Raw genomic sequence first — 274,424 nt, forward strand, 5'->3', positions numbered from 1 at the left:
ATTCTGAACAGAAAGGTTTGGGAGACCCTTCATTCCTGATGCCATAAGGCTGCAACAACTCCTACAGAGTTTATTAATAACATAGTATGGCTGGCATTGAAGTACTGGGTATTTGGTGTATATTGTTTATGAGCAAAGTTTGTATTTTGTAATGTCTTATTCTTTCACTGAATCTTTCATGCACCTTTCAATGGTTGCTTTTTTGCTAACTTGATGGTAGCATACTCCATTGCCTTTAATAAGTCAGTACTGCATGTGACCACTAGAGGGAAGCAGACTGCAAGAAACGCGAAGGCACTTGTTTCTCTGCCCGATACTGAAAAAAGTCAAAGACGATACAAAAAAGGAAAAGCCTTGGCTGGTTAAAAAGGATGTGACAAGGACAACCCACCTCAAGCCAAACAGACATTTTATACCGTTCGTCACGGCATGGCGTCGGGCAAGCACCGGGCTGTGTTTCTTTTAGAGGAAGCACCCGCCTCCTTGTTCTGAAGCGTATCATCCAATCATGACAAATCTTTTATGGGAGGTAAATGAGGAAAAAAACGTTCGCCTTGCATAGCTGTTGGGTCGACAGAGACATAATCTTCCATTATCTTAGCCCGCAAATGAACTCATTTGTGATAGTAGATGACATTATTTGGGCATTAGTATTAGGTTCGACGTGAGGGTGGTTTATTATCTCATCTTCGTGTGAGACGTTTGCACCGCAAACTTGTGTCTCTTTTTTGCAGCAGCAGCAGCTTTTTTGAAAACGAGCGGGAAATGACCGTAAGTGGCGTCACTTTTTTTGAACTACATCATCGCAGCCATTTTTATTATAATACTTTTTTATAATCCTTATTTTTTTTTCAGATGTATTTTTTCGATTATTCGTTGTTTAGACCTCACTTTTTATTCCCTAGTTTGAATCGACCTGTTGGTGATTCATGAAGATTCATGGTGATTCATGAAGATAAAGGGTAATCTTAAGTGTGCATATTTAAAACAGGCACAAGCATCCGCAGCCTATATGTGCCATATAGGCTGATTATACCTGTTGCTGATGTTGTTCCTAATGTTATTATACTGTACCGAAGTACACTCATACAGTTGTAATAGTTTCATTCACGTTTATAGGGGAAAAGTAACAATATATACTTGTTTTTATTTCATTTCACCTTTATTTTGCCAGGTAAGATCAATTGAGAAGAGCTTCTCATTTACAGTGATGACATGGCAAGAGGCCCGAGTAAAGAGTAAAAACAAAACATATACAGGAATCCATGATGTAACCATAAAATACTGTAACAATAACACATAAATGTGCTGCTAAGCCACTTAACTTGTTATGTTATTATGACACCAAATCATTGAACATTAAGTGACGCATTTATGGATCCTTACTGATAAGCCAGTTAGGTTGTGCATCCATTGTCCATCGACCTATCATTATGCAGCATTTTTGCATAAAACAGCCATGATAGGTCAAATATACTTTAGGGGCGGAGTCCTACTTCACCAATGTTGGCCATTTCATTCTTTTTACGTGAAGACAGACAAATCCTTGTCATCCTGTGTGCTGCTGTTTTTAACATTTTATTTATCTTTTTAAAGAATGGCTGGCATTTTTTCACCAGCCGACCGCCTCTGCAATGCCTCTGCTCAAGGAAATTTAACAGAGGTTTTGCGCTTGCTGGAAAATGAATCAGCAGTTAATGGAAGGAATACTTTTAAAAGAACTGCATTACAGGTTAGTAGTGATATTCAAATGTGTTTATCATATAACAGCACACTGTCACTTTCTTTGTATCACCTAAGATAAACAAACATGTATACTGTACATATATTTAAGATTATTTAAGACTTGACTGTAAACTGTAGACTTAGCTGAACATATTTATATTTGTATATATGTGAGTGTAATGTATTAAAGACGGTTCAGCTAAGGTGTAAATAAGGTACAAATAAAGAAGATAAGGAAGCAAGGTGGTTGATGTTTGGTGAGGAAATGGTGGCCTTGCACAATAAAGGCCTGTCGCTCCCTTTCCCTGAATGCATTATAGCCAGCTAGCTAGCTAATATTCCAAATACAACAAATATTACAACTATTATTAGGACTGCAACTAACGATTATTTTCTCACTCGATTCATCTGAAGGTTGTTGTTTGGATTAAGTGGTTTGGATTAAGCAGTTATAGGCCCTAATGTGAACCAAACACAAACAGTTAGTGGTTTGGTCCGCAACATGTCAGAAAAGAGGCAAAAATGTAAAAAAGTCAAATATGATGTTTGTGAATAGCTTGTTTGAAAACACAAAGTGTAATAATAATGTAATGTGTGTGTAATAATGTGTAAAAAATAATAGGTCTGCGTTCATAGATACCAAAGGGGGTCACAAATATCACACCGAGGATATTTACATTTCTTAATTAAAAATATCAATAAATAGTTGTAAATTAATTGAATGATCGATTAATCATCAATTTAGGAATTAATTGTTGCAGCTGTAATTATCGTAGATCATGGGGATATTTTGGGTTTTGCACACTTTTTTGCTATTCGGTCTTTTAAATGGAATGTTTTGTTGATGTTATTTTATTATGGCTGCTTCATTGTAGACTTAAGATGAGTTATGATGTATAGTGTATTGTCTCACCCTTTCATAGGTAGTCAAGCTGGGCAGCACTCCGGTCGTCGAGGCCCTGCTGTCGGCTGGAGCTGACCCCAACCTCCGCGACCCTGTCCTCGGCGTCACGGTCACTCACGACGCCGCGCGAGAAGGCTTCCTGGACACCGTGTTGGTGCTACTAGCCCACGGGGCGGACGTCAACCTAGCGGACGAGCGTGGAAACCTCCCGCTGCACCTCGCCGCCAAGGCGGGCCACGCAGAACTGGTCCGGGTCCTCACGGCGGTCACCTCGGAGCCCATGAAGGTGAACTGTGACGGTCATACAGCCGCACAGTTGGCGCTCCTCCACGGGTGATCCACCGCTATCTGCGGTCAGGTGTGTGGCTTTTCTGTAAATGGCATGTTCAAAATATACATTTTCATTCAAAACACGAACACTACTATATTACATTGCACAAACAAAAAATACCGTAAAGATTCGGCAAAGATTACCCAGTACCACAAAAGTAACAGTAGATGGGCTTAAAAAAGGGCGTAGCCTTAAGACGTCAATGGCGTTTATATCATTAAATCACTGCTTATTGTTTTTTTTTCTTCTTTATAATAATTTCAGTCTGTTTAATACAGAATGAAGGGCCACAATGGTAATTAATAAATCAACAAATGTCAATGTTATTGTTTTCCATAATGCCCATTAGTCCTAATAAATTTGATCCATATGTATTATCTACTGATAATAATCATACAGCCGATGCTCCATAAGGAAGTCAAAATAAATTCAATGATATTATCATTTGAAATTATTTAATTCTGTCACATTTTTGTGAGGTTGTAGTTAGTTCATTTTTTTATACATTTAATTATTAAGTAGGGCTACAGTAAATGTGTTCCAGTAAGTTATACTGAGATCATGATGAGTAATTATTGGAGGAAAATCACACAATATCATAGTGTGTTACTAAGAAGTGTTTGTGTGGTTTAGACATAAGCATTTTCACTCTGACTTAGGTGTAATATCGTTACAATGATGATGTAATGTAAAGAGAAGACGATGAAGAAGGGTCAGGGAATTATACAGTCTAGGGGGGGAGGGGCGGGGTAAGGAAGGCGGAAGTGAGTAGGACATGCTAATTTCTTTGTGCTCAACTTCTCCGTTTTGCATGCTGCCAAGTTTCCTTCTTTCCCAAAGAGTTTCAGCGCTAAAATTATCTTTAATATTTATTCAGACACCTCTGACAACGAGCACTCTTGGTTCTATACTGGACCTCATTGATGTGCTCCAACTGCTTTGTATCTTTCCCTGCTTCCTCATGTCTCGTGCTGTCTCGGTGACGTCAGCATTACGTTTTGCCAGCTGCCCAGTCATGTTAAGCCTCGTTAAGATTGTTCAAGGCGTGTATTAATAAGAATAATTCAAATTCTGGAACTGTTTTTTTTTTTATTCGAGGTGTCATCTTTCTCCTCATCCGACTGACCATACTTGTGATGTATTTCCAGGGCCAGTATAATTTACTTTTGTATTTGGCATTGTTGCTATGAAACCGCTTTGAACTCAGCAGTTAGCTAGCAGCTGTCAGCACTTGTAGTTCATAGAACTTGTACTTCTTGCCTATCTGAGTTAATATTGAGGGAGTTAGCAATCAGTTCTGATCTACTGGCCAGAAAAGCACTCTATTATTTAAGTCTGCTTATTCATTTAACCAACATCAAAGGGAAAGTTTTGATAAACCATCCATCCATCCATCCATCCATGCATTCCAATGTACCAAAATACATACAACCAACATTTAAGCCTCTTTTTTGGGGAATCCCCACTCTCTCATCCAGACATGTACACACAGGTTGCATTCCAATAGACATGATATAACACCAATATAGTCACCATTACACTCCTATTATTCATTGTTTACACCTGGATTGCACAACTATTATGCTACAGGGACTCTAGATGGATGCTAGCAAGCTTACCAGTTAGCTAGGGAAGAAGGACAAAGAAAGAAGCTACAAACTTAGCACTTTCAACAATTCAGACTCAAAACCAACACCACAAACACACATCAAGAAGTAGACTGAATGGTCTGAGAATTTCAGGATAAAGTCATAAATTTACAAGAAAAAAAGTTGTAATATTACGGGAATAAAGTCGTACATTTACGAGAAAAATGTTGTAAACCTATGAGATAAAAGTTGTAATATTATGAGAATAAAGTCGTACATTTATGACAAAGTTGTAGATTTACACAAATAAAGTCGTACGTTTACAAGAAAAAAGTCATAGATTATACAAATAGTCGTACATTTACGAAAATAAAGTTGTAAACCTCAGAGAAAAATGTTGTAATATTATGAGAATAAAGTCGTACATTTATGACAAAAAGTTGTAATATTATGAGAATAAAGTCGTACATTTATGAAAATAAAGTTGTAAAGTTACAAAAAAGTTGTAATATTACGAGAATAAAAGAGAAAAAGAGAAAATTTAAGAGAAAAAAAGTTGTAAATTTACAAGAAAAACGTCAGAATTTTACGAGAATAAAGTCATACATTTACAAGAAAAAAGTCGTACATTTACAAAAATAAAGTTGTAAACCAACGAGAAAAAAGTCATAATATTATGAGAATAAAGTCATACATTTACAAGAAAAAAGTCGTACATTTACGAAAATAAAGTTGTAAACCTATGAGAAAAAAGTCATAATATGAGAATAAAGTCATACATTTATGAGAAAAAAGGCACAGATCTACAAGAATAAAGTCATACATTTACGAAAATAAAGTTGTAAAGTTACAAAAAAATTGTAATATTACGAGAATAAATGAGAAAAAGAGAAAAATTAAGAGAAAAAAAGTTGTAAATTTACAAGAAAAAAGTCAGAATTTTACGAGAATAAAGTCATACATTTCCAAGAATAAAGTTGTAATATTAAGTGTCATTGTGTCATATGTGTCAGAAGGGAAACAAGGAGTGAGGTTATTACCCAGGTGGACTATAACGTATCCCGGGGACTTTTTCATGAATGAGGGAAGGTTGGAGTGTGAGGTCGACAGACACATTTGGCGGAGCATCTGCAGTAATGCGGTTGCTGTACCGTTCCCATAGTATCGAAAGAACAAGATTGCAGAGACAAGCGGTTGAAATGAGTTTCCTCCGTAGGGTAGCTGGACTCACCTTAAGAGATACGGTGAGGAGCTTAGTCATCTGGGAAGGGCTCAGAGTAGAGCCGCTGCTCCTTTACATTAGTCCGAATGCTTCCCGGATGCCTCCTTGGTGAGGTTTTTCCAAGGTGGGAGAAGGCCCCGGGGCAGACCTAGGACATGCTGGAAGAATTCTGTCTCATAGATATGGAATGCCTTGGTGTCCTACAGTGGAACTGAAAGAGGTGGCTGGAATAGTCTCCTGAGACTACTGCCCCCACGACCCAGACCAATCCAATGGAATGTGAAAAGAAAACTTCCAAGGTGTCAGCGCCTCACCAACCATGAACTTCACCTTACGTCAAAATGCATATTTACTGAAGAATGCATTTTTAAAAATGTGTGTCATTATGGAAACAATGGCCGTTTTGTGTGCCATTACCACACCAAAACCGAAACTGAACTATTTCTTTTCAAACTCTCATATCCTCCTGTGACACTTGTGCAATTCATTTTGTCTCTGTGGAGGAGAAATTAAAATCATCACCAGAGAAATATCAGAGCTTTGAAGACCTTGAAATCTGACATTTTGGAGTCCTTGGAGTGTGCCAAGTTGATATACGTAGACTCTATAGGCCAGGGGAGCTGACACTTGTTCGGGGGGTGGTAGACAGATGATTGGGTGATGAAGGAGGGAGACGAAAGGGGAACAACAAGAGGATTGTTGAGGGGAAAAAAGACAATTCCAAACTAAGCTCCTACAGAGGAGTACAGTGCGGGACTGTTAGCATACATTCGCACAAGTAAGCACATTTATACACAACATGAACATAAGACTAGCACCGAGGAAGGGGAAAGGACATGGTGGTGATCGATATGCAGATTAATTAGATAATGATCTATACCGCTTACTATAAAACACTATACTAAATACTGAGTTCTTCACTTTCACGCAATCAAAGCCATTGATATAATTTATCCATCCATTTTCTACCGCTAATCCTCACGAGGGTTGCGGGTATGCTGGAGCCTATCCCAGCTTTTTTCGGGAGAGAGGCGGGGTACACCCTGGACTGGTCACCAGCCAATCACAGGGCACATATAGACAAACAACCATTCACACTCACATTGCCAATTAACTTAGCATGTTTTTGGAATGACAAAATGTGAAAATTATGTTACCATAAAGAAAAGTAAAAACATTACTGGAATAAAGTCATAATTATGAGAGGAAAATTTACAAGGCGAAAGTTGAAATACCTGGAAATTAAAAAAAAACTGTAATGGAAAAAACATAAAGCATAAAATAAAAATATTAAGAGAAACAAATCATATCCTATAACGAGGAAAAAGGTTTCACTTCAAACAAATAAACTCGTAATATTGTGAGGAAAAATAATATCATTTTAGTACCATAGACTTCATTCATTCATTCATTCATTCATTCATTTTCTATACCGCTTTTTCCTCACGAGGGTCGCAGGGGTGCTGGAGCCTATCCCAGCTGTCTTCGGGTGAGAGGCGGGCTACACCCTGGACTGGTCGCCAGCCAATCACAGGGCACATATAGACAAACAACCATTCAAACTCACATTCATACGTATGGACAATTTGGAGTTGCCAATTAACCTAGCATATTTTTGGAATGACAAAATGTGAAAATTATGTTACCATAAAGAAATGTCAAAACATTACTGGAATAAAGTCAGTTATGAGGAAAATTTACAAGAAAATGTTGAAATACCTGGAAATAAAAAAAAAACTGTAATGGAAAAAACAGACATCTTACAAGCATAAAATAAAAATATTAAGAGAAACAAATCATATCCTATAACGAGGAAAAAGGTTTCACTTAAACAAATAAACTTGTAATATTATGAGGAAAAATAATATAATTTTAGTAGCATAGACTTGAAATGCTAAAAAATATACCCCCTCTTTAAAAAGTTATATGAGAAACAAATGTCATAATATTATATATATATATATATATATGTGTGTGTGTGTGTGTATATATGTATATGCATATATAGTATATTATATCTGTATATATATATAAAACGTAATAATATAAGGTATGTATATTTATAACTTAATTTGCATATTTACATATGTATGAAAGCGGCCTTTCATCATTTTTCAATATGGGGCCCTCCTGGTACATTTAATAGACAAGAACCATTCCATTTTGAGATGACTTTCTACTGTTACGAATGTTTCCAATCAAACTTTTTGAGAAAGCGCGTCGGTTGCATTATAATAACGACATCAAAATGTATTTCAACGTTGGCTTCTCTATATGATATGCATGGCCACAAATGACAATGATTTGGGATTCTCGGGCACTATAAAGGCCACCGAAGAGTATTAATGGCTACGTCTCTACACACTTCTTCACATTCATGTCATTGAAATGCATTGTGTTACGTGCCGATCTGTATATGGGCTAGAAAACACGTATTGCCTTTGGTTTTAACCGTGAGGTATGCGCTCGTTGGGCTTCCCATGCATCAAGCACAGGAATATCCATTGCGCATGTCACAACATTTTGAAGCTTGGTGTGCAAAGCGCACGTGTTTTAAACTGCTGTCAAATAGGTATTACGGTAATATTCGCCTTATTAGTGTGGTTGTATTACGCAGTGCATCGGCCTCTGTTGTCGTATTTTGGCCCTGGAAGTCTCTCGGTGTGATACTGCAAGGCGCGAAAAGTTTTGTGAAATGAATACATCTTAAATGTCGTTATTGTGTGTAATTGTTCGTTTATGCTGTCTATTCTAGGATTTATATTCGTTTTTTTCAGAAAGAGAAGTTAAAAAAGTCAAGTTGATGACGCAGCCTTGTATTGGTCAGGTTAGTATGACTTGAGCACCATGTTTAAATGTTATATTTTTTTGAACAGATTATGCTTCATGTAAAGCCTAAAAAAATACATTATTATTATATGTGGTGGTTTAATGATGCTTGCTGTTAGTACTTTAAACGCAACACTCTCCGCGTGGTGCCTTTTCTGACTGCGGACCGAAGCTCCTGGTGGGAGTCATGAAAATATCCCACAGGCCTCAAGTAAACCAAGTGGGCGGAGTTAGCTTTATATGGCATACAGCTCAAGCTGTGATTGGATGAATGCGAGTGACGTATGTCAAACCCCCCCCAGGATGGCTTTCACTCCATTCAAGTATGTCGTGTTATGAATGGGGTGAAAGTATCTTTACTTAAACATATCCATTGTAATTCTTTGTAATTGTAGTTTTGTTACCCCAAAAGAATACATGTGCAGTAATTCATAATGCATAATTTCGCTGACCTTTCTCATTGACCTCTGACCTTTCCCTTTCCACAGAAGACTGATGAAGACGTCATGTGGATCATCACACCCCAGTCTTTTTGCTTGTTTCCGCATTTATCTTCAACTGAAAACATGCCTGTGTATTACATGGAGTTATGGGGGATTTCATAATGCATGGGGCATAAATAACAGCAAAATATTGGAAGGGAGTATTTCAATTTTTATCTGTAAGTGTTTGGGGTTTTTTGTACTGGTACAGGCGGTGTGCAGTCAGGGGAGGCAGATGAGGCTTCACCTCAAAATGCTAAAAAATTAAAAATGAATCATGATAACATACAATAAATATAGATGGAGTCAATTGAACTGTATTATAAATGCATTTTCTCTATAATTCAAATCTTTTTGGACATTTTTGTAAGAAAAAAATTGCTGAACTTTATGTTTCCTGATCAACTACAGGACAGAAACCTAAGATGCGGCTGCCACGGCCGTCTCATCTGGGCTTATTGGTTTTGGTTTATCATAATAAAATGTTGCAGAAACTTTTATTATACACCATGACTTTGTATAGCCTATATAGTGGCTTTAATTGAAATGTGACAGCATTATTCTTGTTAAGTGGACAATAAATACATGGTCATGTGGAGGAGCTTGCAGTACTCGCTTCATCCTGAGGAGATGGGGGCGTGTGTGAGCTGGAAGGGACTCGTCACTGCTATACTTCCATAAAGAGGAAAATAGCTGCATTTTAGAGGCCTGTCTGGAACTGATGGAACATGGACTAACACTTGAAATCCGTCATAAATATAAAGTAGACTTTTAGAAAAGGCCATATTAATTAGGATTAACTGACACAATTTCACCAAGAAGAATATTTGGCTCCATCATACTGGCCTTGCATATGTGTTGTCATGGTAATGTGAATGGTATGGATATGCACGCTACAACCACAGCATCTTCTTCCTGGCCCAATGTTAATCGTAACTTTGTAAACACTTGTTATATAATTTAGCAACACTGAACTTATATGTGACGTCAACAGTTGATTTATAACACTGGGGAACACTCAAAATGTTGCATTTAAAGTAAGACTTGTTTTTAGTCAATTTAAGTGTGCTGAGTTCAAATCTGAAGTTAGTTTTTTCTGCAAGCTACAGATTTTATGCAATCTTTAATTTTTATTAAAAATAGAAAAAAATCGAGCATTATTATAGGATATTGCAATGTCAGCCACAAATCAGTATATTTAACAAGGCAAAAGAAACAGAACATTAAAATGTGATTTTAGATTAAAGTACACCATTGTTAGAAGTGCCATATGTTTTTCTGGAAGCGTTTCTCAGAAAACAGTCTTTATCGCAACGTGAAATAAGCATAATTTACAACGTTCTTCAGATAAGAGTCAATCACAGCTAATAACGCTTATCACTTTCTGTCAGTACAGTATTTTAGTCAGGCAGGAATTTGCGTTTGTAACTTTTGCGTTTGTACACTTCATCTGGGCAATCTCGTTTAATACTCCAGCAGTAGTCGGCCATCATACTTTTGTCCCAGCGACCTTGGTAGCGTTCTTCCATGATCTTTAGGTCTTGGTGGAACCGCTCTCCTTGTTCGTCACTCACAGCCCCCAGGTTTTCAGGGAACTGGTCAAGGTGGCTGTTCAAGAAATGAAGCTTGATGCTCATGTTGCACCTGAGAGCACGAAAAGCGAGGAGCATTCTGTTCACAAGTTCATTGTAGTTCTCTGCCTTGTTGTTTCCAAGGAAGTTCTAAAAGACTGCCACAAAGGATAACCATGCTGCCCTCTCCAAGGCGGTCATCTTGGCAACAAACTGATCATCACGAATGAGGGTTCGAATCTGTGGGCCATCAAACACACCTGCTTTGATCTTCTCGAACGACAACATTCACCTTCGGTATCCAGTGCCTTGACAAATTGTTTCATCAAACTTAGTTTGATGTGCAGAGGAGGAAAGATGATCCTATCTCTGTCAACAATTGGGTCATGTGTGATATTTGGCATGCCTGCTTCAAGGGTTTCACGAACAGGCCAGTCCTTCTGGACCCAGTGTCTGTCTCGTGCTCGACTGTCCCACATGCAGAGGAAACATGAAAACTTGGTGAAACCTTTCTGTTGACCAAGAAGGAAGTTTACCATTTTCAAGTCTACACAAATGATCCAGTTGTGCTCACGATATTTTAAGAATTCCATGACCATTCTGATGTCATCATAGTCTTCCCGCAGATGAACTGAATGACCTACAGGCACTGCCCCGTAAACATTGCCATTATGCAAAAGAACACATTTGAGACTGCGTTTAGAACTGTCTATAAAGAGCCGCCATTCAGTTGGATCATAGTGAGGAACACCCAGTTCTTTGAGAAGACCTGGGATATCATGGCAGTAAACAAACTGTCTGTCTTCAGAAAAGAAGGTCACAAAAAGCTGGTCGCGCTTTCTGTAATATGACACTTTAACAGTGTGATCAACAAGATTTTTGCCTTGTAATCTTGATGCCAAAAGCTCAGCTGCTTTCTTTGAAAGACCTAAATCCCGAACTAAGTCATTCAGTTCAGTTTGGGGAAGAGGCTTGGGGACTGGGGGAGATTCAGTCTCTGAAGAACATTCCTCGGATCAGTTTCTGGCAATTCATTGTCACAACTGTCTTCCTCGTTCGTATCATGTCCAATGTCTTTATCGTTTAATGAAGGCAAACCTTTGAAAACTGGAACAGGAATGGAATCTATGTATATAATCTCAAAACGCATAGATTTGGGTTACGTAAGTTCATATATTTAGACTATTTCATCTATCTCAAATTGCATGAAAACTAGAGCTTATGGAGAAAAACTAATTTCAGATTTGAAATCAGCACCTAAAAATCATTCAGAATCAGTTAAAAAATCCAATGCAACAGAAAGTTGAAAAAATATTGTTCCCCAGTGTAATTGATTCATAATCACCATTTGTATTCATTTCAAATGAATGAATGGTGTGGTGGAAAGACAAAATAAGGTAATGTTTAGAATAATATCCAGTAAATAAAGAACATTGTACATTTACGAGAAAAAAAGTTGTAAATATGCAATTTGTATAAATTGTAAATTTCTTTTACGTACAAGTAATAGAAGATGTACATGATGTAGTCACAAATTTACAAGTTGTAAAAATACAAGATTAAAGTGATAACAATTACATGTTTTTTCTTGTAAATTAGCAACAATATTATCATTGTGAATCTATTACTTTATTCGTAAAATCTCAGTTTAAATACTGCGTCATAACAGGCATAGGCACAGAAGACAGCTAGGAAAAGGGAGGACTTTTGTAACCTTTGGCAAGGGTAATAGTCTGACTTTTTTTCTTGCATATTTACTTTTTTACTTGTAAGTTTATGAGAATAAAGTATTTTTTTCTTGTCCATTTACATCTTTTATTATCATAAATTCCCAACTTTGGTTTTGGAATCTCATTATTTTAACACTCCGTCATAATAGGCATTTCCTGAGACAGCTATGAAAAGGGGAGACTTATTTGGCAAAGGCAATATTATGACTTTTTTTCTTGTAAATTTACCACTTTATTCTTGACAATTTTTTTCTTTGTAAATGTACTAGAAGAAAGTTGTAAATTTACAAGAAAAAAGTTGTCAATATACGAGACTAAAGTTAGAAAATATTTTTTGTCATCAATTTATGACTTTATTATCGGAAAGGTCATTCTTGAAATCTCAGATTATTTTCAACACTATTGAAGCCGGCATTGTCTGAGACAGCTATGAAAAGGGAGTACTGTTGTGACCTTTGGCCTTGGGTGACAGCAATACAACTGTTTTTCTTGTAAATTTACATGTTTTTTCTCGTAAATTTACCACTTTATTCTCAAAATCTCAGATTATAATTTTGTTTCCATGTGCCCCTAATACCAAACTTCAACTTCAAAATAATGTTTCACCTTCCTGGGGCATTGGACTTATTGCAGTCTTAGCGTGCACCATAGTGAATTACTTAATTCAATAGGAGAATTTGCACATACCCACATTTTAGGGTCACTCACAATGTGTATTGTGAACAAAGGTCCAGAGTGATAGCTCATTTTAGCCCCTTTTATACAGTACGTGCATGTGTGAATCGGGATTGTCGTCATCATACATACCCACATGCAGCTTTATGTGCTGCTCCTCAATCACATGTTCGCTTTGAGAATCTTATGGGAAGTTTCCTGATATGAAAAGCAATACGACACGGTATTAAGTCATATTTCACCACAGAATAACACTTTCCGAGACACGGGCAAAACATTCTGAGTTAGTTTGTAGTGCCAAACAGTGACAAAGTCAAAATATACACACAGCACTCAGTTGCTCAGTTGCAGTGTCTATTTATTATAATACGCTCAGCATATTGGAACGAGGAAATATCTAACAAGGATCCTCACACAAGCACGGCAAACACACAGAACCTTCTACCCACAGTTAGGCAACTTTGTGTGCAGCTGTTTCATTGTGCCCATGAGTCATTTTTCTGGGAATAAATAATACGAGCACCACTATCAGCTGCACCACAGCTCAACTTCAAATGAGCTACTAGTGTCAATGCGTTATAGAAGAATGATTAGTTGGAGATACACATACAGTATTGTGCAAAATAGTCTCGAGTATGGACCTCCACAATGTATTTGTCTTTACTATCCCTGGCTACTTCCTTGTTTATAGACGATGATTATGTCGTTATCAGTCTCAGTGGATAGTTTTATTAATGCCACGTGTCTACTCAGCTCTATTGACTTTTACTGTCAAAATCAGGGACTACAAGGTACTATTTGTAGTTCCGAGCATGTGTCAGTCAAGTCAATACCGCATATGTGAGCACATCTCTGTATTATATCAACAGGATACATGGCGAGAATGGTCAAATATGTAAAATGACAAAAGTAAACACACAAGCTAATGCTAGCCTTAGCTGTCGACACAGCAGTATTATTACTCCACAGTCTCTGATCAATTTTGTTCAAACCCAATCCCTGATATTTTGTAGTTTTTGCAGTGAAGGAGACGATTCTATGCAAGTGACTCAAAACTGTGGGAAGAGTTACATTACATAACACTAAAATAACAAAATACAAATATCATAGGACTTTTGCACAATATTGTACAAACATGATTCACAAAAGTGAGTACACCCCCCAACATTGCAGCAACCATTCTTATTACCGTACATCTTCTCATTGGACAATACCAAGGGGTAGGGGGTCACGATACATTCAGCTCATAAGACTAGACGATACACGATATTGGGCTCACCAAAAAGAGACAAGACGATATTTTAACTTTTAAGAAAACAATGACAGAATATACATATATGTATTATTTAACAATAAGTCATAATCAAATGCTGGTACATTTTAATTGTTTTGTAACTTTGTATGCATAACCAAAGCATAATGCTTATGTTTACATTAAAAGAACACTTCCCACGATGCTAAGCGAGCACAACGAGGGAGTCGGTCCAAATTAAACGCTGGGATCGTTTTCATAGAGATTTTATGCAGTAATCGTTTTTAATCTTACAAATCTTAAGTACGTTTGATCGAATGTCGAGTTCTTCTCAGACATGAATGCCGCCGCAACTCAGATCGGGAAAAAAACACTCCCCTAGTGATGAGACTGCAATGTTTCTCAGTTAATAAATACATTAAATACAAGACTACCTGTATTGACATTTAAAAAAAACTCCAACAGAGTCAGTGCTTCACCCGCTAGCTAGTAGCTAGAAAATCCTAACTGCTATACAAGCTACAGTATATACACAAACAACCGCTAAGCATATTCAAGTTTCATTTCTATAGTGTTGTCTCTTGAGAAGATCCACCGTCATAAAACTGGTTGCTGAAATGCGAAGAATGTATTCACTTTTGTGAGATACTGTATACATTTACCTTCGTTACCTTCATGTAAAGGTAGCTGTACCGCCATACACTGTCCCCTACGCTGTAACATGGGAGTTCTTGTGTGTGCAAATACATATCACTGTATTGCAATGTATGCAAGAATATGTGTGTATGTATATCCAGTTGAAAAAGGGGAATTTACATTTACATTACAGTAGAGCTTCAAAATGCAAAAAGAAAAATAGGAGTGCGCCAAAATAATACATTTTCATTATGCAATTTATTGCAAAGAAACATTAAAGTGAAATAGGCTGTTCATGAGCTGATCCAAAGTGTAAGACCAAAGCCTTTAAAAGCCAAAATCTTGGCAAAAATGTAGCCTCTTGATGGCAAAGGCAAAAGTGCTTTCTCTCTTTGAACGTGGTTGGATTATTGAGACGCAGAAAGGCATTTAACATTTTGCCAAAGATCCTGAGGATTATGAAAAAGTCAAGTGATTGGCCCCAAAAATGTCATACAGTTGTCAAAAGGATTTGATTGACTGTCCGTCAAAACACATGAACATCCTCGGCCCAAATGAAGGTTGTTACTGGTTCCGAGTGCAATCCAATAACCATCATAACGCGTCTGCCCATTTGCCAGTTGCTGGCATGACAAGCGACTGAGATGAGATGTTTTCCACAAGGCACGGTTGAGGGGGCGCCATTATGATCCGGGGTGCCTTTTCCTTCAATGGAACAATGGAGCTTCAAGTGGTGCAGAGGTGTCAAACGGCAAATGGTTATGTGGAGATGTTGCAGATGTCTGAAGGCTCTAGTCTGTGTTCGTCATGACGAGGTTTTTCAGCAGGATAATGCTGTAGTTCACAATGCCCACCTGACAAGAACGACTAACCTCAATCTTTTGGACCATTCTTGTGCGTTCAACTGATCTAAATCCAGTTGAGAACATTTGGAGATGGATGGCAAGGGAAGTTTACAGAAATCGGTGGATGCCCTCTGTGAGGCCATTCACTACCTGGTGCAACGTTCCCACGAGCCTCCTGGAAACACCGGCATTGAGCAATTTTTGAGGTGATTCACAAGAATGGAGTAGCTACTCATTAAAAAGAGTCCTGTATTTCTATTTTAGAGGGGTTTCTTTTCACCAGCGAATGAACGGCTATTTCAGGTTCATAGTTTGTAATAGTTTGTCATAGTCTCCTTCTTGGATTTTGAAGCTCTACTTAGAACCTCCTGAACATAAAAATGTAAATTCTTGCCATTTTCAACTGGTCTTTCAAAACACACACACACATATTTTATGGGGTGTCAAATGCTTGCAATTTTTGAATCGGATGAATCACCTCTCCTCACTTCCTTTCCTGCATCACACATTTCAGCAGCTGAAAACAACCTTCACCCACATGTAATGAAGGCCGTACTGCTCCACTGTAGTGACAAATGGACAACACAAACTTGATTACTGTGCAAAAAGACAAACAAATGGGGGCTCGGGGGAGGGGTGGCATCCCTTTCTTTATCCAACGCACTTCAAATTCTGTCTTCCTTATCACGGTATACCAGATCTGAATGTGCTGGAGGCACAAAAGGAGACGCTGAGACAAACATTTGTGCTTTTCGAGTCAACTGCTTGAGGTGAGCTTTTTTACCATGCGGGGGTATAGGGTGGGTGGTGGTCTACCACAGCCCTTATGCTGACTTTATAAAAAAAAATAAACAAAAAGGAATTTAACCACACCACAGAACGATCAATTTGACATTTCTCATGGGAGATCAATCTGCATCTCTGCAGATCACAGTTGTTCTTTTTTCATCAAGTGTGTGCGGCTTGGAGCCAGTATTGGTAGAGAAGACATCATGGTGGGCAGATATTGTCTTATATGTGACATCACAGTCCATGCCAAAGGTAAATAAAAGGGGTTTGGTGTAAAAGGCTTTGTCGTCATAAGTCACCCTTTGCTTTTCTTGCTCCAAAATTCTCATTCTGTCTTCCCAGATGCAATCCTGACCAGCAGGCCCACTAGTCGTGAACTCTGGCCTCCAATGTTTGACTGCTTTTACTAATCCTGGATGTGTTCACTAGTGTGTGTGTGTGTGTGTGTGTGTGTGTGTGTGTGTGTGGATAAATGTGTATGTGTGTGGGCACACGTTGGTCAGTTGGTCTCATATGAGGAAAGCAGTGCGGCGTCCACAGGCTCCATGCAGGACGGGCAGGTGAAGGACCTCATCAGCCAGTCATCTATACAATCCATGTGGTAAATGTGCATGCAGGGCAGGAACCGGATAGGGTCCCCATACACAAAGTCCATCATGCAGATGACACACCTGCGGACACAAATGCACACATTTACTCTTTTCTTCCATCAGGTTAGTACTTCACTGCACTGGTAGTCCAAGCAGTACTTCTTATGCCTGGCTGTCTTCTTTTCACTCCAATTTTGGTAAAGGAGTATCAGGCAAGGACCTGTCAGAACCTTGGTATGCTAGCTAGCGTCTAGCCATGAAGACATTGTGACCAAGTGAGTTTGCTGACACTGCTGGCTTGAATACAGTCTTGTTGAGCCAGGAACCAGATGCACTATGGGAGACAATGGTGTTGTTGAATGACAGGAGGAAAGCAAACTCAGAAGCTCTCAAGAAGACTAAAGGGTGCCTGACATGATTCATCAACTTTACTTGATGATGTTGGCTTTTTTGAAAGCAAATGGTAAATTCGAAAAAAATGACACTTGTAGTTCATGTCTCCAGGACTTACGCCAGTCTCAGCTACACAAACAGGATGTTTACAGTGATTACAGCTAAGATTTGAGCCATGTGTCAGTTTGTGGAGGAGGGAACATTTAGAGATGAAAGAACTTAAGCACTAAGACGGGTGATGGACATCGGTCGCCTTCAAAAAACATCACAGATGCTTCAATTATTGTTTTGTTAAATGATGTATAAGCATCAGATAATGAGGTTTCTCCCGAATGACAGTGGTCAACCAATGCAAACTACCTATCAGTCAGTTGATGATGCCATTTTCTTCATATTTTTTTAAAGTAACACTGTTTTTTGAAAAACAAAAAGCGGAGGACCCAATGAACATATTAGGAGTACAAATAAAATACAGTAAACCTCGGATATATCGGACTCGGATATATCGGAAATTCGCTCACAATGGACAGATAAAAAAGAACCAATTTTTCTGTAATGCATTTCCAATATAAATTCATTGCATATATCTGATTTTTTATAACGGATTTCGCCTATTTCGGACAAAATCTCCAGTCCCGTTCCAATGCATTTCCATTAAATTTCCCTCGCATATATCGGATGGCCGCATTGTGGCGCTCCGATTCGCCGAATCGTGACAGGCCGCTATACGACGTCATTTGCAGCGTTTGCAGCATTGCCTGTGCGTCCAGGTACATTGGAAACATAGTCAAGGAAGTGCCTTTTTATAAAGGATAAAATCTGATTTACGCATATACCGGATATAAATCCGATATATGCGTAAAACGGACATTTTCCGGTATACGCATATAACGGATTCCGCTTATATCGGACAAAACCAGTGGGAACAATTGAATCCGATATATCCGAGGTTTACTGTAGTTTCTACTTACTCTCTGATCTTCTTCTCGGTGCCGTCCCGCCCGGGGTCGTAAACGCCCCTGGGAAGGTGCTGGATCAGTCCGATACGCTGGGCTATGCGCACCTGCTCCTCTTCTGTCAGCTGGGTTGCCAGACGGGCCTGGCTGGGTGTCGGGTGGTAGATAGGAACATGGATCTGCTCCTGCAGAGAGAGGAGCAAATACTATTTACCAATTACATCACACAAGAACACAAATTCATTAAATGAATATCTTTCACAGTCATGGGTACATGTATTGTATAAGCCCTACCTCCTATATCTGAAAAAATGTGAACAAAAAGTAGACATTTTAAGTGGGACATGGCATAATAAAACGGACGGCTTGTTATAGTGACTGCATGATTCAAAAAAATTCTCACAATAGTTTTTGCTCATTCACAACCGCAATGAATGACTAAATTGTGAGCTAGCAATAAGTCTGATACGGCTTGAGAGAATGCAGCATGGTCCCTGGCAATAAATGGGGATACATAAATTGGAATACATAAATCCTCGGCTCACAAGTACGAGGCGGGGGGATTATTACATGACGGCAGATATAACATGCTTCAACAAGGACACAAAAACACCACAGCAAAATGGCAACAACCATGGTCAGTGAGTCAATTGTTTTGAAATAATTTCAACCAAGTAGGTTGTACAATTCAAATGAAAATGTTGAGTGTGTTTAAACAAGAGACAAATGTAAGGACATTATTGCCTGTCTGGGAAAAGTGTATAAAGTTTATGGTGAGGGGTTTTACAGCCTAAAAACATATACAACAACCCAACAATTGGTCTTGACGCCTCATTAGAAAGATGTTAGCGACAACAGGAAATACTGTATGTTTTGGTAATGGTATCTTTTTACGAGACACAAGTAGTTAACTTCGAAAAAAAAAAAAGCTACATCAGACAATAACACTAACAGTATTGCAAGAAAAGAAATTGCGTCATTACTTCCGAAATCTGCACTCCAAGCATCATCGGAACTGTAGTTCTTTTAGTGTAAACAAACCTAATCTCCTGCAATCTGCAGTTTATTATACGTACATGTAATGTCACAACTACATGCCATCAGAAATGATTAGTAGTAGCTGCTCAATGGCCTGAAAAATCCTTAAATTAGCCACAACATTTAAGATGCAGGGTTCAATGTGAAAAAGTAGCAGCTTATATTTTCAAAATTACGATCAACATGCCAGAAAAGGAGTTGAAAAAAGAACTACAAGCCGACGGTAGGCCATGTTCAGGGAAGAGATTTTCACTTTATAGATAAAATAAACAAGTTTGGTCATGCCAGTATTGACCCCTGGGTTATGCCACATACTATATGCAAGCATGATGCTGGCATTAAGTAGTTTAGCATGCAGTTATTTAATAAGCTATGATTTATTGCACTGAATGCTTTTGTCAGATCCATAAATAATCCAGATGCACACGGTTTGTGGTCCATTGCACTGGTGATTTCCTCATTTAGCTAGAAATAAGACAAGCACTGGGAGTGGCCATGAGTCAGCACAGTTGGCCGTCTGCTGCAGCAAGAACTGCTCATACTTTCACCCATGCCAAACAGGGATGGCAGCCAGGCACGGGGAATTTAAGTGTCAAGCACAAGTCCTGAAAAGGGGGATGGGCAGCGTCATACTGTGTGTCTAAATGTGTGTGTGTGTGTGTGGCATCAGCTGTGCGACGTCAGCAGTGTAATTGTTATCATAGGCCTCTACCTTCTTTCGGACATGGTGCGTCAGCTGGGCTGTAGTAACTGTTCTAACCTTGCATTGACTGGGAGCCCAGCAGGAAAGGGGACAGAGTTTAGTGAGTTGGTTTGGGTGAAAAGAGGGATGGGGGGAGGGAAGGAATGCCAACATTAAGTACTTGGGTGTCATCTACCAAGCAAGACCTTGGCTCCTGAACGAAGAAGAGGGTGTCAAGCCTCCCAGGCTGCTAACAGCGTGTGGCAAGGGAAAAAAGGAATGTACACCGCCCGTCTTTGCCATGCCGCAACTATGCCCAAAGCATCTAAACATCTCAGGAATTACTTGTAAAAAAATATTTCTGCAGACGGGAAGCCAAATAATATCTCTGCGGTATTTGAAGGGGGAAATACATCTGGCTGGTGTGTTTTAGATCTTTGTCCTGCAGCAGAACCCAAGTTGCTTTCAGCTTGAGGTCACCAACAGATGGTCAGACAGCAGAATTCATGGTTCCATTTATCACAGCAAGTCTTCCAGAAAAATCCCCAGACCATCACACTGCCACCACCATATTATACTGTTGGTGTGATGTTCTTTTTCTGAAATGAGGCATTAGTTTTACGCCAGAAGTAATGGGGCACACACCTTCCAAAAAGTACAACTTTTGTCTTGTCAGACCACAGAGTATTTCCCCAAAGCCCAAAGTCTTGGGGATCATCAATATGTTTTCTGGGAAAACTGAGACGAGCCTTAATTCTTTTTGTTCAGCAGTTGTTTTGGTCTTAGAACTCTACCATGCACATCGATGTGCTCTTGGGGTCATTTTGGTTGGCCGACCACTGCTGAGTAGGTTCACTGCTGTTCCATGTTTTCGCCATTTGTGGATAATGGCTCTTGCTGTACAGTATATGCTTCAAATCTTAGTAGTTTATTATAACTGTTGAAATCAGACTTTATGCCTTTATATAACAACAAATTAGCACAAAATAGCATAAAGATGATGGCTTCACTGAGTGAAGATGTGCTTGGTTAATAGTGTACAATTTAAATGTTGCCAAACGACACAGTTGACCTCCAATTCCCATTTTTATGTAGTGGCAAACTGATAGGATGTTAACAAGGACATTTGTGATTAAAAATATATATAAAGAGTACAGTTGGACTTATGCAGTTAACAACACAATAAGATGTGTGCCATGTGGTATGTTATCTGGAAAATGTGGCACAATTTTGGCATGAACTTCCATTTTGCATAATACAATACAAGTCCTTTGTTTGCACAGAAAACCGTTTTTATTGTAAAACAGTACCAAAGATGTTGACTTTCTCACAATGTTGTCTTTGTGAGAGTCTCTATGAAAATACTGATGAGGCAAATATTTGGCACTCGTAGTTTGCCACATGGTTGCATTTTGTGCTAATGCTAGGACAACATCAACAATCTGCAGCACTGTTCCTGTTTCTGTTGCCATATAAGGACAACGCAACCCTGACGCACTCATGAGTGTCTGTCAGTTGCACTTGAACTCATCTACAGGGATACAAACATGGAACATCACTGGAGAGGAGGCGTCACTGTGACCATTTTAAAATCAAACAGAAGCACTGTTTGAGCTCAGGGAGCTTGTGAGATCATTAAAGGGTCAAGGGATATTTTTGTCAATTACTATACACTTGAAGTTTTAGTCAAAGGAGCTCAAATAGCATAGAAAGTTGGCTACACCTGTTTTAGCCTATCCATGAAAAGCTATATTTCGCTGTGTCTTTAATTATGCAAATATTGCACAACTGTTGAGTCATTTCTTTTTCTGGCTGATGAGGCGTCTTCTTCAGTGTCACTTGGCAGCCAACATGGAAAAAAGTGCCTGTGTAAGTTGTCTGGTTAATTAGATGGATACTTCAGCGCACATAACCAGTCTGTGGAGGTCAGAAGGAAATCCCACGCTTATTTCACTAAATCAAATGCAAATTGACTTTTATTATTGACTTTTATATTATTTACAAATTGAAACTTTTATTACATTTTCTTCACTATTCTGTCTCTCCTGGTTAAAATACACCTGCAATAAAATTCTGGACTATTTATGTCTTTGTTAGGGAGGAACCTTACAAAATCATGGACTGTGGATCATTCACAGCACTTTTTCCACATTTTGTTACAGCCTTATTCTAAAATGGAACACTTAAAAAGACTTAAAATTTTAAAGGGGACCTATCATGCTCATTTTTTTACCCTTTGTATTGAGTTGTGGTCTCCTATAGAGCAGCTACACACAATAACCAGCACAGAAAACATTTTAGATTTTCCAGAATCTACACCTATTCCAGCTGTATTTCCTTTGATTTGTGCTTCCTGCCAAAATAGCCTGCTTTATTTCACCCACGACCCGCCTCTGGGCATGCCTACTCCGCTGTGATTGGTCACATGCCCAAATAGCTTCCCAACTATGAACCATATAAGGAAGCCCGCCCCTCTGTGACGTCACGGAACCTAGTGTTTTGAGCCATTCCAAACTTATTTCAGGGCTCACTTCCAAAACCTCATTATCTGAAACTTTGGCATCATTTAACGTGAGAATACAACATTTAACTACATTTATAGGTCAAAATAGTGGAACAAGTATAATAGGTCCCATTTAAATACATTCATGTGAAATACATTTGTGTGCCATCTCTTAACTTTTTTATTTACAGAAAAAGCCTTATAGGCCCCCTTTAAGCACACACGTCGCCCAGTGACAACAAAAAATATGAGAAGCACGTTTATTTAAATTTTTAGCCGTACATACACATTCTCAATACACATGGAACACACTTCTGTGATCACCCTTCAAAATAAGAGCGCCGTTTGCCCCATGTCTGCGTAAACAAAACAATAGTGTCAAGCAAAATATCTTCCATATATCTGTTGGAATTGCATGGGTAAATACATCTTCCTTAATCAACAGCACAGGCATTTAGTAGCAATATGTGCAGAAGCTGACATCCCATTACAAAATGTGTTAGCAATATAGAAATCTTCTTTCCAATTTGAGACAAGTGTATTTCCTTATATGGCTTTTTTACAAAAAATCACTAATTTGACTCAATCAAATTCAAATGCTTTTCAAGTCTTGTTGATATTCTTGTTATCTCGCTGTTAAAACCCAACATAAAAAAGGATGAAATAATTATTATCCACATTGTGCTGGCAGGATGAGGGTCACACAACTGTTGCTTGAAGATGTTTGTGGCCACAGGGGGAAATTCTTCAGTTTCATCATCTCTTTAAATTCTTTGTACTCTGGCATTCTGTAACCAAGCTGACTCAGCTCTGAACAACTTGCGTTCTGGTGCAGCTTTCTGACAGCAGCATGCAGGCCTTGCAGCCCCACTGGCATCTCTCAGGCTTGCACAGGGGGCATTGCAGGTCACAGCTCAGCCGCTCTCTAATGCAAACACAGTGCTGTCTTATCTCCAGTCATCTGCTCACGCAATGAGTCATGGAGTCACTCATCTCACCGGCTGCTCGCCAAATAACGATAACAGATATAAACTGTGCACTCCAGAGAACACACAGTGAACACACAGCTACAGTGAACATCGGCTCGGATATGAAATACACGCGCCTATTCTCGCTTGAGACCATTATGAGTGGATGCAAAACAGTCTAGCTAGCTGCCGCCAGATACTGTGGAGCCAGGCAAAATGTGTACACATGCAGGCATCAATTGGCTTAGACTGTAACAAGCCGACTACATATTTCACATGCTATTTTTCATAGGGCTACTTAGTTTGTCTAACAGAAGGCTCTGGTACAACCCGGTTCTATAAAAACATAAGAAATGTATCCTTGACAAATGTCTGTTGTAGTCTGATCCTATCTAAAAATAAAAATAACCAGTTATTTTTCTGAGGTTAACAGAAAGTTAACACTAAGAACACTAAGTCAACAAGTGAGATCAGGGAATGTTCCTTTAGTTGCATCATATTTGTGCACACAGATATTCTAAGAAAGTCAAAACCTCACTTTTACTTTGTTAAAAGGATTATTAACATTTTGGACTGACCAAGAAAAAACTTCATCCACAAATAAACGACTTGCCTAATTATTGTGCACATAGTGTAGAAGTGAAAGGAAGGCACTTGTGTGCACATGTTCAGGCAAAAAAGTGTGCTGTGTTCTAAGTTTGGGTTTCACATGTGCAGGGTGCTGCAATCTTCTGTGGGAAAAAGGGGGGTTGGACGCGGCTGGTATGAAAGAGTCCTTTATAAATGTAGCTTTTAATGTGTTAGTTAAGCCTCTTGTGAAATTCTATCAGTGTAAACAAACTGCACTTTGACCACTGGTCTGAAAAGTTCCGAAACATCAGGAGTGCCTTTGTAAGAAGAATTAATATTGTGTATGACTTCCATGAGCTTGGAGGACTACATACAAACGTCTCAGCAGTGACTCAAATAACTAATTGATGAATTCTTCTGGAAAGGCAAAGAAAGAAGTCTTCCTTCCACAAAATTCTTGCGTCCTTCATCTAACCCCAAACATGCTGAATTATGTTCATGCCTGTTGACCTGGACCATCTTGACCTTCTTCACTATCAGGAACTTTGAGAGTGACTATATCTTCATTCATTCATTCACTACCACTTATCCTCTCGAGGGTCGCCGGGGTGCTGGAGCCTATCCCAGCTGTCTTTGGGCAAGAGGCGGAGTACACCCTGGACTGGTCGCCAGCCAATCACAGGGCACATATAGACAAACAACCATTCACACTCACATTCATACCGATGGACAATTTGGAGTCGCCAATTAACCTAGCATGTTTTTGGAATGTGGGAGGAAACCGGAGTACCCGTAGAAAACCCACGCATGCATGTGGAGAACATGCAAACTCCACACAGAGATGGCAGAGGGTGGGATTGAACTCAGGTCTCAAAGCTGTGAGGTCTAACCACTCGACCGCCGTGCAGCCCTGACTATATCTTAATAATTATTATTTTTTAATGATACATGGCAAGAGTGTATTGTTACACAAATATGGGGATAAATACTGCAATAAATGGTTCAATTTATCGAGATTTCATATCACTCCTTAATAACCCACAATTTAATACACTATTAGATTCAAATTATAAGGGTAAAGTGCCACCGACTTACTGAAGCTGCTGCGTTGTCCTGAGCGCACATGTGTGTTAGATTTTAGCAAGACTGGCTTTGAAAACGTGGCTGTCATCAAGCACAACATATTTGCAGGGGCGCCAGGGGATTCAGAACATAAAATTATGAGGATATGTGTATTACATGTACTCCTTTCGCAATAATAAAAAAAATCAATTAACTGCACGATAAATACGAGATAGTGGAGATTGTCCTGAAAGGGGTACTAGCAAATACGAGTATTTACAGGCATACCAACCAGACAGTGCAATTACTTCTGGGGTCATGATGCACAGGCTACAGCTATGTGAAAAATAAACTGCAAATATATTGAAGAAAACTGGGGAAACCGTTGAATACGCTCATCATGCTTGTTGTGTATAAAACACCATGTGATGTCAATTTCAGCCCTTTTGCAAATCATTATTTTCTGAAAAATGCACATTTTCTCCATTTGGTTAAAAAATTAAAATTGCCTGGCCACAACAAGGTGGCTGATCAGCCACATAGCTACGGGTTGCCGACCCCTGATCTGTACTGTATGCTCCCTTGTGATAGACCGGTGACCCGCCTCAGGTGTACCCCCATTTCTCGGCCAAAATCAGGTAGGATAGACTCTTGATCACCTGTGACCCAAATGAGGAATGATTGTTGTAGTAATGCAATATACATCATAGACAATGGGAAAGAAATGTGTCTCTCTTATCAAGTCATTAGGTAGCATTTAAATGGAGCTTAAACTAGCTGGCTGTCAACCCCAGTGCTCTGGGGCTACCATGAATGATGCATGCTGTGCTGTTATATTACAAAGCGGATTATTGTCAAAGCAGCCCATGTTGTGAGGGCCTGGGAACAGCTGACAGATACCCCCTCACGCCAGTGCGTGCACACACTGCAAAATATATATATTTGTTTGTGACGTGTGACATCGTCTACGGTTTAATCGAAACAAAGTTACCTGGTAAGGGGGCGGTGGCTCTTGGTCGGTGTCAGCGCCGTCTCCGTAGCTGGCCCGATCCGACTGAGATTCATGGAGCAAAGAAATGTCGTCGGAAGTCGGCGACTTCAGACAGTTGCCCATCTCCTTCCTTCCTCTTCAGCCGAACAACTTCCCTTCTCTCTTATGTAACACGACTGAATTTGACTGATTATTTATTCTCCCAGACGACGAGAGGGTTGCTTTGGCTCAACAACACATCCTAGCAGCTAGCCACACAAAGAGCTAGCTTGCTACCACTAGCTAGCACTCGCACTGGGGCAATACGTTACAATTCCGAGTGAAATAACATCTGCTGGTTCTTTAAATCCATGGCGGAAGCGGGGCGAAGAACTATCCCCCCCTTTTTTTTTAATTGTAGCTCCTATCCGGAAGCCGTCGCTCTCCTGTCTGTCAGGGACTTTCCAGTTTTCAGCTGCTTGAACAGCGGACAAAAGACAAGTGATGTAGCAACACTAAAGAACCGCCCACCGAAGAATTAGCCAACCAGAGACCGACTACATCCACGCAGCAATTGCTCAAAGCCAATCAGATTTATCACATTGTAATTCGGTGTAAACATAAACAATACAGTTCGGCGTAGTCAAACGATGCTTTTGAGGAGCTATTTATGGATATTTCATTTCACCGTCGTGTTTATACCCTTTTAGTCTTTAATTGGTCCATGATTATTACTAGTACTCGTAATGTCGTCATGGCCAATAACATACCGTGATGTATTCACACCTACAAGTGTAGTGAATCTCCAATGAACCTAAAAGGCACGTTTTTGGACGCAATACCACTAATGAAAATTCGAACCCCGAACAAAAATCAATGAATTCCGTCTTTAAAAGGTACTGTCTGCCTTGGCTAGGTACTGCATAGGGGGCGCTAAACTTTCGAATGCTCTTTTATTGCTGCAATGATACAGCCAGGCCTCACCTTCGAATTGCGCCAATTATTGGTATTTATTTGTTCAGTCAACCACAATTGTTCTTTCATTTTTTTGGTTGTAAAAGGTATAGTTTGGAGAGGGAGACAGCACTGTTTAACATAACCGAAAAGTTGTTTCTCTTTATTTTTCTCTTATAGTGCCTCTGTCTCTCTGTAAGTAACATGCTTTGTAGTACACACAATTTGCTTATGGCAAGAAGACAACAACACATCTTTTTTATGAGGCTGTTCTCATAATTCCATCTTAAATTACAATAAAACAATCAGTATATACATGAATGTAACTAATCTCAGTGGTAGCCTCGTCCATTACATTTTGTTAATTGCAAACATCACAATTCCACACAGTTTCATTTTAAAATGTCAAAGTAGAACCTTGAGCAAGTACACAGTATGAAGACAATAAAACACAAGTTATGGGACTATTAAAAAAAAAGAAAAAGGTGTTACGCTAATAAGGAAAACCGGCATGGACACCAAACCTGGCTCGACTCATGAATAAATGAGCAGTTTCTCCCTTCAAGTAATCCAATCATTATTATCATGGTCTGTCTCTCCTGTAGTTTGACTCACTCTGCAGTATTTATTCAGTTTAATGGGAATGCTAATCATGACATTGAAGCCCCTCTTACAAAAGGTTGTGAATCAAGCATGGCTGATACAAGAGTAGCAGGTTCAATGTCATGTTTTTTTAGAGAGTCTCCCCTCACCAAAGATGCAACAGGCGAACAAACACATGGTCCCCTCACTGCTCAGAGTGAATGGCTTGTTTGTTCAAGGCTCTCAAGTGCTGCTGGAGTCTGTCCCACAAGAGTAGCAGACGAGAAGGAGGAAGGCTGCCTTTTTAAAAGACACCTTCATCTGTCCTCTTAAAACAGGAGAATTTGAGTCAAAGGTGCCATTTTACAGTATATAATTGTAAAGAACAATTCACACTCTGGACTCCAGAGAGTTTGCATAAGTTTGCACGTCAAAAGCCATGCGAGACTGTCAAATGGTGACACAATGAAATGCATCTGTGCATATTTTCAATACATTTGAGCAGAGGAAAGACATTTGAAAGCAACATGTGTTAAATACAATGAACACTAATCCAACATACTGATGGTTCAAAAGGTAAAAGCTAAAGGATAAGTTAGCTCATACACAGTCTCACCATGTATTTTATGTATAGCCTCTGATTTAAGACCACACTTTTTAGCAACGGAGGCCATCTTTGCTACTTCCTCTCCACACCTTTATGAGTGACTGCAGTGTAAGCACCAGTAGTGACATTGTCCTATGATTTGAGGCACATGTCTTGACTTGCCTCTTTTTCTAATTAACTGGGGAAGTGAATGCATGTTTGGAAGAAGATGACACATCATGCCTGATGACCGCCATTAGTGCCACAAGAGCACGGCATCAGCGGCAGAGACAAATGAACATACAATCAAAATAAATAAATACCAAGCATTCCTCTTCCCACCTACTCTCCTGAAGAAGAGACCATTTCCAAACTTCGAACAGGGCTGGGTAAAGCCGAGCAGTGCATTGTGGGAGTGCCAATGCAGGAAGCTATCTCAGCTCTGGTGCGCCCTCCTCTGTCTGTTATGGGCTTGAGGGCACATGGACACCATTTTGTCTCGCTCCCCTGGCTTTGCGTAAGGCGGCTTGAATGCGGAAGTGAGTCCGAGATTCCATGGAGTAGTTTTTGTAATTTTGCCTGTAGAAAACAATGCCTGGTTAGCCATCATATTCATTATTTTTTTAGCTATTGTTTTAAAAGGATGATTATTTTTATGGAAAATTTGTTTGAAAATCCAAACAAATTGGAGGTGCATCCCAGAGTGTGTCAGACCGTGGAGGTTCCACTGTAATCCAAACTTAAGCACTGGCTTACTGAAATGTATTTAGATTTGGCCACTTACTTTGCTGCTTCAAGTAGTTTTACAGCTTCATCGTTTCGCCCTTGCTCAAGGCACAACAAGCTATGTTCCAACATTGCATTAGGAACCAGGTAGTGATCATATTTGATCTGTGTCTCACTGATGATTACATAAATGAAATCAGAAAGAAAGAAATGAGCGTGAATATAATCATTTTTATCAATTACAAACACTAGCACTTGTTTCTTACTTGCAGAGTACGAGAGTAAAGTAGTGTTCAGCCTCCTCGTGGTGTCCCAGGTGTTTGAGACAAAGTCCCTTCAGGAGGCTCAGCAGACACTGGTCATCAATGGAAAACTCAGTCCCTGGTAAATGTCCACACAGAGTACATTTATTGCATCTACAAACAATACCCATCCATCATATATAATATGGATGATAATGGCTTCATACTTTCCATGTTGTCAAGTTTTGCATGTGCCTCATCCAGCGTCTTCAGCATGTTTTCAGTCAGATCTTTGTGTTTGCCAATGATCGTATAGCCGTTCCAAATGTACATCATCTCCTGGAGAAGAACCACATAACCCAGACCAAATAAACAATCATTCAATTGAACCAATCCCGTAATCTCACATCCAGCAACACCTAATCAGGAATGTTAAAAGCATCCATGGCTTTGGCTGACTGTGTCAAAATGCGTTTGTCTATATGGCATATCACCCCGTTGTGTAAAATAAAAGTATTCCATGTTACTTGAATGGAAGTAGCACTTACAAGTGGAGGAACAGGAAGAGGAATGGGGGTTTCGGCTAGGTAGCGGCGTGCCTTCCTGATGGCAAACTTCTCTGTTGGTAAAGACTTGCCTGCAATTTTCTGCTTCAGCCCATGCACCTGCCTAGAATATACAATATATATGAAAAAAATCATCAATATTGACTGATATGATTAACATTTGCTATATTTTAAAGTTTTTCTTTTAGATCAGATCAGTTATTTTAGGCCAGATTCCCCCTGCAGACGACAAGTGTTACCTTCAAAAACAAGATGATGGCACAGTTAATGATGCTTGAGCGGAATATATATACAAACTCCACCTGAAGAGAGTGAGTGCAGTCTCCCCGAAGGTTAAACAATCATCCTCCGTCAGCATGCTGAGGTAAGCTGCTTTCATATACGCATAGGTGGCCTGGGGGAGGAAAAGAGCTGTTACTGCTGCAATCCAATCTTTTTTTTCCAAATGAAAATGAAAAAAAAAGGATTATAGAGGGCACAAAAATCGTCCTGCATTTTTATAGCCACGCTGCATTCTCAGCAACGGGGCTTTATATTTTATCTAAGTGAAAAAATATGTCAGTAATATGTGACGTTACATCACACAACAGGGGTGCGATTCCCCCCTCGAGCATCTCTGTGTGGAGTTTGCATGTTCTCCCCGTGCGTGGGTTTTCTACGGGTACTCCGGTTTCCTTCCACATTCCAAAAACATGCTCGGTTAATTGGCGACTCCAAATTGTCCATAGGTATGAATGTGAGTGTGAATGGTTGTTTGTCTATATGTGCCCTGTGATTGGCTGGCGACCAGTCCAGGGTGTACCCCGCCTTCTGCCCGAAGACAGTTTCCAGCACGCCCGCGACCCTTGTGAGGATAAGCGGTAGAAAATGAATGAATGAAAGAAAATTTTGGATTGGTAGATTTCAAAAGCTTTCATTCAGAGTTTAAGATTTTCAATTGATTCATTTTTTAGGGCTTGCTATTTCCCCTAAAACAGCACTACTTGGCAGGGATGGGTTGTATATGTGAAGGACAGGTAATTCCTTGTAATTGTCTCTCCTCTAAATTCTGTCAAGAACACAGTCATGCAGAAGACGGCCCACCTTGGACCAGGAGTTCTCCTTGCTGAGCAAGTCAGCGTAGAAGTAGGCCATCTTCCAGTGCCTCTGATATGTGAAGCACCACATCAGCTCCCAGTAGCACATATGATGGAACTGCTTCCACTGCTGCTGAGCCTCGCAGCACTCTTCAAAACGCTTGATAGCCTGACAGAGACACACAAACAATCATCACTGTGTTTCTTTCAGTTTATGTTCTAGGTTCTCTTTCACTGTGAAATTGGCCGATACAGTTTCAATACAGAGCACATTGATGAAGTGTAAATGTTTAAATGTACATCTGGCTATATTAGGTGAGCGTTACTTTTATAAAATGAAAATGGTCAAGAGCTACTCATCCCACCCTCGGGCATCTCTGTGTGGAGTTTGCATGTTCTCCCCGTGCATGCGTGGGTTTTCTCCGGGTACTCCGGTTTCCTCCCACATTCCAAAAACATGCTAGGTTAATTGCCGACTCCAAATTGTCCATAGGTATGAATGTGAGTGTGAATGGTTGTTTGTCTATATGTGACCTGTGATTGGCTGGCGACCAGTCCAGGGTGTACCTCGCCTATCGCCCGAAGACAGCTGGGATAGGCTCCAGCACCCCCTGCTACTCATTTTTATAACATTTATTTTCATAGCTTATTTCACTCCATACATGATATATATTTTTATAATATAATAATATGTACTGTCCACACTACAAAACAACCATGGAAAATATTACAAGAAATGAATCCATTGGGATTGACACGAACAGCATTGTTAATGCAAATATTTTCAGGTTACTTACAGCATCCAGATTGCCTTTTATCTCTTCGATTCGACCAGCGAAGAACAAAAAAATGGATCCCTACAAGAAAAACAACCCACATTTTTTAGCCACGTGGAACACCAAACACAACAATCTTGACAACAACTCTCACACCTTAGGGTATTTCTCCAGAAATGGCTGCAGCAGTTTTTCTGCATCTTCTACGTCTCCTTCTCCGGTGCCTGCGGCACACACATAAAACATGCAAAGCCAGACGATGAAAGAATGTCCTGCCAGAGGCCTCCCCGTATGTGTCTGTGTTTACTTACCTAGTATAAAGCTCATGAAGGTGTGATAACAAAGCAACAGCATGTTACATAAGAAGGACCTGAATGTGCTTTCTGCAGAGCCCTCCTGAAGCTGCTGGAGGCCAAACTCCTGCACACAAATACATACCAGGAAATGCACAAAAAAGCACGACTTTAGTTGTTAAGGATGTGTACATGTATATTTGATATGCGTGGGCAATTTCCGGCAGATGTCATTTTGAAAAACGTAAGTAGAAATATAAAACATATTAATATATTTGTAGCAGCTTTGACCACAATTGTCCTTAGGACTTGCTGCCAATCATTACAACTACGCTTCCGTGTGCTGCTTGTGAAGACGCCTGTTCACCACTAACTTTGCAACAGCGACACATGCCATCAACCCGTAACTCACAATCGATGTAATGAGCACCACAGAATTAGAGCATAATAACAATAATATTAATAATGAGCAAAGTAGACACTCTAAACTCACTTTAAATGTTTTTTATGTAAATTATTTTTGTGAGTACACATACTGGGCCTCAAAGAAAAAAAAGGCAAAACGTACTTAAGGCATTTCCAAATTTTCAGATCTTTTAGTTTTTAGGTATATGTTTAAAATGTTGTACTCGTTTTATATGATGTGCAAGTACCATACGATGAGTTTGGTGTGCTTTTAAGTTAGCCAATGTCGTTTTAAAAGCCCTTGAAATAAGCAGGTTAGGGCTGCTTTAATATTTGATATGTAGAGTAATATTCAGGCTGAATAGTGATAGACTCATTTAAAGTGGAAAAAATTAATATTTAATATTTCAGCCACTGTTTTGGGGAAGGTGACTATGTTGTCATTAAGGACAAAGATGATTGCATTTTTTTACAGTTAACAGAATAACCAAAAGCACAAGTAGGGAGAAAAAAAGTTAAGTTCATGTTCAACTGAATGAAAATTTGTCTGCTAGAATTAACACAAGAAAGTGGAGAAATATGTTGAAATAATTATTGTTATATTTATGCAGGACATCACACTGTTCTCTAGGTGTCACTGTAGTTGCTCATGAGCCATTCACACACAGTTCAGTGTTTTTTCACAGCGCATCCCATTAAACAGTGGTGTGCAGTCAGGGCCAGCATGGCCTTCTCTGCTGGCCTAAACACTATCTGAAGAAGCTGGTTGGCACTTATGTTAAAGTTCACTCGCATTGCATCTACAGCATGGCACAATGGTTAATATCTCCGGTGCAAAATATACCATGTTTCTTCAAGACCCTGACATGGCAGTTTTTACTGTTATTTTTTTAAATCAGTAATTCAGAAAATTCTGTTCGGCCCCAGGTACCAAATGCACCACCCACCACTGCCAACTCTCAATCATCATTAATTTAAGAGTCACCCATTACAGTAGCTCTTTTAATAACATGTCAAGGGAAACTTACCTTATTACCAGAAAAGCCCACAAACTCCAAAAGCTTAAGCATCCGTGTAGGCAACATGGAGATCATCTGCAGGAGAAAGAATAGAAGCAGTTTTATGTTTAAAAGAAAGCTTACTTTCAAAGTGTGCTTCATCTATAGTGTTTTTTATTGAAAATGATGAATTGTACAGGTTTAAATGTAACTGAGGCTACGCTTAGAACTTATGAGTGGCATGTGCATGGAGATGATGCGGTTTGAGTGACTGGAAAACATTGAACTTTATTCTAAATTATTGATGTCTGCTGTATCTAACACGGTTCTGATGGTCCAGCTTGTTAGTTTTAGTCCACCTTTTGAGGTACGTGTGATACCTTTCCTCTATATTTTATATGATTAAAATTTGTTTTATATGTAAAATTTATTTTATATGATCTTCATTCAACTGAGCCACCTGAATACAAAATTGGAATTGAGGCTTCCAGTAGCATCTTTCACCTGTTTTCACAGCCCCGACTATATCTTAATGATTATTTTTTAATGATACATGGCAAGAGTGTATTGATACACAAATATGGGGATAAATACTGCAATAAATGGTTCAATTTATCAAGATTTCATATCACTCCAACCAAGCAGGTTTTTGGAATGCGGGAGGAAGCCGGAGTCCCCGGAGTAAACCCATGCTTGCACGGGGAGAACATGCAAACGCCACACAGAAATGGCTGAGGGTGGAATTGAACTCTGATCTCCTACCTGTGAGGCTACCTCAACCGCCGTGCAGCCCCACATATGTTCAATTATTTATTCATTCATTCATTCATTTTCTACTGCTTATCCTCACAAGGGTCGCAGGGTTGCTGGAGCCTATCCCAGCTGTCTTCCGGTGAGAGGCGGGGTAAACCCTGGACTGGTCACAGGACACATATAGACAAACAACCATTCACACTCACGTTCATACCTATGGACAATTAACCTATCAGGCATGTTTTTGGAATGTGGGAGGAAATCGGAGTATCTGGAGAATGATATCAGAATATTTCTGAAAAACTGAACCTCCACTAGGACAAACAAGTGTATGTAAGGCCACATGGAAGACTCTTACTAGATTAAAGGCTCCAACTCCCAATTTGACTCCACCCTCAAAATGACCATGGTTGTTGCCATGACTATACCCAGTGGACTGGAGGACTCTGTGAAGCTCTCTGCAGAGAAAGGGAGGAAAATAGATCAGCAAATTACATTTAACAAAGTGAAATGAAAGGTTCAGCCTCTCACTTGTACGTCTGGTAGCTATTCCTCACTTTGATTCCTCCTTTGATGAAACTGATCATGTTTTCATCCTGATGAGAATAGTTAAGGGATAATATAATAAAAAACACACATCAACATGATGGTAGACAAAACGGTAGGTTGGTCTGGATACTGACCTGCAGGAAGGTGAGTGCTGCCCTTTGCAGGAGGCACTCAGCATAACAGACTTCAGCATGGAGCTCATCTGTGATTAAAAATTATTTTTTTAGTTATCTCAAGCAACCAGCAGCTTAGGAGATCCCAGAGGCAGCAGTGCAATTACACACACACTGACCTTCTGTGAAGTTCTTGGAGAAGCTGGACTTCTTGCGGTGCCTGATTAGAAGAGCACACAAATCACCTTTCTGCTTTTCACCCCTGTGTTTTTTTTTCTGTTCATTATATTGACTCTGAATTGCAGTGAGATCAAGTTGCCACCAGGTGATGACTCAAGCATTTACTTGCTAATCTAAACTGAGAACTGCACACACCATGCCAAATGCCAAAATGAATTGTCTGGCAATTGGCCATCATCAGGTCATCATCAGAACATGATGTCACGAAAAGTGAATGGTTTCACCTTTGACAAATAGCTTGGGCCTCCTTCATGGTGTCCCCTGCCTCCAGGATGTGTTGGGGTTCAAAGGTCATCATTGCCTGCATTTCTAGGATGGTGGCGTGGGTCAGGGCATGGTACATGCTGTCTTTGGTTCTGTGAATGCAGAAAACAAAACAAAACACATGGATCAAAACCCATGGGCTTTCTGCTAAAGTATGGGTGTGTGATTGGTTACGTGGAAGACTTAGCGCCACGCCTCCAAAAACAAAAGAAACCCTCCCATTCTCTATTTATACTTGTGGCTGCTGGCTTTTCACGTCACACCCTGAATGAAAAGCTTTGCTCTCTGAAGACTGTATTATGCCCTAGTATAGCTTTACCTGTTCTTCCAGTTGTAAACCATTACCAAAGTAATTGCAAACAACTGAATCAGTCTTCTTATATGCAGTATAATTCTATTTCAAACAAACCCATTGAGCTCCAGATATATAGCATACAGTACTGCAGAGATCATTCAGCTAGAGGTTACTAGCCTGTCAGTGTTGACTGACATCAGGAAAAAAGTAACATATAGACTTTCAGAAGGCAGTAACAGTAAAAAAAAAAATGCAATATCTTCAAAGATCTGCCAGACTACTTTCAGCTCCAGTCCACTCCTTGGGAGTCCTCATTGTGTCTTTGTTCTTATCCTTTTTGTCGGAAACTGTATGAGCAAACAATGTGTTTACAAGGTATAGCATAAGCAAGCTAAACTATCTAACAAGGCCGTTGTGAAACCCTTTAGGAAAGAGCTGTGAAGGGAGTTGGATGGCTGGTGAAAAATGGAGGAGAATTCCAAACATTTCACACAGCAGCGCTCCAAAGGTTTTTCAAGCATATCACTGCAGTTCTCCATTTGCTCCCGGAACATTCTAGAATCCATTTTAAAATCCTCCTGTTTGTGTTGGGTACCATAGGGATGTTGTGAGGTGTTATACAAATGGAAGTTTGATGTGTTTTGATTTGCAGCCAGCATGATTACTAGAGTTGAGTGAGGGGGTTACATGAGGATAAATCTGAACGTGAGATGTGATCCCATTCAGGTGATCATCAAAGAGATGTCATCAAAAAAGTGCAGCTGTGCTTCCACTCTCTCCATAAGCATAGGAAAACTAGACCTCCCCCACACACCTCACTACTTTCTGTAGAGGCACTATAGAAAGCACTATCATATTTTTCTTCACTTCCCCATTTAGAATCTGCAGTGTAGAGGTGATAAAGCGACAGCAAGCAAGATCGTAAGATAACATTCCCTTCCCTGATGCAGCTGTGTGGGCAGGTCTGCATCAGCAGAGCCACCTCACCATCATGGATCATCATCACCTCTCCCATTACATCTTCTCCTCATTATCATATGGGAACAGATACAGGAGCATACAAACTCTGTGAAGCTTTCAGTAATATTTGGTACGAATCTAAACTGTACGATTGAAGTGCATAAATTACAACAAAAATATCAGGAATTAACAAAATGAGGGGGCTAAATGAATAGTTTTGCAGGTAGTTCTGCTAATTTGTGTAATGACTAACACAATTGGGCTTTAAAATAATAAAAAATCTTCATGGAGTGTGTAGTTTAAAAAAAAGTGCCATTTAAACTGTTAGGAGTTAGAAAATACACTCATAGTATTGGTCTTTTCACACTGTACACTCTTGTTACAAAAAAAATCTACACTTAAATGTAACTATTCTGAGTGTTGTGACATCACTATGTCACTCCAGTTGTACCTGATCTGTCTGTGTGTTCCCTTTGAGAGGCACTCGTCTCAAGATTTACTGAAATGAGATCCCTAATGTCCATCTTGTCTTTCATCACTAGCTCCTGAACAGCAGAAAATAATTGAGTTTAATCACATTTTGCTGTTTCTGGGGACTCTTCCTCTGAGCTGGTATCTAAAGGCTTTTGAAAATTGTTATTTTCTTTTACTGCATCCTATCCTGTTGCTAAGCAATTGCTTTGAAGTTCACAGGTGAGCTTGGCTTGTTCGCAATCGTACGTTTTTAAACAAATTCATACTTGAACAATCATCACCAACCATATTGTGATGTACAGTACATTGCAACCTCAATAAAACCGCCTAATAATCACAATATATCGTTGGCATAATATTTATAATTGCGCTTGTTTCGGAAACAGAGGAGCAGAGCTTGGGTGAGGGCAGAGAGCTTATCTGGGTTACAGCCACGGCCATATATGGAAGTCCACTCATCTGTGACATCACAAAGGAGCAGTTTTACCACGCCTTTTGAAACCGAGCGTTTTGTACCATCTCAAAAGTCTTCCAGGCCTCTGAAAACTTTGTCATTATCTGGAACTTTGTCATTGTTTAACACGAGAATACAACATTCTAACTACATTTATATGTCAGAAAAGTGGAAAAAAAGGATACAAGCACTACCAGCAAAGAGTATTGGCTGGTTCAATCTTTGATTCTAAAATGACACCTAAGATATACAGAACATAAAAAGTGGTGTCTTGTTATTGTTAAAGGAACAGATACTGTTAATCTTGAGCATTAGGCATGAAATAAAGACAATTTTTTAGGTGCAGTGTACAGATACTTTACATTTGGTGCTGTGCAGGTTTTTTTCAGTTATAGCAATTAATTATTTAAATAAAGAAATTACTTCCAGTAGAAAAATTTAAAATGACCGGTTCCTGTCTGCCCTTCTTTGGTTTGGATCTTGGTGTCGGCAGCATCATCTGGCATTACGCGTATTAAAGATGTTTGGAGGTTTGGAGGTGGTAAAATACATTGGTCGTACCAGTCTTTGCCAGAATGGTTGCCGCACACACTCTGCGGAATATAGTTTTCTGATGATGATCAGACGGTTTTAATGTCTATCGAAGGCCATATTGTTTCTATTGAATATCGTTTTTATTACACATTACGGATCAGATTGCATTCAGAACCACATAGTTTGTTGAGTGTGACACACACACACTGCCACTTTGCCTCTTTACTGCTGACACTGCGGACTTAGCGAGTCTAATAGCTGATATCCAGCTTTTAACCATAAGCTAGTCACAGTACCAGAATGTGTCCATGTAATGGAGTCTGAGCTGAGGATTTGCCTTATTAACATAATTCTAATCTTTTCAACTCAACAAACCAAACTGTAAAAATGTCAATCTTGCTGAAATACCAAAGTAGGACACAAATTTGTCAAAGTACAAACTGGGCTGATGGGAGTGGCTCTGGAGGTAGTACAATAGCAAGAGTGCGATGATGACTTTTGACCAAGGAGAGAAAGAGCACTGAACAATGTAGTAGCAATGTAGTAACTTGACGACACAGTGTTGGTTACCAGTACTGGACGTGATGCAACAGGTGTTTATCAGCTTCAAGCAAATCTACCGTATGTGGAGTTCCATCAATGCCATCTATTAATGGTCAAAGTTCTAATGTCTTCATATTTTATAAGTGATATCACTCTGTCAATTTGTCAGAGCTTCATCCACTAAATGACGGATGTTCTAAGTCGTGGTCACACGTGACCAAGGCATAGCTCCACAGGGTACATTTTACTTGTCTGTGTAGCATTGTCTATAAGATGAATTTCTCCGGGGGCTAATAAAGGACGTCTTCTTCCTCAGTGAAAAACACGTGATAAAGAAAGCTGAAATAGGACAAGCGGTAGAGAAAATGGATGGCTGGGTGTATTATGTTCCTTTCATTCAGGATGCGTCATGAGCTGAACGGTACTCAGCTCACGCCACTTGTAAAGTGTGACGCAGTGTGCACTCTCACCGGGGCCTGAGGCGAGCCAGCGCCTCCTCAAAGTCATTTCGGAGGAACAGATCCAGGGCGGCCATGCAGTCCTCCAAAGCCAGTGACAGGTCCGACTTCAAGCACCTGGACAAGTTAAAAACAAACACAGGAAGTAGTGGTTTAGACATATCAGCTCCTGTCATTACTACATTAAAGACACAATCATCCATTGTCTATAGCATAAAAACAGGAGTTCAGAACATCCAGAGTTTTTCTTGTCCCATAGAATTGATCAGAAAAATATTTTAACTTGTCCCCACAGGCAACCAGATCAGGCATCTATTGACTCCATGCATTATAAACAGAAAACTGAAGAAATCAACCCCAAAAGCCCTGGCAACAAAATTACTAAGCTAAATAGAAATATTCCTGTGCTGTCTTTGATAGTGTGCATCGGCATATGAACTATTAAACATAAAATATCCTGAATGATACAGTATGTCAACGCATGCACATGACACTCACGTGGAGAGCGTATTGTAGGGGGCCACGCTGTGTGCACAAGCCTCAGTCAAACCGCCTACTCTGGGTTCAACTACAGGTCTGATGATTGCATTTTAATGGCACTTTTATGTCTCCATTTAAGCACACAGCGTGAAAGCAGCATCAATGCCATCAACATAATGGGACAGCCGTCGGCTGGCTGTCTTTTGTCATTAAGCTTCCGCCCACTTGTTGGTTTGGTAGCAGTTCAGTTTCTTATACATTAACATAATCGCTATCAAAGACGTCATTATACGTTTTTTTCAACACAACCACTCACTCCCAAAGATGGATTTATAGGTCTTCTATGTTTTTTTTTTCTGCGAGAGACACAAAGAGGTGATGATGAAACTCTACAATAGAAGAGAGCATGTTTGATGCAGTTTTAAGTGGGAAAAAACACCACAAGCTAGCAGTTTATAAGAACTCGGACTGCATCTCTCCCATTGAAATACACGCTCCACTGCAAACAGGAAGTGAAAAGGCATCTCGCTGTGTTGCGTGAAAGAGATTACTCATTAAAAGGGAAATGTTAACCCATGAACAGTTGCACATGTGAAAATTGTAAATAGTTATTTGTTGTTATTTTCATGTCAAATGTATGTTTATATATTTTGGCTAAATTTGTGTCAAAGTGAAAGTTATGCTTAAAATATATTCTGTGTGCCTCCAAAAATCATCAAAAAATGTCTGGGATTGAATGGGTTAAGCTGCGCAGTATATTCATTCTGCTATGTGTGTGCTTAAAGGGCTGCTGTAATTTTTATGCTGTGCTCTTGAGCCACAAACCACAGCTTTGTGTGCCGTGTCTTTTTTTCCCCTCAGTCAAGTATTGATCACATGAGCTTGGAAAATTTTTCGATTTAAGGGAAGTGGACAAAACACCCAATCAGTGTGGCCTCTAGAGGATGTCAGCAACAAATATCATGGCGACTGGAAAAGAATATAAGAACCGAGAGAACACAAAGTACAACTAATCTGTGTAACTGATGACTAATATACAGCATTCACTTTACATTCCTGTCTATTAGAGACACAGAAGAACTCATACATGTCCACACACTCTATAAAAGGAGGGCATACACTAGTGCAGCATTAGCTAATGACATGCGGGTGACTGGTGTCTTCACCATATGACCAACAATGGGCTAGACTGGCTCAATTAAAGGGAAGAAAAACAACAAAACACAGGATAGGTCTATTCTACAAGTGACAATGCCCTCATCCATACAGAATGACAATCCCCTTAATGACTTGATGAACATGATCATTTTTGGAGTCATGTGCAACACATTTTACACCAAAATGTTACACAATGCTTATCTACAAATTGCTTGAAAAAAATGTTTTTTTTAAGTTGTAGAATGACATGTAAAAGGTAATGTTACAAAAATAAGTCATGATATGTTAATAACAAGTCATGATAATAAGTCATGTTTTTTTCATGATGGCAATGATAGGAGAATAAAGTCTTAATTTTGAATTTTTAACTCATAGTACCATCACTTTATTACCATAAAAACATTTGTGTAATATTAAGAATATAGTGTGAAACTTTTATGGTAATATATTATAATATTAAAGAGTATATCCTCCAAATATTATCCCCATAATAATAATAATAACACATATTAATAACAATATTTTATTAATATTAATTATAATATTTATATTATTAAAAAATAAAAATAATAATTTTAGAATTATTATTTTATTTATTATTATTTTGTATAATTATACTCAGTGTTCAATGACTTTATTGATACAGTATTCTCTTTTTCAATATGGCCCTAATATTCCTCCATATTGGCTAATGCTAATCTTCCCCCCTGTAATGTGTCACACCATCTGCTGTCACATCATACATACAAATATGAGCTAAGGGGTTAAACAATTAATAAAGGCCTTTAAAGACAAAATTTCCTATTTCCTGTTAAAGTGAATGCACAAGACCATCATGTGCAGAATGCACAAGAGATGTGATTTATAACCCACAGAAAACAATATTCACTCTAATCAAACAATACACTGAAAACATTATCTGACATACCCACATCAAAGCACAACACAGTATGTTGCAGCACCAATTATTGAAATAGTCAGGGTTATAACAGATGAATGCATGGCTTGCCTTGGAGACACCTATTTTTGAAAAAAGAAAAATAATTTGTTAGTGTTAAGTGTGTACATTTTTTAGCTTCGTCTCTGTCATTGAAAAAAAAATATACTTTTAGTACACTTTTTTGTTTACTTTTAGTACACTTTTTAGTACATAAGACCATGTCAAACTTGATGTGTTATATAATCAGTATGATCCTTCCTCCTGCCAGTTAATAATACCAGCTTCCTTGGAGAATAGGAACAACCACAAAGACTCAACTTAATCTACAAAGTTAAAACCAACAGTGACAAGCATAGGACCAGTGTCGTAGTCATAGTCGTAGTCTTGACAATAATTATATACAAAAGCAATAAGATGGAGCTCGATTATGAGGTGATGCCACATGCAAATATGCACTTTTGGTGGTGTCTATGCCCTCCTGAGTGTGCTTTCTAACTTGCAACTTGAAATAAAGCATAGTATTAACATATTCCTCATGACCAAAACTAACTTGAATCCTCAATAGAGGATAGAGCGGACTTTGTGTTTGGTAACTTGGCATAAAGACGACAATACAGGTAAAAATGTGTGTAGGGCTGGCTTAAGGGTTCGTTATTTCCCTAGAACTGCAAAGCAACTCCACTGGTTTAATAAAGATGATGATCTGGAACACGACACCATCTTTCAGCTCCAATTGTGAGTACAGATGCAGTATCGTGTTGACAGGGCATGTGATTTATTGTCATTTCAAGCCATTGCGTCTGATCATGTGGGTAGATTCCCTCTTGCACAAAGGCGATCATAATCAATCAAGCAAGTGCACACATAAAAACACTTAGTAAGCACAACAATTATTCACATGCACACCTCTGCACAAGTCCCCACACTCTGAGAGTTAATAACATCTGTTTACCAACCCTGCCTCGAAGCTGCCTCTGCGGCTACTATGAGATATTTGAAGGCCTTAGACGCACATGATGCGACACAAGAGCATTTCAAACAAACAATCCCAGCAAGTTTGTCCACATGCCTGAGCTGCGACACGTAAATTGGTTCCACGATAGCGTCAAACAAAGAGAGAAAACTGACATGCCTTGTCATCATGCAGCAGAGGTGACGTCTCTTACCCGTTTGATAGAGGCTCTCCTGACATTTTCATGTGGCAAACTGTGTGTGTGTGTGCAGTAACAGAAAACTAATGCAGACGAGCAGCTGTGAGTAAATGGTCCTTGTGCCCTTCTCCAGCAACCGGAGGAAAAGCAGCTCAGGACAAGCAGCAAGAGAGGGAGGAAAGGGATTGGAGAAGGAACGGGAGGAGGAGGAGGAAGCCATCACAGTAGCACCCCGATAATAAGATTAGGATGACTGTTACATCGCACGAGAGGACACAAATGTTATGTGTGCTGTGTTGAGTAAAACACACAACTACATTCACATTGTTAACCCTGAAACCTAATCCAACCCTAACCTTTAAGATGTTATTTAAAAGATTCCTTAAACTGAGAACGAATGTTTTCCTATCTCACTCTTTAAGAAGCTGTCGCCACGGCCGAACAATCTAAAGGCAATTTTTCTGGCAGATATGGCAATTTTAACTTCAATTGAAGTTTCAAAACAAGGCCACAACAGTCAGGCGATAGAAACAATTTCATCCAATATTGAGCACATAGTGTATGAACTGCAACTAGTTCTCGAATGAAACCAAAATTACATGTATGTAACCACAAAAAGCCAAAACGTGGAACAACCTAACCTGATTTTTCCTCAATTCATACACAACACTTGCATACAAGGTGGAAGTATACCACATCCATAATTGTATAGCTATCAATTTCTACTCAATTTCTTCAAAACGCATTCACTTGCACTGCACTTTTTTTGAATTGTGTCTATCCTTTACAATCCTTATGTAAAACATAGAAGAAATATTTCTTTCCCTTATCTGCGTGTTTTAAAGAGAACACAAGCTAGCGTGAGGTAGCTAACAATGGACCTCCTGGGACTATTTTGACAAGCACTGAAAAAGACAACTCCAAAAAACATCAACAATGTTCATTTAGATAACCGACCTCTTGAGAAGTTAGCGCTGGACTATAAATCATGCCTTGCACGTGTAACGTGTAACAAGCCGATAAGTTGGTCAAGTTTGAGATTCCACACTCTACCAACTAAACGGGACACAGAGAGGAGTGGCTGCAGGCTCTCAACTTCCGTATTAAATGTTATCATGGATATACCTGATATCCCATGGTAGCCTATCCCAGCTGTCTTTGGCCAGAGGTGGGGAACACACTGGACTGAGATGGTTAGACACTGAGATGCCCAAGCGGAATTTGAACCTAGATCTTATGACTGTGTGGCCTACATGCTAACTACTCCGCCACTAGTCACTGTAAAAAGTAAGACTTCACACTGCTGATTTTGTGGTGTACATTATGAATGTAGACTTATTGTCACTTTAGTCATATTGTACTAAGTAGCCAGGACAAATCATATTTGTAATGCTATGCTGTGTTAAAGTATGGTTATTTATAGTAATTTTCCTCTTTGACATCGACAGCACCCTTCACCATTCACAGAAAAATGGACTCAATCTTTGTTGAAACCAAAGTCTTGAGAAGGTTTGACAAAGTCTTGCGTAATACGTTAAGTTCCTGTATGTTAGTGGTTCAACCTACAAAATTAGAGGTGTATATTTCCTGTAAAATTTGGGATGTTTGAATTTTGACAGTCTGTATTTATATATACTGTATTTTACATTGTAGACAAATTGTATGGCAACTGTATAATGTGGAAAAGAGACAATACTACACAAATCAAGTCAAAACAATAGTACTACTAAAACATGTTCCCTCTCATCCCGCCATACCTTTACTTATTCACACAGCAGAGAGAAGCTACATCCATTCCAATGACCTTCCAGAGATATTTACATCAACATGTCACATTGTGTCAAGTGTCACCATGGCAACACTGTCTGGTCTTACCCGTTGGAAGGGTTGGTCTCTTGCCGAGCATCTTCATTGTCTGGTAAGTGCAACCTAAAAAAAGAACAAAAAAACGGCACAGGAAGATCATCTCACGGGATGAAATCCATCTCAACCACCAACAATCGTTTGAGAAAAATGATCGTGGGACACTTTTATCATGTCGACTCTCACAGCTCGATGAATAAATGTCCATGGGTTTCAGGGAAATGTGGACAGTTAAAAGTAGAAGAGCACTGCCAGCTATTTGTCAGTACGCTATTGGCATTATCCATTTGTTTTTCTCTCGTTAGCATGATGTAGCTGTTAAGGAGTGCCAAAGGAGGACACAAATATTAGCAACACAAGCATATCTATGTGAGTTACAATACTCATATTTCAGACACATTTTAACGCCTTATATTGTCCAGTGAGTATAGGTGGTCCTCAGGTTACGAAGGTGTTCTGTTTCTAGACTGTGATGTAAGATCCTAAATTACCTAAACTATACCTCCATTAACTCCGAAGTCATTCGCACTGTACACAGAAGATATGTAGCACACCAAATAATGTCATATTACTGTTATTATATATTGTCACATCCATACTGTTTATAATCTGTATAATCTACAATAGCCATATTATAGTCATTTATATCCCTGTACATATGCTCACTGTATTATAGTCATAGCCTGTTATAGTTTTTTACATAGCTCTGTCCATTTTTTTCTACATTTACTTACTACTAAGGTACTTATAAAATTGCACTTCTGGTTGGATGCTAACTGCATTTTGTTGCCCTGTACCAGTGACATGAGCAATAACAATAAAGTTGAATCTAAATCTAAATCTAATAAAACCAATAAAATAATTAAATGAAACAGTAAGAGTAGTAAAATAACATTTTTTAAAAAGCCAAAACTTTCAATCTCATAAGACCACTACACTACATAGTTATTACTATCAGTTACAAAGGTGCAGATCCTTTAACATGTTCAAGGATACTGTAGCAACCCGTAGTAGCAATTATGTGTGATGTTTATTTTCCTTTTCTGATTTCTGAATGTCTGTAAATGTGACTTGAATCCTGATGACATGTGTGGGTGCGGTAGGAGGACGGATGTGTACAGAGTTTGCAGATGTTGTTTTGGCGTGGTTTAACCAACCGTTGCCCGTTTTGATTTGGTAATTAAGACATTTCTGATCAACCATCTCTACAGCATCCTGACAACGTCCAGGTAGACATTACAATTAGGGATGCTCCGATCTGGCTTTTATGTTGCCGATTCTAAAACCGATCATCCATGAGTGAGGTCGGTCGATACCCATCTCATAGATTAACTGTAAATTTTTACATTTTCAAAGCTGTCAAACTGAAACCTTTGAGGTTTTACAGACTAGTGTTCGTTCTTGCAGCAAAACAGGCCAAAGTGTGTTCCTTCACTAAACACGGATATTGGCAACCCGACGTGAGTAGTTACGTTTATGGGCGTGCATACAAAACTAACATAAGACTACATAAACTAACATAAACATAAGAAACTCTATAATATGGAACGCCGCAAACCGAGGACCACCTGTCCACCACTTTTGGAGAGTGAATTACTCTTCTTAAAGAGCAGCAGCACCTCAAAGGCCTCATACCTTGTGTTATTTTATGATTTTACAGCATCCATTACAATAATATGCACATGCTTAATGGCCACTTATGCAAATTAGTCAATGATGCCACCGCAACCCACCACCAGAAATAGATTACAGTCCCGTGGAAAACACTGGACAATGCTCCTTTCCATATGACATTTCATTAAAGGTATTTTTTTATACTGTAGGTTACCTGAAGTTACTGAAGATGGGATCCAATTCTGGTGTATTTATGACGGATAACCTGCAGCAAAAACACAGAATGTTGTGTCATTAAAGTGCTCATCTTTTAGATGAATTTGTAAGCAAATTAAGCTCTATCATGACATTTCCTTCAGTTGCTCAAATATCAATCCAACTGTGTGAAGTTGTCAGCATACCCACTCTGAGAGTATGCACCATCAGGGACATCTTGTGCCTGCATGACATCGCTGTGAAGAGGTCAGAGGTCAAATGGGTGAGACAGAGCGTATCAATGGATCTCATGATAGTGAGGAGACGACGATTAGAACGACAGCAGCGACAGAACTAATCTGAAAATGTGAGGAAAGCCCGGAATGACAAATAAAAGACATTGAAACTAAGCAATTGTGTTTGTTACATCTGCAAGAAGAACGTCAACAGGAAGTAAGGCTCACTTTCAATGAATGCGATTACCATTGATGTTGTAGGCAGGACTATTCAACTGGCAGCCATCTGGCTCATGAATGAGTTCACTTTTGCAATCATTTTTCATATCATACAAATGAACTTTGATATATTTGTGACTATGTAAACATAACGCATGGGTTTTAATATTTATTCAATGATTATGACTTTATTTATGACTCTATAAGACATTTGGTGAGCTAAAAATGTTAAAATATAACAGAACTTTGCACTGACGTGTAAAATATGAATAGGCCTACACAGTATATGAATACAATATATGTATAAATAGGAATAATGGTGTTATGATAGTGTATGGGTTGTACCGTGTAAAAAGTCATTGTGTCGCCAACAAGCCTGCTTGACAACATCAGTGTGTTATGTTGTCGAACAGGCTGTCGAACTGACAACACAAGTTTGCCTCGTCAACTTTCTTTTAATAAAGCCCAAAATAATTTAAAATAATTTGATTTAATTTGAATACTGCATTAAAATAACTTTCTAAGACGAAGCCTGACAATTTCAAAGAGCTTGCACGCGCTCATTATTATTTTTTTGTGTGCTATTTTTCGATTTAAACTTACTTTTTGCCGTCTTTTCCTTTCACACTCCGTCTCCACTTCATAAAACTCATTCCACGGCGGGCAGGGTGGATTTACACGGCGGTCTCGGACGTGGAAGATCTCTCGCGGAAGTCTGCCTGACAGGAATGATGAAGAGTAGCCGGCTGGTAGCAAGAACTGTCTGCTTCGTCCTCCCTCTTTGTGACGTAGAAAGGTGCTCTGTGGTTCTCTGTGGCTCTGATGACCAGAAACATGGACTGGAAAAAAAAAAAGACACGCGGAGGTTGCGGGTGGGTGGCTTCCGGGTGCTAAATATCGCAGTTAGTGCTATGAACGTGTATCCCCTGCACTTTTTCCAAAAATATTAGCATTTCAGGACACAGTAACAAAACTCTAAACAAATTAGCATTGGCAAATTAGCATATAGGATATCGAATTGCAATAATGTTGACGACTTGGCACGTAACATCGTCCAAATGTCCACCCTATCCCGAGACAGTTTAATTTTTATTCTTTAGGTGTCTTGGAACAGTCGACGATTTGATGCTGAGAAGTCTGATTCATTGTTGCCAACCCTTCAGTAAGAAAAGTGGCCATTGGCTGTCATAGGAGTCGCTGTGACGCCATACGCTAATTTGCATGTCATTTAAATATGACGTAACAGCTCCAGCATAGCCCTGCGACCCCAGTGAGGATCAGTACCTTCAATGGATGCATGGATGCATGGATTTTCTGTGGGAAAAAATTAAAACCTAGTAGGAGAGACAAAAACATGATTAAAACTACATTAATTACATTTAGCACTACAGATACTTGGGTTGTTTATATTGTTTATTTTTTGTTTTTGTTTATTTTTTTATTTTATTTATTTTTGTTCATTTTTCTATATTGTGTATTTTGTACTGCTTAACTGATTCTGTACTCTTGCTGCTGTGCAATGCAAATTTCCCCACTGAGGAACGAATAAATGCTTATCTTATCTTATCTTATAATAGCCAGCATAGTGTATCATTTAAAACAGGTATTTTACATCCCGACTGTGAATGTTAATGCAAGAAATTAGGCTGCTAACTCATAGTTGTGGCAGTACCTTGCTTCCACTTTTTTTAATGTTAAAAATACCCAACTACCGTCGTCCTTCACGTATCACAGTTATTGTCAATCATAGCTATGTATGAAAATGTGCCCAGAGTGCAATAAAATGGTGTATAAGCTTTCAAATATTTATTCTTCTTCATTTTAGTGCATTACATATTGATCAGAAAAAAGATAAAATGCATTTTATGAGCACACCCGTACGTAGAAATGGTGGTTGCTGGTTGGGAACAGTCTGTACAAATGAAGAGAAATGAGGGAAAGGCAGACGAGACAGGGCATTTTGGAAAGGTGGGATATTCTATAATTAGAAAACAATTTCATTCCATTGAACACATCATTGACTTTATAATATATCTAGAAGTCATATTGCTAAGTGTCAACACTGTCAGGGAGGTATTGGTTTAACAATATGTTTGTTATTGTGGTTGTAGCTGTTTCTACAGAGTAGAAATGATTTATTTGAAGTAAGGCATTTATTTAAGGGGCGTTACTTTGTCTATACAGAATACTTGTGAGGGTGGAGCTTTCTGCTTTCAGTGCCTAGTGACGGCTCAATGGTGAATTGTGAAGCGATTAAATGGATGGATGACACATTGTTTGAGGTACGGCATCTATTATATCACCTTGAGCGCATGCATTTGTGTATGCTTTAGCTTTTAGTACATAGTATGATTTATCGCACATTAAACCCATCACATCAGCGTACATTTAATAACCTAGGCATTTATTTCTTACATACTGAGGAGCTTAAACGAGTAGTACCCAAAAGTCGCTATAAACAGATCTTAACTGATCATTTAAAATGCATTCATGTTAAAAAAAAAAGATGGCATGGGGGGTTGGGGTCACACTTGTTACATCTTAATTTATATCTGAAAATATATAGAATCTTTATGCTACTGCAGTTCATGGATAGTTTACGTTTCCCTCCTACACAATGCTAGGATAAACCATGGCGGTCTATTTATTCTCCTTTAAAGTAAGAACCCGGCATGCACTTCACCTGTCAAGAGAACGCGCCAAGCTCTATTTGTCATCTTGTTTGGAAAATAACGAAATAAAATCCCATTCAGTCATGATGGCTGCTACATTCCAGATATTCCACTTTGAGACACCCGCTTCTGCACATTTGAGAATACTAAGAATGATTAGTGACTGACTGTAGTGAGTTAGTGGATAAAGCTCTAGCGTATGAGTTGAGGTTTAATAATAAGTTACATTCTGGAGAAATAAAAAGGGACATGACTTGACAAGCTGTGTTTCCCTGTTCATCTGCTCCATCGCGGTTCCCCTAAATGGATGTAAAAGACACCGCCATGCCAGTCTTGAGGGCAACATTGGTTTTAGGTCCCCACTTTCGCTTTGGTGCTTAAAACAGGCCACCTGTGGCTGTGCCGTGGGTTTTCTGGAAGCCCCCCACGCCCCTCAGGAGAGTTCAGACTTGCTGAGAGCAATGGCCAACTCCAGGTCTTCCTGTTCCTGCTGGGTGAGCCTGGCTAGACGCTCCTTTTCCTCTCTTTCGCTCTCGCGCTTTACCCACTCGATCATGTCTTCCTCCGTTGGGTACTGCACACACACACACACACACACACATAAGTGGGCACATGAGTGTGTATGATTGTTTCTTAAAGATTGTTAAAGCTAACATGTACTCTTGTCATGAGAAGTGCGTACTCAACACCACGAGTGAATAAACACACAACTGAAGTCATGCAAATCCATTTAAATGGATCAAAGATGAAAATATTGTCTGCGGGCATGTGATCAGTGAGGAGAAAGGAATGAAAGAAAAAATGGAATGGAGTAGTGTACATGATATGAGTGTATGTCAGCAGCTAATAGTAATAAACAAACGGGTTCACATGCACAGTAATAATAATGACTATACTGTATAGAATATGAAATATAGCTACTTATTTTTTCATAGTACATACATGGTCATGGGAAAAATTTGGACACCCAGAGTGTCATTTGTTGTGCATGTAATACTGATGTTTTAAGTTTTACAATTAAAAAAAATGTAACTTATGGGAAATTTGCAGCCAAGTCCCTTGACAAACATGTTTTTCATAAAATTCTAAATACAAAACCTGTACATCGTACAAGTGTATTCAAGAGTCAAATTGCATGTTCATTCATTCATTCATTTTCTACCGCTTATCATCACGAGGGTCGCGGGGGGTGCTGGAGCCTATCCCAGCTGTCTTCGGGCGACAGGCGGGGTACCCTGGACCGGTCACCAGCCAATCACAGCGCACATATAGACAAACAACCATTCACACTCACATTCATACCTATGGACAATTTGGAGTCGCCAATTAACCTAGCATGATTTTGGAATGTGGGAGGAAACCGGAGTACCCGGATAAAACCACACAGAGATGGCCGAGGGTGGAATTGAACCCTGGTCTCCTAGCTGTGAGGTCTGTGCGCTAACCACTAGAGCACCGTGTTGCCCAAATTGCATATTGAGTAGGATAAATTTGAACATGTTGGCAGGTCTGCAGTAACATGAAAGTACATCCTACCTCTCACGCCTCCCCTGACAGTTCACCGTGCCCCGCCCCATTACTTGAGAAGCACTGGGCTAAACACAATAAAAGGTACAGTGAATTGGTTTTGGGTATCCGTGTGAGAAATTTCAAGTCAATCTGACTAATCAAGTCACAGTTTGGGGTTTAACAACAGCACCACCCTGTGGCGTATTTGTCAGAATGGTAGTAGCGTATATTGACAGATTAACAATGAATATGTTTAAATCTAAAATAGTGTAACCCTAAATTCCTCACACATGCCAGCTTTCTTCTGAAATTCTTCATACAATGCAAAAGCGATAGGTAAGAGCCGCATTTTCTATTTGTTTGTCAATCAATAATGCAGTGCTACTAAAGGCGAAACTAACGGTTCCCCGTTTTAGTTTCAGCACATCATATTACAGTTGACACCTGCCTCAACAGAGCAGACGAAGCAGAACGCTACATCTATGAGGGTTTGTCCTGGCTGAATGATGTTTATCATGGTTCATAGCAAGCATTCATTCATTCATTTTCTACCGCTTTTTCCTCACAAGGGTCGCGGGGGTGCTGGAGCCTATCCCAGCTGTCTTTGAGGCTGAGAGGCGGGGTACACCCTGGACTGGTCGCCACCCAATCACAGGGCACATATAGACAAACAACCATTCACACTCACATTCATACCTATGGACAATTTGGAATCGCCAATCAACCTAGCATGTTTTTGGAATGTGGGAGGAAACCGGAGTACCTGGAGAAAACCCACGCATGCACGGGGAGAACTCCCCACAGAGATGGCCGAGGGTGGAATCTGGAAACCTGGTCTCCTAGCTGTGAGGTCTGGGCGCAAACCACTCGACCACCGTGCCGCCCTTATAGCAAGCATTGATTCTCAAAGAGTGGTACTAACACCACGGTTGGTATATGGGCTCCATCTGGTGGTATTTGGGAACATCAGCAATGTTTTCAAACAAAACAGAAATATTACATACTGTACATGTAAATGTACTAGAGCTTTGTTTCTTCAGTTTGCTGTTCATTTTAAGGCCTGATACCACTAAAGGTACATTTGGACAAGTTTTTTTGGCAGTACTAGGACATAGCTATTAGTGGCTGTGAATATTTTCATTCATCCAGGTCACATGGCATCTATATTAGAGCGGAGGCCTACGTATATTTAAGAAATATGGTGCTTGCTCGCTGCAGGTCAATATAAAAACAAAGTAGTGCATAGGGAATGATCGCATAGCAAGGATTTTTAATTGGAGGATGTTTTGTTTTGGTTGTGACGTTCATGCAGTTGCAGACAGATTTGATGCAAATAGAAATCAAAGGTGATGCCCTTGATTTTAACATTTTATTTACATAACTAATTGGTATGGGGACACACATGCACACACAAACACACATATACGTGTGTGTGTGTATACATACTGCATATATGTATACATGGAAAATTTGACATTTCTCATTAATTGTATAGCCACCTAAGACATGAGCTCTTATTTGTTATTCACTTTTAATATCTCCTTGCCGTTTGCAGTGATGTTTAGATTTAAATTTCACGCAAAAAAAATCAGACCTGCGTAACTGCAAAACTATTTTGCCGCTGAAGACAACAGTGCAAAAGCAAAACAAGCACACAGTTTTGCTCCTTTGACTGTTGACATAGACAGTATGACTTGTTTAAGTGCTGTAAATAAAAAAAATATTATATGTGACATGATATGACGTGGGGCACTAACATCACTGGACTGGATCTGTGTCATCTGCTAGTCTTGAGTTGTCATGGTCACGGTGCTCCCAGAAGGCCACTTCTAGTCAAACATGATAGTCTTCTTTGGTGGACTACATTTAATGTAGTAGCCAGCTGTTGGCTAAAGCCTGATCCTAGAACTGTATTATCATGTTTAGCAGATGTCTTTTGGACCTCCAGTCTGAACAACAGACATCAGCTACAGGTTTATTGTCATACCACTTCACCCCACACATTGTGCTATCCTCAGTGGTATGACTCAGACAATGTCTGAGTCATCAGCTACATCCTGCTGTGTCTGAGTGCAACCACCGGGTGTGCGTGACCAGGCAACCGCATAATCTGAACAATATCAATCATACTCATAATAGAAGTTTACGTCCCTTTCAGACCTGTGGGATTGGGTCTTCACACCCACTACTGTAACGTTGTTTGTTTCTTTTGGCTTTTTCCTGATTACGGAGTCGGCCACAGATGATCTTTTTTGTCTTGTAAATGAGCATCAGGCCCATGTTGAGCAAAATCTTAGCTTTGTTATACAAGCAACAGAAATGAGATGTCCATGCATTTGGTCGTAGGAGGTAAAAGGAAACTTTTTTTTTTGCAGTTTTGGAACCAGTGCAACCCTCTGTCACTCCCTCGTGATGAAACTGTAGTAATTCTACACTCGATCAAACTTACTTAAGATTTTTTAGATCAAAACAAAATTGCTGCATATGACTTTTATCCAAACATGATAATACAGTCTCTTTTGGAAATTCACTACTTTCTGGTTCCGCTGTCGAAGCAAAATGGGAACTGTAATTCTTTTACCGTCGACATAAAACTAATCTAAAACCCAATATTGTAGATCATGTCATCTTGTGAGCTGATTGTACTGTGACACCCCTAATACACACGCGTATAGACACTTCTGATCAAAATTTCAAGACCAGTTGAAAAGGCAAAAAGAAGAAATGCCAGCGAGACTATTTTTAATTTATTGTAAACAAGCATTCAGGCGAAATAGGCAGTTCATCAGCTGATCAAAAGTTTAAGATTAAGACCATAGCTAAAAAAAAACACACAAAAAAACCCCCAAAACCCCCCTTCAAAAATTGGTTTGTTTCCAGAAGGCTAGTGGGAAAGATCAGATTGTGAAGATGGCTTCTCAGAGGGCATCCACTGTCTGGAACTGATGTCCTTTTGCAAGGACTTGCCATCCTTTCCCAAATGTTCTGAATTTGATTTAGATAAGTGATGGACAGGACGGTCCAAAAGAATGACACTATTCCTCTGGAAGAAGTAATTTGTCAGGCGGGAAGAGTCAGTCCCACACAGACGAGGGGGCTTCAGTTATAAGGGAAGCCCCCTGCAACATCACCACATTGCAAGCCACCATTTCACGCCCCTGCACAATCTGAAGCATCATTGTTTCCCTGATTATGATAACACCCCCGAAAGTGTGTCGTTTCAGGTGCAATCTTCTCATCATGGTAGTAGTGTTGGAAGCCATCGGGACTGCCAAGGTAACATTTCATGGTGACATTTTTTTGGATCTACCACTTGACTTTGAAGAGGCTTTGCTTATGCAGTGCAATCTTTTGACCGCGTTCAAAGAGAGAAACCTTTTTTTGCCTTTGCCACTGTGCCATCAAGAAACCATGACAGTGTAAATACTTGGCAGAAAATGGCATAGAATATTTGAAGAGTTTGGATTTTAACGGCCGTGATCTCTGACCTATTTGCAATAAACTGCTCACTGCCCGACGTCTTCTATTTGCATTTTGAAGCTCTGCCTAGCACCTCCTAAAGATCAAACAGTGCAAAATGTAAAATTGAAAAAAAAACTGGTCTTAAAATTTTGGTGTGTAAAATAGATATTATATATATACAGATATATACACGCATGCACACACAAAAATAGACAGCGAGAGGACTAGGTCAAGGGTCAATGGGTGCATGCAGGTATATCATGCAATCTAAGAGGGACTGCAAATAAGGAAGCCATACATCATACGCTGAAAAAGATATGCACCATTACAAAAAGAACTGACTGTAAAACTCCATTAATACCCCCTCACTGCACTTGACGGAAATATGACATGGACCTCAAGACATGAGGAGAATTAAAAAGGTGTGAATTAAAACATTTCATTTAATTATGCACTCTGTAATAGTGTGCTGAGTGATAAAAATATAATTATCATTAAATATTAGTTTCCAGACAAGCAGTGGATGGAGGCATTGGGGAAAGACTGAGCAGAAATTAAAACAAAAGGACAGGAGAGGAGAGAAGGGTGTGTCTACTCAAACTCAGGTGGAGGTGAGGGAGAGCGAGAGAGGGCGATGCTCACTTTGTCAAAGCTGGCAAATCGGTCAGCTTCCTGTATTTGCTGACGAGGAGGGGAAGAAGGGGCGAAGGGGTCGGCTACAGGATCCTTGGCAGGCAGGGAGGAGGAGGAGGAAGAGGAGGAGAACTCTCCAGAGGTCTGTGGGAGGAAGTGCCCTCGTCGATGGAAGGAGTCCGAGGACTCGGTTCTGGAGAGGGAGGATCTCTTACCTGCACGGAAGCAATGAGAAAGGTAAATTGCACAGAAGAACTGTTCAACTATTTGTCTAAAATATGAAAGAAAAGCTGACCTTTAACTCTGTCAGAGTTTTAGTTCGTGATATTAACAACAATACTAGTAAATTCTAAATGTAATAAAATATGTTTTCCTAAAAAGTGTTATTGTGTTTACTTTAGTTACTTGTAAAAACATTTTCAAAACAAAACACTGGCATCTAGCATGCCCAAACCAATTTTGAGGTCATTAACAAGAACCATTCCACAGTCTTTTCTGAAAATTTTGGTTCTATCTTAGTGGGGGTTTAATTTTTTTTGGTGTTTTAAGTGGTTCAATTGGCCTTAAAATTCTGATCCAGAGTGTGTATACACATGTATGCATTTATGTGTAAATACATTTGTTTATTAGGGGTGTCATGATACTCATGAAACGAGGCGGTAAACGATATTCGGTTCCCAAAACGAGATGATATTTTAACATTATGTTTAAGAAAACTACAAAAAGAAAATATTGTATTGGATAAACATTCATTTTTCACACACAGTCATTTTTTAAATATAATTTTGGAATGGTTTATAACTTTTCATGAATGACGATGTACAACTTTTTTGACTGAAAAAAAGTCATTTTTCATGTGGTTTTGAGATTAATTGTTCTGTGTCATGTTATTTTGACGGGACAGCAAATTTACACTCCTATCAAAGCTGTACCAGACTACATTACTTTTGAGTCATTTCTACAGAGTTGTCATGTTAAAACACAAAATATTTGCAGAAATGTGAGGGGTGTACTCACTTTTGTGAGATATTGTATATCTCCATTCAAAAAACCTGGTACTGACCTGGAGGTGGAGGGGGTGGTCTCGTTGGTGTACCCGTTTTGGGAGGCAGTGCTGGGGGAACATCAGAACTAGCGGACTGGCTGTCGTCCTGGTACAAGTTCTTATTGTTGATGCCAAATTGATCAGGGCCATTTGACTGGTACATTAAAACACACACGTGACATGATTCAAAATGTTTCATTGTCAAACTCCACATAGATGGCCGAGGATGGGGGGGGGGGGGGTAATACCTTAGCAAGGTCACTGAAGTCTGCAAAGCCTCCTCCAAATGAATCATTCCCAAACACAGCAGCAAATGGATCTAAAATATAAAATATAGAGGGATACAATCACATTATTGATACTTTACTGTATTGGGTATTTTGGTATTGGTCCTACCTGGGTCTGAGTTGGCATTCACTGTGGTACCACCTGGAGCAAAAGGGTCATTGCCTGCTGCTGTGGTGTCCTTCTAAGAAGAGTAAATACGTCACAAATGTCAACTAAACTCATACTGTACATCCTGCAAGTCTCAGAGTGAACTCACCAATGCCAGCCCAGTAGTGGGCGGCGAACAGTTAAATGGATCTGTCCCTCCATACTGAGATCCAAATGGATCCGTCTCACTGGCAGAGTTGGTCTTGTGGGCGAACGGGTCCGATTCAGCTGTAGTGTTGACTTCTGAGTTGAATGGGTCTGTGGCTGGCAGAGTTGCATTAGTGGGTTGCGAAGTGAAAGGGTCCGGTTCTACCGTCGGTGCTCGGGCAGGATCCTTGTGTTTGGCCGCAAATAGGTCCGGCTCTGGCACACCAGTAGTTGTACCAAATGGGTCAGTAGAGCTAGAAAAGAGGTCTTCTGGGGGCAAGTGGCTGCTGGTGGTTTGTGTGAAGAAATCATCAGCAGCGAAGGGGTCTGATCCTTTAAAAGGATCTCCTCCAAATGGATCTGATTCAGCAAAATCATTATTATGATTTGTTCCACTGGTGTTCCTGCTCATCAACTTTGACGGCTCACCTGCAGTATCTGGCTTTCCAAACAGATCATCTTTGAAAGGATCATCTACAAAACAAATATGACAATATCAAACCTGCACCACCACCGCCAACATACAGATTAGCCACATGTCAAGGATTTAATGGGGCTCACTATCTGTGAACGGGTCTGAATGGAAGAAGTCCATCTCAGGTGGACTGGGTGGTGCTGGCACGGAACGAGGAGGGCCAACTTGTGTTGGAAATGATGATGTGCCGATTTCTGGGGATTCGCCAGCTTTCTGTTCGACCTCTGGCTCTGGTGATGCGACCTATTTCCCAGTGACAATAACTAATGAACCTTGTTTTCCAACAGTCTTTGTTGTATAGTACTACAATATTTAACAGAACTTTTTTTGGTCCAAAAAGGTCCATCTCGATTTGCTGGTACTGTCCATTTATGTTCATATTTCTACAGCTGTCTACAAAGGCAGCAAACTTGAATAAATTGCACAACATAAAGTCTACAATATATAAAATCTTATTGATTGAAATATTAGCTTCATAAAATGCCACTTGATGCTATATCAGCCATTTTCTTTATTTACCTTTGATGGGTTGGCTTTAGATGACGGCACCATATCATCTTGGACTTCTGAGGAGATGTCAGGTGAAGGACTGCTGTGTTCCTGGAGATGTCAAAGAAGATGTGTTACTATGACATTTAGATGTCTTGCTGACGGAAGAATGTTTCATACGTTAACAGCTTTTTCTTGTGACTTGGTGAGGGTGTACATCTCAGATGAGGCTAGACTAGTATAGAGGTCATCCAAGGCATCAGGTTTCAGTTTTTCCTCTTCTGGTGTCTTGGGGCGCTTGCCCTCTTTGTCTTCGTGTTTTTCTTCATTCACTGTGAGTTCTGAGAGTTCTTTCTGATTGGGTGAGCCAGAAGTTGATTCTTCTTCCTTTAGCTCTTTAGGTTGATCCTCCTGGAAGAGGTCCTGCTGAAAAGGATCCCCGTGATGCAGCTCTGGCGTGGGCCCTGTTGATCCATTGACCATGACTGGGGAGTTGTCTTCCAGAGCTCTCTTCCAGCTCAGCTGAGCGGACACAGACCTCTCCTCCACCTGAAGGTCGTTCAGTTTCTGTTGGACCTAAACAGCAGAGGATGGTATATACTTTTTTCCACAGAGGGGAGAAATGTATTTATGTATTTAAAGCCAAAGCTTTGTGTCCCATTTTTATGTGTTTATATTTATTTCTACAATATGCCATAAGCCAATAATAAAGAAGTCATGGGATACAAATGGCCCCTGGGCCGCACTTTGGACATCTCTGGTATATGAAAAGCAAAATGAATAACAATTTTGTTTCAATCTGACCTGTGAAACTTGTGTGAAAGAGTCCCGCACAGATTCCTGCAAAGGTGTAAGTTGCTCCTGGGCAGCTTGCACCTTCTCCTGTAGTCTTCTGCTCTCCTCCTGCAGAGCGAGGAGCTCCTCTCTAGCTTGGACTAACTCCTCCTCATACTGACATATCCTCTGTTCCTGCTCCTCGTGCTCCGACTGCAGCGATGAAATCTGAGAAAGTCCAAGAATATAAGCCCTTTTTCAAGAACAATTTTAAACATAAAAAGATAAACTGTATCTTAATAAGAAATATTTTCAATATTGATGAAATAGGCGAAAAGATGTATGCCTTAGCTGGTGGACAGTTGATTGATCACCAGCATCTTAAAATTAGCATTATTACGCCTCATCTGTTTGCTTACAAGCTTTGAGAGTTAGGCTGCGGAAAAAACACTGGAACGCAAACAAAATCACTAGAACCCAAACATAAGACATGTCTGAGCTGCCAACATTTGGTATTTGCAGTGTGGGCATTGGCAATTAAAAACAAAAAAAAAAAACATTATTGATGTTTCCTGGGCCCATGTAAGTGTGAGATGGGTTTAAAGCTAATGTACATGTCATTGTGCATGTAATATATCACTACATTGATGAACAGATGCGTTATAGTCCACCAATCAGCTGTGGTTGCTTTTTCAGGCTCGGACAGAATGCACATGACAGATGGTGAATTTTTTAATTGCAGGATGGAATGTTTTCTAACACCGGTGTGGGGGTGTGCACATGCCCTTCTATTTACATCAATGCAGTACTGGTGTTCTTTGAAAACGCAGGCTAACAACCCAACAATGATGTTGAATATGTTATTGCTGAAGTAAGTCACTTTAATATAATGTATATCCTATTTTGTTGGAATTTTGTTGGTGGTCAAAAAAGTGCAGAAACTAAAATATGCTATTTGCCGATATAATAATATCTATGATACTACTTAGCCTACTATGTTTTCAGGGAGGTGACGAGAGCGTTCTGCCAGACCCACCAGTTGGGTCTCTTGGCTGGTCTGCTTGCGGAGGTGAGCCAGTTGCTCCTCCAGAGAGCCCTTCTGTTGGTCCAGGTCCTCCAAGGCATCCTGGATCTTCTGACGCTGAGTCTGGAGCTTCTGCAACTCCTCGCTCTCTTTGGCCACCTCATCCTGCAGGTCCTGTGGGTATCAAGATAAAAAATATATTATTTTCTGTATGTAAATTAAAAATATAAGCAAATTAATTTTGTTAGAGAAAAGGAAAGAATAAAGTTTGTAAAATATAGTATGTTTACTGTATGTATGGTGCTGTAATAGACCAGATAAGAAAAGTGACTACTGGTTCTCTCGACAATACTGCCAGTACACACAGAGAAGAAAAGTGTTCATATTTGCAGTTAAACTTGATTTGACATTTAAAGTGACTAATTTGCGAAGTGGAAGTGGCAACAGGGACTTTCACATTGACTTTCTAAAATTAAAACAGACCAGCAACTGAACTTTAGTTGTACGATATTAACTGCACTATGTGGCTAAATCCATGTGTTTTTAAAAGTGCTCATGACACCAAAGTATATTTTGTTAATTGTGCCGTGCATAATAACACTGGCAAGCATATTTCCTGTGTTGTGTGTGTGCTTGAATGTTGACATATTTATTCTCCCTTTACTTTTTTCAGCACTGAAAACAATCATGTCTGAGGTTGGAGGAGAGAAACCTCTGTCCCGGATTTATGGTAGTGGTTTAACTCATCTTGAACATGCACACAAATTACACCGGAGCATGTAACATAACAAAATTCACAGTTAGGCATGTCCCAAAAGAAGAAGAAGAAAAAGAAGAAGCAAAGCTAACTTAATGCTATGCCTCATCCGTTCCACATGAGTTGCAGGGCATTTATTTCACCTCCTGTATTGAATACGGTGTTTTCATATTGTTGTGGTGCATTTTTTACAATTGATTTACTGTTTTTTTTTTTTAAATAATGCCCTCTTTTTGTGGGGCAGGCTTTTGCTCCAACGCTCGCTCGCACGGTACTTCGGCATTATCCCACAGTTCACAATGGCAATGCATGTCCTTTTGAAGACTAGTTCACACACATTGACAAACTGTTTATGCACTTGGCACATAATTCCTGATGAAATTATCTTATGTAAATATATATTGTATGTATCATTGTGAAGAGGCAGCTATGGTATGGTTACCAACGTCTGAGGCGCCCTCTGCTGGGCAAAATGTGAATATCAGATCAGGATCCCATTATGAATACATCTCAGAACCCAACCCGATGTGTGATAGATCTCTGGCCTAAACATGAACAAATATCTTAAATGTGTTGGATTGAGAAAGCCTCACATCCCTGAGTGAGATGATTTACTGGCTCTCTAGACGGTCATCTCCCAAAATAGTGGCCATTGATGAGGCCCAGACCATGTAGACGCATCACAACACCACCAGCCTCCATAGCACTATTGATGTTCTTCACAAAGCATCTCAGGTAACTCATAATCTATTTCAGTGTTTTTACTTCAAACAAAGCAGCCATTTAAGCCTTTTCTGTATTGAACACAGCAGAAATAAGTACACCAAAAAAACAAAAATCTACATTTAATAAAAACAGCGAATGCCATCATACCTGGACCTCACTGTTGCGCTCACTGATAGCCTCCTCCTTCTCCTTGATCTCCTCTTCCACTGTGGTTTTCTCCCTGGGGGTCCAGCACAACAGATTAGCCACTAAGGACAACGAGGGTAAATTCCCAAGACCACCAGACCACAGCCAGCTCTCTGTTGAAGCCCCAACACCCTGCTGTGCCTGAGCAGCCGCTTCCACCTGCTCTCCCTTGACAACCATGGCCACTCAAATCAAAGCCACGGCTATGAGTGTGTATGATGGAAAAGCAAATTAGGCCGAGGCTCTGAATGCCGAGGATGAAGACTGGGAGAAGTCAGTGTGTGCTCGATCTGTCGACTATGTGGGAGAGAAGAAGTAATAAGCAGATGGCTGACGTGTGAAGGGAGGAGGATGTGAGGGAGGAGAGCTCTTCTGCATTACCGAAGCATCTTGCATCCATCGCTTGCTGTCTCTATGCCTCATGTAGCGCATCATTACATAGACATTTTGACTAATAAAATACAATCAAAAATCTGTATGAAAAATGTTGTTGTGGAGAGATGTTTTTAATGTTTTGCCCTTTCATGTAGTAACTAAATAAGAATCACATTAAAACTGAAGGTTTAACACAGCAGCAATTAAATAAACAAATTAACTTATGTTATGTTGAACCAATACAAGAGCAATAAATAACGCAGCACAACTTTCATCTCCATCGTCTCTATTTTTGGATCTTCCATCTGCTCTCACGTCAGAATATTTTTCCACTGACAAATCTACAGATACAGTCACCAGTACCATCCTTCTCATCCTCACTCCAGGCTGCTGCCACATGAAGAAGAAGTTAGAAACGTGTAAGTGCAACAGATGCAAACATGCTCCCACTTTCCCCAAAATACTAGAAATAAATGAAAATTGCACGTGTTATGATCTGCATCCTGAAATTATACTCTTAGACATTATGCTTTTCAAAGGTTACAAAAACTGACCTATGTTGCCAGTGTTGATGTTTTGTGAGAATAAAACAAATGTTACCTTTGTAGTTCAACAATCTCGTTGCTAAGCGAGTCCAGCTCCTTAATGGCAGAGAAGTCAGCTGCCAGGTTGGCCATGTTGTTCTGGAGCAAATGAAGTAGAAAGTGACAAATGAAATGGAGAACACAGATGAGTTCAAGCTACTCTTGCCACGGAAGCTGCAGATTCTAATAGTTAAAATCATAACAATCAATCAACCACAATGATGGTGTTCACGAAACGTCGCACAAGACAATCAACGGGATGGCATTACATGAGGGAAACAATTTGGAGAGTACAAACTCACTCAGTGGGGGCCGGTTCCATTTGCATGTGAACAATGCAGAGAGTAAAAATGTAAAGTGCAGAAAGGGCGGAAGAAAAACAATGAGAGCAAAGGAAAAAGACAAGCCAAAAGGCATATACCTACATGCAAAGCAAGAGCAGCAGTTAAGAATGCATGGTTTTAGAGAAGCACCTAATGCGAACGTGCAATATTATTTAACAGAGGACACCAAAGGACAGGGTTCGGGTCTCCGATCTTTGACACTATAATAAATGTACACCAGCACTAAAGTTCACTACAATGGAAAGGGATATCCTATATCTCCGCTTAGTGATCATTTTGATGTTTACAATAAGTGTTGCTTGCTTAATGAAATATGTGAGTGAAAATGTAAAATAGACAACAAAAATGATTTCCGGGAATCTGGTAATCAATGGGCATATCTCACCTGTTTGATGTTCTGTCTGTCTGTGGGAGGGATCATCTCCGGCAGGAGGCTTTGCGGTGGGTCCAGGCCTCTCGTCAGCTTCTGATTGATCAGATGGAGCGCCAGGGCAAACTGCTCTCGGGTCAGTTTTCCAATGTCGCCAATGTCACAAAGCTCCCTGATAGGAAAACAATGGCACGCAGGTTACACAACAGACTAACGATTCACACCCCACGGTTGTTAAACAGAGCAGACCAACACAGCAAGACAAAAGCTAATTAGGGAAAATCTATAGCATGTTTTTCCTCATCTAGACACACAACAGTGCAATTTCAGTTTCCCATTCAGAGACATATTGATTTCAGATACAAATTTCTGTTAAATTACATTTTTTAAAAAGAGGCCACGCTACTTAAAACGACTCAACCCGATATTAAAAACCTGACAATAACTAAAAAGAATACTAATAATATAAAAGTCTCTCTCACCAGATGCGTGCAAGTGTAGCAGAAGGCAGACCAGTTTTGAGGAAGATATCTCTGACTTCAGGTCCGGACACGAGCCCATCCATGTCTCCGTCTGTCTTGCTGAAGAGTTCATCATATTTGGCCTTGTCCGCTGCTGACACCACCCACTGAGCAGACACCAAAACATGCATTTCAACAGCATCTCCACATGACGACTAATGCATACATATAAAAATAATATACCTTCACATTCCCTTTGGTCTGCTTCTTTTGAAAAACACATTTCACTACCCAGTTTGAAATCATTTTAAAAGCAACAATAACATGCTAAACATTTGGGAGGCTGCAAAGGATGGTGTGGCAGTGTACTCACAGGGGCGGCTGTTGGCGTCGGGGCGGGTTTAGGGGGAGGGGGCATGGTCTTAGAGCCAGCATGGGAGGTGCGACTGTCTTTGACGGACGGGGGCGAGGGTAACAAGGGCATCACAGGAGGCACAGAGGGTTTTTTCCTCTTGGAGGGGGGAATCAGGGGAGGCGGAAGGGACATGGGAACAGATTCTCCTTCCAGAGCTCTGTAGACCAGATACATGGCCTGGAAGAGCAGGAGATTGGCAATTTAATACATCTGACAATTATTGTTATAGGAAAATTGCATTTTGCAAATTGTTCACAATCCTTATGTGAAACTTGACCACGTCTTTCCCTTTTCTGTGCATTCTAGAGAGAGGAAAAACAGTTTGCATGAGGGCGCTAACAATGCACGCCATGGGACACACCTACTTTGACTATAAAGCCCTCTGGTTTGTATATAGGTCAGGTATGTAAATAGAACATAGTTGGCATTTTTTGGACTTTTTTTTTTAAATTGCTCTATAGTCGAATTAGGTGGGGCCCGTTATGTGCATAGATTTTTTTTGCCGTTTTTCTCTCTTTAAAACTCACAGAAAAGAGTGTCAGATATTTGACTTCAAATTACACTTTTTAAAATTATTAATTATGAGACAAACACCACTGGCTATGAATATGTTCAAGAAATGTCTATTGTATATTTGCCACAATTCCAAGTTAATTTTTCTAAAACTGAAAGAGGAATAAGATGACTGGCATTCATGGCTCTCACTCACCGATTTCTCTGTTAACGTGTGCACATTACGCAAAAGCAGTCTCAGAGATGCAAACAACACTTTGGAGTCCTTGTGTGGTTATGATGGGTTACACAGTCAATGATAGCTAACATTAGTAGATAAACTTAACCAAATCACTATCATCAGCTGACAACAACCTTAATAAAAGTGCGTGTGTGTTACATGTTGGCCAAGCTTACAATGCAGCAGGGAAAGGGTGGGCGAAATACATTTGAAAGTTAGCAGCCCTCAAGCAATACATAACCAATGCACACGGCGCCTTTAAATAGCACATGAAACATCACTGTGTCACTTTTCGTGCTCCTATAAGAACAGCAGTATTGCAGTATGTTCCCGACCTTATTTAGCTACATGACAGTTGCAAACCATTAGAAACAGATATCAGAATTGATAAATAACAGTGTCAATGGAAACAGGGCATCATTATCTTTCAGGCAGAATATAGACCACATAGGATCAGGAATGAAAAGAGATAACATTCTTACCACAGAGAATTCATCTCTGTCCAACATGCCATCTCTGTCAATGTCACTGAGCTCCCACACCTTGAAATAAATCAAAAAGCAAATTATGTAGTCAAATATGCATCATCACAAAACTTCCGTATTTGATGTATGTGCTTGATCACAAGTACCATCTTTCACTTCTACATGAACCCCATTTGGGTGTCACAATACACTCAGCTCAAAAGACGAGACAATACACGGTATTTTGGCTTTAAGAGATCAAGAAAAGATAGTCGTGTATTTTCGAAAAATAAGCTACCAAGGTATCAGCTTCTAATACGTTTTGAAGTCTTATGCAATGATCATGTGTTGATCTGACAAATCTTAAGTAAGTTTGATTAAGTCTCAACCACCCAAGCACACGAGTGACATGGGGAAACCCTGAGTGCGAGGTTGGATCGCAAGGTTTATAGTACACGCAAAGTACTTAATGCGCGGTTCCAATCCTGCCTCGAAGAGTACCGCTAGCATATGACGTGTATTATCATTCACAGTAGCAATGTCATACCTCAGTCTGGTAGACTTCTAGCTGTCCTGTTCTCACCAGACAGCTTTTCTCTAAAGGAGAAACATCGGCACGTTTTAATCTCGCGAGATCTTGTGACACGCCTAAACCCCACTACATCCTTTGCTAACCATTTGGTCTCATCGGTTTGTTTTCTTGTGATATGCAAATTACAAATATTTATCTTCCTAATTTCAAAAACAAATTTCCTTTGACATTGCTTGGAGTTGCAGGCACCTCATACCCGGCCAAGAATGTCCACTGGCAGTTTGGAGTTGAGCAGGACGGGCTTGACTTTGTCTCCAGTTAGCATGCCACCTACTGGACCAAGGCTGTCAAAGATGGAGTCAAACTTCAGCTTCTCTTCAGGCTGATGGGGAAACAAAATGAGAAAGGAGGAAAGTTTTCCACATTTTCTGTATTGGGTACTATTTGTGAAGATGACATATTACATTTTGAGGCAAAGGAAGCAGACGTATACAGTTATTATATTGGGTTCTAATAGTGTTAACTGCTTTATCTACCACTGGATGCGCTTCAACATGTTTGTAATAAAATCCATAATACACTTGAGCATACTGTTGTTTACAATGAATTCATTAGCGGTCTCCCAACCCTGGGGCATGACCATTGTCTCTCGAGACAGAAGGATGCCTACCATTTATTCATGCTGACTGTGCAGTTTGCTCCTTACCGCTATTACAACATTAGTTTTATTGTGCAATCTACTTGATCATGTGGTCAAACAGAGTTGTTTTGTAATTGTATAAAATACACAAGTTTTCAAAACCAACAAGCACATCTGCATTAAAAAAATGATAAATTTCAAATAGATTGGCTGCATTATTCTGATTGGATTTATTGAATATAAAAGCAAAATGTATAAATGCTTTACCTTGACCACCCAGGGGAGATCATTGGCTGCCCCCCCAGCTAACAGTGGGCTGTTTGTTTCATGCTTGGAACAAAATACAACTTTTATTCATCTTGATTTAAATAATCAGCAACATAAATATTATGATGGATGCAAAGCAGCAGAGACTTACAAATTTGGGGGGTGGAACAGCCACATTAAGGCTCTTGAGTGCCACCTCCAGGCCATTCTGAGCACACGCCACCAAGCGCAGTGCGATGAAAAATTGCTGTAGGACAAACAAATGTTCATAAGAAGTGTGTGGAAAAACACTTAGACTGGGATTTTATACCTGTTTGTTGAGAAAACCTTTGCCTTCTGAGTCGGCCAGATCCCAGATCTATGGAGGACATTTAGACTCCATCAACATCAAACAACATAGCACAATTTCTCTGTTGGTTTCAGGAGTCTTTGCTTACCTTGCCCAGAACAAGATCCGCAAGGCCCGACCTCTTCAGGAACAAAGCTGCGTCTGCTGCGGCAACCTTCCCGCTGCCCCTCGGATCAACCTGTGGACACAAACGTCACAGATATAAACCTTAGGATAGGATAGGACCTTAGGATCTTTTTAGCCAATTGATTGAGCAGCAGTGGTTGAACTAAATAAAAGTACAACCAAATAAATAAATGTGGACACCCCTTTGAGAGGTGGGAGCCTGTAAAATCAATACATTGAAATCAATTTTGACAGTAAAAGCAAAGCTCTTTACTTCTACGTCTGTTAGTATCCTTTCATGAGGGTCACAGCCAGCCCACTATAACCATGTTGACCAGCACGCTGCATTATTAATTCATAGACCGTCTTCCTGTATGGGAAGCAATAAGAAGAGCTGCAACATGACCATGAAGCTGCCACCACATTAGGTAGACGTGCACAATCTATAGAGCTGTGCAAAAATAAAGACATTCACACTAGTTGTATATACATATTTGTGGTCACCCTACTTGGTTGAAAAAAGATCCAATTGTGATGCAGTGCAGTCTCACACAATAATAAACATACAGTATTGAAAGCAGTATTACCTTTGTGCAGATTTTTTTGTTACAAAGCTTGTATTGGGGCGCCTTAAATTTAAAAATGACATCCACATTTTTTGTACATGTTCTGGTGTCCAGAAATCAGGACTTTAGAACTGTAATAATGACATATTTGCATACCTGCCGGTAGTACTTGTCGTAAATGGGATTTCCACTGGAGAGCTGCAGCAGAAGAAAAAGTCACATTTATTTTTATCAACACTGTCTACTCAAAGGATTTGTTAAATGTTCAATCCACCTGAAAACTGAATTTACTACACACAGACAAGGCATCTTATACCCTAATGTTCTTTACTATATTCGCTGGTGTCACCAAGAAAACACCATAGTTTGTCTATTGAGGTAGGGATTGTGATAATTGCGTAAAGAAAAGCCATGTTGAACCTGTTTTGCAAACAAAGAACACTCACTTGTCAATGCAAACAGCTTTAAAAGGCTGCAGGTCTTATTTCTGCAGGCAAAGAGGGTGCAGCAACAACATTGGCAGAGATTAATTGCTCCATAAGTCTAATATCAAAGGCCCCAAGATTGTCATAATTTGACTTAAATGTCAGCAAAATACAGCTCTGAACGTGTACAAAGTCATGGCATTCAAAAGGCAGTTATACATGAAGTGATACAAAATGTTGCTGATTATGTCAGAAAGTCCCCTATTGTGAGTAGGTGGTCCATGACTTCCAGCGACTCTGAAAAGTTTGGGAACAACTGCTGTACATCAACATAAAATCTTATAATAGCCAAAATAAGATTCGATACAAAGTACAAACCTACTAAATTCACAAAAACAGCCTACCAATTTCAATTAGTCATATTTATTAGCTATTGAAAAGGTCCATCTTCAGCCTCGGAGTACTTACACATAGCTCAAAAACAAATGCTGACGCAAACACTTGCATATATCTTCATTTCACTTTCAAACGCTCTATAATAGTCTGTTAAATCCTGGTGGACATGTGGATTAACAGTTGCCTCTATCTACAAATGCAACCTACATGATCTATATGTTCCCTAAAACCTCCAAAAACATGCATGTTCGGTTAATTGCAGATGGACTCTAAATTGTCCATAGGTATGAATGTGAGTGTGAATGGTTGTTTGTCTATATGTGCCCTCTGATTGGCTGGCGACCAGTCCAGGGTGTACCCGCTTCTTGCCCAAAGTCAGCTGGGCTAGGCTCCAGCATGTCCTCACGAAAATGAGGACAATTCAGCAAACGTACCCTTATGTCATATCCTCTTTAAACTACCCCCTTTCCTCTTTCAGTATATCTGACTGTCCACAGCGGGGGCGGACGGGAAGACAGTCAGCATTTCCTTTTTCATATAGCTCAATTGTTGCTGTTCTCTAAAAATGAGCAGGTGCAGCACGGAACAACTTACCAGCTTGCAAAGTGCTTAAAAAAAGTTTTGAAATGACTCCGCAGGCCAAGATCTGCTGGATCTGGACTAGCGATAACTAACTGCCCATACTTATCTCTTGATGGCTGCTTCATTGCTGTAGACAATAGTGTGCCAGGAACTAATTGTGGCTGCAACACAGTGCGCATTGTACTTGATGTTAACTTATTCAACACTCATTAAAGATGGCCGATGTAACAGCCCATACCAAGGGTTGTTCGTCAAAGCCCACATGCAGCCCATGAAAGCCCAAATGCACAGTGGACTCGTTTATTGGACTTTATTGCACAAGCTGTTGTTAGTTTTTTTTTATTTTGGAAGAAAATTTGTACTCAATTTAAAATGTTTCTCTATGGAAAAAGGTTTGGGGTCTCCAATATATGGCTCATGAGCAACCTCATTCATTAACTGCATAAACTCTGGGAGTGTAATGGTACATTCAATATAGTCACATGTCTATTCCGTGGATATCTACAGGGCAGCCATTGGAGAGCTGGAATCACAGCTAGCAATGGTGCCAAAAGAAGACAGACCTTGAAACTCCTAATCCTGTTTGGGACTTACTACAAATGCAATAATAAATGTTTACACCATGACTATTTTGTTTTTTAGTATTGAAAAATTAAAGAGTAGTACTTAATGAAGAATTACCTTAGTAGTTTGCACTATAATTGCACCAGAAATGAACTAACCAGGACACAATGCTAATGAATAAATAAGTACAAGTAGCTCACGTCTCCTTTCATTTTGTCAAAGTAAAAAGTCAAGTTAGAGATCCCTGCTGTAGTCAAATAGTGGAACGTGTCCACTTGAAGATTGTTTAGTTGTAGCAATGAAGCCATTCAAGTGTTCACACTCTCAGCTCCTCTCCTGTGTTGTTAGAGTCAACAGTGACTCAGGTGACAAGGGTAACCTAGTAGTGACACCTGCCTTTCAGCTGATAAATAACTTATTACATTTTGTGTATGCTAACAGTCACTTTGACCAATGTCATAAAGGCACCAAGCTAGGAATTGTTCATATAGTAACAGCGAAAAGGTTGTCGCTAAGCGAAGGTACATCAATAACATTAATGTTACTTATCAGAGGCGTTCACTGTCCAGGAAAGTGACAGTTAATCCCAACCACAACCACACATGTGCATGTCACATTAACGCCTCTCGCACCGCAAACACGCAAGGTGGTAGAATTCTGAGGCATTTTCAAACGACACACAACCAAGCTTGGTAAGGATACACCCCTTATCGAAAATACAATAAAACGAGTCAAAAACGAGCCAACAATGCACACAAACTAGCAGTCAGTTAGCTAGCATGCTAGCTAGCTAGCTAGCTACGCCCTTACAGTCCCCAAAGAGATTAGGCAGAAACTTTTCCCAGTCACAACCAAGCACTGTCAACTTCCCCCTCTGAAACAGCAACATAGCAGACGTAAACACTCTATTCTCCCGCAGGAGGTCTCTTTGTTTGTCGAAGAGTCCCCAACCGGGCAAGACGGTGGACATGAATCTCTGTCTGTCGTTAAAAGAGAGTTGTAAGAGAGTGTTACCTGAGTCAGAGTCAGAGAGGCGGCCATAGTCCTTCTGCTGCTGCCTTCACGCTGCCTGCCTGATACACACTCACACACAGGCCGCCACAAAACCTGGAACTGGATTTCCTGGACTTCCTGGAGTCCCCGACGTAGGGGAGTCCACACACATTAGAGCCGAAACTCGCAACTCATTGTTAGAAGTAGATATATGGAGTCAAAAGTGTTTTTATACAATCAAACTAAATTTGAAGGCAAAAATCAAAACCTAGAAAAATTATTTCAACATATTGTTCTCATAAAACTACAGTAATTATATGCATTCCCGAAAGTTTTGTTTTGTTCAGGGCACATCCGACCTGTAGGAGGCCTTGGGGAAGACCCAGGACACATTGGAGAGACTATGTCTCTAAATTGGCCTGGGATAGAATTGATAGAAGATGAATGGATCGAAAAGTTTGGATTAAACACACCAATTTTGTGTGTGTTGTGTGTTGCTGGAAAGAGAATAGAATCCAAATATCGGCAGAATTGTAACTTAATTTATTATGTTTTGTGTAACTTTGTTATTTTTACCATCGGCTTTATACAGCCACATTTTTCATGCAAATATTTTGACCTTTTTGGTCACATGTGTGACGTCCTAAAATCACTTGTCCTTCCGGATAACGCTAATAACACATATTATGCTTTTATTATTATTAAACGTGTTGTCCATGCAAAATAAATCGTTGATATTGAATGAACTGTTGATGAAAACCGAGTCATGTTTTAGCTAGCTAGACCATTGTTTGGCCAAATATAAATTTAGCTCAAGAGAAAACAATTCAATTGCGCAGAGAGGGTGTTTTTGTGTCTCCTCACAACATCACATCAGTGGTGGGATATTATTAAGCTTAGTAGGGATTTAGCGCCCCCTTGTGTTGTATGGGCGCGTTGACTTGGCGTGATGAGTCCCTAATGATCACACGAGTCGCCCGCAAGCATGCTTTTCATTCAGGTATTCGTTATTAACGTGAGAACACTAGAAAGAAATGCATTCTGAAATAGAAAATGTGAGTTGTGGATAACAGTATTTTGTTAATATCCCGGAAAAACAAGCATTTTTCATTTTGTTAAGGTAGCTCTCAAATTTTTTTTATTTTTAATTTGTAAAATGAGGTTTTGAGTCGTTTTCCTCTGTTTTTTTATTGGGACAGAACTGTCTTTTTTTTATTTTGCACTGCAATGACAAATCTTTGAACGTTCATTTTACCACCAGTATTAGTACAAAATGTCTTACAAAAACAAAAAAAAGATTAGCGCTTATCCTTTTTAGGCATTCTGGGTACTGAGGACAGTTGAATTGTGTACACACCAAACAATGAGTGGTAAGCCTAAAAAGCGTTCCTGCTACCGGAGTGCTTCATAAATCCATTCAATCACTACACTGACACTATATGTGCACAAATGTAACTGTACAGTGCAAAAATAGGCAAGTTGACTTTAACAGCATTTGACTGGAGAGGTTCCAATGCCCAAATTTAGTTGAGATCATTTCTACTATAAACCATTTTGAGTGGGCTTTGACATTGGGGACTGACAAAAGCATGAAAAAAAAACAGCATTACAAGACAAGGAATACATAAGAAATCAAATATTTTACAAACAAAAGCCTCCACTAGGCAAATATGTGTCAACATCACACAGTATTATTCAAAAAGAATGAATCAGCAGTCAAGTGTTATTTCCTGTCTTAAAGCGTTCAATGTGGCCATCACGTGCAGCACTGGCAACATCAACGCAATAAGAGAATTCCTTCCAGACGTGTATACATTTATCACCATCCACTGGCTTGATTGCTGTAGTAATTCCATGTTTATGTTTTCCAAAACTCTTTCAAATGGTTACTGATCCATTCCATGATCATGCTTGAGACATGAAGCCGTGCATCACGAAATCCGTTCATTCTTTTTAAATAACCCTGTATATTCCCTAACAGCCCAAGTTATGACAATACACACACACACGCAAACAACTCCTTACACATTTCGGGAGGGTAGAAACTGCAAAAAAACAAAAACAAACAAACAAAAAAAAAAACAATCTGAAATATGGTTGGATTTTCTAGTCTTGACATTCATGACGACATCTTCATTTGTAATCTTATTTCTATTACCATCGTCATTATTATTATTATTATTATTATTATTAGGTTAACACAAGTAATTATATAGAGCAGCGGTTTTCAAAGTGTGAAACAGGCATCCCCTGGGAAACACAGCAGCTTTTTTTAAACAGCCTTTCAAATCTGTTAACTTAAGTTAACTTAACTTAAGACATGATTTTTTGTAATAGAGACCGGGCACAGATTGTTTGTAACACTTTGAAAACCTCTGCTATCTCGAATTCCAATCATGATATTTTGACGCTAAATTGTAAACAAACAAAACTCCTCCCACTGGGCGAGTCTTCTACAGCCTGCTTCCAGTGGTTCATAGACAGTCTGTTCTTTAGAAACTGCTCCTTGCCTTGAAATGGTATATATTATAACTCATCCTTAAGGGGGGACTCTGTGTCCTCTTCTCCCTCCTCATCCTCCTCCTCCTCCTCCTCATCTTCCTCCTCTTCCTCTCCATCATCCTCCTCCTTCTCTTCATCTTTTTCCTCATCATCCTCATCCTTTTCTTCATCTCTCCTCTGCTTGTCTTCTTCCTCGCGCTTCTTTCTCTCCTCCTCATCCTGGCTATCCTTCATCTTCTTCTCAGCATCCTGATAGGGGGGGAAGTGATGAATATTAAGGATGGGGACAAAGAAATGACATGAAAGGGAGAGGAAGCTAAGTAACATACCTTAGTTTTGCCCCATGTGTCGTTGCCGACTTCCTCAGCCAGTTTGGGGTCGTTGGTGATCAGGAAATTGTCAAAGATGGTGCCTGACTTGACCTAAAGCAAATACACCAACAACGGAAATTAATTGAAATCAAAGCATGAGGTTGGAAAACACTTTCAGGCAGGACCAGTGTGCAGTCACGACTAGCAAGGCCTTCTCTACGGGCCTAAACACCATCAGACACACTACCCACATTTACCACATTGTGTTGCCATGTTAACTTAATCCGCCCCAGCGGCTTCACAGTCAGGAGTGGTGGTGGATGTCATTTAAAACAGAGTAATGGGGCTGTTTTTTTTTTGGAAAACCAAAACCAGATTTCAGATTTGCCTCACAGGGCCACAATAACAGCATTTTTCGGTCCTCTGATCCTTATTGGCTGAAGTGCATCCTTAATGGTTTCAGCTTGTAGCTGAAGGATGCCATCTCACTGCTGTCTGTATTAACACAAGTGTACCTCTTGTAAGGTACTTAACTATGACCTCTTACCTGCCATAAGTCCAGTCCGATCACACCAATGCTGTCATATTTGTAAATCTCAGAATCTGCAGTATATTCCGGGTTGTCAATCTCAGGGTGGACCCACTTGCCCTTGTAGGCAGGGTTGTTGATCTCTTTGGGCTTCCATTCACCCTATTTGACAGCACAAAAAGCCAGGCTCTTATTTCCTATATTTGGACCATTTTCTGTCCATTAGGCATTAGCAGTCACGCGTATCACCTTGTACTCCGGGTTAGCGATCATGGGAGGCTCCCACTCTCCGTCCATTTCATCATCCCAATCATCTGGTTTCTTGGCATCGGGATCTGGAATGTTCTCAGGCTTGTCCCAGCCCTGTGAAACAGATCACCGAGGTAAGTCACTTTCATTGTAGTGCTATGCAAGGTTCAATCAATTGTGACCCCACTCACCTCTGGTTTGGTATCATCAGGATCGGGGATCTTCTCTCTGTCATCCCAGTCTTCTGGCTTCTTGGCTTCGGGGTCCTTAACCTTTTTGGGCGGCAGGAAGTCCCAGTCATCCTCAAGGCTGCCGGACTCGACCTTCTTGTTGTCTATCTTCACCTCGTACGTGTTGTCAGGGTTGACGATCAGCGTGTACAAGTGTGAGAATTCGTCATCCTGCCAAACGGAAAAGACTGGAATCATGAGGAGTGACCTACTACACCTTATACGGTTTTTCATGTCAGCCAAATGTTGCCCTTTACATTCAATTGAAAAGCTGCAAATACTGACGCTGAACGATCTAATCCCCCCCAGACAAACTGGAGGGACTGTCTCTCAACTGGCCTGGGAATGCTTTGGGATCCACTGGGGAGTTAACCAAAGCAGCTTGGGTAGAGGGAAGTCTGGACTAATTATTATCTCAGACAGGAAGATGAAAATGTGACATAAAACATGTCAGTTAACAGGAATCTATTTCATTCATTAATTTCCTACCGCTTATCCTCACAGGGGTCATGGGGGTGCTGGAGCCTATCCCAGCTGACTTCGGGCGAGAGGCAGGGTACACCCTGGACTGGTGGCCAGCCAATCACAGGGCACATATAGACAACCATTCACACATTTCCTATGTGAAAACTCTTTTGAAATTGAGACTTGAAAGTCAGCCAGCATCAAATAATGATTTTTGTATTTACTTTTACCATGCTGTGAAAAGCAATAGACAAAGCTAGAACAGTATATTTTTAGGTGTAATTTTAACGCATCTTTAAGTGGAATGTTTTTTTTTTCTGGACTAAGAGGAACATATGTTTACTTCATGTACACAACCACTTGAAGACTCACCTTGCACCTGATGTCTTTGTTAACCAGATGGTTCTTTCCCTTGTAGTTGAAGATCACATGGACTTTCTTTGTGCCGGGGCCACAAATATCAGGACCTTCACAGAGAGGTTAGAGATTCAATGAGAGAACATACATTTTACAGTAAACAAAATGCTGACGCAAACATACCAAACATAATGTTGTAGACGGAGTCTCCATGCATCTCCTCCTGTTTCAGGTCTGATGGGAACACTTTGACATATCCACCTCCGCAGTCGATATTCTGTTCATGCTTCACGGTGAACTGGATGACGAGAGGCTGGCCCTGGTTGCTGAAGTCATCGAAGCGGGAGGACAGCGCGTAGAAGCGGGCATCCTGGCTCGTCTGCAAACCTACAACAGGGACCAGGGTTCATTCATGGCCATTTTTTTGTCTTAAAACTGCACCAAACGTGCTCTCTTCGATTGGAGAGTTGCATCATCAACTCTGTGTGCCTGTTGTGCAAATAAACCTAAAAATATGTATAAATACATCTATGTGAATGTGCGGTCGGGTTGAAAAAAACATAAGTATGTCTTTGGTAGGCAATGAGTTAAGTGACTGACGTGACCGTGCCTCGTTAAGGTTGTAGAGTTATTGTATCCTTGTCAAAACATTGTTCTTAAGTAGTATTTTACGCCTCCTCGTAGTCCTCCATGAACCGAAGATTAATTTCCAGTATTCCATAATGACCTCCTACAACCGTGCAACTTCAGCCTCCCTTCAGCAAACATGGCAGTACTGCATGAAGGAGATTGACAATGGTCTACAGCCGTCTACAGAATGCAGAACATAATGGGCTGGTTCTCCCTTAGCCAATCAGAAGTGCTGTGGTCACCTATATTTAGCCGCTACACATACTGAGATGAGGTGGAGGGAGACATTCTTTTCTTTTTAACAGAGCAATGATATATCACTCTAACAAACCACAAGGACGCAGAATGTACGTTCATATGGTATTAAGAAAAAGCATGCAAAATTGCAGTTTTAAAATTCTGCAAAACAGCGAGTCCGAGAAACATGACGCAAAGGAACGTCAACATTAATTACTGATGTGTCATTTTCAAAGTAGGTGATGGAATCATCAAAATGACAGAAATGTTGTGTGGATGGTTTATGTTTGGATACACTGTATTTTCTTGGTTTTATCGATATTGACTGCATTTTATTGCTTTAAACTACCTGTCCGGGAACTGCAACTAGAAAGAAGCTTTAGTTACGTCTGGTGTAAATCCTCTCTTCTTTGTAAAGATTCATGTCTTGTTAAATAAATATTAATTTTAGCTCCGAATCAGGAAAAAAGCCAAAAGAAACAAACGTAAAGCTGTAAGATGTAACATGTAGCGTAGCTCATGTCATGTTCTTCAGCATGCAAACTGACTATCTGAATCAGCAGTGCCTCTATGGGTGGAGGCCCAGTAGTGCACTACCCCCCCTAATACTGGGAGGTCCAAAGTGGAGCCCGTGGCACATATATATAGCCCTCGGTGCAAGAACAATATTTTCATAACGCCACTCATTATTTTTTAATAATATTACCAAAAAAAGCTAAAACACAAAGCAAAAATGTACATTAAAAATATGAAAGCGCAAGCTTGCTTTCTGGTTAATGTTGCATAACAACTAACGGTTCGTTACTATAATGTACACTTGCATGGGGGGGCAAGCAAGGCAGTGATCAACCACATCCAGCAGATGGCCCTGCACCAAGACGTTTCTTATTTGTTTTTGGGCTGGTTGGATCGCTCCACTCACCTTTGTCTTTCTCTGCATCGCCGTAGAACTTCCCTGCAGTCAGGACAAACTTGCCATAGTCTGTTTTGTGTTTTGATTCCTCCCAGCGACTCTTCCAGGCATCTGCGCACAAACAAGAGATATGTTATAATAATCAAACATTTGGTAATATGAGGTGCTGTGCTGTCCACCTGCATGGAGAGTGTCACACGGAGTATGGCTGAGGGAGGGGGGAGGTTATAGTCAATGACCAGGGGAGGGATGTACAGAAGGGGGAGGGGGAGACATATTGGGGTTTCACCATAATTAGTGTGTAGCGATAATCTAATAAAATTGGGGTGTTTGCACTGTACGTAAAAATGCATGCATGTAGAATTTAAGAGAAAAAAAATCGACCAGTTACAATGCTAACATGTGTTATAATAAGCTAACGGGCTTCATAGCTACACAAGAACCGATTTAACCCATTCAAAACACTAGTTGTATTTATAGTGACAAAATACACAATAGCATATAACTAATATATAATTTACAAGTATATTTAACGGAAAATGACCTCACCCCCGTCTTCAAATTGCTCTCGAAAATACACAGTGGACTCAGCCAGGACAGAAGCGGCCGACACGGCCAAAAAGAGCAGCGACAAGGCAGTCATGGCGACGAGCACACCCCGTCAAACGACCGTAAAAAAAAGTAACAAAGTAAGTAATATTAAGTCGCCTTGACAGCTCTTCGGCTTGTAGCAACTGCTGACTCCCCCTTAGTGCCGTTTCACTGAAATCATGCAACCCCTCTCGCCTCTCGGCTCGGAACAGATGTCCCAATCTGATTGGCTGTCAGCACCGGAGCTCAGCCAGGAAGTGAAAAAACTGTCAGCCAATCGAATGAGAGGTTTGTTGACGAGCTGCAGCTACAGCCAACCGGCGCAGACCACGCGTTTGGGCCCAGGGAGCGTGATGCATTAAAAGTGTATCCCTGTGAAGTGACAGTTTATGCCTATATGGAATGATTATTCAATCCGACCAAATTCAAAACATTAATTTTTAATTTAACTAACAAGGGAAACAAGGGGAAATTAAATATTCTCTTGACTGTCACGCTGTTTAAAATCACAGCGAAGCGTCATCTGTATAGTATTAACATCTCATGGATCACATGGGTGCCGTTGTTTATTATTGCCCTGCTGTGGGACACAATTATACATTTGTGAGGCTTTTTAGTGTCCACAGAAAAGAAGACCATTATGGGTATCATTTATTATTTTTTAATGTTCATCCATTTTCTGTAGCGCATGTTCTCACTAGGTTCGGAGGAATGCTGGAGCCTATCCCAGCTGTCTTTGGGCGAGAGAGACATCAAAAGAGACAATTAAAAGTGTAAACACTGAACATACTTACAATCAGGGAGGTAAAATCAATTCATTTTTACATTAAATACAACTGATATTATCTGAGCAGGTTTCCTTCCCTGCTCTACAGTGAGCATCAATTATTCTTAAAATAATAATAAAATATATATCAACTGCTTTTCAACACCTTGTCACCTTAGGTGCCTGTTAACAACAATTCAGTGCCCTTTAGGGTTGTTTCAAAAACACCAAAAGTTAATTTCACATTGACAACAAGCCCCTACTTGAAAAAGCAGAGCATGTACGATGATTAGTAGTAACACTTATATAAATAAAAGATGGACTTAAGATAGTGCAACATAAAATTGGGTGGAAATTGTGGATGTTTGTGTGTACTGTATATGTGCAAAAGTCTTACGCCACCTTTAGATGTGTTTTATCATATCAACATAACAATCAACTATGACAGGGCTCAGTCTTTTGCACAATATAAAGTGAAATGTGTTTATCGTAAGACGGCCAGGTGGCCCGTCTGTCCGTCTTGACGCTCTACAGCAAATGGTGCTTTGCGCTCCCACACACAGCATGTGCTGTTGTGTGACTTGCTCTTTGTGACCTGGACAGACACGCGTTGCACCTGTAAAAGCATGACCCACCACAACCTGCTCCAGGTCTCTCCTCTAAGGAAGAAAAAAGTTGATCCGCTGAGGTATGGACTTGCATCCCTGGGCCGAGAACAATCTCTCCTCTTTTGGAATGTACAGCATGGCTTTTGCCACCTCATCCAAGGTGGTGTCGTCTGTCTCAAGGTCTCGAGCCGTGAAGGCGTCCTGGGCGCAGAGCTTTACGTGACGGTATTCCAGAGGTAGGAAGGGGACGAAGAAGTCGATGAGGTGGCCTGACATTAGCTCACTCTGGGCAAATCCACCTGGAAGAAAACCAAAATACAATGTCAGTGGACATTAAAACTAAAAAAATCTAATAAATCAATTACCTTGTGCCTCCATGGTTTCAGCTCGGAGCCGATGTTCCAGATCTTCCATCCCGATGTCCTCTCGGTTCTGCCCTGAGTGCCAAAAGTCCAAGGCTACATCGTTGATTGTCGTTCCTCCAATATTACTGCAGCCAGCCAGCACAAAAAAAAAACCATGTAGAAATTAGGTTGTGCGACTCAAAACATAGCTCTAAAGCTGTAAAATACAAACAGTTCAAAATCACTAAAACTAATTCCTAAATCAACTAATTCCATGATGATGGAATTTTGCTGAGTGTGAATGGTTGTTTGTCTATATGTGCCCTGTGATTGGCTGGCGACCAGTCCAGGGTGTACCCCGCCTCTCGCCCAAAGACAGCTGGGATAGGCTCCAGCACCCCTGCGACCCTCGTGAGGAAAAGCGGTAGAAAATGAATGAATGAATGAATGGAATTTTGCTTTTTGTATACCTCTGAGATTCACCATGATGGCAAAGATAAGCAACCATACAACAGGAAATGAATCCTCCAGTCAAGTCGGAAAGCAGTCTACACTGTCCTGGCTGTTCAGTACAATATAGCTGAGATTACAATATTTATACGGGCAGAACAGAATGCATAGCATGAAGATATGTGAAGAGATTAACCCCCCAATGAAGTACAAGTATCTTCATACATTGCTTGAGATTCAAGTAAGGCCTTAAGCTATAATTAGCTTAGCTCAAAATTTATATTTTCAAACTTGTTTGGTTTCCTCTGTATTAAATAGAATTCTCAACAGACTTTCATGATTCCTGCATATATTGGGTCAGGCTCTGGATACGGGTGCAGTCACCCTCGCCTGGAGATGTTACAATATTCGTCTGGAACCAACCTGAGGAAGAGGAAGATGGCCTTTCGGTAATTGACGCCATCTACATTGTCATAGTGGTCCATGTAAGGTTTGATGGCATCGATGAGGCCTGGGTGGAGTTTCTCAGCCTCATCAAAGATGAACAGTGTCTGAGAACAACGGAGAACCATGTCCCGGATTGCCTCTCTCAGCTGACCCTGGGTTACAAAAAGAAAACAAAAATAGTGTGTGCTCAGTACAGTATGGCTAAAATCCCATCCATCCACCCATCTTCTCCTGCATATCCAGCAGTCTCAGTTGGGAAGCCTAAACTTCCCAGTCTCTGGCCAGCTCTTGCAATTCCCAGGGTGACATTGGGGCATTCCCAGGCCAGCTGCAGGACATAATCCCTCCAGCATGTGCTCAGTCTATCAAAGGTCCCCCTTCCCAGCATGCTTTGCGATAGTTAAAACGCTCACTTTTGACTGACTGTACTCTGCCTCCGCAATAGTAATCAAACTTCATTTGGAAATCTACCACAGTGATTGTGTAACATTTGCATAGAGTAAATCATGACCATGGTGTCCCACCTGGGCTGTCGCCAGGTTTCAAAAAGTCTCCTGTATTATTCCAGCTCAGGACACTTTTTTAGGTTCTGACTAGACCTGAATGTTTCTGGCACGGATCCCTCACAGGGCAAACAGGCTTCAGTCTGACCTACCTTGTACGTGTCCACCAGTCTAGCATGTGGGAAATGGAACGGGGCGATGAACAGGCGGACACACTCGCTCTTCACCCCGTCACGATAAAGGTTATCTGCAATAATCCTGGCCACAAAGTTCTTTCCGGTACCGGACCAGCCGTGGAAGGACAGTGTCAGGGGCTTGTTGGACTCCGGGTTGTTGATAAAACCCTGGATGGCTTTCAGAACCACAGACTGAGCCAGGTGCTGACCGTGGAGCTTGGTCTGAAGGTCTCGAGCCAAGCCTGCAAAACGGCATCAGAAAAAATATGTTCATGTAAATAAATTAGATTAGATTCAACTTTATTGTTATTGATCATGTCACTGGTACAGGGCAACAAAATGCAGTCCAACCAGAAGAGCAATTTTATAAGTACCTTAGTAGTAAGTAAATGTAGAAGAAAATGGACAGATCTATGTAAAAAAACTATAACAGGCTATGACTATAATACAGTGAGGATATGTACAAGGGATATAAATGACTATAATATGGCTATTGTAGATTATACAGATTATAAACAGTATGGATGTGACAATATATAATAACAGTAATATGTACAGTATTGCAATGAAGTGACTAGAGTATGGTTATTGCAGATTACATAAATTATAAACAGTATGATGTATGAATGCAACAAGACTAATGATTCAATTCTAACAAAAAATACTGATGATGATGATGTGACCAGTCAACTCAAACATACATTTATGCATCCATCCATTTCTTATGCCGTTTATATTATGCTGGAGCCTATTCCAGCTGTCTTCTGGGTAAACCCTGGACTGGTCGCTAGCCAATCACAGGGCACATATAGACAAACAACCATTCACACTCACATTCATACCTATGGACAATTTGGAGTAGCTAATTAACCTAGCATGTTTTTGGAATGTGGGAGGAAACGAGAAGTACCCGGAGAAAACATGGAGAGCCTGCAAACTCCACACAGTGGAGAACCGAACCCAGGTCTTCCCGATCTCCTGACTGTGTGGCCTACATGCTAACCACTTAGCCTCACAAAGACTTGATGGAGCTGCAGTCATCAACAATCGACTATAACATACATAGAGTAGGTGATGCCAAATTCAACAATATAAGCAAAAACTTCCATTCACTGATCTGTCGATGTGAATGACAATATGTCATATTTGCGGCAGATACAGTTCTTGCATAAAGATGCACTTTATTTGCAATAAACTACATGTATCAGTATTTTATTAATACTAAACTAGTTATTATAACGCTGCTGTGTGCTGTTACCATGCAGTGCAGGTGTGAACATTTTCAACAGTTACCTGTGATGTTGTTGGTCACCCTGCAGTCCCCAGACTCACAGCACTGACCCAGGCTGCAGTACCAATGGTACACCAGGCTAATGTAGTCCTGGGGAAACGCCGCCCAAAGGTCCCTGGTTGGAACTGTTCACAAACCAAGGAATAGAATTTAGTAGGTCATGTGTGTAGGTCATTATATAATGATGTTCCTTTACCTTGCTGCGTCGCATCGTCTTGGTGGGGCTGACACTCCCCCTCCCAAATGTTGCAGTAAATATAATTAAAATAGTAAGTGGACGCATTGGAGAGGGTCTCCAGTCTGAAGAAGTGACCCTGTGCGGAGACAGCCAGCAGCAACGGCAGCGGCAAAAAGAAGCGGATAATCATTGGCGGAAGAGGTCGACCGTGGCCGTTAGCTGGACACAGTATCTAATGAGCCATCGAGAGATCACTGCTTGACTACAGATGCTACTATTGGAGGGGCGTACCGATTGCTACACCGGAAGTCGTAAAGGCTTGGGGGTAAAAACATAGCACGTTCAGCACAATATTTAACGAATACCCTGCTGACAAAGTAAAAACTGCGCCTTCTGTTCAGTTAGTTGACGTATAAGTGCTGCAAACACTAACATGCTGCGAACATGCATGCTATAAGAGCGTAGTATGCAATGGAGCGTAATGTCCGCCATGTTGGTAAGCAGCTGAGCAGTTATTTCAAGCTCAAATCTTTCACTTGAGAACGACGCAAATAGCGTCACATTAATCAAGTTGGCACCTTTTACATTGAACCATGACCAATTTCCCATTAACATGACAAATTGACAAATACACATCCGGCTGACTCTAAACATGACCTATTTGAGTATTTCCTTCGTCGTAAGAAATGTTCCAAGTGGACCATTTTGATTCTGCCTACTAAAATGGCAGCCGAATCCGCCCATTGGTACTTTAAGTTCTTTGTTGGACGGCAAACCTCTGGTGCACTAATTAAGTCACTTCTGGTTTAAATGCCGACTTGCCATTTTATGCTGAAAATCAAGAAATCACAAGCTGTCAAGTTTGTCAATTTTAAGTTTTATTCTTGCAATGGCTGACAACCATACAATTTTATTTTAACATTCAGTTCCACACACACAAATATCAACTCCAGGTGACCCAGGCAGCGCTTCCACTTCCTGTAGGAATTTACATTTTAGACAGGCACTTAATTACATGTTGTATTTTACAAACAAAGCAATTTTTTTTCACCACAAGCTCAGAAAAAAGATGGAACGGTAAGGGTTATAATCAGAGTTCATATGGCAGAATCTTTTCATCACAGGTTGTGGTTTAGTTGCAATTTAATTCATATCAGGTAACAAACTTACCGAGCAGATGCGGGAAATATCCAATTATCTGTACAAGAGAAAAAAGGGGGTTGGTTTAACCTTACACGCAAGGATGAGCGTTACTGTTACAGGAGTCACTCAGTAAAACTGAATATCCACATTTTATTTCAGGTCAGACATTTGTTATGACATCACCGAACCCATCTGTATTAGGAAACCTGTCTGATCCCCTTCTCACCTTAATGTCAGCCAGGTTTGACTGTTAAACTGGAGCCTGTGCCAGAAGGTGGGACGACATCCTGTGGTAAAAACCAGCATTCAGTCAAAATACACACCAACTTTTTAAAAAAAAGGTTGTCAAACTGACCCATTCAGCTAGAGCTAATTATTGACTCCATGGAAGCACGGTCAGTTATTATAATTGTTTATCATCACATAGGTCAAATAAAAGCGTAGTTTCACACAGTTGCTGTGTCAAAAAGCAAACGAGTCCATACCTGCTGGACAGCTTCGGTCCAGTCCTCAAGGCACGCTACAATGACATGACAAAACAAATTAGTCAGGCTTTCTTCCAAAAACATTCAAATCACATTTTGATCCTTCAGTCAAGATCAGTAATATTCAGATCTCCTCAACTAGATCAGCGACCTGATTCATACTCATCACGCCTGACAAATAAAGGCCACATTCACAACCTAGCGCCGTTTATGGCGACAAACATTTCCTTACAGGGTCATACATCTATTCAGGTTGAAATGTTTGAGAGTTGACAGTTCTGTTGACGTGAAAATGTTGCGCATTTGACCCCCCCCCCCCCCCCCAAAAAAAACAAAATCAGATTGTTCCCCCAACAATTTGACTACAAAATGAGTTTGTGTATATTGAATAAACTACACAGCTGTCAGATTTGAAGGCCATTTACCTACAACACGACAGCTATGCAATTTAACCAGCAAACTTTAAAACCAATTGTGAAGGCACGATAAGGACAAAAAAAAAAACACCATAAAAGGTCTGGGGTGAATATGGCCTTTGTGGTAGTGTCATCGTTTTCTAGAATACAAACCTCATCAAGTTGCCCAGGGAGTTCCTCCGTTTCCTTTGCACATCTACAAAGTTGGGAGAAACCAATTAATTTCAGTAGTCCTACATTTTCAGACCTTCAGTAAAATTTAGACACGTCAGCTAGGGGTGAAAGACTATTTTAATTCTTCATGGGTTGTCTGCTGAACTATGCAATCATCATAGTGTCAAGCTTTGATTTCCTTAGCAAAATATTCAAAAACTTACCATAAAGCATGGGTGTCAAATTCAAGGTTGCATTTTTCATCTTTCACTGTTGCTCATGGATCTAGAAGAGGAAAACAAAAGGGTAAATCATATGCCACTCCTAGCAGCTTGAGATAATGTGCAGGGTGACACATCAGTTAGGGGTGAAAGACTTATTTTTAATTCGTCATGGTTTGTCAGCTGAACTATGCAGTCATCATTGTGTCAAGATGTCATTTGGCAAATAGACCAATGACTTACCATCTTTTGTGGAATGGTGCTTTCACCTAGGAAGATGCAAAACAATTAATATGGTTCGGTTTGTCGAGTCCTATGTTCTTATTATGCACGCCAACACATCAGGATTAAGATTGAATTGTCTTCACTGTCATCCGCTGAACTATGCACACATCACTTGCTGGCTGCTTTCAAGATAACAGACCAGGGGGGTTTCCAAAGTATTGCAGTGAGAGCTTCCTTCAGAGTTGTTCAGATGTCCAATTTTATGGAGCATATGTAGTGATTTGTGCACCACCCGTAGTCGCAATCATTGTATGGGTGGGGGTACTATTGCAAAACTCAGATGGGGGCGGGGGGAAGCAGTGCTAAGGTCTTCTCACCTTACACTTTGAAAACCCGACTTTTGAACAGTTGCACATACCTCCAAGTTAGCCAGGAAACCACCTGCAATAAGACAAAACACATTAAACACAAGACTACAAATTCAAAATTTGTCTAACTCACTAAACACTGCATCAGAAAAAATATGTCTTTCACTCTTATTCAGAGAGATTCCCATTGTTTTCAAACAAAAATCATCATTGACAGATTGTAAAGACTAATCAAAATGACTCAAATTGAGAAATTACCTCTTCTGGCAATCACGGGGGAAATTTAAACACCAAGAGGACCTAGAAGAAAAGAACACATTCAGTATAACAGCAATCCATACGTCTGGGGACATACGGCAAGTATCCAGTGCCTCAGATGTCAACTTGGTGGTTGTTTGTATCGTCACCCATCTTGTCAAGAGTAGCAAATAAACTGTCATCACGGCAGCAAAGGATGCAACCTTCTAAGGCTGTGCACAATATGTACAGTCATGGCCAAAAGTTTCAGAAGTGATTGAAATTTTTTATTACTTTTATTTGAGAGTACCACAAAAATATATATTTTTTAACATGTGTAGCATGCATGGAACATGTTCCCCAACACAGGGGCGTTATTTCAGAAAAAACGTTAATGCCCAAAACCTTTGGACAGGACTGTACATTACTCCACACAGCCCACCTCAGAAGCTTAATGTTAGGAAAAGGCTAAAACTGACCCTCTTGCATGATGGCAGGTCTTCATGGAATTTCCTCATCGTAGGACACTTCAAACTAGAAAACAAGTGTGTTGGAGATCAAGTTAAGGAAACAATAGTACCAGATCAAGGCAAAACTAGCTTTAGCAAAATGCTAATGCAAAGCTAGGCGGCTAGCTAAACATTCGACCACGTCCCATGCGGTCAGTGTGGTTGGCGTTTCCTCACATCGATTCAGATGTCCCTACCAACATTTTGTCATCATATAGCAATGGGACGGAGTAAAACTAATCATAAAACGTTAAGTTTGCAACAAAAAAAATGTTAACCGGTCAACATTCGCTAGCACGCACTTGCACGTGACACAGGCCTTGCTGACTACGTTGCATTTAACCAACATTATATTAACCACTATACGGTTCTAAATTACACGACACAAGAAACACAACTAAAATACATAAACGTGTTGCAAATTACTTATATTTTCTTCTTTTGGAAGGTATAGTTCATCAACCTTACCTTGCCGTTTAGAAAGGGGAATGAGACAGTACAGTGGGCGGAAAGCATTTTTATACCCTCTCCCGCAAGGGCTGATGGGAAAATACTGCTTATAGTGGTAGAAACGAGGAACTGAAAGCAAGCAAGCGAGCACTGATTACACCAGGGGTGGGCAAACTACGGCCCGGGGGCCACATGCGGCCCACCAAGCGTTTGAATCCGGCCCGCCAGTTGCTTTCTAAGTAACTTCAACTTTTAACATACAAACTGGCAACATGACTTGCAAGTCGGATGTCTGATTTAGTAAAAAATAAACAAAAAAACTGTAAAATTAAATGACATAGTTTGATGTGGTGTGATGTTTAAAGTGCTCCTAAAAAAGGGACATGAGAACATACAACTGATATAGGATAACACTTTTACAGATAAAATTAGACAAATAATTCAAGGAAAATGATAAGCATAAAATAGAGTGTGTGTGTTAAATATATGTTCTGGCCCCCCAGACAATTTTGTTAACTCAATGCGGCCCTCGAGTCCAAATATTTGCCCACCCCTGGATTACACTAATGAGTAAATGGTGAACAAATGGATATATTTCATTTGCTCTTCCTAAATATGCATTCAGTTCACTCCACCTGTGTGTATATGTACAGGGAGACTAAAAAGTATTTGATCTGATTTTGTTGGGTTTGCCCACTAATAAAGACATGGTCATTCTATACTTTTAATGGTAGATGTATTCTAACATGGAGAGACAAAATATATAAACAAATGTTTTAATTCATTTGTATTTCATTGAGGGAAATTCTGGCTTTCACAGACCAGTTAGATATTTCTAATCAACCTGTTATCTGTATTGAAGACACCTGTTCTCACCAATCACATATATGAAAGATACCTGTTCACAGAATCAGACAGATTCCAAACTCTCCAACACGTAAAACCAAAGAGTTCTCTCAGGACCTCAGAGGCAAGATTGTTAACCTGCACAAATCTGGAATGGGCTACAAAAACATTAGCAAGATGCTGGGTATGAAAGTAACAACAATTGGTGCATTTGTGAGAAAAGTTGAGAAGTATAGCATGACCATCAATAAACATTGGTCTGGTGTTTATCAGAAGATTTCACCTTGTGGGGTGGCAATGATCATGACAACAAAGTGTAGAGCGGCCCAGCGCCTGGACCTCAATCTAATTGTACTTTGTGGCAAGTAAATGTAGAGTGCTACACAAGCTGTACACTGACTACTCAAAATGTCCTTCCTCTCCCAGTCAAGCTTGACAAAGACGCCCAGAAGCATGGCTTGCACCTCGTGGCGATGTAAGTGAACAGCAGAGACAAATGGTATGTGCTTTCACAGACATTGGGTCACCCACTGAAAATGCTCCTGACCCCACCAGTTGAGAACTACTGGTCTAAATTATATCCAAGTTTAATTTCTATAATATTGTCCATAAGGTGTAAGTACTTCTGAGTGGGTTATCATTACAACTAATCGTATGGTCTTCATACTGAAGCAAATACATCTCAAATTAAGCACCACATTTTCTTTGGCATATTCAAGTGAAATTTGTTTATTGTATCTCATCCATTGCACTTTGATCCAACTTCTATGTCACTGTAAAATAAAGGAATGAATAACATTTTGAAAAAAGGAAGAAAAAAGCTGAGGTGAAGAGTAGTAGTAGACCCTCCAGAGTGGCTCTTATGGAAAGAAAACTAGCAGCACTACAAAAAACAGCAGAGGCGATCGCACACTTTTGTTTTTTGGTCGTTTACACCCCTCTCTTCCCCGAAGCAAGGTGATTAAATGGAAAAAAAAAAACATCCTCAACATAGACAAGTGGTCAGGAAGAATAACAAAAAACCCCACAAAAAGTTTGTTCATAAATGCTTCCAGGTAACAGAAAAAAATATTGATTTTGTTCTGTGTGCACATGAAAGTCCCGTCAGCCTTCTCTTCAAAAGCATTGATGACCACTAGATTGCATATTATATTCCATTGGATGCTATATGGCTTCTGTGGGGCTGTACTGTGTATAATCACACTGGAGACAATGACAAACTATCTGGAGTTGGGAGCAAACATGACCATTGGATGGGTACCTTGAGACGTGATGTTTCATTATGCTCATATTTTACACTATTGCCAAAAAGAAAAATAAACAAAGTTAAAAAAATGACAATATATATATATATATATACACACACGTCTCATATGTATATCTATCCGTATATATATATATAAACAAGCTATATAACTAGTTGCAGGCAAGCAGGGAATGTCCTCCCTGCCCAGTTAAGGTTAATCCATTCCACCATCATAAAAATACCGATAAGGCTGTCAGACATTTGCAGGGGGCTGTGGCTTGCTTTCTTCAGTCGCCAGATTCCCTGAGATGTCAAGCTCTGTTTTACATTTGTAAAGGTTGTTATTCAATCGCAAGACCCTACAAAAAAAGAAAGAAAAAAAAAACAGAATGAAGGGCGTGGTCTCGCAGCTGGGGCGCGTTGGTAAAAATCGCCACCAGGGGGCGGACGCGTGTAAGGAGTTATTAAATGGTCTTGGTAGAGCTTTAGGTCTTTCCATTTAATATCATTCATTGCCATTGTTTTACAGTTGAATGCAAAGCTGTGTACACAAAGCCATCAGCAGTCAGTCAAAGGCTTGGAGAATAAGTGTTTTTTGCAAAAGAGTTCTTATGAAGACTCTGCAGCGTGTGCGTTATCTTAATGCATGTATGTGTGTGTGTGTGTGTATTTTTGTATTGTGTGTCACTCCATTCAGTGCCTTGGAGAAGCAAGTCTCTTTAATAGTGGCTCGTCGTACACCCAGCATTCTCCATCCTCGTGGAACAGCTGCAGAGGAAACACAGAGGAAATGATTATACTGGATGCTTCACAGATAGTACCCATCAGTGCCTCCATCATCATGTTTTGCAATATTCTAAATAGGGATAGGCATAACAACTGATGAGTTTGATTAAGAATGATGTGATGCAGTGCACTACTTGGCTGCAACCAGCAAAGGCGCTGTTAATTCAGTCTCTATTCATTTGTGATGAAGAACATGATGTCAATTAAAGGAAGTTGAGCTACATGCAAGCAAAATTCCACTATGAAAGCTTCTGCAGGGAGAATTATTCTAACCTTTGCAAGACTGGCAGGGAAAACAGGAGTTCAGAACATTCAGGGGTTAAATATTGAAATTCTAACTCTGGTGGTTGGAAAAAGGCCGCCACCCTCACCCTGGTCTCCCACTGTTGCTCGTTCTCCTTTCTCTCTCTGGCTTCCACTCTCTGCTTCTCCTCCAGCCGGTGTTTGGCTTCTGTTGCAGCGTCGATGTCTTTGAGCTTCAGGTTCAGCGTCACATCTCTCCACAATCTGCCACGGGGGTGGGAAAGGTTAACGTCACCAGTCGGGTTTCAGAGCATCAAAATGCCTCACCTTCGAGACTCGTACGTCAGCTGGTCTTCCAGCTTCCTCACTTTCTTCTTAATGATGCCCATCCTCTTAGTGTCGATAAACGTTGTGTTCTCCTTACAATACATTTCATATTCAGACTTTCATATTTGCAGGGAATTTGCTACATTGTGTGAAAATGCTGAGAAATGCCGACTGCAAGCTGCACTTTCAACAAATGGAAGAACTTACTGGTTATTTTAGTATTTGTTACTTCTAGCCATGGACTGTATAGTGAATGCTAAATGTTACAAGAATGCAGTCATAATAAATGTGCTCAAACAAAAGGCGACCAGTTGTAATTTACATCACTCACATTGTATTGGCTCGTTATGCTTAGAAATCTGGATGAACAGATACTAGAAATAGTACCCTGTAGTACCTGGTTTTGCCAACAGAAAAGCATCAGTAATGAGAAAAGCTGTGTTGAGTTGAGGTAGCATCAGAAAAGGGGTATTAGTGTGTTTCTGTTAATACCACAACATTATTTGTCACTGGGCTCTCGTATTCCAGTGGGTTTGCGTTGAGCTATATAATTTTTATGGCACACATTGGAAGCTTGAATACTCGTCATCTCTCAGCAGTCACACAATAAATGCATTTTGACAGAATTGTCTAATTAAAGCCTGAGCGAGAACTCACTCCAGTGGCCCACTTGGCATACATCACTCCGTTCCATTCCCCTTCAACAGAGCAGAAAGACTTCTTATCATTGGGCGCACTGCAAAATAAAGAATGTCATGGTGTTATTAAAAATACCAGAGAATAGCAGAGAATAAATCATTCTCCTTACAAAATGTCAGCTGTGATTCTGTGCTTCTTGCCGCCATAGAATGGTTTGGTGTGGAACACGATGTTTGCACTGTAGCCCGTTTTGGAACACGAGATGTTGCACTCCCCACCCAGCTCCACCCAGGGCACAGTCAGAATGGACCTGCACAGATGTGTTAAGGTCAGTCAAAAGTGCATTGATGACAGGAGAGATGGTGAGAGAGTCACACACCTGCCATATCCGTTCGGGAAGGTGAGGATGTAATGTTCATCATGCTCTAAACATGATACACAGCCTGTATGGAGGACGACATGAATTAGCACGACAAGAAGCCAAAAGAGAAATATGAGCATTAAACGTGCAGAATGGCCGTACCTTGGCCAATATTATAAACACCTATGGACATGCCCAGGAACTTAGACTTGGTCCAGATGTGAGCATTGAACTGGATCTTCTTACTTGAACATTCTGCGTAAAATGCAGAAACTGCAGAAAGAGGAAACAGTAAAAGTACTTATGTTGGGCACCACACAAAAAAGGGCATGAAAGGACTGTATGAAACTCGGCTAGCTCATGTTGCCACTAGTGCAGGAGTGTCAAACTCAGGCCCCGTCTACATGGGAATGTTATTGGGATTTTTAGATATTTCTTGGTAGGCTGAAAAACAGTCACGTCCACACCGTGCTGGCTACAGTCAGACAGGGTGAAAACTACGTAATACACAGGGAACGCTTGTGTGTGTAAACAGGCAGATGAAACCACGCACCAAACTATACAAGGACAAATAATGCATGCACATAAATCCATCGCCTTCTGCTTTCCAAGGCTCATCTACACTTGCGACATAGCGGAATTATGAAAAAGTGCTACCTTCTAAGTTGTGCAACCAATGCAGACATCAATACCTGGAAGTAAAAGCTGAAATGTTGCTCTTGGGTCTCGTATTCCCCCTTTGATGTCAAATTCATTGTTCCAATACTTCTGGAGTGCACTGTGTACCCTCCCCCTTACAACTAGGACATCAAGCAGCATTGCTGAACAGACAGTGTTACAGTGTATTTGGCCATATAAGAACGTCACTCACTGGGTGGGTGATGAGAGACCTGCTCTGCCACAAAACTGATACTGTTTGCTGAAGACCATGGAACGGGACCTTCTGATTGCGTGTCCTGCAGAGGAGGAGGAATTGAGACTTGAGAACAGACCACTGAATAAAATATAGCTTCAAGTATAGGTGGTGGTAGTGGATGTGACCTCACCATGTGTGTAGCTGGCTCCTCAGTCTGGCAAGGCAGGTCCCAGTGGCAGAAAAAGACCTCTCCCAGTATGGGATTATAAGGCTTCTTGGCCACCGAGCCTTTCCTTCCCGCGTGGAAGGCAGAGAGGTACCATTTGACCACCTGGACCATGCGCTCACGGGGCTCCGGCTGCTCTGCGATACTAGAGGAAACCAAATAATTAAGTTAATTTCAAGTACCTTGAATGATTCTTTTCCAACCATAGATACAGCTTGGCTCAGCGGTACAATTTGGACTAGAGGATTGATGAGGTGGTAGGGTGTGTAGGTGAGACAAAAAAGAAAAAAAACTTCTTTGTGTTGTCATTATGGGATGTTATGTGCAGAGGGAGATTTATTTTGGAATAAGCTAACATTACAAAATGTAGAAAAACTGAAGTGCTGTGAATATTTTCTGGGTGCACTTATATACTTTATACATACTTTTATTTATATTTTATACCCCACACCCAACATTTTGGAGAATATGGGTTGTATTTTGGTACCTGTCAGGAGATTTGACAAAGGAAACAACCCACATTTCTGTATTGCACTGTACTGAGCTAAACTGTACTGTATCAGTGGACCACAACAAATGGAAGGAGTTAAAAGATGGTTACCTTACAAATAAGTCTGGATGTGCAAAGAAGTCAGCATACATTTCTAACAATGATCTCCTTTCTAGTATGAAAGTAGGCAGCACCACCTGTGAATTAGGATGGAGACAAACAGTCCACAGTTGTTAGTGGTGAGTTCATGCTTGAACAAAAAGGTAACGACAGGGACTCCTATGGGGAGGAACAGGCAGGTTACCTTGGTGAGATCCATGCCCAAACGGACTTGGGAAAGCAGATGCATGATGACACTTTTGTGCTCCTCCACCGACTCCCCCTCACCTTCATCATCACGATCGTCATGGGTATCAAATGGATCTGAGCACAGTCACAGTCTTAGCAAAGACAAAACAAAACGTGTGCGTCATGTTTGTCTTTTCACCTGCATCCGTGGTGCCATTTGACATGGACGAGTTGAGGGACTCTGTTGTGTCCGGTCTTTTCAACGTTGTTTCTTCATTATTGAGAGCGGAGGCAGCTGGGGGCCCGGAGGGACTGAGGGGAAAAGTGGAAGACGTCAGGCACAGAGAATAAGTCGTCACTCAACTGACGTAGCAGTCTTCTGTATCAATGAGACTCACTTCATGCAGTGTTTGGGGGAGGTGGTGCTCTGGTAGAATTCGTCTGCGTCATAGAATTCATCCTCGCTGGACGAATACGAGAAGTCTGGGACTGAGTGCGAAGGGAGGGGGATGTGAGCTGGGGAGGTGACGCCGCTGTTGGGGCCCGATGGCCCGCTCCCTGACAGAACAGCAAGGGAGAATGTTAGCAAGTATAAAGTCGGGAGGTCACAGAGGCTGATGCGTTGTCATGCATCATTACAAAGTCCTTTGCAGAGCACAAACTTGTGCTTTTCACTGACTGACACATCAAACAATGCAGTCGTAAAAGTAATGTAACGTCATTATCATTTCTCTCACTTATTTCAGAATTTTTTTTCATGCATGACTGTGCAAAAATATGAAGTCACCTGTGCTATTGGGAGTCGGGGTCTGCAGACTACCCATCACTGTGACAACAGGACCAACAGGTAATGTTGAGGGTCGCTGGTCCGATTTACACACCTGAGAAGTATCTTTTGCACAATAAAATAAAAGAAGAATGTTAAAACATTCTCAGACAGACGGGTCCCTATGTGAGGGATTACAGTCTATTCAGAGACTGAAATTACAATGGCCTACTTTGAGATCTTCAGCATTTTTAAGTCTGGTCATCTGACCAAAATAGACATCTTGCTTAGAATGTTCTCAATGTTGTCATCCAATAGATAGATACTTTATTCATCTCCAAGAGAAATTCACACTATATTAGCAGCCGAACTAATCACGTGCATCTATCTGAAATAAAAACTTTTTTGGGTGGTTTTAGCATGCTGAGGAAATTTAAAGAGATGAGATGAGTCATTTAAAGAGAGAACAAATCTCACCTTCCTTATCTTTCAATAACTGTATGAATCTGGCTATTTCTATTCCAGTGACCTCCTGGTTAGCGTGTTTTTTGGTTCATGTCAAAAATATGCCCTGGTTTTTCCACATTTTCCAGTTACTATACAATATGGCGGGAGTCTGTGTGTGCCTATTAGCTTGCCAATACATGGAAACAGAAATGTCAGCTCCGTCGCCTGTCAATGATGCGATCACAGATGCCATCAGCAGTTGACTCCGCTTTGCTAACTAACGTAGTTACACCAAAGGTTTCTGCTTTTCTTTTGATCACTGTTGCAAAATAACCCACAAGGAGCCAAACAAAGTTGCAAGTGCCAGCATATGAAAAAGAAGGTGAAGAAATAACAGCAAGCAAAGAGTGGATCTTGTTGCCACATCGCCGTCTGGCAACAATCACCTCTTCAATCCACAGTAAAGGTGATGTTCATTTATCCCTTTCATTCTTCATTTATATAAATTTATATGCATTTTTAATTGTTTTCAGTATATTAAATTGTAATTATAAAACGTCTGAAAAAAATTAATTGGACTACATTATTTTTTTCCAAATGGGAAAAACTGACTTGGTTCATTTTGGTGCTTCTGGAACAGATTGATGCTAACCAAGGTTCCTCTGTACTGTATATGCTACAATTTAGTTCATTTTCTTTTATTTCTATTGCATTTTGGCTCAGCGTTACCATTTCTAAGAAATAAAACATTGTTTTCCAGATTTGTATCAAGAGCACTTCTGCTACTTACTACATTGTTACTTTATTCTTATACAGTGTTGTTTCTTACTACAAGAATCCTATTTTATTTAATTAATGCATATTCTTTATCTTCCCAGGCCAGATGATAGAGAAGTCAACAGTGCATTCTCTGTAGTGTCTATGTCAACATAAGGTAACTAGAAAGGCTATTAAACATGTTTAAATATAAAGCATGTGGTATGGAAACAATGTGCACTACCTGTGGGTAGAGTGGTCTGTGTTGGCATTGTGGCGTTGGCTACTGGAGTGTCCAGAGGGGGCTGGTAGATCCCATCCACTGGGTTGATGGTGCTCTGAAGCAAAACAAATGCAGTTTGGCCATCAATGTTACAAAGCATGGACATGCGCCTGACCATCTGCTATGATCAGTAACTGTACCACTGCCTGCTTACCCAGGCTCCGTCAATAAAAGGAAACTTTAGAAGAAAACTATAGACGGTCGATAAGTTACAAGGAAACTTACTGTATATTATGACAATGGATCAGCCTAATGATACAGTCATGTAGAAACCAAAACCATGATATAAAATATGCACTGCCTCTGTCCTGCAAGGCCAAATCAATTCCCTTTGACTTCACTTCCTGGAAAGAGTGACATTACCAGATGTCATGAATCAGATCAATATTATACCATCCAGCAGTAGCTGTGCACATTAACCAATAGTGTCTCTTGAACTGTGAACAACCTCCCAACCAATCTAAATAAAGCTAATAAACTTCAGGCTAAAATCGTTTACATGTCGACATCCCGATAGTGAACACCAGCTGGGACATTCTACTCTGCAGGATACTGCCATCATCACCATCACGATAGGTCCATGCAGTAAGCAGACAGAAGCAATGACAACATGTGAACATTGTTGTAAAAACAGACCCAAACATCCATCCATCCCCTTGTTCCACAGTGCAGCGGGAGGACCCTCAACGTCCTAACAGCGTCACAATTTGCTGTTGCTTTCAATGACACTGGACTGCTTAACTCTTGTTCCGAGAGTGTTATGGACTTGGCTGATCATTTTAACTCAACTTGATTGTGCCCTTCAGGATTAAGTGAGCTAAAGTTGTGTCAGAGTCGCGGTTGAATAAGAACTCAGACAAGAATGCAGACGTGCTGAGAGATGTTGCCTATACCAAGACAATGCTTCGCTAATCATCAGCAAGCTTTAAATGTGCTTAATCGCATTGTGAAACCCTGCAACAAAGTTGGCATGGTGCCTTCCGTCAAGTATCTGTGACCAGTTTTTGGTGTGTTTCACTGACAAGGTTTCAGCTATTCGATCCTATGTTCTAACATCTTCTGCTGTTCCCCCCTGTGGTCCTTGTCTGTGTCAAGCTGTTTTTGAGCAGTTTGAATGATCACAGGTGGTCCATGATGGGAGACCGTCATATGGCCCCTTGGATTGTCTCCCACCTAATCTGCTAAAGGATGTTTTTATTACCATTGGGCCTTGTATTATGAGGCTAATTAATGCCTCTCTTGGTTCAGGTTGTGTCCCTCCATGTTTTAAGCAGGCTATAGTGCAGCCGCTCAATTTGGCCCCGGATATTCTGTCGAATTTCTAAGCACCCCGTTCTTTCTAAGGTGTTGGAGGTGGATGTTTACTCAGTTGCAGGCCTACCTTAATACGACTGGTATTTCTGAAAAATGTCAATCTGGTTTTAAATTGCGGCATAGCACCGAGACTGCACCAAGGGTTTTTAATGATTACAGATTCTGGTAGCTCTGCTGTCCTTTTATTGTTAGACTTACAGTACATACATACGTACATGCCGTCAACCATGATATCCTCCTGTCGTTTGGACCTATATGTAGGTTGTAAAGGACCTGTTCTCCAGTGGTTTCACTCCTATTTATATGGAAGGTCCTTTTCTGTCACTATGGTCAAGCTTAGTTCTGGTGTGCCTCATGGCTCCAATTTGGGTCCAGTCTTGTTTGCTCTGCCTTTGAAATCAGGTACAGACTCCTTTCCTGCCATTTTGAACTGCCGATATCATGCAGTAGTTGTCTCTGAATTTCCTTAAACTTAACGAGGGAAAAAAATGACATTTTTGTTTTGGGCAATCCAGCTCTTTTAGATGGTGTGGACAGTGTGCTTGGCCCGTTATCTTCGTACTGCCAACCATATACCTTGGCATGGTTTAAGATGGTTCTTTTAAATTGAGATAGTTAGAAAAGGTATAAACATTACTACCTTTCAGAGTAATCTACCTACTTGTCGCCTGTTAACGGATATCAAGAGACGGGAACATGTAACCTCAATCCGCCTCTCTTTGCACTGGTTACCTGTTACTTACAGGATCCAGTTCAAAATTCTGCTCTTGGTTTTTACATCACTAAATGGGCTGGCTCCCTCAAACTTATCTGACTTATTGACTGTTTATGTTCCTACCAGAAGTATGAGGTCCAGCTCACAGCTCCTTTTAACCATGCCTCAATCTAATCTTAAATCTCGATAGGGAGTATGTATAGGGTCATAGGGCCTTCTCTGTTGCAGGTCAGAGACTTTGGAATAGCTTGCCTCTTAACATAAGATCTGCACAATCACTGGAGCATTTTTAATCCTTACAGAAATCTTACTTTTACTGTCGGGCTTTTAACACAGGTTAACCTGGGCTTTGTTTTTTTTTAATTGCTTGTATTTATTGTTTTTTGCTGTATGTCAGACAATCAAAACAAGACCAATAATAGACACGGAAACGGTTTCTTCCATACTCAGTGGAAATGATCAATAATACATTCAGCTGGTGTTTCCAGAAGTTTAAACTTAGTGGATAAGCAATGCATCAAGCACACATGCATATTAGAGGATGGATGTGACAGACGCTTAAACCGTTATAAAGCCCTAAAAATGTATATTTAGCACACAGCTTATGGCGTGTGAAATGTGCATGTAGATTTAAAGAGAGCACACACTGTCCCATTATCAGTAATGCTGTATGTAATGTCTGTGAGATTAAGTCCATGATATAAGAGCAACATAAGCAAGTAAACGGTTTTCCCTGGTGGGATTCGAGCATCAGCACTGATTTCCTTAATGCAAGATTCCAATTGCATGAAAGTCATCTTGTAATATTTGCTTTTCTGAACAGCTTAGTGAATTTCAAGTGCAACCAATGCCAGCCATGAATTATTGGTGAAAAGTTTTAGCGTTAGAAGAAGCATTATTCAACATGCACATGGAGAACAGTGGCCTCTGGTTCTCAAATCACAAATGAGGAAGTCACTGTTCCCAAATGTGGACATGCAAACAGTTTTACATCCTAGTAGTCCATTATAGCTTTAGAAAAGAGTAATTACATCACAGACTACTAGTACTAGTACTAGATAGAACATGCCAAAGGTTGTTTTGACACCTGCATGGATAGCCACCCAGCTATTAGTGTCCGATGGATCAATAAGCAGGCAGTGTGTACGCAAGATAAATCAATGGTGAATTTGTTGTGGAAGGCTGAATGGGTGACATGAATAGCAACATTCTCATACAAGCACAAGTCATGTATGAACACACAATGCACATTTACTGTAACACAGCTTTTAACACATACAGTCACACCGATAAAGAATAGTTCCCAACCACTGCTAAAAAGACTAAAATCAGATGAAATCAGGAAGTTGTTTTAAAAGATCAAGAGGAAATAGTGGCAGATGTGAGAGAAAAGCTTGAGATGGATACAAATCTCCATATCAGACTGCATGCACTAAAAAAAGAGATTTCATTGGAACCGCTTTCCTACAGTGTGAAGTGAATCAAGCGGGAAAAGAAAAGTTAGCAGTTGTTTGTTTTCAGTCCTTGCCATGTGACAGAGAATGTCAAACTTACTATAAGTCCGTTTGCGTGTTGCTGTTCGTTACTTTGGTCCTTAAAATTTTAAGAAGACAATGTTAGACTATTTGCTTTGCTGTCATGACTACATAATTTACCAACTTGCCACGTTACGTATTCTTTTCATCACATTACTACATCAATAGTTTTCATACAGGAACGAGTGGAAAGAACCATTATAAACAGTTTAATGTAGTTTTACAAATTTTCAAAAGTAGAATCGGACATGTGATGAAATGACAACTGGGCTAGATCCTCATTGGCCGTTGACCCAAGTAGCAGACATGAGCTGGGAACTACCCCAGAAATAAGACACAGCCAACAGTCAACACATATGGTCACATGATGATTACACACAACAGCATGCGGGCAAAGATATCACACCTACCTTGGCAATTTGCAGCAGAACAATACAGTGTTTGATGGACTCTACCATACTCTGAAAACACCAACACAGGAATGAAATAAATAAGCAGGAACTGACTTCAAAACTGAAAAGCAGGAAGGAAAGTGTGTCAAGTTCCAACTTACACAAGTAGTCTCTTTCAAATGGTCTATTTTCTGAAAAACAAAAAGGAAAATTAATATGAGTTTGCTTGCAGTCAACATGTTACATTTCTGACTCTGTCACTGACAATAGGAGTGTTCCTTTGACCTTGGAAATGTGGTAGAGGCTGTTGATAGGTTCCAAAAATAAAGCTTGTGAACATTGTGCAACTTTCTGGTGATAACAATTTTCAATTCAATCAAACATAACCATTACTTTTTAAAAAACTGAATCAATGTGGTCAACTGTTCGCTGAGTTTTCATATATTCATACTGTATATACTCGTATACATATTAGGGGTGCTCCGATCGATGGGCCACAGATCGGTAACGGCCGATACCAGTGAAAAAAGGATGATATTGACATAGGCCGATACTTTCTTTAAAACGGTGATCCTATCCTCCGATCCCCTGCGCCTATCAGCTCCGCCTCCGCTGCAGCATTTAGAACATACATGTCTGCCGTGTGTGGGACTTCCTGTCTTGAGAGAGTGACTAAGTTTTGCACCCCAAAACGTGCCTCACCGTGGTGGCACTTTGAAAATCTTTACATTGGTGCGACTTCTGGGGGGTGAACACTTGGCAGGGTGTGGTGAGTTTGAGGCTCGCGATCATCGTCATGCAGCGGCTATAAAGCCCTGGTTCCAACCTGCTGTACTTGCGAGTGTGGGCAAACCTCAGTACGGATTTGGGAGCATGCTGTGTAGGGGGAGGAACTTTCATTGTGTGCTGCGGCTCCGGATGATGTGTGACGTGTGAACATTTGCGCCGCGCTTGAAACAGCCGTTGTGAACACTGATATCACACCATCTCTCCGGGCACAGAAGAAGAAGTCGGCTGTATCTGCGCTTCAGAAGGCACCGCATGTGGCTGGAACGACCCAGCAGAGGTAGATAAACCAGCTTTACACTCAGTTTTTCAGTTTTAAGTTAATAATGTGAGAAGATAAGACATAGAAAACGTGAGTTCTGAATACCAGCATTTGTTCATGTTCTGGTAACTCAGAATTCGCTCTGGTTGTGAGTGCGTTGCTCACTGGTGTCGCCACAGCTGCTTGTCACCTCCCGTGTGAAGGGTTTCGTATGTGTTGGCGATGAGTTTCACCAATTACAGTCGTTAGTCACCTCCCATGTGTGGAGCCCATTACACTGCATCTCGTAATGCTTGGTGACCAGAACCGAGAAAGCTTAGACACAAAAACAGTGCACAGTACTGCGGGTACTCACTTTGCGTGATTCATCGTCTTTGCAGTCCTTGATCTTGTCATCAAATAGCTGTGAGAAATGGATAGAAAACATGATGAGAAAAGGCAGTGACTGATTGATGCTGCTCTTTGTGCTAATGTAACATACTGTGCCGGATGTTCACAAATATATACCACTATCTAATTACTTCAATTCTGGACTACTGAGTGCCCCTGACTGTAATCAAAATAATAATCAAAATCAAACTTTATTTATATAGACTGTTACATTGGCTGTAGCTGAACTAAAGTGCTGTACAACAGTGCAAGAAAAACTAAAATAAAAGAACAAACAACAGGAAGAAAATGTAAAAATAAATAAGTGTGACAATTTTCTTCTGTGCCAAATTCAGTTTGAAACAAATCAGTCTGAAGTTTTGCCTTAAACAAATGCAAGTCTGCGATGGTCCGCAATTCAATAGGCAAGACATTCCAGAGCGTGGACCAGCTACAGAAAAGGACCGATTAATACCATTGTTTGTAATTCAGAAGCCGCACCAAGAAATATATGTGTATATATGGTTACACATAGGCTGTACTTGTCTAAGATGCAGCTGTCCAAGTTGTGACATGGAATATTTATACAGAAAGATACACTATAAATCTTGCAACCCTACGAGACACTTTTCTTCCCATCAGAGTCCAACAGCTGCCGTCGTCCAAGCAGAAGCTGTAGTAATTCTACATTTGCTCAAACTTACTTAAGATTTGTCAGATCAAAACATGATTGGTGTATAAGATTTAAAAGGTAATATGAGCATCCACTTCACAACTCAAATTCACAACTTCCTGAACGTGCATCACAGGAACTGTGAGCTGTGTCATTGTTTACAAGGTTCAACGTACGAATGCTCCAATCAGGATTTAATGCTGCAGTGTTGAGTCTCGAGTTGGAAGCCTCTAATTTTGACAGCCGACCTGGAATTATGTCATATTTCAGCTGTAAAAATGCCATACAATCTGATATTGGTGCTTGGGTCCCTCTTTTCAGGACAAATTTAAACATCTTCCAGGAGCTGCCGTGCCATAGTCCTTATGATACCGCAATTACCCATACATCAGTGGGAAGCACGGTCTCTAGTTTCAGAAACCATTGAAATTATTTATATTATTCAATACTGGAGGCAATCAAAAAAATCCATGTAAATCCTATTGTTGGCTACAGCTTTGATGTTAAAGGTGAAAAACAAATACAATCTGGAAATGTTGGCTGGATTAAAATGCTATATCTGGCCCGTAGGCTGTGAAGTAGTTACAATATAGCTAATACATATAAACAGTGTGATACACTGCATAGAGCACCAGTGAGGTAAGCACGTCCTGCCATTCTACCTTTAACTGGTCAATCAAAATCTGTAGGTAGGCGTCAGCTTCTGCAAGTTTTCTGTCGAAGTCTTGGACACTGGGTACAAATCCTGTCTCGGCCTCCTGTGTTAAGAAAAACAAAACTGATTTAGTGAAGCCCCCCCCAAAAAGTAAGTCATCCACTATGCTTGTAAAAATTACCAGTCAGAGTAATGTCTGCAATGAGTGTCATGGTCATGCAGGCTTTACACACACATCATGGCAAACAGTTACATCAACAGTTCAGGAGAAACTTCCAGCAACTGGTCCACATATGAGAACTATTGTTTACAGCCTTGCCTATACAACTGGCTAGCGGGTCTGTCAGTGTGACTGGGATTTGAGCATTCCCGCCTTCAATCTGTGAATCAAGGTGATCGAGACATGAGAGCTACTGAGAAAAGACAGGGTGTGCACAGACAGATTTACTGAGGTGCCCGTAATTGCTGCTTGATTAAATCCAGACATAATACAGGCACACAGCAATCAAGTTAAGGGCAATTTAATTTAGCAAAAGCCATTAAAAGGTCATTACCAGACAAGTGGCAGAGAAGATGCAATGGAGCATATGTCTAGGCTAGGCATGGGCTGGTTACTGGTTGCAAGGTATACCACGGTATGAAAAAAGGTTTCAACACCACTAAATTGTCCATCATTTCGTTCCTGCTGTATGAGAGAAAGTGGTGGTCCAGCTTGAACACTATGTGAAAATACTTTGTCGCATCCTGTGTTAGTCCTCGCAGTTGGAACTAGGCTTCGATGTGGTGAAACCACTGGCATGAGCCGTGTTACCAATGTTTGGCAATGTAACCATCGTGGCAAAGCTAGCAGTGACATTAGTTGCCTTGTTAGCAACATGTGCAGCCGTTGTGGCAAGATGTTTGTCCTCAGAGTTTTGCAATGCTTACTGATTTAGTGTGTATGTCACATGGCTTTGGAGCTATCAAACTAATGTGTAAGCACAGAACACTAAGTACATTGTCCACATGTTCACGTGCATATATTAAAAGGGATAGTTTGGATTTTTTGACAAGAAGTTGTATGATACACCCATAAGCAGAAGTCCGTCAACAGCGACTCAATCCCCACTTTGTGTCCACCCTGGTCCAGGGATACACTCTTAACTGTATGTTTTACTTTCATAGTGTTCTATTACATGGTTTAAAAATGACTGCCTGTGAATATTCTTATTCATCAGGTCACAGTATTATCAGGGCATTCAAATCGATCGCAACTGGACTGTTCAGGTTGTCTTAGAAGAGACGTTTCGCCTCTCATCTGAGCAGGCGTCATCAGTTCATGATCAAAGATTAAAGTGGGGCACGCACCAGTCACATAATGTAGGACAGTTCTAGTCCAAGAGCTTGGTACAAGAGCCAACCATTGTTGGTCTAAAAATGGCTGTTTTGACTTTATTTTTTTTCCTATATTTCAAAATAACCCATTTTAGATGTCCGCATGGTAGACTAGTGGTTAACATGTGGCTCACACAGCCAGGACATCTGGAAGAATCTCCAAGAGGCATCTCTATGTGGAGTTTGCATGTTGTCACCATGTTGCATGTCAGGTTAATTGCCGACTCTAAAATTACCCATAAGTATGAAAGTAAATGTTTGTCTAGTCAGCTGGGATAGGCGCCAGCAACTCCGGCGGCCCTCGTGAGGATAAACGGCACACAAGGTGGGTGGAACATATTTTAAAGATGGAATTATAATACCGTGAAACCATGATATTTTTGCCCAAGGTTATCATACAGTCTGATTGTCATTCCATGCCTTGCCTGGGCTCACCCAAGTAGCCAGACCAAGTCAGTTAGCACAATGGCAAAAACAGGAAAAGACCAAATTAATGTGTACACAAGATGAGACTTCCCTAAAAAAAAGAAAATCAACTCGGAGAAGACAATACATTAACGTCAAGGCAGGCAGTTCCGCAGGATGAACAACACAGGAGATTGTTGAGTCTGCAAGCAGCTACACAAAACACAGCACCTCTCAACATGGAATCAAATCAAGTTCTAATCAAACCTTGTGGGCTGATATGCCTGTTTTGATTTTGTTCTGTCGCTCAGTCCTACTGTATCGTGGACCTGAAGGGCCTTTTCCTCCTGCTCTACACAATCTCCTGGGGATGTGAAGAAAAGCCATAAAGAGCCAAAATGTCGCTGCAGGCCTGCGATCTACTTGTAAAAAAAATACACTGGCTTTATGGAGAACAAAGTCTGCCTTAGCTCAACCTCCAAGCCTGCGGTCAACTGGCCAAACTTCCTCAAAAAGGAGCAAAGGTGCTTTCACTGTCAGCATGACTCCAGGACAACAAACACAAAAATAAACAACATTTTGTCCGATTATGTCCTACTAAAATCATCTATTAAATAACTATTTAACATATATTTTATACTGGACATTAACAACTGTGATTGAAAAATACTAAGCTGCCGTTTTCCCACAGTAAGCAACATTGCATGTTTTACCGAGGCATCCAAAAATGTCACATGCTCCCGTCTTCACAGTTCCATGATATAATCCCTCCCACTAATTCTCACAAGAGATACTGCATGGCTGTGTGCCACATAGTGGACATATTTTAGAGAAGCTTACAAAGTGACACTCAAACACTCATAACCATACCAGACTCAACAAACAACACCGCCCTCACAATTTATATTTGTTTTTCCGCGCAGGATGACCCAAGGCAAAAAAAAAAAAAGCTTCTGCCTTGGCACCGCACTGCAGGTGTTAAAGTTGCTGTGGTGCAGTGTGTGTATGTCTTACTTACAGGGTGCCTCGCTCCAATAGACATGCTGAGCTAAGCTATGCACATCTTGTCCATCAGGCCATTAAAACCTGACGTGGGTTGTTTCCTCTGCCTCTTGTGCACTTTCATTTTCGGCCGATAAAACCCCCTAGTGTGGTGGTTAGCGTCCTTCCTCACACCTCCTTCTTCTTCTTCTCGCAGGAACAACAAACACTGCTCTCCACTACAGGACAACAGTATTAACTGCAACAACCTTCAGACCCAGTTAGCCATGCAGCCACAGTTGATCCAGTCTTATCTGTTATCAGCAGGGCGTTTAGTACGAGGCAGACAGAGCCGAGTTAATCCAGGACCCTCCCCTGGCAGGAAAGGCACACTTCCTCTCACGCAGGCAAAGGAGAGAAAACACACGAAGCAGCAGCAAATGCTGACTGAGGCAAGCATCAACGCCTGCTCCTATTGGCTGAGGGCAGATGGTGGGGCAGATGTTTGGTTGATCCAGCAAGCGGCAGTAAGCAGCTCTCAGATTGGTAGGAGTGGGTCACATGATGCAAACGACAGTAGCGTGTTAGGTGCGTGTGTGCTGAACAATACACAGAAGCATTTGCCATAAAGGGCCGAGATACCAAAAGAGTTGAGGACAATAAATGCATAGAAAATAGGAAAATTAGATGATGTCAGCACCAAAATTTGGTTTTAACAGGATTACTAAGGATTATTAAAAATAGTATGGTCATAAGATACACAAGCACATTCATCAACAACCAAAATTGAATTAATAATTTGTTAAAACAAGGCCAACAAGACACATAGAAATCCTTTAAATCCATAGAAGTCCTTTCCAAACAAAAGAACACAGAGCAGGCAAATGTAAGAACACTTATTGTAAAATTAAATAATCCCTTAACATATCAATTTAAATGTTCTTGGCCGCTAATGAGTTTCATTGCTCCTTCGACATTGTTTTTCATAACTCAGCCTTTGATGATGTATGACAGGAGTAGTGATTAATGAAGGTGACCTCATGCATTGCACTTTGACACTGTTAATTGTCCTATGAGTGCAAAAATACCGTAAACCAACCACTGTACAATAAAACTATAAATTGTGTACTCTGTCATTGCCTGAGAGGAGATTCTAGTTAATTCCATCATCCTATCGCAATAATGCAATCTAGCCACGACCTGCAAAATTAACAATGACAAACTGCAACGCATTGTCAGTGTAAGAAGTAAACATGGCTGAAAGCAAACAAGAGGAGCTGATGAAAAAGACCGGTGGAACAAGCACTATTTGGACTTCCGATCATTAGCAGAAAACAGTATAGTATGGGGAAGTATGGGGCAGCAATTCAATGTTTTTCCTTTTTTGTACTGCCATTTACTTTTATACTTGGGTGGACCTCAGATTTTCTTTTCTTTGCATCTTTTGTGTCATTTAAGCAAAACTATACAAAATTTACTGCTTTCTGCACTACTTTCTACCGTCTAAGACAGGGGTGCTCATTAAGTCGATCGCGATCTACCGGTCGATCGCGGAGGTGGTACTGGTCGATCGCGGCGTGACATTAAAAAAATATCATCCCAGCATCAATGCCGTCACTTGATTGATATACAGGGCAGCCATTCAGATGACAACTGAATGTTGCCCTTCGGGTGACCAATCAAATCAAACAACGTCTCAAAGTGCAGCAGAACTTACGATGTCAGCCTATCATCCATCCCCGTTACTTGATTGACATACAGGACAACCAATCAGATGACAACTGAATTTTGACCTTTAGGTCACCGCTCATGCGTAAACAACGATGCAAAGTGCTAAGCTAGTCGGCGAATTGCGAGATTTTAAGCCCCCGCTAAAGTTTATGGTCACTAAAATGAGTGAAGGAGCTGGACCAAGTAAAAAGGCAAAAACATATCACTTCCATATGGAATATGGAATATTATACGGATATTATGATACGGATATTATCCACGACTGATAAACATTTGGAAGTGTGCGTGAGGCTGGCGCACACAGCAGCTACTGTCCGGACTATGCATCCCTGGCTGGTTCAATTCAGTGCAAGTCATCAAAGTAAACTCAGGTAATTACAAAAAAATTTAATAGTTAATTATGTGTGTTTTGCAATATTGGCTCATTTGGTTATGTAAGGTACATCAACATACATTGTACGTACAAATAATCCTCAATACATTTGAGAATAAATAGATGTTTTGCATTTTTGTAGTGGGTAGATCATTTTGACTCGGTCATTTTAAAAGTAGCTCGCATGCTGAAAAAGTGTGAGCACCCCTGGTCTAAGACATGGCAATATTGGAAAGAAACATTTCAACTAACATAAAATGAAATATTTTATATATTAAGCGTGTGTGACTAATACTGGAAGCATTTTCATTCTTCAAATAATTAAATACATTTATACAGGACCAAATATTGTGAGCTACTTTGTTAAATACTGTACGTTTTATCTGAAGTATCTTTACACGATATTTGAAGAATTTTCTTCATTTAAAGTAGTCATGCCTAATCATTTTTACTTATTAAACTGTTTTTTAAACTTTTTTAATCTAGTTGGTTGTAGTGCTTTTTTGGAATAGTTGCATCAAGGAATTCATCATTGCAATAATTTGCAGTTAGTCCTTAAGACACGGTGAAGTCTCTCTCGTGAGATAGCCTGACAGTGTCTTCAGTGAAATCAGTTAATAAGAATTTGTAGAGAAAAAAAATTAGGTAATGAGGCCATCAAGACACATATAATACAAGAACTGTATAAGTACAATCATCCTCAATGTCCAAAGTCCATTCAAAGTAGGACAACATTTATAGGTGGGTGGATTAACAATTAAATGAAGAGACATTGCTGTTAAAATTCTTTGAATAAAAGATGGCAAAATTGTAACTGGTTCTCATGATATTATATAATGTAAATATATATCATGCCCTCATAATATATACTGTAAATATATATAATTAAAGCTACAGATGACATTTGGCTTATCCAGATCAGACAGATCCGTACAGAAACTTGAATTGCAAAATGTCGCAAAAGCACAGCCATGAAAGTGAAAAGACGACTATCGGGAGTCCCGATACGGCTGTTTGCAAATGGTAAACTATACAGTGCAAACAGAGAGACAGAAATTTGCATAAGCAGACAATAAAGCATAACCAAGCCCTACAGCTTAACAGGTTTTATTCCAACAGTTTGATGGATAACGTGCATGCAAAAAGAGGCATGTTTATACAAACACGTGCACAGTTTCCTACCCGGAGATGGAGGGTGTGACGCAGGATGGTTCCCTCTAAGGCATGGATCCACTTTTCTCGCTCGTCTGCATCTCTGGCTGAGGAAACAAGAATACAGACACACCCAGTGAGCAATATTTCTTATACAGAAACATCAATAAATGTTACACAAGGATGACAAAGGTGACGAGAATGAAAACATCTTTACCAAGGCACTAGTCCTAAAGTTAAAAAGCATCTATTTACTTTAAAACAGAAAACCCCATCAGTGAAAACAATCATTAACAGTGAGGTTCTAAATCATATTTTATTGGCTTGCATTTAAATGCTGCAGGCCTATGATGTCAATTTTCCGAATGAGCCACGTGGGGTTGGTGTGTGAAATAGAGCAGGACAAAGCTGCACCCTCAGTGTACAGACACACAACACCCTCATAAACACACTGCCGGTGACATTGAACACTGACCCAATACAGAACACGTGCTTCATAGATGTAGGGCCAGCAGTATATAGACATACAATATTTTACAATGACAATCCCTTTACTATACTGTTTCTATATCGTTTCCCCTCAGGGGTGAGGTGAAGCCTTTCCCAGCAGACTGGGAGAGCAGAAGAGAGCGACTGGTATGAAAAGGTTTCGTATTTTTTGTCACTCATTGGGTGGGAATGGGTTTTGTCAAACCCATTCAATGGTCGTGGTCAACGGTTGTGGTCATCATGCAAAAAAAAAAGTACAGAATCAGTCTGGACACTGAACACTGAAGATAGTTTCTTAACTCATTCAATCCCGGACATTTTTTTCAAAAGCTGTCCCTCTCAGTACCAACAGTTTTGATGATTTGGACAGATTTTTCAAGGCACAAAGAATATTGTGTTCTAGGGTTTTGACATGGTACAGTATATACCAAAACAGAAAAAAAAGTTTGCTTCTATCTAGATAGATAGACTTTCTTAATTGTCATTGCACAATAACATAGCAGTGAAATTGGCTCCTGTATAATAATAATGTGGAGAATAAAGATGACATCAAATATGAACAACAATGTACAGCATAAACAGTAAATTGCACAAATAATTTAAATAATTTTGGATAAATAATAATAATTTAAAGTTTTGTGTGTGTGTGTGTGTGTGTGGGCAGGTAGTGGGGCTTATTTGGCATTCAGCAGTCTGATGGCCAAGGGGAAGTAGCTGTCTCTAAACCTGGTTGTTCCACAGCGGATGCTGCAGAGCCTTCTCCCCGATCCCAGGCGAGAAAACAGTTCCGAACATAGGTAAGTTTCAGCAAAATATCAGTTCTCGACAAAAACCCCCCAGCTTTTTTCACTTTGACCCAAATTTAGGCAAAATATATAAACAACTATGCCATAACATAACGGTCTTCTGAGATCTGTCAAGTGGACAGTCTTCCCCATGATTGTGTAGCCTACAGACCCTGACTGAGAGACAAGTTATAGACTATAGCTATAGTGTGAAGTGGCGTTAAACTGCAGAAAACAGTTTCAAATGTTAAGTATTGTGGCCGAAAACAAGACAGTACAGACGAAGCAGGTACATAAGCTGAGCAGTGCAGAGAAGCTTTTGAACACAGACAGCCGACCCACTCAGACACCCCCCCCAGCATAATAGACTCTCCAGAGGATGTGGTTACTGAGGCTAATGTTATTTAGCTCCATTCCAGATGGAGACAGCGCTGCAGCCTTGATGTACAGTTTGTCGCAGCACAATATTGTCCCAAGCCTGGGCTAACAAGTAAATGGATTTTATTTTCTCCTGAATGATGAGCGGGTACATTCCAGTAGGACTTTGCACAATAAAAGAACTGCTACTGTAATCTGTCTAGTCAACAAACAAGAAGTTGTTCACCGTGTACAACATTAACAATGACAACACAACAGCACATAAAATGCAGTTTTTTAATTAAACGTTTTATTATTCAGTGAGAAAAAAATGCAAACCTACATGGCCCTGTGTGAAAAACTGAATAACTCCCGAAACCGAATAACTGGTTGGGCCACCCTTGCAGTCTCAGCCACAGTGAAGGGTTTTCCACCATGAATTGCCTTTTGAGGTCATGCCAGAGCATCTCGATAGGATTCAGGTCAAGACTTTGTTTGAGTAGGCCACTCCAAAGTCTTCATTTTGTTTTTCTTCAGCCATTCAGAGGTGGACATGCTGGTGTGTTTGTGCAAGTTGGTTTCAGCTTGATGTCACGAACAGATGGCTGGACATTCTCTTTCTGGATTTTTTGGTAGACAGCATAATTCATGGTTTATCACAGCAAGTCTTCCGGGTCCTGAAGCAGCGAAAAAGCCCCATACCATCACACTACCACCACCATATTTTACTGTTGGTAGTTGGTAGTGTTCTTTTTCTGAAATACGGCTTTACTTTTACACCAGATGTAATGGGACAAAAACCTTCCAAAAAGTTCAAATTTTGTCTTGTCAGTATTTTGGGGATTGTCAAAATGTTTCTGGCTAAATTGAGACAAGCCTCAATGTTCTTTTTATTCAGCAGTGGTTTTCATCTTGAAACTCTGCCATGCGGACCATTTTTGCGCATTGTCTTTCTTATGGGAGAGTTGTGAACTTTGTTGTAGGGTCTTTTGTGACCGATTTATAACCTTTTCCAGACTGATAGATCTCAATTACTTTGTGTCTTGGGGCAATCACTTTTTCCCCACATAGAGTCATATAGGTTTTGATTTAAAAACTGCATTTTGTGTTCAGTTGTGTGAATATGTTTGATGATCTGAAACATTAAAGTGTGACAAACAAGCAAAAAACTAAGCAATAGGGGGCAAAGACTTTTAACACCACTATAGTTTTTGATGCAGTGGAAAGAAAAAAAATGAATAGAATAAAGAATCAATAAAGTTAAATCGGCAATCAAATCAGTGAAGGTGTGTTATATGTATACATGTATGCAAAAAAACATGATTACATATTGTTTAAATCTTGTGCACAGCTTTGCTATGAACCAGGGACAAACTGATTGGAGAACAAAAAGCAAAACCTGACTACATTTCAATTAATTTTGGTGGTTGTCTTTGATATGGCATAAGGAAAAATTGATTATCTTAGAATGGAACTTCTGATGTCAGGTTAAGAGGTCCGAGGTCTGTTACTGGCCACTGTTAGAATAGGATTGTGATGTAAATGTTTTGCGTTAGCACAAGTAGCAGGGGAAACGTTTTGAGTGTGATAGCATAGTTTCAGCTTTACTTTACTTGTGCTGCGAGTGTTTGTTGTTTACCTGTGCAATAAACACACCTTTGTAGAGGTAGATAGGATCGGTTTCATATGTTCATAAAATTATAGAAACCAATCGACCTCATGCTTAATGAAAATGTGAACGAATTAACAATTCAGGGGTCACCCAGTGTCGTTGTATGGGTTATATTTGACCTTTGATGTTGCACTGTATTTTTCCACATCCAAGTCAGGGCATTGAGCACTGAACATTTCCCTATGAAATGCTTAGCCTCTGCTGTCCCTCCTTTGTCCAAAATGCATCTGAATTATTCATGCCACCCTTTTCCTTCCTCCCCCTGCCATCTTTCCTCAAGCTGAGGAGAGGTTTGTGTATGTGCTCCCATGTGATGGAGCAGGGCTAGTCACTCCGGACTACACTCTATCAACATTGCTGAGACCTGAGTGTTGTACAGTGACGATGCATTTTAGAGTGAATATGATTGCAGGTCAGTACAGTTCTATGGTTCAATGGATTGGCTCACGGGTGATTCACCAACTACAACACAAAATACAGACAAAACAGTTTTGGTACAATGGGGTGAAGAAAAGAAGCAGGAAGAGGACCAAGTGCACAAGAAAAAGAAGGGGGGTTGGTTCTCTCACAGGAAGGATGGCGACTGTCGATAAGAGGAGGTGAATGAGGGCCGAGGAAAAGGGGATGGTAAAAGGCTCTCAGGTAACTGATGCGCCGCCAGTGTAGAGGGTCTGATTAATAATGGATGCTCCTCTAAATAAAAAAACATAGAGGAAACAGAAACGCAATCTAAGCTGGCAGAGCAGGTGAATAACTGCACTTCCTAATTCCATATGATATATATATATATATATATGAGTATAACACAACACTCATAGACCCATGTATCATCACGTGTGGGTCGTTTAAAATATGAGCAAAACACATACTGCTAGACATATCCATACTACTGCGCATCCTCAGTGCAGGATCATTTTACATTACAGCAACAAGGGAATCTCCTCTGCAAACATCCTGTGTCTCATCTACAAGCTAAAAGCCTGTCTCATGTTAGGCACATATTTAGTGCTAATTTTCCATTTATTCCTTCAGCAGGACAAAGACCGGATCAGCAGCAGTCTGGGCATATGACAACATTTTTGGCCATATCTGTATATATATATGGCTGCCTCTTGCCATAGCGATACTGTATGTACAGTATATATCACAATACATTTTTGGGCATCCACAGTAACTTTTCAAACATTTCAAAGTAGGTCACAGGTTACAAAAGGCTCCTCTTTTGGTTGCTTTGTGGTAACATTTTGCGTCATTTCGGGTTTTCAGACATCTCCCCCAAAATCAGTCTCAGAGAAGCAAAACTTTGGCAAATTACTATCTTTAGCCGACAACAAACATAACAAGTGTGTATGTTACGTTGACATACTCAAAGCAGGATGAGATGGGATTTAATGCTAGTAATTAGGAGTGCCACTAGATCGTGTGTGACAAGATCTGAAGATTAAAACATGACAATATTTGTCATTTAGAGAAAATCTGTCTCAGAGGAAGAGGACATCCAGAAAACTGTGGCATTGCTACTGTGAATGATAATATATGTAATATGGAGGTGGCAGCGTGCAAGGCAGGATTGAAACTGCACAATAAGTGCTTTAAGCAAACCTTGCAATCCAACCTGCACTTGGCGTTCCCAGCGTCACTCGCTCACAATATGTGACTGTTTTCTTAGGAGTTCAACAGCTGCTGCGGTGTTAAAATCCAAGCAGAAGCTTGAGTAATTCTACATTTGATCAAAGTTACTTATGATCTGTCAGATCAAACATGATCACTGCAGATGAAAACGCAATACTAGAGTCTCGTTCTGACCTGGTGGGAAACTATGCATCACATAGGAACTGTAATTCCTTTAGCAAAAACAAAGCTCATGTACTGCCATCTATTCACGTGTCTTTAAATATCTACACACCAACATAAATTATTAGTGGTATTACAACAACAACAGTGGTATTACAACAACAACAGTGGTATTACAACAACACGAACTTTCATAATTTTCAAGTTTTTGTTTCAATTTGTTTCAACAGAAACAGTTGTTTTGTGACTGAGTGAAATGAAAAGTCTCTTCAGTCCTACATTTTTGTCATTGTAATTTTCTTAAAAGTAATGTTAAAATCCAAAGCCAAATCTATTGTGTCATATATTAAAAGACACTCAAGAATGTGGAGCACCTTGATTATGCACAAACTTTGCCAATGAGAATTCCAGACGATGATAAGAATCTGACGTCATCTCTCAATTATACACATAGCTGTTCACACACACAGTCCGCAAAATGTATCACCGGGGGGGTGGGGGAGAGCTGGGGTACAAAACCCAGCATGCTATGTTAGCATAGTCATACTTTCATACTGTGCCAACAATTGGCTGATATGCTAGGCTGCACGCACCTGCCCATCACACCTGACTCAACAATCTATCTTTCACAGTGTCCTTGAGTCACAACAACAAAACCAATACGCCCAAGCAAACAAAACCCAATGCTCCGCCTAAACTGTAAATCTCAAGACGACGAGCAATTAATGCCACCTCCTCTTCTCTCCTCTCTGGACATGACATGCATGTGGCCCTAGCCAAGGGCGGTATTCTCCTTACCCTTCCGTTTGTAGAACCACAGCATACAGCTTCGGAACACAGACATGGGAGAGGGCATGGAGGTGGTGAGAGGGGCAAAGCGCCCATGGACTGTGGCAGATGACCCTTGAGGATGAGTGGAGGGCGGTTGGATGCAGGTGATGATATGTGAGGGCTTGCTTGGCAGTGAGGAGGTCAAAATGTATACAAATGGGGAGATGGAAGAACAGAGATGAAGGATTGAGGTTCGGTCAAAACCTGGTGGGGGTGATGCAAAAAACAAAACAAAACTGATGTGTGTGCTAGTTTTCTGTCAGAAAAAAAAAGGAGGGACAGGTTGGCACGGCTAAGAGACGTGGGGGGGGAAGACAATCCTGTCCCAATGGATGGACTGACTGGTTGTTACAGTGCTAGCAGAGGTAGGGTTGTAGTGAAGGACGAGGACAGGCAACAGCCGACAGAGACCTGAGCTCAGCTTCCAGCTCAGCAGTATTCCATTATTATTCCCAGAGGCGCAGCTGCAGAAACACACAAGCGGCAATCTTCGTGCTAGCTGCAGTCAGGAGTGCTGAGAAAAACAGATTCCTTCCTTGTTTGCCGTTCCGGAAATCTATTTAATGGGTCGCGCCGCAAATGTCATTGTGACACTCAAACTTCGTGAAGCTAGGTAACATTCCCTTAGAGAGAAGAAAAAGTTCAATTTGCACACAGCCCACTTTGACTCATGTGCATGTTTCCTGGCATAGAAGAGGCTGATCCAAGTCTTTAAAAAGGTGGGGAGGATAAGAGCAGGGAGAGAGAGAGAGAGAAGGATAGAGAAAGACAGAGCAAATGAACAGCGGTGATGGTGGGGAAAGAGAACACGGAGAGATGACTAAATTAAGAAGGGTCAGCTCACCTTGGAAATGGAAAGTCTTCTGGTCCACAGTGATGGTGAATGTGCTGTCGTCCTCGTCATCGATGCCGATTACAGCGCCCTAGGAAAGAGGAAGAGCGAAAAGAGAGAGTGAGAAAAAGAGAGAGACTATGGAAAGCAGGCAGTCAGAGGGACACGTCATACTCCACTTTCAGTTACTTTCCTCTTTCTTCGTGTCTTTATAAAATTACCTTGGCTCCAACCTCAGAACCTTCTAAAAGAACTAATCTCCTCCTGACATATATCTCGCTCTCACACACACGCACACAAGATCACTGTTCCAGTCACATACACAAGCACAGCCTTTTGGAGCAAATGTGGGAGGGGAGGAGGAGATGGGATATGGGAAAGCAAAAGGAGGAGAAAAGCAGGGAGGGAAGGAGAGCAACAGACACACAAGGGACAAGCAGCAAACAGATTAAAAAAGACTGCAGAGAAACAAGACTGCTGGCGAGCTGTCCAAAGCAAACCTTACTGGGCATGTGACTACAGCCCTTTAATGCAAAAAACAAACAAAACAGTGATCATACATTGATGAGTACCTCACAAAAGTGAGGTTAATTTTTCAAAGTTATTTTATTAATTGGGATTTTAGAAATAGAGGATTTATATGTCCTCTGTACACTGCATTACGGGTTATCCTAACTGATCTTTTCTGTAATAAATTTAGCGAGTGGTTATTATAGTTATTTCCCCATGTTGATGCATCAAGAATGTTTCTATCCTACCATAAAAGGACCAGATCATAAATGGTTAGCAATAAATGACTGCAGGGCACAAAGTCTTTGACGTGGTTGAACATTTATTTAAGCCTTATACTCTTGTGCGCTCAAGTGTGCACTCATTCCTGCTGATGGTTTTGCTTATGTCATTGATGTGTGAGGGGAAAAAATAGCATAAAATGGCAAAAAATGACACTTTCCAGGATGTCATGACGCCATCGTGCCAATCCCCACAAATTTTGGGAAACTACTCGGCAGAGACTCAGTGGAAAAATGTTTGGCCATTGGCCAATGTTGTGCGGCGTGGCTCAGGTGGTAGAGTGGTCGTCTCCCATCCTGACGGTTGTGGGATCAACGCTGCCGTGACAATGTTGAAGTATCCTTAGTTGCTGCTGATGCGATGTGATTTGTAGGTAAATGTACTAACAGTGGCAAAGTGCTTTTGAGCAGAGAACATTTTGTTCATGTTCTGCTGGTTGTTGAAAAAAGTTACATTAGAAAATTAATTAAGTCATAAAACTTATTTGTCATAATTACAAAAAAGGCCCAGCACTACAGCTTCACAAAATCCTAGGGGAAACATTGATAACCTTTTCCAGACTAAAGCTCACTTAACCTCAGTTAACTCACTTATTTCTACAGGGCCGTGTTGCTTTGACTATTTCCCCTCACTTAATAATAAAATGTTTCATTTAAAAACAGCATTAATTCATTCATTTTCTACCGCTTATCCTCACAAGGGTCGAGGGGGTGCTGGAGCCTATCCCAGTTGTCTTCGGGCAAGAGGCGGGGTGCACCGCCTCACAGGGCACATATAGACAAACAACCATTCACACTCACATTCATACCTATGGACAATTTGGAGTCGCCAATTAACCTAGCATGTTTTTGGAATGTGGGAGGAAACCGGAGTTTAAAAACAGCATTTTATGTTCAATTGTGTAGTTTGATGATCTGAAACATAAGTGTGACCAAAAAAACAAAAAATCATGGTCACCAACACTTTCATACCACTGTATCTGCTAAATAGGCGTGTTTCACATTTGTTAAAAATGGACACATAACTTGAGACAGAATGATCATTTGTCTTTCAAGATCAAGAAATCATGAGGCGCAAGAAACTACTGCCATCTAGTGGCAACAATAACATATTGCAAACATGGGTGCGCTGACCCACATAATACAGCTTTGTGTTATGTCTGTAAATAAGGTCACACCAAACGATCCTGGGGCTACAATGAAAGAGTAATATGAGCTGTACATATTAATATAGCTCTCACATTGCATAAGCTTGTTAAATGTCTAATTTTGCAATTAAATACTCAACAGATTACACCAATACATTTGCCATTTGGAGGGGGGTGTAAACAAGAAGAAATACCTCCAATTTGCGATGTCTCAAGGCACATTTACCAGGAAACAATGCAGTAAATACAGTTTTTGTTTTTATGTTCAAATTTCAGTGTCAGGACAATACTCTCATCTGTGTAATGCCTGTATCAAAATGCAAGCCTTATATTATGAACATGTATTTTTTGTATTCAACTGAAGGTTGAGTTATGAGAGCAGTCCGTGTCTACTGATCACCGCGAAAGCACTCCATCCGGCCACTGATGGCTAGATGTGCTGGGGCGGAGTCTGGAATTGACTGCTTGCATCTGAATGCCAATATCACAGATTTTAGATGCAGGCCAATATAATCCGATGCTTGTTATTTTGCTGATATCATTATCGCATCAGGACACCACTAATTAGGGGTCTTGTCCTTGGGGAGGAAACAAACAATTATGCAAATTAAACAATGACATTGGGCAGCAACCTCCACCTAAAACCCTGGCCACAGTTAGAAAGCAGCCCTGTGGTAAACACTGCTGGAGTACTCAGAGAAAGCCCATAGTAACCGCTACACCAAAGCTTTAATGTGAAGCAGTGTAGTGTGTTATACAGTGTATTAATTTTCTTTATGAGGTGAAGAAATGTCACATTGGCATATCTTACCCTGAGTCGCACACATCCTCTTCTGGAGCCACGCATCATTTTGTCCTTTGACTGAAAAGCAACAGAATAAAATGAATATAACCAAAACAACACAGGGTAAACATCATGCACAACTATTTCCTGAGGTTGAATTCCTAGGAATTAGTGTGTGCGAGTGAGTGCAAAAGGGCAACCACAAACTGAACACCAGACTACTGTTCCTTTTCCATTAAGCATTGCCGTGACTCCCAGTTTGCCATAGCTAAGAGGCAAGTCTTTTGTCTAGTAATCACAAGGAAATGTGGGACGGTCTTTTTTGTGGATTCATTTGTACTGAAGCTAAGATATGTTTGCACCAATGTTAAATTTAACAATGTGGATTGAACTGTGTGTTGTGGGTGTCATCTTGGCCAAGAATTGGGTGATAAAATGAAAGTTGGAATAAATTGTTGTGTAATTATAGTGGGGAAACGTGTTGAGGAATAATTAATAATAATAATTAATGAACATAATACAAAAGACCAAAAAGACTGAGAAAAGCATCTTTGCAACATGGCAACCATGAAGTATACCTGTATTCATGTAAGGAATAGACTACAAATCACATCTCAGCCTTCACATGAGAAAATATTTCTTTGTGCTGAAGATGAATAAACAATGCAAATATTCTCCAAACGTTTTCCACCAGGGGCTATATGTATATATATATATATATATATAAAACCTACGCTTATATACATAAATTCCTCTAAAATAGAAATACAATTTTCAAAAAGAGAACTCATCTTTGTATGAAGTAGCCAATAGTGACAGCTTATGAAGTTCAACAGTGACAGTGTTGCCAGAAAATGACACTGAATCCACACCCTTGCCAAGCTTTAAAAGGCTGTGGTCTTATAGGAAAATTGCACTTTTATCTTGGATGTTCACCCATCAAGATTTTATCTGTCCATGGGATATTTTTCCAGTAGTGCTGTCGAACAGAAATGTGTTTTTTGAGAATTGAGAATGAGAATTGTGTTCATGGACCAGACTGTATCTATTGAGTATGCCATCCGCTGCTATTTTCACTTATGTGACCAATTCACACAAGTGTGAGCATAGTTTGGTAAACAAACACCACCCAAGGTCGGCTTATTGTCCACAGTCTGTTATGTCGTCTGCAAATTACAATTCTCCATGTATGTTTTACGGTTGAAAAGTGCTTGTCGATTGTACCCTAACTTCCGGTATCTTTAAAGGCAAAATTAACTGATTTACCCGAGAGTAAACTGACTCTGGGATGAGCAGAAAATGCCATAAAATAGGCTCCAGGTCCTCTGTGGGGAGGCTACAGTGACACACTTTGAAAAATCCTTGCTTTAGAATGTAATTTACATAAACAAAATTCTATCGAGTGTTAACTTAACTGACACGCAGTTGCAAACGTGTCATGATGAAGCACCTGATCATGTTTGCCTACGAGGGCGTTAGTCATTGTCATGGTATTATACTAAACTAACAAGTAACATTAGTAACCGACTCCTCACACTGTCTTTTTAGCTCCATACTCCCATAACTAGCAAGCTTAATGCTGTCACATATCGAGAATTAATCTTGACAACGTACATAATTCTGTCTCGCTGTCAACTCAAACAGTTAAGTGTAAATGTAAAGGATGTGTTTAAGGTGCTTAGCTTTTTCGAGCAGGGTTGCTAAACGGAAGCATGGAGGTACATACTGCCACTCGATTGGTCAGCTACACTTCAAGGAGCAATGTGATTCGTCCATGTGACGATCCGTCACACAGCAGATTCGCCTGTTGGGTGCCCGAGACTCCCCAACTCCTGACAAACACCAAGGCCCTCTTCGCAAGCAGCGATAACTTCTAACCGCATTGACGGAACAGTTCAGTATTATCAACCAGTCGAAAACAACGTACCGTGTAGTAAGACAGCAGGCCGGCATTATAGTCCAAAACAAACCAGCGATACTGCCAACCTTTCATGACGTTGGTCCACTTGCTCAGTGGTCCTTCCATGATGGACGCCATCTTTACCGTAGGGACGACAGGGAGGAGTCGGATATGCTGCGTGGTGACGTCACGAGGAAGTCTATTGTTTAATGTCATAATGTTGATTGCGGAAAGTCCCAATTTCGGGACTAGAGTTTATCACTTAAGTCAGATATTAATATAGTTTTTATTATTCTAAATTCTTACTTATGTGACATACAACTTTGTAACTGTTGCATACTACTTTCTAACTGGTTTAATACTAAAGTTTAATCATTTAACGTATTTAGCTTAACAAAGCCAATGAAATATGCAAAGGAATACCTTAGTCATCAACATCTTTATTTACAATAGACTCAACACTGACGAGCAAAACTTCACAGTAAAATGTGAGCTTCAAATAAAAAAAACATATATAGGTTGCACAATATAAAGTTAAACATGTTTTTTTTTGTTAAATTCATTTGTAGATTCAGATATTCCATTATGACATGTCAGATTTCATTGTATTTAAACCACTTTGGTATAGTGACGTGTGCAAAAGTGTGGGGAAAAAATGCAGGTAATGAAATTCCAGATATGAAGAAACAGCAAAACCGGAGCTCAATTTATTCAAAGGCCATGTATTTATTATCACATCACTGTATGTGAAAGGTGCCAAACATCTTTATCTCAATCTTTGATAAGGCTTTAATTCAAGAGATGATCACAAATAGGTTGAAATGATTAATTTCAGACAGCACAAATGCTCAGGACTCAGTTATAATGAAAGTTATGGCATAGCAAAGGAAATATGGCACATGACATGCTGTGGATTCTTGCAAGTTTTCTCACAAAAGGCACTGATAATCACTGAAAAACATTTGAGACTCACAGTATGTGTGAATATATGGACACAGTGTTCCCATATGCACATTTGTGTAGATACACCATATTGCCTGAGGCCGTATCCAGTGTATATTAAGCTGTGTGTGTATGTGTGTGCATAAATGCACAATACTTGCAAACTGTGCTCAATAAAACAGAGCAGGTTGAGCTTGTCTATAGTGTGACTGAAAGTTCAGTGATGGATGTAAAAAATAAAAGTAATGGCACCTTGAGATATGAGATATTTACTGCTGACAAATAGAACTGAAGAATACATTCAGGAAGCAGATATTCAGATGGATAGGCCTCAGTTTAAAACTCTTTCTTTTGTGGCTACACATAAATTATTTAATATGAAATAAAAACAAGTATTTACATAATTATTTTCCAAAATAGCTCTGTGCTTTTAATTAAAAAAACAATAATTTAAAATTCAAGTTCATACATTAACATTCTAGAAATCATTTTTCTTTGAATCAAACATGTACAATTTGCGTATGTGCTACTGACATACTGCAGTTCGCCTATAGAGAGGCCATGTACTGTGCGATTAGCGTGTTTAAGCTGGGTTTCATACACTGAAGCCATGCGAGGCACAGAGGCCACAAGGCTATACACTTGAGTCCTGCACTGTCCATAGCAGAGCAAGTACACATGGAAGGAAAGCGGTCCTCCAATGCCTGCTCTTACAGTACGTGCGCTACCCTGTGCTTCTGTTGAGTCTCTTTTTGCCATGCGAGGATAAAGTGTTGTGCGAATGGATTTCCTCAATATAAATACTGAAATGCTATAAGGACTTGGCAGGTGTGAAATTCATTCAAGGAAACAAAAAGCTGTGCATATAAAAACAATGTGGGGAAATAAAAAATGGTAAATATTTGCTTATATTCTCTGTTTTTACATTTTCAATTGAGTTGGTGTTATGGCATCACTTGTGTTCTTGTATGATAAAAAAAATTCATAGATGTAGACAACCAGAACATATCCCACCGGATATCTTGTACATTTAAATATCAAGTGAATGAAAAATTACAGGGAAAAAAAAATGAACTGACAATTTTTGGCCCACATTGAGATATCAAGTTGTATTTCAAGCTAGAGATGCTCTTAATAATTGATTACTAGATTGATTGTAGGTTGTGATATATTCCACTGTAACATGTATGCATGTTTAAATAAAACTAAACCATTACCATTGCTGATTAAAGGGGGCCTGTTATGCTAATTTTCAGCGCTTTGTATAGAGTTGTGGCCTCCTATAGAGCAGCTGCACAGGATAAGTCACACACAGAAAGCTATATAGAGCTTCCAGATTCTGCATCTCTTTCTGCAGTGTTGCCATGGACTTTCTATCGACCATAAAGGTCTGTTTAATTCACACCACCCCGCTCCTCTAGGTACAGTCACTCCGCTGTGATTGGTCAAGTGCTCCCGGGAAGTTTTGCATACTAGGTCCATGTTTACTGAGGGCAATCTGCAGCCTATGTAAGGTAGTCCGGTAGAACGTCAGTAGAAGGTGGTGGTAGAAAAAAAACTGTAAAACTGAGCGTGCAGAGCCATCCAAAACGTATTTCCAGGCTCACTTCCATCTGACGCTTTGGCATCGTTTAACATGACAATCCAACATTGTAACATAAAAGTCATAAAAATGTAAAAAGCATAGTAGGTCCCCTTTAATCATTTCCTGAAACAATTGAAGAAAAACAGCGTTCACTACTTGGCTACAACCAGCAGTAGTGTTTATTCCGTTTCAGTTAGTCTCGTCTGTTCAATGCAACATTGGCAAGAAAACAGGAGTTCAGAACCTTTCTCCAACCCCATCATTTAAAAAATATACTTAATTGAACAGTAATCAACCCAAATTCAATTCCACCCTCGGCCATCTCTGTGTGGAGTTTGCATGTTCTCCCCGTGCATGCGTGGATTTTCTCCCACATTCCAAAAACATGCTAGGTTAATTGGCGACTCCAAATTGTCCATAGGTATGAATGTGAGTGTGAATGGTTGTTTGTCTATATGTGCCCTGTGATTGGCTGGCAACCAGTCTAGTGTACCCCGCCTCTCGCCCAAAGACAGCTGGGATAGGCTCCAGCACCCCCGCGACCCTTGTGAGGAAAAGCGTTACAAAATGAATGAATGAATGAATCCCTTAAGTGAGCCATAAAATGTAGTCAAATACCCATCCCTAACATAAACGCACATAAGGCGAACATGTTTCAAATAAAACTGTGGCCGCAATTCCTGTTGACTAAAACTGATCTGTGTTTTGTTTAACATCACTACCTCAAATCGGCTACTTAGTTAAGATGGCTTTCAGAAAATCCTTATGGTCCCTCAGTTGCTCTACAGTCAGCAAAATGCTCAGAGAAACACAGTGCACCCGACCGATGAATCACACACACACACACACACACGAAACGTGTAGCTTGGCAGAAGGAGAGAAATGTGGGTCTGGTATTGTCAGTAAGGCTGAGCACAACGAACAGACACATACACAAGCAGAGTGAGTGTTGACTTCAGCGACAATGTGTGCTGGTGACACACACTTGACATTCATTTCACAAGCGCCTGGAAAACATTTCACCAGATTTAGTTTGGCTTAAGCAGTCCCCTATATGTACAATGGACATGTCCATACTGGCATTTTAGGCTTGTAAACAATAAAAACGATTTTGTAGTGATTTCTCTGAGGTACTTTACACATATTGTTCTCATGTTATTACCACACCCTCCCAAAGCTACCGCATTGACCCGAATATGTGTTTTGTTTTAAAAACAATCTGAAAATGACAAGTTGTCTTATATTTGTGGTCTAGAGAATTATGCAAAACAACAGAATTATTGTAGAACATTTTCTCTTATCTCTTTGTCAATTCTACACACTCTTTGCTCTAGTCTTGGCTCGGTTCACACTCATGGTGCGAAGAAATATGATTAACACAATGTGATGAATGAAACATCATTAATAAAAAAAATAATCTGCCATATTATATTTGGGTCAATACGGTATTAAAGGAATCAGAAAGAGAATCTTGCTGTGTTAGTGTCAGCTACCTCTGGACTACATCGCTAATCTCTTTGATACAGCTGTGCAGGTTATCTAATACGGCATTGGCCCCCACGCAGCTCAGCCCCCCACCTCCTCCCGAGGATGAGGCCCTCAGTTCTTGCAGACTGAGCTCCAGCTTCCCTACTGCTTCCCGGAAGGCAAACTTGTTCCTCATCTGGGGGATGCAGTCCACGTAACCAGAGCAGTAGTCCAGCAGCTGGTGGCCAGCGTCCAGTACTTGGCTGCTGGAGGGGCTTTCGGGGCTGCTGTGGAGGACGCTGCTCAAGCAGTCAGCGCACTCCAGTAAAGCCTCACGGCTCACGCGCTCCAGTGGCACTCTTTCTGACTGCTGCCTGGTTCTCCGTAGTCCCACTTTGGAGTGTGAGGAAGAGGTGGTGCTGGGTGATCCGTTGGCCATTTTAGTGGGAGTTGTGTTAGCAGGGCAGGAAGCAGGAGGCACTTGCGGTGGTGGAACTGTTGGTCTACACATGGTTACTCCTCCTGACAACCGCCCTGATTTATGACCTTTTAATGCGTCTCCGTTGACTTCAACTGGCGTGGCTCCTACCTGCTCCTCTCCCTCACTGCTGTAGGAGTGCTGCATGCTGCGTAAGGTCGGCGGAGGCGGTGGGGCGCACTTGGGTTTGACAAGCCGTGGCCTGTCCCGGTCCGCTTGGTGCTCGGACAGCAGTTTAAAGCGGTTCCCCTGAGAGTCCAGCCCGACGAGGTGCACGTCTCCTGGGCTGTTCTTCAACGTGGGCGATATGAGAACTGGAACTTTGTGGTTGTGAGTTTGTGTACCTGCAGCAGCTGAAGCAGAAGTCTTGGAAGGGGATGACCAGCTTTGCTGTGCACACTCCTCTCTCGCCCGAGACACGCCGTCCGATTCCCCGACTTCCCCACCCACCCCTGTGGCCCTCCCTTCTGCAGCAGTGCTTCGGGGTAGCAGCTTGGCTTTGGGTCTTTCCCTGATCTGTGCGGTCCCCTCATCCATCCTCCTGAGCAGTGTTTCAGTGGGCCGTGTGGTCCCATTCTCTGGCTGGGAGGTTGTGGAGGCAGTCCTCTCCAGAGGGGTTTTAGCACTGCGGTTCCTGGGTAAAGTCAGAGCAATACGCTCCAGGTCTGGCAACCCAGATGACATTGAGGAGGTAGAATTGGACCTAGGTAAAGGTTTAGGCCCTCCCACCATGGATCCACCATCCCCTGAGCAGACCGCCTTTCCTGTCCGTAGCCCGAGGGTCTTTTTGATAAGCCTGGGGGTAAAAAACCCAGCGAGTCCTCCCCAGCTGCTGCCGCTTGTTACCTGTGAAACAAATCCTCCACCAGAAGGCTTCTGTCCAAATGCAGCTCCACAACAGCGTGACTGAACCTGGGCGGGCTCGCCATGGGAATGAGAGGGAGATGCGGAGAAGCCCCCTAAACTGTCTGACTGTGGGAGCGGAGGAGGAGCGCTGAAATCAGCAGTAGGCTCATATTTCTTGTGGGGTTGCGTCTCCATCTCTCGAAAAGAACTGCTCCTTTTGGGAGGCGTTGGGAGATTCTGTTGATGCTGGGAGGATGGTGAGCAGGAAGAAGACGATGACTTCTTCTTTATGAAGGAGCTGAAGAAGCTGGTCTTGCGGTCTCGTGTGAACGTCCCCATGTCCAGTGTGTCCTCTAAAAGGCTGCTGGGGGACTTATCGCGTGGTTGCTGTTTTCTGGGCAGAGCAGGGGAGCTGCTTGAGCGTCCATCACCTCCCGACAAAGAAGTCCAGCCTAAGTGGAAGAGAAACGGATCAATTAAAACAATTAAAGTAAGAAATTTTAAAGTATAAAAGAGTGAGCCTCTTTTTAGAAAGGAAAATACTGTTGGGGGCTCCACCTTCTCCCACAAAAGCGGCGTTTTCTGCTCATGTCAGACAGTTTCCTCTCTCATCATAAAACTCAGTGAATTAACATACATCCATTTTCTATAACACTTATTATTAGGGTTGCGAGGGTAAGCTGGAGTCTATCCCAGCTGTCTTTGGGCGAGAGGAAGGGTACACTCTAGACTGGTCGCCAGCCAATTGCAGGGCACATATAGACATATCTATGTACAATTTAGAGTTGCCAATGAACTCAACATGCATGTTTTTGGAATGAGTGAGGAAACCGGAGTACCAGAGAAAACCCATGCATGACAGGGAAAACTCCACAGATCTCCACAGACCACAGATCATGCCCAATCAACCCACTAGAAGTAGCTACAGACTACTCCAGCAACCTAAAAAGCTGCTTTTGCACCTTGATTAAAGACTACATAATACAGGATGAAGACATAAAGCCCATGCAAGTCATGCACTCCCTCACCATGTAAGTGAATTTGGACAGGCATTGCACTTGTGCAAGATGCAACAATATAAATATTGTTTGGATGAATTAAAATTATATAAAAAACATGGTATGACAGTATGCAATTGTATGAGAAAGTTTTTGTTTACTATTGTAATCAAATGTATTGCATTGCATATATTTTTCACCAGTGACTTTTGTTGCACTGCATGCTCACAAACACTTTTACTGGATACAAGGGTTGGGGGTGTACTGTTTCTGTTTATTGTGTTAGTCAAATGAATGCTTCATGTGTTGATGGGCCAGCAAAAGGGGGGGGGTCTGTGAAGTGGCCAGGTACAAACACAGAATGAGGACAAAAACAAGCATGAAGGGCGAACCTTGTTCACATCACAGACAAAGACACTTAAACATTTTATTATCAACAACAACAAAAAATAAAGTACACAGACTAACACAAATAGGAGTTGCTCTGACTTGGGAATATTTGATTAAAAAAACAGAATAGAATCTTTATTTTACCTTACATCACAATGGTCTATGTTGTCTATTTTAATGCTGCTACTGCTGGTAGCTTTTAGTGTTTTTATCTGCATATACTGTGTATAGTACAGATATAACTATCTATTTAAATACTCAGACAGAAATCATTTCGAGTTAAATAAGCCACATGAATTAGCAATGAAACAATTTAAAATGTACGAGGTAACTCAACTGATTAGTGCTATTTGGGGATCTTGTGTCTTACGGGTTTTATAACTACATTGTAGACTCCTGAGTTTAAATGCATGCAGCATCTTCTTCACGCAGAATATTACTGACTTTTATGACTGGCAGATTTACTTCCTGCCATTAAAACTTCAGCACATGAAGTGAAGTGGGTCAAAATCTGTTTCTATTTTGCGTATTTTGTTTATTAAGAAGCTGCTAGAGTTGTATCTTTAGTGAAGTCATTTTTGTTTCTTAGTTAATAAATGCTTATGCCGAACGACCTAGGAAAAAAAACTGGTCATTCCATTAAGAAAATGACAGCCCTTCTCCTCAGACGACGGGCTTGACGACGCTGCAGTTGGCTCTTCGAATCAAGACCACTTGGGACACCTGTAGGGTTGTAACGAGGTGCACCTAATTCCTTGGAGGAGAGGTAGGCGTTTCTAGCCGTACCTGAGGGACTGTGAGTGCCGTGGTCTGTCCGTCCGTCCAGCCCACCCTCGATGTTCTCCTTGTTTTCCGTGTGTTTGAGAAGTGCACGGGATTTGGAAGGTAACAGGGGCGTGTCATGGCTGAACGAGTGAAGTGGACCGCTGCGACCGGAGGAGGCTGTCTTACAGAGCTCTTCTGCCACTTCTGCATAGAAAAATGAGAAAAAATATTTTTAGAAAAGTTTTTTTAGCAGGCAGTTAATTGAAAACTGCATTCATAGTCATTAATATCTTTGTCAGCTAATCAAAAACTTAAGACCACAGCCTCTAAAAGCCAAAATCTGTGAAAAACATAGGATTCCATGTTATTTTCTAATAATAACAATAACTCTCCTCGTGGCTAAGGCAAAACAAGTTTGCCCATATGGTAGGACTGTTGAGCTGTATAAAAGCAGGGCCTCCTAACACACCATTACCATCGTAAGACAGTCATTGAGAATTTCTTCAGAAGATCCTGAGGGTTATGAAACAAAAAAGTCAAATGGCAGTGGCCAAAGTATTAAATTTGCGATCCTTGACCAAAATAAAGACCAAAACTGGTGCTTGCTGGACTCCCCGCTTCTTCCAGGAGAAAAACATCACTCTTTTGGAACATCACCTGAAGCTATGGTCTTAAACATGATCAGCTGATAATATTATTTCTGTTAAATTTTAGATTCGACACATTTCCATGAGTCTCTTCTTGTTTCTTTACCTTCTGAGATGCTGGAGTCATGGAACATTGTTTCAAAAGCTTGGTGGATCTCTGCAAAAGATGGCCTGTCTAAAGGACTCCATTGCCAGCCTAGCGGGATCAAAGTAGAGTTCATGTATAAAAAACACTGATTGCATTAACATCATAAACTGAAGGACTCATGTTGCTCTGGAAAGATGCCAACTCACATGCTCTCATAAGCTCATAGACCTTTGGTGGGCATCCCTCGGGCTGTTCCATGCGGTAACCCTTCTCCAGAAGGTCATAGACCTGAGACAAATCAATGCCTGGGTATGGAGACATACCGTAGGTGGCAATCTCCCATAGCAGGACGCCAAAAGCTGTCAAACACAAACACAGTGTTGGTCAGCAACCATGACTGCGGTGGTACTACTTTATATAAATGAATGAGATGTGTTACTCACCCCAGACGTCAGATTTGATGGAGAAGGTGTTGTAAGCAAGGCTCTCAGGCGCGGTCCATTTAATGGGGAATTTGGCCCCGGCATGTGCAGTGTAGGTGTCGCCAGTCATCAACCTGCTCAGACCAAAATCTGCCACCTTAACAACATGATTCTCCCCGACCAGGCAGTTCCTTGCCGCCAGATCCCTGTCAAGGAAAGGAGATGTTAGAGTACTTTAAATAAAAGCACAAAAAGATGGCAGCTGGATTTCTCCCCACCCTCACTCACCTGTGGATGAAATTCTTTTTCTCCAAGTATTCCATTGCAGAGGAGATCTGCGTGGCCATGTAGAGCAGAACCACAGCATTCACCTCCTCCTTGTCACAGTCTCTCAAGTAGTCCAGAAGGTTGCCGTGTGGCATGTACTCTGTCACGATGTAAAACGGAGGCTCCAATGTACACACACCTGTCAGAGAGGCAGCTTTATTAAAAAGGTCCCATTATGCAACATTGACGTTTTAATTATTTTTCCAACAATAATGTGACTTTTTGGAGTGGAGTTGGTTATCGTTTGGATATTATCTGATATCGGTGTCAAACACTTAAAAAATGAAAACACAGAATAATGGAAGAGTAATAAATTGACCCATTTGAAATTAAATTCACAACAAATTGCCATACTTGAGGCTTGTTACAAATAGTATACAGTGACCCTAATTTATAAGGGGCGGGTTACAGACCTAAAAGCTGAACAAGGTTTGGATGTTTGACCTCCTTCATGACAGCAGCCTCTTTCAGAAATTCCTCAACTTCCATGGTGTCCTCCTGTCATTACAAAAAATGAGAAATTTAAACATCATCATAAAGAAGCAAACCAAATAATTTCAATTTATATGCAATGCCACAGTCCACCTGCAGATGGCGACCTACTTCCATGATTCCACCCATGTTTCATCATTGCCAGATTGCAAAGCACAGTGGTCCTCAGGTTACATACATATACCCTTTCTAGAATTTGGTGTCTGTTGAGTTTTGATGTAAATCGGATATTAGAGCTAAATTATACCTAAATTAACTCCTATGTCACTCACATGGTACACAGAACACATTAAGGCATACATTACTGTAATGAAACACTAAATGCACGAAATGATACAGTAATAAAAAGTCAAAACACTGGCAACCTTTCCGTCTTAATATTAAGACCACTGCACTGCTTATACTGCTATTACTGCCACTTTCAGAGGACCAGCAACCTCTCAGTTATATGTGCTGTAGTGTTAAAGAATTCTGGAATTTCCGAGTGCCTGTGAACATGGCAGGCAAATTATTAATGTGTATGGGTGAGGGAAGAGGAGGAAGGTATTGGTGTTTCATCTCTAGAGGGCTCTGATAATGTTAAAAGAACATATTCAGAAGATCGTAAACAAGTAGGACTCCTACTTGCCGAGATATGCAATAATAAAATGAGGGATTACTTTGCATATGAAGTCCTTTTTTAGCCTTTTTACAAAATGTAAAAATACATAAAAAGTGTTTTAATTTTCAGTATGTGGCCATCGGTGGAATAAGATTGGATTGTAACACCCTGGTTAAAATAGAACCATTATCTGTAATTATGTTTGTGACTGAAAAGTACAGCCAATTTCTGCACTGCAAGTACCTCATCATTGACTCCAGTGTTTATGGATCGAAATGAAGTTTGAATTTATGGAACATGTACATAACCACAACATGCCAAAACTCGGAACACTATCACCAGAAGACCACCTGTACATGCAACACACCTTAAGTGTCTTGACCGCCACTGTGAGGTTGTATTTCTTCCACACGCCTACGTAAACCTCGCCGTACTGGCCACCTCCCAGCTTGTGCTTCATGGTGATGTCGGTGCGCTCCATCTCCCACTTGTCGTGAATGGGCGACACGCCGTACACAGTGGGCTTGTTGCACTTGGGCGCCGGGTAGTGTAGTGTGGTGACCAGGCCGTCGGCTACCGTGGAATGGTGGTGGACCAGCTCAGCCAGGGTGGCAAAGCGGCTCTCAGATGTCACATATACCTTGATGGGGGAAAGAGTAGGGAGATGTTGAAAATTATTCCAGGCTGCAGTATTTCACAGTATAGTATAGGACTAGTATTAATACAACAAAAGGGTAGCTCATAAAGAACATTTAAGCAACTGTACCTTGCCATCCGAGGAAGTGTTGATCCGGTAGTGGTAGACTCTCCCCTCATAGCGGAGGGAAATGGACAGCTGTCCGGGACTGCTCTCGCTTTCCCGAACAAGGAAGCTGCCATTGATGAGGGACGACAGCAAGTACTCGGCGGCACTGCGCGACACGGGTCCGTGGTACCAGCTATGTTTCTCCAGACTGTTGACAGGCGTAATGTAGTTGGATGGGACCCAACCCTGGCCGTTCTTAGAGCGAACCTCGCTCCACTCTCCATTCTGGTTGTATCCCAACACGCACAGCTTCTCGCCTAGATAAGAGACACGGGAAGGAAATGATCAAGGCTCCATGTAAAAAGACAATTTTAAAGTGTGAGGGCTTCACCTCACTACATAAACACTAAAAACCCTATATGTCTATATACTGTTAAAAGTTAAAATGTTAATTGCAATATGTGCTGCTGATTCAGTCTCAACTCGGAAGACCAGCCTCAAGATGGGAAGTTGAGCTATATTCACACTTCTGCTATGGCTCAGCATTACTATGTTAAAGGCAACACTGCAATTGAAACAGGAGTTCAGAACATTCAGCTAGAAAGTCTGTACTCCCTATGATACAATATTCACTTTGCTATAAGAAAATACATGTATTACTAGGAATCCACACATAGAAATATTACTCCCTGGCAGCAGTAATGATAAAAATTCCTAAAAATTCCTTTTTTAGCTTCATATCATTAGATTAGAATGTTGGCGAGGATGTCTTGGTGACACAGCACAAACAAAGAGGGAAGGTATGGACATCTTGTGAGTCTTGCTGAACCACATCAAAAAGCTGTGCATCAATAAGAAAGCGATGCCGCCATGCGAGAGCCGGGCAAAGGCAGACATGTTGTGACTCGGTGTCTCGTCTCTGTCTGTCTGTATCTTGACGTCAATGCTGTGAGATGTTAGGCAGAGAGAGAGAGGCGCTTGGTTTTTTTTTCGAAACTGGAGGAGTGATTCAGTAGCACAGTACTGCCTGTACCTCATTATCTGGCAAATCTAGAATGCAGAAAGTTAGCGACCTACACTGTGGTAGAGGTTAAGCCTTTACTAACCGTATAGGCAATATTTTAATGACATTCCTGACATTTGAAGTGTAGGAATAAATTCACAAATGTGAAAATAATACAATAGCTTAACTTCATTGAGGGAGTGGCTAAAGCAGTGTTCAGTTGGTACATCACCTCTAAAAAATTGTCACATTCATTGCAAACTAAAGAAGTTCATCACACTGTCAGAGTTTCTCTAATTATTATGGAGAATCTCAGCATCCGGTCCAGTCCGACTGTCCAGTGAGTCACAGTATAAATGACGCATCATTACACATTGAAGCTACCTAAGCATCTGGGAAATGACGGTCCAGCCAAAAAACAAAAATAGGCATAGAAGTGGCACAGAAATGGAGGTTATATTGGTTAACATTTGTGTATTAATCCGTGGGATACATTTATTATCCAATCCCCACAATGACATAACATTGCATTAACATCACATATACATAAATATATAAATAAGCTTTCAGAAAATCCATCCTGCCCCATACAATTTAGTATTAGAGAAACTTGTAATACCACTGTCACTATAACTGAGACTGCTAAAAAGCCAATAAAAGTAGTGTACTATAATCAGACTACTTATCCAGGCCGCTATTCAACAGTTTCCTCTGCACAACTGGAAACACTGACTGCACCCCTTTGCCTTTTGCCTGCCTCGGAGGATATGATGACTCTTGAGCAGCTAATTCCTGTTTGTGGTCAACTACTTCTTGCTGGGACTACCCACCTGTTACGGTTGAAACTAAATTCCAAATTGTCACATCGCCGTGGTACCACAAACACGAAGCTATGAACATGTGAGTATGAAAATACTTTTTTGTAAACTAAGTCACATAAAACCCGATACAAAGCTCTATTGACACACAACATTCTAATGGCATTACTGTACATGAAACGGCTCTCCTCAGTGACGACAACCTGTCAATCAATGGCCTGGCCTGAAGGAGTGTCGGTTGTGTAAGTCGGCATGCAGTTCAGTTGCAACACGTGTGCTTCTGTTGAAGGTGTAGAAAGCAATGCATTAACAACACCACCATGTAACCAAGCAACTGTTCCGACTGCCTGATGATGCAGACATGATACCTACGTATTCTGTAGGGCATGATCCAGCCTGCAATGACCCCATGTTGAATGTGATAGCAGCCATGAGATAACATGGACACTTCATTGAGTGACAACTGAAACAATAATTTAGGCTTAATAATAATAATAATAGAATAATGCCCCATTATGATCGATGCTGTCTGAGAGGTGTTCATTTAATAAAGTAACATTGTGGTTTTAGTTTTTAGGTGGTGTGAAAGGAAAAACAGTGAGATGTTGTGTGCTTTGACACCAGTCTACAACCATACAAATAAACATGTTGCGACAGTATTAACGCTCTTCTAAACAGCATTTACATTGGATGTCAGAGTGTGCAGGTTTAATGAAGTCATTCAAATACCTTTCTTATTAATAGATCAAAAATCAATATTACTGTCCACTATTTACCTTTGGTGATGCTGAGCGTGTTGTCCCCACTGGCAACAAAGTCATAAAGTGCAACAAACAGGTTGGGGTCACTCTCAGCCGCTCCCAGCAGGTTCTCCTTGGAGCTCCAGCGTACCGCCTCTGTCAGGGCAGCAGAGTCCAGGCCGAACGGCCGGTGGAGAGCTTCTGGAAAAAAAGGGAGAGCCAAAAAAGAGAACGAGAGAAAAGAAGACGATAAATGAAACATCAAGCAAGCCACCATGAGAGATCTTTACTGCAGATGGACATATGGAATGTCTGAAGAAACATCCTGATGAGAACCTGAATCTAAACTGTCCTTCTCGTCTACCTGTTGGTCCAGGTTCAGGTCTCTGCCTAAAGCCAGTGTGGAAGTGTTGGCCGCTCAGGGCCGTCCATTCTTCTTCAAAACTATTTGCCTGCAGGCACCTCAAAAGCATTACTTTTACCAAATGATTCCTTTCAGACACTAAGATCAGCTATGACCTGAGCTGGGAGAGTTTTCCATGTGTTTATTTAAAGAGCACAAAGAGGGAGGGGTACATTTTAGTGACGCCACCTGACAAAGGTGCAGTGTTAATCCTTGCTACACAACACACACGCCCACAGAGACTGACAACCGATTGATGAACCAGCATATGAGTAGCCAGGATGAACAACTCTCTGCAGCTGCTGCCAAAGTCAAACTGCATGCCTGGACAGCTGCTGTGGGAGTGGGAGAGGAGGGTGATGAAATACAGCGACTGATGATGGAGCGCACACTCCGCAGTGCAAGCTGCTTTAATTCCATAGAAATGTTGTGTAACCTGCAACCTTTGTTTTGTATTGCAGAGTGGACACTCAATATAAATCTAATTTGGATTTATTTAAGAATAGTCAGTCCCAGTTTCCTTGTGGAGACCCGCCACGATCAGATTTGACGCTACCTACTTGCCCACACTCATAGGCACATTATAATTGGACTGTCTATGTTACAACGCTGTACAGACTTGCAATAAATGTGGTGTCTTGGCAGACGGTGGCAGTCTCTTTAACATGCATAGTTTCATTGGGAAGCCAGAATGGTTAGTCTCCATACATTCTACTATGCACGTATACACAGACACAAGATTACTTAATCAACAAGCCTGTAAAAATGACCTCTGCCTACACACAACAATGAATCATCTTGTGTGTCCACAGTGTCAAAACAAACAAAAAGCCCACCTTTGTTTTGTACAAGCATGCATTGCAGCGCAGCACTGGCCGTGACCTGGCTGAGCCACAGCTCCCAGTACATCTTCGGCTCCACTATGGAGCTCTATGAGTCTGACACTCTGTAGACTTCTTGATCCCTCAAGTGATGCAAGCCTCAACAAAACTAAAATGGCGCAATTGCTTGTTCTCTATCTCACCCCGTCACCAGATAACGGAGTTAAAAAATACACAAACTAATCCTTTAGTTGAGAATCCATGAGAATATTCCGATGGACTTCAGAGATAGTCATGACGGAGGGCTTCCTGCGATGTACTACACTGTGAATGGGATGGAAAAGGGTAGGAGGCGCCTAGGCATGTGCTTAGGCAGAGGTTTGGGGGTGAGGTCAGAGTTTATGGGATGGTAGGAAAGCTGAGGGAGAGGGGTAATGTGTGTACAAACGTGTGAATGTGTGTGTGTGTGTGTGTGTGTGTGAGGCCTGGACCAGAGCTGTAGTCAACAGCAGATGGCTGGTCTTGTTCTCCTGGGAGTGTGTGTGCAACTGCTAGCGATGCTGAGCCAACTGTCATAGCTGCTCCTCTTACATTGCTGCATATCACATCACTCTCCTCCAAGAATGTTTTTTAATGACAGGACACATTAGTTAAGGTGTGTCCTGTCCTAATTACATCAGTCATGAAGCTACATTAATACCATTACTTTATTTTAATTTAGATAGCCGGTTGCCTTTCTGCTTGGCCCAAACGCAGTAGCATTTGATTGAGTGAGCAGTTGGTCTACGTGCTGCATGTCGTGTGGCTGTCTGATAGCCGTGCATGTGCATACTGTGGAGTGTATCACATGTGCAGTCTGAAGAAATGCTTTGTTTTGAGTGGACCAGAAGGGGTCTTTGCAAGTCTCTCCCACCACCCCCAAGACAGCCGGGACAGAGGTGACCCTGATCCCAGGGCAAATACGCATACCAGGACCCTGCCTCTATTCAGCAGCTGTTTATATGACCGATGAGAGATTTACACTTCCTTATGTGTTCATCTTTCACTTGGCCAAAGCACCTTGAGGTAAATGACAATACTAATAAACTAGCTAATGTTTGTTGACGATCACAATGGTTATCTTACAATTGTCTATAATATGAGTTAGTCAAGACCTAAAATTATCTATTGATCTATCGATAATGACCAAAGTCACCTCAAATATAAATGGTGGAACATGTGTTTAGCATGCCGACCCATAGCTACAAAGTTCTGGCTTTGAATCTGTAGAGAGTGCATGCTGTCTCAGACCAACCCATGAAAATGTTGCATAATCCTGCAACCAAACACTCAGCCATTAAAACAAGATGCAATACCAGCTTTCATAACTTCAAACAAGCAACAACAAAAAAATTATATGACACTGTATATCAGAGGCCCATGGCTGAAAAGGTAAGCGTTTATTTTTAGCTGACAGTGAACAAAACACAGTAGCATGACACTCGGAATAACTCCGCAGTGCACACTGTGATGCTGGTGCAGACAAAAGATGGTGGCTGGTTCGCTGCCTGCAGGAAGCCCCAAACCCAAGCCCAACTTGAGACAATGATCCCCACATGGACAAGACATTACATAAGCTATATCGGGCTAAAGCCCGTCCTGTGGTAGACGGACAGGAGTCTGATTGTTACAAGCAGGCGAGGCTAAAGCCTGATAAATGAGGCTGCGGTGGTCATAATTAGTCCTTCTTCTGTAAGTCAACTACATTCACAGAGCATAAACAGTACCAGACACTCTAGTATTACTAGTTGTACGTGTACGTATATTCAAGTGGAATTTCTATACTAGTGTCCCTTAAGATCTACTATAAAAATGTTGGGTGAAATGCGAGGGGCGTCGGCACTTTTGTGAGATACAGTATCTTCAAATCAAATCAAAATTACAGTGCCTCTTCTTTGCTGAGTGTGCGCCACAACATCCATTCATCAGCAGTGGAATTTTTCCCATACGCTTTAACAAGAATCCACACAGGCACTTGCCTTTTGTACACAGTTGAGTCATGTCAACCCAATTCCTCATTTCTCCCCTCGAACAAACTTCCACCTTTCACACATGTTGGTGTTGAAATCAATTTGAGCAATTAGACTTGCTGGAAAATGTCGGCCCCCATGAAATCTGTTTATTTTTTAGCCAGTTGACGACAGTTTGTCAGTCTAAGCCTATGTTTGACTCCCAATCTTTGTTTACACATTTTGCCTGGCTCCACTGTCTCTCTGGTGGCAACTAGCTATAAAATCTAGTCTCTGATCCACAGACTCCGAATGTGCCTTTTTTTGACATTTTGTCTTTGAAACAAACACACAATGGGCTTTGTTCGGAGCTTATTCTGTCCCGCAGGTAAGCTACAATAGCTGTCGTGTTCATGGGGTACGTGCCAGACGTTAACCTTGCTCTCTTGTCACCATTGTAATACTTATATCTTGTCTTGCACAGACGTCATTGCCAGTGTGAGAATATTTGAAGCATAAACGGTTTAATTGATGTTCCGTTATCATTAAAGTTTGAATGACAGCTGTGTTTATTTAGTAAACAGCCTTTGACTGCAAAACAAATGAGCTTTTATGGCAAAGGGGGGGACGTTCACATACCCTTTAATAGACAATGTTTTATCATTCATAGTTCATAGTATTGTATATCACATGTACATGTTAGCAGTAGGAGTACGTTCTGTGGGATATGGAAGCACATTTTTCCTTTATACATTGACTATATACGTTGTACCGCAGTAGGAGTTGGTGATGGAAAATAGTGCTTAATTTCTCTGATATGCTACTAAACTCCAGACAGAAGATGTTGGATGTCAGAGGAATCTCAGAGAGGCACATGCAACTTAAGTGTCTATGTTGAAAAAAAGATTTGTGAATGCATAAATGTAGTTATAGATGTGCATGCTTGTCCAGAGGAAGTGTGTGTGTGTATATATGTGTAAATTCCAAGCCAACTCTCCAGTCTGCAACACAGAAGATAAGCAGCAGTGATACTGGCAACAGCATAGGACTGATCCTGGAAGCCAATCAATGTTTAACAGGCTTGGCAGCAGTGACTTGCCCTCTCTCTAACATTCCCCCCCGCAGCTAAGCTTCATAGTGAAACCGCTACTTAACCAAGAGCTGCTGCAGCAATTTGGCTAGACGTCTCCTCAAAGTTGAAAACATTTTGTGTTCTTCGGATAACAGATGCATGGAGAGGATTCACCATCTGTATGGCCAACTTCACTGCTTTGATTAACACCCTCTCAATAATTTAAGCTGAACGAGAATCAAGGCAATGGACGAAGAGTTGTTTTTGTTTTGGGGCGGGGAGGAGGGGACTAAAAAAGCTTGGTTGTTAGCCAATGCAAAAGCTCAAGGATGCAGCAAAAGCTCAAAATGTGCATCATCCATGAATAACTTCTTAATAGCTAGCCAATTATAATTTCAATACATGCAGCATGTTACTGAGAGTGAAACCACAGTGGCCCTGGCTCTCCTCCTGGTGGTTGACTGACCAACCCGTTTTTGAAATCTCGTTTCTAAAAGCCTATCATCACCACTAATGTGTCTGAATGTAGGATATCGTGTACATTGTGTTGTGGCCGCTGTGCGACTTGCTGTGGTTGTTAAGGCTTTTAGCACACAGTCAAATGAAAAGTGGATTTGCGTCTAATCCAATTTCACCCTTGATGCAAATCAGCTTAGTTCCGTGGATCCTGGATGAAGGCATTCTCATCTGAGCAGAACCTAAAAGTGCTGCGTTAAGGCATTCTAAACATCCGCCTCTAATTTAGTTAGGGTGAATATTAGCTAGTTGTTGAAAAAATACAGTCCAATTACAAGTTATATATTTGATCATTTTTTGCGGACATAAATGCTAAAGGCATGAGAAAGTTGTGATAGAATTTACGTTTTCGCCGTAATTATATCAGGGGAAGTGATTTACTTTAATGGCAAATAGAATGGGTTGGTAATTGGAAGCAGGCAATAACTGAAGCAAGGCTGTTATTTCTGAAATGTGAAAACTCATTACATACAGTAGAGAAGAGATTTAGCGACGTGGTCGCTACATTTAGCAAGTTAGGGTGCGTATGTACATTACCGGTCAAAGATTTTAGAAGAATACATTTTTACATATTAAGATGGCCTGTCTCTCTTTCATTGTTAAGTCCCTTTTTCTTGCCATTTTGGTAGCACCAAATTACTTGGTTGAGTATAGTGCTGTTGAAACGGCGCTCTTATTTTGAAGGACGGTCACAGAAGTGTGTTCCATGTGTATTTCCGGCTAAGACGAGCTGCAATAAAAAAATTAATGTGCTTCTCGTATTTTTTTTTCACTCCGATATAGCACGTCGTCATCTGGCATCGTCAAACGTTCCTTACATTAAAGTCTTAAAAAATGTGGTGAATAGATATATACACTCATCGACACACACACAACCACGCATGCTAAGCTAAGCTCTCCCCGGCTCGCTTCCATTCACGCTCGGTGAGAGGAGGAGGATGAATGAATATGGCGATGACAGCAAGTTTGACTAGCCATGTTAGACACACTGTTTCGGGAAAAAAGCATCACAAAGTGTTTTTAAAAGTCCTTATGTGTAACATGAGACAAGATTTTAACATTAATTTTCAGAAAAGTACAATGAAAAAGTATGACTGGACAAACTTTTTAATTCAAGAGTCAAAAAAGTTTTGAAATCTACTAAAACCACTAGCCATTTTCCACAATTCCTTCGCCAACACCCCGCCAGTCTCTCTGCCTCTTTTGTTGTTGCTCACGTGCCACCCCCAGCCCGAGGCTTGTGTGCCCGACTCCCCACCACCACACAGCAGTCCAATCCCTTGAAACCTGCCAGCAACAGTGCACCTCCTGACGCTGCTCCACACGGCCAAGATCCACCGGCAGACCCGAGCAAAAGCGGCAAGATTGATCACCTTTAACCTGAAAGCTGCATCACATCCACGTCTCCATGATGAGGGCGCTTGCACAAAGCAAAAAAATGACTGCTCCAAAGCACACGAGATGTCTCGAGACCAGAATGCAACCACAAACTAGCTGGATCATATATAACCCACACCCACAAAACTCCCTGGGGGTGGCGTTTGATAATCACAACTTAATACTGGTAGATGACAGCAGTATGACAAAAATGTTTGCATTTTTTTTCATTGTTCCCTACATCAGGAGGTTGCCTACAGCCACAGCTGTCAATGCCAATGTTTTTTTTTAACCCAGTGACGTCAATATTGCACTCCAACCAATATAACCAAAGGGTGTGAATCAGCATTGTTGTGTTCCATTGACCGTCTCTGTCTCTTGCTCTCTCTAGTCCTGCCTGCTGAGGTAATGTTTAGCTGCGGCTCAGAGATGTTGAATTAATAATGTGCTGAGAGGAACTGCTGCACACCTGAGTTAGCCACAGGAAATGACTCACCTTGTCATAAGCAGAGAACCGAGAGGAAGTGAAAATCTAAGTCCGCGTTTTCATAACCACAGGGCACAGCAGTCGGCTATTCACTAGGGATACACAGTATTTTTTTCCAAGCAATGAAGCCACAGATAACAAGAGTGATACAGCAAGACTGCTACAGATAATATCTTTTTATATATAATATTTTTGAATTTTTTATTTTTATTCTTGGCATTTCAGGTGGCTGCTGGGTTTGGTGTGTAAATAAAAAAAAAGTTTCAATAAAAATTGAAACTATGCAAAGAAACTTTAGACTCTTCTTTCATCAGAACAAAAAGAGCTTGTTTCTAGCCTTTTTTGGGTCTTTAGAAATCAGCAGTTGAACATAAAGAGGTTTCAGCAAAAACACCTGATTTTGACCAAAAAATAGACAAAATTAGCTTTTTCTGCAGAGAAGCAAATTCAGGCAGAACGGTGAATTGTCAACAGTTTTTGTTTTAGTGCCACCTCGAACATCTGTACAGTTGTTGACATCTATGAAACAACAAAACAACACACACAAAAAAGATTTTGATGGCCAAATAACTACATTTATTCACAGATTTAGAACGCAATCCAAAATAATTATCCATTTACAGATGTTTACATGTGTTTAAACTATGTGTTTAAACTACAGATGTGTATGTGCACACACACAAACTATTTATGGACGAACAACAACGGCGTCATCAACCTCATCCCCGTCCTTTGCGTTCGTGACAAATCCATAGCCAGGCAAACTCTGAACTGTTGGCCCGACAAAATACTTCCCCATACGAACGTTCCTTCTCGCCACAATGACATTTCCATCCATCCAATTGTTTAATGTTGCTTATCCTCACGAGGGTCGCAGGTATGCTGGAGCCTATCCCAGCTGTCGGCGAGAGGTGGGGTACACCCTGGACTGGTCAACAGTGACATTTCATTCACAATATTTCACTTTACACGAGATTGCGCGTTAAACAGTTTAAATTCAGTTTATATTGGCAAATAATGCGATTCCGTGAAAAGTTAGCACTTGATTTACTCACCCCAACCGACAGCACCATATGGGTAATGTCGCCTCATTGGCACGGTTTCCTTTAAATTACTCGTTATGGAGCTATTTTTTCATGTTAACAAATTCATATTTATTGGTATGACATCAAAATTCCCCATATTATACACCGCTACTACTCACACCAATGGGCCAACAGACATACCCCATTAACTGTTCATTTTGTTTAATTCTGAAAACCACTTAGACTATCAAATGAGAGCATGTACATGCAAGATGCACCAGGACATTTACAGAGATACGCAGCAACACATATGCATGACCTCAACAGACAACCATGCATTCCTCATAGACTGGCACCATTCAATTATGTTCTGAGGAGGCATCATTTGATTCTACACAACATTACACTGCTCCTCCCATTTTTTGTTGAGAGCTGATATTTTGCTGAAACGTGCCGATGTTGTACTGCTGATTAATAAAGACCAGAAAAAGATAGTAACAAACATTTTTTCTGATGAAAGATGAGTCTAATCTTTGCTATATACCACGCCTACACAGCCTAAGAACAAAATATTCTGTGTGCCTTGAAATATCAGTCAAAACATAAAAAAGCCAGTCCCAAGAGGCTGGGATTGAATGAGTTAAAAACAAACAAACAGTGGATTACATGTCCATTCTATAGCTGTTTTTTCTGGACTGAATTGCTTGGTGGAAATGTCCAATCAGATTGCTATGCAACATCAGAGCTCCATTTGGTCTCCAGTAGATCCTCATCCATTTGGTGCCTTCCCGTCCAATAGATGGCACATGGAAGTTTAAAATAACCTTTTATACGGATAGTTCCGATTTTTTGACATAAGGTTATATGGAAGTTATATAGTGTAGTGCATCAACGGCGACTACTTCATCTTGTGAGCCTCTTGTGATCAGTTTTCGGGTTTGGGGGGAAGTAGTTCCGGCTAGTTGGCAGCATCACTCCCTGAGGGCTCCTCCCTCTGTAGACAGAGGCAGCTGAATGAATCATTTCAGCATCCCATCAGCTATGATGGGGAGGAATGAGTGAGGGATACAGAGAGAGATGACCAAGAGATGAGTGCACCGGAGACAACAAATATAATACACACGGTGCTCTCTAGGGAGAGAAACCTGGACAGCGAACATGGAGCTTTCAACTGAAAATGTACAGACTCATTCATGTTCATTCTTCCCCCTAGAAGCATAAAACTAAGTTGTCTCATCTTCTTAGAGACTGTTGTACTTGTGGTAAAACCATTTCATACTTTGTGCAGTTTTTCCCACTCTAATCTGAACTGAATTCACAGAAACTAAGCAGTCTCAGAGCCCAATATGAACAATGCCCCCTAATCCTGACCTATCAGGATACCTACAGTCAGATGCTGATTACATGCAGATGTCGAGATATATATATATATATACACACACACACACACACACATATATATATATATATATATATATATATATATACACACATATATATTACACACTGAATAATAAAACAAGTTAGACATTGTTCCGGACATTTCTTCTAACTGAACCTTTTTGAATTTAAGTTGAATGCCTCTGCTGAGGGGCGTGAAAAAATAGATTGGCACCACGATAAATGAACAAACCTGTTTTTCCTCTCAGTGAGACAAAAATAAGTATGCATTCCTATCAGACAAATTTAAGATCAAAAATGCACTTTGATAGTGAAAGCCTCTCTCAGTGGAGTGGCAGTATGACGGCACCATGGATTCTATAAAAAGGACACTCAGCATCAGAAAACAGAACACTTGGGAAGTGAGTCGTGCTGCACTTAGTAGGTCTCTGCCACTTACGGTTCGTTTGGAAATAAAACAGAGCTGGAGGATCCTATCCATTCACTAAAGCATCCTTGTCCACTGCAGTGGTGGTTAGGACTTCATTCAGTCATATAAAAGTGAAAAAGAGACCCGGCCGAGGAGGAGTAATGCTGGACCATTCCCTGACGAAGGGACAAATGTGCTTTTCTATAAGGCTTACAAAGTTGACAGCAAGAATAAAAACCATTGAAACTAATGTTCCTCTCAGGTTAAAAATAATTACATTTGTGCACATACGTACACGCATCATTATTACTCCACACATTCCCAGTTAATCAAAACAAGAAAAAACGCATCCTTAATCAAGAAAAATTAGCTCTACTGAAGTCCCTGATGTGATACCATTTGGAATATGACCAAAAATATGCCTGTCAGACTGAAGCACCGTTATGCATAACATGACCGCAAGCCTCCCAAAGTCTAAGAGAGCATCAGTGGATTAACTCGGGGTGTATGAATAGATAGATACGGCACTTTATTCGTCTTCATGAGAAATCCACATTTCCAGCAGCTCAGCAAAAATGTCATAAGAAACTTAACATAATCATCTAAAAATAAAAACAACAAAAGCAAGACAGGAGAGATAAGAAAAAATAGAAAATTGAATAATATTAATAGAATAATAAATAAATCAATATGGAACAGACTACTTCAAATTTGTAGTGCAATAACACATGTCGATCTTTGGGGGTTTGCCAGTCGATCCCAAAAATATTAGGAAAAATTAATGCATTATTGCATCTGTGCCCTCTCCCTCCTGGAGAGTGACATGCAAACCATCACACATCTGCAATGTGAACCGTAGTTGATGACAGCTTGTCATGACGGCTCATCTTTCATTCTCATGGCTGCTGGCTTTTCTGGCATCTTTGTTTGCACACTTTGCCTATCACTCAGCCTCACTGGCAGCAGCTCGCTAGCCAGCTAGCTAGTTTTCTGCTTAGCCTCTGGTCTTCTCTGGAGGACCAAATGGGACAGAATTAAAATTAAGTGTCTTTAAATGTGCCATTAAATAATTGAAATATATATATTTTTTAATTCTATGTAAAACCATATCTAATCATTTAATATATCCATCCATTTTCTATACTGCTTATCTTCACTAGGGTTGTGCGGGTGTGCTGGAGCCTATCCCAGCTGTCTTCGGGTGAGAGGCGGGGTACACTCTGCACTGGTCGCCAGCCAATCACAGGGCACATATAGACAAACAACCATTCACACTCACATTCATACCTATGGACAATTTGGTGTTACCAAACATGTTTTTGGAATGTGGAAGGAAACCGGAGTACCCGGAGAAAACCCACGCATGCACAGGGAAAACGTGCAAAACTCCATGCAGGTCTTCCCAATCTCCTGACTGTGTGGCCCACATGCTAACCACTTAATCACAATCCTTACTGAAGTCATGAATCCACATGGTTACTTTGGTATGTCAAATGCTGAACACTGGTCCGTGTGTGTGTGTGTGTGTGTCTCCTCCATGAACCCTGGTGAGCAAGTGCTGGGGTACTACCTCTAAATTTCCAATCACTTGCTATGTCATTTAAAAAAAACATTTCTACAGCTGGAATATGTGCAGATACTGGAAGATCTGGAAAGCTTTCTGTGCGGGTTATGGTGTGTAGCTGCTTTATAGGAGTACATACAAAGGGACGAAAATTAGCATAATAGGCCCACTTCAACTTGTTTGGGTGTCAAAAACTGATTAACTGGATTAACAGTGTTTTCTACGGGAAAGAAATGTTCAAGTTTTCATATGATTTGGTTTTGGACCGACCCTTTGGCACAGATTAATCGCGAAAACTGAGGTCTAGTCTTATTATTTCCGAGCAGCATGTTGGAATTTGAGACTCTTTCCAGTGGTGTGAATGGTTATTTGTCTATATGGTAACCAGTCCAGGGTGTACCCCACCTCTCACCCGAATGACCTGAGATAGGTTCCGGCACACCTGTGACTCTAGTGAGGACAAGCGGTAAAGAGATCTGGTCATTGCTAAAACATGTTACATGCATCAACCAGTCAGAGCCCTCAGATATTTACTAGGCTCCATTGGCAGACAGTATTATCTCTGAGGAAATTAAGATAAGTAGCAATGTCACTAATCTTCCACGAAGGAGGGCAAATCTTAAGATATTAAACCATAATCTTGAGTGCATGAGCGTAATCATGCAATGACAGAAGGTGACCTAAATTATTCACAAAAGATTCCCCCAGTGGATCACTGAGATTGCTGAGTGTGCTGTAACAGTAGACCTGATGAGACAGGATGCAAGTGAGCATGACAAAACAACTCGCTATTGTAACTATGGTGAGTTAATGGACTGGAATTGCAGCTAAATTTCCGGAGGCGAAATATCATTGTTTACTAAAGCGACAATCAGATGCGGATAGCTGAGAGGGAAATCGTAACCAGCCGACTGGTGGCCCGTAGGCTATGAAAAGTGGGCTTCCTCCATAACACGGTCTGCATTTTGGCATCGTTTGATAGCACGCAGCACAAACGGAATATAATTGATCAGTGTTATAGATAAAAATAGAAGTATAGCCAACATTTACAATAGGAACAAAAGCACAGAAAATAGGCGCAGGCTTATGTTGGTTGCTGAGGCGATTTCCGCTAACTAGCCAATGCTAATAAGCTGCAACAGATATTAAAACACATTCCATACATCATTAATAATGTTACCTGAATGCTTGGTGAATATATTAATTGACGGATCAGGCACATTGATAGCAGCTGTCCTGCCTGGCGGTGTACCGGTGTTACTGCCGGCTTCTCGGGGTCTCCTCCCAGCGACGCTTCCCCGGTTCCCCTTCCCTTGGTGTGGTTGGGACGCGTGGGGCTGTGGCGGCTGGAGTCCGGTCGATGCGCCTTCACCGACGCGGCCTACCTGCTGTCCCATCCCGGTAGTTTGGAGTTCGTAAGGACGTTCGCGACGAAGCGAGCAAAACCCTCCTGGCTCACATTCCCGTAAGCTGTAGCCGCCTAAGCTCCGAATTGCGTTCCTCTTCTTCCCCCTCCTTCGTGCTCTTCTCCCCGCTATTCCCTATTAGCTCGCTTGGCTAACCAAGCTAGCTAATGTTGGTGGCGATAAGAAATCCACCCTTCTATACTTGAAGCAACGGCCCAAGTAGCTTGACAGCCACCCAGTTCCCTCCGACGGAAAATATATGTTACCAAAGTACGAAAACGAACAAGCGAGAGTTGCGGAAATGTGGCGCTTTTTCAAAAGGCTGTTGCCGTTGTCCGGCTGCTGCGCGCCCCCTCTGACGCCGCCATCTTTACCGCACAACAGAGGATGTGTTGCAGAAGGCGGCGGGGGGTTGGTCGATCCCCCAGTCACCGTCCTCCACCTCTCCTCTGCTTGAGTCCCCTCCAAAAGCGGGATCGTGCAAGCCGCGCACGACGCCCTCCAGGCGCCCACAATACCTTATGGTCAACTGTTAGAACATTAAAAACTATTTCAATGTCAGTGGCACTCCAACTTTCCAAAAGTACCACCATGGAAAAACACAAGAACAAGTAAACTCCACATATATATCATGTATATAATTTACAACATAATTTCATTTTTATGTGCCTGCGTACTCGACCTGATACAACTGCTAAAAGATTTGTAAACTTGTCTCAATAAGGTCAGGGAATTAATTATGATTCTGCAAAGCAAAATATGAGCAATGACTACAGTATCCAAAATGTCTGCAGATTGCTTTCTAACACGTGTTGTGATCATTAATGACCAAATCTACGTGGGAAAACACAGCAATGGCCTTCATATAAGCTGTATACTGGTACAAACTGTGAAAAATAAATACTGCATGAAAAACTGTAAGTGGCTCGAATTTGTCAATGAACGCGCCAATGCACCAGTCGAGAGAATGAAACTTTTATAGTACAGTGCCACCTTGTGGTCAAATATTGCTCACAGTGAAAACTATTGCATAGCTCTTTAAACTTGGAATATGGCATCTTATTTACAGATACATTACATCCATCGCAATTGGCAATGACAATGTCCTTACGAAATGTGTATAACTGTAGGTACTGTATGCAAAAGATCATTCTTTTAGTGGGAATAGTTACAGAGTAAGCATCAATACTGTAAAAGCTTTTAACTGCGCTGACAGTCTGCAAGCACATACGTATATAAAGGACAATTAATTTGGTGCAGCTGAAGCATTCTTAATGATGCTCAATATACAATCAAGCAAGTTCAGCTCGAATGACACATACATGTTTCATGGAATTCAGTAGACCAACACCTTTAGGACAGGATGCAGGTTTTGTTAAATATTAACTATAACTGCATGTGTAAATGGCGTGTGTGTGTGTGCATAATGACTGTATTCAGTTGCCTCATGATTGCCCCCTCTCCCTATTGGCACAAGGCGTAACCTCAAAGCAGATCAAGTCAAAGGGATTTACAAAGTTGCAAAATAAGTAGTGGGCACATGTAAGCTCAGGTAACGTAAAAAAAAAAAAACGCTTTTTTTCCTTCCAGGTTGAAGCAGACATGAAAGTAAGGAATCAGTGTGATTTGCAGAATATGGACAGTAGTGCAAAATACCAAATGTCAGGCAAGTAACTGAAAGGCTGGTCGGCGTGATAGTGATGGGTCACAGTTCACAGTTCAGGTCACAGCTTGTTAGTTGGCCACCAAACTTCTCTTGCAGCTCCACGACCGAGGTTGTAGTAACTCAAGGAAGGAAGGCTACAACAAAATCAATCTTAAGAATCAGAATTTTCTGACAAATCAAAAAGAAAGAAGCAATCATCTGTACCAAAGACATCACAATTCAGGTGATACCTCTTTTAGGGTGCAGTAGCGCTGGGCATACCACTCCTGAGAGTACAAACAGATGATAACTCCATGACCTAAGAAGAGCGATGTCCACATGATTATGTTCCAGATGGGACCTTTCCTTTGGTCATGGAGGATGAAGTTAAACATCACTATAAGAAGGTGATAAGAAACATTTATGTGTTTTATAATGTAAACCCAAGAAGCTGGAAGGTGTGTTGGCGTCTTACTCCCAAAGCACATGAACAAGCAGAAAAGGACTGGGTAGAAAAAGCCGAAGCAGATTGCTAGGATGTACTCGTGGACGACTGCAGACACTGTAAACACAAACAACATGGCCGCTGGTCTGAAGCGCTTCTGGGAGATCTGGAATGAGTCAAAAAACACATTTGCATCGATCGCTTTGTATCAATGTGTGATTATATCTGCCGCAAAATAGCTTTTCACACAGTCCGTACTAGAACTACTACATGGAATTCCAAATTAAACAAAAAAAAAATATGCCACTTAAGATATATATAAAACAGACCATCACATTAAACTGCAATTCAATTATGGTATGTGCCAATTTACCACAGAACCTCCTGTGTCACCAGATCTCCAAAAGCAAATTAGCAAAATCTCTAATTAGCGCTGGTTAAATAAAAAAAGGTACATCATTAATAGCTGTGGTTGTAAGCAACCTCCAGATGTAGGTTTTTGTTTTTATTAATTCCACAAGATGGCAGCATGTAAGCTACACCCCACATAACACAAGCAGGAGCCTTTGCTAAGCGCTCTCAGTTGAAGGTGTCGATGTCCTTCTCGCATTTCCCATCCATCTTCTATACAGCTTGTCCTCGCGATTGTCGCAGGTATGCTGGAGCCTATCTTTGGCCGAGAGGCGGCGTACACCCTGGACTGGTTGCCAGCCAATCGCAGTGGCGTTTTTCATATTAAAAAAGGCAAACAAGTAGATTTAAGTTAATATTGCTTCTCTGTCTACTTTTGTGTGCCTTAACGGGGGCGTTAATTGAGTCAATTTAGTTTTTCCAGTCTGTTCTTTTAAACCATGAATGGTAACATACGTATGATAGCTGGTTATGGTGGTTTTCCAATATTCTTGTGTGTTTAAAAATAACTTAAACAGTTGAAAACATTCCCTTTAAGTTATTATGTAAAATGAACGCCCTCTTTGCAGTTTCACCCTTGGTGGATGTCTGCATTCGAAGTGACAGTCTTGTTGTACGTGATCATTTAACTATTGGAAAACCAACAACGGTGGACTTTTGCACTGTGCTGCATGCTGCAAGTTTTTTTACACTTCACTTCTAGAGTTAAAATTGCCTGTCACTGTAAAACATGGTAACAAAAAGTGTGTTCTTAATACATTGTCAGACTCACCCACAAGAAGTCCCAATACACATAGCGAAACAGCCAGTCATGAACGACTACATTCCAAGTACGGTAGTAGTTGGCAAAAGATGTTGAATTCCACCAATCCTGTGATGTAAAGTCAAAATGAGTGAGTTTGACCACAGATGGTGGGCAGAAGTGCGTCACACCTTGTAAAACATTCTGTCAGCAAAACGAAGCATCTCTGCGAATGCGTTCAGCCAACAGTGGAGGAAGGCAAAGAACCCCAGAAAGAGAATCAACACTCCTGAAAATTTGAATAGCAAAACATATTCATCTGTTGTTCTTGTAAATGAAGAGGATGATTGAATGTCTGATCTTACCAGGCAAAATGGAATTGAAGACACATAGCACCATTGCTCTCAGGTCAAAAAATTGAAGACTTATGCTGCGGAACTGAGGGATGCAGAGCCGCACAAACACATAGTACGCATAAAACAGACAGCCGAGTACCTGGAAGGAGGAAAACCTTCTTAAGATAAGATAAACAAGTCGCAGTTTTATTTGGAATGAGTCAGTGAGAATCAAAAGGGTACCTGTAGTAACTTTGAGGCCACATAGCCCCATCTTATGGTTGGGTTCCTGTGTGGGAAAAACAGGAGCGAGTTTAAGGAGCTCCTTGTTCAGTTGTGCTGATGTTGCTTACCTTGGGTATTTATCTCTATAGATAAGCGTGGGTGCAAACAAAAAGTAGAGGTACTGAGAAACTTGAGGCACCACTGGGCCTGGGCCTGTATATGACAAAACAGATAGAACAACAAATGGTGCACATTTCTCACCACTTCATAATTCCTTCAAGGGTTGTGCTCTAGTAATAATAATAGTAAGCTTGTTATGCAAAACTGTGGTGAGACCAGCCATGTTGTTTGGTCTAAAGACAGTGCCACTGAGAAAAAGACAGAAAGCAGAACTGGAGGTAGCAGAGATGAGGATGCTGAGGTTCTCATTGCGAGTGACCAGGATGGATAAGATCAGGAACGAGTACATCAGAGGGACATAATATGTTGGAGATAAAGTCAGAGAGGCCAAACTGAGATGGTTGTGACATGTCCAGAGGAGAGATAGCGAATATATTGGTTGAAGGATGCTGCGTTTAGGGCTGCCAGGTAGGAGGCGTAGAGGACGACCAAAGAGGAGGTTTATGGATGTAGTGAAGGAGGACATGAGGGTAGTTGGTGTGAGAGAAGACGGGATTGGATGGAGGAGATTAATTTGCTCTGGTGACCCATGAAGGGAAAAGCCCAAAGAGAAAGAAGAAGAGGCTTATTAAATCAATACTTCCCTGCATTACTGTAATTACATTGGATCGCTGTACAAAATATTTTGGCCCGAGTGAGACTTACCGGTCTTGTCTTTAGCCCAGGCCAGGACCTTTGGGACATTCTCCCTTATATAGGAGTGGGCTTTCATCATGAGTCTCACCTGGCAATGTGCACATAACAGCTATTATCAGATGATTTCAATGAAAAGTAGCTAGTTTCACTTTGGAAAGGACATTAGACATACATAGAATATACCTGTTCCAGAATGATGATGAAGCATGAGGCTGGCGGTAAACTGTTCACAACTGCCACATATGTGGGCAGAAAACCAAGGGCCAAAGCTTGGTAGAGAAGAAACATGGAGCCAAAGACAAAACTGTATTGCCTATGGTGACTGGAAGAGCCAGCCTGACTCTGCATCCACAAGTGGAACAGGGTGTAGGGAACCACTAAAACAGACAGGAACATACAGATCCACGTGCACACCACCAAAGGAAATTGTCCAAACGCATAGACCAGCAGGTCAAAATCCAGCACCAGTCTGAAGAGATGGGCAATAATATCTTATGAGGCAAAAATACAGTAAAAATTCACAATCTGTGAAGTTAAATGGTCTTATATATTACCTTCCTTCATCAATGAAATCAACCACCAGTGTACTGAGGATAAAGAGAATGAGCAGAGCAATAAACATGTGGTAGATAGTCTGGATGTGGTTCACCTCGAATAACTCACTATGGCAGATAAAAAAAAAACAGACAATGAGTGACTAAAAAATGCACACTTGTTTTGTTGACATCTTAGCGTCCACTTACTCCAGGAGGGACCTGCGGCTGACAAACTGCTTGCCTTGTCCATGAGGAGGTTGGAAATGCCTGCAAAACAGGGTGATACCTTTCTTTTTGTGCAGTTAGTTAGTGCGATTATCTTTTCTTCTAAATAACTTGAGTATGTTTTTTTTCTTGTATTGGTGTACCAATCAAATGTCTAGTGACTCCCAATTGTTTACCCTAGTCTGCTCATTTTCTTGTCTAACAGAGAGGGTGAGAAGACAGGAGGCGGGGGCGCACAATCCAGGCTGGCTGATTCCTCGATAAGACTGTCCATACAGTCATTGACCTGGTTGTCAAGCTCACGCAACAGCTCCCGCTTAAGATGCTGAGGAGAAAGAATAACACTGGGTAGTCAACGCTTGCTGCTGTACAACAGGGGGGGGAAAAAAAGACACTTGACAAATATTTTATAAATTACAGTGAAATGCAATAAGAGCAATCATTGTTATATTTTCTCAAGGGATAATAGTATAGACATAAAACACTGTACTCAACACAGCCATTATTGTCCAAATACCAGGCAACACAAGTGAATACGAAGATACAGTCTTGTCTACAGTCAAGCATGGAGGTGGTCGTATCATGGTCTGAGGCTGCATGAGTGCTGCATGAGTGCTGCCGGCACGCTGCGCTTGAATGAATTGTTAAACAGAACAGGGCCCCTCCCTTGGGACACCGGGAACTTGGCAACATGCCAATATAAAATTAAATATTGACACTTGGACACGCTCACTGTGAGCTATACTCACTTGTGTTGTCAGCTATTTAGACAATAATGGTGTGTTGACTTGAAATCGATACTGTTATTCTATTATACTCTAAGTTAATTTTTTATAATATTGTAAGGTCGGAAAATTTTCTACCGCTTATCCTCACAAGGCTCTCAGGGGTGCTGTAGCCTATATCCCTATCTCTTCGGGGTGGGCGGGGTACACCCTGGACTGGTCGCCAGCCAATCACAGGGCACATATAGACAAACAACCATTTACACTCACATTCATACCTATGGACAATTTTGAGTCACCAATTAACCTAGCATGTTTTTGGAATGTGGGAGGAAACTGGAGTACCTGGAGAAAACCCAAGCATGCACAAGGAGAACATGCAAACTCCACACAGAGATGGCCGAGGGTGGAATTGAACTCGGGTCTCCAAGCTGTGAGGCTTGCGTGCTAACCACTCATCCGCCATGCAGCTGTTTCAGGATATGATCTGAATAATAATATCATAACGTCATGTTCCGGACACTTGACCTCATGTTTTCATTTCATAAGCAAATCATTCAAATGCTCCTCCATTGCCCCCACCTACACAAAAAAACAAATGATTGAATTTCTAACCTCCGCTTTCCTTTTCAGTTGAAGCTTCTTGCTGATCACCTGCTCCACTTCAATTTTACCTGAAATGACAAGAAGAATTTGCTAATTTGCAAGCTCTATGCTAATTAAATTCCCAAAAGGCACCATGCGACTACAGAGGAGGTCCAACAGCTTGAGAAAAATAAAGAAAAACATATTTTTTAAAACCTGCTTAGCTAACTTCTATTACTTTAAAAGCAATTTTTACACAGTGAGAGATAACGGTAAGAATTTCGGATGAACAGAAAATGAGATACCCCAAGCAAGAGATGTTCAAAAATATTGCTGGGTTTCAACCATGTGACCTCGAAGCAGTCCTCATCACTTCCGGTCTTCACTTGGGGGAGCAGCTATTAATACGCTGTTGTTCAGTTATCATGAAGATGCCCAGATGACAGAGTACTATAAAGGTTTACATCCGAATATACAAGCCTGATATCTTAAAAAAATAGCTTCAATTTCTTGTCTAAGATTAGTTGATTAGTTATAGTCTTCAGACGTTTTATAGTGTTCAGTTTTGTTGCTGACAATGATGTGCTGTCATATGAATCACTCTAAGTCACAAGCAGCTTGCAGTCATGCTGCAAAACAACAAGCGACTAACTGAAATGCTTATAATTAATATATAATTATTTATAAATGCATAAATAAACTGAATTAAAAATAAGAATTTCTGGCACCCAATGAAGTAGTCAAGCAATGTCATTGCTATAGATACCACAGATTTTCAAAATGGTGTGAAAATACAACACAGTGTGATTTAACTAAAAACAAAAATTATATACTGTATAACAATGGGCTGCACGGCGGACGAGTGGTTAGCGCCCAGGCCACACAGCTAGGGTACCCGAGTTCAATTCCACCCTCGGCCATCTCTGTGTGGAGTTTGCATGTTCTCCCCGTGCATCCGTGGGTTTTCTCCGGGCACTCCAGCTTCCTCCCTCATTCCAAAAACATGCTAGGTTAATTGGCAACTCAAATTGTCCATAGGTGTGAATGTGAGTGTGAATGGTTGTTTGTCTATATGTGCCCTGTGATTGGCTGGCGACCAGTCCAGGGTGTACCCCGCCTCTCGCCTGAAGACAGCTGGGATAGGCTCCAGCATACCCATGCAACCTGCGTGATTGTCTTAAAATAGCATCATGAACTTGTCATCACTTCTGGAGTCTAGTGCTGATTAGTACTGTATTTCCTAATAAATAGTTGTGACGTTTTTAAACTGGGTGTGTTGAGAAAAGACAGAAAATCTGAGAGTCTCCATCCTACAAGGCATGTTGATAGGTTTGGTGGTTTTGTTTGTTAGTTTGTTTTACCTTTACTAGTGACGTGACTCTCTCCATTAGGATGTTGATCGTGTTTCGCCTGACTGCACTCGCCATTTACCGAGCTATCCAAGTCTGAGGAAGAGGGCATTTTCGGAAAAGTTTGGCGGCGGAACCGGACACAGTCATCACCATTTTCCATCCTGGAAAGCAAAAATAATATATAAAAAGATTGTGTGTGTATAAAAAACCGCAATCGATCTCATCTCACAACTCCACGAACAATAATTCATTGGATTTAGAGTGACACACTTAGAGTTAGCAGAGTATGAGAGTGAATCAGTCTCACATGATTCTGTATCTATAGACAGCCGTTGACTGCAAACACATAGAAAATCAGGAATTCCACTAAATTAAGTGTCTAACATCCAATTGTGTGTGAGAGCTACTGTGCTTAAGAGCTAACCAACTTAGCTAAACAACAGGTTAAATGTTGACAGTTGACAAACACTCACGTCTTAACCTCTCGGGTAGAATAGCAGTTCCACTAGCCGGTCCACATCCACAGCAGCGCCGAGAGTCAGTCAGTCCACTCAATTTAACTTTTCTTTATCAATCACAAAAAGTGAGCAGCTGCTGTATACCGCCATTGTGTCAACGTTGAGGAGATGATGATGACAGGCTAGTCCCACGCTGATTGGATGGCAGGCCAATTCCACGCTGATTGGCTGAAAAGTCACTCCACCTTTTGACGTAGCAGGTTTTTCAATTGATCACTAACATGTTTATAAATTCGACATGTATTTAATGGCTTCTTTTGCCTAAAATATATACCACGTTTGTTAAGAATATGCATTTGTGGGCAGCAGTGCTGAGTGAGTAGCAGTCATGAAAAAATTCCCAAATCTTCTCTGCCAGTGCCAAACTGTTTATATTGGTGTTGTGGAGATGTGTTATTAAAGGGACAGTGCAGATTTTTGTTTTGACATGAATTTGTATGACATACCTCATCCCCAGAGATAGGAGAGCCCACAATGGAGTCCCCAGGCGCTTCCTCATTGGACATGGCCCTGACACTAATCACACAAATCGAGGCCATGCTAAAACAAATACACTTTTGTATTGATGAGATATTGACTTCCATACATGTGACCATGAGATGCTTTATTATAAAGGCACTATCTGTTGATTGCGCATTCATTATTCATCATTCTTTACTGGTGCCTACCTATGAATTTGATACTTTAAATGTATTTCATAAGTGTGTGAGGCATATTTAAGGCTTAAAGCTGGAACTTGTCATGGGTGAACAATGACAATTGAAGAGAGAAGGGGTGGGATATGGCTATCTAATCTAAACTCAAGTCCATTTTTTTATTGCAAATGTTCTAAACTCTGAAAGTGTATCAACTAGTTTGATGGTTTATGTGTCAAAAATAGGTATTTTTAATGAGTGTATCAGATTTTCGCTATTTGTCATAGTCTCTGGGATGTAACTCAGCAGAAAAGCGGGAATGTTAAAAAATGGTCAATATTTTCCTCTAATCATTTCGTAGTGATTGAGTTATACTGATAAGAAATCATTCAAAAATGTAACATATTTAGATGATGAACCCATATTTACAAATTCTGATATTGTTATCACGTTTTCCCATGTTTTTAAGGGGGTCTTATTCACAACTTTATCTTGTGATGCAGGGGTTTGGCTTGGTGAGATAAAAGACACTATTTCTATAGTGTGATGACTAAATACTCGACTTCCTGTCATGTTTTTGGGACAATAAATTGCATTGATCATTAAAGGAAAAAATGTCAGTAAATGTGCTGTAATCTGAATAAGGCTGATCTTATGAGTGCAGCATGTCCGACTCAATTAACTGCAAAGATACAAGGACACATTGATGAAAATTGTAAGCTGTGTTAGTAACGTTGTGTGACGAAAATTCCCCCGATGGCATTTTTCTGCTCTGTGATAATTCCTTATTACACTTTGGACCTTACATTACTTGATGTTGTGTACACCAAGCAAATTTTATTCAAATTGGGTATGTTTTAATATACATTGTGTCAGAACATGTTAAATGGAATAATCTATTTTCAGTTACAATTGGCAAATGTGCAATACCTTTCAGATCCAAATTAAACTGATTTGTAGCCATAGACAAATTATTTACATCACACAGTATATATCATTTTTAATTTTGCCCATGATAGGATTTTTTTCCTCCCACAAAGTTAAAAACTTTTATGATGTCACAAATGTGTGCTATCTCACAAAATTAAAGTTAAAATAATAAAGATCGAAAAGGCAAAATTAAAATTAAAATAATAAAGATCGAAGAGGCTATACGCACAATCAGATGTACTGAAACTTTCAAAGATCCATGACACACATAAACGCTACATTTGTTTTGTCCCATCTTTAATGATCTTGCACAGTAGATCCCTGTTATTCGTGATTCGTACACTCTGGACTGCTCACCAGCCAATCACAGGGCACATATAGACAAACAACCATTCACACTCACATTCATACCTATGGACAATTTGGAGTCTCCAATTAACCTAGCATGCATGTTTTTAGCTGTGTGGCCTACGCTCTAAGCACTTATCCACCGTGCAGCCCCTGTATTATCACATACTTATAAATTAGTGGCGAATTGTGAATGTATACATTGTACACAAAAGGCTTATTTTTCTCAAATATTGTTCTAGAGCTGTGTTAGTGACCTCTCCGTCTTAAGGACACTCCAAAGGTTGAGGCTTTATCACACAGCAAAATGTCAAAATTGCAGGAATGTCTAGTTGTTGCTCATGAATTGAACTTTAAACATAATCCATCCTCAAAAAGCACTTTAGAGAATTTGGAAGTACATCCAATGGGACTCACATGTGTAACCACAGCAGCCCAGGGGCCTCATTTATAAAGGTGTCTGTGTACAAATGTTGCTCCAGCTGGGGTGAATTGTTGTTATGTATCCTTCACTGCAAATATTTGTATTTATTAGAACTTAAAGGAAAAGTGCACTTGAAAAAATTGCCCATCATCCACAATCATTATGTAGGACACAAACTCTCTTTTCTGTGTGTTGTAACAATACAAAAACAGCTACAAATAGGCAGCTGAGTAGAGCACATAATGGGACCCACCTAGACCAAAATAGGGCAAAATACTGTAAATATGTCATCATGAATGTGCCTGTTACAACATGCTCACCACATGGATATACAGTATATATAGATACAGATACACTTTGTATCTTTAGAATGCACACAAAGTCTCACATAAGGAGTGTCAGTGATAGGCAAAATTGCTAATAATTTGCACTTTTCTTTTAAGACTACTGACTCAGCAGTACTACAAAATGTGAATATGAAACAAATCTTCTATCTCCCAAGGAAGGTAAAGTCCTAAGAATGACATCCACAGCTGACATGGACAGCTACTGTCAAGAAATGTCTGGCTTGTGTTGTTATGTTTTTATTTAGGACTATGAAAATGTTGACACCATTGCTAGTTTTGATTAAAAAAAACTGTGCTTTACGCTTGCCTTCTCCAATCCACTCAGGAACTCCACATAATCTTCACAGCGCTGTCTTCCTGAAGCAATAACCATGCAATTCCATGCAGTAACATGGAATAGTCCATTGCATGAGAAGGGACAGTGGGAGCAGTTGAAATGCACCATGATAGATTATGCATTTTGATGTAGTTTTAAGCATGTGAAATAAGACTAAAACAGTAATATGTACTTTAAATCAAAGAAACGTTTGGGGGATTTTGGACATCTTGGGGCCCTAGGCAATTACCTGTGTTTGCCTGATGGTGAGTCCGCCCCTGGTCAGTCTGATAATGAATATTTTCATGCGTCTGTACATTTTGAGGACTGTGAGTATGCAATGTTTTGCACTGGAATCCACGTACAGTTTAATAAATGAGGCCCCTGGACAGTATCTGCAAAAATCGGTTTGCTCTTCTGCATGCTCGTCGTCACACTGACTTCAGTTCTTCCTCATAACCAAATGTGAGTTGGAAAATGCTCACAATGGATGTTGTCTTGCCCTCTGGGAAGGAGTTCTCTTCATGGATGAATCCTGGTTTTCATTGTTCAGGGCAAATAGCAGACAGCGTGTATGATGTTTGGGTTAGCGGTTTCTCTATGTCAGGGGTCGGCAACCTTTATTATGAAAAGAGCCATTTCACCCCCTTGCTCACTAAAGAAAAATAGCCTGGAGCCGCAAAACATAGTATGTTTAAAACAAAATTGGAGGGAATTTGGGGGGTATCAAAGTAGCTCAGATGAGAAAAAATGAGTTGGAGTACTCTTGCTAGTATTACATTAAATATAAACTTACATAAATATATGTGTACATTACTGTAAACTTACCTGATACCTGAAGTTCCAATGCTGCTGTTTTTAGATGATCTCTAATTTATTTTTTAGAATTGTCAAATAGCTCTGGGAAAGTATGAAAAGTATTTATAAAGTATTTTCCTTAATGTTTACCTGTGAGAGAGAACTGAATAGCATCCTGTCTGCTCATCCTCGTACTCATCCAATCACCAGTCAGAACTCAGTCAGGATGCATTCATGGACTCACACAAAGTTGGATTTTTTAAAACTCATTACAAAGACATGCATTTTCCCCACTGCGGTGTTAAAAAATATTCAAGCGTTGCAAAGGGAGCCACAACAAAGAGGCTGAAGAGCCACATGCGACTCTGGAGCCGCGGGTTGCTGACCCCTGCTCTATGTCAACTGATCAAATGGCCCGTGGTGATGGGGTAGGCATATGTTATGGGCAACCAACACAGGTGCATTTTATTGATGGCAAATTGATATCCTGACAAGATCCCATTGTTGTACCATTCATCCACAAGCATCACCTCATGTTGCCCATTAAAAGAACCAAGCAAAAACAGAAGTGTTGCATTTATATTTTTGTCAAATGTATAAACAAAATAGAGTGCAGCACTAATTTAATTGACACCATACATCCCTGCTGTTTTTAATTATTTACAGGACTTAACACAAACATGCAAACAGCACACATACCCATCCACACACAGCATTTGTCACAAGAAGCAGAGGGGCCCCAGGACTACTGTGACCTCATACATGTGCGTCCATAATGGTGGCAGTTTTATACCCAAATCTCTGATAGGAAGTAACTGCATATCACCTCGATGTAGCTCTGTGCTGCCTCGAACCCTCACTAACACCTCTACCTGGAAGCAGATACAATGAAGAGCTCAAAGACACGAATGGAATATGTCATACAGCTATAAGAGCATACCTCATGTCCCATTGTGGCCATTGTGGTATGGTGTGAATTGATCTCTTTGCTGGAGTCTCCCAGGAAGTGGATAAAGTCATTGTTGCCATCCAACACAGTCCTGTTTGCTGTACTGCTGAGAATCATATTCTGGAAAGATGTGTGGCTGTGTAATCGTAAAAACCTCAGCTGGACTACATCCACACCAGGGTAACCAAACTATGAAGCAGTGGAGAGGTTCACATTACCTCTAGGAAAGCCGCTCATGTTGCTTCATCAATCCGCAAAGGTCAGTCTTACCTTGTCACCGCCATGTTGATGACTGAACCATTGAACTGATGATTTGTGCCTTTCTGGATTCCACCTGAATGTTATCTACACAGCAGAAGAAAGATTTTGGTACTCCTGCATATGGTTGCACCCACTTTGAAGATTTTGCGTTCTTACCATTTCCAAGTGTTAGATCAATTAGACAATTAGACTATCAATTAGATCTTACCTGTGACTGCACAGGGTTAATGCAGGTGCTTCCTCCTGCTGTGAAGTTACAAAACACTTTCACAGCATCATAGGGACAACCTTGGTTGGGGTCCATGTAGAAGTAACCTGAAAGATAATGCACCTCCAGTAAAAGTGATCCAAGGAGCAGCCATTCAATATGTTTCAAGACCTGACTGGGACTCTCACCATCCTTCAGATGTGGGTGTATGAGTCCAAGCTCATAGCAGGTCGTGCCAGGGTCATCTTTGGTTCCTTGAGGCCAATTGAAAGCTTCATCGTCTTGAGACTCTCTCACATCAGTCTTCACTGGACTGTGCTGCTGTAGAGGAATGTATTATTTTGATATATCAGATGCAGTCTGGCATTGACATATCCAATGTCATAGGAATGTCATATGACATGTACAAAGTAACGTTTATGGGAACGAACCAAACAAACCTTTGCAATCGATCGGTAGCTTGTGATCTACATCGACAATGTAGTGGCAGCTAGTGATAATATAGTGAGGTTCGAGGTGCTCAATTAAGTGTTCAAACCCAATGATGATTGGGAAGGAGTAAGATCCAAGTTTGACTATTTAATGTATTTATAAGAACAGTTTTCATTTTTTCTCTCTTACACTTTTGTTTCTCATATCTCACTGAAACAATACCATAAAATGTATGTTTTTCTTTCCATGTTCACGATGGCTTATGAAATTATTGTTTGGCTGGGGTGTTTTTTTAATTAGACTTATTGTAGGATGATTATTAATGAACTGGTTGTTATTGGCACATGGTTGGGTGCCTTGGGCTGGGTTAGAGTGGTTGGCTATGGGAGTTGTTGGGTTTTCCTGTGTTTATAAGGATTGATGTATAAGGATTGGGTAGTTTGGACTTCTTCCCACTCCCTTTTAAACATGTGTACGTATACATATGTAATTTCTTTTATTTTGTATTGGTTTTGGTTGGTTTGTTGTAAACGAAACGAAACGAAATGAAACTAAACTAAACTAAACTAAACTAAACTAAACTAAACTAAACTAAACTAAACTAAACTAAACTAAACTAAACTAAACTAAACTAAACTAAACTAAACTAAACTAAACTAAACTAAACTAAACTAAACTAAACTAAACTAAACTAAACTAAACTAAACTAAACCTGACATTACTCATCCCCCTGGCTCTTGACAACTCACATGGGAGTTTCTGGTGTGATGCTCTTTCAAATGTGCAATGAGGTTGGTCATATTAAACCTTTTTCTGTGCTACCATATGCTTGACAAGTTTTGCACTCAGCTTCTCCGTATTTTTCCGATTTGAACAGAAACTACTGCCACACGGCCCACATCACTCTTACTTCAAGCTACTTTGCTAATAAGTTGTTGTTGTGGGCTCTATCCAGCCACTGCTTGATTGATGTGGAGTCTGCAAATGACTGCTTGTATCGGAGAGCTTAGATTCAGGCCAATATTATCTGATACTTTTTCACTAATATCAGCCTGATAGCCATTATCAATATTGGATCGGGACGCCCCTACTGTGAACACACACACATTACCACCCTACAGCATTGTAGTCAGTCACAATGAAATTAAGCAAATATAAATGAAGCATTCAAGAAAGCAAAGCTCATACTCACTTTTTGTTGTCTTTGAAGGAGCTTGTGTTCAGACTCGGATGTGTTGGATCTTGTTAAGGTTTCAGATGTCTCAACGGGTCTATATATATATTTTGGTACCTTTCCTTGGTTAGGTCCATATTTTCCTGGTAAACCAGTTTTTCCCTGAGAGAAAATGACAGTAAAACATCAAATTATTATACTTTTGTTTTTATATACTGAATGTCTTACTGGGGGTCCTTGCTTGCCCTTCACCCCTTTAGGTCCGCTGGTGCCTTGGACACCTTTCATTCCCTGTAAACATAGTTAGTCACAATGCAGGGATAACAACTGAGAGACATATTCTTTCTTTTGTCAGGAACACAATGGATGTGACCAACTTCTGACATCTTATCTCATTGTATTGTAAACAGTTACTGTTACCTTCTGTCCAAGGTGACCCTGTTCAGAAGCAGGAAATACATCAATTTAGACATTTTCGAGTATTTCCAAGAGAGAAAGTTACTACTTTAAAATAAGGGTGCCATTAGAAATACTTTAGAATCAGATATTAATAAAAAATATTAATAAAAAAATAAACTGCTACAAATCACAAGATAATCAGCAAGGTTACATCCTGGTTGCAAATCCAATGATTCCACATTTAGCCCTGATGCCAATGTTATGATAAATGCTAGGTTCCCATTAAACATATTTGTAAGTCTCCATATTTTTTACTCTATATTGTACAATATATTAAAACATATACTGTATTTATACTTTTTATGAATCTTATTTATTCTCAGTAGGCTGTTTTGACTGTTAATTTATTATGTCATTATTCATCACACTGTGAAAATCCCTGATGTGCTATAAGGGTACCCTTACTCCAAAGTGGTACTGAAAAATACTGAGGGATAACCTACAGATTGTCCAGGGGAGCCTTTTAGGCCATGCGGCCCAGGAGAACCAGTATCCCCCTGTTAAAATCAACAAGTTGGTGGTTAATTCCATGTTATAAAAACATGACATCAGAAGGAAAATGAAAAGGTACCTGCTTCCCTTTATGACCTGTTACACCTTTTGCACCCTGCAAACCAGAATTCCCCTAAAATCATGGCATAGGAGGTCAATATTACTATTATTATATGTACAGGTTTATTTTAGTAATACAATTATTTGAAGCACCTTTATTCCTGGTGGACCAACTGGCCCTGGCATCCCTCTTTCACCTGGGAGACCCTGTATAACAGGAAGAAAGGGTGATAGAAGCCACGTTTATACTTCTGCATTTTACATCATATCTGTAGAACTGTACCGTGTCACCGCCTCTTCCTGTATCACCCTTCTGTCCCATCAGTCCAGGGATACCCTGAATCAAGAGCAGATATTATGCTACGTTAATGTTATCTTCACAATAATAGTCCATCCATTTTCTATGCTGCAGGGATGTGCTGGAGCCTATCCCAGCTGTCTTTGGGTAAGAGGCGGTGTACACCTTGGATTGGCCAGCCAATCACAGGGCACATATAGACAAACAACCATTCACACTCACATTCATACCTATGGACAATTTGGAGTCGCCAATTAACCTAACAATAATAGTTTAAAAGTGATATACTTTTGGACCCAATGGTCCAGGAGGTTCTCCCGTCTTTCCTGGTGGTCCACGTTCACCCTAGAAGAACAAAAAAATAACTTTTGTCAAGTGCATTATATGAATTATAAAGGTGGCAATATAAAGAGCTACAATACAGTTAGAATGTAGTATAATAATTAGGGGACACAATCCTTTTTGGTCTGATAATTATCGGGCCACAAAGCTAGCTGGGTAACCAGGGTTTTACCATGGTGAGGATACCGGCTTTTGTCTGCGACTAAACCCCTTAGAGCCACAGTTTACACTATTGTGCTGCTTTTTTTGATCTACACTATCTACTATCTACACCATCCATCAATTTTCTATTCCGCTTATCTTCATTAAGGTCACGGGGGTATGCTGGAGCCTATCCGAGCTGACTTTGGGCAAGAGGCGGGGTACGCTCTGGACTGGTCGCCAAGCAATCGCAGGATCTACAGTATGTTTGCCAGCAGAATATGACATAATCACAACTAATAGATGGAAATGTGTTACTTTTTGTTTCTTTTCTATTTTGTTTAATAGAAGTGGATGGATGGAAGTGGTGTCATATTTGGTTAGGGCAAATCTACAGGTACAGTTTGTCTAATCCACTGAGTTTTTCCCCATATAAAAACTCACCTTAAGGCCATGTGCACCAATGTTCCCTGTGATCCCAGGTGGTCCAGGCGCACCCTATGGCATTATATTGTGAATGTTACACCATTTACTGCTAACACAGATGATGATAGGAAGTTCAAAACTTAGATCCATGGAGTTTGATTTGTAGTTTGTGTGTTTTGAGTGCAAAGTTTCCATGTGACGCCTCATTGCCCTGTAGTAAAGAATTGTTGACATCACACATCTCCCTGCATGAACCACTGCTTAAAATCACTGGAGTTTGGTGGTATGTTCCAAAAGGGCGTGACTATTGAGCATTACTGTACAGCAATGTGTAATTAGGATGGCCTATAAAAGACTAACACAAATGGCATCATTTATTCAATGTTTCACAATGCCACGACTAAGTGCAATTTCCCCGAGACCAGGGGATCGGCATGCTGATTGCAGGAATACACCAAGTTGCGAAAAGACAGAGGGATGGGAGTTGCTCTTAGTACCATTGACCGACCGCGACCAGACCAATCACGTGTAACGACGGCTGCAATATCCGGACCACATATCTGTGTGGTCGGTCCCCAACTGTGTCACAGATTGCTGCAGAGACCCAGGGACGTGGACGAACACCGTGCACACGTACAGTATGTGTACTTTACTATGGGACAATGAGGCGAGACATGGAAACTTTGCACTCAAAACACACCACCGACAAATCAAACCCCTGTGGGCCTAAAAAACAGCCACAACAAAAATTATGTTTTTAAAGCCCTTCAGTGTATATTTTACCTTTTTACCGGGCCTCCCTGGGACTCCAGGAGTTCCCGTGTAGCCAGTGTTACCCTTTGGTCCGAGCAGGAGATGTTTTTTTAAAAACAATCCAACACGAGAGGATTTTATAGGATGACATAGTTTTCTTACCGGATATCCTTCATTACCCTGAACCCCATGTAAACCATCCAAACCATTTAGACCCTGAAGGTGAAACAGAAGTTAATTATCACCATTTCTGCAAGACAGGATAGCTTTTTCAAATATTTGTTGTGTCAATAGGGATACTTGCGGGTACTCCAGGTCTCCCTGCAGGTCCAGGCTTCCCTGGTGGACCTTCAGGTCCCTAGAAAAGAAACCCTATTACTGAGTCCCAATGCTAATGATATACATAACAAAACAAAACATACTGTAGCACAGTGCAAACAGCACAACACATCACATAAGATAACATAACAACTTTTGAGTGACTAGATTTGCAAGATGTCGTATAGTTCCTCTGTTGTTCTGATTCATTTTCTTCCTATGGAATATGTGTCTGTGGCTATAGATAATGTATTGTAATATAGCAATTTTTTATTCATACATGAGGCATGAATTCAATGTATTGAAACTAAACTTTGAGTATCCCATTGCTGGGTCAAAATATGGCCACCATATACATAGAATATTACATGAAATTACATCACATGACATTATATGGTTTCTGACTCACAGTTTCCCCCAGGGATCCTTTCTTCCCTTTTTTTCCAGGCTGATCTGACCATCCCTTTATAAAGACAAAATCAACATGCAATATATTATTTACAATCTACTGTAAGATTGGTACAGTGGTTCCCTTACTGTTGTCCCTTGAATCCCCTTATTTCCAGTTGGACCGGGAGGACCAGGTGATCCGGGTCGACCTTTAGAACCAGGAGGCCCAATAAAGCCTAAACTTCCCATTTTCCCCTGATAGAAGTTTTTTTAGTGTACATTAAAGAACAATTTAAACAATCAATTTAATTATTGAAAGCAAATATAGGAAGGCAAAGGCTCACCATTGCTCCATGTGTCCCAGGCTCTCCTTTTGTACCCTTTAGACCTGTTATTCCCTAAGAAAATCATAGGTTTGTGTATCAAAATGTAAATTAATAAAAAGACATGTACAGATTACACATATCATGCACATCACGGAACCTCACCATGTCTCCTTTGATGCCTGGAGGACCAATATGACCTTCCTTTCCCACACTGCCCTGATTAGCATGAAAACACCCAGAACAGAAAGTATCAAACACTGCTTGGCCTACAAAGAGATTTACAGCTCTAATTCTGTTTCACCTTTGGGCCAGGATTCCCAGATTTGCCGCCAGGGCCTACTTTACCTGGGAAACCCTAGAAGAAACATTGACTCGGTTAATTCTCCCCTTTGACCGAATGTGCTGCTGATGACACTTACAGGTGAGGATGGTCCAATAAGACCTGGGGGACCAATGTGGCCAGGAGGACCCTGAAATAAATGGAGAGGTTGAAAGAAGTAAGAATATTGTATGCAAAAAAAAACAAAAATCAAACAAAAGTTGGGGTTAAACATTGATGCTAACCGTAAGTCCCTGAAGACCCTTCTGTCCTTTGGCTCCAGGGTTTCCAGTATCTCCCCCTGGTCCAAACTGTCCAAGCATCCCCTGTAGACCGCTCTGGCCTGGTTGACCCTGCAGAAACATTATAATCATGAATAATTTTACACTTTTATCACTTTCAACATTGATAGAAAGGAGCTAACCTTAAGTCCAGAGGATCCCTGTGCACCTCTGTCCCCGGGTACACCAATATACCCCTGTAAGATAACCAGTGACAACATGAGAAAAACGTTCAGAATTTTCCAGTGCATTTCAGTAGGGACAATTATTAACTTGTTTGCCTGGAGGGCCCTTCACTCCCTGGGGACCTCTGACACCACGGTCACCTTCAGTTCCCTTTGGTCCTCTCCAACCAGGAGGTCCTTTGCTGCCTTTATCACCCTAAAATAAATTGTATGCTTAGTCTGTTTGCATGCATGGGTGTAATTTTGACATAAAAGTGACTATTCACATTGACTCACTGGTGTGCCTTTTAGTCCAGGTGGTCCCTCAAACCCCTGGAGTCCAACTGGACCCTAAAGAAGAGAGTTCACAGAGAATACAGAAGGACTAAGTACAGTAAGTATTGTCAGCCTCTTCAGAAATGTTAGTAAGCTTACATTTACTGGTACAAAATGAAATATGTATCGGACTGAAATCAACAACACAGTCTTAATCTAGCTACCTCCTCACCATCGAGACCTGCAAGTCCCTCCTCTCCTGGAGGCCCTTTGGATCCCTAAAAAATATATAGTGAAATTAAACAACATCACAATTAAAGGCCAAATACAGTATGTATAGTCTTTTTAATGCAAACATTAAGAAACCATAAACAGAAAACAATCACCTTTTCACCTTTGACCCCAGATGGGCCATTTGGTCCTTGAAGTCCATTGTTGCCCTAAATGTGAAAAAAATGATGATATTCAAAGAAGGAAACAGAAAAACAACCAAAAAATAAAAATAATACAATATTTTTTTTCTGATTAAAAGTTAAGAAAATTAGTCCATAACAAAAGAGATTCAAAGATAAAACATTTGTAAACTCAATTTACAAATTGACTTGGTGATATTCAACCACTTTTCTTTACAAAAGTACTCAAAATATGTCAGATTTAGCCCTGGGCTAAGATTGGGGGCCATTCATTAATGTTTATTTTCTTCCGATAAAACCATAATTTTGTTGATTTGGATGTACGTACATATGCTTAATGCTGAAAGGTCACTACAGAACTACACTAAGTGGAACTGTTCATAAGTCCCTCCACCTTGAGAGAGCCCTCATATCGTATGTATACAATATAAGAATATATGTAATGCGGTTATACTGGATCTTTTTAAAATGAAAATGTAAATTAAAACTTTCGGCATTAAAAATCTTTATACTTTTCCGAGTCCTTTTTAGGCATGAAAAATTATGGAGAAAAAATAGTGAATTATGCACTTTTATTATTTTTAATTCTTTTTTAAAGCACATTTTACTTCCACCCATCTATTTTCTATGCCACTTATCCTCATTAGGGTTGCACGGGTATGCTGGAGCCTATCCCAGCTGACTTCAGGCGAGAGGCGGGGTACACCCTGGACTGGTCGCCAGCCAATCACAGGGCACATATAGACAAACAAGCATTCACACTCACACTCATACCTATGGACAATTTGGAATCACCAATTAACCTAGCATATTTTTGGAATTTGGGAAGAAGCCGGAGAAAATCCACGCAGGCACGGGGAGAACATGCAAACTCCAAACAGAGATGCCCAAGGGGAGATTCAAACGCAGATCTTGTCGATCTCCTGACTGTGTAGCCACCGTGCGGCCTGCACATTTTACTTAAATGACATCAAATAATGCATATAATGCAGCTGGGATAGGCTCCAGCATACCCATGACACTAGTGAAGATAAGCGGCACGGGTGGATAATAATAATTCCAAAAATACAAATAACAAATCATCATTATATATTGAATCAATATTATAAATATTGCCACAAATCATACATGCATTTACAAATAATATAAAAACACACTACCAGAACTGAAAATTTATTTTGACATACGCCATATACAGTACACCCACTTTTCAGAACTATACAGGTTCAAATTTGTGGATATAAAAACAAACTTACAGGATAACCTGTGATTGCACTGGCCCCAACTGGTCCTTGTGGCCCCTTTCCACCTGGAGGGCCTCTGGGTCCAACCTCACCCCATGGTCCAACATTACCCTGTATACCCTGCAATAAAAATGTGCTGCCATGTCAATCTAATCTGCCCACCTCCTTCAGAGTTCAATGTTATGTTAACTATTACTCAAAATCTTACCTCAGATCAATATTTGTATGAAATATTAGTATACAGTGTCACTACAAGATGTATGCTACACTATATTGATAAAAACATATACAGTATAAATATTTCAGCAATGCTCTAAAATGAGCATGCTAAAGAAATTAATAATCATACTGGAGGTCCTGTGTGTCCACGTGGTCCAGGCATACCCATCTTGCCCTGAAGGGGAGATGATATCAATGAGGAACGTAAAAAAAAACAGTGGCTGACATGTTTTTATAAATGTATAAAATACTACACTGGTCACTGTTGAAAATAAAACTACTTACTGGGGGGCCCGGTTTTCCTCTTATTCCTTTATCTCCTCTCTTGCCCTTCCCAAGAAAGTTAAAAAAAGCATTAAAATGAAACATGTGTTGTAATATTATGCAAGAATATACACGATAGGATGAAGCAACCATTACCTTGTTTCCTTCCATCCCTACAAGTCCACCAGTGCCTTCTTTCCCCTTTGCCCCCTAAAACGAACCAATACTATGAGGAATACAATTAAAATACATTTTTTTTCTTATCAAAGCAATTTCTAATATCATATATATGTTGAATTGTTTCTCACTCTTTTCCCCAGCTTCCCAGGTGTTCCTTTCATTCCTTTATTTCCAGCATCTCCCTGGAAAGAAGCACCACATCATTACAAGTTAGGATTTATTCCAAATGCTACCGACTGTATAAAACACTCACACTTTTCCCTACAGGTCCCTGGATGCCGCTTGTTCCTGGCTTTCCTGGTAAACCCTGTCGTACAGGTGACCATTTAAATCTTAGTAAAGGAGGTTGATAATGGAACTAGACCACTTCATCAAGGTTTGGCATTGAAAATAAATATTTGGATTGAAAAACATGTAGTGTGACTAAAGTATTGTCACTGAAGAAGACTATTTGTCTGTTTTATTTTTCAATTGAGTATTTTTCATAGCACCTTTTGCTGTTAATAGCTCTTTTTCTGCAATGCCAACATTTATTTATAACCTCTAAAGTTAATTTTAATAGAGGGAACTCACTTTTGGACCTGGCAGTCCAGTGTCCCCAGTCACTCCATTTGTACCAGCGGGACCCTTTTGAAAAGATATTTCTTGTAAGTGTAACTCAAATAATCAAATAGACAGTTTGACAGCTAAGACACCAGTTCCAAAACATGACTGATTGCCTTGTACATTATCTGCATTTTGCATTTTTCCAATGATCAAAAGGAGGCGATTACAAAAAATAAACTTTATACTTCAGGTTGGTCTTACCATTGCCCCATGGATTCCATCTTGTCCTCTGTCTCCTGAATGACCTTTTAAACCCTACAAAAACAGATAGTTCCTCTTCATCTTCAGCAAAATTCACTTCCACAATCAATAAAGTAAGTGACACGCTTATCAGTAAGCTTAAATCAATTGTTGGTCTTAATTCCAATCAGAATACTTAGTCCATCAATAGTCCACAACATTACCTTTAAGCCTTTTAGCCCAAGTGTGCCTGGGACTGCTGGGCTTCCCTGTACAGTTAAAACCCACAGCCAACATTTTTATTAGCTTATTGTATTGCTTTCGGAAATACAGAGTAAATAATAATAATAATCATAATATTAATAATAAAATGGTAACACAAAATTCAAAATTCAATACCACTGTAGCATCAGTTTCTATCCCAACATAATGCTCCTTTTCCACTGTACAGGACTGGCTCAGCATCAGAACAAGACACGTGAACAAACAACAACAGTGGAGTTGGCCAAAGTAAGGAGACAAATTTTATCCAAGAGGAGACTGAGGGCAAGAAAGAAATTGATCTGGTCAGCAAAGTGATTATGGAGATAAAAGGCACAGCAACAGAAGTCAGCACGTGTGTTCATTTTTGTCAGTTTTACAGTATATGTCTATCGTCAAACATTTGTGACATTTACTCAAGAGTGGTTGATACTGACTGTTGGATCCCATCAGACTTTGTCAATGGAAAAGCATCAATAGCGAGTGCAGCCGTGTAGAGCCAAGTAGTGTACAGTGGCAAGGGAATCATTAGTATAGTCAGAATTAGGTTCAATAGAAAAAGTGTAAAAGAACACATTACATTTTATGTTATCAACATTATCACAAGAGCTGTAAGTAGTAACTAAAAAACAATACTACTATATAATGTTTGAGATGAAGGCCACAATAAGAAGTTTAGACACATAGGAACCTTAATACCACGTTCTCCTTCTGGTCCTGGTTCCCCAGATTTTCCCATTTCTCCCTGCCAGAAGAAAAAACAACCCAAACCACTGATAATAATTAACATTTCACAATAAAGAAATCCAATTTAAGAAATACATATATTATATAGTATATACATATACTCACAAAAGGACCAGGTATTCCTGAAAATCCGTATCGACCTTCACGACCCTTTTTTGGGAAACACGACATGAACATATTTGTTATTTACAATTTAGATACAATACTGCACCAAAACAGTTTAAAGCATATCATTCATGTCCTACCTTGTCTCCTCGAGGTCCAGGTACTCCTTGAATCCCTGGTAGCCCTCGGTCTCCCTATAAAGACACATACAATACATGAATCCCACCCAGCAAAAGCAACGCACTTCTCGTATGCGTTGTAAAATGCCCTTTAAACGCACCTTCGGCCCATCTTTGCCTTGGTTTCCCTGCTCTCCCATGGTTCCATCAATTCCCTGCAAAGATGGATTTACTGTTTACTGTTCACGCAGGATTTTCTTCATCCGTGTGTACCCACAGTTGGTCCCGCAAGCCCTGCTGGTCCTGTTGGCCCTTGAAGTCCTTCGAGTCCTGATGGACCTCCACGTCCCTTAAAGCCAGACTTTCCAGGAGGTCCTGGGGGTCCCTGCATGTTAACATCACAAGACCATGAACCTTTATTGTGCTGTACATTTTTCATTGTTAAACAAGAACCTACCAGGTCTCCTTTAAATCCTGGATAACCTTTCACACCCAACATGGCTTTAGTCCCCTGCGTTATACACAAACACACAAAAAAACACAACAAGCTTTTTGATATGTGATGTTAAAGAAGGCATTTTAGCTGAAGTCAATAGTGCTTTAAATAATCTTACTGGATCACCTGAGGGTCCAGGCAATCCTGGATTCCCATTTGCTCCCTGAAATAAGAATGTAAAAAACATCCACAGTGAGGCATTTAGGAGTGTATATGTACAGTCAGCATTGGCCTTGTTGACCTACATAAGGACCAAGGGGTCCTGGCTCTCCTATGTCTCCTTCATCCCCTGGACGACCCTAATGAAGGCACAGTAACTCATAGAGGACAGGTGCCATTAAATGTTCTGCTATGTTGTTGTTTATGCTGTTATACTCACAGGATCTCCCTTAGTACCTGGGGGTCCAACAGGTCCGGGTTTACCCTGAGTAAAAAACAAAAAGGATTTTTATGGAATTATACGGATGTTCATTTTCACAAAGTCTGTTGCCGTAGTTTTTAAGATGATTGACAATTATTGTCAGTTAAAAGTCCCCCTTTGTCATGAAAATGAACTTTATCATGTTTCCACTGCATTTCAGCCCTGCCACAAATGAACCAGCTGACAAAATGTTAGTCATTCTCTGGTTACCAGTGTTGACACGGACAAGCTGGAGATGAGACTAGAGATAATTCTGTCACCCTGATTGAGAATTACAGACTGCAGGATTGTGAGAGAGGATTATGTTTGGTAACATTGCTGTTCTTCTGTCAACTATGGTTACAACCAAGGGAACATATGCAGTCATCATTGCTTAGCACAAAAAAGGGCATCACAGGCAAGGATAGTAAGTTTGGACCTCAATCAACCATTTACCGCATCATTGTGAACTTCAAGGAAAAATCTAAAATTTTTGTGAAGATGGCTTCATGGCAAAAACAAAGGTCCAGCAAGCTTCATGGTTGTCTCTTTTGGACTTTTGGATGATGGCCTAGTGTTCAAAAGGGCGCAAAAAAGCCACTTCTTTGCAGGATAAATATCAGTGACAGACTGGTAGTCTGCAAAAGATACAGATATTGGACTCCTGAAGACTGGGGTAAAACCATTTCCTCTTATGAATCCCCTCTCTGATTAGGGCATCCAGAAAAAAGTTTGGAGAAGAAACAGTTAGCACGACCGTCATTCCAGTGTCACGCCAACAGTAACGCATCCTGAAAATATTCATGTGTGGGACTGCTTCTCACCTAAATGAGAATGCTCACTTTCAATTTGGCCTAAGAACATAGCCATGGATGAAGAATGGTACCTCTGAGAGCAACTTTTCCCAACCACCCAATAACAGTTGGGTGACAACCAATGCTTTTTCCAGCATGATGAAGCACCTTATCTTGAGACAAAAGAGATAACTAACTGGTGCGGTGAACAAAACATTGACATTTTGGGTCCATGGCCAGGAAACTCCCTTACTCACAAAACTCCCAAACCTTGATCCCTTTGAAGACTTGTGGTCAGACTTCAAGAGGTGGATGGACAAACAAAAATACAATACAGTACCTAACCACTGACAGCATCTTTAAAACATTGCCTGTACAGTACAAATGAGTCAAGCTAATAGAAAAGTTTGGTGTCCTGTTGTACCTGAGGACCCTGTATGCCTGGAGAGCCAGCAGTTCCATTGGGACCAGGTTCTCCCTAAAGGCAAACAGTAAGCTCCAGGTGAGTACCATGATTGGTCTTTTGTGATTAGCCTGTTTTAAAAGCTAATTTTGGTGTGGTACCTCTGGTCCAGTTGCTCCTCTAGGGCCAATTTCACCTTGTTGACCCTGAGAACAAACAAACATCTTGTCAGTCAGTTTTGGGTAGAACTGAATCAAAAGTGCTGGTTGTTTACTTACTGGAGGACCATTCACTCCTGGGACACCTTTTGCTCCCTTTGGACCCATTTTGCCCTGGGGAATCAGAGTAGGTAATGTTACGTTGGAAGTTTAACAATTATTAATATTAATATAGTCATGGAAATAATAATGGTTTGATTTAAAATGCAAAACAATTTACATTTGCAGTGTGTTCGATGTATTTTATCCTGAATGTTTCTCCCATGTCCACGATTTTCCTCTTTGAATTGTTTCTTTTTCTATTGCACATAGAGCAATTTATAAGAACTGCTCTACTGTCTTAGGAACATCACATCTATCACATTTTCCAGTCTCATGCATACCTCCCGGCACGGTGGTCTAGGGGTTAGCGCGCAGACCTCACAGCTGCAATCCCACCCTCGGGCATCTCTGTGTGGAGTTTGCATGTTCTCCCCGTGCATGCGTGGGTTTTCTCCGGGTACTCCGGTTTCCTCCCACATTCCAAAAACATGCTAGGTTAATTGGCGACTCCAAATTGTCCATAGGTATGAATGTGAGTGTGAATGGTTGTTTGTCTATATGTGCCCTGTGATTGGCTGGCGACCAGTCCAGGGTGTACCCCGCCTTACGCCCGAAGACAGCTGGGATAGGCTCCAGCACCCCCCGCGGCAGAAAATGAATGAATGAATGCATACCTCCAAAAAAACTGTGACTTCTTTAACGTTGTGTGTCCTAATTGAACACTAATAATTATTGTTTCCGTTTTTCTGTAATTGCCACCCTGATGACTCTCCGTTCTCTCCGCGTTCTTTCATTATTCCACGGAATTTGCCATATCTTCATCCTCCATCCATCTATCCACGTGTGCCGCTTAGTCTGACTATGATCGTATCACCTATCCCAGCTGACCTCGGGCGCGAGGCAGGGTACATCCTGAACTGATCACCAGGCACAAACAACCATTCACACTCACATTCATACCTACAGGCAATTTAGAGTTGACAATTAACCCATCATGTTTTGTAATAGAAAACCCTTGCATGCATGGGGAGAACATGCAAACTGCTCACAGATAACATCTTCATAATTTATTTCCAAATTAAAGACTTGGCTTTTAATTTGTCAACTTTGTGAACTGATATAGTTTCTGTTCTTCATTCTTGCTTTGCATACTGAATACAGTATGTCTGACAACTGATTTCCCACCATTCCTACAAGGGCTTGTACCCAAACAACCCAACATGAGTTCCCGCACTTTGAATTCTGAGTATTATTACTACTATTTCATTGACAATACTTAATTAGTGGCCTGTGGGCCACATGCAGCCTACGGACAATTCCCAAGTCACCCAGGCTGTTACTTAATTCTGAATAAAATATGATAATACCATTACATACGTACATGCAAGCCTGGTGGTCCGCCAAACCCTGGTGCTCCGCTTAGTCCCTGGAAAAAGTCAGAAGCACACACAAACTGCACTGTTAATATAATATGGTCCAGTTAGCTAAATGCTTAGCACTGACCTGGGATCCTGATGGTCCACGGAAACCAGGAGGACCCCTAGCTCCTGGTATTCCCTGTCAAACAAGACAAGAGAGATAATGGCATACAAAGTAATGGCGTAAAGGTTATATGTGTTTAACATTATACAAGAAACATTGTGGAGATAATAATGTTATATCTGACCAGGTAACCTGGAAGCCCAACAGTGCCTCTGACACCTTTATTCCCCTGGTGACAGTAAAGACATAAGGGTTATATGAAGAAAATGAGTGCAATTAATCTTGAGAAATGGATGTTCTTGCCAACCTTGTGTCCTTTCAAACCTCGATTGCCTTGTGCTCCAGGTTCCCCCTCATAACCCTGCAAAGTAAAAAGCTTTAATCCTGCTGTATAGTTATATGTAGACAATAGGGGTGTCACAAGATGAAAACGTGACAAGATTTCTTGTTTGAGAGAAAATCTTTCTCATGAGACAGGTGATGAACTATGGCATTGCTACTATGAATTATATTACAGCACTATGGAAGTGGCAGTGTGCAAGGCACATTAGTGTGGACCACATATTAAGTGCTTAACACACAGTATAAAACTGGGAATCCAACCTACCACTGAGTTCCCAGCATCCACCGTCAAACGTTCCGGGAACCACAACTGGCTAACAGGGACAGCTGTCCCCAAGCAGAAGCTGTAGTAATTCTACATATGATCAAAGCTACTTAGATTTGTCAGATCAAAACACGTAGATTGTCATATTTGTCTGCACCCTTATTCACTGAGTGGTTCTATTGAGCAGTTCTATTGATGCTTGTTACATTTGGCTGAGTGCAATTTACAAACATATCACATACCGACAAGCTATCTGTGTTGACAACTTAAAGCAAAGAGAGTTGTGCCTTAAAAGTGAAAGTTTCTAACTTCACCTGCAGTTGTGCAAAAGCATCGCTGTGCAATGTCAGTCTGATGCCAGTCTGAAAGCTACATAAAACCACTCCAAAATTCAACGGCCAAGTGAGGAACACCTGGTACACCTGGACATCTGTGGTACATGGCTCATAGCAAAAATAAAATAAACAAAACCTATGAAAAGTATATAACTAGTATATAGAAAAAATATTATTAGGAAAAAGCGGGCTGCACAGTGATCTAGTGGTTAGCGCGCAGGCCACACAGCTAGGAAACCCGGGTTCGATTAATGTATGTTAGGTTAATTGGGGACTCCAAATTGTCCATACGTGTGAATGTGAGTGTGAATGGTTGTTTGTCTATATGTGCCCTGTGATTGGCTGGCGACCACTCCAGGGTGTACCCCGCTTCTTGCCCGAAAACAGCTGGGATAGGCTCCAGCACGCCCGCGACCCTCGTGAGGATAAGCGGTACAGAAAATTAATGGATGAATGGATGAATGAAATAAATGTGTTGGGTGTCTCATGACACCTCTAGTAGACAATGCTCTCAATTGGAAATACAGTACACACAAATACGACAGCAACATCTGGAGTTCACCCTGATTATTATTGAAGGTTGAAAACATTCTTACCCACTCACCCAGCTCCCCTTTGCTGCCTTTCTCTTCACGGTAGCCTCGGGGCCCCTGATGAATCAAGCACATATTTTAAAAAGCAGCTAGATAATTAGTTAAATGACTACTATCAGAGTATTATCTGTGAATTGAACTGCATCACACTGCTTTTGAGTTAAATTCACCAAAACAACAGTATAATTCTAAAATCCAGTATTTTAATTTCAAATTTTGGACTTTAACACAACTTTGACACATGTGTAATTATCATTATTGCCGTATTAAATTGAATTGAGAATTATTTAATGACATCAACTATTTTGATCGCCTGTTAGATCTTATACATCTAGATGGAGAGCAGGAACGATAGCACCTATATAAATAACCTGTAAAATTATACTGAAAAAAATATTTTTAAATGATAATCGCATTGGCTGTGTCAGGAGATTCACCTGTTCTCCAGGTAAGCCCCGGGGTCCTGGTTGTCCATTGTCCCCTGGGGTCCCATCAGTCCCAGGTCGGCCCTGGGGCCCCGGCATACCTTGTGTCCCAGGGACACCCTGAGGCACAAAACACATGTTACACAGATTGTATAGTGTTATGAGAACTTGTAGGTAAATAATTTATTATTGTTATTCAAATGTATCTCACCTTACAGTAAGGTACACAAAAATAGATTGGTTACTGAGGAAGCAATCCAGAAATAATCCAGAACTAATGTGTTGGGTAGTTACTGGAGAACTAAGGCGTGTCAATTGTGACTAGTTACTAAGGAAGTAATGAATAACTAATGAGGAACATAATGAGTCAGGCAGGTTAGGCAGGGTCGTTACTCCTTAACTACTGTAATTTTGTGTATCTTATATCAAAGTGTTACCATAAAATGTAATACAAGATAAAGCATAAGATTTTGAGAAGTGGCCTGACCAACTAACTGGAACTGTGTTATTCATCACTGAAATCTGAGCAGAACTCAGCTCACGGGGCAAAGTGGGTAGTAAGTCATCGTTGATGCACTACACTGCTGATGGGGATGTCATACAACTTTGTGTCAAAAAATCTAAACACTCCCTTTACAATCTTCTCTCCAGGTTTGTATAGATGGCGCCACAGTATTAACTTGCCCTTTTAATTTGATGTTTTGCTTGTTGTACACAATGCATGATAAATAAATACCATTGCTATGGAGTAGTCAAACAGCTGGTTCATGGGCTCAAAAAATTTGGGGACCAATGATCTAAAGAAGCATAGCAACTGCTTCTTTAGCAACTACCCCTATTTGAATAGGTGTCATAAGCACCCACTGGATGGACTTAAATGTCTTATTGGCATTGACAAAAGGAAAGCAGCATACAATGTTAAGGTCAAGAGATGCCTACCATTTTTCCTTGGACTCCTTTACGACCTTGCTTCCCGATAATTCCAGGCACCCCCTTTAGAAGACAAATTTGATTCATCACATGAATTACTGTAAAGGTTTCTTGAGGTGTATCTTGTTTGCTTTGTGATGTTAGATACCATTTAAAGTAGTCAGTTTACGGCTTGTATGGAAATGTATCCACTGTCCACTGAAAATGGCTCAACACCATCCAGCCATCCATTATTCATTATTCATCCATCCATTGTTTTCCAATCAGTTAAAGGTTCGCTCATGTTCAGGTTTTACACAGACCAGAAGACACAAAGTCGAATGACACAAACCCCCCTTACTCCTGGAGCACCCCCTACAGGACACTTCAAGGGACATGGTCAAATGCATTTTCCAAGCATACATACTTCCTCTTTTTTGGCTACTTACAATCGGCCCTGCATTTCCAGGAGGTCCAAGAGGTCCTGGAGGTCCCTTCAGTTTCTGATGTTAAATAAAAACATCAAATAAACACAAGTAAACCTATGTACTGTAATAATTGTTCCAGTCTGCTTTCAAAATCCATCTCCTACCGGCCATGAAGAAATCAGCTTCATGTAGAATTTCTTCTTCTGTAAGGAAAGCAATTACTGTTTTATTATTTTTGGAGATTGGGTCATATTAAGAGATTGGGTCACCTTGAACGCCTCCCATTCCTCCTCAGGTGTTTGCAACACAACAATAGCAGGCATCCCGGGTGGACCAATGGGGCCTATGTGTCCAGTTTGTCCAGTTCTTCCCATCACCCCTTGGTACCCCTTAAAAGAAAAAAATAATATTACATCATCTGCTTGCATCACATTAATACAAGTACATTTATAAATTAACAAATGTAAATTTTTTTTGCTATGATTGTTAAGTTGCTGTATGACGATGCTAGCGTTCACATCGTGAGCATTGAGTAATGACCTCCAGCGATTCCTGATGTCTTGAAACACTTGTGGTGAGTTCCCTTATAGTTTGTGATTGGCTCCTGCCAAAGAAAGTGCTACTGTTTATAATAATAATATTTCAGCGATGAGTAGAAGTTCGGAAGTAAAGGACATGTCACAAGATAAGAACATAGCCATAAATTAGTCGCACTGCTGTATAAGTCTATACTGTCTTATACTGTACACTTGCAATGTAATATATATGGTATATGTACTTACTTTGGCCCCTTTTGGTCCTGGAAGTCCTGTTAGACCTGGTGGACCCTGTAAACCCTGGAAAAAGTTGTATAAATAAAAGAAATAAAATGTAGTAATTCTCACTTTGTCAAAAGTAACAATAACAAAACAAACAAATAACATTGTTATTATTGTATTATTTTCAAAAGTTTATATCAATAAGTAACTGTTCATTAATAGTTGTATTATTACTATCTGTATGACTATGTATTTAATAATTAATAACTATTATTATGGCTAATGGAATCCAATACATTTTTACCAACTGTGTTTGGTAATAAATAAGAACTTAGTAATAAACAAAAATATATTATATATTTCATTAATATTTCTATATTTTATGTTGTTAAAATCTTGAGATCTTGATGATAAGATAGTCAGTAAAAAAAAAACTAATGAATACAACGGTACCTTGTTTTTTGTTGTTAATTCTTTAAAATTGAAAATTGAAGCATAGGAAAAGCAAACATATTTTCCCCATAGGGAATAATGTAAAACCAACTGAGGTGTTGAATGACAAATGAAATGGCAAAGTGAAGATTCCACATCAGTTTTACCTTCATTGATGACTGATTGAGGAGGGGTTGATCCACACCAAGAACAAATTATCTTTGATTGATCTGTTTTGTTAAAACCATCAACATTACCGGCCTTTATTTATTATTTCTTTGCCGGGATGAAACTATGGTTTGTATTGCAATCGGACGTTTGTGTAACATTCTCTTTTGAGTTTGCTCAATGGCTGTGCCTTACAGGATACCATAGTTTTGGGTTAAGTATTAAGTATGTAAGTATGTATTTTCTGGATTATAAGTCGCTCCAGAGTATAAGTCGCAAGGCCAAAAATGCATAATTAGATAAAAAAAAACATACATAAGTCGCACTGGAGTACAAGTCGCATTTTTGGCGAGTAATTTATTTTACAAACCACAGACGATTACGTCATCTTGGAAGGCAAGTTCAAACATTAATAAAACAATAGCGAATAATAGGCTGAATAGGTGTAATATATGCTAACATAATGGTTATTCAGCTACACGAAAAATAAACATGGACAGAAAAGGTGTCAAGTGTTTATGTAACATAAACGATTTTAAGTACAGTACCTGTTTTGTTTTCTTCAACGCAGTAAGAGTAGCCTCCGCTTTACGTCAGTCCCTAACAAGTTTCTCAATTACTCCAAACTTTCGCTCTGCTGCTGCATTACTGTTTTCAGCTGCTAATTTCACTACTAGCAGTTTATAGTCTGAAGTATATGATTTTCTTTTGGGGGGCATTTGTGTTTTGTCGTTCTCAGTTGTCTTTGTAAGCTAACAGTCTGCTGTTTAAAGATTGAATTGTTAAGTAGGATATATCGGTGCAAAAGTCTAGAGTGCCCTCTTGTGGCTTGTCTGTGAAATTATATATATATTATTTCATTTATAAGTCGCTCTGGAGTATAAGTCATAGGAACAACCTATGAAAAAAGGTGTGACTTATAGTGTGGAAAATACAGTAAGTATCACCCAATTTGGGGTTGAATGTGTGCTCCAAGATAAAATACTGGGAGTACCCCAAGAAATACCACACATTGGGAGAACATGCAAAAACCAGAGTTGCCTAAAAAAAAAAAAAAGAGTTGCCTAAATGGACATTCAAACCCTTCTTCTCCTGACTATGAGGCCAACATGTTCAGCATTCTCTACCATGCAGCAACATTAATACTACTAAATTTATATGTAATTTGATAGTTTTGTGATGTTGTTGTGGTATTGTTGCGGCTACCAATAGTATATTGATCGACCACATCCTCAACATCCTTACAATGTCCAGGTAGACGACCATTTGATCTTTATCCTTAATGATGGGATGTGACAGTTGACTGTTGAGAGCTTTGTAGCCGCGTGTGAGTCGCACAGAGTATTCTTAAGCTGTAGTTTAGTTATATTGACAGAACAAAATTACATTTTTTATGAATTTATGAAGGGGCTGCACGGCAGACAAGTGGTTAGCGCACAGGCCTCACAGCTAGGAGACCAGAGTTCAATTCCACCCATCTTTGTGTGGAGTTTGCATGTTTCTCCGGGTACTCCGGTTTTCTCCCATATTCCAAAAACATGCTAGGTAGACTCCAAATTGTCCATAGGTATGAATGTGAGTGTGAATGGTTGTTTGTCTATATGTGCCCTGTGATTGGCTGGCGAGTCCAGGGTGTACCCCGCCTCTCGCCCAAAGACAGCTGGGATAGGCTCCGGCACCCCCCGCGACCCTCGTGAGGAAAAAGCGGTAGAAAATGAATGAATGAATGAATTTATGAAGGGGCTGCATGGCGGACGAGTGGTTAGCGCACAGGCCTCACAGCTAGGAGACCAGAGTTCAATTCCACCCATCTTTGTGTGGAGTTTGCATGTTTTTCTGGGTACTCCGGTTTTCTCCCACATTCTAAAAACATGCTAGGTAGACTCCAAATTGTCCATAGGTATGAATGTGAGTGTGAATGGTTGTTTGTCTATATGTGCCCTGTGATTGGCTGGCGACCAGTCCAGGGTGTACCTTGCCTCTCGCCCAAAGACAGCTGGGATAGGCCCCGGCACCCCATGCGGCCCTTGTGAGGATAAGCGGTAGAAAATGAATGAATGATTGAATTTATGAAAAAAATATATTTATGACTTTACTCTAATAAATGAATTACTTTTTTGCTCGTAAATATATGAAATTTGTTTTGAATATGACACTAATATTCCGATGTCGTAAGAGAGCATTTGGAACCACAAAACGCATAAAAACCAAGAACTCTGAAATACATCTATAACAAAATATCATCTTACCATTTGACCTTGGTGCCCGGGTCTTGGTGCTCGTCCAGAAAGTGTGTGTTGAAGATGCTGGTTTTCTAGTTTAGGACTGTTCATTGGAGTGTCAGTCGTCTCTGATTGGGTGGATTCTCCTGGAGTCCTTTCTACTGATGGTAAATCATATTCCTCAGCAGGATCAGTGATATCATTAGAGCCCATGCTGGTGACATGTCTTTCCTGTTGCTCCTCACTATCCATGCCTATGTCTTTATCACCATCTGTTTGTTCTGTTTCCAAAGTATCTCCTAATTTCTCATTGTGATCTTCCATAGTCACTGCTTCAAGAATACTTCCTGCTTCTCCTCTGAGAATGGGAGTAGGACCAGCGATGTTTGGAATTAGTGCACCAAAGTGTTCCTCTGCTCTTGTCTCAGTTGATACTTTTTCTCCTTTTGCTTTGAAGAATGGAGTTTCTACAAGCGGAGGTGACATCTCCGACCTTGCAGGTTGGGATCCTTGTGAGAAACCTGGAGTTGTGGGCCCCTCTGGTTGAAGGTGAAGACTTGGAATATTTGGATTTTCAGTGACTGACGTGTCTTTCTCATCTGTCAAAGATAGAAAAGGGACTTGTGTCCACAGTTCCATCCTAGATTCAGTTTCAGGGTAGGGATTCAACATTGAAGCTTCTGGTTCATCATCGTCATCTTCTTGACTTTTTTGTATGTCCATGACAGTTTCAGCAGCTTGGTTGTCAAAGATGAAAGTTATGATACTGCTTCCTGCATCCCCTCTTTGTGTCATCTGAGTGGCTTTGACTTGTACATTCAGGTCTTGAGAGTTGAGTGGTCCGGATGGTAGCAGGACGATGTCGGATGGGGTGGTCTCTTCATTTGGAACACTAACCTTCTGGAGAGACAAGGAGAAATGCAGGAAGACACTTCTATTAAATCCATCTACACTACAAACATGTCAGGAATAATCCAATTAGACACAAACAGTGTATTCAGATGTTTTAGTGTTGCTTTCAATGTAGTTCCAAATAGTTTCATGGCTCACAGATGTATGTTTTTCCTACCTGTGTGCCTGTTGAAGCGGAACATCTTTTGTCATCATGGAGACAGGACTGTAGGATTGGTGTCTTCTGTCCTGGCACATAAATCATCTGCTGAATGGTCCCCTGAACACACCATTAAACAAACAGATACAGTACATACATCAAGTAAAAGTAAACAAACCTATGTTCAGTTCAGTTGTGGAATAGTTTTAATTTGGACACATTCCATTATTTATACATTCACTGGACATAAGATTAGGTACATCACAATTTAATGATGAGGCTTTTACAAAGATAATAACTGTATATATTTAGCAATATATTTATTGGGACGTGTGTGGAAATGCCTTTGTTCTAACCATTGCCTTTGTTCCAATTCTCTGCACTGCTGTAGCTCAAACGGCATGCAGCACTAAAATATATTTCTTCTTCATATTTACTTCATATTTTTACATTTTATTAGATTATTGAAGTGACCCATGCCTGCATGTTTTAAAGAAAAACAAACATATTACTGCAGTGTGATGTTAACATTTTTAAAGCACATTTAAATTCTATTGGATTTTAAAACATTTACTGAAGTCCAATAACATAAAGAAATGTTACACTTGGTGAAAAGATTAACAAAAACTTACAACATTTCAAATATACAATAAAAAAAATGCTAAAATAGTGCAAATCCGTCCACAAATTTTCAGACAAAAGCTGAAATAACATTTTGTGAAATTATAAAATGTTAATACAGTTCTGCATATAGTGTACCTTACAGGCAGAACTATATTATTATGACAAGTTCTACCAGATGAATGGAGGACTTACACAGCTGAGCAGCAGTAGCAGCAACCCCTGCATGTCTTCTGATGAAAGCTTCTTCGTGGACTGCTTTAACTTTATATGTTGGCTCTGTGGGAGTCTTGAAGTCCTCGGTCTGACACACACACACACACACACACATACAGTTTGTTTGTACCCATATGCGGACACACACACACAGACTGTAGAACTTCGGGAACACCCTGCCTTTCTGGATGACCCAACCCTGCATGTTGGACTGGACATAAACAATGATGGACACCCCAAAGGTGCAGGAGAGGGTTTTGCCACACACATGATAATAAACATCAATGCTCATTTGAATCTGTACCAAATTATATACCTTTATTGATACCAAGTGCCTTCAAATGTCTTAATTGTGTCTTTTGGATAAGATACTGTAAGGTTATAGAAAAATGATATCCAAAAGTGGTGTTCTAAGTGGCCAATTCTTTCTTTAGGCTCAAATAATAAGTCTCACCGCTTTATGAAAAGAATGAATACAAACACCCGTCGCCTGCAAATCTCTCAGAGAAGTCACACAAAACAGCAGACTGCAGACGTCCAATGACGACTTCCTTTTTTTCACCACATTAGTGCTTTGCTTCCCATCGAACGTAACCTCGAGCCTTCCCGCTTTCATCTTTAGCCTTGACAGGAAGGTCGGAGAGTGAGGACTATGACCCAGGTGAGGAATGTATCATGGGGATCCAAAGAGTGCACGGCTGCAGCCTCACTGTCTCCTCAAAATGGATATAATTTATGGTAAATTTAGTTCTGGGGGGAGTTTTTGATGCCACTCCCTTAAGTGCACTCTTGGGGATGCTCCAAAGTCCAGAAGGTCAATCTGGTGTGGATATATCTTGGTATTTCTTATACATCTCTTGTATTGGATCTCATTAGTTTTTCTAGGTGCGTCAGTGAATGAGAGTCAGAAATGACCACATAACATTTATTTTTGCTTTTTTTGATGTTTTAGTATTTAATTTTTATTATACAATTTTTTTGTGCAAGTATATTTTATATATTGTCTTTATTTATTTATTCATCATTATTTAGTAGAGGTCCATCAGTCAAAGTTTAAATTCAATTAAACCTATGAGCCGTATGAGTTTATTCAATATTTTTGTATTATTGTTATCAATATTATTATTAATATTACTATGATTATTATTTAGTAGAAACATTAAATTTGAGCAGAAACAATGCTGGACTTTTTGCTACTTTTAACATATTATTAAATTATATATATATATATTATTTGTTTAATGATTTAATTATAATTTTGCATAATATTATGTATCGCTAAACAGAGTCAACATTATTATTTTCCATATTTAACATACTTATCATATATTGTCATTTTCAATAAAACAATATTACAAGTAAATACTAAATTCTGATTTTTTAAAAATCTTTGACACTTTTATAATGATTTAGTTACTATTTGACTATTTGAAATGCATTATTAGTCAACAATTATTACACAGAGTTGTGTTAATGATTCCTTCATTCATTGTTGTTCCCTGCTAAAAAAAGGAAAGTATATATTTGTTTTAGTGTGTCACAGAGACCAAAGACTTTCCACTTGAAGATCTGTTTCGCACATCAATGCAAACTTCGTCACAAAGCTGACACATTCTGAAGGCATGAGCACAGTTCTTGGAGACATTCAAGGTCAAAGTTGAACTCAGCCTTGAAGGGTTTTCTAAAATAGGAAAGAAACACCAGCTGGTTACGTCATGGCTATAGTACTAGCAGAAAGTAGCTCGACAAACAAAAGCTGAAGTTATGGTACCAACTTGTAATAGGAATAATAGCGCTGTAGTTGCCATGGCAACCCAAATCACTGACAATATTTTTGTGAGATCTCCAACCACTTAGAAAAAAAAATTGTTAATTAAAAATGAGCCGCCCACACGTCTTTTGGAGACAATCACAATGTACTCCACCAGACATCCTCAATCGATGAAACACAATGTAATGGGCAGATTACATTGATATGGCAACACATAAAAGCTGAAATCTGATTGGACAAAAAATTCTTACTTACACGACTGGAAGCAGTGCTTTTAAGAGAAATGCTATTAAACAAAATGTATTGACTGTTGGAATAAATGAATACATTTTCACGGAACAAATACTAGAATCTAAGTAGTAAATGCTGACCAATACTTCTGATAGTGTTTGGGTCAGCAGATAATGCTTTAGACCAGTTTTATACCAGTGCTAAACACACAGGAAAGAAAATGACAAAACAACTGAATGATGCCTGGTGGGATACATTGTGGTTGACTATTCATGTGTGTCACCTCAAAATGGCGTTTTGGCTTCCATTCAAAGAAAAAAAATTCCGTAGTCACCAACACGATAAGACAAGTGATGCCTCTTTAATGCTCATGTAAACACATTTTTTTCAGTTTTTCCAATCAGACAGTGCATGGATTTATTTTATACACTTTATACAACATATTCACGAGAAAACCTTTCTGAATATGTAGGAAAATCCTGGCTTGAGAGGGAACACTTAGGGCGAATGCTCCCAGGCACAGATGAGGCTGTTATGTACACACGTATATTAAGGCGATGTGCACACATACGCAGGTATTTTTCCATAGCTGTTTGCCACCAAAAATATGTAAAAATACAATAACACATGTCAACATAAACACAATGCCAATACAACAGGTGGCACTACAACCTCTAAATATGAGGCCATCAGAGCCAATTAGAAGTAAATAATTTCTGGAAAAATTGAAAAATTAAGGAAAAATAAACTCATTCATTTTCTACCGCTTAGCCCCAAGAGTGTCACTGGGCGAGAAGCAGGGTACACCCTGGACTGGTCGCCAGCCAATCACAGGGCACATATAGACAAACAACCATTCACACTCACATTCATACCTATGGATAATTTGGAGTCGCCAATTAACCTAGCATGTTTTTGGAATGTGGGAGGAAACTGGAGTACTCGGAGAAAAGCCACGCATGCACGGGGAGAACATGCAAACTCCACACGGAGATTCCCGAGGGGGAATTGAACCCTAGCTGTGGCCCACGCTAACAACTCTACTACCGTGCAGCCAAAGAATTAAACTGCCAAACAATATTTGTCCACAAGAGTATTAATGGCACGCCAAAGTAACATGTGGCACTACAACCTATAATTATTAGGCCATTTAAGGTGGCACTATGACTCCTACTTCATCCAATGAGAAGATATTTTGGAAAAGGGCACAAAGAAATTATAAACTGAGAAAAAAAAATATGAAAAAAAAAACATTTCAAGAAAATAATCAACAAACCCTGCTTTTATAGGCTGTCAAAAGAATGCCAAAACAACGAGGACCTTGTTAAAAGGGACCTATCATGCTCATATTCTGCACTTTGTATCGAGTTGCTGCTCTATAGAGAAGTTACACACAAAAACCCATACAGAAAGCTTTCCAGATCTTCCAGTTTTTGCACCTCATTCTGCAGTGTTTCCATGAACTTCCTGCTTCCGACGCAAACGGCCTGTTTAATTTACTCCACCGCCGACTCTCTATCTACGCCCATTGCCCTGTGATTGGTCAAACTCCCAAGCGCTCCCGAGGATGTCCGGATATGTAGGTGCGCGTTTACGGAGTGCAGGCAATCTGCAGCCTATATAAGGAAGTCCAGCTCATGCTGACATCAGCAGATGTGCAAATAATGAAGAGTTTGTAAGATTGGGTTCAAGTTGGTAAATAAGGAATGAAGCAAAAGGCAACAAAAGGACAAACGAACAAGATGCATTTCTAAAAATACCCATGTTGATGTGTACATGGCCCCAAGGTTAAAATGAACCTAACCTGTGTGTGATATAAATGTACAATTATTTTCAGTTCAGGACATTCAATGTGGGACTGCAGCATCCTTTCTTAAGCATGTTCACATTTTAGTCAAGTTACAGCGGCACCAACAGCAAATTGAATAACAGTAAATACACAACTGTGGAGGAGATACGGTTGCTGGGTTGGAAACAGATATGTTTACCATCATGAATGCACACCGAATCTTCACTGTGTGTGGAAGTGAAAATACTGCAATGTTTACATGAGCCAGTGATGCAGCAGTTTAAGACAGAACGATACATTCTGATTCCTCTAAAAAGCACATCTTTATGGTCGTCATGTGGTGGAAGAAGGCAGCACATCCTTAAGGAAGAACACATCCTTGGGCTCTATGTACAGGAAGAAAATGGCTTCCAGAATAGGAATGTTTCGAGTGAAAAAGGTTGTTTTTCTACCATTAGAGCAGCGGCTAATGCGGACCTTTTAAACATTCTTAAGAGTTTAGATTTTGTAAGAAAGAATTCCCAATATCTAATCACATCACAGAGCAAACATACTACACACCTGTCACAACGATTCATTCATTACTGCCTACATATAATGCACATTTTCTACTTTGTGTAAACAGGAAGTTTGCCATGGCTACTCGCCAGTTGTATTCTGGCAAATGTGGTCCAAAATGAGTCCGCAAAAGACCAACAGCAAACCTTCCCAAATTCCCTGAACATCAGATGCTAATAAAATGACATTCTGCATGATACATTTTTACATGCTACCTCTATGTTTACATCCACAAATGCAATTTAGATGATCACCGGCTACATTTTGCTGACAAAATATTGGGATTTTCTTAAACCACTCAATCACTGTATTGACCCAAATACAACACAACCCTGAATATAAAATGACACCGCTTTTTGAAGAACATTTATGGGAAAATATTTAAGACATAAAATTACCGTATTGACCTGAATATAAGACGAGGCTGAATCTAACATGAACCTGTTTTTGGAAAAAATATTTTTCAAGACAAAAAAAGATGATTTTTCAAGACCTGTTTTGGGGGAAAAATACTTTTTAAGACAAAATTAATCTATCTTAATTAAAAAAATAATTATTATTATTTCGCTTCTGTTTGACAAATTACCAACAATCTTTGATACAATTTTTGGAGTGACAGGAAGAAAAGCTCTGGCTCGTTTGGTTTAATACAAATAATATCCAGACCTTGAATATAGTGCTATGTGATTCCAGTGTGAACAGTACTATTTGTTCAAATGTGACCCAGGCCTTTTTCGTATGGGGATATAAATTCGATATGGATCTGATGCCACTGCAGTCTTAGCATTTGGGAGGCAATGACCCGTCTTTTTCAGAAAAAAAAAATATCTCTTGCAGTATATTCTGGTCAATATGGTAACTAATGAATTACTGACTTTACCAGTGACAGTTTGTGGGAAGTCCATAAAGGCATCCTTGGCTGAATTTGGTGTGGAAGAGCTTGATGCTATCAAACACCTGTGAGCCAGGTCCTCTCATTTACCATACATGACCCTTGACATCATAAAATGACCTTCACAAAGACACTCCAGACTCTTGATGAAAGTCTGACCCAATACTTGAACCCACACAACATATTCTGTTCAAATACACGACTAAGCTGAAGGAAGGCTTGTGTGAGTGATGTAGCATACAGGCTTTTCTCCAGTGAGGACACACACATTGTGTCACTCAGGCACAGCAAGAACACACAAGGACAAAGTAGAGACAAACAATGCTGATAAATGGCAGTGGTGTTTAGTTCTGCCTGTGATGCTACTGACATTAGCTAGTCAGAGCCTCCCAGCTTCTTGTTCCAGTTCTAGCATCGGTCATCCTCGTCTGTGTCACTCACCAACTCACCGGTGCTGGCCGGACAAGCCTGCGCTAAGTTCTTCCGAAAATGCCCATTCGGGACCTGCCAAGAGTGTCTCAGCTGAGGGGCGGAGCTAATAGCGTTGGCCCGTCCCAGACTGGTAGCCACGGCAGTCTCGAAAGTCAGGGTCTCCTGCTGCTTCTCGCCTGCTTGGCTGCCCCTGAGGTCCTCATGAAACGGGAGGTAGGGCTCAGATATGTAACGATGGGGGGACGGGTGGCTGGGACCAGATGAGATGGATTCCTTGGAAGGGTCGTGGGGGCTCCGATGTGGGCTGTTTCCTGCAGAGGCAGGTGCAGGTGTGCTGGAGGGTTGATCCCGGCTCACCAAGGGGGAGTAGGAGATGTGAGGACGGGGGCGGGAAGGGGTCTGTGGAAGCTGGCGCCGGTTACGTGGGGTACCGGACTCTGAGGCTGGATGGACAGGACTGCCTGAGATGTTGACCTGGATACAGCATATTATGTTCACAAATTATTGCTAATTCTAATTAATAATGCCAGTCATTTTGAAGAATAGACCATAGAAAACCTGATAAACATAACATTTTAGAGCAGGGGTCTCAAACTCAATTTACTTGTGGGCCACTGGAGCTAGGGTCTGGGTGAGACTGGGCCGCATCAGGTTTTCCAAAAAAAAAACAAAAACGCATTTATTAAAAACAGAAAAATGAATAAACTTTGCTTTGGTTTCGATTTTCTACAAGAAAAGCTCTGATAAAACATTCCACTGTTCTCAAATATCTTACTTTTTATTTTTCTACACAAAATAAGATGAAAAATAAATAAACAAATCAAGAATAAAGAAAATCAATCAATCAGTAATAAATAAATAAATATAATAACAACAATAAAACGGCAAATTATAAAAACTTAAGAAACCACATATAGTTGGTGGGTAGACAAATTATTTTTTTCAGATTCAAATTAACAAAGTATTATTAGAGCCCTGTAGACATGACAAAACACGACTATAGTCACATTTATACTCTTTTTATTTACAACATATTGCGCAACTGCAGGGTCTTGAGACACATGCTAACTCGCAAACTAGAGAGCTAACGACCTAAACGGTAGCCTTCAAGTTATTTCCTTTAAACTTAAATAGCCAAAAACTTACCACTTCCACACGGATAGGGAGGATAACTATTAACAGTTATTTAACCTTTAACATGAACATTAATCAAACGTAAAAAAATGTTCTGGGTACATGATACCATACAGCATCCATATCAAACTTGCGCGGGCCGCACTAACATTAAACTTTCATATCAAGGCGGGGGCCTCAAACTAGTGTCCTGTGGGCCACATTTGGCCCGCGGGCCGTGTGTTTGAGACCCCTGTTTTAGAGTATAACATGAATATACCAATCAATGTAATTCCACGAAATACACATACCCTGTTGATTTTAAATGGTAACTTAACATTCGAAAGTCATATTAATGAAGTCATAACTAGTATTCTACCCATCATTCAGTCCTACTCCCACCTGTCTCTGTAAAGAGCGAGTACGTCCTTCTTTAGGTGAGAGAGAGCGTCTCCTTTCGCATGACGGGTCTCGGCTGCGCTCCTCAGAGTTACATCGGGACACATCTGGCGAAAGCAGGTGGCGACGTTCTTTGGAACGTCCTCTCTCGTGACTGCTTGGATTGATTCTTGGGCCTGGGAGAGGAGTCCAATTATGCAGGTTCAGCATTAAAACAAAAAACTATATTTGCTGTCGTACCTCTGTAGCTCTTCTGACGGAGCCTGTACGTGCTGTCTGGGCTGACTCTTTCCAGGGAATGCTGTTCTTGCCAGTGGCGGTTCACACACTGGTCTCCAATGGTGGAAAAGGAGCGCTTCATGAGCTTCCTGTCCACTGACATTCCAGGCTGCAGACACACATAGAGAAGCGAGTATGTTAAAAATCATCGTCATATGGGTGGGAGGTGGGGTGCACCCAGGACTTGTCACCAGTCACCCACAGGTCACATACACAGCATCAAAACCGTTCACACTCACGACCAACCTTGCACATTTTTAGAGTGTAGGAGGAAACCATATTACTTGGAGTAAACCCACACAAGCATGGGCATCCACAGGTTTTCTCTGGGTACTCCGGTTTCCTCCCACATTCCAAAAACACGCTAGGTTAATTGGCGACTCCAAATTGTCCATAGGTATGAATGTGAGTGTGAATGGTTGTTTGTCTATATGTGCCCTGTGATTGGCTGGTGACCAGTCCAGGGTGTACCCCGCCTCTTGCCCAAACCCAGCTGGGATAGGCTCCACCATACCACCATGAGCCTAGTGAGGACAAGCAGCATAGAAAATGAATGAATGAATTGTTTCCAATATTTTTGTATAACTCCAAAACGTGCCTATAACTAAATTCAGGTTTGAGTCGAGCAGTTTAGGTTCAGTTAAGTCCTACAGATAGCAGTAGTAGTAGTGTGATTTTTCTCCATGGGGCCCAGAATTCCTGACAGAATTCCCTAACTTCACCCATGTGCATCCACATATATTGTAGATCGGCACTGTGAAGTTCTTCCTACCTGTGGTTCCATAGCAAGTCTGGGCATGGAGGATGCTCTGATGGAGGATGTGCGCTGAGGTGACTTGACAAGTGTTGGGTCCGGTGCTTGGCGCTGCTTCACTTGGTTATACTCCACTACGTCAGGTACCTATGCAAATATATAATCAGGGAAGTAATTCTTTTTTTAATACATTGAGGTCTATTTTTTGTTGAGCTGTTTAAAAAGTCGGTTAACATGCAATTATTGTGATTAAATATTTTAATCGATTGACCAAATTGTCACTCATGATGTAGTTTAGTAGAAAAATTCTTGGACAAATGCTACTGTTTTTGTGCCAGTTGGTTTACATGTGCATATTAATGCATATGAACATGAATCACTATACCCCAAATATGAGAACAACTTGTCTTTTTTCCGAAGAACATTTTCATATTTGGGTCAATGAGGTAACTTGTACTGATAAAACATTGAGCTACTTAAGCAAAAAAGTGCATACCAGCGTGTGTAAATGGTGGTGGTGATGATGATGAGGGAAGTGATAAGGGTGATAGGGTGAATAGTAATCATCATTCTCCTCCTCTTCCTCCCCGGAGCAAGGCCGCTGCTGCAGGAACATCTCCTGGGGTGAAATGGGGCTGAGGGCCACAAAGCCTCCTCTGGTGCTGGAAGGAAACAAACACACACAAAGAAAATGTTACAACATACATTTACATATGCAAATACAGTATGAGCGTCAGTGGCGTATTTACAGAGCTGATCCTGCACTGTGCCTGAGGAAGGACAGTGATTTGGCATTGCAGATGATCTCCTGAGGCAAAGAGGAGGCATCCATACGCTGGAACATGGGAGCATGTTTCTGTAGGGAAAGTTGGAGAAGGGGAAACAGGAAATTAAAAAGATCAAAACGAGACATGTCTGTGATTGGCTAGCTACCAGTCCGGGGTGTACCCCGCCTCCCGTCCAAAGTCAGCCGGGATAGGTGCCAGCATACCCATATTCCATATGCTGATATGGTCCAGCACTTCATTACCAATATTAACTGATACCGATATCTGTGACTAAGCAAAGGGAATGTAAAAAAAAAAGGGTGTGCATATACTTGTTCCTCCAGCTGCTGTCGAAGCTTCTTTGCCTTGCTCTGCTTGTAGTAGTCCATGATCATCATGGCTGCGTAGATCTTACCTATGGTCATGTCACTAGCTGAGAAAAAAGGAGCACACAGTTGTAATAAAATGCAATTTTACTGTTCCTGTCATAATCCGATAAAAACGTCACCTTTGTTAATAGGAACCAGCAGGTCCAGCATCTTCTGAGAGAGGTGAGGCCAGATGACACTAATTTCCTTCTGAAGGTCCAAGTCCATCTGATTACGATCCTCCCCTCCTGGACATGAAAGCAACACAAATTCCACAAGACAGCCCATAAATGCAACAGGTGGCACTGTTTTTCTTTTTTTTTTTTGCAATATATATGTCAGAAATTAGATGGATGCCAGTGTGAATGTATGGACAGTTCTTCTAACCTCCAGCTATCTTGATCTCCAGGGCAGTACGGATGAGGGCCATGAGAGTGGAAGTGAAGTGGACTGACATGTCCTCGTCCACAGGCATGTTCATCAGGACTAGTCTCTGGTTTTGGAGACATGGGGCATCATAATCAGCAGGACAGGTCACGTTAAATGTAATAATTAAAAAAAAAAAAAAAAAGCCCAGAACTGCTACAGGAATGAATCTCCTCATTTACAATTTTAGGAAATTAAAGTAATTTAATTAAAGTAAAATACAACTTTCAAATATTATTTTAATGGTAAGCTAGCTATTTCAACAAAGAGTGACAAAGGGAGCAACACTATAGCAATGAAACTGGATATACTTTTATACAGCCGTCCAAGCTGTACACTGACTACTCTAAGTTACATACACGTTTCATTCATATAGAATTGTCCTAAAAAGTGAAGGGTGTACTCGTTTTTGTGATATACTGCACAATTAACTGATAACTAAATATAAAAATCAGAGTAGTAAGAGTATTTTGACATCCCATAGTTTTCTATGGGATCTCTGGGCTTTTGTAAGGAGGATGTTGCACATACAGTAATCCCTCGTTTATTGCGGTTCATTAATTCCAGACCCGACCGTGAATTTCCGTGCAGTAGGATTCCTTTTTTATGAATGGACTATTTTCATTGTTAGGGCCTAGAAAACCTGTTAGGACTTTCTAAATAGGGGTTTTAACAATACATTATTAGCAGAAAGTCACCTTTACACTTGTATTACCCAATATAGTAGATGTAATCAGAGAAAATAAGCAATTTAAGACATAAATATAACCTGTGCTGGTGTGTGTTGCAATAAATGGGTTCCGGATGTGTGGAGGACAGAAAGTGATGTTGGGGGTTCAGAGTTGAGTTTGTCATCATCACGATGTTCGTGTCAAGGTTGCTATGTTGGTCTTTTAACCTGTCACCACCACCGTGGTTAATTTTTATTATCCCCCTTCCATTCCCATTGAGTGTGAATCGTAGAACGTTGCTGACTATTCTCTGCCCATATCAAGAGCTACTTCCTTAAAAGCAGCTGAAGCGCCCTTGAACTTCTGTTCACCCACTGGAGAGCGCCACATTGGTGTCAGAAGTGGGATTGCAGGAAGGTGACCACACTTCAAGAAATTGAGGCCTTCATCATACACTTGCGACTGAAAGAGGAGGAAGCCCGTTGTTGATATTGGCAAGTTGAGGTAGTCCCAGAGGCGCGGCCATAGACTGCCTTTTTCCTGTGCCAAGGTTTATGTCAGTTTAAAGTCATGCATTTGGACTTTATAATGCCCTGACTCCATATTGAACACTTGATGGAGAGATTCCTTGCCACCATCCAGCATAACTGCTGCATGGTCTATCTTGACAACCTCCTCATCCATGCAGCTTCCAGAATGTGCTGTTCAACACCAGCTGACAAGATGTGCTTTGTCTCCCAAGAAGTACCACTTATTCAGATGAGAGGCGTCCTTCTTGAGGCACATCCTCAATGCAGCAGGAGTCGGTACCGACCCAGCAAGGACAGCAGCTGTGAAGGACTGGCTGGTGCCTGACAACATCAGCAAGCTGTGTAGCTTCTCGGGCCTGGTGTCTTACTAACAGTGATTCATCCTGGAAGCAAGTTGTTGCCTACTGCAGCCGTACCCGTAACCACCCTGAACACAACTACTGAGTCATGCAACAAGAACTGCTGCCATCCTCACAGTCCGCTGGTTCCGGCTCTACTTGTTCCTCAACTTTCGAGAACAGGAGGGACCGCAAGCTTGATGGATGGAGATGCTGCAGGACTATGACTTTCTAGTCCACTATCGACCAGGGTGCCAACACGTCAATGCCGATGCCCTGTCCCAAAGGCCCACCAAGGTGTCCTGCAAGCCTTTCGAGAGACAGCTTGCAGGACCACCAATCCCAGACATGGAAGAAGTCGACCCAGCACAGCTGCAACGGGCACAGAAGTCACCGTCCTGCACCGTCAAGAGACCAAGGTCCTCCATTCACAGTGGCCCAACCTCGTCATCTATGACCACCTTCTGAACCCTGCAGTATCTTCTCTCCCTGAATGCATCTTCTCTCCTCCCTCTGTGAAAAAGCCTTCTACTGGGCGGGGTGTTGCTAGGATGTAAAGACCCACGTGCAACGCTACGGCACAAAAGGGCCCGACCCAACGCTCACATGCCCCCTTGCAGTGATACCAGGTGAGGACACCCATGGTGTGTGTGGCCGTCGACATCCTGGGCCCCTTTCCAGCCACTGAGCAAGGGAACCCCTGTGTCCTCGTAGCGATGCCACTGCATCCCCAGAGCAATTGGCGATCAACAGGACAAATAGTGACCAGCGGAGAATATTACAGTCAGAATTTGAATGCATCTTTGTCATACCTTATATTTGTATTATATTGAAACATTTTATGCTTAATTTAGGCTAAAAACATATATATATATTTTACTAATAGGCCATATTCAACCACAAAATAGCATTATTTATTTATTTTCGTAAAACCGTGAGCGTCAAACCGCAAAATTTGAACCGCAATGAAGCGAGGGAGGACTGTATTCGGTAATAAAGATGACACAAAGATGCTTGCAGGCTTGCTCGCACACACAAACAACATGCACATGCAGTTTGTCGTACATATTCAAGCACACTGATGCAGTGCTGGGCGGTGGCAGAAGACACATGCACACACATAAGCATATATGTAAGTAAGTATGATAAGATTTAGCATGTGGATGCTTAAGTCGAATTGAAAATGTCTGTCAGCCACTCAGCAAATACTTAATGAGGCTTTAATTGCCTGCCTGGAAGCACTGTGGCATCTACCCATGAAAACACATTGTGACTTAAAGTGTTTGAAATGAACAATACAGCGTCGGTGTTACAGTCAACAGAAAGTGCTGATTTCTCTGAAAATAAAACATCCTCTCAGGTGCAAGAACACAGCTCCTCTTACATTGAGTCTACCTTATAAGCCACCTTGGAGGGGCATTTCTTGCCCAGGCCAAGTGGTGGCGACATGTTGGTCAACATCTCATACATGTCAGTGTAATGGATGCGACCACTGGGGGGCGCCAGGTAGCCGTTACAGTAGGAGGATGTGATGAAGGAAGAGGGGAAAAAAATAATAACAAAGGGGATAGAAGGGCAGAAAACACAGAGTAGAGATACAAAAGAGAAAATTATTCCAATGCATTGCAACACAAGGAGGAAGAGAGAGACGTTTTCTTTCTATGCTGCCATCAGGGCATAGAAATTTGTAAGGAAAAGGGGGAGATCTTAGACACAATGAGCAAAGGATTGACAGCCTGATCTGGTACAAATGACATAGTTACATTTGTGTGTCACTGCATGCGAGTAGGAAACATCTTGAAACCAGATCCAAAGGGTAGAAAGAGACAGGACTGCAGATAATGCTTCCATCAAACCTAACGTAACTAGAAATTACATGTGGACACGAAGAGATACATTTGTCAAGCCAAAGAACACTAGAATGTTGTTTAATCTATCATATCATAGCATAGATAGCACACAAATATGCCTTTGAGTGGTTGAAAGAAAGGAATCTGACTATTTTTTTGATTAGTTCCTATGTAAATGACCATCTCTAAGCATGGACAAAGCAATGTCGACTGAGGGCAGTCCCGTCTCTTAGTACCCTGACACCGGACTGTCGTCATTCTTTGACCCAGGTACACTGGAGGAACACACTCCTAAAAAGTCAAGCAAGGTGATGATACTCAGTGAAGAAAAGAGGCAGGGAAAGAAAAAAAGTTCAGCGAACATCCCACACGATGGAGGCTGAGTGTTTTTTTTGTTGTTGTGGGGGGGTGAGGGGAGCAAACCTTGCATGCCACCCTGTGGGGGCAGTTCTTCCCAAAGCCCAGGGGAGGTGAGATAGAGCGCACAACTTTGTACATCTCCTTATACTGGATCCTACCACTGGAAAGAACATAGGGGGAGGGTGAATGAGGCTGAAAACACACCAGCTGGGATAGGCTCAAGCCTAGGCCTGCAAGCCTAGTGAGGGTAAGCGGCATAGAAGATAGATGGATGGAAGTCAAGTCATAGGGTTGAAATTTCATTACAAGTCATAAGCACTGTTTGTGTCTCCTAAATATGAAAAATACAATTCAACCATTTTTAATTGTTTCATTTCTAGCCATCCATTTTTTTAAACTCTTGTCTTCACGATTGGTCACAGGTATGCTGGAGCCTACCCCTGATGTCTTCGAGCAGGACTAGTCACCAGCCAATCAGAACATACAAACTCCATAACAAGATGTTCCAACGTCGATATAAACCGATATAAATCTCTTGACTGCGAGGATGACATGCTCACCACTACGCCACCATGCAGAATTGTTTTATTTTTTAAGATTAAGACCAGTCTGACAAGACGTAGTCAGAGAAAAAGTGTACTGACATAGCATTCAGAATTAAGTCAGTGAATCCATCCATACATCCATTTTCTATACTGCTTATCCTCACGAGGGTCACAGGGGTATGCTGGAGCCTATCCCATCATATCGGATGTATACAGTATAAGAATATATGTTATGTGGTTATACTGGATCATTGTAATATGAAAATGTAAATTAAAACTTTGGGCATTAAAATCTTTATACTTTCCCCAAGTCCTTTTTAGGCATGAAAAGTTATGGAGAAAAAATAGTGAATTATGCACTTTTATTATTTTGCATTTTTTTAAGCACATTTTACTTCCATCCATTCATTTTCTATGCCACTTATTCTCATTAGGGCTGCACGGGTACGCTGGAACCTATCCCAGCTGACTGCAGGCGAGAGGCGGGGTACACCCTGGACTGGTCGCCAGCCAATCACAGGGCACATATAGACAAACAACCATTCACACTCACATTCAGACCTATGGACAATTTGGAGTCGCCAATTAACCTAGCATGTTTTTGGAATGTGGGAGGAAACCGGAGTACCCGGAGAAAACCCACGCATGCATGGGGAGAACGTGCAAACTCCCGACAGCGATTCGAACTAAGTCAGTGCACAAAAATGTAATTCACACACTTTACTGTTACTGTTGGAAATTACCCAAGAATCATGTTGGCTGAATACTTTCAATGGCGACACATTTTACTCAACACTCAACAACTGAAAATCACAAGTATTCTCAAGTCATCAGACTGAAGTCCGAGTCAAAGCCCAAGTCATTGATGTCAAAGTCCGAGTTGAGTAATATTGTAGAGTCCAAAGTCATCCAAATTGTGACTCAAGGCCACACCCCCGGATAATAACATTGAATGGTAACATTTTGATTGATGCGGTCAAAACTGTTAAAGAAGTTTAACAAACAGCAAGGGTCATTCTCAACCCACAGCTATCATGACTTATTTTTATGTCTTACATACCTTACTACAATTCATTCATTCATTCATTTTCTACCGCTTTTTCCTCATGAGGGTCGCGGGGGGTGCTGGAGCCTATCCCAGCTGTCTTTTGGGCGAGAGGCGTCGTACACCCTGGACTGGTCGCCAGTCAATCACAGGGCACATATAGACAAACAACCATTCACACTCACATTCATACCTATGGACAATTTGGAGTCGCCAATTAACCTAGCATGTTTTTGGAATGTGGGAGGAAACCGGAGTACCCGGAGAAAACCCATGCATGCATACCCAAGAATCATGTTGGCTGAATACTTTCAATGGCGACACATTTTACTCAACACATTCACTGAAAATCACAAGTATTCTCAAGTCATCAGACTGAAGTCCGAGTCAAAGCCCAAGTCATTGATGTCAAAGTCAGAGTTGAGTAATATTGTCGAGTCCGAAGTCATCCAAAATTGTGACTCGAGGCCACACCCCCGGATAATAACATTGAATGGTAACATTTTGATTGATGCGGTCAAAACTATTAAAGAAGTTTAACAAATAGCAAGGGTGTCCAAAGTGGGGGTTATTCTCAACCCACAGCTATCATTACTTATTTTATGTCTTCCATACCTTACTACAACTATACATTACAAATTGAAAGTGTAAAAAAGAACATGGTCAAATACTAACAGACACTGACCAGGCAGCTCGATCATACTCCCCCCAGATCCGGACAAACTCATCCAAGTGATGGGGTCCCAGGATGGATGAGTCTCGAGTCAGATACTCAAAGTTATCCATGATAACGGCCACAAACAAGTTCAGCATCTGTACAGAAAGGCCACACGAGAGTAAGATGGTGTTTTTGCTGTAAACAAACAGAAGGTCAGCTCTCCTTACCAGGAAGGAGCTGAAAAAGATGAAGGACACAAAGTAGAAATAAGCAAAGTCCGAGCCGCAGCCTCCCTCCTGCTCAGTGCTCAGCAGACGCGAGGGGTTGGAGGGGTCTGCCTCACAATGCTGCCCCCCAAGACAGGAAAGCATGATCTCCTGCCAGGACTCCCCTGTGGCACTCCTGCAAACAGATTTTTAGCACATTTCATCCACCCCTTAGTCTTAATGTATTTATGCCTCAGATTGTGAAGACACTTAAGGAGTTGAGAGCTTCATGGGCATCATCCATCAGCTACTGACAACAAATAGGCCTTTGGGTACTTTTGTAAGCTAAGTATTATCACTGTAACCTAGCAACATCATCCCAACAACAATGAAGAACCAGCGGGCAAAGCACAGCAGTAAATGTCAGTTTGGATATTGGACTCGATCCCAGATTGTGTCGCATATACAGCCTAAAAATTGGGTTTCATGCCAAGAATGTTTGAATACTTAAAGTTTTAATTACTTTACTGTAAGTAAATAAGGACTTTTACCTGAAGAGCAGCATCAGAGCACCAGAGAAGGTCTTGAAGTTGTTGTGTTGGTTTATGTGTGTCTCCTCACTCAGTTTGATGTTCCCAAACACCTGGTTTATGACAAACGTAAACAACAGACAATAAAGATATAGATAGATAAATAGATAGATAAATTAATGTATTAAAAAATAAATACAGTGAATGATGCAATTGTAACCTAATAAGTTATATGTAGTATTCTGGTCACTAGTCATCAGGAATGCAACACTGATGATGAGATTACATCACCTTCATACTTCATGAAGTCAGTGAAAAACAGTCCTCCCATTCCGTGTGGAAGTGGTCATTTTTTGGCTTCTTACTTTGTTGTTCTTCCCCACTCCATTTGACAGTTTCTTAAATTTAGAACAAATAAATTGGAGGCTAACTTGTGAGTTCGATAGCATTCTATGTTTCAAGCGGAGGCCGTCTCTTATGTCCTTGCAATTATTCCGTAGCCTGCCCATTACAGTTTAGCAATGTTCTAAACAAAGAATAACTGTAGGGGTGCTATTCCATGTTTACAGTGCTCTAAAAATTTGGAACATTTTAAATTTAGAAAGTCATAAACATATTTTCTATGTGCCAACTATGAGCATATTTAATTTATTGATGTTGAATTCAAGAAATTACCCATATACTTATCGCAGTCATATCTGGATCAAATTGCCCATGACAAATGAGGGACAACTGTACTGCCATCTTGTGGAGTTGATAGAAACTACATCAGGGGGTTGCCTACAGCCACAGCTGCTCTAATAATGGTAACAATTTTGAACATTTTAAATTTAGAAAGTCATAAACATATTTTCTATGTGCCAACTATGAGCATATTTAATTTATGGTTGTTGAATTCAAGAAATTAACCTTATACTTATCGCAGTCATATCTGGAACAAATTAACCACGACAAATGAGGGACAACTGTACTGCCATCTTGTGGAGTTAATAGAAACTACAACAGGGGGTTGCCTACAGCCACAGCTGTTTTTGACCCTGGTGTAGCTGATGTAGACCACACAACAAGCCACAATAGAAGACCCGGTGGTTAACCGAATAGAAGGACTAATTGGAGCATTCAAGGCAAATTGAAGTGAATGAAGCGTGTGTTGTACCTGCATGCCGATGATGGCGTAGATAAAGAAGAGCATTGCGATGAGCAAGCAAACGTAAGGTAAAGCCTTGAAGGACTGCACAAAGGTCCACAGAAGGATCCGAATGGTGTAGCCCTGTCTCAGCAGTTTGATCAAACGTGCTGCTCTGAACAGCTTCAGGAAACTCATGTTGAATGTGTCTACAAACTAGTGGAGGGGAAGCGGAACAAAAATATAACATTGAGAACAATTAAGAGTGCATTGCCAGAATAAATTGATTCGTTTTCAGAAAGTATCCCAGCTGACCCTCGCTAGAGCCAACAGATTTACCTGCAAGTCCACTATGATCTCAGTAATACTGCCGAGGACGGTGATGAAGTCAAAAATGTTCCATGTGTCTCGAAAGTAATTCTGTGGACGCACAAACAAAATGGATGGTTGGAGTTGTTTTGAGTACCGACATCCTGTATTGAAGTTTGGTTGTCTTCTCACCAGAAAGCCAAAGGCCATTATCTTGAGGACACATTCAACAGAGAAGAGAACAGTGAATGCTGTGTTCAGGTGCTTGAGTACAGCTTCATAGGCAGGCGGGGCTGAGTAATACTTCAAACAAACAGGAGTTAAAACACAATTCCCAATCAGCATGGTTAACACATTTGAGATCAGTTCAAGCTCCAAGTAGCTGTGTGAACTTGCGACCGTACGCTTCACATGTATAGATTTGATGGAAGATTCCACCAGACCCATAAATAACAACCTCAAGTCTCCGTGCCCCTCATCCGTCGCACTATAAAAAGGAGTCATTCCTCCAGGGTCGACAGCCATGGTTAATGAGGTCATGCTAAATAGCAGCCCCTGGACATTACAGATCAATATTTAATACAGACTGAGTCATCTTGCGTCTGTCTAACCCACCCAGGGGAAAAAAAGACAATTTCAGGAAATAAATAGCAAAGGGAGAGTGCTGGAGAAAAATGTCAATACAGTACATCGAAATTCCAGTGGAGGTGGGGTGAGGTGGTACGGGAAGAGAATTCTTCATTTCTCAGGGAGTCACTCATCTCTACTGGGGTGATTATCCTGTGATTTATGTAGTATTCCACCAGTTGCACCGAATAATAAACAAATGCATATTGCTGCCAGATATCACTGTCCTTTTTTGCAATGCTGGAGCAATAAAATTTGCCAACAGGACAAGAAGATTTGACAAAACAAGTAAAATGGGATCTGTTGTTTTAAGACGTATCATATCTTAGATTCTGCCTAGCAACAAGTGATTCAGCCAGTTGACCACGACAGGATTTAAGGTAATGTACCAGATAGCTCATCAAAATGTCATTTCTGTTGTAAAGTTGTTCAATATTATAATATTACAATAAATATTGTATCAGATCGTAAGGGAGAATGTTTTTTTTTTTATGCCGCGTCTCACCTTCATCATCAACACGATGGTGTTGAGAGCGATCATAGCCAGGACGGTGTACTCAAAAGAAGGCGAGACCACAAAATGCCACAGACGGTACTGGAAGGTATGGCGGTTCTGGGGCATGTAACGGGTCAGTGGTTTAGCGCTGATGGCAAAGTCGATGCACGCCCTCTAAAATGAAGAGGAAGGCAGATCCAAAGGTGCAAATGACATCCACGGTTTATGTTAGCTTCTGAATGCAAATACGTTCATCTTAAATGACAACAATATCGGTATCAAACTGGCGAGTGTTCAATTTCAGGCTGCACATTTAATTCTTGCCGTACTTTGACCCCCAAAAAATAAATAATGGTCTACCATAGCTAACCTCATTCTTCTCCAGGCTGCACTCCTCCATCATCTTATCCCCCTGTTCCTGAAAGGTGATAATGATGAGGGCCACAAAGATGTTGACAAAGAAGAAAGGAAAGACGACAAAGTAGATGACATAGAAGATGGACATCTCCATCCTGTTGCCGTGACTGGGCCCTCTGTCTTCCTCGGTCACGTCGACCGAGTGCTGCAGGACTCTGGAGGAAAAACAAAATAATGGCTTCATCACAGCTTTTGTGAATTCATGTTCATGTGTTATATCATAGTCCTCCTTGACATCAATTCCCTCAACTGTGTTAATACTGAAGCATAGTAATAAGTTTTCCAGGTAGTCTATCGTGATTACGCCTTCTGAACACCAAATCCATGACCTTGCCAACAGACAGTGGCTGCTAGAACTTCATTCTTTGGGTGTGGAGAGTCAACGTGCTTTCACTTCTTGATTAGAAGCTTTGATTCAGGTCCAAAGTGGTGAACTCATGCTTCATCTTGAGTTCGGATCAGCCTGGAAACGAGTCAGAAGTGTTCTGGAAATGTCCCTCCTGTTGAGTTTCTACTCTGGCGTCAACATTCTTGTGACCCATGTGTAATCAGCTTGTTCATCCCTAATATCTCATATCTAATATCTCCCTAACAACTAAAAACCCACCTCTTTAAATCTGTTTTTAATGTCTAACTTTTTATACCTGACTGCTGTGCCCCGCCCCGCTTTTACTCATGTTTTAACTGTGTATTAACCAATGAATGTTGTATTTTGGTGTGTCTTCTATTCTGTTTACTTGCTTTATTCAACTCCATTCTTCTGTAAAGTGTCTTTGAGTATTTTGAAAAGCGCTATACAAATAAAATGTATTATTATCATTATTATTATTAAAACAGTGTGGACTGAACCAGCACTAAAGCCTGTGGACTTAGCTATGTGCTGGATAGTAAGCCGTCTGTTATCCAAGACTAAACGGTGAATGACATCAGTCTGTTCATCATTGGTTGAGGTTCTTGGACAACCTGACAAAGGGTCATGTTCTGTGTTAACCCTGCTTTTCTTGAACTCAGTTGCATAGGAGGGGAAATCCTTGGGAGTCTAACTTTCTTTTGACCAAATTGTCAATTTTCCATTTGTTAAAAGGTTAAATTAAACTTCTCCTTAATGGAAAAAATAGATAAACATGCAGGTACTGACTGAGGCCAGCCTTCTCCTGTTGACACTGTGAAGAGAGTCAACAGAGCCCAGATCACGTTGTCGTAGTGGAATTCGTGTCTCTTCCATTCTCGTTTCTTCACCTCTTTTTTGTCTTTCCCATAGTCGATATAGTAACCCCTGGAGGGAAGAGATGAGAGATGATAGCTTCAGTATCACAGCGATGGTACATCTCTTATAGCACTGTAAACCAAGATGACATATTTTCTTTGTTTTGGAATAAAGTGTAATGCCCTCAAGTCATACAATATGGAATTCAACTAAAAACCAAACTAAAGTTGCTGTGGAGTTTATTTCCCCCCTGCTGAATCTGAAAGGACTTGGATGTGTATAAAATATTCAAATGAGCAGCAGACTGATGTGAGTGCTTGTTATTACTGGCAGTCCTTCTCCGTGTCCTTGGAGCTGTCGTTGCAGTAAAAGAACTTCCCCTTGAAGAGCTGCACAGCGATGACAGCGAAAATGAACATGAACAGCTTGTAAACAATCAGGATGTTGAAGACATTTTTCAGTGATGTCACCACGCAGTCGAATACAGCCTATAGGGGCAAAGGGACAAGAATACGTCACACAAGGTAATACCACATGAATAATAATAATTATATACTTTGTAGTGGTGGAGTGAAAAGCAGCATAGATTCACTATCCACTGAAAATGACTCAACACACAGCCATTATTGCCTCATTAGATCCCTAACCTTGAGTTTTGGAAGCCTCTTGATGGTCTTCAAGGGCCTGAGGACACGTAATACTCTCAGGGACTTGATGGTTTTAATGTCCCGTCCTTTGTTATTTCTGTGCAAGATGACACAAGCGCAAGCATAAAAACTAGCTGCATGGCGAGTATTTGATTTTCAACATTTTTATGCAGCTGACATCACAGAATTTCATCTGAAGATTATTACCCCATCACATTGCTGCATGCCAGCCCACCAAGTCACCGGTCAGTCATAGAAAGGGAGAAAGAGGATAATTCATGTCAACACAATGAAAAACGGAACACATATCGGGGTAAAGGTCAAATAAATCATGCCACTGACGTGAGGGCGAAAGCCACAAGAGCACCGACCACCACGATGAAGTCCAGGATGTTCCACAAGTCTCGGAAATATGAGCCGTCGTGGAGGATCAGCCCCTGGTCGATCATCTGAGGACAAACAACTACATGAAATGTCTCTGTATAGCTGAATCGGATAATATACATTTTTAGCATAATAAACATTCAAATAGACAGCTTTATGAAGGTGTCAGTCATTACATTGTATCAACCCGAAATATAAAACATCTGCTGCCCCCTGTTGGCTGTTTTCTGTCCTGCAGTGGACTCCTGCCTTGTTCCCCCGGTCTGCACACCTGTTGCCCATAAGCAATTAGGTCTTCATATATCACTCCACGCGGCACGGCGGGCAAGTGGTTAGCGCGCAGACCTCACAGCTAGGAGACCAGGGTTCAATTCCACCCTCGGCTATCTCTGTGTGGAGTTTGAATGTGAGTGTGAATGGTTGTTTGTCTATATGTGCCCTGTGATTGGCTGGCGACCAGTCGAGGGTGTACCCCGCCTCTCGCCCCAAGACAGCTGGGATAGGCTCCAGCACCCCCGCGACCCTTGTGAGGAAATGCGGTAGAAAATGAATGAATGAATGAATGAATATCACGCCACTTCCAGTGTTCCCCTGTCAGAACGTTTGCCTTGTCATGCCTCATTCTGCCTGGACATTGCATGCTTCATTTTTCCTCCTGACCTTTCGTCTCTCTGCCTTGAAATTTCTCATTTGGAGAAAAGCTGTATTGTGAGTACAGGGCAGCCAGAAACCAATCGAACTGTATGGCATTGCTACTATAAATGACATTCCACGTAATATGGAAGTGACAGGGTGGAAGGCATGATTGGAAGGGCAATTAAGTGCTTTAGGCACACCTGGCAATCCAATTCTAACGACTCTTATTACCTTTGGCTAAGCGCCAGCTTTCAAGCACCAGTGATCATTAGCTTCCTGACACACCTAATTCATAGAAGAGATCCGTGTTGACAATTTAACAACATGGTTGCTATATTTATACCATATCTACGTATACTATAAGTGTTCCTTGCATTATGCATTTATTCGGTGATTAAACACTGGTCATCAACAAAGCTATGAGTGAGCCCTACCTCCGTCACGCCATGCAATGCACGTCTGAAAGATGTAAAAAAAAAAAATAAATCCCTCCATAATGTAACCTAGCCCCAAACCAACATCGCCAAAAAGGCAGAGCTTGGACACACTCGCCTTCCAGACAAAACACACATAGGTGTCCAAAGTGCGACATAGGGGGCATCTGTGGAACATGGCTTATTACAGAAAAAAACAACAAAAACTCAACAAAGGTGGCAAAATAGAGCAAAAAAGCAAAATCTAACTAAACAAAAAAATGCAAAAAATATGACAACAATAACTAATAAAAATGCCATGATTTGTCTATCTATTTTATTATACTGGTAATTTAAATTATAACTACCAAAGGACAGCTGAATCGCCCTGATGTGAATAGACAAAAGATGCCATCCATTCATTTTCCATACCGCTTATCCTCACTAGGGTCACAGGTGTAGTGTATTACTTACAGTATTTTGCCATATTTTGCTCATTTTAAGCATTACCAGAACATTGATTCCACATAGCAACATACGCCTACAACAAGCATAAACTTTTCCAAAGTAAAAAAAAAAAAGCAAAAACAGCAGCATCAGTGGCAACTCCAATGTGATGTGTTACATTTTGGCAGTGGCTTGAGGCATCGTGACTGCTGTGCTGCTAATACCAATGTCGCTGTAGCTTGGTTAATATGCACATCACATTATACGGAAATGAAGCATTGTTGCAGCTTTTTGGAGTTTTGTTCAGCAGGCTAGTGCATTCTTAGCTTAGTCTTTTAGTCTTAGGCTGAAAAGTCCAGTTTTCTTTTAATTCCTCCCATTATCAGGACTGGAAAAGGCTAAAAGACCACTCCAAATGTTCCTGAATTCAGCATTTTTTACATGTATAAAATGGCAGCCATCCCATTCTAGTGTCTGCTGAATTACAATGCATACACACAGTCACAAGTCATCAAACACAGCAAAGCTGTTTGAAGTCTTGTGCCAGGAATGGCATAATGTCAAAGACTGGTGGAGAGCATGCCAAGATGCATGAGAGCTGTAATTAAAAGTCAGTTATTCCACCGAATGTTGATTGCGGAACACTTGAAGTTCAAAACATTTGTATTTTGTTGTTGAACATGTACAGCAAAAAGTTCATGATATTTTTTGTTGTGTTTTGACCATTTTTCATTGTCTGCAAATACATGGTGTCAATGTATAGAATTTCCCATTATATAGTATATTTATAAAACAACATTTTTACAGTAAAACCTTGGTTAGCATCATGAATTCATTCCACAAGGTATAACTTAAACCAAAATGGATGGTAACCAAATCAATTTCTTCCATAGGAAGTAAGGTAAATCCAATTAATCCATTCCCAAAAAAACAGTTCTATAGTTTTACAGTTATAGTAAATGCGTATAAATACACATACATGATGAATAAAAGGGCTAAATTTATATTTAAGGTTAATTTTACTTTAATTGAAGACATGATTCGTGACGACTGTACCCAAAGACAAAGATGTTGTGGCAGCAAGAGCAACCACCACCACTTTTCCTGTTTTGACATGACTTGTTTTAATTCAATAGCTTCTCACTTCAATAATCAAAGAAAGTTACAGGCGCCAACATTTTGATAAAGAAGGTGGGAAACACTATTGAACTGATGGTGGTGTCCATGTGGCGTCATGCCGCCACATTGTATCTTGTTCAGGCTTTTCATTCATAATTCATATGCATTTAGAAATGTTTTATACATGTAAAACTATAACTATAAAACTATAAAATGTGTTTTGGGTAAACATTTATGAGAGTCAACGGATGATGACATTATAGACGCCCGGTGTAACTTCCTTTGTTTGCCAGCTAACAAGATGATAATAAGGAAGTCTGTTTTCTGATAACAACACATCAAGATGTGAAATGCATTGTACATAAACTGGCGAGGCAAAATCGTGCAGAAAATTAAAAAAAAAAAAAAAAAAAACAAAAAAACACGCTAACCAGGGCAGATGTAAACCAAAAAAAAAAAACAGAAAACAAATGTTGTTTCTCAAACACATACTCACAAATTGTAAAATGATGCTAATTTTACAGCGATTCCTTCAATTGTTCCCCAGCTGTATAATTCTATTTGTCCATGTACTTTCTGAATGAGACAGCCATTGTTTTCTTCTGCCGTTTCTCGCCCTGTGACTACCTTCATTAAAAATAATTGCATCCAACTGGACTGCCCTCTCCTTGCGGCATCCTCTGACAGCCTCTTCATTCATTTACATCTTTCCACACAGTTACTCACCTTAATAATCATTTCAAACGTGAAGACGCCAGTGAACACATAGTCAAAGTAACGCAGAACCTGCAGGAGAGCAGACAGACTGAATAAACTTCCATAAAAAAACAAATTTTTGTAAAGGCTAGGCTTTTCTTTTAATCCTAAAGGCTCTCAGCTTGTGGTTTAATATGCAACAATCTTTGGAAAAACAGTGCAGACATCGCAAATTTAATTGTCCCTCCCATCAGTTCACAGTAGGATAATTTTTCCAAACAACAATAATTTACTGTTTTCTTATGCTTTATGCTATTTCAACTGCTGTGCAGATAAAGCGGGTACTTTTTAAATTGTACCTCAGGATAATGATTCATTAGAGTCAATGACAAACAGTCTGGATTGTTCCCGTAATGAGGTTGAGAATACCAAACTCCTAAATAGGGATTGACAAACCTTGTTCCAGTCAGAGGTGGCTGATACAGGGTCCTCTGCGGCAAGGGCGATGCTACTTGCAGCTATGACCAGCAGGATGGACATTTCAAAGTACCTGAGGTTCACCACGTAGTGACATGCTCGTCGCACCCTGAGGCCAAAACAGTACAGGACACAGTGAAGAGAATCGATATCATGATAAACGAGAAGTTTGCTTACGGGTTGTCTGGTTTGAAGATGAACATGCTGTCAGGCGTTACAGTGTTGACTGGTTTAGTATCTCCCGGCTCGTCCTTTTCACACTTGGAGGCTTCAGGTTCCTTGCTATTAACTAGAGAAGAAAACAGGTGAAGAGGAAGAGCATGTCTGTACAGAGCCACGTAGCTTACCAACTACCTGTGATGGTGGAGAGCTCCATGGACGCCTCCATGTCAGGCATCTCAACAATCACACTGGAGCTGAGCTGAGATTTATCCAGGTCTTCTTGGTTACCCTCAGGTACAACAATAGGACATGGTTCTTCTTCCTGAGGAGAATCTGCATGCTTTTGGACACCAGTATGGTTGTTTGGAGGCTCAGCATCCACTTCCTCACTTTGGTCACCTTTTCTGAAGACACAGACGGGTATATCTTTCTGTGATGAGTATAATCCATTCAGGAAAGCCAGCCCATTGTGTGTAAGTAAAGGGGCCCTAACATACTCATTTTCGGCATTTAGTATTGAGTGTGGACTCCTATAAAGCAGCACACAATAACCTGCACAGAAAGCTTTCTAGATCTTCTAAATTCTGCACCTCTTCCTGCAGGGTTTCTATGAACTTCCTGTTTCTGACCCAAATGGTCTGTTTAATTTATTCCACCCTCGACTCTTTTGTAGGTATACCCTACAAAAGTAGTCCTCAGTGCTCCCGAGGACTTCCAGATACGTAGTTAAGCATTTACTGAGTGCAGGTAATCTAGTCCGAAACACTACAGATTGACAGCCTTGTAATTCCCAGAATATGTTGTGGAAGTATATAAATAAAAAATCAGTTCTTACCTGTTCTCCTCAGGCTTCGACTCTTCTCTCTTGTAACGCTCCTCGACTCTCCCAGAGTCTCTACTGCTCTCTTTGCTGACCGAACGACTCGTCAACTCTTGGTTTCCTTTCATGGGAGATGATTCTTGACTCCTGTCCCCCCTGTTTTGACTGCTCCGTAGTGCCTTCCTGCCTCTAATCCCAATGTGACCTCCCGTCTGAGGTGTGATGGTGTCATCGCCATCTCGTGGTCTAAACTTCTTCACAGCCCGGTGCTGACGATCACCATTCAACCTGGGACTCCTTCGCTCACTCATCTTGCTGTGATTTTCGTCAACATCCAGTGTCCCATCCCCTGAGACAGGTTCTGACTCGGGAGGATCTGGTATGGACTCAGGAGGATCATCAGGTGTAATGGTCAAGTGGTCCGGTGCTAACGTGGGGGAATCACAGATATCACCAGATAGAACGGCTTCAAAAGACATCTCCATGGAAGTTCCCGAGGCCTGCTTTTTGGACGGTGAGGATTGCTTCACCCCCCCTGGTGGCGTGTTCTGCACAACTCTGCAGTGCAGTGATAGTGGCCCAGGCTGGCCCGACGCGGGAGGTCCCTCTTTCTCTTCGCCAGGGTTGCCGAACAAAATCTCTCTGCTGGACATCTGGCGGTGTCTCCTCAGCTGGCTGGTCCTCTGCTCCCACACAGACATGGTCATTCGCTTTCTCCTCTCTCTCCTGGACATGAAAGAGTTAGACGGGTTGAGTGGTGGGAGAGGGCGGCCCTCCCTGATGCTGCCCTGCGCCTCTTCCAGGGAGCAGGAGTAGGTGGGACGGCTGCGGTGAATGGCTCTTTTCCTGTACAGATAGGGCCGCCTCCTACGGCTTCCTCTGTGGAGAGATAGAGAACACAAAACCATCAATTCAGTTCGTAAAAAGTAATATTTGACTTTTTTTTTGCTAACTTTGTGTTAACTATATGTGTTAACAATTACAAAGGTGGAATATTGTACAAATTGTTGGAGAAATGTACCTCTAGAGCTGGACAAAAATTATTTTTTGGTTTTTCTTTGGCCTTTTTTTGCTACTTACTGGAATAGAACACTGAGATTTACATATTGCAGTGGTACGCTTAAAAGGCACAGGGAGAACAGTGCAGAAGAAAGGAGAAAAAGCATGAAGTAATTTGTTGTTCTGTCTGCATGATAAGAACAAATAAGCAAATTTGATGATGATGTTGTGCATTAAGTTTCATCTTGAAGATTTTCTTCATATTGTGTGCTACAGTAAATGAGAGCGGCCTGCTTACGTGGTATTGTGCATTTTCTGAGCCGTTAGAAATCCCACAATTTTGCATGTTTATTTTTTTAAGCTTCACTAGTCATGTGTCTTTTTCAGGCATTTCTTTGGCAGTCCTTGAACACATCATAGTTGTGTCGAATGACACAAAGATTTATGTGTATGACTTTCTCCTGCACTGCATGGATAGACATGATTTTCTATTATCCTTTCACTTCGTCCTTGTTCCCAAATATTAATCCCTTGTCAAAAGTTTAGACACATTCTCATTCAATAGCATGGAGAAGTGTCTCCAAACTTTTGGCTGGTAGTGTAAATGCATAGAGGTGAGGGTTAAAGTTGTTAGCTCTGTGCTGACAAAAAAAAAAATCAACTATAGACTAATGTAATAATGAAATATTAAGGTAATATGTTTTATTGTGTGCTTATTTTATTATTGCATGACAGTTTAAATAAGTTAAAACCTTAAATAACCTTAAAAAAAACAGATTATTTCTATTGACATTATGGATCAGCCTCCCGGAAAAGGTTGTGTTCTACCTCAGATGTACCAATGTATTTTGTTTATATGAAAAATGCTGACAGTAAATAGGACATGCTGTAATCAGATGAAACAGCAAGCATTTTTTTCAAAATCAAAATGATTCACTGGATCAGTGGAGATGTTTAGTGACTATCAAGCCAAGAATCCTTGTGTGTGTGTATGTGTGTATCAACAAAAAAAAGTGAAATGCGTAAGGAAATCTGAGGCATGGGTTTAACAAACGTGTGATTGGAGGCATGAAGAACATTTATCATGGGGCTGGTGTGTCTCGTCAGTGAAGAAAGTCAAACAGGTGTGAGTGATAAAGATTCAGAGAGGTTGAAGAGTGACAGTAAGTGAGCAGTACATGTTACTTACTGGAGCGTTGGACTCTTGTGTGGTCCGTGTTATCAATGAGCCATTGGTTGAAAACAAGACATTAGTGCTTTTGTGAGCAGAGACAAAACAGACCAGGAGACACACAGCAAAGGACGCTTGCCTTGAGTAAATAAGCTGTTGGAAAATGTGGCTGCACGGTGGCCCAGTTCTCCCCTGCTCCGGGTTTCCTCCCACATTCCAAAAACATGCTAGGTTAATTTGCGACTCCAAATTGTCCATAGGTATGAATGTGAGTGTGAATGGTTGTTTGTCTATATGTGCCCTGTGATTGGCTGGCGACCAGTCCAGGGTGTACCCCGCCTTTCGCCAGAAGACAGCTGGGACAGATTCCAGCATGACCGCAACCCTAGTGAGGATAAGTGATAGAAAATGGATGGATCCTTGTATTTGAATTCTGAACCTATGACAATTACACAATTTACTGAAATGCAATTCAAGAGCTGTATGAAAAAATTATTTTTCACTGACAATTAGTTTTCATTGACACAGGTCTCACTAGGAGTATCACACCTGTGAACTACAACCACAATAAATATATATATCAATTACAGTATTGACACAAATAAAAGATGGTATTTTGTCTGAAAAATACAGGTCATCTCACAGCTAGGAGACCAGGGTTCAATTCCACCCTCGGCCATCTCTGTGTGGAGTTTGCATGTTCTCCGGTTTCCTCCCACATTCCAAAAACATGCTAGGCTAATTGGTGACTCCAAATTGTCCATAGGTATGAATGTGAGTGTGAATGGTTGTTTGTCTATATGTGCCCTGTGATTGGCTGGCGACCAGTCCAGGGTGTACCCCGCCTCTCGCCCAAAGACAGCTGGGATAGGCTCCAGCACCCCCCGCGACCCTCGTGAGGAAAAAGCGGTAGAAAATGAATGAATGAATACAGGTCGTCTTATATTCGGGCACGAGAGATTTCTACATGTAAACCAACAGGTGGTGACAATGACTTTGTCAGAGCGTTGTCACCCATTCTGTTCATAACATTTATGGATGGAATTTCTAAATGATGGGACACTGGTCCACCTTGGGGTGGTCAATGGAGTCGCTCAAGTAATGGTTGAGTGGGGTCCTGTACCCCCACGGTCTGTGTCTGTCTCCTCATTATGTCCTTTGGTGAAAGTTTGTTTATCTGGTCCTGAGTTTAGCAGTTTAGCTTCACCCCATTAGAAATGAGGTTTCGTCTACTCATCTGCAGCAGGCTGACGACACCCACTCTGTAACCCCGGTGACCTCCAGAGTAGTTATCTAGTATCATCATTAATATTTGATTAATTATACAGATTTTAGTCCACATTAGCAATCTTAATTAAAAGGCTAACTCGACTCTTTGGTGTGTGTCTCCATTGAAGCCAAGCGGCACATTGACAAACAAGATGGTTGTTGAATCAGACCTATTAGAAGACATTCTTAAACAGCACAACAATGATCAGAGGACATCTCAAGTTATTTTGTCACAGTTATATGATGAGCACACACAAACAGACAAATCACAGAGAACATAGGAAGGTGTCTATGTGTAAAAGGCTTGTAGCTGCACAACCTCCAAGCACTGATGCATTCTTTCATGTCATGCTTGGTGAACGTAATCAATTCAAATATAAGCAGCACAATAGGAGAGCAGTTCAAACTCCGGCAAAGTCAGAGAGCAATTTATGACATAATATATATATATTTATATGTATATTAGGGGTGCTCTGATCGATCAATATCGGTCCATACTTGCTTTAAAATGCCAACCCCCTCTGCCGATCTGCTGTGTGTGGGACTTCCTGTCTTTGTGAGAGTCATATAAGTTTAGCACCCTGCAAAACGTGGCTCAGAAATGTCTCCCCGGGGTGGCGATTTGAAAAGCTTTACATTGGTGCAGCATTTGGGAGGCAGCATTCGGCAGGGTGTGGTGAGTTCGAGGCTTGTGATGTGATCATCCATCAGGCAGCGGCTGTAAAGCCCCGATCCCTCACTCTTGCACTTGCAAGAGTGAGCATGCAGACACTACGGAGCACTTTTAGTGCAGGAGGAACTTGTATGAGGCTGAATGACGTGCGTGCCTTCTGAAAACACTTCTGAGTCCGCAGTGGGTGCACGACAGGACTCCGCGGTGGGTGCACAACAGGACTCCGCGGTGGGTGCACGACAGGACTCCGCGGTGAAACGCTTCAAAGACGTGTTGTGCACGCTGATTTTAAGCAGTGATGCCAAGCTGACGGACGAGTGCCGGCGTTTTTGTCACGCCCTGTGTGGGTTCCCAAGTGACAGTTTGAGTTTCCTGTCTGGGCTTTGGTTTCCGTTTTGCACGCTCTTATTTTGTATATGACTTCCTGTTTTCCTGTGTCTGCCTTAGTTGCCATAGTCACCCACACCTGTCCCTAATTTCTGTGTGTATTTAGTTCAGGTGTGTGCTTCTCCCTGTGTGGGATCATTATAGTTTGTCCGTCTACGTCTTGAGTTGTTGTATCCTGCTGCTGCTATTATAAGTATTAAATTCATCTTTACCTGCATTTGGTCCCGTTCTCTGCATCCTGGGGTCGCACCGCAAAGCTCTCATGACCGACCGACCATGACAATTTTGTACAAAAAAGTATCTATTTGCCATTTTCATTTTGTAAAAGTAGCTCTGACCAGAAAACACCTTGGTGGTCCCAAATATAGCCAGTAGTACATTTAAGCTTATACGTACACTGCATGTAGGTGATCTGTATTTTGGTATCGGTCGATTTCACTCATAGATTATCGGGATCGGCAGCATAAAATCCTGATCGGAACATCCCTAATATATATATATTTATATATAGATAGTATATATATATAGACACACACACACTCACAGGTATATATACCTGTATATGTATGTATTCCTATAAACAGCAATCATGCAGGCCAGATGCATGCACAGAATTTATCAGCCTCCGGCATGCTGCATATTTTTATTGTTATCTTCTGTTGGCATGCAAGTTTTCTCCAGGTCAGCCGTGCACTGGCTACGAAAATGAGATAAGAACGCCTTGAAGTTCAGAGCATCCTTCATGAATACTGATTTCTGATTTCTTTTTCTCCATCCTGTGCTGTTCCATTTCAGTGATTCAACTTGTTTCAAGACCTTTCAACGTGCCCACAAACTTGTACGTGCATATAGATTAGAGGCAGACCACGACCCCTTAGCATGCACATGCACCACCTCACCACAATACCCTCCGCAAGTTAGAAAAGTCTGTCCTCTAAATTGTTAATGCAAGAAATGAAAGGTAAAAGCCAACACTTGTTCACTTTAAAGGCGGTATCAATGAAGCTAGTGGAGAGTCATCAATAACGGACTAAAATTAATGCAACTCAATTCATGAGCGTATGTCACAATTAAAGCAAGACATATTCAAATGTAAAGGCACCTTGATGCAACAGTAGAGAATGTGCCTTTTTTAACCAATGTTCCACAAGTGAGTGGGTAAATCAAGCGCGCAGTCACCTTATTTACCTTACATGACACAATAATCTCTCCTGGCAACAATGTTGCTCCTTCAAGCCCATGGTAATTTGAGTAAACCCGTCTCTATGACAACAATATCAACATGCCATTTGTCTGAACAACCAAGGCGATTTAAAGACTCAAATTAGGGTGCAAGGAGAAGGATGCAAAAACACACAGTCGTACACCCTTTATCAATATTTCTGCACTAAACTAAAACGCTTGATGGTTTTATGAGTAATTCAAATCTACTTCCTCAGACTGAAGATGGGCTCAGGCAACTGTAGATTACTTCTAGACACTGACTGGAGGGAGTGAGGGAGGTGAAGTAAGAGGAAGGAGGAGGAGATGAGGAGGTCGGACCAGGGAGGACTTACTCTGAGGACATGAAGGAGGACAACGGGCCGACCTCTTTGGCTTTCTGGAGAGCATGCTTCTGGTTGAAGGCGGCCTCTGCTTCCTCTTCGTCCTAAGAGAGAGAATGAACATGGGAACCCGGTGATTGGTTATTGAATTACACTAGACAATCCCTAGAGTTGGACGACCCTGTTCTAAAACAATGTTTCTTGAGGATTGTGTGGACATTTTCCATTTTCAAAGATCTTCACATAACTTGAACAGCGTTCCTTTCTGCCGGAGATCTCATCAATCCTCCTTTTAACTAATATTTTTAAACTTTTCTTATGTTTTTATCTTTTTAGTCCTATTTTATGCTCTTAGTCTTCAGCTTTTAACTCCAGTGTTTCCTCAGGAGGGGTCCTCCACACTGGGGGCTGTGTCGGGTCTGCTGAGGGGGTGCCATCTTTGGGATCCTTCGACCCGGCCGGCTGGGGGTTCCTCCCTTTAATGTGGGGGTCCGCCCGTCTGTCGGAGTTGGGGGGCCCGGGTGCTGGTCCCCCGATGGCACGGCCTGCGGCTCCTCCCAGTGTGGACGGCCCCAAAGGTGGCATTTCCTTGATCCTCAGTGCCATGCCATGTCTCCCTACTGTTTGTGATTGTGTGATTGTGTGTGGGTGTGTGTGTGTGTCTCGTATGGAGGGTGGGAAGGAGGGGCTTTCTTTTGTTTCTTTGTTTTTTCCTTTTAATTGTGGTAATTGTTTTAATTCTGTAAAGCACTTTGTGTTGCATGTCTTTTGCAGGAACAGTGCTATACAAATAAAGTTGATTTGATTTGATTTTTGATTCCTGTACATGCCATGACCTTGTATTTCTCTACACTGATCATTCAACCATCCATTGTTTGCTTCAATACAAATCATTTTAATTTGATTGTCTAACGCTCTCTCTAACCTTCTGTTTACTTTCCCAATTTTACCAATAGTCTGTTTTGAGAGAATGTCTCTCACTGTATCCCCGTCTCACTCCCTTCATCAACAAGCCCTTCAAAACGGTTTTTAACCTGGACAGAATATTGAAGGAAAACATTCAGCAGTTGTACAGTTCTTGCTCTCTTCAATCGTTGGAATTTGGATGGCGACCAGGCGGCACGGTGGTCAAATGGTTAGCACACAGACCTCACAGCTTGGAGACCAATGTTCAATTCCACCCTTGTCCATCTCTGTGTGGAGTTTGCATGTTCTCCCCGTGCATACGTGGGTTTTCTCCGGGTACTCCGGTTTCCTCCCACATTCCAAAAACATGCTAGGTTAATTGGTGACTCCAAATTGTCCATAGGTATGAATGTGAGTGTGACCACGAGGTACAATGTTCTGGGATGTCCTATTTTGACCATGACCTTCGACTCATCATTACAGCTATCCGTCTCTACAAGCATTTCTTTCCCCAAGTCCATGTGGCCTTGGGACTAACTACCACTATGATATCACCTTCAAGTGCAGGTGGTTGAGTCGGAATCCTTTCTGTCACGTTCTGTTAGTGTTGTGTTTCCTCCAATCAGCTCTCTCCTCCCCTCCCGTGTCTACTTCAGGTGTGTCTTGTTATTGTAATTAGTCTGTGTATCTAGTTACCGGGTTTCTATCTTGTCTTTGTCTGGTCGTTTGTTGTGAGTCAGGTCCTATAGATTACTGGGATTACTATGGATCACAAACCAGAATGTTATATTTTTGCATCCTGAGTTGCCAAGTCCTTTTCGTTAAACCCTGATTGAGGAACATTCCACTGTATTTATCGACCTTTACCTTAGTGAGCTCCTGTGCATTAGCAAGGTTATCTACAGCGATGGCCAAGAAGACATTAAGCAGAGTGTCTGGTAAATTTGGAGTTAAGGACAAAATTCAAATGGTACTCCCTAGTTATGGACTTTTGTTACTTTCATGAAATAACACCGAACCCAACATTTTTGTATCAAGGATCAAACCTGAGAAATTTCCGAACCAAAATTCTGGTAGTGACTCACAGATAATATCTCATATCTGGATATGTGATGTTGGAGCCACAAACTAGCCTGTAGAGTAAAACAATAAAGGATACAGTTTCCAAACAAGGTGAGGACTATGAAATATATAGAAGACCACATGCCAGTCTTGACTCCTCCTTGAGAACGAATGCCATTGTACATCACCTCATTCCAGTCCTCCCCAGTCAGGATCTGACAAACAAAAACACCCATAAAGTCACAATGTTGCTGTATGCAGTGGCCATATTGACAAATACATATAGTAGCTCAGAAAAGTCAGTTCACCCCTCACCATTTAGCAACCATTTTTATTACAGTATATCATCACAATGGAAAATATTATTGATACTGTTTACAGCTACTCAGACAATAATGGCTATGTCTTGAGTCATTTTCAGCGGATAATAAATATATACTGCGGATCAAGCTATCATTTCTAAAGTATTGACAAGCTGTCATTTCTATAGCATTGTCACTTGAGTAGATATTGTATTCAAAATGGCTGTCAAATGTGAGAAGTGAACTCACTTTATAAGATACTGCATTGTCATATTCGCTCAGTTATGAGCTCAAATAACTCTGATGATCAGACCTGAAAGACGGTCATGATGGCCGCAGGAAAGGTGTCAAAGTTTGTCGGTGTGTAGTCCTTAAAGATGAACCTGACACCAAAAACCAAAACATTTAGAATCACAGAAAGTAATAAACCACAAAAACAACCCTACTGACATTTTGGGTAAGTAACGCAGCTAAACCTCAGCTAGTGCAAAGAAAGACATTCAGACTTAGGAGTGTCACAAGATCTCATGAGAAGTCTAGAACAAATAATTTGGAGGCTAACTAGTTAGCTCAGTAGCTTGCTATATGCTATATGTCCCTGCAGTGATCCTGTAGCCTGCGTTGTAAACAAATAATTGGACTGCAAAAATGACTATAGGGGTGTTATTTAATGTCTACAGGGCTCTACGATGGTAAAAACTGTATTTAGAAGGTCATAAACTGGTTTTCTGTGCTCTAAATCTATTCCATTCATTAATATTGAATCCTCCATTGCTGAAATTCACTTATCAGGTTAGGTCTGGAAACAATTAACCGAGGGACAACGATATTGCGATATGTGTATTCCTGCCTGTTTTCCTCGTCTCTCGCCTCCAAACAGGCAGTTACAGCACTTGGCGCATCTGTTCCACAGAACAACGGCATGAACAGTGTGAGCCCTTTTGTCAGTCATACAGTCTCTTTGTCTCGGTTGGTGGAGACAGGGAAAGAAAATATAGGACGTAATACAGTATATTAACACTTTATCTCAGTAGAAGATAATCAATTGAAATAACATTGTTCTTTTCTATTTTTTTTGTTCACGTTATTGTCATTACTTATCTGTCCTGTTGTTTGTTGACTCAATGTGTCTTTACTCATTTTATTCCAGGTTACCTGGCTGTGATACATTTGTCCCCCATATAAAGCAATCAATCACCTTTTTTAAATTAATATCTTATCGGTGTGTTTGAAATGAAGGTAGCAGGACCTGCGGACAGACTTGGTGTGTGTTTTTGTTTTTAATAACTGGTTGTATACTGCTTGTTTGGATTATTTTTTATTTTACTTAAGTAATGGATTTTTTTTGTTTCTTTGTTTTTTTGTTTTGTTGTCATATTACTCAAGTGCTCACACATAGCATCCACATATTGGTGATATGAAAACTGGATAGTGGCTCTTTAAGAGTTGAGACACAATAAATCATCTTTATTATGTGTGTGTGACCACCTACACACCCATAATAAAGATTATATTTGTTCATAAAACACACACGGAATGATGACCAACCACGTATCTGCCTGCTTTCTTCCTCATAATAAGTACTGTACGCCCTGTGCGGATGAGGCATTCAAGCATACTGCGTATTTCTGACTTTTCAGGTAGTCTGTGCGAGAGTAAGGCTGCAAAATAAACCACAAGAGGAAGTTGCCAGAACTTTGATACGAAAGTACAGTCTGTTACAATAGGATTGGAAAGTAAATGTTCCTTGTAAAACAGGTTGCAGAGGGAACGGTGTAAGGGGAACACATTACAGACGCAGCGCTAGGTCAGTATGTATGTAATGTATGTATGATGATGTAATAACGTTCGTATAAGTATAGAGCTATTTAAAGTTGAGGGCATCCCAGTCATTGCAATAGGAATTCCAAACTAAAGTAAATATTCATTTACTCATTTTAATCAATCATGCATGTGAAACTATAATCATTATTAGGTTTCTGAGCCAGATTAAATGAATTTGCATTATTTCTCATGGGAAAATGTATTTGGTTTTGATATGATTCATTTTTCGTCTGACCTTTCAGAGCGGATTCATGACGAAAACTGAGCTTCCACTCTACTATTAATACAAATGATTCATAAATAATAGTAAATAATAGTACACACTCAGGGACACAAAGTTCTTACCTGCCACCAAAGAGCTGCATACCCAGGAGAGCAAAGACAACAATGAAGAGGAAGAGGAGGAAGATGAGGGAGATGATGGACTTCATGGAATTCATCAGCGACACAACCAGGTTTCTCAGAGACGCCCAATACCTTCACAGGAGATAACATAGCACCATATAGAGGAGTAGTCACAAGTAAAATGTCTCTTCTTTTAAAAGCAGCACTAACTTGGTGATCTTGAAGATCCTCAGCAGACGAAGAGCACGCAGGACACTAATGCCAAAAGAAGTACCTGGCCTGAAGAACCCCCACAGCACTTCAAAGATGCTGCCAACAATCACCTGCGTAAGGACAGGAAATGTACTGTAAGTAAAATAGAGTGAATATTCCAGCTGTAAAGAAGGAGATGGAGCACTGACGCTGCAGTCGAAGCAGTTGAAAGAGGAGTGGAAGTACAGGCGTGGACCAAGGCTGTACATCTTCAGAAACATCTCTGTCAAGAACAGAGCGAGGAACAAGAACTCTGCATAGTCTGGAGCGCAACAGACTGGTATTAAAAAACATATTATAGAGTCATTGAACAGTGATGGGAAAGCGACTCACACAGGAAGTTGGAAAGCCAGAGGGGCTGATTGTGATGAACAATGGACACACACAATGTGTTGAGAGCCACCAAGCCCAGCACTGTCCAGTAGAAGGTGTGGGTCTTCACCACGCGGCGGATAGAGATGCGCAGCAGCCGCTCCTTGCGACGGAAATAAGCGGCAGGACCTCGCCGGGTGCTTCTGATGCTCCCTCTCGCAATGGGGAGGCCTTGAAGGAGCCAAGAGAGAAAGAACCAGCGGTGTTCTGCTATTGAGAGACTGGGAAGCATGTGGTGTCATGGTCACCTCACAAAACTTCCACTCACCCACTGAGGAAATGTCACTATATTGTTCCTCCCCCGGTGGCCCGTGATGGGTCGTATCCATGCCTCTCCTCTTTATGGTGGTGGCTCTCTTCAGCACTTCATATAGAGCAGGAGCAACAGAAATAAACAGTACTGGCATTGAAAGCACTCACTTGAACCCATAGGTACAGTAAATGGACACTGCCATTGTGATTGGATAACAACCAGTTGTCACTTTTCTAATATTAAATCCATATTTAATACAGAGCAGTTTCTCCATTGTCCAATTCACTTTGCTTCAACTGTGGAATAAGTGTATAAGCTACCCTAATGGGTGTACACCAGGGGTCTCAAACTCAATTTACTTGGGGGCCACTGGAGCTAGGGTCTGGGCGAGGCTGGGCCGCATCAGGTTTTTAAAAAAAAAACAAAAAAAAAAACGCATTTATTAAAAACAGAAAAATGAATAAACTTTGCTTTTGTTCTGATTTTCTACAAGAAAAGCTCTGATAAAACATTCCACTGTTCTCAAATATCTTACTTTTTCTGCACAAAATAAGATGAAAATAAATAAACAAATTAAGAATAAAGAAAATCAATCAATCAGTAATAAATAAATATAATAATAATAATAATAAAACAGCAAATAATAAAAACTTAAGAAACCACATATAATTGGTGGGTAGACAAATTATTTTTTTCAGATTAAAATGAACAAAGCATTATTAGAGCCCTGTAGACATGACAAAACACGACTATAGTCACATTTATTCTCTTTTTATTTACAACATATTGCGCAACTGCAGGGTCTTGAGACACATGCTAACTCGCAAACTAGAGAGCTAGCGACCTAAACGGTAGCCTTCAAGTTATTTCCTTTAAACTTAAATAGCCAAAAACTTACCACTTCCACACGGATAGGGAGGATAACTATTAACAGTTATTTAACCTTTAACATGAACATTAATCAAACGTAATAATTTTTTCTGGGTACATGATACCATACAGCATCCACATCAAACTTGCGCGGGCCGCACTAACATTAAACTTTCATATCAAGGCGGGGGCCTCAAACTAGTGTCCTGTGGGCCACATTTGGCCCGCGGGCCGCGTGTTTGAGTCCCCTGGTGTAGACCATTTCATTGGCCCGATGGAGAGGGCAGTTATGAATTAGCACCATGAACTCTGCCTAGCAACAAGTCCATACCAGGAGCCTACCTTCATGCTTGATGCCCCACCATTAAGGTCCACTGCTTTACTTTTGCCAGACTGCAGAAACTGCTACATTATACAGTGGCTGGACCAAAGCGATAGCACGTTGTTTTGTAACTTTTGTTAAATTGAGACAGAAGTGTATGATTTATTATTCATATCGAGTACAAGGGTTCGAGTTTGATGCAATTCCCTCTTAAACTCCAGTGAGAACAATTTGACTCATGATGAAATTCCAATAAGATAATCTATTAGCAAAGCCATATGACAAGTGTGTCACATGATCAACCATCTCTCCGAGCACTTTCATGCAAAACGAGGCGGTAGGCACAAAGGATGCAACGATACACTGTCAAATACCAGACTGCTCGGTCCGCCTTGCACAGGACAATCCGCTCATATGGATGCAGGCTTGAAATATATTTTGCACTGTGTGTGTGTGTGCGTGCATGAAAAGCCGTACGGAAGAGTTATATGATGTCCCATTTCCAGTCTGCCAAAAAGTGGATGAAAAGATGAGGCATTGGCGACAGAGTATACTATATATTAGAGTGCATAGGCAACAACAGCTGCACAGCAGTTATTATTATGACAATAAAATGGAGGACATAAGTCTAAGAATGCTGTTAGTCTGCTAACGTAACGTGAATAGGTGTAACTACTTTACTTGGACCTTGTAATCTGCAGAGTTGTCTGTATAAGTTGATGTTTACTTTATACATTTTCAGTGGTACAGGCGTGATAGGAGGAGCAGATATTGGCACTCAAGCCTGTCAATGTGGAAAAAAAACATATATAAGTCGCTCCGGAGTACAAGTCACAGGACCAGCCAAACCATGAAAAAGTGCAACTTATAGTCCCGAATATACAGTAATTATCCCCATGTTGAAACTCTTACTGTTGCACAGTCACCTCCCTTAAAAAAACTCACTGTAAACCAGGAGCTTTCAATGTGTGGCACCGGGGCCATTTTTGGACCACAGCTTGTTCTTTACTGGCTCACACATTCTAAAAGTAAAAGTTATTATGATTTAAATATAATACTACACCAGTAGTGGTTAGCGCGCAGGCCACACAGTTTGCATGTTCTCCCCGTGCATGAGTGGGTTTTCTCCGGGTACTCCGGTTTCCTCCCACATTCCAAAAACATGCTAGGTTAATTAGTGACTCCAAATTGTCCATAGGTATAAATGTGAGTGTGAATGGTTGTTTGTCTATATGTGCCCTGTGATTGGCTGGCAACCAGTCCAGGGCGTACCCTGCCTCTCGCCCGAAGACAGCTGGGATAGGCTCCAGCATGCCCACGACCCTGGTTGAGGATACGCGTTATAGAAAATGGATGAATAGATTACACTAGTTACTTTGTCACCTATAACAAACCTTATTTTACCATCGCTTGGATTTGTCTTCAAATCTTTGATTTGTCTGTATGCTATATCAAAATTTATTTTTTTTTATTTGATAATGTTATTTATTGGAGAATTATCCGCCCACAAATTTTCAAAATTATTCAATAAAAGGTTAACAAAAAAAATTATGTACCGAAACTAGACCAAAACCATAGGCTAAATACCAAGATGCGGACCGTATGTGTTACCTGTACCGTTGCACCCCTAGTACGCACGTGCATTATCAGAAGATGCAAATCAACCACCAAGACAGTGCGACCAAGCTCATACACATAAAAAGCTAATGTCAGCCAAGTCTTATCTGAAAGGCAAAGTTAAGCAGTTGAATGAGACAAAGCAACAGTCCCTTCATGTTCAGTTGACGACCCAAACAGCTCAATGCTACTTATGATGTCTGTCATAGCAAACCATGCTACGAGGCGGCTTTGGCGGACCATGCAATTGTTTGGAAACGTATTCAGTTTCAGCACTCGACATGCCGCGGTGAGCGTGATGAGTGTGATTTGACCTTTCAGTCGTGCCGGATGTGGTTATGATTACCTTTCATCCTGTCCTGACATGCCCACTCCCTCCTAATCCACCAGCCCCCACCACTGCTGTTGAATCTACTCGCACTCAATATTTGTTTGAAGAGTTTTTTTTAATAGGCTACTAATCAAACACACACACACACACTGTTTGCTAAAAACACACGCAGCATATACATACAAGTATTGAATATATTTCTGACTGGGCGGTTGTCAAGGCAACCGCAGAGCACCACCTATCGTTTTAATTAAAGCATTTATTCCCATCACAGCCGCTGATCCCGATATAATTTAACTTCACTTTGAGACCAAGAAGTAGTATGTGTGTGGTGAATGGTGTGGTGATGCTGAAGAGGCAGAGAGCAGAGATGAGAGAAGGGTTCTCACCATAGGCACCGCCTGTACTCCACTCAGGGAGCCTTCTGAGAGCTGCCAATCAATCAACATTTAATAAAAGTCCTGCTGCTTCAGTGAGGAGGAAAGGTCAAAGTCATGAGGGAGAAGGGGCAGAGTCGGCATTTGGCTTCCTGTGGGGAATCTCGCCACCATGAACCATATCAAGGCTAACTTTGCGCCATAGAGGCTTATTTTTATGTGGAATATGTAGTTTAGATGAACACAAAGCAGTCATATGGGGCTGACATGTTACATTTCTTTCAAGGAAGTTATGATTCAGCATGATGAATTCTGCCTAGCAACAAGTGCAGTATATGACTCAGCAACTTTGATACTGTATGTATTATAAAAAAATCTGTATGATGCTTGTAAATTTTGATTTCAAAATTATTTGTGCTCTCTGTGCACACACATAAACTCAAGTATGCTCATATTGAGAAAATCACTGACTGAATAGCTGACTTACCATCAAGAGCTGAGGGTCCGGGGTTCTTATTCTCCTCAGCGAGCATGACCTCCTCTGGAAAGCAACAAGTTTAAATAAGTAACTGATATGTTTCCAAAATCAAACTAATTATTTTATAACCACTGATTTAAAAAAAAAAATGTATTTAAAATGGGCGGCACGGCGGCCTAGTGGTTAGTGGGCAGACCTCACAGCTGGGAGACCAGGGTTCAATTCCACCCTCGGCCATCTCTGTGTGGAGTTTGCATGTTCTCCCCGTGCATGCGTGGGTTTTCTCCGGGTACTCTGGTTTCCTCCCACATTCCAAAAACATGCTAGGTTAATTGGCGACTCCATAGAATTGTCCATAGAATATGAATGTGAGTGTGAATGGTTGTTTGTCTATATGTGCCGTGTGATTGGCTGGCGACAGGATGTACCCCGCCTCTCGCCCGAAGACAGCTGGGATAGGCTCCAGCATCCCCACCACCCTCGTGAGGAAAAAGTGGTAGAAAATGAATGAATGAATGAATGTATTTAACATGTAAAGTGTATGTTCATTACCAAAAAACGCTAAGTGAAGGCAAAGCGGCTGGGAAGTAACCGGCATGCGCAAAAGCATGACATCACACCCATTTTTGTAAAGATTGCTGCAGTGTGTGTGTGCTCCTCGGACAGTTTTGTAGTCAAAAGAATAACTCAGAGAAGAGACAGTGTGACAGCACCTGCCCTGTCGATCCACGCCCGGTAACCGTTGAGTTCTCGCTCAATCTGCTGCTGGCGCCTCAATTTCATGAAGGCCCTGCGGTTTTCTACCCTCTCCCTCTCTTTGGCAAACTCCCTGCATGAAAAAAGGACAAAAGTATTTGGAAGAGACAAGGTTTAGGGTTAGATAGAAAAGTTAGGTTCTGCAGCGAAGCCAAAAAAAATACACAAAAAGGGTGTACCCAGAGAGGACTCCCAGCACCAGGTTCAGGACAAAGAAGGACCCGATGATGATGAGCGGGATGAAGTAGAGCCAGTTCCAACTGGGACCCAAGGCATCATCGGTCTAAACACAAATCAAACATGGTTTCTGGTTTTAGAAGGCAGCATTTCATTGGACAGCAATGTTACCGTCATTGACAGTCAAATATTGAACCGTGCTGCAAGTGGTTTTAAGTCAGGGAGGTTATAAAAATGTCAAACCGTGTTGACATAACACTCTGCAGTTTCATCTCTGTCTACATCTAAGATAGCCTGAGAGAGAGAGAGAGAAAGATGCAGGGCTCGCACACACCCACTCATCCAAAATCACTTCCATCATCAGCACCCAGCTTAAGACAAACGGCAGTAGAATACGATATATAGTGAGCCTCACATTGTAGAGCACAGTGGTCCATCCCTCCATAGTGATGCACTGGAAGACGGTGAGAACAGCAAACAGGATGTTGTCAAACTGAGTGATGCCATCATTCGGACCGATCCAAGTGTCGCTGCAGGTGTATTTGGACGGACACTGACGAATGCCACACGGGAACTCAAGCTCCGTGGGGTCCACCGTCTCGTTTTCTGGAAAGATAGATGCAAAGTGTTGTTCTCAGCAATGAACATAACATCAGTACAAACATTACTTAAAATGCTGTGTGTTGTATAAACATTACAATACCTAGTTTTCTGCATAAGTGACAAATAAAGTCATATTTTGCAACATTGCCGATACTGGTTATCAGTGGAGGATGGGTGAATGCTGAGAGTCAGGCATTCATGCTGCAGTGCATCAACCATACTGTGTAGAGTAATTGCAGTAACAAATTTAGTTTGAATTTTAATCATCAATCTCTTGGACACAAGAAATTATTAAATGACTAATCGTATTCACTCACTTTGTCACAGCACTGTTCGGCTGTAGTGTTTTTATATCCTTATTAAAACATACTGCTTCTGTTGTTAGTGTTACTGATTTACTCCACCATCCATAATGCCGCCATAACAATTATACAATTATGATTGCTAGCAAATATGAAACATGGCAGTGGTGCACAAAGGAGATTGATTGACAATGGTCCCCAGCCATTTGAGAACTCAGAACACAAAGAGTTGGTTCTCCCTTAGCCAATCAGGACTGCGGCTGGTAACACATACTGAGGCGAACCGGACATGTCTTCCCCTCTCACATTGGTATACAACACTCTACTGGTAGCAGAAGTAAATATAATAATACACATAGAATATAGCACCGATTGAACACTCTAATACACCACAAGGATGCAGAACATAGTACATGTTCATACGCTGTTAAAAAAATGTACAAAAGGTAAACCACAATGTAGCGAGGGAACACTCTAATCCCCATAATTCAAAAGCTTGGCACTTCATGTTTAGCCCATCAAATTGCTTTGACTTGCTTCTATTTGTAGTGCTTATTGTAGCAGTGTTGCTTTTTATTGCAAAGCCACCACAGCTGGTCTGGTTTCATCCAATTTCACGCATGACAATGGAGCTACATCCTAAAATCCTGCGCAAATATCGCTACCAGAAGGGCAAACATATATAATGCACAAAATGATGCCGTCATGAAAAAGCTCAGTCATGCTGTTTATTGCAAGGAATTCTAAAATTACTTCTTCCTTTTTTTCCCAAACATGTGCAATAATCATGACTTCTGCCACAACAAATTGCTCCCTTTTGTGTCTTTCATTCCATCAGGTTATGGAAGAAGAATAGTCAATTTCTTTTTTTTTTTTCTTCATCACCACTGCTGGCTTCCCTTTAAAATGTATGCAGCATGATTCATTTTTTTTTAATTTAAAAACGGGTGACATTATAGATAGACATAGACTCCCTTTATTGTCATTGCACAAAAACACAGTAGTGAAATTGCCAACGAAATGTCGTTGCCTGGCTCCCATATAATAACAGACACAAAAGAAGATAAGTAATAATAAATAATAATAATAATAATAATAATGTGGAGAATAAATAGATAGAATAGACACCAAATATGAACAACATAATGTAAAGTGCAGCGTGAACAGTAAATTGCCCAAATAATTTAAATAATTTAAATAGACAATAATAATGTAAGTAAGGTAGAGGGGCTTATTTGGCATTCAGCAGTCTGATGGCCAGGGGGGAGTAGCTGTCTCTGAACCTGGTTAGCTCTCAATGGGAAATGCCTTTTGGGATGTGTCTTAATGCGTGGTTACCGTAAAAATGATGCATGAGAGGACATGCGTACACTCACTTATTAGCCATTCATTGGGTACAACTATACAATGCATTCAGGGGTAGGCATACATATACATTAGGGTGCATCAAAAAAACAATTATTGAATTTTGATATGGCTGGGTACTAAAAGTGTTCCAATATATGCAGAAACAACACATACAAAATATTTTTCCAATACATGATTATTTAGGGGTGCCACCATACATCTGTTTTTGTGGAATAAAGTGGTGAACAGTTCAATGGTCGCCGTGGAGATCTGAGGTGATCTTTATGTTTTTGTTGGTATTTATACTCCAATTATATATTACTAGCGAATGTGCAGTTTTGTCTTTGTAATCATATTTATAGGTATTTAGTGCTCATTGCTTCTCCTGTAGCTAACATTAGCTAGCTACAGTTTGCTAATGACAGTTAGCTAATAGCTGAGCAAGCATAACATCAACAACAGTAATATAGAGTAGACAGTATTGCTGATGCCTCATATTTATTGAGAGTAGTACTGTAGTCCTACATAATCTGATATACACTTGTCCATTTATTATTTTAGGCACTGTGCAGCTCAACCCACCAGCTCTCCTAAGATGCTGCCCTCAACAACTAGTTCCTTTCAGACTAGCAGTCGCAGCTTGGTCTTTGGTCTGGGCCCCCTTTGATAACCCTATAGAAAATGATGCTGTATAGAAGTTCATTGTACTCAACATTTCCAGGTCAACTTTTTGGCAATTGCACATTAGAAATTGCACATTTTCTGAAATTTTACAAAAGTTTATGTGTGAGGTGGCACGCCTAAATCTCAATGGATTTCCTCAAAACTTTGCAAAAGACATTTTTATGTTCATTGGAAAAAAATGGAATGCCAGCCAAATTGATATTATGAATTTAAAATTGGCCATTCAAATTTGATGCACCCTAATATACGTATATGCTTGTCTGTATTATATTCCATTAATTCAATAAAACATACGTAGTATTCCAGTCTGTGGCTTGCAGGTGTTGTGCAGTTTGCCGCTGTAAAACTCCAAACCGATGATGGCAAACATGAGGATTGCAAAAAATAGCAGTAGGCCAATCTGCAGCAGTGGAACCATGGCCTTCATTATAGACTTCAGGACTATCTGTAGACCTAAAAAAAAAGCACAAACACAGTGATCCATTGAAGATGGGTTAGGGGAAGCCATGCTTGATACTCACTGGGGATGCCCGAGACCAGTTTGAGGGGTCGCAGCACTCGCACCGCCCTTAGAGTCCTCAGGTCCACTGAGATGTTCATATGAGCGCCGGCTGCAGCCAGAATTCTAAACAACAAGCAAACAAGAAACATGTATGAGCATGTGTATGCTGTGATTTGATGCCTTGCAGGATTGCTTGTTTGTTTTTTTTTTTCCTGGTTGTTTTTGGCCGTGTCCCTGCATGTGGGAGGACACGCTGTGACAACTGCTAGTTAAAAGGAGAACAAAGAAAGAAGCTGCATCATGGGAAGGCAGGAAACCCGCAACCTGAAGCAACATGGGAGTCACATTCATACACACAGACGGTAACTATTTAATGATTCATACAGACGACATTCCTCACATGACTATCAGTGACTCATTATATTCTTTCAAGGGATGAAAACTTGGATATACTTTAGAGTAGTCAGTGTACAGGTTGTTACAGCATCCAAATTAGGTCCAAGTGTCAATACTCGGTACAAGCACCATTGTTGTCAATCACTGCTTCAATCCTCATTGGTGTGGAATTTGTCACAGCATTTCCATGATGACAGCATTGGTGGAGTGGGTGAACGTTTGACACCTTCAGCTTTTCCACCTACCTGCCGCTTAAGGATGCTCCACAGGTGGTTCATTGGGTTCAGGCCACTCCATACTTTCACCCTCTGCTTCCTCAGAAATGAACTTGTCATCTCTGAGGTGTATTTGGGCTCATTTGTCATGTACCAAGTGACAGGTTGTGTCTTTAGTTTTGTTCATTCATTCATTTTCTACCGGTTATCCTCACAAGGTTTGTGGGCGTGCTGGAGCCTATGCCAGCTGTCTTCGGGCGAGAGACGGGGTACACCCTGGACTGGTCACCAGCCAATCACAGGGCACATATAGACAAACAACCATTCACACTCACATTCATATTTGGAGTCGCCAATTAACCTAGCATGTTTTTGGAATGTGGGAGGAAACCGGAGTACCCGGAGAAAACCCATGCACGGAGAGAACATGCAAACTCCACACAGAGGTGCCAGAGCGAGGAATCGAACTCCGGTCTCCTAGCTGTGTGGCCCAAGTAACTCGCCCAGGTAACGAAGTAGTACCTATTATAGTACATAGTAGGTAACACAATAGTTGATTTAATTAAAGAAGAGAAAGGGGGGAGTGAGAATACATGGGGCTGAAATAAGTTAGATGGGGTGTGAAGGATAGAAATAGCTCATCATCATCACCACCACAAATATAGAAATTGAATTATCCTCACAAGCTTCACACATCTAACTCTCTCCCAGTGGAGTTCCCCTCTTTTCAGTCTCATTTGTTCCTCAACTCTTAATCCCCCTATTGCTTTTTTTTTTTCTTCAACTCCAACCACTCCAATTTGTTGTCGTGTCATCTGACACATACTCCATCTTTTCTTCAGATCATTAACCAGTTGAGGCTGCTCTTTGGTTGTAATGACGACAAAGGGAGGATAGTTCTAAAAATGTCATGTTTAGTTCACTGTCATCTCCTGGTCTGGGTGGGTCCTACTTAGCAGTGGAAGTGAGATGCTGTGTATGTATTATATCCGCTATGTATCTGTTATCTGTTTTCTATACTCATTAGGTCATTAGGATTAGGGGGGATGCATCTGTTATATTATATATTATATTATATGTGTTGGAGAGTCAGAAGTAAACCAAAAAACTGTGACAGCTTTGTTGTCTGGAGCCGAGAGTCTGGCAGCAGCGAGTGGCAGATGTAAATAAGCCAAGGGAGTAAAAACACACTGTTCAATTGGCACAAATGAATTATGTGGCCCACATGCTTGTGTCCGTTTCTCACTTGCAGGCTGATTATTTGTTTTCTGTGTTTTATTGTGTCAGACCAGTAGTAACAACAAACATGTAGGTAGGAAAAACAGGATGACACTATGAGATAATTATAATAATAATAATAAAATAGAAGTTACCCTCAGTCAAAAATATACTCTCACATACCACTTCATTGGGTGTAGCAACAAATCCAGTAAAAGAACTGCCACAAAATTTCAGCTTGATTAACACTTTCAGTTAGATTTTATAATTTAGCAATACATTTATAATTGTGTGTGGTTCCAGGCAGGATGGAACGGGTGGAGAAAAGTGTCAGGCGTGATGTGTGATAGAAGAGTTTCAGCTAAAATGAAAGGAAAGGTATACAAAACTGTGGTGACACCAGCCATGTTGTTTGGTCTAGAGCAGGGGTCTCAAACATTATTATTATTATATTTATTTATTACTGATTGATTGATTTTCTTTATTCTTGATTTGTTTATTTATTTTTCATCTTATTTTGTGTAGGAAAAAAAATTAAGATATTTGAGAAGAGTGGAATGTTTTATCAGAGCTTTTCTTGTAGAAAATTGGAACAAAAGCAAAGTTTATTCATTTTTCTGTTTTTAATAAATGCATTTTTTTTTTGTTTTTGGAAAACCTGATGCGGCCCAGCCTCGCCCAGACCCTAGCTCCAGTGGGCCCCAAGTAAATTGAGTTTGAGACCCCTGGTCTAGAGACAGTGGCACTGAGGAAAAGACAGGAAGCAGAACTGGAAGTAGCAGAGTTGAGGATGCTGAGGTTTTCATTGGGAGTGACCAGGATGGATAGGATCAGGAACGAGTACATCAGAGGGACATTACATGTTAGAAACCTTGGAGATAAAGTCAGAGAGGCCAGACTGAGATGGTTAGGACATGTCCAGAGGAGAGATAGTGAATATATTGGTAGAAGGATGCTGCGTTTAGAGCTGCCCGGTAGACCAAAGAGGAGATTTATGGATGTAGTGAAGGAGGACATGAGGGTAGTTGGTGTGAGAGAAGACAGGGTTGGATGGAGGAGATTAATTTGCTGTGCCGACTACTGAAGGGAAAAGCCCAAAGAGAAAGAAGAAGAATTTATTATTGTGGTTGTAGCCTGCAGCAACTTTACTGCATCATACAAAAAATTCCATGTATGTCTAAACTTCATGATATGTTCCCTGTATATGATGACCTTTCGTAATAGCGGGTTAATAATAAAGGTCAAGTAAAGGTCATCATTAGTGTTCCCACATAGACATTTGTGTACAAAGTGACCGCAATCAACTGGTGGGTCATGTCAGAAAATGTGTTTTGTGAGGTCACACTGACCTTTGATCACAAATCAATTCATTCCATCAAAGTGGATGTTTGGGTCAGATTGGAATATACTGTATTTCCTCTGTGATTATTATTATTACACACTTAGCATCACAGCAAAACAATTCAAAATGTATATAAATACATATAAATGATGAGTTAAAGGGATAAATGAACATTTGAGGTTATGTTTATCTTCACTGAACATGTGTTGTTGCCAAGGACAGGATGTGGCGGCAAGTACCACCTTATTATTTTTTTCTTGAATTCAATAGTGTTTCTCACCTCAAGTCTCTGCTTTTCTTTTGATCATGGCTGCAAAAGAACCCACAATGGAGACACGGTAAGTTGCAAATGGCAGCATCGAGTGAGAAAAGAAGGTGAGAAACACTATTGAACTCTATCCGCCATCCTCCAAAATAACAACATTCGTCCCGGAGCTGCAATGTTGATCAAAGACTACCACAAGAATTTGGGAGTACACAGTAAACAAATCCTGACCTTAAGCTAAATTGATCAATTGACATAAAAATGTATAATTTTAACACAAGGCTTATTCCTACCCATTCAAACTCTCCTGCTAGCTTGAAGTTTACTTTTTCCTCCAAGAATATTGGAAATAAAAGTAACTATTGGTATTATTAGGTAACAGTCATCTCCAGAACCCTGTCTTTTCAATTGCCACTGTTCACTCTCAACAGAAGCTAACAATCTAAATGCATAGAAGCACAATCATTTGATTGGTTAAGATTAAGCTCGGCTGTGTTAAACCCTCTCACGCCTTCTCTCCTCCCTCTTTTACACTCTTTGCGCCGGTGGGAGGGACAGGGGGCGTTGGTGCGCCGTGCTGTGCAAGAGTGCGTTGCTCACAAAAAATTGCAAAATGCACTGGCCACACCCCATTGGCGCGTCGTAGGCTACGTCTGGTCTACGAAAATAGAGCCCCGTGTAGGGAAGTTTAATGTCAAGCACCTCTCTGCCTGGGTCAGTAGCTGGGATTGGAGAGTAAACAGCACTGTCATATTTAGCAATCACTGTCATATTTAGCAATCATATTTATTTATTTAACAACCCAATACAATACACTCATATGTGACTTTACTCATCTGTATACACCAGTCATTATTTGCACTATGACCCATTTATCATTGCACTAAAATTAATATATCTGCAATATGTCTGCTCCTGCATATGCTCCTGTGCAATACTATGTGTATATTTTGGATATCTTGTATTATCTTGTATATATCTTGTTAAATTGTCTTTTTTACTCTACTTTTATATACTTTTTTTAAACTTGACTACTGCACTGAAAGGAGAGGCTCTCCAATCTCGTTGTACATCTTGTATAATGACAATAAAGGCCATTACATTCCATACTGCAACTGGTAGTCTTCATTGTGGGTGGAATTCTCTCATGTAACAAAATGTGAGCTTTCGCTTTATATCACAATCTTCTCTATCAGATATCGAGATATCTCGCTGTGGGTTGGACGGACAACACGTTAAGTTCACACTCAATGTCCTTCTCCTCCCACTCAAGCTTGAAGTCACCCATAAACATACCCTTGTGGTTGTATAGCAAGCCAATAGCACTGATGCAAGATAAATTCACTGACATGGAGTCATTACAATTTTTTTTTTTACTCACTGAAAATGGCTCTGCCACCCACTTTTGGATCATGACCCACCAGTTGAGAATCACTGATTTACATGAACTTCATTTCCCTCAAGGGATAAATATAGTGTAGTATGTCCAGCGCTAAGATGGATGAGCTTGCTATGCATTCATAAAAGTGAAACACTGGTGAGCCGGTTCCAGCTGTCAGCCATGACATGTGAAGAACTGTGGCGGCTCCTCACAGCGTGACAAAGCTGCTGTGACAACTGTCAGGCCATGATAGTGACAACGTTGTGACTCGTGTGCCGTGTCACTGTCAAGCTACTGACCGATCACAATGTTACAGTCGGTACAGCAGCAAAATTGAATCATATCCAGTACAAAGAGCTATATTCAAAACTTTCTTTTTACAGTACACTAATTGAACACTTGTGGGATCATTTTGTGCTCGACTTGCACCAAGTGTGTAATGACATGACAGAAGATCCAGTCCAAGAGCTATGAATTACGGCATAGTCCAGTATATACAGGCTGTATGAATCCTATCAAAAGTTGAATTACAACAGTGGCCTTTTTGGCCCACAGTGTGGGCTGGGTGGGGTGGTGCTTTGACAGAATAAGAAACCACAGTTTGGCTGAAATGAACCGCCACCCTCACATCCTTGCTTCATTCCTTTTAGATTCCTCTCACACACACTCAACCTGTGTTCACACGTTATTTTAAAGTTGTTATGCAAAACAAACGTCATCGTGTAGTGTGTCATCAGGTCAAAAATACATTGACTTGCATGCTGGGTTGCTGGGAAAAAGGGAAATAAATATGTCTGGGTTTTCTGTGATGCAAAAAGAGGCCCAATTACATCAAAATGTAAATGGCAGCGTCAGTAAATTATTGTGATTTACAACTAACTCTTACTTGTAAGAATTCATAAGGTCCTTTATGAGCTTATATAAACTTAAGGGATCCCTTTCAACTGTAAATAATGTGTGAGTCCTTAAATCTCCTTCAAATTGAAGAGTTGTTTGCAACAAAGGTTCATCGGCATTGTGCACAACTCTGAACACTGATGCTAAAGCTAAAGCCAGGGCTCTACATTAAAAACAAAAATGACTTGCCCATGGGGAATCCTTAAGGTGAGAACTACTTGCCCGAACTTGCCACATGTAAAATGAAAAGACTGCCATCATGATATCATCTAATTTTTGTGGCATCACATGAGAATCTCAAATAAAGACTAAATGATTAGCATTTCTTGTGGTTGTTTTCCTACATAGGTCATGACGTTGCATGGAAATCTGGATTGTCAAGATACTTCTAGGCACTTTGCCTTTTATAAGTTGTGCACCACAATGAAACATTATTGAATAGACACATTTGTGTTTTAATCCAGAAAAAAATGCTCAGTGGTCAAACAATAATTTGTGTAGCAAAGGTGAGAAAAATCCACAGAGAAATGGAATTTTGTAGCTTGTGCAAAATCAGCACTTGGTATTGGATCTAATAGGTGGTGTTTCATTGTGACCACTTCAAATTGTCACAGCAATGTGATTCACTCACCTTTGCCATCATTTGATTTGCTGTCGCTAATAAAATACTTGTTTAGGGGGCACTGGTTCATCACTTTTTGGTGTTTTCCTTCAGAAGTTGTTGAAGAATTAAAATGTGGGCATGGACTCCATGATAGATGTTTTTGTAGTCAAACCATCGCTGATTGGTTGATCGCGAACAAGAACGGGTGTGGGTAAAACGCAGACTGTGGACTCCGGACTGCGGTCTAAATAAACGATACTGATTGGTCCATTTCAAGATTTGCAAGAATTGGTTTGCAAATTACCACCACAAATTACGCAGTCCGTGTTTTACCAACACCCAACAAGAACCGCTTTTAAAAAACTCTTGGCAGTATGGCATGCCAAAGTGCACTTGCCCGACTGGAATATCACTGATTGGATTTACTTGCCCGAATTTTTTTAACTTGCCCCGTTAACTTGCACATCGTTATTGTCGAGCCTTGTAAAGCTGATACCATATGGGCGACAACCATAATTATGTAGAAACAATATACAGTTGAGGCGGCACGGTGGTCTAGGGGTTAGCGCGCAGACCTCACAGCTAGGAGACCAGGGTTCAATCCCACCCTCGGGCATCTCTGTGTGGAGTTTGCATGTTCTCCCCGTGCATGCGTGGGTTTTCTCCGGGTACTCCGGTTTCCTCCCACATTCCAAAAACATGCTAGGTTAATTGGCCACTCCAAATTGTCCATAGGTATGAATGTGAGTGTGAATGGTTGTTTGTCTATATGTGCCCTGTGATTGGCTGGCGACCAGTCTAGGGTGTACCCCGCCTTACGCCCGAAGACAGCTGGGATAGGCTCCAGCACCCCCCGCGACCCTTGTGAGGAAAAGCGGTAGAAAATGAATGAATGAATATACAGTTGATTTAAAGAAGTATTCAAATGACAATGTAATGTGAATTCACATTGGGATTGCTTTTATCTCACTGCAGCACTCCATCCTCTCTGATCACAACCAGACAACACTGACGAGACATGAATGCCCTGCAAGGTCTTTGTTTCATGTCCCACTCAACCTCTTTATAATGGGGGGGCAAACAGGGACAAAGAGAGGAGCGTCTTAGACTATCAATTTCCTCAACAGCACCTCAACCAGCATTCATTGACTTCATTCTGGATAACATTGCTTTCTTTGCTTTAGTCTATTTACTTTCAATCATGTTGGGAGGTTGAGGCAAGATAAGTGCGGACTAACACTGCGCCAGGAATGCCAGAGACAGCCTGACCTACGGTGGGGTCCTCTGTCACCACGGCAACAGCTCATGTGGACATATGCACTCCCTGCTGCAGGCTGGCTATGTCATCAATTGATCAGACAACAGAGGGGAAATACAATTGGAGAAGACGGCTCTCTTCTTTGTGTGTGTGTGTGTGTGTGTCAGTGTTACAGGTGTACGTGTGCCAAGCTGACAGAAGGTGTTGTTGGATAAAAGTCATGTAGTAGTGCTCCATTTGGCACACATACATCACAAAAAACATACACAAGATACGTACCTATGCCACCTACTGTAACTACAACATCACTTAATAAAATGGCTTCCATCTTCATAACATAAATCAATAAGAATATCATGTGCAGCTTTGCTTTAGAGCAATTTACAGTCTTTCCGGTTTTGCACATGGGGAGACATAAGTGTGGCTTAAACCAGTGATGGGCGTCTCCTTCTGCCAACAATTGCCATTGTAATAACGGGTTTTCCTTTAACATGGACGCAGAGATGCCAATTATCATGTCCAATCAGGCAGACGCATTTTCCTCATTTCCTCCAGCTTAACCTCAATATTTTGTCCCCTTTCTTTGCGTCTACAGTGGAACCTCAGTTTTCGTTATTAATCCGTTCCAAAAGATCAAGTGCTAGAAGTTCTTTCCTGAAATCACTAGTGTTTCGAACCTTCTTTATCAAAGTTGTGGCATATCCTACTTTTATGAAGCAACAACACAGGTTCCTCTCAGAAATACACAGTATGCTTGAACGTCTCATCAGCGCAAAGCACAATGCTTGGGAAGTGCACATATGGAGTTCTTCATCAGTCTGCTTGTGTTCCATGAACAAATAAACCACCCGCACACACGTAATAAAGATGATTAATGGATTCCCTGGCCGGAATCTATCTATAGTGTCTCAACTTGAAAAGTGGGTCACCACTGTGTGGATGCATTTTTTGGTCACTCAACTAGTTTGTCAGACCACACAGTTTGGCTGTAGGATACAAGGGACAGTGTATGAAAACCGAGACATATTTGTGGCAATGATATTAACTGAACTGTTTGTTTCTGAGTGTCGTCTGTATTTATTCATATTTCATACCTCCCCATCACACTTCATCTGTGAAATACAGAGACACCCCTTAACAAAGACACCGCTCTAATTATGAACACTACACTATTTGTGTGTGGTTGTTTAACGAACATAAACACATAGTGTGCCCAGCCTTATAATGGTCAGGTGGTTTGGAGTAGCTCACAAAAAGTCAAAGAATATTTGCTTCAACTATTAGTAGCTTTATGCCTTTACATACAGTGGTACCTCGGTTAACATCTACCTTGGTTAACATGTTTTTTTCAATGTTGCCTTGCCTTACATTAGCTGGCTTATTTAGTGTCCACAATACCATCGAGTTTGTTTACGCTGTCATTTTGGAATGAATGCACAAGATGAAATCTCAAAATAATTTTAGGATCATAGGTGATATCACCGGGCGGCACGGCGGTCGAGTGGTTAGCACACAGACCTCACAGCTAGGAGGATCAGGGTTCGACTCCACCCTCGGCCATCTCTGTGTGGAGTTTGCATGTTGTCCCTGTGCATGCGTGGGTTTTCTCCGGGTACTCCGGTTTCCTCCCACATTCCAAAAACATGCTAGGTTAATTGGTGACTCCAAATTGTCCATAGGTATGAATGTGAGTGTGAATGGTTGTTTGTCTATATGTGCCCTGTGATTGGCTGGCGACCAGTCCAGGGTGTACCCTGCCTCTCGCCCCAAGACAGCTGGGATAGACTCCAGCACCCCCGCGACCCTCGTGAGGAAAAAGCGGTAGAAAATGAATGAATGAATGAATGAAGGTGATATCATCATAGGTGATACTGCGGGTGCCAATTCAGGACCTTTCTAAAGAGATTCACAACATAACATACACATGCACCGCACAAAAAAGAAAGACTATGGATGGATGGATGTGTCAGCCAAGACCGTCCCTCAATATCCTACTTATTCATAAAGAAATTCTCATAAGAGACTCTTTTAAAACTAGTAGTCAATTAAATGTTGTGGTTGTATGAGAGATTCGCCATCTAATTACTATCTGACTCCACGGGCAGTTCACCTTATATCATCAGCATCTCATAAACTCCATTCAGTCTGTAATGAGGCTGCCTACTTCTAGAGCTATACTCCATACTCCATAGCTCTATATAGTCCCTCTGATTCATTTTAGTTGTCAGGCATGTTGTGGTAAAATGATTTGGGATTGGATTATTTTCCCATGTCATCACCTTGTCCACAAGAAAACACATCAATAAGTGCTCCTCATACATGCACTGGAAGTCTGATTCCAACATGCCCCCCCCCTCCCCAGGAGAGCCTCTGTGGGTTTGTTCCTTTCGCCGTCTGCAGCCGGGCAGGCAGCTGTCATTACAAAAATCCATCAACATCTGTCCGTCTCACTGTGTTTTAATTAAGCTTCTAATTTTGGACCAAGAGTAACTTTGTGTGCCCTGAAGGCATTGTCACATTGTCAATTGATCAAATACAAGTGAGCATCCCCTAACCCGGCTCCCCTCCTCTTCACCATCCTTTCCTTTCCTGAAGCGACGGGGAAGCATCCTCATGCCTGAGTCTGAATGGGACTCAACAATAACCCAAGAATTCTGAATATAACCTATAGAATTCTCGAACAAAGGCCGTCACATTCCCGTCGTGCTTTTTCAGCGCAGTGAATTATTGAATATTTCCTTTGTGTGCACAAGTGTGGGTTTATGAGGTTCTGCTGCCTCATCAAACGCTTGTTTGAAACCATAAAGCGTCTTCTAGTGCCCTTGTGGACGGTTGCATACGGTTTTTGTATTCCAAAAACATGCTAGGTTAGTTGGTGACTCCAAATTGTCCATAGGTATGAATGTGAGTGTGAATGGTTGTTTGTCTATATGTGCCCTGTGATTGGCTGGCGACCAGTCCAGGGTGTACCCCGCCTCTCGCCTGAAGACAGCTGGGATAGGCTCCAGCATGCCCACGACCCTCGGTAAGCGGTACAGAAAATGGATGGATAGTTTATACTGAATCAACAGCCAATTAATGCAGTCAATGGTTACTTCATTGCTTCAATTAATCACATTTACTCAGCAATCCATTCCACATCGTTGGCAAAATTCTTACAACGCCATCCCAACATCTCCAAATATGATACAAATATTGAAGTGAATCCCACCCAACATCACAAATCCAGCAGACATGTTGTTGTGAAAAGACTGTTTGGCCCCCACATTACTATATTTGGGCTGCACAGCGGTCGAGTGGTTAGCGAGCAGGCCACACAGGTAGGAGACCCAAGTTCAATTCCACCCTCGGCCCTCACTGTGTGGAGTTTGCATGTTCCCCCCGTGCATGCGTGGGTTTTCTCCGGGTACTCCGGTTTCCTCCCACATTCCAAAAACATGCTAGGTTAATTGGCGACTCCAAATTGTCCATAGGTATGAATGTGAGTGTGAATGGTTGTTTGTCTATATGTGCCCTGTGATTGGCTGGCGACCAGTCCAGGGTGTACCACGCCTCTCGCCCGAAGACAGCTGGGATAGGCTCCAGCACCCCCTGCGACCCTCGTGAGGATAAGCGCTAGAAAATGAATTAATGAATGAATGGCTTAACTCGTTCTTGTGAACCCAATATCATGTATCGTCTTGTTTCGTGAGATGCAATTATAAATGATGATAATAATGATAATGATATAAATTATTATTGTATTCAGTAATATAGAGTCATAATTATTTAACTTTTTTCTACTTTTTTACAATTTTCAATCTTGAGCCTCGTGAGGATAAGCATTAGAAAATGAATGAATGAATGAATACTATATTTGTCTTCAACGTAGTGTAGCTCGTTTTCCTATTATCCATCAATTACTGCAAATAAACTGTTTGACTCACCCACTGAGGACCACAATGAAATCCATGACGTTCCACCCATTTCTGAGGTAGGATCCTTTATGAAATACAAATCCGAGGGCGATGATCTTTATTCCCGCCTCCAAACAGAACATCCCGATGAAGTAGGGCTCAGTTTTCTCCTGTTGATACAAAATAAGCGAGAGGCTCTTAATAATCATCATATCAGATAGAAGTGAGGATTTTTAGCAGCTCCACAGTGTGTGTCCTGTCTCACCAATCTCTTTGACATGGGCGTTTTGTCCTCTCCTGGTAGATGCTGTTCCAGAGCAAGAACGATACAGTTGGCGATGATGGTGGCCAGGATCATGTACTCAAAAGGAGTGAGAGGATCTAATTAAGGAATTGTATTTTTGTTTTCATTTATGCAAAACATTATCACGTGCGCCCTGTGATTGACTGGCGACCAGTCCACGGTGTACCCCGCCTCTCGCCCGAAGACAGCTGGGATAGGCTCCAGCACCCCCGCGACCCTCGCGAGGAAAAAGCGGTAGAAAATGAATGAATGAATGAATTATTATGTGCCATTTGATACTGTTTCACCCCAAACTGTAAGCAGCAATAACCAGCATGCCGATTACGCTGGAGATGCTGCAGAATGAGGCCTTTTGGAGTTGTCATATAACTCCTTACAATTGTACCCAATCCGTCAATGCAGATGAGGCTCTGCAAGAGCTGAGAGAAAGGAGGTGCCGGAGAGAAAAGAGGGAAGAAAAGCAAGAGGAGAAAGTGATTGGGAAGGAGGAGAGAGTATGATGCTTACAAAACAAGTGAGGAGGAGGTGGAGGAGTAGGCAATGAGACGAAATTAGGCTGACAGAGGACAGATCGATATTGCGCGGCTGGTGATACCGGCGGGGTTACTTGGGGGCATGTGAGTTATGAAAGGTAGAATAAAAAAGAGCAAATCCAAATGTTAACACACAGCAGTGTTCACTTGAACCCGGGCTGCACTGTATATTAACTCAGGTGGGAGTTCACATTTGTGAGGAGACCACAAATTGTCTTAATGACACACTGTGATAACTGCATCAGCATGAGGCGCCATCTTGCCTCTTTATTGTATTTTTTACAAGCTTTTGCCTCATTCTAAAAAGAAAAATACAACCGTCATACCCCCAGACAGCAACCGGCGGATATGGAGAGAGGGGAGGGAAGGAGGTATCCACGGTAACAGGTTTCTCTTCCAGCAAAAAGTCAGCACTATGAGGCGGTTACTAGAACAGATTAGCTATACAAAACTACCATATTTTCTAGATTATAAAACGCTCCGGAGTATAAGTCGCACAAGGCCAAAAATGCATAATTAGGTGGAAAAAAAACATACATAAGTCGCACTGGAGTATAAGTCGCATTTTTTGCAGGTAATTTATTTTACAAACTTAACCAAAACAGACATTGCGTCATCTTGGAAGGCAAGTTCTCGCAATGAAATAATAGAAAACAGGCTGAATAGGTGTAAGATATGCTAACACAATGGTTATTCAGCTATACATAAAATAAACACGATCAGAAAAGGTGTCCAGTGTTTATGTAACATAAACGTTTTTTTCATTTATAAGTCGCTCTGGAGTATAAGTCGCAGGAACAGCCAACCTATAAAAAAAAGTGTGACTTATAGTCCGGAAAATACAGTATCTAGGAGGCAAAGGTGTCATCAATAGAAGCCCTGCAAGGGACATCAAACAAAATGTGACGTTGGCCTGTCTAAAAGGTGCAGACTCAACAAGTAATTCGCCAAAACCGCCTTGTGAGTCACAATGACACTGCTACGGTGCCGCCGTGTGAAAAAGGACACAAGGGGGCTTTCCAGGGTCAAGCTGTATAGTATTCATAATAGCACCTAAAGGGGACTTGTTATGCCCATTTTCGGCCCTTTGTATTGAGTTGTGGACTCCTATAGAGCAGCTACACATAATAACCCGCGCAGAAAGCTTTCTAGATCTTCCAGAATCTGCACCTATTCCAGCAGTATTTCCTTGGATTTCCAAAAGGTCTGTTTTAATGTATTCTACCCACTCGCATATGAGTGTGAGTCATATATTATAATGCAAACACTCAGGGTTAAATCGCATTAAGTCACGGTGAGACATTATTTAGCAGTCAAATCTAACATTGGAACATGTCTGAAACCATCAACTCATGCTCTTTTTCCCTGTGCAATAATGAAATTATTTTTCCAACTATCAATTATTTAAAAGGTGTAACCTCTCAATGGGACACTTCCCGCTCCAGGGAGGCCCAGTGGGGATCAAAAAGGAGGAGCAGCTGTCTGTCTTCACTCGGCCTTCTTCTGAACTAAACTCAGCCTCCATGGGAACGTCATTCAGATAAGCTCATAGTCATTGCACGCCTAAGCGTACACTCATAAACTGACACCATCATGTTAATTGAGCACTCCCATAACAGAGGTGAGTGGTGCACACTCATGTTGACCTTTACAGGGTTTACAGCAGACATTGCATGTGTGCCCTGTCATAATTGCATTTCTGCGAGGACCTATGTGCACCTTTATGGTATGTTACATGATCACATTTATTGTTATAATATACAAAAAAAAATTGTTTTCATCCACTTCAATGAAGCTTAATATAACATTCCTGTATTTAAATCAAGCCTATATGTGTCAAGGCCTGGGTAGTAATTTCAAAGCCATGACATGTGTGTCTATGTCAGGCTAGTGTTTGCTTACACGTCCCTCTATCGTTCTGCAACCAAATGGCGGCTAATTGGCAGTGGTGTCATGTACAAAGTGTCTACAACCATGTAAGCAGCCGATGTAAACAATACATGGATGATAGATTTTAAAGGCTGGAGTCAACCAAATATTTATTGTGCCTTAGATGCATGAGGTTAGTTTTACTTGATACACATTTATGGACATTTATGGACTTACGGACTTATACCATGTATTGGTAAACAGTCGGGTTGATGGCTGCTTGACTATTTCCGTGCAATTAAGTTAATTTGCTGACCAAAGCACAGCATCATTCCTAGACTGTATTAGCAACTGCTGTATTATAATGAGTAACGACTTATTGCAATGGTACTGTACTGTATATGACGCAGCAATCAGATATCATTGCATATAATTCTTCTTAATGTCTGTTAATCATGTGCAGTGGAGCTCATTAGTTGTAATAGGACACTCTATCCTGGACGGCCATTAACCTGCTTGCTTCTCTTGCCACAACAGCACACATTTGATACACAGCCAATTGCAAATACTGCTAGGACTGTCAGTCAGACCAATTTTTTTTTCCAATTACATGTTGATTAGAATGCATCCAAACTCTATTTTTAATAACGTCTGAATGGGTAAACCCAGAGAAAACAACAATGGATGACAATAGCAGCACAATGGGATGTGGGTTCAAACCAGCAGTAGGCCATCCAGTTATTCACAAGGCTGCTGAATTGAGCAGAACAATAAAAGAGAAGAGGCCACACCTGGCTTGGACACCTGGTGATCTGCACCAGCGACACAAACAAACACAGAGCCAGTGCATATTAGCATGCGGTCACAGATGGAATAATAAAGTGTCTCCCTTTGCAGTATAGAGAATAGCACTCTCTGATCATCAGCAGTCAGTTCAGGACATAGGTTGATTAGGAAGGGTGACTATGTGATTGAGGCAAATACATTCGGAAATTCAGAGTTTGAGATACAGTTTTTTGAATATACATCAGTGAAAAGTCTTAGGTCAGGGCTATTCAACTAAATTGTACTGGGATCACATGATCAAACATCAAGTCATGTCTGAAATTAAAAGAGAAGCACTGTGTTAACGCTAGTCAGATTTTTTTACATAACAGGAACAGCCTGCTGTTTTCAAGAACAACAAGAATCATTTTAAAGATCTTTTATCTGCTACAATATGTGACATTCGTGAACGACTCAAGTCTTTGAAACGACTGTTTTAAGTGAACGGTTTTCAGTGAATGTCTCATTCTCAGACACAAATTACCCATGCTGCCTTCATGTGTCACCACCATGTGTGCTGAGTCAGAGTTGTCCATGCTGATTTCAGATGAATGAGTCATGAGTTTGACTGTGTTTGCGTTATTCCATAGCTCGTTCTATATTCACTTGAATGCAGCTATAAATGCACAGCTAACATACGGGAGGAGATATTAATGTGTGACCTACACCTTACTGGAATGGAGACGTTTTTTGTCGCTGTGTCAGGGAGTAGGACATAAAGTAGAGGGCACAGCCCGAGTCCGACTGGACTGGCGCCACATTTACTGTTGTATGAAGGAGGAAGAAATACTAGCGAGAGGAGAAAAACCCTCAAAAGAGTCTATATTTTTTAATATACATTAAAAATTACATATACATTTGTGTGTGTTGTTAGAGTGGTGTGAAAAAGTGTTTGCCTCCTTCCTGATTTCATGTGCTCATGTGTTTCAAATGTTTCGGATCATGAAACAAATGTAAATATTAGTCAATGACAACACAACTGAACGCTAAATGCAGTTTTTAAAGCCCTGTGTGGAAAATGGGATTAACTGAGTGAGTCATTTCAATTCATCAGTACAAAAAAGGTTATAAAGCCATTTCTAAAGCTTTGGGACTCCAGCAAATGAGTGAGCGCTAGTGAGAGCTATTATCCACAAATGGTGAAAACGTGGAACAGTGATGAACTAAAAATGGCCTGCATAGCAGAGTTCCAAGACAAAAAAAACACTGCTGAACAAGGCTCATTTAAATTTTGCCAAAAAAACATCTTGATGATCCATAAGAGCTTTGGGAAAATTTGGTTTTGGAAGGTGTGTGCCCCATTACATCTGGCGTGATTCAGAAAAAGAACATCATACCAACATTAAAATATGGTGGTGGTAGTGTGATGGTCTGGAGATGTTTAGCTGCTTCAGGACTCAGACTGGAACCATGAATTTTGCGAAAAAATCCTGAAGGAAAATGTCTGATTGTCTGTTTGTGACCTCAACCTGAAACCAACTTAAGTTCTGCGGCAGGACAATGACCCAAAACACACCAGCAAGTCCACCTCTTAATGGCTGAAGAAAAACAAAAAGAGGACTTTGAAGTGGCCTATAGTCAAAGTCCTGAATCCTATTGAGATGCTGTGGCATGATCTTAAAAAGGCGTTTAATGCTAGAAAACCCTACAATGTGGCTGAATTACAACAATTCTGAAAAGATGAGTGGGCCAAACTTCCTCCACAGTGCTGTGACAGACTCATTGCAAGTTATTGCAGACGCTTGATTGCAGTTGTTGCTGCTAAGGGTGGCCCAACCAGTTATTAGGCTTTTCCTTCCCTTATAATAAAACATTAAAACCTGCATTTTGTGCTCACATGTGTTGTCACATGGACTACTATTAAATTTTTTTTATGATCTGAAACATTTACGGGTGAAAAACATGCAAAAAAATTATAACGTGCGTACTGAAATGACTTTATGTGTGTTTAAGAGTAAACATACGGCGACATTGACAAACAAAGGTGCCATTACGGAGGATACTCCTGCTGCTATTTTACTCTTTAAAACAGCTATGACTCTCCTACCAACAACAGAGACTTGATGAACCCGACGTTGACATTTGACACATTTTCCCCAAGTTTGGTGCTCATAAACAGGCTCTAGGGACGTAAAATCATCATTGATAAGGCACTTTTGCATAACAGGGGACCTTGAATGTACTAACTGCACAGTATGCTTCATGGGGCTGATGCCTTAGGTTTATATCCACACACTGGTTCTCCACTATACTGCAAACTACAACAACAATAAACACATCGCTACATGAATACCTCTCTGACAGTTTAAATGCAGGTTTCTGCTCCACGTGGATCCTGTTACTGAATGGACATATGCTGTCCATGGTTCTGAATTGCTACTCTGTCAATTTGTGTGAAGTTCTATAATGGGCAATTGTGTGCAGCAAAATCATTAAATGGAAAAAAGGATATGGCCACTCAGTGATTTTCTTGGCGTACTTGCGCACCACGTTGTCCTCCCCCAAGATGAAAAGAGACCTGTTGACGGTGAAGCAGTTCTCCCGGACCGGGATGGGGTTGTACAAGGCCATGGTGCGGGCACGCTGCGCTTTGGTCTGCTTGAAGGCTGCAGGGGACACGCCACCTGTAGACACGGCCGCTCCATCGCGGCTCCTGTTGCGCTCCGAGCTGCCATCTCCTGCGCCAAACAAGCCCGGAACATCGTCTCCGAAGCGGGCCATTCTGTTGAAGCAAAATTATTATTTAAAAAAAAAAAAGGACCGACGAGGGAGTGAGACGAATGGAGACGCTCGTCTAAAAAAAGGGCGCGGTGGTGCTGCGCTCGATGGCTCTATTTCAGTCCGTCATTAGTTTCACTTATTTAGAAAAAAAACACTTCAAAACGTCATCTTCTGTAGTGTTTAGTCCACAAAAGCAGCGGGTTAACCACCTCCTTCCCTTTTATTTAGTGAGCTTTGCGCAAAAAAACTACTCCCATGAAAAAAGGCGCGTTCAAAATCCACATATATCAGGAAAAAAGCCGCAACAGGTTTAAATGAATCCCATTATCTTGAGCGAAAGGAGGAGGAATAAACTTCCCCAAACAAGAGACCCCCCCAAATGCAGCGTGTGGTGGGAGGGAAGAAAGGAGAACCCTCCTTTTCTCCACGTACCGAAATCATTCATGCACGGCGTGTCTTCATGCAAATGCATCACGCCTATCCCATGTCACTACCAGTAAACAGTCAAAGAAAAAATGGATTTGACATAAATCAAGTTATTGGATGTTCCGTGAAGACGTGAGGAGGATGTTTAAATTATATAATCTGCATTTAAACGGATGAAGTTTTAATATGGGCTACATTGAATGCCGCACAAACTTGGTTATTTACACAATGTGAGCCAGGGTGTGTCTAGTTAAGGTCCACACCCAATACTCTATTAGAAGGAAGGATATGATGGACAATATCGTTATTTTGATACTCATTCATTCATTTTCTGCCGCTTTTCCTCACGAGGGTCGCCGGGGGTGCTGGAGCCTATATCCCAGCTGTCTTCGGGCGAGAGGCGGGGTATACCCTGGACTGGTCGCCAGCCAATCACAGGGCACATATAGACAAACAACCATTCACACTCACATTCATACCTATGGACAATTTGGAGTTGCCAATTAACCTAGCATGTTTTTGGAATGTGGGAGGAAACCGGAGTACCCGGAGAAAACCCATGCATGCACAGGGAGAACATGCAAACTCCACACAGAGATGGCCGAGGGTGGAATTGAACCCTGGTCTCCTTGCTGTGAGGTCTGTGCGCTAACCACTCGACCGCCGTGCCGCCCGTTATTTTGATACTGTGTATCAAAATACTTGTAAAGATGAATTGTGCTTTATACAATATTGTGAGTTGTGGCAATAAAGGCGGATACAAGATAAAACAGGAACCTGGTGGGTTTTTAGTTACGTTGGTGTGAAGAAGACACTGATCAATGAAGTGTGTGTGTGTGTGTGTGTGGCCTCTTCCTCATTCATGAACAAAAATGAAAAATATACAGACGCACGCCACATTCCACTCCCTTATGTCTGCTACTTTGATGTGCTGCCCTCTACTGTTTCCTTTTATTCTTCCAGACTCTTCCATTCCAGTACTGGGAAGAAATGGGAAGAGTTCTTATTAGACTCAGCGACTGCAGTTTGTACCTCCTGTTGTAATTCCTATTCATGCTTGTCAACATCTTACAACATCTCCAACTTCTGTTTTCTGGCTTATGCTATTGCTCTACCTTTTTTTAAATTTGGTTTCACTCCCCTGTGTGTTAATACCACATTTTTATGGGTGTTCGCTATTCCCAGTTGGTCTCGAAAAGTAACCCCCGTGAATAGAGGGGGATCTACTGTCCATGGTCTTCTTGTCTGCCAGAGAGCGTGACGCTCACAGCTTTTTTGGCTGAAAGGTGAAGAGAGAATTATGGTAATTAGGCCGGAATGATTAGAGTGTAAGGATGATGGCTATTTCCTGGGAAAAAAGGCAATGTGCCAGGACTTGCAGCCTCTTAGCGACTCAAATGTACGCCAACAGATCACAGATGACCAAATCAAAGTCTTCTGTGTACAAAACGTTTGTGTAACACTTTACAAAAAAGGCACACACAATTACAGTAGTAAACTCATTAGTTCCTCAGTAACTGCTGTACTTTTGTGTACTTCTTCGTAAAGTGAGACTAAAAGTTGGAAGTCCCATCAAGACAATGGCAATGGAAGAGGAAGTAAAAACATACCAAAATGAACCGGTAACAACACAACCTGTCAAAAATAAGTACTTTTACCACTTCTGCTTTTATTATGAGTCTGCATGTCACAGTAACATCCGCTGGCTATCCAACTTCCTTCAACTTTCCTCTTGTCCATACAAAGCGTCCTACTTTCAGGGAAAAAATGCCATAAAAAAAGAAAAACATACACACACATATATACCTTATATGGCATGTTTTCACAATAATTTTCACGGCACTTCAACATCTATGAGTTGCAAGGTTTTTGAGAAGAGGTTTCACATGGCCTTTTACATGTTTAATTATGCTAAAATATTTAGAGTAATTAACACATACACATCAGGGCAAGCCACATCTCGATCTTATGACAGAGACAAGTGAAGCATCCCCACAAATTTACAGAGTCTGACACTCTTTTTTGATTATGATGTGCTGGCATAAACCTCAGAATGCAGACACACAATCAAAGGTAAAAAGTATTTAATATAAACCTTGCAGAAGGCACATAACAAAATGCAGGCAGGCAACAGATGTGTGGCAAGCGAAAATGAAAAAACAAACACAAGCAATGCTCCGGCAAAACTCAAATAGGTGTAGGTACGAGTCTGAAAGCTGGAACATTGTGCACATGCACGTAGTCACACAGGCTGAAATACAAGGCGCGACAGTACTCCCCCTTAAGTAACAGATCCTGGGAGCTGAAATACAAGGCGCGACAGTACTCCCCCTTAAGTAACAGATCCCGGACATTCCCAAGTACAAAGTCACACAGGGTGGTTGGGGTGAGGACAGGTGATGATTTTGCCGGCGGGACCTCTGTGGGGAACTACTGGGACAGGATGCTTCGCGGAACTGGCGAGAGCCCTCTGGGGGACGGCAGAACCAGTCACACGCAGACTCCCGATGTATGTAAGCTACAATAACAATGGCGTGACTGAACTCCCTGGGCATGTAGTAGGGATGCAGGCTTACAGCCAGGAGTCCGATGTTCTTACTACAGATGGACATTTTAATGTCCAGTTTTCTTGTGTCCCTCTCCGCTCTGACTGTGCTGAAGTCCACTAGCGTCACATTCACATCTGGGATGCTCGCTGTTAGCAAAATAAGCCGCACTCCCTGAAGTTCTCAAGATTCTTTGTCAGCGCAGCCAGCTCGTCAACCTTGTTCGGTAGTGAATTCATGATTCCCATGATCATTATAGGTTATCACATTGTTTGTCTGGTATCAGGCCAGGTATCATGCCCCCTTCGGTCTCGGGCTGATACTGGCATAGTATTATTATCACATACTATTTAATCATAAGCCATTCAGAAAAAAGCTTGAGGTTGCCCTTGGTTTTCCGACTTGTATTTGCATTTTTAGTTTTTTCGATCAAGTGTCCTCCTCATTAATGGTGATAAAACGTTCCATTTCTAATATTCTGTTTGCTATTTTCCCTATTTGTCTTTCGCCGGGAGTGTCAACCGCTGACCTGTTGACAGAGCTTGTGCGCTGTCCTCTGATTGGTTGTTTCACGGGCACGATACCAGAGCAGCGCGCTCTGAGTGGACAGCTACGGGGGCTGATACTGGACATGGTTAAACTCTATATTTTATCAGTATCACTGCCCTGGGCTTTGACACAGTATCATTTCGCCGTTTTCCCGTATCATTCATGGGCGGTTTCTAGGGTACAGGGCCAATTAATACTGTAGTATGTGATAATAGAAGGTACCAAAGGCTTGAATCATTATTTCCTTGCTAGCCACTATGCTTTGATCTGAGCTCCGGCTCTGCAGCCACGATATGGTGTCTTTACCTTAATTGGTAAACAAGGAACCACATCTTGAGACATTGAGAAAAGGAGTAAATGTGGTGTTTGGCTAAATGTAACAAGCCTCAGACAACTCCAAACCATGACACTACAACATCATCTGGAGCAGTTGTAATTGCAGGTAAGTGCTTGTGATAGTGTTTAGACCTGCAAAAAAGGCTTTGCCGGCCCTGAAGGCACACCACAGTATATGCTGTACAGTATAGTTGACCTTGAATTCAACAATCCAACTCATAAGAGTAATGTGTAAAGTTAGCGACTATAGCCAACAAGTTGCCCACGCTTCATGCCTGACAGCAGGTTGACAGTATCAGCTCTGGTAATAGCACCTAGTGCCACATGGCGGGGAGATGTGAACAAAGATTTTACTCCAAATATAGAACACGGGAACGCAGATGCCTGGAAGGCTCATGTCTGAAAGCTGGTCGTTATCGTTGTTTCGGCCTAGCAGACTTCTAATAAGATCTACATCTGTCCCATGAGAGAGAACGTCAGGAGACGACTAACATGGGAACAAAAAGAGAAAGTTTCAATAAAACAGTAACAAGAAAAATATACACTACCAATATTTAGGAAATACATTAAATGTGTTTTCATACATACTGTGTAGCCATCATGTATAATTATCATTGGTTTCCCTATGGATGTTTGGAATTTTTTCAATAATAATAGAGCATTTCAAAATCTAAAAAAAAAAAAAGTTCTAACCATTTTTATGTTTATACCATGTGATGACAAATGACTACAAATGTACACAAATTATGTTTCATTAGATCACAGAGTTAACCGAGAGGGATCGTCTGTGCTATGACATCAAACAAGGAATACATACGTGTGTGTGTGTGTGTGTAGCGTCATAATGTCAACATCATAATGTCAACACATTTTCATCTGTGTGGTAGACACACTTGACACCTATGAATGAGGCTGACGTGTTCAGGTATAAAAGCAGACCAGAAACACAAGCCGCCACAGCCAAATGAACGTATCCTTAACATGTCTTAAAACAGCTTAGAATGTGTCTTTGTCACCATTTCCCGTTTCAGAATTACTGTACATTTAAAAGACAATTGTTCAGCTAATGACAGGAAGGTAGTTGTTTTGTTTTGTCCTGAGCTCCTCAGTTTTCTACCCATTGTTGTCAAAGTAATTTCCATAGTGACATGAGAGAGAAATGAGAGAACATCCACAAATGCAAAATAATTCATATATATATACACATACACTTCAGCTGATAGGTAAGTCCAGTCCGTTCAGTCTTTCAGTGGAGCAGGATAGTGGCAACAATCTGCCACTGAAAGTGAGTGTGACTGTGCAAAGAATATGGATGCTTACATATCCAACAGTATTCCAGCCATTAAATGCCCCCCAACAATTCATCAGCACACTCCAAACTTCATCAACTTTTGAGTCTACTGTTAACACTCCAATTAACACTTCTATTCACTCTCTAAATAGAGTAATTTTAAAACATTCATGTATTTTTTTTAGTTTGCAGTACTTTAAATTTTATGATTGATCCATCAGCTTTATCTACAGTACCTCTAATGGGGTCTTGATTGATTTACAGGTCTTCAGCCGTGGCTAATATTTAGCTTCCGGTGCGGTAGTAACCAATGGCGACTGCAACATCCATATCATTGTTGGAGCTGTGGAACTAATGGATGTGGAACATCAGTCACTTTTATTAGACATTTTGCTCATATCATTTGCATACTGCATATTTCTTCACTGAGACGCTCCTCAATTTGCACCATTGTTTCTTTCGTTTTCGGCACGTTTATGGAAAAAGTAAAAATGGAAATGATGTACAAAGAGAGCAGATCTGAACGAACACTGAAGCATAATTCAGGATTTACACTTTCCATACTGTTTTTTTACAAACTGAACAATTTCTTTCTTACAGTTAAATTGCTCCTTACAGATAAAACATTGGTTCTGTTCAATGTACGGTACATGCACACGGTTACAAAGTGAATCCCTACAGTGGAAATCCACTTGAACTTTACATAGAGTATAGCAGTGAGTCACAACAGCTTGTCTGCTCTTTGTTTTTGCTAAAAAAAAACATATTGGTTCCATTGTGCTCCAGCTCTTCCTGTCACCGCTACTCTCTAAAGAATACAGGATGATTGAATTTTTCCTCCTCTTGCCTCAAACTCAGTAAATGTGCACCTGCATCTCAGATGCTGCACGAGAGAAAACAATCTTTCCTCATTTATATTTGCTATTGTCATTCGGAACCCTTGGCTTGATGGTAGAAAAACACAGTCCTATCCTATACTTACATGCTTACAGTACAGTATTTGTCATTTTAAACTATATGGATTATTGGAATTCCAAGGTCTGAAAAGTTGTACAATATGGTGAATTACCTGTTGGAATAAAACTGTATATATCATGTACTCACATTTAATAAGCTTGCTTCATATTATCCAAGTTAATATCATGTAATTACATTCTTCATATTATTCTTCATATTATCCAAGTTACTGTTACATGCACATATTATTCTTCATATTATCCAAGTTACTATTACATGCACATAGAACACACGCTTGCATAGAGCATCACATTCCTTTAGACACTGCTTTCTCTTGACATTCCTTTAGACACTGTTTTCTCTTGATGTCCTTGAACTATCTGTCTCTGCTTTGCTTTCTCAAAATATGCTTGCTTGATGTTGAAACCAGTCTCAACCGTGTGAACTGTTCCCCCTCCCTTAGACGATTGAGACCTATGTAATAGGGCACACCTAAACTTTAATAAAAGAAGGAGAGCAGGGACTGTTTTTCAGAGTAGGTTGGATGAATGTTACTGAACAGTCTCTGATCACTCTCCTTGCAAGCCTATATCTCACGTCTTTGTGTCTTCTTTCACAGTTGGTGATAATGTTTTGGGTTTAACCCTAACGTCACAATATCTCTGAAATATGCAAATTTTTCCTGTATTTTATTGAAAGAAAGATAGCAGGGCAGGATTGTTGTGTGTATTAACAATACCAAATTAACTTAAAATGTAAATGAAGTTACACAATCACACACACACAATTTTTACCCAACACAGGTTTCTTTGATAGCAGAATATTTGAATCAGATTTTAATTATGTTATAAGGAGCAATGAAGAGTTGCGTTCAAAGACACCATTTCATTTATGTCATTTAAGTTGAATTCACGTGTTGAGTGAATTTTCTGGGATTTCTTAGCAGACTTAAAAAGGACATTCATTCATTCATTTTCTACCGCTTTTCCTCACAGGGTCACAGGGCATGCTGGAGCCTATCCCAGCTGTCTTCGGGCGAGAGGCGGGGTACACCCTGGACTGGTCGCCAGCCAATCACAGGGCACATATAGACAAACAACCATTCACACTCACATTAAAAAGGACCTATTATGCTTTTTCCCACTTTTCTGACCTATAAATGTAGTTAGAATGTTGTATTGTCGTGTTACACCATGCCAAAGTTTCCGATTTTCAGGGGGAGTTGTAAAACTGGAGTTTTGTGATGTCACACATAGCAGGCCTCCTTATATGGGCATGCGCTGAAGGCAAGATAGTGTAGTCTCTCTGCCCTCCCGCAAGCTCCAATTCTGTGTTTACATTGTTAACAATGGCTCCCAGGAAGTCTTTCTTCTGGTGTACAGGAAATTTGTTTACGATTCCTAACTACTCGTGAGGTACAAGTACGTAGTTGGACTTCCTGATTCCCTACCAGCAAAAGAAAAAGATTTTAATCTGTCAACGGCATTTCACACTGGACTGTTTCATGAACAAACTGTTACTGAAGCTTGACGCCTCTCCAGCGTTACTTGGTTGTCTCAAAGAGTAGCAGTAACAGTAAGTAGTGGGGGCATGCTGGAGCCTATCCCAGCTGACTTTGGGCGAGAGGCAGGGTACACCCTGGACTGGTTGCCAGCCAATCACAGGGCACATATAGACAAACAACCATTCACACTCACATTCATACCTATGGACAATTTGGAGTCACCAATTAACCTAGCATGTTTTTGGAATGTGGGAGGAAACCGGAGTTCCCGGAGAAAACCCACGCATGCACGGGGAGAACATGCAAACTCCACACAGAGATGGCCGAGAGTGGAATTGAACCCTGGTCTTCTAGCTGTGAGGTCTGCGCGCTAACCACACGACCGCCGTGCCGCCCATACAAATACATATTATACAAAAAACAGAAATCAAGCTGGTGGAACTGGTAAATAATTTAAAGAGCTAAGTTGGCAAAAAAATTGACAGTGACATGGCAAAGCGTGGCTAAACAGAGCAAAGACCGGTCTATTGATGTGTCCAGATGAAGGCGCTGAGACTGGGGAGGGGTGACTGGACTATATTTAGCTTCATTGAGATGGTAATGGTTGGAACATGAGAGCACCGTGTGCGTGTGTGTGTTTGTAGCTTTGCATATACGCCTTCCACAATTACATTGATTTTTTTCCTTTCTTTTTTTTTTCTTCCTCATCGTCTTCTGTCTTTCTCGAGCTCTCAGATTCCTACTGTTGTTGTCCTCTTGCGTGTTTCCTAGCAACACAACTGACATGCCCTCTACTCCCCGTACCTTGAATGTGCTGCCGTAACCCTGCATTCTATGAAACAGCCTATATCTTCACTAAATGGTATCGGCCCATAGGAAGCAGACCCTTGTCGACAAGCAGGTCATTAACCCGCTTTTTCTTCAGAGAGGAAGGAACACAACAGTTGGTTGTTGAACATCACAGAGTTAACCATATTACTCTTGCTTTATACACAAGAGAAGTCACAGAGGCTCTAGCATACAAAGGAGGTGTTATGGCTCCCTCTAGTGACAACAGGTGGAACTGCATTAGGATACATGGTTTCTTTTGATTAATTTAAATGATGTCAGGATTACGATGCACAAACTTACATTATATTCAATCACTCACTCAATATTCAATAACGTACATATGACTGTTGATCAATAGATATAGTGCATTGGTCATTTAAGCCGAAGAAGCGTGAAGAAAGTCATTTTCCGGAAAAGGCACAATGACAATAATGGAAAATCAGCTTTAGATGCCTTTCTATTATGTATTATATTGATGACTATGATTAGGTGATTGAGGTCATCTTTATGCTTTCCTGCTGTTTGCTTTATTGCAGTTCCTCCCTAATAAAAAAAAAAGTAAAATACTTCAGAGTGAAAAATTAAAAATAACACTAAAAACTTGAATAAACAATGTAATCATAATATTTAGGCTCCAGCAATGATAATAATATTTTTATATACTTCAATATTTATCATAGAAAAAATGACATTTTGGCTTAGGTTGTACAGTAATCTTAAACAGCTATAAATACAAACATACTTTAAATATGTTTTTCAAGTGATCCCTTCATGTCTCTATCAAACATTTCAAATATGTACTACATCAACAGTTCCTAATAGCTCCAGCAGGGGTCACAGGTAAGTCAACAAAGTCCAATTCTGCTGCTGTGTTGAATAATTCATGTGCAGGGAGTTTGCTGAGCAAGCACCTTCTTGTCGTTTGTCAAAACTGTTCCCCTTCTAAAGAGGAACATAAGTCAGGCTGCTGCAATGTTTGGGCTCCTTCTGGTTTGCTCGTGGGAGGCGTGGGGGGTGAAAATGATGAATGGCACTGAACACACACTTGGACATAAACACATATTTATATACAGTCCTCACACACACAACACATGTCATTGGCTTGCTGTTTATTTGACTGAAGGTATAATAAGTAATACGTCTCATATGTGGACGTTGATGCTGACCACACACTACGCAAATGCAATCTGGTGTATGCCTATGAAAGCATCAAAGAATCCAGTTGCATGACAAAGCTCCCATAAGCTGACAGCATTATACTTTTATATTAGAAGGTATGCCTCTTTGGCACACTATGCAAAAATCACGAAACAATTAGAGTGTAAGTATTATTATGATGCTGTTTGCATAAATACGTATATTCATACGCTATTGGAAATGAAGGCATTGACTAACTAAATTGATCAGAAACCTATAAGATATATAGAAATACCACACTGCAATGATCAGTCAGTCCACTAAATTTGTAATTGAGTTAATAATTAAACACCTAATTAACACTGATCTATGCAAGTAAATGCCCATTTGGACCTGAAGCCCATCTGAATGTGCAACACACATGAGAGAGCGTGCAGGAAGCAGCAGCCATTTTTCACCAAAGCGTTCCCTGATGTCAAGAAAGCAGGGCATGGGCCCAAGATGCATGGCACTAACACACTGAGGGCTATATTTCTAAAAAAGAATGGGGGAACAAGAAAAAGGACGACTCCATGGTGAGAACAAATCTAGGCCAGCTATACAGTACAGTATGATAGAGCTCTGATTTAAACAAAAGGTGTACTTGGTGGCATGCTATTATGTGCCTGGTATATTATTAGGAGCCTGGTTCGCTTTGCCAGACAGTTTCCGGTGAGCGTTGTGAAGCTTCTGGGATGACACTCAGCACCTCCAAATCTGGTGCTATGGTTCTCAGTCAGAAAAGGGCGGTTGCATCCTCCTGGTTGGGAATTAGGTCTTGCACCAGGTGGAGGTTGCAACACTAGGTCAACAGGCGGAGTAATGTGGTTGCCGTACCTGACCATTGTGGTGAAGAGAGAGCTGGGCAGGAAGGCAAAGCTCTCAATTTACCCATCAATCTACATTCTCACCCTCCCATATGGCCATGAGCCTTTGGTTGTGACCAAAAGAACAAGGTTGTGGATGTCTGAAATGAGTTTCCTCCATGGTGGCTGGACTCACCCTAAGAGATGGACCATCACATCGAGAGGGCCAGTTGAGGTGGCTCAGTCATCTAGACCGAATGCCTCTTGAACACCTCCTTGGTGAGGTGTTCCGGGCATGCCCGGCCGATCGGAGGCTCCGGGACAGACCCAGGACACGCTGGCTGGAGGGACTTGGTGTCCTCGAAGAGGTGGACAGGGAAGTTTGGGCTTCCTTACTGATATCCTCGTGAACCGGAATGGAACAAATCCTACAATTTAGGTTTAATCACCTTTTCAATATCACTGAATTAATATTTTTAAATCATATTCCATCAATCATATTTTCAGCTGCTCGACAAATGTTTGATGCCTTTGCTTCATTGATCACAAACACACAATGTTCACAGCCACTCACTGAAACTGCAGGCTGAGCTCAACAGTGACTGATTATCCATCAGCACCATAAAAGAAAGCTATACAGTCTCTTTGTCTTGCTAGGTGTCATATATTATATACTATATTGTCATATATTAAAAGTAAGATGTAATCTCATAAACCCAATCGCATATGTTGTCTTGTCTTGTGACACCCCTATTTCATTATTTGTCAAACTTATACTTAAGTGTGACTTGACAGCATCCCCAACAGTCCTTATCTTAAAAAAATACAGTTTTAGTTGTTATTAATATTCTTGCAAGATTGTGACTTGTGGGCTGCACAGCGGTCGAGTGGTTAGCGCGCAGACCTCACAGCTAGGAGACAAGGGTTCAATTCTACCCTCGGCCAGCTCTGTGTGGAGTTTGCATGTTCTCCCCGTGCATACGTGGGTTTTCCCCGGGTACTCCGGTTTCCTCCCAAAAACATGCTAGGTTAATTGGCGACTTGTCCATAGGTATGAATATGAGTGTGAATGGTTGTTTGTCTATATGTGCCCTGTGATTGGCTGGTGACCAGTCCAGGGTGTACCCCACCTCTCGCCCAAAGACAGCTGGGATAGGCTCCAGCATACCCCTGCAACCCTCGTGAGGAAAAGTGGTAGAAAATGAATGAATGATTGTGACTATATATGTACATATTAGTCTATTCATTCATTCACTACCGCTTTTCCTCACGAGGGTTCCGGGGGTGCTGGAGCCTATCCCAGCTGTCTTCAGGGCGAGAGGCGGGGTACACCCTGGACTGGTCGCCAGCCAATCACAGGGCACATATTAGTCTATCATATTAGTCTATTAGTCTATCATATTCATTCATTCATTTTCTACCGCTTTTTCCTCACGAGGGTATATTGTAAAAATAAAGCAAGAAGAAAAACACTTTGGACTACTTTAAAAAATTTTTTTTAAATGTATTATTACTTTAGTTATAATGTTAAAAGTTCATGCAAAAGTATTGATGAGTTCATTGATAAGGAGGTGTTGCAATCTACTACAGCACCAATGTTCGTCAATATCGCTAAAGGTTGCCATAGCCTCTTTTTATCATGCAACACACTATTATATAAAGTTTTTAGTCACAAACATGAGAGGACAACACATTTCATTTTGTACCCTGCGGCAACGTTTAGTCAAACGGTTGACACATTTCTGTCAGTGATGGGGCCAGTTTGTGACAGCATTTTAAGTAACAAAAGACAATGGATTCAATTTATGTGAACATCTGCAGATGAATAATTGGGGGCATAACACTATAAGTAATTCTCAATGAAGCTAGCTTCTCTAGCCAGCATATTATTTAAATGTTATGTCATTTTGTGGCAAGGAAAATAGCTTTTCAGCATGTCATCATTAATAATTCACCCATGTCAAACAGTTCTGACATTTAGAACACACTGTGTGTGTCTGCAACACTAACGAGACAGCAATATTGCAGGTGAAATTGGAATATTTGCAAAGCTTGTGCTAAAGGAGTTAAATTCGAATTTGTCATTGAATGTGTAAAGACGACGGTCATTGGAAAGATTGAGAAACTGTTGCCATGGCAGCTAGACAACAGCATACATTGCAGTGCAATTAACGCATCTGATGTCATCCCAAACACTTCCCAGGTTTCAAACGTAAATAAGGAAGAAATTTGACATGTGATGGACTTCTTTATAAAGCGTTACGTTGTCCCTGCTTGGATATCTGTCTGGCTTGTGGATCAACAGGTTGAGCATGGGAGTGCGACTACAGATGCTAAAGACCTTTGGACAGACAAGTAGACAAGCAAGACAGACTGAATCCACAGTTTCTGAAAAAAAGACTTTTCCTTGCCACACATTGTTCAGCTTGTATTGCAACCTATTAGCATAATTTGGTTGAAATAGCACAACAGTGGAACAATACAATACATTGAGGGATGCTGGTTCAGATTTGTAATCAACATTTCCCATACAAAAAAAGTAATCTGTAGTAATGGTGTGTGTTTACTTCACTAGAATCTGTCAGCAGTGCCCTCCATTAACGGCCATCTGCTGGAGGCATGCAGCTACTGTTGCATGATACTGAGGGCACCCTGGGCCACACTGCCGAATGTAACAAGGCCGAAATTACCATCCTGGCCAAAAAGTTTGGCTATCCTCCAGACATATTCAGTTGGCCACTGAGTCATTCAGGCTTAATCCCAGATACGTGGGTCCCTTTGAGGTGGTATGCAAGATGCGGCCCGTCTCAAATTGCCTGTCTCAGCCCTCCAGTTGTGCCTCCTCCTCCTACTCAGCTAGAGTTGATGGTCACCCGGCCTACTTTGTCAAAGAAGAGGAAGGGCAGGCATATCCAGTACCTTTAGGGACCTTGTTCCTGTTCTTGTGTGTCAGAGTATTATATAGTACTTTGATAATAAGTATAGTATTATCATAGCAGTTTATGTTAAATACTTTGGAAGCATCTTCAAGTGATGGGCGGGCCAGATGCGGCCACCCTTGCTCTACTATTTAGAGACTAAATAGTCCAACGTGAACGTGAATGGTTGTCTACCTGTGATGGACTGATAACCAGTCCAGGGTGTACTCCACTTCTCGCCCCAAATCAGCTGGTCAAAGTCAGCAGGTTTCAGCTCACTCTGAACGGAATAAGCGTCTTTTACAAAAAAATATAGAAAGTGACTACATGTTAAAATCCTTTAAAATTCTCCTGAGAGCAGACTTTAACAAATCTATATTAATCGAATCTACATTAAAAAAAATGAAACCAATTTGTACGTTGTTTTGTTCTATATCTTGGTGGACAGATAATGAGTCTCGTGGCTCAGCATGCAGAGAAAGAAAATGGGCAATTTTCCAAACAGTTATCTATGAGCAATGAAGTCAGGCGGAAGAGGATGACCGCAGGCACAGCCAGAGTGTTCCAATCACATTGTGATCAGAAGACACGAGCATCACACAGGCAGCACTGTCCGAGTCGGTAAACAAGCCTGCCGAGAATAGCTGCCAAAGGACACACAGCCATGAAAAGACTGAAAACACAAATACACAGCAATGATGAGGTGCTGGTGTCTTCATCTTTCCACACTACATCAGCGATGAACTATTACATGAATTGTTGATGTGACATGTGCAGGTATGAATACATACAGGACGGCTTATAACACAATAAGAAAACGATGGGTGAAGGGCATCCTCGCAGAATCATCACTCGGAGGACTAATGATCGATGAGTTTGTTTATGAAACACAAAACTGCTGGGTTGCTCTTTGTGATTGTCAATTATGATGACTTCTTTGGGAAATTGAAATTGCTGCATCCAAGTCTGACACTCTTTTTGACTTTATTCCTACCCAGGCATGGTATGAGATGATGGTATGATAACGTTTGGCAAAAATATCCTGGTTTGACTATATAATTGTCATGATCTGTGCTGTCACTGGCGGCATGGCGGTCTAGTGGTTAGCGCGCAGACCTCACAGCGAGGAGACCAGGGTTCAATTCCACCCTCGGCCATCTCTGTGTGGAGTTTTCATGTTCTCCCCGTGCATGCGTGGGTTTTCTCCAGGTACTCCGGTTTCCTCCCACATTCCAAAAACATGCTTGGTTAATTAGCCACTCCAAATTGTCCATAGGTATGAAAGTGAGTGTGAATGGTTGTTTGTCTATATGTGCCCTGTGATTGGCTGGCGACCAGTCCAGGGTGTACCCCGCCTCTCGCCTGAAGACAGCTGAAGCACGACCCTCGTGAGGTAAAAGCGGTAGAAAATGAATGAATGTGTTGTCACTCTGCTGCCTCACCTTTTCAGTGCACCCCGACTACTTAAGCTGCGTGCTCAGACCAGATCGTCCCTTATGCATCCCTTTGAGACACGTTCCCCGTACCCGGCTATGTGTATGAACTCTCGCTACCCTGCTTTCTGGCGCAGGAAGTAGGTTTCACGATGTGGGCATGACCCCCTCGTAACAGCTCTTTTAGTTTCCTTCTTTGCTTCTGTTCCGGTTTCCATGTCCTTATTTTATAACTACTTCCTTTCTTGTTCCCCTTCCGTTTTCTCTATCCTGGCTCGTTTCACGCACCTGTCTATAATTTCACGCTCCCTATTTAGTTCAGGTGTGTGCTCTTTCCTTTGTGGCTTCATTGTGTTTGGTTTGCCTTTTGCCTGGTAGTTGCTGTCTGCACAGCTCAAGTGCCATTAAATTCCTTTTTACCTGCATTTTGGTCCTGTTCTCTGCATCCTGGGGTCGCATCGCATTTTCGGGTGCCAGACCGGCTCATGCCTAGTTAATAATGGCATTATACATTATTATACGGATTATATTATTAGACATTTCTAAAATGTGTTATTTCTAAATATCTTCAAACAGTCATTTTTAAACAATATAATAGAACGTGATGGAAGTGAAACTAAAGTCTAAGTCTAAATAACAAAATAACTGACCAGTCCAGGGTGTACCCCGCCTCTTGCCCAAAGACAGCTGGGAAGGTTCCAGCATTGTGAGGATAAGCGGTATAGAAAATGGATGGATAGATGTATTTATCTGTGAGATTAACGGATGAAAGAGCCTTTACTCTGTTTTGTTTGTCAAACGAAAGCATGAAACGAGGTATTCCCTGTTTCCAGCCTCCTAAATAGCAGCTACTGTGTTCATCATGGACTCATCCAGTCCCAGATGCGGAGTGATAAATGCCCCCCGTCAGGTCAGAGAAAACCCATACTCAAACTGGACATGAGACTCTGGACCCAAAAGAAAGTACAATGACTAATTTATAGCTCGACTAAAGAAACTATGTTGGCAGACAGCATTATTAATCACACAGGCATAGTGGAACCCGTCACATGGATTCTGTCCAGGCTTCTGCTCTGCTCATTTACAAGTCTGGCTTAATGACTCATAGATTTTGCATATGCTGCCAGGTTTTTCAAATCTAACGCCACAAATTACTGGCTTGCAGCATTTCAATGAAGTCGCTCTCCTACACAATAGCCTGTTCTTCACTGCGTCCGTTCTTAATTTACTTCTCTTTACCCCAACAATAGCAACAATGTCTAACAGTAGATAAATAAGTTGGATAAGTAAGACTGACAGGTAGATCATATTCACGTACAATACAAAGATCAGAGGTCAAATAACAGTTATTGTTCCGCAATGTTAATGGCTAATGTCCAGACCTGCTGTGGCTCAAATGCCAGTTTAATCACCATCATTAAACCAGGCCAACACTAAGTACAGTTATTTAAGCCAGAAACGAAAAGATGCCATTAACATTTGAAATGCTGCACATGCAGTCATAAAACAACACAACAACACGGTACGAGAAGTGAAAGTGTTCCATTTCAGCGTATCTGTAAAGATAGACAGAAAGAAATATCATTAAAGGAATTCCATTACTGGAATTCCATCCCATGTGAAGACCTTACAACACAAAAACACCTGATAAATATTTTGGAATACATACAACTCAAGGCAAGATTAATTAGAATGACATTACATTACATGATAAAGTAAAAAAGTAACACAGTCTTAAAAATATCTGCCGAAGCGCCCCCTGGTGTGTGTGTGACCCTGAGGATGCTTTTGTTTTTTGCCGACTAGAATAAAGTGTAATTGCACATCCACTGCCGTAGATGGCAGTGGCGCTCTCATTCTCATCAGAATGTGCACAGGCAGTATTAGTTCTATGCTCAACAGAGCAGGAGATAAGAAGTGCAGTGAACAAACCCTCAGGAGACAAGATAAAAAATATTTAACATGGATGAAAAGAAAGGCGGAGAAAGACCAAGACAATGAGACAAACAAAAATCCCCCAAAATCCCCCCAGGAAATGTGACGACGCATACAGTATGTAGGGCTTACGGTGATTATGTATATGTGTGTGAAGTGGAAGAGTGAGGTTACAAGAAGAAGAGATACAGAAGGTGGAGAATTTTAAGTACTTGGGGTCAACAATTCAGAACAATGGAGATTGTGAAAAGGAGGTGAAGAAGCGTGTGCAGGCAGGATGGAACGGGTGGAGGAAAGTGTCAGGCGTCATGTGTGATAGAAGAGTTTCAGCTAAAATGAAAGGAAAGGTATACAAAACTGTGGTGAGACCAGCCATGTTGTTTGGTCTAGAGACAGTGGCCCTGAGGAAAAGACAGGAAGCAGAACTGGAAGTAGCAAAGATGATGATGCTGAGGTTCTCATTGGGAGTGACCAGGATGGATAGGATCAGGAAGGAGTACATCAGAGGGACATTACATGTTGGAGGCCTTGGAGATAAAGTCAGAGAGGCCAGACTGAGATGGTTGGGACATGTCCAGAGGAGAGATAGTGAATATATTGGTAGAAGGATGCTGCGTTTAGAGCTGCCAGGTAGGAGACGTAGAGGAAGATCAAAGAGGAGGTTTATGGATGTAGTGAAGGAGGACATGAGGGTAGTTGGTGTGAGAGAAGATAGGGTTGGATGGAGGAGATTGATTTGCTGTGGCGACCCCTGAAGGGAAAAGCCCAAAGACAAAGAATAATAAACATCTACTTTTAAACAGGTTTAAAAATGCAAATATTCATATTTGATATGTACAGTTCAGGTTGTAGTGTTGATTTATTAAAATGAAAAAAAAATCATATATAATATATTTACAGAAGTATTTGGGAAGCTGATTTGTTTTTGTGTGACTGATTTTAACGAACCATTTCTTCTTCATTTTACCATAAACTATTTCCCAACTTTGGTATGGATAGTGTGTAAATAAAATGTGTTGACTGATGGCGTCAGATGACTTAATCATAACATATTTAACTTTCTGAAATCATCCCAATGGAAAAAGAACAGGTGCATATGTTTGCTCAGGTGCAACATGTCATTATCCAAGCAGCCATGTGGATGTGGCATAGCCTCTAACTAGACCTGAGAGGTGGATGTTCATGGTCGTAACACATTGTGACTCACTCTGGTCTTGTCCTTTCATGCTGCAGGGGTGTCCATCTGACATGAATGTATCATATTAATTAGACCAGGCAGGGTCAGAGAATAGTTATCTCCTCCATGACAGAGGATCTGTAATAATCATACCACAGCTCCTGTCATCCATTTGTGACAACAAATCAACAACCTGTTCCATTCTAGCCTTGCCCTTTTTTTGTTTGAATGACATACATAAATATGTTTAACTTGTTTATTTTAGTCACAAAGTCACATTGCTATATTAGATTGACAGTTAAACTGCAAAATGTTATTATGAATCACTATGGAAGATAAAAAGAAGTTTAAAAGTTCCCGGTGCACCATTATAAAGCTACCTTTCCAAACGAAGAAAAGCTATTATAATATATATTCTCCTGTCATGTAAAATTCACCTCTTAGCAATCTCTGAAATCCCCACTCTTCATTCATTATACATCTACACCTCCCATTTAACCTCCCCTATGCTTTCCCCACCCTGTCTCTATAAGCTATATAGACATCAGCTCAGCGTGGGCTGTGGCATCCTGAGCCTGTGGTGAGGAAAAAGGGGAGGAAATCAGCCCCACCAGAGGTAGAGCCACATCTTCAGCAGGGAAACCGAGGGGGGGCGCGTGCACCACCCCGATCATTCAGCTTGAAATTCTATAGCGCCACAGGGCAGGAAGCCAGTAAATACTTCCATGCATGTACGTGGTAGGAGCATGTGGATGTCCAGTATACTATACAACCAATTAAAGCATGTATCCAGACTATATACAGATTCTATTGATTAAAGATGGTCTGCGGAATGCCTTAAGATGCACATCACACAGGCTGGACAACTAACCAAGGTATAGTAGCTTAAATGACAAAAAGCAATCCATTCATTGCATCATTGTAAAAATGCACTAAATTAACACTAATCCAGACTTTACTGGAGTCACGGGAGCGACATATAAACGTGACAAACGTGCTTCTATTAGAACAACACCGGTCTATTGTGCAGAAGAAGGGGCCTGTGCATGATGTGTACCTAATGAATTGACCATATTATATATTACATTGCTGTTCTGACATCATCAAAAGTAAAAAAAAAAACTAATTCCTAAAGCTAAGCAGTAAGTGGCTACAGGAAATAATGGTTTTCATAAGTATAATACTCACTCCCACTCCTTGCGTCGTGCCTGCGGTGTGCTGTGGATCTTATGGGCCTGATGGGCCTTCACAATGTCCTTCTGCTCAATTAGGCCCCCACGGCGTCTCTTAATCACATTGGGGCTAATGGGCAAATCTCCATCCATTGCCAGCATGCTCCCTCCAACATCAAATGACGACATCACATCCAGGGTGAGGCCGCTTCTGTTTTGGTGTGGAAGCGGTGCCTGGCCCAGCACTTGTGGGGGGTAGAGGGTGTCATGGCTGCTTGAAAGACTCTGGGGTTCCAGGATAGAATGGGAAGCGAAACACAGGCTCGACCTTCCGGCCAGTCCCGCTCGATGCTTCTGCCAGCTTTCACTGTTCGCATGGGATGGGCGGAGGGTGTGGTGGCTGGGGGTGCCACTGCCACATTGGGGCTCCATTGGTAGACCCAAATTATCATCTGGACAATCTGCCAATGCTGGAGATCTACAGAGGCCTAAAGCATTATGGTCCCCTGTCATAACGCTGTAAAAACAAGAAGAGGAAATAACGTTTAGTCATTTTTGTAGTACTTTTATTTCGCATTGTAATGAGTGTGACTCAGCGACAACAGGGTTTATGTTCCTAGGAATGTCACTGAGAAAGTTCAATTCAAACTCGACAAGACTATCCTTTACAAATTGTACACATCTTGTACTATAGCAACCCCTTTTCACCAGGTGTGTCCACACTACGGCTGTCATCCATTTTTAAGTGTCCCATATCAAAATCGATCATCAATAAGCCCACACAAAACATGTACTTAATTATTTTGTAACAGTTAAACAGTCTAAATTCAGAGTACAGGTTTATGATAGCCTTTATGATGTGCAAGACTCTGGTGAATTTAAATTTTATATCATCACATTGTCATACGTCGCAAAAATATTGTGATATATGCCACGGTCCATATCGCCCAACGCTACTAGCTGGGGAATGCTTTAATCATCTTTATTGTGTGTGGGGGTGGTTTATTTGTTCCTAGAACACAATCAGACTGATGAAAAACTCCTTTTCTGTCTCCTGCACTGATGAGGCATTCAAGTGCACTGCATAATTGAGTGTTCTGTGTGCTTTTTTTTTTCTTTTAATTACAGCTGCAAACAAACCCACTATTGGACAAAGAAAGTTGCAAGTGCCAGAATTTGGATAACAAAGGTGAGAAACACTATTGAATTCAAGAAAGAACTTGATTAAAACCAACAGGATTACTCCGAGTTAACACAACTTAACAGGCATACTTGCAACTAACATAACTCTCTTAAGTTAGTTCAAGTCAGCAATTGAATTAATTTAGGACAGCAAAAGTTTCACCCTAATTTATATTATTTCCGATACATATATGGGAACATTTGTTTCAGAATGGATACGTACTTGGGCTGGGACCGACTGTAGGATATCATCATCATCATTCATTTTCTACCGCTTATCCTCACGAGGGTCGCGGGCTTGCTGTAGCCTATCCCAGCTGTTTTCGGGCGAGAGGCGAGGTACACCCTGGACTGGTCGCCAGCCAATCACAGGGCACATATAAACAAACAACCATTCACACTCACATTCATACCTATGGACAATTTGGAGTCGCCAATTAACCTAGCATGTTTTTGGAATGTTGGAGGAAACCGGAGTACCCGGAGAAAACGCGGGGACAACATGCAAACTCCACACAAAGATGACCGAGGGTAGAATCGGGTCTCCTAGCTGTGTGGCCTGCGCGGGAAAACACTCGACCACCATACAGCCTGACACTGATATTTGTGCTAGAAAAATAAGAACAATCCTATTTGTGTACCCAATGATATTAGTGTAAATCTCAGCAGTCACACAATGAAACAAGTATAAATGTTTGACAATGGAAACTCATCTGCTCAGCTGAATCTGCTGGGGGATTTAAAGTGCAGTTACTGGTTACCATGACAACCTTAACTTAGTCGCTACAGTGATTGAGACACCTTCCCAGGCTGCAATCATAGCCCCCTTCTGTTGAGAATGGCTTGCCCGTTTTTTTGTTTTGTTTTTAAATCAATAATATCATAAATCAATCCGTGAAAGTCACTTTTGTTTTGTTTTTTACTATTTCAGCGACAGAGTCTCCGTTGTAGTTTCTGACTGATGAAGTCCATTACTTCTTGTGCGTTCAATTTTCTTGCTGTCTAATGGCAAATAACGACAATGTTGCTGCTCTGGAACCCAGAGAGAGTAATGATGCCATAGGTAAAGTGGCTTTAATTGTAGTGGCTTGATGAAGCTTTCAACAGAGGTAGCAAAACATGCTGCCAAACACTGCGCATTTTCTCATGTGAATGAGTCCAAAAGGAAATGCAGTCAACATCACTGAACAGAAATGGAACCCGAATAGCAACATTGGACGGCTGGAGAAGCTTTGTTTCAGTCATTAATCTGTTGAACCCATTTAGTAAATTTAGGATTGAGCGACCCATATTTAGAGTTTGTTTCCCTCCCGTCACATAAATAATGAAATCATAACAAAGACAAGAAGGAAATCGACTGCATGACAAAAAATAGTAACGTCAGAAATAGCACAAGTACTAGGTTACTTTTTCAAGCGCCTCACATATCTATGTATTTATAATCCATTTCCATACCATTGTCGGATGCAGCAGAATAATGCTGGCACAACAACTTGTGCTATGATGAAGGACCGCAAGAATGTAGGCCTTAGATGACGTCATGTTGTTCTTCAAACAAACTAGGGGAGACTGACCCAATATTAGGACTCAAACGGAGATCTTTCCATTTATAACATTAACATATTCACTCATTCATTACACGTTACTGCTCATTCAGTTGTGTAAGTGTACTCAAAGTGTATACACTGCATATATGATGTACTGTACATTCAAAAGTGAAGCAGTTAAGGCAATCATGGCCAAAAACACCCATTTGATTTGAGTCACATCCAGTCAGTGCACTCTCTATCCCAGCCATCATTGTAACCATTTCACCAATGCATTAGCAGAACTGTACCCTCACGACCATGCACACGCACTTACTCCATTGTGATTAGTCTTTTAACCGTAACGACACCTCAAGTTGACAGTGGTTTGAAATAGTATCCTCTGATTAGCTTTTAAAAAGAAGAGGCTGCCTGCTGATTAGCCTTATTCACAGAGCTTTCAGCCTGCAGCAACACCACAAAAGTCCATTCAGAGTCAGTGTGTTGTCAAGTTTTCAATGTGACCACAACCAATTGTTTTTTTATGCTCTTTTTATGCCAGGTGTTTGCATGGTCTCTAATAAGGAGTGATGGAGATTCTCTGACAGGCGAAGGACCTTTGCACACCTGTTGTCCACTGCAGCCACCTCTACGGCCTCATTTGAACAAAATCAAAGCGACTACTTTTGTGATTTTGTGGAACTAAAATTGTACAAAATTCATATGCATTGAGTTCAAATCATTATGCTTGATGTCACATGAAACCTTGCAGAATCTCACAAGACTTCAGCTCAATTAGCATAAGACTTTTTTTTGGCTTTGTATATGGAATTTTGGGGTTTTGTTGTTTTTTTTGTTTTTTTTTTGAGATTGTGGGGTTGTGATTCCACCACATAAAGAGGAAAAGTCTGCTGATAACAATACAAACAGAACTAATAACACAGAAACGGGTCTGGCTTACTATAAAATTAATGAATTGATGATTATTGGAATGCTGTACTAATTTCCTATATACCTATATATCGCCATAAGGGAACAATATTGTTCTGCAAACATGGTTCCTCTGCTTTCTGTGTGTCAAGCACCTTCTATGGGAAGGTATTTTTATTGAGAACCTGTACAGAAAGCTTTCTAGATCTTCCAGAATCTGCACCGATTCCAGCTGTGTTTCCTTGGATTTCCTACTTCTCCAACCACAGCCCGCCTCCAGGCACGCTCACTCCGCTGTGACTGGTCACACTCCCAAGGGCTCCCAAGAACGTCCTGACAGCTGCCGAAACCCTTTCTGATTTTATCGGTGTAAGGGTTGATAATAAATTTGGCGGAATTTTGGTCATTACACATTTTTTGTGGGACTACCCATGATTAAAAAAACTCTGGTAGACCTACTGATTGTGGTGGGAAAAGGCTATTAGCAACTCCAGACATTGGCGAACTTGTAATTTGCCAGCATGCAGGTAACACCCACTCCGCTCCATGCATGCACACTCCGAAACCCGCTTTGTTCAATGACGTACACACTTCAACATGACCAGGTAGCCTTGGAAAGGTGTCAGGCTTCAGCAACAGTTAGTCAGTTCCATATTGGTCAAAATGTTCTCAAAACATTCCAAAAAAAAGTCCAGTGTAAAATGCCGTTGACCAGTGAAAATATTTTTCTCTTGTTGAATCAGCAACTCCAACCACTTTTGCCGGCTGCTTGATAGACCTGAATAAACATTTCCTGGGAACCATTTCTAACACCGTAAACAGAGCGAAGCAGAGCTGGGGGGGGGGGGGGGGGGGGGGGGGGCAGGCCTACAGCATAAATGGGCATGCCCATATAAGGAAGTCCAGATCGCATTGACGTCACAAAGCTCTGTGCTACAAGAAAATCTCTCTGAAGCCGAGCGTTCAGAGCTATCCAAAACTCGCTTCCACATGAGAATACAACAACATTGTAACAACATTTATAGTTCAGAAAAAAAAGTGGAAAAAGCATAATCGGTCCCCATTAAACTTTGATTGAAAAATTATGACATCGGATGGTGTGTCTCAAAACTTTTTCCCCATACTGTATGTTCATGGTTATTCCACACAATTCTTTGCGGTGTCTTCCATTTTCCTCTTGTTCCATTAACAACCACCAACTGCTGCTGGGGCTTATTAAAGTTTCATGCTGCCATTGCCTGTTGCATTACAAACACCGAACGACTCCAGATGTGATGGATCAATCGGTTTGAAGCCTCAACAACATATATTTGATTGCACACATTAACTGCAACTTAGCAGGCAAAGTTAATAATTTATTGATTGTCACTTTGGCACACAAACAGCGTTGAGGCTATACAGTAATCCCTTGTTTATCATGGTTAATTGGTTCCAGACCCGATCATAGTTAGAGCATAGAAAATCTGTTTATAACCTTCTAAATACAGTTTTTAACCTTGGAGTTCTGTAGATATTAAATAACACTACAAAAGTCAGCTTTACATTCATATTACCAAATGTAGTACTTTTTCATTCTTTTTCTATGCAGCTTACACGTATTGTCATAACCATGTGATGCCTAGAGGATTCACTTGGCAGGGCCATGATTTTCTATTACCCTTCATATGATGAAAATACATTTTTCAAAGAGACCCTACTGCGTTGTTGGCCTTCCAGGAAAAGCAGCAATTATCTAACACCAGGAGCATGTCACATTACTAATCATGACCACTACTAATCGAGGATTCACACTGGTGGCGTCCACTCAGTGGAAGGAGAGGTGTTATCATGAAAGGGGAAGGAAACAAACTGTCACATTGATCTGTTATTGTCACACTTTTAAAACAGGATTGACAACATGTTTCATTAAGTGGCCGATAGCTAAAAGTTGTCCTGAGGCCCTGAGAGGGAAAGACTACATTAAATTATAGGTCATCGAACGTAACACCATCACCACAAGTTAAAAACCAGGGAGTTATCTTTGATTTGATTTACTTCACATCTTAAAATATAGCTACAGTCTGTCCTATTCATGCACATGAATGTTTTTATCCTAGCCACATATATTAGCAGCACGTGTCAGGTGTGGGTCAGGCCCTGCTTCGTGTCACATGTTGGAATTCACGTTTCCCCTCAATGAACCGCATCTCCGAAGTGCCAGCACACTCATGCAGCCCCAGTCAATGATACAACAATACATACAAGCTATGATACAAGCTTGACTGTAAGGCACGACACAATTATCTTGGTGCTCATTTGTGTACTCATTTTGTCTACTGGCAGGAGGTATAAGCGCAGCAAAGCCTCAGACAAAAAGAATGAAAGACTGTTACGTCCCCAGAGCCATGCGTGTCCTCAACAGCCACAAACACACTCATTATAGAAGTGCATAATTGCACTAATGTGACAGAATCAGCAGTGCCTCTGTTGTTGGCAGGCAATAATATCCATCCATCCATCTTCTATGTGCTGCTTATCCTCACTAGGGTCGCGGAGGTACGTATATTGGAGCCTATCCCAGCTGACTTCAATTTTATATAGCGCTTTTCAAGGCACCCAAAGCACTTCACAATGAAGCGAACCTATTATTCATTCCCTCCTCGGTTACACGCTGGTGGTGGTCATCTACATCTGAAGCCAGAGCTGTCCTGGGGTAGTCTGACAGAAACATGGCTGCCAATAAACACCTATATAATATAAAGCCTTTCCGACCACCACCAAGCATTCATTCACATTCAAAAGTGTGTGAAGTGTCTTGTCCAGGGACACAACAACAGTGAGGATCGAGCATCTAAACCGGTTTCTGGACGACCTGCCATTGCTGCCCAATAATGCACTCTATTTTGCTTCAATTGCTTCCTGACACAATTAATCAACAACAGAGTTGCTAATCAATTATTGTGACCGATGTGTGATGATGTAATGATGTAATGACTTGTTTCATCCACCATCAGTGCACTGGCTGACTATCTCCACTTATATGACCATGACATTTTAAAGCTTTATTAACGTTTGCAGTGATCATTGCAAACAAAGACCTACTAATGGTAAACGGTGTCAACAAGCTTCATCAAGTTTCTTTATAGTGCATTTATTCAGCACATACTTTACATACCTGAAACTATTCTCAAATCCTTCATATGAGGGTGCTAGTTAATCAAGAAGGTGATCGGAAGAAAAAAATGTCAAACTAGATTGGACTGGGGAGCAGTAACAAGTGTTAATGTAGTCATTAAGCAGCATTGATCCAAGCCTCCCTCCCATGAAGCACACCAGTTGATCAATGACAAAAACGTGTTGGCACATGAGAAAGCATTTTTTTGCATTTTGACCAGAAAAAAATAAGTGCAGCAATGAAGGTGTCTTACAACAAACTGTTGCCTCCAGCACCCTGCCAATTACAACACTGATTATTCAAACAGCCTCTCCCTTTATTGCCCAGCTCCCATGACATAAGAATACATATACAGACTGTGCTTGCTCTAATTGGATTACAATGGATAATGAGCCTGTCTTTCATGAAAACAACTTATTAAAATCTTGTCAACCATAAATGCTCAACAATGATTTTGTCTTGAATTACTCACCCTTGCTCTGTGGTCACGATTTGTTCATTTGCTGATTCACTGACATCCACCTGTGTAGGTCTTTTTCCAAGACTTGACTAAGTCAATATCGTCTGTCTTCAATATGGTGCTAAATGTTGCCACTTCAACTATTTTTTACACAGTCAATTTAAGTCACGGTCTCATTTAAAGTGAGTGGATTAATCAACTCTTATACTTGTAGAGACTAATGAGGTTTGCATGCAGATAATCAATAAAAAAGCAGCTCATTCCACTCATCTTCCATTGTTTTGTATAATAATGAAGACAACCGAGTGAAAATAAAGCCTGAGTGCACCTTGCTCGCACCAAACTGATCTTCCATGAGCATTTCTGCACATTTGTGTGCAAAAACAACCGGCCAAAAATTGACGTCTCCATGCTCAAAACTTTAAACCTTTAAAAGAAACCTAATATGCACAATATTTCTTACCTAAAGTCGCCCCAAATCTAGTCCTTTTGGGTAGATAACCAGCAAATGTGGCATGCGGGCTTGAAACGCCAGTACGAGGAGACGCGGAAAGGGGGGGGGGGGGGTGAGATGTTAAGGGGGAGTGTGGAAGGGTGTCGTATTCTGACCACCTTCTATTTATTCAAATGAAGAATGAAAAAATAATGTCATACCATTGATTCGTTATTTGCGTTCTGACTCCGGTTTGGTTGAATTGTGTTTTATTCGAGCATTTAAGAGTTACCTGTGCACACTTGCTGTCAGAAAAGTAGATGTGTGTGAATGTAATTCGCACTCCGGCCACGCGATGGCAGTACACCCACGTATAAATACATAAATGCACCAACAAACTACTATATTTGAAAAGGTGTGTACGCCACGGTCTCAAGATTATATTGTTTCAACTAAAAATTGTACGCACACCACCACACTAGCATGTTAACAGTAATGGTTTACAAGAGCAAATTATACAAAAACAGTCTATATTTCTCACAAAATGTTGAATTAAACTGCTTCAAGGTGATCATAAATTGTATGATATTCACTTACATGTCATATTGTGTACACAGACACAAGAGCAGTCTCAGAAAGACTGACAACAATTTGTTGCTATAGCTGATGTTAATAGCTATACTTTGCCAAATTGCTATCATTAGCTGACAACAGACATAAGTGCATGTGTTAGGCTACTTCCTGTTCTCCGAGCAAGACGGCAGGATATAATAAACCTGCAAAACCCTATATAACCCCAAGCAGAATTTTCTTTTGTATCATAACAGGTGCTGTCGGTAATTCTGGTGTACATGAAAGAAATTGGGCCGCTCTTGGTAGCTGAGGTCACTACATCGCTTGGACCCAACTGACCCATGGAAAACTATTTTAAAGAGGAACTGCACTTTTTGGAATTTTGCTCATCGTTCGCAATAATTAAGTGAAACATGAACACATATTTCTTTCCTTTTTTGTGCATTGGGAAATATTGTACGTATTTTGACGCTAACTAAAACTAAACTCAGAAACAGTGTTCCATTTACACAACAGACTTATATATTAACCAAGCTACACTGATATTATTGTGGCAGCTCACATGAAAAACTATATTTATGAGGACTTGAGCACACATCTTGTGCTGGAAGACACAGCCATCCCAATGTTGTTGCTGTATCTATGCTGCTGTTATTGACAGAAGTAGCGTAAGCTCCTGGGCTATTATGTGAAATCAATGCACCAAGGAAAGAGGTTTTGGTATATCTTTTAAATAATCAAAATATGGTGAGATACTGTAACTATGTTATCATAAATGTACTCGTTCTTGCATGATTATGTATTATCATACCTACCTTTTTCTGC

At 40.8% G+C, this 274,424-nt stretch overlaps 11 protein-coding genes and 6 non-coding genes across 30 annotated transcripts; 1 reads left to right on the forward strand and 16 right to left on the reverse strand.

Annotated features, from left to right (window-relative positions):
• Positions 1-580: 580 nt before the first annotated feature.
• On the forward strand, positions 581-9,629 carry cdkn2c (cyclin-dependent kinase inhibitor 2C (p18, inhibits CDK4)). Of its 3 annotated transcripts, XR_009129874.1 has the most exons (5): positions 581-771; positions 1,597-1,732; positions 2,649-2,987; positions 8,549-8,598; positions 9,089-9,629. XR_009129874.1 is itself a non-coding variant. In XM_058073486.1 (3 exons), exons 1-2 carry the CDS (start codon positions 1,598-1,600, stop codon positions 2,964-2,966), a joined length of 453 nt encoding a protein of 150 aa, XP_057929469.1. In that variant the 5' UTR covers positions 1,544-1,597; the 3' UTR covers positions 2,967-2,987; positions 9,089-9,629. The 3 variants fall into 3 exon arrangements, 1 of the variants encoding a protein (XP_057929469.1); XR_009129873.1 differs by lacking the exon at positions 581-771 and having other exon boundaries at positions 1,544-1,732; XM_058073486.1 differs by lacking the exons at positions 581-771; positions 8,549-8,598 and having other exon boundaries at positions 1,544-1,732.
• Positions 9,630-13,399: 3,770 nt separating this feature from the next.
• Positions 13,400-26,811, reverse strand: rnf11b (ring finger protein 11b). The gene is made up of 3 exons (XM_058073804.1): positions 26,334-26,811; positions 18,535-18,704; positions 13,400-17,251 (listed from the first exon to the last, which is right to left on the reverse strand). Exons 1-3 carry the CDS (start codon positions 26,454-26,456, stop codon positions 17,080-17,082), a joined length of 465 nt encoding a protein of 154 aa, XP_057929787.1. The 5' UTR covers positions 26,457-26,811; the 3' UTR covers positions 13,400-17,079.
• A 502-nt stretch (positions 26,812-27,313) lies between these two features.
• On the reverse strand, positions 27,314-48,318 carry ttc39a (tetratricopeptide repeat domain 39A). Of its 3 annotated transcripts, XM_058072961.1 has the most exons (21): positions 47,613-48,318; positions 46,761-46,811; positions 46,574-46,624; positions 44,758-44,811; positions 39,166-39,270; positions 35,396-35,527; positions 35,111-35,151; positions 34,953-35,020; positions 34,801-34,865; positions 34,628-34,727; positions 33,547-33,612; positions 32,132-32,240; positions 31,977-32,044; positions 31,842-31,901; positions 31,052-31,213; positions 30,271-30,362; positions 29,951-30,071; positions 29,630-29,741; positions 29,427-29,541; positions 29,219-29,335; positions 27,314-29,013 (listed from the first exon to the last, which is right to left on the reverse strand). In XM_058072961.1, exons 1-21 carry the CDS (start codon positions 47,660-47,662, stop codon positions 28,899-28,901), a joined length of 1,854 nt encoding a protein of 617 aa, XP_057928944.1. In that variant the 5' UTR covers positions 47,663-48,318; the 3' UTR covers positions 27,314-28,898. The 3 variants fall into 3 exon arrangements, with proteins under 3 accessions (XP_057928944.1, XP_057928945.1, XP_057928946.1); XM_058072962.1 differs by lacking the exon at positions 46,761-46,811; XM_058072963.1 differs by lacking the exons at positions 44,758-44,811; positions 46,574-46,624; positions 46,761-46,811; positions 47,613-48,318 and adding an exon at positions 42,898-43,125.
• A 475-nt stretch (positions 48,319-48,793) lies between these two features.
• Positions 48,794-70,653, reverse strand: eps15 (epidermal growth factor receptor pathway substrate 15). Of its 6 annotated transcripts, XM_058072958.1 has the most exons (26): positions 70,530-70,653; positions 67,705-67,746; positions 66,966-67,055; positions 66,839-66,886; positions 66,680-66,775; positions 66,529-66,591; positions 65,878-66,003; positions 65,108-65,167; positions 63,851-64,069; positions 63,499-63,644; positions 63,032-63,188; positions 62,319-62,401; positions 61,305-61,377; positions 59,687-59,848; positions 58,681-58,878; positions 58,057-58,452; positions 57,907-57,987; positions 57,474-57,630; positions 57,342-57,386; positions 56,875-57,272; positions 56,727-56,799; positions 56,579-56,649; positions 56,349-56,484; positions 55,295-55,500; positions 51,218-51,276; positions 48,794-50,255 (listed from the first exon to the last, which is right to left on the reverse strand). In XM_058072958.1, exons 1-26 carry the CDS (start codon positions 70,554-70,556, stop codon positions 50,234-50,236), a joined length of 3,234 nt encoding a protein of 1,077 aa, XP_057928941.1. In that variant the 5' UTR covers positions 70,557-70,653; the 3' UTR covers positions 48,794-50,233. The 6 variants fall into 6 exon arrangements, with proteins under 6 accessions (XP_057928941.1, XP_057928940.1, XP_057928939.1 ...); XM_058072957.1 differs by lacking the exon at positions 51,218-51,276 and having other exon boundaries at positions 56,727-56,796; XM_058072956.1 differs by lacking the exon at positions 51,218-51,276.
• Positions 70,654-71,682: 1,029 nt separating this feature from the next.
• calr (calreticulin) lies at positions 71,683-77,750 on the reverse strand. The gene is made up of 9 exons (XM_058072582.1): positions 77,481-77,750; positions 76,941-77,042; positions 75,335-75,538; positions 75,167-75,261; positions 74,291-74,500; positions 74,100-74,213; positions 73,869-74,012; positions 73,340-73,432; positions 71,683-73,259 (listed from the first exon to the last, which is right to left on the reverse strand). Exons 1-9 carry the CDS (start codon positions 77,572-77,574, stop codon positions 73,035-73,037), a joined length of 1,281 nt encoding a protein of 426 aa, XP_057928565.1. The 5' UTR covers positions 77,575-77,750; the 3' UTR covers positions 71,683-73,034.
• Positions 77,751-78,066: 316 nt separating this feature from the next.
• tor3a (torsin family 3, member A) lies at positions 78,067-83,029 on the reverse strand. Its single transcript, XM_058072583.1, has 6 exons — positions 82,304-83,029; positions 82,110-82,232; positions 80,793-81,058; positions 80,114-80,289; positions 79,262-79,386; positions 78,067-79,195 (listed from the first exon to the last, which is right to left on the reverse strand). Exons 1-6 carry the CDS (start codon positions 82,473-82,475, stop codon positions 78,948-78,950), a joined length of 1,110 nt encoding a protein of 369 aa, XP_057928566.1. The 5' UTR covers positions 82,476-83,029; the 3' UTR covers positions 78,067-78,947.
• A 112-nt stretch (positions 83,030-83,141) lies between these two features.
• Positions 83,142-119,339, reverse strand: osbpl9 (oxysterol binding protein-like 9). 2 transcript variants are annotated; one of them, XM_058072580.1, is made up of 34 exons: positions 119,180-119,338; positions 117,280-117,330; positions 114,542-114,620; positions 107,800-107,876; positions 101,761-101,856; positions 100,412-100,459; positions 99,170-99,199; positions 99,027-99,077; positions 98,636-98,674; positions 95,014-95,107; positions 93,588-93,692; positions 93,199-93,358; positions 93,000-93,112; positions 92,817-92,935; positions 92,624-92,709; positions 91,987-92,167; positions 91,812-91,896; positions 91,103-91,213; positions 90,959-91,022; positions 90,749-90,889; positions 90,598-90,676; positions 89,941-90,032; positions 89,742-89,877; positions 86,511-89,352; positions 86,013-86,067; positions 85,555-85,596; positions 85,347-85,369; positions 84,947-84,972; positions 84,707-84,767; positions 84,483-84,525; positions 83,914-83,948; positions 83,655-83,715; positions 83,456-83,483; positions 83,142-83,263 (listed from the first exon to the last, which is right to left on the reverse strand). In XM_058072580.1, the coding sequence occupies exons 1-24, from the start codon at positions 119,288-119,290 to the stop codon at positions 89,278-89,280; spliced, it is 2,223 nt and encodes a 740-aa protein (XP_057928563.1). In that variant the 5' UTR covers positions 119,291-119,338; the 3' UTR covers positions 83,142-83,263; positions 83,456-83,483; positions 83,655-83,715; positions 83,914-83,948; positions 84,483-84,525; positions 84,707-84,767; positions 84,947-84,972; positions 85,347-85,369; positions 85,555-85,596; positions 86,013-86,067; positions 86,511-89,277. The 2 variants fall into 2 exon arrangements, with proteins under 2 accessions (XP_057928563.1, XP_057928564.1); XM_058072581.1 differs by lacking the exon at positions 98,636-98,674 and having other exon boundaries at positions 119,180-119,339.
• On the reverse strand, positions 83,340-83,412 carry LOC131130328 (small nucleolar RNA SNORD47). Its single transcript, XR_009130027.1, has one exon. It is a non-coding gene; the product is annotated as a small nucleolar RNA SNORD47 (small nucleolar RNA).
• On the reverse strand, positions 84,590-84,670 carry LOC131130331 (small nucleolar RNA snR60/Z15/Z230/Z193/J17). Its single transcript, XR_009130030.1, has one exon. It is a non-coding gene; the product is annotated as a small nucleolar RNA snR60/Z15/Z230/Z193/J17 (small nucleolar RNA).
• Positions 84,832-84,914, reverse strand: LOC131130330 (small nucleolar RNA snR60/Z15/Z230/Z193/J17). Its single transcript, XR_009130029.1, has one exon. It is a non-coding gene; the product is annotated as a small nucleolar RNA snR60/Z15/Z230/Z193/J17 (small nucleolar RNA).
• On the reverse strand, positions 85,434-85,515 carry LOC131130324 (small nucleolar RNA SNORD79). Its single transcript, XR_009130023.1, has one exon. It is a non-coding gene; the product is annotated as a small nucleolar RNA SNORD79 (small nucleolar RNA).
• Positions 85,665-85,743, reverse strand: LOC131130323 (small nucleolar RNA SNORD24). The gene has a single exon (XR_009130022.1). It is a non-coding gene; the product is annotated as a small nucleolar RNA SNORD24 (small nucleolar RNA).
• Positions 86,187-86,267, reverse strand: LOC131130329 (small nucleolar RNA SNORD74). The gene has a single exon (XR_009130028.1). It is a non-coding gene; the product is annotated as a small nucleolar RNA SNORD74 (small nucleolar RNA).
• A 253-nt stretch (positions 119,340-119,592) lies between the features above and the next one.
• abl2 (c-abl oncogene 2, non-receptor tyrosine kinase) lies at positions 119,593-145,431 on the reverse strand. Of its 4 annotated transcripts, none has more exons than XM_058073504.1 (11): positions 144,750-145,431; positions 132,543-132,704; positions 129,967-130,262; positions 129,568-129,840; positions 128,521-128,605; positions 128,069-128,246; positions 127,802-127,986; positions 127,565-127,717; positions 127,377-127,466; positions 126,645-126,827; positions 119,593-124,922 (listed from the first exon to the last, which is right to left on the reverse strand). In XM_058073504.1, exons 1-11 carry the CDS (start codon positions 144,964-144,966, stop codon positions 123,169-123,171), a joined length of 3,576 nt encoding a protein of 1,191 aa, XP_057929487.1. In that variant the 5' UTR covers positions 144,967-145,431; the 3' UTR covers positions 119,593-123,168. The 4 variants fall into 4 exon arrangements, with proteins under 4 accessions (XP_057929487.1, XP_057929490.1, XP_057929488.1 ...); XM_058073507.1 differs by lacking the exon at positions 144,750-145,431 and adding an exon at positions 132,871-133,145; XM_058073505.1 differs by lacking the exon at positions 144,750-145,431 and adding an exon at positions 132,871-133,145 and having other exon boundaries at positions 132,543-132,707.
• Positions 145,432-145,856: 425 nt separating this feature from the next.
• On the reverse strand, positions 145,857-153,698 carry soat1 (sterol O-acyltransferase 1). The gene is made up of 16 exons (XM_058073146.1): positions 153,491-153,698; positions 153,027-153,178; positions 151,696-151,754; positions 150,532-150,680; positions 150,338-150,397; positions 150,149-150,256; positions 149,778-150,063; positions 149,604-149,682; positions 148,907-148,991; positions 148,797-148,842; positions 148,584-148,713; positions 148,410-148,507; positions 148,249-148,347; positions 147,096-147,231; positions 146,872-147,017; positions 145,857-146,775 (listed from the first exon to the last, which is right to left on the reverse strand). Exons 2-16 carry the CDS (start codon positions 153,175-153,177, stop codon positions 146,710-146,712), a joined length of 1,698 nt encoding a protein of 565 aa, XP_057929129.1. The 5' UTR covers position 153,178; positions 153,491-153,698; the 3' UTR covers positions 145,857-146,709.
• Positions 153,699-157,852: 4,154 nt separating this feature from the next.
• Positions 157,853-181,556, reverse strand: si:dkey-21p1.3 (collagen alpha-1(I) chain). Its single transcript, XM_058072975.1, has 61 exons — positions 181,522-181,556; positions 180,480-181,404; positions 177,655-177,708; positions 176,894-176,947; positions 175,548-175,655; positions 175,114-175,167; positions 174,183-174,272; positions 173,883-173,936; positions 173,760-173,804; positions 173,597-173,650; positions 173,475-173,519; positions 172,112-172,165; positions 171,995-172,039; positions 171,855-171,908; positions 170,616-170,660; positions 170,482-170,535; positions 170,355-170,399; positions 170,198-170,251; positions 170,018-170,125; positions 169,902-169,955; positions 169,762-169,815; positions 169,622-169,666; positions 169,461-169,514; positions 168,733-168,777; positions 168,530-168,583; positions 168,296-168,349; positions 167,976-168,029; positions 167,851-167,904; positions 167,699-167,752; positions 167,564-167,608; positions 167,409-167,453; positions 167,072-167,179; positions 165,789-165,842; positions 165,627-165,680; positions 165,424-165,477; positions 165,236-165,343; positions 165,106-165,159; positions 164,927-165,034; positions 164,782-164,832; positions 164,664-164,717; positions 164,525-164,578; positions 164,381-164,434; positions 164,184-164,291; positions 164,056-164,109; positions 163,633-163,686; positions 163,491-163,544; positions 163,359-163,412; positions 162,594-162,647; positions 161,955-162,011; positions 161,652-161,705; positions 161,522-161,575; positions 161,388-161,441; positions 161,260-161,313; positions 160,778-160,795; positions 160,586-160,648; positions 160,376-160,519; positions 158,940-159,072; positions 158,752-158,858; positions 158,553-158,627; positions 158,274-158,471; positions 157,853-158,205 (listed from the first exon to the last, which is right to left on the reverse strand). Exons 1-61 carry the CDS (start codon positions 181,554-181,556, stop codon positions 158,053-158,055), a joined length of 4,884 nt encoding a protein of 1,627 aa, XP_057928958.1. The 3' UTR covers positions 157,853-158,052.
• Positions 181,557-184,705: 3,149 nt separating this feature from the next.
• On the reverse strand, positions 184,706-273,147 carry LOC131130166 (voltage-dependent R-type calcium channel subunit alpha-1E). The gene is made up of 49 exons (XM_058074400.1): positions 273,057-273,147; positions 265,358-265,858; positions 246,016-246,285; positions 240,298-240,403; positions 240,063-240,202; positions 228,580-228,683; positions 228,353-228,511; positions 225,538-225,728; positions 225,125-225,228; positions 224,903-225,018; positions 224,199-224,252; positions 223,724-223,765; positions 220,210-220,305; positions 219,903-220,112; positions 219,719-219,831; positions 219,528-219,640; positions 219,318-219,449; positions 217,462-217,531; positions 216,944-217,061; positions 216,652-216,719; positions 214,891-214,982; positions 208,851-209,714; positions 208,208-208,419; positions 208,031-208,142; positions 207,833-207,962; positions 207,407-207,466; positions 204,024-204,130; positions 203,889-203,900; positions 203,682-203,778; positions 203,362-203,522; positions 202,966-203,103; positions 201,781-201,982; positions 201,420-201,584; positions 200,480-200,590; positions 200,318-200,398; positions 200,009-200,194; positions 198,874-198,965; positions 198,344-198,518; positions 198,144-198,271; positions 195,054-195,150; positions 192,081-192,186; positions 191,834-191,941; positions 191,658-191,758; positions 191,308-191,414; positions 191,055-191,220; positions 190,577-190,705; positions 189,766-189,913; positions 189,529-189,701; positions 184,706-188,487 (listed from the first exon to the last, which is right to left on the reverse strand). The coding sequence occupies exons 2-49, from the start codon at positions 265,852-265,854 to the stop codon at positions 187,990-187,992; spliced, it is 7,461 nt and encodes a 2,486-aa protein (XP_057930383.1). The 5' UTR covers positions 265,855-265,858; positions 273,057-273,147; the 3' UTR covers positions 184,706-187,989.
• Between the last annotated feature and the right edge of the window lie 1,277 nt (positions 273,148-274,424).

This window comes from Doryrhamphus excisus, chromosome 5 (assembly GCF_030265055.1).
Source record: "Doryrhamphus excisus isolate RoL2022-K1 chromosome 5, RoL_Dexc_1.0, whole genome shotgun sequence".
Lineage (NCBI taxonomy): Eukaryota > Metazoa > Chordata > Actinopteri > Syngnathiformes > Syngnathidae > Doryrhamphus > Doryrhamphus excisus.

What these genes read in the sequence shown, in the direction of transcription:
- osbpl9 (XM_058072580.1), bottom strand. Translation starts at nt 119,290, where the DNA reads ATGGCGTCCATCATGGAAGGACCACTGAGCAAGTGGACCAACGTCATG. An exon ending in GAAGACTTTCCATTTCCAAG is followed by an intron (nt 107,877 to 114,541) that starts GTGAGCTGACCC and finishes TTGTTTCCTCAG; the next exon opens with CCAGAGATGCAGACGAGCGA. An exon ending in AAGACGATGAATCACGCAAA is followed by an intron (nt 99,200 to 100,411) that starts GTGAGTACCCGC and finishes TTTGTTTTTCAG; the next exon opens with AAAATAGACCATTTGAAAGA.
- abl2 (XM_058073503.1), bottom strand. Translation starts at nt 144,966, where the DNA reads ATGGGACAGCAGGTAGGCCGCGTCGGTGAAGGCGCATCGACCGGACTC. An exon ending in ACACTTCCTCGGATGGCAAG is followed by an intron (nt 129,841 to 129,966) that starts GTACAGTTGCTT and finishes TCCCCCATCAAG; the next exon opens with GTATATGTGACATCTGAGAG. An exon ending in CGGCACTCACAGTCCCTCAG is followed by an intron (nt 124,923 to 126,644) that starts GTACGGCTAGAA and finishes TCTTCCACTTAG; the next exon opens with GCTGGACTTCTTTGTCGGGA.
- soat1 (XM_058073146.1), bottom strand. Translation starts at nt 153,177, where the DNA reads ATGGAAAATGGTGATGACTGTGTCCGGTTCCGCCGCCAAACTTTTCCG. An exon ending in AACTGAAAAGGAAAGCGGAG is followed by an intron (nt 150,681 to 151,695) that starts GTTAGAAATTCA and finishes CTTTCTCCTCAG; the next exon opens with CATCTTAAGCGGGAGCTGTT. An exon ending in TGTATTGGGACTTCTTGTGG is followed by an intron (nt 147,232 to 148,248) that starts GTGAGTCTGACA and finishes GACTCATTCCAG; the next exon opens with ATCTCCCAGAAGCGCTTCAG.
- eps15 (XM_058072954.1), bottom strand. Translation starts at nt 70,556, where the DNA reads ATGGCCGCCTCTCTGACTCTGACTCAG. An exon ending in CAGTGGACATTCTTGGCCGG is followed by an intron (nt 65,168 to 65,877) that starts GTATGAGGTGCC and finishes ATTTATTTCAAG; the next exon opens with GTGTGGGAGCTCAGTGACAT. An exon ending in GCTACACTTGCACGCATCTG is followed by an intron (nt 63,189 to 63,498) that starts GTGAGAGAGACT and finishes TTTTCCTATCAG; the next exon opens with GGAGCTTTGTGACATTGGCG.
- cdkn2c (XM_058073486.1), top strand. Translation starts at nt 1,598, where the DNA reads ATGGCTGGCATTTTTTCACCAGCCGACCGCCTCTGCAATGCCTCTGCT. An exon ending in TTAAAAGAACTGCATTACAG is followed by an intron (nt 1,733 to 2,648) that starts GTTAGTAGTGAT and finishes ACCCTTTCATAG; the next exon opens with GTAGTCAAGCTGGGCAGCAC.
- rnf11b (XM_058073804.1), bottom strand. Translation starts at nt 26,456, where the DNA reads ATGGGCAACTGTCTGAAGTCGCCGACTTCCGACGACATTTCTTTGCTC. An exon ending in AGCCACCGCCCCCTTACCAG is followed by an intron (nt 18,705 to 26,333) that starts GTAACTTTGTTT and finishes CTCTCTCTGCAG; the next exon opens with GAGCAGATCCATGTTCCTAT. An exon ending in ACCGAGAAGAAGATCAGAGA is followed by an intron (nt 17,252 to 18,534) that starts GTAAGTAGAAAC and finishes TTGTGTCCGCAG; the next exon opens with GTGTGTCATCTGCATGATGG.
- tor3a (XM_058072583.1), bottom strand. Translation starts at nt 82,475, where the DNA reads ATGATTATCCGCTTCTTTTTGCCGCTGCCGTTGCTGCTGGCTGTCTCC. An exon ending in AGACGATGCGACGCAGCAAG is followed by an intron (nt 82,233 to 82,303) that starts GTAAAGGAACAT and finishes GTTTGTGAACAG; the next exon opens with TTCCAACCAGGGACCTTTGG. An exon ending in GCCATCTTCCTCTTCCTCAG is followed by an intron (nt 79,387 to 80,113) that starts GTTGGTTCCAGA and finishes GGCTGGCTGCAG; the next exon opens with TAATATTGGAGGAACGACAA.
- si:dkey-21p1.3 (XM_058072975.1), bottom strand. Translation starts at nt 181,556, where the DNA reads ATGACAAAAGATGTTCCGCTTCAACAGGCACACAG. An exon ending in GAGGAGCAACTGGACCAGAG is followed by an intron (nt 171,909 to 171,994) that starts GTACCACACCAA and finishes GTTTGCCTTTAG; the next exon opens with GGAGAACCTGGTCCCAATGG. An exon ending in TTGGTGCACATGGCCTTAAG is followed by an intron (nt 162,012 to 162,593) that starts GTGAGTTTTTAT and finishes TTGTTCTTCTAG; the next exon opens with GGTGAACGTGGACCACCAGG.
- ttc39a (XM_058072961.1), bottom strand. Translation starts at nt 47,662, where the DNA reads ATGAGTTTTATGAAGTGGAGACGGAGTGTGAAAGGAAAAGACGGCAAA. An exon ending in TTCTGGAGAAATACCCTAAG is followed by an intron (nt 31,902 to 31,976) that starts GTGTGAGAGTTG and finishes TTTTTCTTGTAG; the next exon opens with GGATCCATTTTTTTGTTCTT. An exon ending in AAAACTTGACAACATGGAAA is followed by an intron (nt 29,542 to 29,629) that starts GTATGAAGCCAT and finishes GACATTTACCAG; the next exon opens with GGACTGAGTTTTCCATTGAT.
- calr (XM_058072582.1), bottom strand. Translation starts at nt 77,574, where the DNA reads ATGACTGCCTTGTCGCTGCTCTTTTTGGCCGTGTCGGCCGCTTCTGTC. An exon ending in CGATGCAGAGAAAGACAAAG is followed by an intron (nt 75,539 to 76,940) that starts GTGAGTGGAGCG and finishes TCCCTGTTGTAG; the next exon opens with GTTTGCAGACGAGCCAGGAT. An exon ending in ACAAAGACATCAGGTGCAAG is followed by an intron (nt 74,501 to 75,166) that starts GTGAGTCTTCAA and finishes TCCGTTTGGCAG; the next exon opens with GATGACGAATTCTCACACTT.
- LOC131130166 (XM_058074400.1), bottom strand. Translation starts at nt 265,854, where the DNA reads ATGACAGGGGACCATAATGCTTTAGGCCTCTGTAGATCTCCAGCATTG. An exon ending in GCCACAGACTGGAATACTAC is followed by an intron (nt 225,729 to 228,352) that starts GTATGTTTTATT and finishes CTATCTTTCCAG; the next exon opens with AAAACGAGACGGTGGACCCC. An exon ending in CTCGCTCTTTACAGAGACAG is followed by an intron (nt 188,488 to 189,528) that starts GTGGGAGTAGGA and finishes TGCTGTATCCAG; the next exon opens with GTCAACATCTCAGGCAGTCC.